The following is a 212,791-nucleotide window of genomic DNA, read 5'->3' as shown; positions in this document are numbered from 1 at the left end:
CCCCCCTCTCGGGGAGCTCCCAGCAACAGGTGACTCCAAAGGCACTAAAACTGGGTGGAAAGGACCCTAATAATGCCGTAATTGGTGCCGTGTACTGAGCACTGAGGGGGTTCTGGGACGGCTGCCAAGTGCTTGAGCTCTTCTGTGTTATATGATTGGGTCATCACAACCTGTTCATAGCTATGACCAGGCACCATCCTGTCCCCATTTTACAGAACAGGAAATTGAGGCACAGAGGGGATGACCTTCCCAGGGCCTTGATGCTGGTAAGCAGCGGAGGAAGCGCCTGAGTTGAACCACCTGAGCTTAACCTTTAGTCTGAGGATGTTGCTGGGGCTGTAATGGGGCATCTTGGGCACAGTGACAGACCCAGAGGGCTGGTTTCTTAGGGGAGAAGGGCAGGTTTGGCTCCCAAGCTGCTTTAGTTGAACGTCCTCTTTTGGGGGAACATCCTGGCCTGGCCTCTGTTGTGGAAGGAGCTTCTGGAAGCCGGATGTTATCTCTGGAGAAGGAGACAGGTTCCTCCTCTACACTGGGAAAACACAGGCTGTGTTCTCTGCCCATCCTGTGGGAAGGGAGAAGAAACTGACACCCTTCCAGAATTTTCTGACGTTCTTGGCTGCTAAGAAGCTCTCCCTGCGGCTGACCACAGTGCCTGAACTTCCATAACACTCACGTCGTTGCTTTCTTGAGGCAGGAGTTCCATCACAGCCTTGTGTACTATTTGGGTGGTGGAGGGGAGAATAAGGCCAATGGTGGAAAGGAGCATTCTGGCTACTGGATGTGGGGTGGGGGGCAGGAGTCAAGGAGGAAGTTGGGGATGAGGGGCAGGGGCCCAGGGGACTTTGTGAGATGGCAGATTGGGAGCTAAAACCCGTCCAGGCACAGCCAGTGCGTGGGGTTTGTCTGCCCACATTATTTTCTTTGAATCAAGAAATTTCTGCGTAATATCAATCGATGCATAAGAAAGTTATGCATAAATTATCTGGGGCCAAATGGGTCCCCACTCATACTCTAGTGTCTCACTTTATTTTTTAGTAGAACTCATTTCTCTGTCCCCCCTCGGAGCCGGCCTGGACACAAAGGAGCGAAGCTAAGGATGGACGTTCAGGCAGCCGCTGGCCGTCCCCACTGCCCTAGGACAACCTGAAATCAGGGAGACAGAAAACAGGATGTGGGGCTGGAGTGATGTGGCCCCGGGACACGCCGCCACCACCAACCCTGTCCCCCCAGTGAGGGAACCGAGGGCCCAGAGAGAGGTCCTCACTGCTGCTTCCCCTATGTCTTGCCTTCCAGGTCATTCCTGCACCGGACCGCCGACCATGGCCTCAGACCACCAGACCCCAGCGGGCAAACCTCAGCCCCTCAACCCCAAGGTGGGTACCACGTGGGAGGAAGGGGTGGCAAGCACGGTGCCTCTCGGTTTCCCTGCTGTAAAGTGGGGTTGGTGCCTTCCTTTCTGGGGCTTCCCCTCTCTGGGCCACAGTCTCCCCAGCTTGCACACTGGAGGGGGTGCTGATTCAGAAGGCCCCTCCCCAGCCCACGACTAGCATCCTTCTGGCTTTGGAGACTTAATTTTCTCTGCCGTTCCCTTTACCCCATTGCCCAGGGTGGGTCCCCAAAGCCGAGGCAGACCCTCGGTCCAGTCTGAGAGGGGGCTTGTGAATGGGGGGTGGGGTGGGAATCCTGACTCCACACCTGCTGTGTGACCTTGGCCAGTCACTTGACCTCTCTGAGCCTCAGGTCCCTCCTTCAAAAAATGGGGAGCATTGGACTCATGGCATAAGGTAATTGTGAAGAGGCAAAGAAAACAGGCTCAGGGCTTCCCCGGTGGCGCAATTGTTGAGAGTCTGCCTGCCAATGCAGGGGACACGGGTTCATGCCCCGGTCCGGGAAGATCCCACATGCCGCGGAGCGGCTGGGCCCGAGAGCCATGGCCGCTGAGCCCGCGTGTCCGGAGCCTGTGCTCCGCAACCGGAGAGGCCACAGCAGTGAGAGGCCCGCGTACCACAAAAAAAAAAAACCAAAAACAAAATCAAAGAAAACAGGCTCAGCCTAATGCTTGTCCACCTAACGCCAGCCTTCTTTGTTTTTTCCTCCTAAGGGCGGTGGGATCTTATCCCAATGTCAGGGGCTTGTCACACTGAATCTGCCCTCAAACTTCTACCAGCAACAGTCCACCAGGCTGCCCTCCTGTTTCCCTCTGCCTCAGAGGCCCCAGGCATAGATTCCGTCCTGGAACTGCCTTTTTGTCTGATTTGGGCCCCCACCCCAGTTCACCCCAATTCTGTCCCTTAAGAGGCTTACTTTCTAGAAGAAAGACAATAAATAAACTAATATATAACTTCAAGGAGTGAAAAGTGTTAGGAAGAAACAAGAGTGGGTTCTTTAGGGTCAGGGTGGACGAGGAACGTGTTAGCTAAGGTGGTCAGGGAGGACTTCTCTGAGGAGGTGACATTGAACAGAGCCCCCAGTCAAGTGAGGCAGTAGTGAACGTTGGGGAATGGGGGGTAGGGGAGAGCATTCTCGGCAAAGGGCACAGTGAGTGCAAAGGCCCAGGGGTTGGAGTGAGATGGGTAAGTTTGAGCAGCAAGAAGCCCAGTGCGATGTGGCTTGGAGCAGCGCTGTCCAACCGATTTCAAATGGGAGCCACTTACGGACTTTAACGCTTCCTAGTAGCCGCGTTAACAAATAAAAAGAAACGGGAAATTAATTTTCATATATTTTATTAAGCCCAATATATCCTAATGTACAGTCAGTAGAAAAATTATTAGAGAACTATTTTACATTCTTTTTTTCGTACTGTATCTTCAACATCTGATGTGTATTTGATACCCACAGCACATTTTAATTCAGATTAGTTGCCCATGTTCAGTAGACATCTAGCAGTTGCTGAATTGGACGGTGCAGGTTGAAAGGATTAGGTAATATGTAAATCTTTAGCGTCCATTGGTTGATACATACAACAACAATAATAATACTGAGCTCCTGGGCTCTGAGGCCTTGCAAATGCATGGGGAGTCTGACCTGCCTTGCCCTCCTTGCCCCTGTAAGCCCTTGTCCCCCGGGCCAGTGTCATAATCCACTAGCCCCTGACTCCCAGCTTCTTGATTCTTCTCAATAAGCCTGCAGAATAGGCATGAGTCCCCATTTTACAGATGGGGCAGCTGAGGCTCAGAGCAATCGCGTGGCTTCCTCAGGTTGCACGGCTGGATGCAACAGAGGCGACGTAGGAGCCCTGTTCTTCTCCTGACCCATCTGTGGTCTTGTCAGTGATCGTAAAGGCCGAACTGAGCCCATGGAATTTCACTGTGAACCTTGCTGGGCCTCCCTCCCCTGGCTTTGTCTGGCTAATCCCCGGCCTGGGAGAGAGGGGCGTGTTTACCCAGCCAGTGCTGACCGCCTGGATTGGGCAGCTGCTCCCCCTGGAGGCCCACTTCCCTGAACCCCGCCCCCCTTCATCCAGAGGCAGTCCCCTGGGGCAAGTGTGGCTGGCAAACGTCTGCCCCCAAGTTCTGTCTGGAATCCTGACAGGAGGCAGCTGCCCCCCTCCCCCACCTCTTAGCACTTGGCTGTGAGGCCGGAGCAGCCCTTTCAGTTTTGCTGATCTTCCCTTTTCCTGATGGGGATCCTGCCTCCTGCCGGCCCTTCCCTGGGCTGCTGAGAGGCAGGTGAGGCAAGGGGAGTGAAGTCCTCTTAAGAAGTATCCAGAGGGGGAGGAAAGCCTGCAAAACCTGTGGGGGCTTGAGAAAAGGGCACAGGTATGCGTAGTCTTATGGGTGAAACGGGGGTGGAGGGTGGATACGGCAGCACTGGTCCAGCTCTGATGGGGGCAGGAGAAGCTTAAGCAGCATGGTCTAGCATCTTGCTACCCCTACTCTGGTCCACAGACCAGCGGTACCAAAATGCTGCTCTACAGGAAACAGCATCCGACGAGCTTGGGCTCTGATTTCAGCTCTGCCACTTACCCACTTGGGATCCTTAGCATGTCCCTTAATATAATTATGCCTCCCACACCCAGAGCAAATATGGTGTGCTAGCCATTACGCTCCTCTGAATCCTTCCAGCAACCCCATGATGTAGGTTCTGTCTTTATTTCCCATTTTACAGATGGGGAAACCGAGGCTCAGACAGGTGACATACTGGCTCAAGGTCTCACAGCTGGTAACTGGAGCCAAGACTGTCAGACTTTATATTTGGTTCATGATTGCCGAGTGTGGAACCCTTCAGCATCCTCCAAGGCTCTCTGAGTCCCCTCCCTACGCCCACTCACCCCTACTGCCCTGTTCTCCCTCCTCCCCATCGGGACGGGGGTCTGACTCTCTCCTCCTGTTGCAGATCATCATCTTTGAGCAGGAAAACTTCCAGGGCCACTCACATGAGCTCAATGGGCCCTGCCCCAACCTGAAGGAGACCGGTGTGGAGAAGGCAGGCTCTGTCCTGGTGCAGGCTGGACCGTAAGTACCTGGGGGGTCTCACTTGGTCAGGGGTTGCCAGGGTGAGGCAATCAGGCTGTAGAGCGAGCTGGAGGGATCCGCTCTCACTGAGCTCCTAGACTGTGCAATTAGGGGACCAGGATTTGGGGTCTTGGCAGCCTGTGGAGAGAGCTTGTGGTCTGAGGTCAGATAGAGCTGGGTTTCAAATCCTGGTTCCACCACTTCTGTGCTGTGTGATGTTGGACCAGGAACCTCTCTCTCTGAGCCTCGGTTTTCTCCTCTGTAGGATGAGGATAACCATGTCCTCCTGGGGATGATGGGATGGAGCTCATGTGAAAAGCCTGACACCAAGGTCATCCACTTCCTTGAGGCAGGGGGACAGACACAGTGACTCCCGTGGACCTTTTTAGAGCTGCCAATCTCTGGCTCTGGGAGTGTCCTCGCTCTCCTGGGAGGTTTAAAGCTGGATACCCCAGCTCTACAACCACCGCTCCCTTCCCGGGACCTGGGGATACTTGGTTTTCGCAGATATGCTGACACATTGAGGGACCAGCAGGCTTGGGACCCCTGGCCCAAGAGAGAAGGGGAGGTGACTGGTCAGGTCTGACTCTGCCGCGCTCAGGTGACGTAGTTGAGCACGGCCTGCAGGGGCCTCTCCTTGTGGTTCCCTGACTGTTCCTTCTCTCCAAGAGCCTCCGGAATCAGGGGTGGCCACCAGTGACCCCCAACAACAGGTCAGTGAGTCTAGTGTGGGTCCTGGATGACCCGCACCACACCTCAAGGTTCACCAGGAATTCTGCAGTGTGTGATGACCCTAATTGAATCAGAGCCTGCTGGTGTGGAGAACACGGCCAAAGGAATGGCCCTGCCCGCCCCACTTAGCTGATGCGCTCAGATCATCAGTGTGCCTGAGAGCGTGCCTTCCTGGACGGCTGAAGTTTTGTCAACTGAAGCACCACATCTGATTTTTCAGTTGTCTTTTTTTTTAGTATTTGGATGGAAGAATTTCTCAAATAGACCTTACATTCCTCCTCTGCTTTCTTTTAAAAAATATAGCTTTGATATTTTTATTAATTATTGTTTATTGTTTAAAATTAAGGAGCAATGGTTTAGTGCAAAAAAAACCATACGACTCTAATCTTACCACTCAGAGGAACCATTAAGATTTTCATATAAACTTATATTTTTCTCTGTATATATTTCATCAAATATATATTAGATATATACTTAATCAAAAGTCAGATCATGCTTTACATACTGTTTTATAACTCATTTTGAAAACTTTTATCTCAAATTCTCTCCATGTCATTAAGTAGCATTTTATGTCAATGCTTTTCAGAGAGTTTTTTGGAGGTAAATCTGTATCAGAATCACAGAAGGTGGGGAGGCTTTGAAGTGCAGATTTTTTTTTTTTTAAATGCTTGGCTTTTTTTGTTTGTTTATTTATTTATTTTTGGCTGTGTTGGGTCTTCGTTTCTGTGCGAGGGCTTTCTCTAGTTGTGGCAAGCGGGGGCCACTCTTCATCGCGGTGCGCGAGCCTCTCACTATCGCGGCCTCTCTTGTTGCGGAGCACAGGCTCCAGACGCGCAGGCTCAGTAGTTGTGGCTCACGGGCCCAGCCGCTCCGTGGCATGTGGGATCTTCCCAGACCAGGGCTCGAACCCGTGTCCCTTGCATTAGCAGGCAGATTCTCAACCACTGCGCCGCCAGGGAAGCCCCCGAAGTGCAGATTCTTGGGTCCCAGCCCTGGCCCAGTGAATCAAACTCTTGGGCCTGGAGCCCAGGCATCTGCATTTCACAAACCCACTACCTTGTGATATTTCTGCACAGTTAAGTTTGAGAACCCCTGTCCTACTTCATTGTTTTTCATACCTTTGTAACATTTCATTACGGGATACGATATAATTTACTCAACCAGGCCCTGCCCGTTGGATGCGTAAGTTGTTTTGATTATTTGATATTATAAACAACACCGTGATGGACATCGTTACCCGTGTATCTGTGAGCTCTTTGACAACTGTTTTCTAAGGACACGTTGTCTAAAGCTGAAGTGCCAGATCAAGAGGGCAGCCTCTGCTAAAAGCAGCAAGAAACACCATCTCTCCTTCCGTTAAGGACTTAGATTACTGTTCCAAAGAGTTGTCACTGTGGCAGGCTGAACTGTCTGCCTCTGCGATGAACGCCCCAGAATGCCAGGCATCACGAAGTCGGTGCCACCTTTTTCTTATTGTCCCCTTTCCTCTATTAGCCATGCCCCACCGGCAGGTAACCCTTCCCTTTAAGGATTTTCTCATCTACCGTGGATCTAAGACTGTTAGAGTTTTGTGTAGCGTAGGAGTCCAGAGACCACCATCAAGAGCCAAAGAGGAAAGAGACCCAGAGAGAAGGGGTTGGTATGAGCAAGGTACGTGAGCTTTAGATACAGGGATGTTCTGCAGTCCGTTCTCGGTGGTAAAAGCTGATTGGGCACATTTCTTCCCAACTCCATGTTCACTGATATCACACTGAGAGCTTGGCACTGGCCATGGTGGGAGTATTTACACCATGGAAATTAGCAGATGCTACAAACAGGATTTGTTTTGTTTTTCAGAGCTGGCTTTTAATTTACCAGCATACCATTGGCCTTGGGACATGGGTTCTATACATCTGTGTTTGTTGCTATGCCATCTTTTAGGCTTCCTCCTTATTTCTTGGTTACGTTCCAGATGATTGAAGTCAGCACCGTGCTGGGTTCTGGATAACTGAGGTGATGCTTCTCTTAGATTTGCTGTGCTTGGATTTAAATGAGGCTGCTACTCATTTTTTTTTTTTTTCTTTTGTGGTACGCAGGCCTCTCACTGTTGTGGCCTCTCCCGCTGCGGAGCACAGGCTCCGGACGTGCAGGCTCAGCGGCCATGGCTCACGGGCCTAGCCGGTCCGCAACATGTGAGATCTTCCCGGACCGGGGCACGAACCCGTGTCCCCTGCATCGGCAGGCGGACTCCCAACCACTGCGCCACCAGGGAAGCCCTGCTACTCATTTTGATGAGCTGGGCAACTATGAGCTCTGGGGCCCAAACGAGTAGCCAGCGTCCCACCAGAGGAAGCCTGGAGTGAGCCTGACTTGCCCTCTCTCTCTCTGTCTCCACTGCAGCTGGGTGGGCTACGAGCAAGCCAACTGCAAAGGGGAGCAGTTTGTGTTTGAGAAGGGTGAGTACCCCCGCTGGGACTCATGGACCAGCAGCCGGAGGACAGACTCCCTCAGCTCCCTGAGGCCCATCAAAGTGGTAAGCCCCTGACCCTCTTCTTCTTCCTCTCTTTGCCCGCCTGGAGCCAGCGGTCTGGGGACCAGGAAGGAGCCTTTACCTCTGGTATCGTGCCCCTTCTGACTGGCGGGAGACTTCCTGGCTGTGTGACCTCACATAAGTCACTTCATTTGCCTGAGCCTCAGTTTCCTCACCTGTAAGATGGGGATATTATTATCTACTGTCCTGAGATACCAACGGGCTTAGCCTGAGAACTGCCACATCTTATGACTTCAGGGGCTTCATTCAAGATGCTCCAGGGGGCGCTGTTCATATTCTCTTCTATGTGGATGGTGCTGTCCAGGGCTGTGTGATTTCTGTCACAAAGCAATCGTTCCATAAATGATTGCCACCATAAACATTCAAAGAAATTCTGGGTTTCGGGCTGGAGGAGAATGCAGTTTAGCTCTTGTTCACGACTCATGCCAGTGTAACCTTTCAGAGCTTCTCTGATCCCGATTACTAGTGTGTGAACTCTCTGGAGGGCAGAGGGCCCAGTGATGCTCAGTTATACTCCCAAACCTCCCCAGCCCAGTCTAGTTCTCCCCAGAGCTAGATGGAAAATCGGAGAACGTTGGACTTGGCATTCCACAGACCTGGGTTCCTCTGCTGGCTCTGGCACTTCCGGCTCTGTGACCTTGACCAAGTCACTTTACCTCTCTAAGCCTCAGTTTTCTTATCCACCAAACAGCATAAAAGTAGTTTAAAGGATGAAAGGAGATGACTAAGAAAAATGTCACAGGAACAGGAGGATGGGAAGATATGTGGAGATGAAGGAAAGCCAAAATATTTCAAGTGTCTGCTAGAGGCGTGATAAGCCTCTGTGTGTGTGCATGTATCATGGCTGCCATTTAGTTTTTAAAAGGGGAGTTGAGGCGTTGGGAGGGAAAATGCCGTTTCAGAATCAAATAGTCCCCAAAGGGTAGAATCTGGAGTGTCTGTTACGTGAAAATAGCCCAGTAGGATCTTAATGAACAAACCCTGTTGGATGCCGTTGCCATAGACACTTACGTGGTGGGGTTCTTGGGCCAGAGGGCTGCAGGTGGAGCCTGCTGGTCCCAACTCCAGGGCACCCTGGGCGCTCTCACCCACGCTTGCTTTCCCCTACTCCCTGTCCACAGGACAGCCAGGAGCATAAGATCATCCTCTATGAGAACCCCAACTTCACAGGGAAGAAGATGGAGGTGATAGACGATGATGTGCCCAGCTTCCACGCCCACGGCTACCAGGAGAAGGTGTCTTCTGTGCGGGTGCAGAGTGGCACGTGAGTGCACAGCCAGCCCTGGCTCGCCCCGCCCCAGGAGCCCAGAGCCTGGGCTGCTAAGTCCTGCTCCGTCCTGAACTCTGGGGATCTTATACATTCCTGATCTCAGTCTTCTCATTGGAAAATGGGCGTTGAAATCATCAGCCTACACATGGCTTTCAGCCCCTGAAGTTCCATCCTGATCTGCCTTTCGGGCAACACCCTACCTCTGGAGGAGAGAAACCTTGGCCTTAACCTCAGCCCCAAAGAGCAGGACAGTAAATGGTGGGTGGGGGGAAGGAAGATAGCAGGGTAAGGCAGAGGTGGGGAGGGTGTAGGGGGAGCAGAAGCTGGGAGTGAGTTGAGTGGTCTTAACAGAAACACAGCTGGGAGAGGCAGCTGGGAGAGGCAGCTGGGAGAGGCAGGAAGTCCAGCCAGTGCAGGCCTTTGACTGCATGAGTTCCTGAGATTGGAAATAGGAAGGATCCTTCTCCACCAAGTTAAACTTCGGCACATAAACCTCAGCCATCAGCATTGGGGAATTTCTCAATGTGAAAACTTTGGTTTCCGTGGGGAGTCTGACGATGGGCTTTGGGCAGTGGTGTGCTGGAGTCAGCTTGTACCAGCTTGCAAAAGCTGACTTAACTTTTCAGAATCTACGTGAGCTGGTTATTTAATCATTGGTAACTTGAAGTGAGCCATCATGAAGTATTTACACCTCAGAAATTGGAAAATGTTACAAATCAAGACTCCCCCCGCCCCCCCCGCCCAAGAGAGCTAGTTTACCAACACATACTGGCTTTCTGGGGCTTGCCAAACTCTTAGAGCGTGCAAAGTTCTGTATTCACGTTCCCCTCCATTTACTCGTTTATTCATTCATTGATTCAATTTGTCGAGTGATGTCATATGCCAGGCACCGTGTTAAGTCATCAGTAAGTCAAGGTGGGTTAAACAGACCTGGCCTCTGCCTTGTGTAGCTAGCAGTCTGGTTGCGGACAACTGTTAATAGTTTAGGAATCCGCACGAATCTGGCCTCCTTCCCCGAGGAAGGCACTCTTGAGCTGAGATCTCAAGAAAGTAGGTATTATAGAGGTAAAGAGAAGGAGGGACATCCCAGACGGTGAGAACAGCACATGCAAAGGTCCTGTGGTGGGAGGGGCCTGGTGAGTCTGATGGGCTCTACAAGGGACGGAGTGGCTGTGCTGCAGAGATATAGGGGCCCAAGTCTGAGAAGCAGAGCTAGAGGTGTCCACAGGGGCTGGATGGGCAGGTCCATGTGGGCCAGGACTGTGATGCTTTCTGGGGAGAAGACTGTAATGGTCATCAGGTACTCAGAGTGAGTGACCCCTAAATGGTGATGGCTTCAAAGGGTGGAGGGATCATGGAGGGCTCCTGGGACCTAGGCTGCTGTCCTTTGGCCTTGCCAGGGGTTAGGTTAAGAGGCCTGTCTTCTTCTAAGCTTAAGTGAGCTTGAGATCACCCCTTCCTCTGAACCCAGTGTCAGGCCTTCAGTTGAAAGTTGCTTCTGGAGATAGTGAGCTCCCCATCAAGGGAAGGAAGATAGCAGAGGCTGGTCCCAGGAAGGGTGGGGGTGTACCTGCTCAACACCCACTTAGTGTGAAATGATTGGGAGGCCCAACCCTTCCTAGTGGCTAAACAATTCCCTCCCTGTCTCTCCATCTGCATCTCCTGTCTCCCCACGTCCCCTCTTCCCACCTCTGGCCCTGCAGGTGGGTCGGCTACCAGTACCCCGGCTACCGCGGGCTGCAGTACCTGCTGGAGAAGGGTGATTACAAGGACAGCGGCGACTTCGGGGCCCCACAGCCCCAGGTGCAGTCCGTGCGCCGCATCCGTGACATGCAGTGGCACCAGCGAGGCACCTTCCACCCCTCCAACTAGTGCCCCCCATTTCCTCCTTCCCAGGGGCCTGGCCAGCTGCCCAGGATCCCACCAGACATCCTGGCGAGTGAATAAAGTGTGACTTGCAACCTGTCCGCAGCAGTGTCTTTTATCCCCCGTGGGAGCCGGGGTGCTGCGTGTAGTGTGTGCGCGCGCGTGCACTTGTATGAAAGACAGAGACACAGAAAGACGAGAGAACCAGAAAGTGACTGGGTGAGGGGTGGGCAACCTCTTCAAGAATTTTCAGCTCTGCAGCTGCTTAGCTGTGTGACCTTGGGCACATTGTCCAACCTCTCTGAGCCTCCACCTGACTTACAACCCTCTTTACCCCCATGAGCGGCTGGCTTGGCTGATCTCTCAGTCCTTCTCGTGTGGTTGCTGAGCAGTCACTCAAGGGCACGTGATGGATGCTCCAGCCCTTAAAAATGTATCCACTGCCTGCCATTCCCACAGAATTGCCTTATCACCTTGAACCTGGGAGTTTTCTTAGATCTGCCCAGCAGAGCCCCAAACCCTGCCATCCCCACTCCATCCCGGAGAGAGGTCACAATGACCTGTTTGTAGGTTTGTGTGTTCCTTGGTTCCTTTGTTCACAACTTGATTGGGGTTGTCACTTAGCATACCAACTGGGGGCTGGGTTTTTGCATCCGACTGGCCTGGATCCTAATGGCTGTTCTGGAGGCTTGGCCAGTGATGGGGCCTCAGAACCTTAATGCTTCCACTTGGAAAAATAGGGAAAAAATAGTGCCTCCTTCACAGGGTTACAGCAAGGACAACATGAGATAGCCCAGGTGTTCTCTATATAAATGTTAATCACTGGTTGGTTTTCTGTAGTGCAAATATCCCCTCCCAGAGAGCAGCTTCTTTTTACTTTGTCTTTGGTATCTTTTGATGCAGTGGTTTTAAATTTTGATGCAGTCTAACATCAGTCTGTTCCTTTATGGTTTGTATCTGCCATGTCTTCTTTAAGAGATTTCTTTCTCACCCCACTTCTCACAAATATGTTCTCCAGATTTTTTTTGCCTAAAAGTTTTAAAGTTTTGCATTTCCCACTTAAATTCTCAGTCCTCCTGGAGTTGATTTTTCTGTATAGTGTGTGCCAGGGACCTAATTTCTTTTTTCTCTTTTTTTCCACTTTGAACCACCGTTGTCCCGGGGTAATTTATTGAGAAATCCATTTCCGCCACTGTGGTGCAAAGTTGCCTGTGTGTCCCATAGTAGATTGACACATATGCGTGGGGTCTGTTTATGGGCTCTTTTTTTTTTTTTTTCTGTTCCTTTATTCTATCTGTGTATCTCTGTACTCTTACCATATTATGTTAATAGCCATTGCTGTGTAATGAATCTTGCAGTGCCCTAAATCATTCTTCTTCAAGGACGTTTTATATAGGCTTGACCCTTTATATCTCCGTATAAAATTATTTTCTCAAATCTAGAAAATGGGAAGCCCTATTGAATGAGCTAAAGAGATGAAAATGATTACCGTGAAGGTGGGAACTAATCAGTGCTTAACAAATTTTGCCAGCTTTGATTTGCTCCTTCATTCTTCAGCCAACACTCACTGAGTACCTGTCTTGTTCCTGGAGTGGGCAGAGTAGGGGATACAAAGGAGGAAAGACAAAGCCCCTGCCCCCAGGAAGCTTCTACTCTGGGGGGATGATAATAGCTTAAGAGTAGAAACTTGATGATGATTATGAGTTGAATTATGCCCCCCTCAAAATTCATATGTTGAAGTTCTAACCCCCAATACCTCAGAATTTGACTTTATTTGGAAATAGGATCGTTGCTGAATCAATCAGTTCAATTTATTTGAGGTCATACTGGAGTCGGATGGGTCCCTAATTCAATATGATCGGTGCCCCTATGAAAAGGGGAAATTTGGAGACAGACACACACACAGGGAGAACACCACGTGAAGATGCAGGCAGAGATCAGAGTGATGTAGCAGATGCCATGAAACACCAAAGATTGCCAGGAAACCACCAGAAGCCGAGAGTCATGGAACAGGTTCTCCCTCATATACCCCCAGAAGGAGTCGACCCAGCTGACGCCTTGACCTTGGACTGCTAGCATACAGAATCATGAGAGAATAAATCCCCATTGTTTACGCCATTCTGCTTGTGGTATTTTGTTCTGGCAGCCCTAGGACACTAATACAGAGATGGTAAGATGAAGGGGCCAGCGACGCCAAGGGAAGACAGGAGTTACTGCCTAGGACATCAGGCTAGACTTCCCCCAAAGTGGGAGCGTTCAAAGACGAGCTGGCACTTCCCAGGTGAATCTTGGGGAGAACAATCCCGGTGAAGGGAACAGAGCATGCAAACTTAGGGGAGCAAGAAAGAGCAGGGTATGTTCTAGTATTTCAGGTACAGCATGTACTTCGGAGCCTGGAAGCTTCAGAGGGTTTGCTAAGCACAAGGTCCCGAGAGATTGGAGAAGGATGATGATGATGGTGGTGGTGGTGGTGATGGTGAAGGTGATGGTGGCGATGGTGACGGTCTTGTTGATAACGATGATGATGATGTGTGTTTGTGGTACGTGGCACCAAGAGGGTTTCCAGTCATCTGAACGTATCAAACTCCCCCAAACTTAGTGGTAAAACTACAGTCATCATTTATTTGGATAACACACATGTAATCTGGGCAGGACCAAGTGGGGACAGCTCATCTCCAAACGGAGTCATCTAGGGTGGCTTGAAGGCTGGGGTGAGTCACATGGCTGGGCGTTGTACTGGCTGTTGGCTGCGACCTCAGCTACGGCTCTCAGATCAGACACCCCAACACGTGGACGCCCCGTGCAGCTGCGTGCCTCTCCCACAGCCTGGTGGCTGGGTTCTCAGAGCAAGTGTCCCAAGAGAAAGGTGAAAGCTGCCTGGCATTTTAATGACTTAGCCTTAGAAGTCACATGGCATCACTTCCTCCCTGCTCCATTGGCAGAGGGGTCCCTTAGTGAACCCAGGTTCAAGGGGAGGAGACAAAATCCCCACCAGGCAGTGAGAGGGAGGTCAACGTATGGGACGAGGTATATTATGGTGTCTGTCTTTACCAAATGCAATCTGGCAGATGGGGAAGGGAGGCACCAGGAACGGGCTTTCACAAGGCAGGGAAGAGGGCTGGGTTCACATGGCCAGGACACACCCTGTCTCTCAGAACTCATTCTGCTCAATAAAAGAACAGGCTGGACATGACAGCTGGTTGGGGTCACTGCCCCTCCCGCTACATCTCTCTGTGTTTCTTATTTGTGTGTGTGTGTTTCTCTGTCTCTCTCCCTTTATCTCTCCCAATCTTCTGTCTCTCTTGGGACCTGTCTTTATTTCTGCCTGTATCTCTGTCTCTTTCTCCATCTTCCTGTCTCTATTGAACTCTCCCTCGGCCTCTCCATCTCTGCTTTTCTCTCTTTATCTCCAGCTCCCCATTAATTCCCTATCTTTCCCCTTCATCTTACTCTCTCCCTCTCTAGGTGTCATGTGTGGGCTGTGGTCTGCCCCCCTCTCCCCACCTCCCCAGCGTGGGCTGCTCTCTTTTCTCTCTGGCCTCCACAGGGCCCGCCCTGCCCCCTGCTTCCCGCCCCCCAGGAGCCATTCCCACTTTCGGCCACCAGGTGTCAGCAAAGCCTCATCCTCAGGGCTCCTGCCGGCAGGGCCCTGATCGGTCGCAGCCACAGCCGGGCAGCCACAGGTTGTTGCAGGCCCGGTGATTTCCTCACTCTCTGACCTACGGCAGCCCGTGGATTACTTCCATTTTGCAGGTGAGCAACTGAGCCTCACAGAGTGCGGAATGACTTGCCCAAGGCCACGCTGGGAGAAAGTGGAAAAGCCGAGGTCGGAGCCCAGGATTCTATCTGAGCCGCGGTCACCAGCCTTTCTGGCTACCCTTGAATCCCCACACTCCAAACCCTCCACCACCCACTCTGGGGGCCCCTTTCCCGGCTGCCCGTGCTCGTTGTGCAGCGCTGCGCCCATTCTGGTCTCTCTCTGGTGCTGGGCGGGTGGAAGGCCAGGGGATGCCCTTTGACGCTTCCAGTCCTGGAGATGCTGATGGGCGGAGTGCCCTAACCCCGGCTTTAAAAATAAGGAGCCTAAAATAGTCCTTCCCGTGCCTTCTCCTCGCTGGGGACTTTGATGCTGGCTGGCTGTGCTGGGCTGCCGGGTCCCAGCGTCCTGTGTCTCCTCTGGACAGGCTCTGCAGGGAATCTGGGCCGGAAGACAGTCCCGCCTCAGAGCCACTGTCCAACACAGCAGCGTGCTCCCCTCTTGAGGACGGAGTTGATTGGCGCTGGACTTGGGCACCAGGAAGCTTTGGCAGAGCTGCCCTGAAGGAGATGCTTGAAAGGCAACAGGTATGTGATTTCCCTGTGCTGGTCTCCTGAATTTCCATCACCCTTTGACCTCCTGAATGTCTGTTAAATCCACCCACTTCCCACCAATCCCTCATCCAAGCCTGCATCCTCTCCTGTTCACACAATCCCAACACCTCCTCACAGGTCCCTCTGCACTCCCTCTGCCCCTACAGTCCCTTCTCCACACAGCAGTCAGAGGGAATCTTCTCAGAATGCAAATCCAATCATGACACCCTCCTGCTTAAACCTGCCATGGCTCCCCATCACCCTTGGGATAAAGACCCTAATCATTGACTCACAAGACCTTTGAGGGCTAGTCCTGGCCTTGTCTCTCCAGCCTCCTACTACATAAATACACTTTTTTCCCCATCCCTTGTACTCATCAAGTCACAGGGCTTCCCAGTTTGCCTAATTAGCCCTCAGGCAGCCTTCAGATCTCAGCCCAGTGGGTTCCCTGTCTTCACAGGTGAGGCCAATCCCCTGATGACATACGATTTTCTGCTCTGCTCACCTGTCTTCTGAAGGCCTAAGCACACGTGGTTGTACATTTCTTTGTCTGATTCCTTAATTCATTTCCATTCCCTCCTAGACTGAAGTCTCTATGAAGGCAGGGACAAGGTCTAATTTTGCATTCTATGTATCCAAGAGCCCACACGTAGTTGAGGCTTGACAGATATTGAATGAATGAATGAATGGGTGGGTGGTCCAACCCAGAGCTCAGCGGTGACTGACAGGACAACCTCCTTAGAATCAGTCCTGTCCAGGTAAAGACCGTCTGTCTAAGGAAGATCAGGCAGCAGCATGGAAAGCTCCTTCTGCTGCCTGGGCTTGTGTGGATCCCTCCTACCCCTCCTCCTTGAATTGGTGACCATCCCCCATGAGTCCTTCCAGAGCACAGACAGACTCTGGAATCCATCACAGGGCAAGATGTGAACCCTGACTCTTCACAGCTGTGTGGCCTTAACCAATTGAGCCATAACATTCTCATCTGAAAACAGGGTGCGAGAGGCTTACTCAGCGTCAGGTCCTTCCAAGTGATGAGTCCAGAGCCCAGTGCCTAGCTGCTCAGGAACAAAGGTAACTTTTCTCTTTTAATCTTTCAATGCTTCCTCCTACCCCGGTGCCATCCCAGGCGTCTCGGTCTAGAGAGTATAAGGAAAAGTATCCAATCAGTGCCTTCAGCCTAGGGCAGGGCTCTTAACCTCAACTCTCCTGATAGGTTGTGGGTCCCAGGACTGATGGTCCTGTGCATTGTGAGATGTTTAGCAGCATTGCTGGCCTCTGTCCGCTAGATGTCAGTAACACCCTCGAGTTGTAACACCAAACAGCCAGATAGCTCCTGGGGGCGAAATCACCCCAGGCTGAGAACTAGGGATTCTAGTATTAGGGACTCATCCTGGGGGAGGGGGCTAAGTATATTTTTAAAGATGATAGTGGATGGGGTCACAAAGGGTAGGACTTGGGGCAGGGCTGCCGACAGGGAGAAGAGCCATTAAGACAAACTGTGACGGTTGGTGTTTTCTCCATGCCACACATGAGATAGATTCAGAGATAAACTGTCAAGAGCTGGAAAGCGGCCAAGTCTCCCACCTCACAGATGGGAAAACTGAGGTCCAGAGGCAAGGACTTTGTTACTGGCAAGCAGAGAGGCTTAGGCGCCTAAAATACACACACATAAATGTGTAGGCATTTAATACGTACGTATATGTTAGATACACATTTGACATATATTGTATATAGCAACTCTATTAAAAGCAGACATGGAGTCACAAGCAGGGAAGGCATTTTAGGCTCTTCCTCTGTGTACCACGTGTGGACATCTGTGCACGTGCGTGCACACACGCTCACACACACAAAAGTGCAGCCCAAGCTTCTTGCTTCTTTTTGGTAATTCTGGGAAGAGAAAGTGGAAGGAATTTGGAGCGCGTTTGCTGCCTGCGGTCTTTTGGTCTTGAAGCCCTTGGGGGGAGGAGAGGGAAGGGGGGACAGGGCAGGAGGTGCAGATGAAACAGGTATCAGAGGGACGTCTGTAGGCTAAACAAGAGGACAGGGCTATTTTGTCCTTTTGCTTTCTCGAACTGTTTTGGGGGCAGTAATTTGGTTTTGAATGAGAAGGGCTGAAGTTTGCCTTGAGTTTTACAAACACACCACCACGACAAGAGGAAATTACGAAGGGGAAGCAGCGAATGACCTGTCTTCTAACCTTTTGACTGCAGCCCTTCAGACTTTTCCCGGGTGGCCCTGGCGGGCCCTGGGGGGTTTTGAGTAAGCGACTGACACAGTCCCTGGATTGGCATTGGAGAGCATTCCCTCCAGCTGGTGTGTGGAGCTGGGGAAGGTGGGGAGGGGCTGGAAGCCCTTTTCTTTGGACTGACAGAGGGGGCAGCAGCCTGCCCTGTTCGGGGTGGGGGGGTGAAGCATGGGGTGAAACATCAGGGCACCCACTCCTTGTAAGGGGCACTTGGGCGCCATGCTGTCTACTAGTAATGCTCCCTGTGGCCCAGGCCGTTATACTTTTCAAAGCACGTTTGTTTATTTCTTGCTTCCGACATCTCTCTTATAAGAAGTAAAACGTTACCAGTATTGTGCAGTGTGCCCCCCTGAATCCATAACCTTTCCCTCCCTTGCCTTAAGGTAACCACTTGTATGTTTCTTTTTATACTTTTACTTCCTATGTGAATATCTATAAACAATGGGCAGTATTGTTTCTAGACTTTCCATAAACATGACACTCAATGTATCCTTTCGTAACTGGAACCTGCCTCTCAATATCATGCTTCTGAGACTTACTTTGTAACATGTAGTAGGTTTAGATCATGGATCTTAACTGGCGGTAGGGGGGCTGTTTCATGGTACAGACATAATGCAAGTTACTAATCCCGTCCAGTATTGATGGACTCTGATGTTCCTCCTGGTTGGGTGTTACTATCAACGAAGCTGCATTCACGGCGTACTTTAACCCCTCTCGGAGTGGCCCTCTGGCTCTTGGTGCTGAGAGAGCGAGAACGCTGCAACTGAGGCTAAATAACCCTTGTTTCCTCATTCACAGAAATAAAGAGCATAGCAGTACCTACCTTCCTGGGGTGTTGTGAGGATCGATGCAATAATGTTGGTGAAGCACTTAGAGCAGGGTAGTGCCATGCAAGTGTTTGATATAATTTATGCTGTTATAACTTGAGCTTAGGAGAAAGTGTGAATGGAGTTATGTGATAGCCTCCTCTTCCAGGCTGTGTGACTTTGGACAAGTCATTCAACCTCCCTGGGTCTTTCCTTCATCATCTGTAAAACAGGGTGTCGTAAAGATTACGTGAGATGATGGGTGCCATATCACAGACACTCTGCAAAGATCCGCTTTTCTTTCCTCACTTCTGTTTCCTCACCCTTGAGGGGTTCTTGGGGCACATGTTACTATCCTCTTGGACAGATAAGGAGACTGAGGCTCAGAGAGGTAGAGAAACTTTCTGCAGGTCGCACAGCGTGTCAGGATGAACGGACTTTATCCAGGCAATGCCCCTGGGTTGGGTCCCTGTTGTTGTAGACCTCCAGGCCCCTCCTGCCTCCTCCCCAGATCCCATGACACCCCTGCACCATCCCACCCCCAGCCTAGACCTGAAGCGTGGCCACCCTCTGTGTTCTTGCCACCCGGTGGAACTGATACAAACAGTCCTCCACATGGCCCCTCAGAAACAGCCACCAAAAGCTCCCGTACCGTGGCAGCCACAGAATCAAAACAAGCTCTTAAGAAATGATTGTACAGGACAGGGAGGTAGAAAGCCCACCCGGCAAACCAGCGCCCCCTCTGTTGATTCCCACCGCTGGGCTTTCATCCTGCAGAGCTGACTTGGTTTGCGTTGTATCTTCAGTTAAAGGAATTCCCCGCCCACCCCCCCACCCCCCCACCGTGTTGTTTCCCTCTAGCTGACTAAGGCTGGGAGCCAAGAGCGGGGGTTTAAAATACACAAAGGGAACAGCACAGAGGAGAAGAACCATGAGAGAGTGGGTGCCCAGGGGGCGGCAGAGCCGAGTGGGTGCTACGCCCCGTCTGGGCCCTCCCTGGCTTCGTCTTGGTCCTGAGGTCACTGGGGGCAGAGTGGTGACACCTCAGCCCCTCGTGCGTGCCCACTGGTCAGCCCTTAGTTGGCTCCTTTTGGAATTTCATCCCAAGTCCCAAAACGTAAAGCTGGGAAGGCCCTGGAAGACCATCCGATCCAGTGGTTTCTTCTTTTTTATTTAGGCAAAGAAATTGTTTTCTGGATAATCTAGCATAAGTCATGCCGATAGGCAAAGCAGATAAGAGCTTGTTGGGGTGGAAGGGGCGGGGCTGGAATTCTGCCCTTTTGGGGGCTCCCTCCCCCCAAGGGAGCCCTTTAGTCTCTGCATCCAATGTCAGTGCCCTAAGGGCGTAGAAGACAAACCCAGCCCCTTCATTTACAGATGAAGAAACTACTATTATGATGGACAGTAATTGTTAGCAAACTACTATTTTTTTTTAATTGAAGTATAGTTGATTTACAATGTTGTGTTTCAGGTATACAGCAAAGTGATTCAGTTCCATATATATATATATATATATATATATATATATATATATATATTCTCTTTCAGATTCTTTTCCCTTATAGGTTATTACAAAATATTGAGCTAGGACAAAGAGGTGGCCTGGTGTGGAGGGAAGCTCACAGGGTGTGCAGGGTTGGAGCTCTGGGTCCAAGATGTGCATCAGGCATTTGTCCTGGCTGTTGGGTAAGAGAATGATGGTGAGTGGCCGGTGAGCATGAGGGTTGGAGGAAGGAAGCCTTGAGATCACGCTGGCGAGATCACACTTGGCACTAGGGAGCTACAGCAGATGCTTGAGCTAGAGAGTCAAATCCTACCCTTGGCTACACTTGAGTGTTGGGACAACAGGCCCAGAGTATTTTGTTAACAGTAATCACAGCTCTGCTAGCCACTGCTCTAAGCATTTTATAGGCACGATTTTCATCATCACAAATCCTCCTTCTTGGAGTTGGCATTAGCCTCCCGCTTTACACATGAGGTTACTGAGGCTCCGAGGAGTGAAGTGATTTGCCCAGGGCCACACACCTGGTGAGTAGCGAACCTGACATTTGAACCCAAGACTGGCTGATTCCCACGCCACATACTTATATCAGTTAAGCACAGCGACTGAAATGCTATGTAACAGACGACCACAAAATCTCAGTGCCGTGGAACAATAAGTGTTTATTTAGCTCACGTGTCTAATGTGTGTTGTTGAGCCAGGCTGGGCTCAGCTGGGTAGTCTACCCTGCTCCACGAGTCTCTCATTCTCTCCTGGGGTCACTGGGCTGGCTTGGACACATTCCTCTCCTGGCAATGGCAGGACCACAAGAAGACAAGCAGGAACGTGCACAGCCTCCTGGGACCCAGGCTCAGAACCGGTGCACGGTCCCTCCTGCCTCATTTTATTCATCCAAGCAAGTCACAAGACCAAGCCCGGGAACTGCAACGTCCCTGGGGAAGAGTAGGGATATAGGGAGAGGGGAAGAACTGGGGCCAATGTCGTGCACTACAGCAGTGCCTGTGCTGGTGAAAAATGTATCCACACACTCTCTGACACTCTTTTCCAAAGGTGGAGCCCTTGAGTGTGGGCCGGGCTTCCTGACTTCCTTCTAATGAACAGAGCAAGTTGGAAGTGACAGTGTGTCCCTTCCAAGGCCAGGACACTGGGACTCCCTCCTTGCCCTTTGGAGGATCATCATTCTGGGGAAGCCAGCCGCCATATTGTGAGGATGCTCAAGCAGCCTTGTGGAGAGACCCACATGGTAAGGACCTGGGGACTCCAGCCAGCAGCTGTGGGAGTGAGTCTTCCTGGAAGCAGGTCCTCCGGCCCCAGTCAAGCCTTCGGATGACTACAGCCTACTGACATCCTGATGGCAACTTCTTGAGAGACCCTGAATTAGAGCCATCCAGCTAAGGTACTCCTGAATTCCTGATCCACAGAAACTATGACACAATAAGTGTTTTTACTGTTTTAAGCGTCCAGGTTCTGGAGCAAATTCAGTATGCAGCAACAGAAAACGAATGCAATGCCTAATCATTATGCCGGCCTGTTGCTGCCATTTCAAATGAGGCTTCGATGGAAGCTGTTTTGTCTGCTGCCCGGAGGACCAGCAAAATCCCAACAATTTACCAAGATTAAGAAACCAAAAATACTCACGGTAAGCTGTGGTTGTTAAGAAACATCTGTTCTTGAGATGCCCAAATTGGGCTGTTCTCAAAGGGAATGAAAATAGAGGATGGGGACGGCTGTGCGGGGACCGATGCTAACCCTTTGGCAGACTCAGCTTGTCACTCAGGTCCCTCCTTGGAGCTGAGGCAGGCAGGAGAATCCGAACAAAGGTCTGATGGAGCTGCTGTAGCAAGGCACTGAGGCTCCATCCAGCTGCGAGGGAGGTACTCACACTTATCACATCCTACTGTGTGCCAGGTACAAGGTGGGCACTGCAAACTCTGTATGTGAGGAAAAAGGGTTGGGGTATTGGAAGACTTTGGCTTCATGATGTGGGCTAACAGGTGAGAGGCAGTATGGACTAGCGGTTAAGAGCCCATGGACAGGCCTGCATTTGAGTCCCAGCAATGATGCTTGCTAACCCTGGGGCTTGTAAGAGGCCAGTCACTTAAATACTCTGAGCCTGTTTCCTCATCTGTAAAATGGGCATAATAACTGTGCCTACTTGACCACTAGTTGTGGTCTGCCCAGCTTTGCTTTGTAGGACTCCTCCCGTACTCCATGTGTTCTGTCCATCCTGGTGCCCTGCCGCTGTAGCACATCCCCTTGGCCACAGTGATTGGTTTTCAGGAATAGACATATGACCCAAGCGAGGTCAATCAGATGGCTGTAGGGAGATGTTCTTTCTTTCTTAAAGTCGTAGGTTTAGAAGGACAGGAGCGTGGGTTGTCAGTGTCAACCATAACATGTACCGTGTGAAGAAATCTTGTCTCAGACCTGGGAAGGGATGAAAGAGCCTCATGACATTGTTTAAGCTCCTGGATCCAGCCACACCTGAGACCTACCCAGAATTTTTTCCAAATGTTTGCACTAATCAAATTTCTCGAGAGAAACAGAACCAATAAATACACACACACACACACACACACACACACACACACACACACACACACACACCATTGGTTTTGATATAGCTAACTATAGATATGGATATAGATATAGAGAGAAATTTATTATAAGGAATTAGCTCATACAATTATGGAAGCTGCGCAGTCTCGAGACATGTAGTCCTCAAGCTGGAGGCCAGAAGCTCTGATGGTGTCAGTTCCCGTCCAAAAGCCAGTAGACATAAGACCCAAGAAGAGCTGACGTTTTAGTCTGAGTCCAAAGGCAGAAGACCAATGTCCCAGTTCAAGACAATCAGGTGGGAGGTGTTCCCTCTTCCTTACGGGAGGGTCAGCCTTTTTGTTCTGTTTCAGGCCTTCAAGGGATTGGATGAGAGCCACCCACATCAGGGAGGGCAATCTGCTTTACTCAGTCTACTGAGTTAAAGGTTAATCCCACTCTCACAGACACACTCAGAAGAATGTTTGATTAAATTTCTGGGCACCCTGTGGCCCAGCCCAGTTGGCACATAAAATGAACCATCATGGTGGCTGAGTTATAACATCATCGAATGCCTTCCCCTGTTGGTTTTAAACCCATTCGAGTCGATAGGACTTGCTTGCAATCAAGAATCCTGACTGATAGAAGTTCTTGTTTAATAGGGATATTTTAAAAATGAATGAGCTCTCGCACAGCGCCTGAGAGATGGTAAGCACACAAAAATAACCATCATTGATGCCTGTCGGAGAGAAGCTTCAAAGGAACAGCAGTTTCCATTTCGTCCCCACTTCTTCCCACAGTCCGGAGGTCAGAAGATGCGCTGGCATTTCTCCTACTTTCTCTCCACCACATCCTCTCTTTAGAGTTGGCCCATTGGTCCTGAGTAGGTGGAACAGACCCTCTACCCCCGGGAAGATTCCATACTCTAAGTCGTCTGGCACGATAATTGACAAACTGAAAGATGAGGAATGTGGAAAAATCCTTCCTCGAGGCTATGGTCTGGAGCATCACGTCATTTTGAATGTCAAAAGCTGAACATCACCTCTGTATTTCTCTTTTCATTTTCTGAAATAAATTCTAATCTCCCCCCAGACTAATGGATGCCTTGGGCTGTACAGATCCAAAGCTACACTCAGGGAAACAAATTGAAAAGTACATTAAAAACGTTTAAACTAGTTATCCCTGTAACCTATCTTTCTAAGAATGGTGGATATATTGTTTTTGGCCACCAGCATCCTTTCCTTGATGGACCCATGCCTCCCTCACTTCCTATGGTACCTGGAGGCTATTAATCACAGTCTTGCACCCTCTGCACCACCGGGGAGAGCATATCATGGGGCTGAGTCAGTCCTAAGACCGTGGCCACGACCTCTTGGACCCAGCAGCTGGCCCTGAGGTGGACATGGGATTGAACCAGAGCCAGTCCGAATCCTTCTTTGGGTTCTTATATCCATGATGAGAGAGAGGCAGAGATAGAAAGAGACAGGAGCGGGGTGGGGGGCGGCAGGTGGAGAGAGACAGAGGAAGAGAATGCGAGCGCCTTTTCCTTTTGGACTGCAAGCCATAGGGAAGAGGCTTGGGGCTGCCTGTGGCCATTCTTCTTGGCTTGAAGAGAGGTCAACACACAGAGGGGAGAAGAGAGACGGAGAGAGAACTGAGTGCCAGATACATGGGAGGATATCACATGAGCCCCTGGATCTAACCATGCCTGAAGCAAGCTAAAAATTCCTCCTTTCCCTTAAACCTGTTTCAGTTGAAACAATGGTCTATTTCTCCCTCAAATTCACTTTTAAAATGGTGAAGGAAACTGCAGACATGCTTCTCGCAAAGAGCTCCAGCTTGGGCCACCCTCTCGTAGTTTGGAAGTCTGCCCTGCCCCCCAAGTGCAGGCATTGGAGTCAGAAGACTGAAATGTGAGCCCCAAATACCAACTCTCTGAGCCTCAGTTTCTTCCTCTGTAAACTGTAGATAATAGTACCTACCTCCTCGGGCAGTAAGAGGCTTAAATAAGATGATGGTTGTCAAATGTGCATCTCGGGGCCTGGCACGGAGAAGTGCCCCACCTGCAGGAGCTGTTTAGCCCCCGTCCTCCAGAATACCAACGTGCTGCTCCCTTTCCTGCCTGACCCAGTTTTTCATCCAAATTTGGCCACAGGCCCAGGCCCTGGCCTATTTTAGGCACACCTCTTTTTGTTGCAGGAAAAAGAGACCCACGCAAGTTACCTTAAAACAGGGGTTTTATTGTGGAGACAAATGGGGACAGGAATGTGGAGGGTGTGGAGGCAGGAAAACCCTTGGGACTGGAACTGTTTTGATGTGGAATCTCTTTTCTTTGCGCCTTTAAAAGGAATCATGCTACCTGTCCTTACAGGAAGGACCCCTTCCCAAGCCTGGGTGTAAACAAACCCAGGGAGGCTGGTGACGATAGTTGTCCAGAGCTAAGACTCCTTAGCACTCTTGTGGGGGGAATGGACTTTTTTAGTTGCTTATAATTTGGATTCAGATTTTAACGGCTGTCAGGACCAGCAGGGCTATCATGAGAGAGGACGTGGACAGGGTTTTTGGAGTGAAGTACAGAGTGACTGTAATTTATCGTCCAAACCAAGACACTTTGAGAATGAAAGGGAGCATCACGGTAATTACACAGGGCTGCAGACATAAACCAAGACTGCAAGCCAGCTAGGATGTATGGTTGCCCTGAGAGCACAGAAGTCTGGGGAGGAGGGGACTGAAAAAGGCAGGTGCCTAGAATGCAGAGAGGTCTGGGAACGCGGCTGCTGCCCAGGATGTGATAGGTTCATGAGGCCAGGGCTGGATGGCTAGGAAGGCAGCCCTCGGGTCCCCAGGGACCACGCTGTAGCGCCTGCCCTGATGGTGTTCACGCTCATGGAACTTTGCTCCATCAGCCCACAGCCCCCCCAGAGGGAGACCCAGACCCTAAGATGCTTGAAACCCATAGGAGGTCTCTGTACAGGAGATGGAGAGAAACTCCCCACTCAGATAAGTGGAGGGGGGAAGATGGATGGAGCACGTGTCCCGCCTCCCTGCAACCTGGCTCAGTGTAAGTAGCTTCTTCTGTGACACGTGGAGTTTTCCGTATCATATCTGTGCACTCAGAGCTCAGTGCATGCGAGGAGCTTCCCTGCTTCTTCCAGTCCTCTGATTTCTGGTGACTGTGCCTCTCCCTGACTCTTTCCCTTGTCTTCCTGACTGACTCCTAGCCTGGACCTTTGGCAGTGAAATCACCCCTTGTCTCAAATCTTAGCAACCTTGAAACAACCCTTTTCCACTCCCCAGGAAGGACCGGAAGCTTCTCACCTTCAGGGGATTTCAGGCCCCTCCATGTATGTACGTGGTAGTTGTTCTCATCCCTCTTATTATCCCCCCGACTTTATGTGCCCCAGGGGCCCCACCCCTTATTCACGCTCATTCATTCTCTGGACTTTCAATGACTCCATCCCCTAGATGGAGCATGTGACCTAAGCTAAGCCAGTTAGCACGTCCTATCTCCCTGGGCACTGATTGGTCTAGGTATCCACCCAATCAGAGTTTGTTACATGACTTGAGGTCCTGAGAAGAGCCTGGGGTCATCTTTTCTGATGCTCTTGGAGGGGATGAAGAATGGAATGCAGGACAGCCAGCACTGTTCTTGATGAAGGATCCACACATGGAGTCAACCCCGAGGAAGCAGAGCTAAGCGGAGAGAGAGAAACTGGATCCTGGTGACATCATTCGAGCCCCTAGATCAAGCCACACCTGAAGGTCTGCCTCTGGGCTGTTCACACACAGGCACCAATAAATTCCCTTTTCTCAGGTCCGGTTTTCTGCTACCTGCAGTTGACAGAGCTCTAACTGCAGGTTGAGTCCCAGGGTCCAGAGGATGCTCAGATCAATGGTAAAGGGCTCAATGAATTACGCAGTTGCTCATACGAAGTTCTGAGCCCTGCCCTCCCATAGTGAGAATTTCCAGGCTCCAGTTAAAGCTATTAGTCCTCGTCTTCCCAGCCACTAACCCATACTCTCTTACAGAAGAGACTCTTGGCAATATCGTGAAGTAGGTCATGATGGTTTCTGACGTCCCCGTGTTCCACCTGACCTCCCTCTGAGGGTCTACAGCACCTATTTCATGAATATGTGCCCCACCCCCAGAATTTAATGGTCCCACACCACCCCTCAAGGTCCCCAACCCCAATGTTGTCTCGAAGACGCACTGACTTCCCCGTGTTTTCCCGCACTGTACTTCCCTCGCCCTGGGATCCGGCCATTCTGGAATCTTCCCTGGTCTGGGGCTTCTTCCCACATCGGGAACTTTGCAGGTGCTGGTCCCTGTGCCTGGGATTCCCCTTTTCTATTTCTTTACCAAGTTTTCTTCTATTCATCCTTGAAGTCTCAGCTGAAATGTCACTTCCCCAGGGAGTCCCCCTCGGCCTTTAATCTAGGTCAAGCCGGCCCGTTTTCCATTCCCGTGGCACCTTGTACTTTTTCTCTTGTAACTGTACCTTCATGCTTAGTCACTCCCCAGGGCCTATCATGAGATCTGGTACGAGGTAGGTTTTCAAAAACATCTGGATGGGTGAGTTCAACAGGCGCCGAGCCCCTCAGCAGCGGGGAGCAGAGGTCCAGAGAGAGGCAGGACCTGCCCGGGGTCGCACAGCCAGCCTGTGGCAGTGTGGACACTTGAAGCAGGACGGTGGTCAGATGCTCTGAGGAGCCCCGGTAACGGCCGCCCCTCCTTTGTTGCGAGTGCCAGCTCTGTTTACGTCCCCAAAGACCTTTTCTGAGATTCCGTGGCCGCAGGCCATGTGCTGATGGCCGTGGAGGGCCGGAGCTCAGCAGGAGATGTGGCTGGCCTGGAGCCTGGCGGAGATGAGCTGGGTTAATGTTTATCCTGATCCCAGAGACATGAGTCATCAGACCAAGAGCAGGTGCAAAGAGGGTGACTGTGTGGGGAGACCCCCTGTGCTTTGGCCTTGGTATGGCTACAAGGCCCAGGACAAATGGGGGCAGAAGGCCCTGGGTGCAGAGCCTCATGCTCTGCCGTGACCAGGGGACACACGTGGGTTCCAGTCCCAGTTCCGCCACTTGCCAGCTGTGTGACCTTGGGCAAGACACCTTACCCTCTGAGTCTCCGCTTGCCATTCTGTGAAACGGGAATGTTCACAGAAACGACCTCAGAAAACAGTAATGGGAATTAAATTAGAAAATAATCATCCCGTGCTTCTAGCAGTGCCTGACCCAGTATAAGCGTTCAGACTGCATCCCCTGGGCATGCCTGCCCCAAAAAGCAATTCTACTATTTATTGCTTTGTTTACTTTGTTATCATCTGAATCCCGCTCTGGACTGTGAACTCTGTGAAGGCAGAGTTCACCAGTAAATTTCTGGCATGGTGCTGAACACATAGAAGGCACTCTAAATATTGAATGGATGAATGGATGGGTGGGTGAATGGGTGAATGGATGGATGGATGGATGAATGGATAGTTGGGTGGGTGGATGGATGGATGAATGCATAGTTGGGTGTGTGGATGGATGGATAGGTGGATGGATGGATGGATGGATGGAATGGTATCAATGGATGGATTTCTAGAATGAATGTAAGCTTTGTAAGTTTCTGTAGACCTATGACTCATCTGCTCATGTCCCAGGTTCTCCTCCCTGTCTCATCCTGGTGTCCGTGGTGTCCAAGTTGCTGGGAGTGTAAAGAACAATAGAATAAGCGTACAGGATTCTTTTGTGGGTATTATTTTTAGTTTCCATGCTGCAGAGGTCAGAGTGTCAAAAACAAAAGTCTTTTCTCTCTCAAGGAAAGAATTGGTCACACCTGCGTGGGCAGCAGGTAGAGGTGGGTATTAGTCTGTTTGGTTTAACAGCTATTTGACTCAGACCTCTTGCCAGCCAGAGCGGGTGACCTTTCCTCCGAGCTCTGGGCCACGAGCCAAGCCGGGGAGGGCAGTTCCCTTCGCTCTTGAAGACTGTCAATGCAGCTATGTCCTGCTGAGATTCAGTTCCCACTGACTGCCCTGTTGCCACCACAAGTGCGTCTGAGAGCTTGGCAGAAATAAGAGTTCCATGGGGCTGGGACAAGGACAGGAGTGGGGAGGGGACCACAAACCAGCCATCTACCTCATATTATGTTAACTCTTTGGGGTAGACCAATATAATAATAACCTCAAAGGGCCCCATCTCTCTGGGTTCACACTCCTTTGCAATGTGCTATCGTTGTTCTTCTCAACAAGAACAGTCTATTTCTCCACGCTTCTTGAATCTGTGACTTGCTTTGGCCACCAGGATGTGGCACTAGTGATGCTGCGTGCCTTTGAGGCTAGGTCTTACGGGACGCTGCAGTTTCTCTTGTCCTCTGGGAACAGTGAGACCACTAGGCTGTGCGGACTCACCTACCAGTGGATGAGATGCCACATGGAGGAACTCAGAGGTGACCCGTTAGACAGACAGCATCAACTACCAGACATTGAATGGGGCCAACCCGGACCCTCCAGCCTGTCTTAACACCCCGACCGACTGCAGCCGTGTGCATGAGACCAGGCAAAACTGGCGGAGGAAAAGTGGAAGCAATTCAGAGAATCACGAGACACAAGATATTGTTTTCAGGTACAATTTGGCGTGGTTTCTGTGGCAACGGAGGCTAATGAAATGCTGCTGTAACAAATAGTCCCAAACTTCAATGGCTCAAACTATGCAGATTTGTTTCTCACTTGCATCCCAGTCTGCTGTGGGCAGGAGCCCCTTTCCTTGCAGTCATTCAGAAACCCAGATGTCTTCTACACTATAGCTCTGCCAGATTCTAAGGTGCCGCCACTGAATCGCTGGCCAATGGGGAAAGAGAAAGCACGGAGGTGGCATGAGAGGTATAGGGGCCAGTAGCTTATGTCACTTCTGACCCTAGTCCACTGGCCAGAACTCAGTTTTATGGTCATCCCAATGGCAGGAATAGGGAAATGGAGTAGCAAACACTAGCCAGTCCCAGCCCCTCTGTGCCAGGGTATGGGCTCAGTGCCTTGAACTCAGCATCTCATGAAATGCTCACAGCCCCACTTTGGGGCGGGGCTCTTCAATACTCACCCTCAGTTCTGCATGGCCCTCCAACTTGAGCCAGTGAGGAAAAAGACATATAGTTTCTGCTGTCGTGGAGCTTGCATTCTAGCGGGGAAAGTTGGTCAGCAAATAAGGAGACTAATACATAAGTAATTTCAGAGAGTGATGCATTCTTAGAAACGTATCAGAGTGGAAGTTTAGAGTGAGAGGTGTTATGTTGGAAAGGGTGGGCAAGGGACCCCTCTCCAAGGAGGTGACTAAGACCCTGCTGTGCAGGCTATGAGTTGCCTGTTATCCACCCCCCCCCCCTTCTACCCGAGTAATAGTCCCACTCTAGTGCTGGGTTCAGCCATATTCTTGGCTATTTAAGCATGTTTCCTAGCCTTCCTTGCAGACAAATTGTGTGATGAGGTGTAAGTAAAAGTTGTTAGATGGAGCTTCCAGGGGAGTTCTTTAAAAGAAGCAAACTTGACTAGGAGGTGAGAATAGTTTTGCCATTTCCTTTTTCTACCCTATGATGCAGAGGTGATGTCCGGCGCTACAGCAGCCATTCTGGACTATGAGATGAAATGTTAAGAATGATAGAACAGAAAGACATAGGAGCCTTGTGTGAAGAAGCTTTATCAGCTATGAATAGGATGGACTGAGAGGTTTCTGCAGAGAACTGAAGAACCCACTTTCAAGAGCCAGCTTTTCCCTTTTTGGCTTTCTGATCTAGATCTAGGTTCTGTGACCCTAACTGCCCTCAGCCCCATCTTCTTTCACTGCCAGTTGGGCAGATTTATCCTCCCCTTGCTGTCTTAACACACTGCTGTACGACCCTCCCTGTAGCAGCACTTGGGGAACTGCCCTCCCTGGACCCTTGCATGGGGCATCTAAGCCAGTGTGAGCTCAGCCCCTTGCAACTAGTAATGGGTTGATCCAGGTGATGCCAGGTTAAAAACAAATGCAAGGTGATGATAGTCAGTAAGACTGTATCATATACTTGAAAGTTGCTAAGAGAGTAGATCCTAAATGTTCTCACCACAAAAACACAACTGTAATTATGCGACCTGATGCAGGTGTTGGCTAACACTATGGCAGTCATCATTTTGCAATATATAAATGTATCAAATCAATATGTTGTACACTTAAAAATTATACAACATTATGTGTCAATCATATCTCAATAAAGCTGGGGAGGCGGGAAACCAGTGCAAAGACTCATTAAGTGGAAAGCCTCTCACTAGTGGCCAGGGTGATACAGAAACTGAGCGAGGAGATTTGCTGCTAGGCAACCAGGCTGCCTTTTGTGGGAGCTGGGGGTAGTTATGTGCATGTGTGCCAGTGCCCAGGATCTGTCACTCAGAACCCTCTGCCCCACATTGTGCCGCTACCCTGAATCGACCCATTTAACTCCCTCCGCCCGTGATCCCTTACACTCCTCCCAAATTGTGGAGCCTCAGGAATCACCCCAATTTACCCAATCCTAGGAATTTTCCTCTGAGCCAACCATGACCCTCAAACTGAGTAACCACAGATTACACAGCTCAGGAAGAGATCAGACACAGGTATGTAGAATAGATTTGTGCAGTTCACAGAAGATGCTTTTTGAATTCCTCCAAAGCCTGCGATATGTACAAAGGAACCTGGAGTCCACCCATCTCTGGACCTTTGCCTGTGTTGTTCCTTCAGCCAAGAATAATCTTCCCCCAGCTTTGGGCATGACTGGTTCTTTCTTCCCCTTCAGCTCTCAGGTTCAACGTCACCTCTTGAAGAAATAAAGACACATTCACACAAAAACTTGTTCTCAGCAGCGCTATTCATAATGGCCAAAAAGTGGAAACAACCAAACTACCCATCAACTGATGAGGTTAAATGAAATGTACTGTATCCATATAATGGAATATTATTTGACAAGAAAAAGGGTTGACATACTGACACACGCAACAATGTGGATAAGACTTGGAAACGTTATGAAGAAATCATTCACAGAAGACCACATATGGTATGATTCCACCCATAATAAGTGTCTAGAATAAGCAAATCCATAGAGACAGAAAGTAGCTTAGTGGTTGCTGGTGGGTCGGGGAAAAGAGAGAATGGGGAGTGACTGCTAATAAGTATAAGATTTCTTTTGGGGGTGATGAAATATTCCAAAATTTGTGCTGATGATTGCACAACCTTGCAAATATGTTAAAAAAAACCGTGAATTGTACACTTTGAAAGAGTGAATGTTGTGGTATGTTAATTATATCTCAATATATCTGTTTAACAAAAAGTCACCTCCTCAAAGAGCTCCTCCGTGATTCCTCTCTCTGAAGGTGGTGTCCCTTGATTGTTTTCTAACTCCGCCCCCTTAATTCAGTTCCTCATCCCATTGGCCACCACCTGAGATTATGTGGTCTGTTTACATGTATATTGCATGTGTGTGAGCATGCGTGTGTGTGGTTCTCTCTCTGTAGGAGCAGGCTCTGAGAGAACGGGGCCATGTCTGCCCCATCAGAGCTGTGTCCCCAGTGCTTACACAGGGCTGTTTGTTGATTGAGTATTCGTTGATTGTTGGGGGAATCTTAGCCTGCTAGAGCCGCAAGGGAACAGAGTGCTCATCCAATCCTCCTTGTTTTCAGATGTGGAGGCTAAACCCTGGCGGAGGGGCTCATTCAACGTCCTAGCTTTCCATGGCTGTGTTTCAATTTTCCCCCAGCTGTCTTCCAAAGATTTGGAAGTCCCCCAAACCCCTGCCCATGTGGAATACACAGACTGTTCTCAACTTAGCCATTAAATGACAGAGATAAATGATGTTGAGGGTCCCGGTTGAGTTAATAGACACGCACGGACTTCTGTGGCGATAGATGGTGTGTGGCCTTATTCTCTATAAATGCCACCCGTGTCACAGCTAGGGCACAGCCACCGCCAAGCTGCTGTCAGATGCTGCCACAGGGAACGGGGGCTTCGGCCAACTCAGCTCCCGCCGGGGGAGCTGGGTGACAGGGTACAGTAGCCAGGCCATGTCCCATCACAGCAAACTGCTCTTCAGTGAGCCAGCTGGCCCCCAGCCCGAGGAGCAGTGGGGTCCTTTGTGCCCTGAAGTAATTAATTATGCCATATGGCAAGGAAACACAACAAGATTTATAGCAGAGTCAGCGGCAGATGGCCCTGAGAGAAAAACACAGATCTGTACAGAGATGCAGAGATGTCGAAACGCTGGCCCCAGACCGTGGGAGATGGGGGTGTGTGCATGTGTGTGTGCGCACCCACACGCGTACCAGGGGAGGGAAAGGACATTTGGCTGGGAGCTGAGGCTCTGCCACTTTTTAGAGACTGTCCGTCAGAAAGCAAATACTTTATCACCCTGTGGAATGTTTTTAACTTACCCCCCTCCCCGTGTAGGGAAAGACTGGGACTCTGGCTGCCAGGGCGTCTGTGTGGGAAGAGGGAGAGATGTGAATGGAGAGGTACGGGAAAGTGGGAAAATCCTGGAGAGGATGGGGTTCTTCTTCCATGGGTCCCCTTCTGGCTTCAGCATTCCGAGTCTCTTCTGCATTTTGATCTGAGGAGTGATCCACCCCCAACCACTGCCCCGTCAGCATCTTAAACGCAACAGGTCCCAAACAGAATTCATCCTCTCTCCCTCACCCTGCTCCTACCCTGCCCTCTTCTCCACCCGGCTTCCAAAGTCCTCCTTCTAGAACACCAATCTCCCCAGGTCACCCTCCTGCTTAATACCCTCCCCCAGCCTCTTCCCAGGGCCCCAGGGATAAAGTTGACCTTCTCTGTATGGCACCCAAGTCCCTCCACAATCCCTAGTCCCTGGATTCAGCTCCCACCACCATTCCTCTGAACTAGGCATCCTATTTCAAGTCCCTGTGCCTTTGTCGATGCTGTTCCCTCTCTCCGGAATGCCTTTCCCTGCCATGCTTGCCCAGATAAATTCTCACTCATACCAGCTCACACATCTCTTCTTCTGTGGCCCCTTCTCCGATCAACTTGAACAGAGTTCATCACATTCTCCCTTGTGCCACCACTCCATTTTGAGCACTGCTCATTCATGGTGTTTATCACGTGGTTTTTACATGTGACTCCCCCGCTAGATTTGAGGATCCCTGCTTATTATTTCCTTATCTCTGAACATAACACAACACCTGGTAGCTAGGAGGTACCTTTAGGCTCTCCCCAGTTGTGGATCCTCCATAATAAATATTTCCACACTAGAAAGGTAAAAGAGTAGATAAGGTTTTAACTGGGGCCAGTGATGGTAGTCAAAGGAAGAATCTAATGGAATTTCTTCCTCATTGTTGGCTGTGGAATGATCATGGCCTCCCTGTACCCACATCCTTTGTCATTAGACTTAGAAGTCCCCCAACAAGAGGTGGAGTTTAATTTCCCATTCCTTGCATCTAGGCTGCCCTCGTGACTTCCTTTGGCCAGTAGAATGTGGCAGAAGTGCTGGTGCACAGATTCTGACCCCAGACCTCAAGACACCTTACAGGCTTCCTCTCATTCTCCTGGAACCCTCCCAGCTGTCATGTCAATAAGCTAGCCTGCTAGAGGGTGAGACGCATGTGGAGCAGAGATGCAATATCCCAGTGGAAGCCATTCCAGACCAGCCAATCTAGCCAATCAGCTACACTTGTGCCGAGACTTTGATTTGGGGGGACAGTTTGTTACACAGTAATAACTAACACATTCTCCAGCATGAGCAAAGACATATTATGTTGTTACTTACTAGTTAACTGTGAAGCTTGTTTGGGAAGAAGTTTAGAATGTGGCAGTAGGGCTAGGGCTTTTAATTTTGTTGCTGGTAAAAGAGAAGGGGAATATATATATATATATATATATATATAGAGAGAGAGAGAGAGAGAGAGAGAGAGAGAGAGAGAGAGAGAGAGAGAGAGAGAGAGAGAGAGAGAGAGAGAACAAGAAACAGAGGGCACAGCCCTACTGATCTTGCCATCCCACCAAGTGATGGGTCTATGGGTTAGCTAGAACTCTAAACCCTAAGTTGTCCACTGTTTCTCAAACTGAGTTTCACAGGGCATTCATCCTAAGGGATGTTAGTAGATGTTACTAGGAGAAAAAGGAAGATGTTTTGGTCAAATGTGTTTGGAAATCACTGGTTTAATGAAAGCTACACAGGCTCCTTGATTGAATGCTCTGCTGGTACCTTTAAAAATCTCATTGTAGGGGCTTCTCTGGTGGCGCAGTGGTTGAGAGTCCGCCTGCCGATGCAGGGGACACGGGTTCGTGCCCCTGTCAGGGAAGATCCTACGTGCCGCGGAGCGGCTGGGCCGTTTTTTGGCGGTACGCGGGCCTCTCACTGTTGTGGCCTCTCCCGTTGTGGAGCACAGGCTCCGGACACGCAGGCTCAGCGGCCATGGCTCACGGGCCCAGCCGCTCCACGGCACGTGGGATCTTCCCGGACCGGGGCACGAACCCGTGTCCCCTGCATCGGCAGGCGGACTCTCAACCACTGCGCCACCAGGGAAGCCCGACAATGCACTCTTGACTTGCACTGAGTTTGTTCTGAACAAAACCCTTTGTGTTTAAGTTAGAGGAGCTTTTGCAAAATCCATCTTGTACTTGTGCAATTTTTAAGACCTAAGAATAAAGCTTTATATTTATCCCTCATAAATGTCATCTTCTAAGATTTGCCTCTTAACTTCTGTTTGGATCCTGATTCTGAAATCCTTCATATTTTTCAGTTTCTTATAAAACTCTGCCTACATCACACCGTTTAGCATGTGACCTTTGAAGTGGTCTAATAATAGCACCACGATTTTTCTCTTGGAAACCCCCTTCCTCACTCCTCATATAAGAATTTCAGGAGGAACTGACCCCACCACCATCCCAGGAGGAGCAGGTGACCAAGGTCTGGCCAATCAGAGTATGGTACCTCTCCCCATCACTGATGGGTTAATGGTTGGACACATGATGAACACCAGCGAGAACTAATTCCTCACCTTAGGCTGGAGGGACTGGGAAAGGGAAGGGAAATGCCTCATTTTCCACCAGCTGTTGCCAGCTGTCTGGTCATCACACAGGGGACCTATCTGAAAGTTAAACCAATACAGAGGGAGCTTGGAAGAGAAACAAAAATAGGGAGGGAGTCAGGACCTCATGACATCGTTGTCATTAGACTTAGAAGTCCCCCAACAAGAGGTGGAGTTTAATTTCCCATTCCTTGCATCTAGGCTGCCCTCGTGACTTCCTTTGGCCAGTAGAATGTGGCAGAAGTGCTGGTGCACAGATTCTGACCCCAGACCTCAAGACACCTTACAGGCTTCCTCTCATTCTCCTGGAACCCTCCCAGCTGTCATGTCAATAAGCTAGCCTGCTAGAGGGTGAGACGCATGTGGAGCAGAGATGCAATATCCCAGTGGAAGCCATTCCAGACCAGCCAATCTAGCCAATCAGCTACACTTGTGCCGAGACTTTGATTTGGGGGGACAGTTTGTGAATGCACAGTGCAGGTGGTACAACCCCCCGTCCCCCAGGAGGAGTTGGGAAAGTCATCCAGTGTTGTTGGTTGTCTCAAAGATATGGACCAACTGGAACTCTTTGTTTTTGTTTTTTTTGCAGTACGCGGGCCTCTCACTGTTGTGGCCTCTCCTGTTGCGGAGGACAGGCTCCGGACACGCAGGCTCAGCGGCCATGGCTCACGGGCCCAGGCGCTCCGCGGCATGTGGGATCTTCCCGGACCAGGGCACGAACCCATGTCCCCTGCATCGGCTGGCGGACTCTCAACCACTGCGCCACCAGGGAAGCCCTGGAACTCTTTGGAAAGCAGTCTGACACTTTTTATTAAGGCTGAACACATACACCTACCTTATGATCTAGCAATTCCATTTCAATGTATATACCTGACAGAAATGCCTACATATGTTCATCAAAGACCTGTTCAACAATGTTCACAGCAGCTTTATTCTCTAATAGCCAAAAAAAAAACCCCAGAAACAAATCATATGTCCCTCAGTAATAGACTGGGTCATACAATTGTGGTGTTTTCATACCATGGAATACTATACAAACATAAGGATAAGAAAAAACCAGCTTCGTATGCAATATACATGAATCTCACAAACATTTTCTCTGGTTGCTCTCAAATATCTGTCTTTGTCTTTAGTTTTCAGAAGTTTAATTATGATGTGTCTTTGGTTTGCTCAGCTTCTTGAATCTGTGTTTTGACAAATGTGGGAAGTTTTGACTATTATTATTATTTTTTTCTTTACATCTTTATTGGAGTATAATTGGACTATTATTTCTTTGAGTATGTTTTCAAACTTGCCCTCTATCTCCTCTCCTCCAGGACTCTGATGACACAAATATTAGATATTTCGTTGTCATTCCATAGGTCACGGAATCTCTATTTTTTCCAGTCTATTTTCTCTTTGTTGTTGTTTAGATCATTTCTATCGTGCTATATTTCAGTTCGCTGACTTTTTCCCTCTATCCCTCCATCCTGCTGTTAACCAATCCACTGAGGTTTTTACTTCAGTTATTCTACTTTTTAGTTTCTAAAATTTCCATCTGTTTTCTGTTTATATTTTCTATTTCTTTGCTGAGATGTCCTATTTCTTTGCCGAGGATTTCTATTTTTTCACTTGTTCCAAGCATGATCATAATTGCTCATTGAAGCCTTTTCATCATGGTTTCTTTAAAATCATTGTGAGATAATTCTAACATCTCTCTCGTCTTGGTGTTGACATCTATGGATTTTTTTTTTTTCATTCAGTTTGAGATCTTTGTGGCTCTTGTGATGACAAGTGATTTTTGATTGGAACCTGGACATTTTTGTATTATGTTATGCAACTGAATCTTATTTAAACCTTCGGTGTTAGTTGGCTTTTTCTGACCCTGTTCTGGCAGGACAAGTGGTAGGGATGCCACCTAGTCGCTGCCAAAGATGGGAGAAGTCCAGATTTCCCACCATTGACCGCCAGGGAGAGTAGGGTTCTTACAGCTACTAGGTGGGGAGTTCTGGCTCCCGTTATGGTCTCCGCTAACACTGAGTTGGGGGATGGCCACATTATCACTGGGCGATGGCGAAATTCCCGGCTCTTCATTAGGCTTCCGCTGACGTCACTGCCATGGGGAGTGGGCAGGACTCTTCAATACTGCCAAGCGGAAGTCCAGGGAGGGGCTCAGTGCTGGTTGGTGGGATGAAAGTCCTGGCTTCTTACTTGGATCTCTCCGATACCATCGCATCTGGAGCGCTGGGGTGCCTTGTGAAGCTTCACGAAGGTGGAACTCTACACTCCCCACTGGTCTTTGCTAGTGTGGGTGTGGGTGAGGCTACCGATGTTTCTGTGTTTGTATACAGTAGAGTGATTATTGCTTAGAAGTCTTCTGACCTATGCCTCTTTCCTGGTCCTTTGCCTACAAAGAGCTGCCTTTTGTTAGGGGTTCTTTTCAGTCTGTACTTATTGCTGTTTTGGGGTTGCCAAATCCGTCAGCTCCAACTCTGGGATATTACGAGGCCAAGAGAAATCTCAGGCTGTTACCAACCCAGATCCTTGGACTCTTCAATCAATGGAAATTGATAAGAGGCCAGATGAGAGATTCAGGCAAGGCTTTATTGAGGCCCATACTGCAGCACAAGGGAGAGGGAATAAGAGACAGGTGCCCTTGCTGGCTCCCCGAGGAGGGCAGGCTGGTCCCTTAAATGGGGAGAGGGCGGGGCCGAGCGGTGGGTGGAGAAGGAGGGGCGGCTTAGGTGGTCTGCCCACCCCCTTGGCTGCGCCGTGTGTAGGGATCATGCGTAGTACCTGCTTTTGCGCCTCAGAAAGGCAGTTGGTTTGTGACCTCTTTGTATCTTACTGTTCCTAATTACCCCAACAGCGCATGCATGGAGTTATTTTTTAGTCACTTAGAGTTTCTTTGTATTCGGTTATTCCAGGAGACATTTGTCCAGGTGCAAGGACTCCAGTAAAGGTCTCAGCTATCTCAAGGCTACTCCCTGATGTCCTTCCCCAAGTGCTGAGGTCCTTAGCCAGTCTTTCTTCTTCTCTCTACCTTTCAAAGTCTTCTTATGTTTGTTTTACATATAAGAGCCAGGGTTTCTAGTTGTACTTGCTGGGAGGTATCGGAAAAAGTACATCTCTTTCATGTTCCCAGAAGCGGAAGTCTTAGTTTCCATTGTTTTAAAATAGGAAAATTAGAATGCATTACATGTCAACCCCAAATCCCCAAGCAATTTCCTAAAATGTAACTAAAACACAGTAAAATTGTGTTAGAAGACTGACAGGCTCCCATTTAGGATGTTAAACACCTACTACATCATCACATAATATCACTGCGGTAAACAATTACTTTGGTTCAGTGACTGCCTGGGGTAGGGTGGGGGGGAGGAATGGACTGCAAAGAGGCACAAGGGAATTTGGGGATTCGTGGCGCGTCTTTAATTTGATTGTGGCAATGGTCTCCCAGGTGTATACACCCGTCAAAAATTAGTGAATTGCATACTTTAAAAGGATGCAGGCTATTGTATGTTAATTATATTTCAACAAAGGTGCTAGAAAAGAAAATGAACAGTGGCTTTTTATGTTGTGGCTTCTCTTACGGTTGTGACATAAACTTGCATACTTTTTGTTGCCATTGGACGTACTTCTCAAACCAATCCGAATGTTCCACCAATTGTATTTAGAGTGTAGCATCGGGAGTGTTCTGTACAGCATTTTGTTGGTGCTTCCCTGGTGGTGCAGGGGTTAAGAATCCTCCTGCCAGTGCAAGGGACACGGGTTTGAGCCCTGGCCCGGGAAGATCCCACATGCCACGGAGCAACCAAGCCCATGCAACACAACTACTGTGCCTGAGCTCTAGAGCCCGCGAGCCACAACTACTGAAGCCCGCGCACCTAGAGCCCGTGTGCCACAACAAGAGAAGCCACGACAATGAGAAGCCCACGCACCGCAACGAAGAGTAGCCCCCGCTCGCCGCAACTAGAGAAAGCCCGCGCGCATCAACGAAGACCCAATGCAGCCAAAGATAAATAAATAAATAAAAATAAAATAAAATAAAATGGACTCTTGAATTTTATGGGCCAAGGAACGCATTTGGAAAAGCTGATTTAGTTGGTATTTCTTTCTCCACTGGGAGCACCTCACTCATACAACTATAGAAGGTTTCTTCTGATTGCTTTTTGTTCCCATGGTCTGTCTTCTCTCACGGTCAAGGCTGTGAGCTTTTTGAAAGGAAAGTTGCATCTTTTCCTGCTTGTGTCTTCCGCACCTTGTAGCAGAGGAGTGGGTGACAATTGAAGTTTGTTGGCCTCTTATGTGTCCAGGGTCTGGGTACAGCCACACCAATAACATATGCTGTGCCCACCTGCGCCAGGGATTGTGCTACGTGCTTCATAGATATGACCTGGCTGAACACCCTTTGTTTTTTTCAGTTGAAATGTAGTTGATTTACAATGTTGTGTTAGATTCTGGTGTACAGCAAAGTGAATTAGGTAAGACATTCTTTTTCATTATAGGTTATTACTATATTACATTATAGTTCCCTGTGCTGTACAGTAGGGCCTTGCTGTTTATCTGTTTTACATATAGTAAACCCCTAATCTATCCCTCCCCTCCCTTTTCCCTTTGGTAACCATAAGTTTGTTTTCTATGTCTGTGAGTCTGTTTCTGTTTTGAAAATAAATCCATTTGTATCATATTTTAAATTCCACATATAAGGGATATCATATGATATTTGTCTTTCTCTTTCTGACTTACTTCATTAAGTATGATAATCTCTAGGTCCATCCATGTTGCTGCACATGGCATTATTTCATTCTTTTTTATGGCCGAGTAATATTCCAGTGTGTGTGTCTGTGTGTGTGTGTGTGTGTGTGTGTGTGTGTGTGTGTGTGTGTGTGTATCTCACATCTTTTTTATCCATTCATCGGTCATGGGCACTTAGGTTGCTTCCATGTCTTGGCTATTGTGAATAGTGCTGCTATGAACATTGGGGTGCATGTATCTTTCGAATTAGAGTTTTCTCCATATATATGCCCCAGGAGTGAGATTGCTGGATCATATGGTAGCTCTATTTTTAGTTTTTTAAGCAACCTCTATACAGTTCTCCATAATGGCTGCACCTTGCTGAAAACTCTTGACAGCTGTGCTGTATAAGTATTATTATTCTGGTCTTACAGACATGGGAAAGGCATGCTGAGAAAAAGCTTGTGCAAAGTTGTCCAGGCAAGGAGCAAGGTGTGGGATTCTGTAGCCCATGTGAAGTTGGCGTCATTCTCCCTGGACACTGACAGGGAGGCAGTGCAGCATAGTAATCAGGAGGATGGGCAAGTCATTTCACCTTTCTGAGCCTCAGTTTCCCCACCTGTAAAATGGATTAATAATAGTAGCTTCATCATAGAGTGGTTATAGGGATTTAATGAAATGAGGTATGTCAGTCACTTCATGGCACTTGTGTTTACTGGACATAAATAAATGTTAATTTTCTCCCTCTGTTCCTTCCCAGTGGGAAATTTCGCTCAATTGTGGCTCAGTAAATGGCCTTGGAGATGTCACTTAGACCCAGATGTATCTAATCCTTAAATCAAAAACATATGATCTTTTTTTAAAAAAACCCTCAAACTGTACCCCTCCCCCCATAAACATGTGTGATGAAAATCCCTCCTGGGCACTACAGTGTGCATGAAATTTCATTTTTTTTTTTTTTTTTGCGGTATGTGGGCCTCTCACTGCTGTGGCCTCTCCCGTTGCGGAGCACAGGCTTCGGACACGCAGGCTCAGTGGCCATGGCTCACAGGCCCAGCTGCTCCGCGGCATGTGGGATCTTCCCGGACCGGGGCACGAACCCGTGTCCCCTGCATCGGCAGGCGGACTCTCAACCACTGCGCCACCAGGGAAACCCCTGAGATTTCCATTTTTAAGTGTATGTTTCTTATTTTTTTGTTCTCAAAGTTCCTTGGATTGTAACAATCTGATACTAAGACACAGTTCTTAAACAGTCCGCAAGAGACCGTGGGGGAGAAAATATTCTGTCCCTGAGGAGGAAAGGAGATGGCTGGTACTCACAGCTGTACCTGCTTTTAACTTGGGTTTGACTCCCAATTCCTCCACTTACTAGGTGAGCTTAGCCAACTTACGAACTAGGTGACCACCTCCTTGACCTCAGTTTCTCCATCTGTAAAATGAGAATCTTGATGGTATACTTCCTGTGAGACTTGACATCACCTAAAGTAAGGGATGTGCCAGGGGCAGGGAAACGTGAACTGGCAAGAGGTAGAGAGTGGAAAGTGCTCACCACCTGAGGTTGGGATAGAAACAGCGGTTTAAGAGATGGTCTGCTTTCCGAGACCACACCTGGCTCTGTGCCCAGGTGCCACCCTCCGCTGACACAGCCCCTCCCAGGTTCCCTAAGCCTTGCCAGCCCTGCAGTTTCCTCACCTTTCAGGAGCCAACCAAAACCTCAACAGACGACATTCCTGGGCGTGTGCTACCCTATACTCTGTGGACACTCAGTGTATTTCTCCAGGGCGGTTGTAGGTTTCCGGCAGCATTGAGGAGTGCAGGTCTCCTGGTTCTGGATCACTCACTGCCCTGCATGCCGTAGGTGCTCAATAAATGTCATTTCCCAGGTGACTCATTAGGTGGTGAGATGAGTTATAAGAATGTTAACAATGGTTATTACAATAATGATCCAATAATAGTTCGTTACCAAGACCCAGGTACTGCACTAGGTTCTATCTACAGCTGAACTCTGGGGTAGGCACCATGGATATAAATTCCACCTGGCAAAAAAAGAAACCAAAGCCCAGAGAAGTCATAGAGCTAATGAGATGGGAATTTGATCCAAGTTCTTTACTGTGCTGACCTGAGCCTCTTAGCTTGACCATTAAAAATGAAAAGAGATAAAATTCTGACTATAAAGGCAATACATTTTCACAAAACCTTGAAAATCACAAAAAGAACATATCTTTTAAAGAAAAATTTTATTGGCGTATAGTTGATTTACAATGTTGTGTTAGTTTCAGGTGTACAGCAAAGTGAATCAGATATATATATATATATATATATATATATATATATATATATCTCCACTCTTTTTAAGATTCCTTTCCCATATAGGTCATTACAGAGTATTGGGTAGAGATCCCTGTGCTATACATTAGGTCCTTACTAGTTATCTATTTTATATATATTAGTGTGTGTAGGTCTACAAAAAAAGGGAACATATCTTTCCAATATATATATGCTATACAATTAGAACAATTAAATATAGCACATATAAATATATATAATATATATCTCATGCACATATATTTATATGTGTTGTATAATAAAGAATTTGTCTGGTTCTCGTCCACAGTTCCTGAGAGAGATAGAGCCTCTAAACTGTTGGAATTTCCCGAGTCATAGGACTGTCTTTGTTAATCCTGGGAGGCCCCAGGAGCAGCCTGAGTTTATGCTAGTGAGGACTCAAGATTGGCCCCTAGATAGTTTCAGCAAGGGGCCTGGCCAGGCTGGAAGGGCCAACCACATGATTAGAGGGTCGAGGCTTTGAGCCAGGTGAGATCAGACTGATGACTCAATCAATCATGCCTACATAACAAAACCCCAGTGAAAACTCAGGGTGCAGAGGCTGGGGTGAGCTTCCTGGTTGGTGAACCCATCAGTGTGCCCTCAGGCCTCATTTTACTGTAAGCACCTCTCCCTAAAGGTCCTGTCCCCAAACACGGTCACATTCTGAGGTTCTGGGGGTCAGGGCTTCAATATATGAATTGGAGGGGTGGGGGGCACAATTGGCCCATAACATTGTATGTGTCTTCATTTGACTGGCCCAGATTTGTATCCTTTATGATAAGACTGTAATTATAAGTATAGCACTTTCCTGAGTTCTAGTGAGTTGTTCTAGTGAATTATTGCATTTGAGGGAGGTAGGGGGGACCCCTACCCTTATAGTCAGTTGTTCAGAAATGCAGTGGCCTGGGAACCCCTAACTTTGCAGCTGCCATCTGAAGTCAGGATAGTATTGTTGGGGCTGTGACTTCAGTCTGTGGAGTCTGCACTAACTCTGGGTACTGCAAGATATATCATCCATCCATCCATCCATCTATCTCATCCACCCATTCATTCATCCATCCCCCCACACTTCCATCTATCCATCCCATCCACCATCCATTCCATCATCCTACATCCTTTCCATCATCCTACAAACATTTATCGAACACTTGCTCTATGCTCTATCCTAAGCCAGAATTTTAAAAGTGTCTTGCTGTGCTCTCCTCCAAACTAGAGAAGCTGCTCTCCTCACCATCTTCACCTCCAGACCTCTCTTTACTTCACTCAGTACCTGAACCATCCTACCCATCCCCTCTGCTTACCTCCTGGCTCCATCCTCTAGAGAGCTTCAGCTTCGGTCTGTGGAGTGAACCCCGCCTAAAGAAAGTCTCACCGTCTTGGTGAAGGCGAGCCTGTGGGAGGATGAACAGACCTGGTCCAAGTGCATCACATGAGTAACACAGGGAGGTGAGTGTAACAAGAGCCAGATGCCTAAGGAAAAGTGGAGCATGCAGGGCTAGGAAGGGTCAGAGAAGGGTTTACAGAGGAAATCACATGAGGGCTGGGGCTTGGAAGGGTGAATAGACATTCCCCGAATTGAGAGGTGAGGGTGGTCTCTCCAGGCAAAAGGAACAGCATGTGCAAAGGCATAAAGCATCATCTTCTGGGTCAGTGTACATGCCCACAGAATCACAGAATTTTAAAGGGGCAGTTAAGAGACCACTCAGCCCAATGCTTCTATCTTATAGATGCTAAGGCTCAGAGAATGGAAGTTATTTATCGAAGGATGCATAGGAAATTTTCTCAGAGGGATGCCCTGCTCTCCTATTCCCTTGCTGAATCACATGGGGAGCTTCTTATACGGCCCTAAGATCCAAGGCTTAAGCCCAGTGGTGCTGATTGTATTAACTCATCAGGACAGCCTCCAAGGTAAGAACTATTATCATGTTTATTTCACATAAGAGGAGACTGAAGCATAGAGAGGTTAAGTAACTTGCCCTAGGCTGCACAGCAAGTGAGTGGTATAGCTGGGATTCAAACCCATCCAGAAGCTTCAAAGCCCACGTTCTTAACGACCGCACTGGGCTGCCCACCTCACCAGCTCATTTAACCGTCAAGGCATATTGTCCTCACTCTGCAACAAGGTTCCAGAAGCACAGAGAGGTTAAGTAATGCCCCATGCTGCGCAGCAAATAAGTGGTATATATCCGGGATCCAAACCCACGCTATCTGATGGTACTGACAAAGAAAAGATGCACCAAGACCCAAAAGGACAGACAGTGCAGTCATTGCTGGGAGGGGGTACTGACGAGGCAGAGAAGCCCTTCCAATTCCTTCCACACTACCCAAGAAGGCCCTTCTCCCATCCCTGTGTAGCCCTGGGTCACGTGGGTTACGGATGCAAATACATCTGCCCTTTCTCACTCCCCTCCCTATCAATTCACGAATCACCATTTGAATTCTGCTCTCCTTGAAAGGAGCAGGTCATCCTGGCAATCAGAAATCCTGCCAGCTGGACTCCGTTCAAGTCCAGTTGCGTCTCCCTGACGGGGCAAAAACCCATCCATCTGTGTTGAAATACTCAGCCGTTAACAGCCAAGGGGATGCTGCCAGCACAGGAAAATGGATTGTTCCCAGACTGGCTTGTTTGGCCTCCAACTCAGGATAAAGTATGAGTAGTGACGTCAAACAAATGAAGTCTCAGCGGGTCATTTCACATCCTCCTGGGGGGGGGGGGGGCCTTGCCGCCTACCAAGGGTCCTGTTACTTCACCACCTCAGGGCCAAAAACAATGTGAATTGTGTATTCACAGATTCCTAAAAATATTACCTAATGGTCTTGAAAAAAAAATTAATGTTCTGTGACACGTGAATATCGTTTTCCTGATTGAGGTGTTGAATATAGATTCTGTGCATTTATTTATATAGACACCAACCCGGCCTGAGGCATACCATTTTTCATTTTTCACATCTGGCCAAAACATCAACTGGGTTGTTTATATCTATTTATTTCACAGAGGTGGAGAAAAATTTCGTTCCACTGGGGTGATAAATGGGTAATTTATAAGCCCCAGTGGAAAGAAATTTTTCCACTATATGCTATGGGAGTTCCAAGCCCCCTTCTTGGAACTCCCATAGCATACTCAGTCTGGACCCCTTAAAGCTTAAGTCTTAAATAAACATTTGCATTCTAAGAGACAGGGAGGGACAGGGGATACTCATTCAGCTGAAGTCCCAGAACCTGAGGTTTCATTGAGAATGGGGAGGATTTTTGAGTGCATCTGAGTGTCTTATTACTTTGGGGATCCTTGATCTCTTGAGAATTAGCTGAAAGGTATATATACCCTCTCTCAAAAGTGGACACACAGTGTAAAGATGGACACACAATTTAGGGTATTTAATTTGAAGTGTTTTAGTCAGCTGTAGCTGCAGTGTTGCTACGTAACAAATCATCCCTACACTCAATGGCTGACAACAAGCACTTATTTTTCTTGCTCATGTGGTTGGCATGTATACGGGCTGGCTTGGGTGTTTTGGTTTCAGAATATGGGTTGCCTGTGCTTGGCTCTAGGCCTTGGGAAAGTTCAGCTCTGCTCCATGTATCTGATTCTGGAGCTCAGGCTGAAGGGGCAGCTGCTTTGTGAAACAAGTTCTTTTTTTTTAATTGAAGTATAGTTGATTTATAATGTTGTGTTTGTTTCAGGTGTACAGCAGAGTGATTCAGTTATATATAGTTCTTCATATTATTTTCCATTAAGGTTCATTACAGGATATTGAATATAGTTCTCTGTGCTATGCAATAGGACCTTGTTGTTTATCCATCTTTATATAATAGTTGGCATCTGCTAATCCCAAACTCCCAATCCAACCCTCCCCCGCCCCCCCCCCCCGCCCCCCAGCAACCACAAGTCTGTTCTCTATGTCTGTGAAACACGTTCTTTTCATGGTGACAGTATAGAAGGCTGAGAGACAAGCCACACTACACAAACATGATTCAAAGTTCTATCACCCCATCTGCTCGCATTCCATTGGCCAAAATCAAATGGTCTAACTCATAGACAGTGAGGCAGGAAAGTATACACTGCCCCAAAGGGGAGAGAAAGAGGAGTGAACACATGTTATTATATTATATTATATATATTATATTATATTATATTATATTATATATATTATAAACTTCAGTTTATAATATTATTGGCAGGTCATAGACCCTTGGAGAGCTGCTGACGGATCACAGTTTTAAGAACTGGATTGGAACTTCAGTCTTGTTTGGTGATTCTCAAGCCTCAGCACATGTAGAAACCATCTGGTTCAAAATGCAGAAATGTAGAAATCTGGTTCAAAATACAGATCTGAGACTATCCTCCCCTAAAGATTTTGATTCAGTGAATCCAGGCAGGGCCCAGGAATCTGCATTTTAAAATAGTCACTCCTGGGGTGATGTTGATGGTCTAAGGTCCATACTTAGAGAATCACTGGCTTAGTGGGCTCAGGGCTCAGAGAGATGGATGCCAATCCCAGCTCCACCCTAGCTTTGAGCTTGGGTGAGTGGCTTTGCTTTTTGGGGTCTCTGTTTTCTCCACTGAGAAATGGAGATAACCTCTCGTAGGGTCGTTGGGAGGATTCAGAGATGAGGCTGGTAATAGAACTAGACCAGGCCTGGAACATATTAAACCAAGAAGGGTTAGTTTGCTGCTACTACATCATCTGGTCTCTCCCAGCTCTGATAGTCTGTGATTCTACCCCACCTTACACTGTTCTTTGGCTATAAGTCTTATCTCTTCTGATGATTATACTCCTTTAATTCTTTTCCTGAATACCCATGGTGGGAACATTTTTGCTTCTGGGCCAGTTGTATGTCCAAGTTTAATTTTACCCACTCCATCAGGTAAGGTGTTCTGGACTTCCAGTGGCAAGTCAGAGATGAGTTCCTCCCCCCCCACCCCCATTTAGAACCAGGGAGACCATAGCCTCTGAATGCTTAAGGATTTAGAGTGGCTTAAGACCTGTGAACAATGGCTGGCTAACATGGCAAAGGGAAACAATGAAAGATCACTATTTACCCCGATGCTCACAGCTCAAGCTTTGGTGTATCCTTTCATTTTCTGACTTGATCTCTTATTTCTAGATGTCTGTATGTCTCCCTTGCTGCTGGTTTTTCCTTTGCCTCTGCTTGTGTTTCTCTCTCTCTTTCTCGTTGCCTTTTCTCTCTTCTATGTGCCCTGCTCTCCTTAACATCCTCTGCCTCCACTCCTTCCCCCATCAGTGGTATGTCTGATGCCTGATCCACAGTGAATGTTCGATAACTGTCCGAAGAAAGGGATGAGTGAATGAAAGAAAAGCCTTCCCCCATCTGAAATCCAGTTTCCCTCCCTTGAACGGCAGCCTGTTCCACTGCTGGGCTCCTTCTCCCGGTGAATGAAGCATTGATTAGCTGAGTAAACAGCTACAGCATCCCCTTCAAAATCAGCCCAGGATCTGATCCAATCCCTTACCTTTTACAAACGCCATCTACTGCCAGAATAACTGTTCCCCAGCTGCTTTTCCTCCACAGCTGAAGTTTTCTTGCCTGAGCTGAGTCTTTATCCAAATTTTGAACCCCTTTTCCTACCTATCAAAAAAGGGTAGAACCCTATCCTACCTATCCTCAAAAGGGTAGAACCCCTTTTTCTACCCACCTATCAAAAATGCCACTTGCGGATTTCCCTGGCGGCCCAGTGGTTGAGACTCCACGCTTCCACTGCAGGAGGTGCGGGTTTGATCCCCGTCAGGGAACTAAGATCCCACGTGTGGCGTGGCCAAACAAACAAAAAACCCCCACAAAAATGCCACTTGCCAACCACCCCTGCCCTCCAGTCCGGCTAAAGCCGTCACATGCCCCGCTGTCTCCATTACTTTCCACTGGTTCTTCCTGTTCGCCTGCCCTTTTGCATTTCCTGTCCAGGGGTCAGCAAACCTTTTCCGTTAAGGTTTAAAGATAGTAAAAAGTTCAGGCTTTGCGGGCCTTGGGTCTCTAACTACTCAGTTCTGCTGCTTTGGCAGGAAAATGGCCATAGACGTAAACGATGCCCATGGCTCTGTTCCCATAAAAACTTAGTTGCAAAAACAGGAGGTGAGGGCCCAACTTGGCTCACGGGCCATAGCTTGCCAAGCCTGGGTTGGTTGAGTCCATAGCCTATTTAGGCTTGGAGTTAAACTCTAGCTCTGCCACTTTTAGCTCTGTGACCTTGGTCCAGTCAATCATCTACTGAACCTCAGTTAATCCACTGTGAAACGGGGCTGGGAAGATTCGTGGATGAATAGTTGTAGGTGCTTAACATGGAGTCTGGTAAATAATGACTCAGTAAATGCAGTTTGACTCCCAGATATTGATCTGACCAATCTGATCGACTACTATAGGCAGACGCTGCTTTCCGTAGAGATTTAGATGGTTACGACTGAGAGGATCGTAGAGATCACCTAGTCCAGAGGATGAAAACCGGCCATGAGGATTCTTTTTCACTTATCAGCTGTGTGACTCTGGGCAAGTTACTGAATATCTCTGTGCCTCAGTTTCCTCATTTGCAAAATGGGGATGGGACTTACAGGAGTGTGCTGAGAAATGCATGAGTTAATACATGTAAAATGTTTAGGATAGTGCCTGGAATAAGAGTTCAATCGTGATAATAATTATAATTATTTACATTATCATTGATATTGTTTCCAGTTTTCTTTTAGGTGGGGCATGTAGCTGGTTTCCCTGAGTTCTTAGTTCAGCTCTCTGAACTCATTTACTTTACCTGCCTTGCCTCTGAAGTTACTAGATTTTTCCACCCCTGGTTATGCCTGTCTCCCATATATCACAGGCAGGAAGTCTGAGGTCTAGACCAGAATGGAAGTGACTTGGCTACATCCCCACAGCAAATCCAGGACCAAACTCATGTAGACTCCTGATATTTAATCTCTCACTGTAGGCTGCACACAGCTCTTCTCAGGCTCCAGCTACACACCTTTCAAGCTGAAATCCTCCTCTTTCAATATTTCCATGCTGGTTACCAAGGAGCTAGAGACCGCTTCTCTCTGACCCAAAGGCTGAAAGCTGCCAGTGAGGCCTCAAGCCACATTAACTGGGAGAGAATCTAGGTGATGTGGATTTCTACCCACAGGTACTTAATTAGTGCTCACCGAGCTTAATGGCATATAATTAAAGGGGTGGGAAATCCAGTTAAAGAAAAATTCATGTTGTTCAATTGCATTTCCTGTGAGGGTCCAGAGAGACCCTTCTAGAAAGAGCCTGATTTATTACTGAACTCTTTCCACCAGAAAGTCATTGAATGTCGGCCATAGATGAAAGGTCAATCAGGTGTGGAGTGAGAAGGGCATCCTTGTGGTTACAGAAAAACCAATAAGTTCAGCTTGATTCAATCTTGAATAAGTGGCAGAGGCATGAGTTACCTTAACATTACAGGAACCATTTTTAAAAAATCACTGTTCTGCAAAAAAACCCCAGAGTTAGCAGAAGGAAAGAAATTATAAAGATCAGATCAGAAATAAATGAAAAAGAAATGAAGGAAATGATAGCAAAGATCAATAAAACTAAAGCCTGGTTCTTTGAGAATATAAACAAAATTGATAAACCGTAAGCCAGACATCAAGAAAAAAAGGGAGAAGACTCAAATCAATAGAATTAGAAATGAAAAAGGAGAAGTTACAACTGACACTGCAGAAATACAAAGAATCATGAGAGATTACTACAAGCAACTATATGTCAATAAAATGGACAACCTGGAAGAAATGGACAAATTCTTAGAAATGCACAACCTTCCGAGACTGAACCAGGAAGAAATAGAAAATATGAACAGACCAATCACAAGCACTGAAATTGAAACTGTGATTAAAAATCTTCCAACAAACAAAAGCCCAGGACCAGATGGCTTCACAGGTGAATTCTATCAAACATTTAGAGAAGAGCTAACACCTATCCTTCTCAAACTCTTCCAAAATATAGCAGAGGGAGGAATACTCCCAAACTCATTCTACGAGGCCACCATCACCCTGATATCAAAACCAGACAAAGGTGTCACAAAGAAAGAAAACTACAGGCCAATATCACTGATGAGCACAGATGCAAAAATCCTCAACAAAATACTAGCAAACAGAATCCAAAAGCACATTTAAAGGATCATGCACCATGATCAAGTGGGGTTTATCCCAGGAATGCAAGGATTCTTCAATATACACAAATCAATCAACGTGATACACCATATTAACAAATTGAAGGAGAAAAACCATATGATCATCTCAATAGATGCAGAGAAAGCTTTCGACAAAATTCAACACCCATTTATGATAAAAACTCTCCAGAAAGTAGGCATAGAGGGAACTTTCCTCAACATAATAAAGGCCATATATGACAAACCCACAGCCAACATCATCCTCAGTGGTGAAAAACTGAAAGCATTTCCACTAAGATCAGGAGCAAGACAAGGTGGTTGCCCACTCTCACCACTCTTATTCGACATAGTTTTGGAAGTTTTAGCCACAGCAATCAGAGAAGAAAAAGAAATTAAAGGTATCCAAATCGGAAAAGAAGGAGTAAAGCTGTCACTGTTTGCAGATGACATGATACTATACATAGAGAAACCTAAATATGCTACCAGAAAACCACTAGAGCTAATCAGTGAATTTGGTAACGTAGCAGGATACAAAATTAATGCACAGAAATCTCTTGCATTCCTATACACTAATGATGAAAAATCTGAAAGTGAAATTAAGAAAACACTCCCATTTACCACTGCAACAAAAGGAATAAAATATCTAGGAATAAACCTACCTAAGGAGACAGAAGACCTGTATGCAGAAAATTATAAGACACTGATGAAAGAAATTAAAGATGATCCAAAAAGATGGAGAGATATACCATGTTCTTGGATGGGAAGAATCGACATTGTGAAAATGACTCTACTACCCAAAGCAATCTACAGATTCAGTGCAATCCCTATCAAGCTACCACTGGCATTTTTCACAGAACTAGAACAAAAAATTTCACAATTTGTATGGAAACACAAAAGACCCCAAATAGCCAAAGCAATCTTGAGAAAGAAAAACGGAGCTGGAGGAATCGGGCTCCCTGACTTCAGACTATACTACAAAGCTACAGTAATCAAGACAGTATAGTACTGGCACAAAAACAGAAATATAGATCAATGGAGCAGGATAGAAAGCCCAGAGATAAACCCACGCACATATGGTCACCTTATCTTTGATAAAGGAGGCAAGAATAAACAGTGGAGAAGAGACAGCCTCTTCAGTAAGTGGTGCTGGGAAAACTGGACAGCTACATGTAAAAGAATGAAATTAGAACACTCCCTAACACCATACATAAAAATAAACTCAAAATGGCTTAAAGACCTAAATGTAAGGCCAGACAGTATCAAACTCTTAGAGGAAAACATAGGCAGAACACTATATGACATAAATCATAGCAACATCCTTTTTGACCCACCTCCTAGAGAAATGGAAATAAAAACAAGAATAAACAAATGGGCCCTAATGAAACTTAAAAGCTTTTGCACAGCAAAGGAAGCCATAAACAAGACGAAAAGACAACCTTCAGAATGGGAGAAAATATTTGTAAATGAAGCAGCTGACAAAGGATTAATCTCCAAAATTTACAAGCAACTCATGCAGCTCAATATCAAAACAACCAACAACCCAATCCAAAAATGGGCAGAAGAGCTAAATAGACATTTCTCCAAAGAAGATGTACAGATTGCCAACAAACACATGAAAGAATGCTCAGCATCATTAACCATTAGAGAAATGCAAATCAAAACTACAATGAGATATCATCTCACACCAGTCACAATGGCCATCATCAAAAAATCTACAAACAATAAATGCTGGAGAGGGTGTGGAGAAAAGGGAACACTCTTGCACTGCTGGTGGGAATGTGAATTGGTACAGCCACTATGGAGAACAGTATGGAGGTTCCTTAAAAAACTACAAACAGAACTACCATATGACCCAGCAATCCCACTACTGGGCATATACCCTGAGAAAACCATAATTCAAAAATATTCATGTACCACAATGTTCATTGCAGCTCTATTTACAATAGCCAGAACATGGAAGAAACCTAAGTGTCCATCAACAGATGAATGGATAAAGAAGATGTGGCACATATATACAATGGAATATTACTCAGCCATAAAAAGAAATGAAACTGAGTTATTTGTAGTGAGGTGGATGGGCCTAGAGTCTGTCATACAGCGTGAAGTAAGTCAGAAGGAGAAAAACAAATACCGTATGCTAACACATATATATGGAATTTAAGAAAAACAAATGTCATGAAGAACCTAGGGGTAAGACAGGAATAAAGACACAGACCTACTAGAGAATGGACTTGAGGATACAGGGAGGGGGAAGGGTAAGCTGGGACAAAGTGAGAGAGAGGCATGGGCGTATATACACTACCAAACGTAAAATAGATAGCTAGTGGGAAGCAGCCGCATAGCACAGAGAGATCAGCTCAGTGCTTTGTGCCCACCTAGAGGGGTGGGATAGGGAGGGTGGGATGGAGGGAGATGCAAGAGGGAAGAGATATGGGGATACATGTGTATGTATAGCTGATTCACTTTGTTATAAAGCAGAAACTAACACACCATTGTAAAGCAATTATACTCCAATAAAGATGTTAAAAAAATAAGTCACTGCTCTGGGCACTTAATTTATCTCAATAAGGGGATGTTGATTTTATACGAAAACATCTTGGATAATGGACCTCATCATTTGTTTCTGCTGGGTTGCGTTCACAGACCCAATTGAGAGTTATTCCCTCTTGGAGAAGGAGAAAGAAGGAAAGTCTTTGGAGAGGCACAGTAGTAATGAACGGAGGAGGTGGTGTGTTTGCAGGAAATTGCATATATGCTCCCTGAATTAGGTTATGTAGAACCTTCCATCATAGTAATGCCCATGATGGAAAGACAGGGTTACCTTTTGTCAAATAGCATGGAAATGTCCTCCAGTTGGCTCATGACATGTCCATCCAACACCTTAGTCCAGTAGTAAACTTATGATGTTATTGGTCTTCAACACCCAAAGCAAGCCCCTTAAATTGACATTTGGTAAAGGTTCCAAATAATTTGGCTCTAAGTTCATGTAATGCAAAGCTGCCAGGAGAGAGGAATGGAAAAAATGGGATCCAGGCCAAATCTACATTGACAGTATGAGCTGAAAAACCTTAAGGGGAATTGAGAACATCGTAGGATTTTTGTTGGACAGAGGAAGAACTAGCATTTCGACTAGCCTATATCCCTCCATCTCCAAAGTGCCTTTCAGAGCTATGACCAGCTATACTTATGGTTTCTTACATGTTTGGCTTTCCAAACTCAGAGAGGCAAGTGTGGTGACAGGAGTTTGGATTTAGTCAGTCCTGGGTTGGAAAATCAGCTTCATCTCCTAATTGTTGGGTGACATTGAGCAAGTTACTAAATCTCTTTGAGCCTCAGAGTTTGTCACATGGTTGTAAGGACCAGAAAAGATAGATAGTCTACATGAAGTGCCTGGCATACACTAAGTGCTCAGTAAATGTTGGCTCCCTTCCAGTGGTGTGCTGGTAAATGTTTAGCAACAAAATTCTGATTTAGCATTTGCCAATTTCCATGGTGTAAATACTTCCATCATGGCCCATTCCAGGCTATTGCCATGATGTCACAGAATTTGGAATTGGAAGGAGATGAGCCCAAATGGTTCCCAGAAGTTGGTACAAGCCGATTCCACTACACCATTGACTCCTTCTTTCTTCTCTACTGTCTCTCTTTTCCCCTCTTCCATGGAATCCTAGATTCAAATTCAGTGAGGAACTCATTTGTGTTAAATGCTCTTATTAAATAGATGGGGAAACGGAGTCCCTGGGTTCAGGGTCACACAGACGATGGGTGACAAAGCTGGGACTAAGATGCAAGCCTGCCAACTCCCAGTTCTGGCACTTTCCACACCAAACTGCTCTTGGGATTTACCGTGGGGCTGCCGTTCCAAGCAAAATGACCTCATGATGAGATTTTTGGGTGAATGCTAAAATCAGATTCTTTGAACCAGGATCTGATAGGGTCAGCCTTTCTTTTTTGTTTGTTCTGTTTTAATTGAAGTATAGTTGATTTACAATGTTGTGTTAAGGGGTAGGCCGCAGGAAAGGAGGGGAGATGAGACAGATATGGCCAGAGGACCGGCAACGCCTGGCTCAGGGATCTCCAAGGAGGCACTTGTGACCAGCCAGTGGGCCGCTTAGGCTGGTGGTGATGTCTAGAGGGATGAGATTCAGACCCAGAAGTTCAAATTCTAGTACTTCTGTAAAGTGGGGAGCATGCTGTGTTGGCCTCATGGGGGTGTTGAGAGAATTAAATGAGATCATACATGAAACATGCTTAGCACTGGTGGGGCCATATTGTGAGGATTTAAAATGACTGGTTCAGGTCCTTAAGCTAATCCAACCCACTTGGTTTACATGCCCGGAAGCTGCATGGAGAGGCATCAAGACCTCTGGGGGTCGGTGAGGCTGTACCTATAGAGTCCCTGAATATTCACGGATAATGAAGGGGCTTGAAGAAGGCACTGTGGTCATTTCATCAGGGCAAGAGGTCCTGCTCTGTGGTCCTCGCGTCCACCCCTTACCATCCATCCATCCTTACTAGTTCTGCAACCCCTTTCCCACTACACCAGGGGAATGAGTAAAGGCCCTTAACTGTGAGAGAGGCAGCTTGGAGGAGGCGGCGGCTGGGAATCAGAGGCATAGGGCTTTGGCCATCACACAGTGAGTGGTATAAAAAGGTTGGCAGGCTCCACTTCTGGGTATCTGCCTCAAAGAATTGAATGCAGGGTCTCAAAGAGATATTTGCACACCCATGTTCATAACAGCATTATTCACAACAGCCAAAGTGTGAAAGCGTCCCAAGTGTCCATCAACAGATCAGTGGTTGAGCTAAGTGAGGTATATAACACCATGGAATATTAGTCAGCTTTAAAAAGGAAGGAAATTCCGCTGCATGTCACAACATGGATGAACCTCGAGGACATTACATTAAGTGTAATTAGCCAGTCACAAAAAGACAAATACTGCATGATTCCACTTACGTGAGGTACCTGGAATATGTAGTCAGATTCATAGGGACAGAAAGTAGAAAGGTGTTGCCAGGGGCTGGGGTGGGGGATGGGGAGTTATTGTTTAGTGGGGACAGAATTTCAGATTTGCGGGATGAGAGTCCTGGAGATTGGTTGCACACCACTGTGAATCCATTTAACACTACTGAAATGATTAAGATGGTAAATTTTACGTTGTATTTTACCACAATTCAAAAAGATGCTCTAGAATGAGAAGGTGACAGATGACTAAGGACACCAGTGCAGAACTGGGGTTTTGAGTGTGGGTCAGACCACCTGGGTTCCTATCCCAGCTCCATCGCCTTCTTGCTGAGTGACCCTGGGCAAGTTGCTTGACCTCGCTGAGCCTGTTTCCTCCTCTGTAAATTACCTAGATAACAGTAGCACCTACCTTACAGGGTGGTTGTGAGAATGATATGACATAACCCATGAAACATGCTTAGCGCAGAGCCTGAAATATTTATTCTTCATTTAGCAGATATTCACTGAGCTCTTACTATGTGCCAGTGCTGTTTGTTCCAAGTGCTGGGGGTCCAACAGGGAACAAAACCACTCAAAAGTCCTTGCCTTTGTAGAGTTTATGCAACCATATGCATTGGCCTGGGTGACCCAGAAAGCTGAGTCCGAGGCGAAAGTGTATGTGCTGCTGCTTTATAAGAGGGTGCGATCCCAGAGAAAAGATGAAGGAGGCAGGGAAGAAAGGAGAGATAGCACAGGCTGGGTACTTAACTGGGCGCCTCTTCATATCAAGCACTATTGGCCGCTCCATCTCATGGAACCATCTTGGTTGTTTTAGAACCATCCAACTGAACAGAGGAACAGGGAGAAATTGGTGCATCAACTCGCCATCCAGACTGGTCAAAGTTTCCCAGCAAAGGGCAATAATTAAAAACCCAAATTGGTCATGAACGGCTGCTGAGTGAGTCCACTGCTCTCAAGTCTCAGGTCCAGCAAAGAGGAGAGCCAGGGCTTTGGGGCCATTGCTGTGTGAAGCTGGTCAGAGCCCAGGCACAGCTCGTCACTCCATGGGGGCTGGAATGGAACCAGCAGTCAAGGGTCCCCAAAACAGCAGAGACCAAAGATCTGTGGTGGTGCCCGAGAGGTGTCAGGGGCAAATTATGGAATGCAGGTGCCTAGATCTGTACATGTCTAAGTATATATTATGATTAAAAATCAGGGAGTTCCTTGGTGGTCCAGTGGTTAGCACTCCACCCTTTCACTGCTAAGGGCCTGGGTTCATTCCCTGGTTGGGGAACTAAGAACCCGCAAGCTGCAGGGTGTGGCCAAAAAAAAAAAAAAAAAAAAGAATCAGATGTCTCCAACACCTTTCAGACAAACAGGCTTCTGTTGATACTTCTACCTAGAAGGATTTTCATATAGAAAATTAAGACCTTTATTAGTGGCATCAGAGCCTGAATATGTTGACTGAAGGCAGCTTTCCTCTATAAAATGCCAAGTATGCCAGCAATTCCAACAAAGTAACCTATTCATGGGTTTGAAATTCATGAGTTTTAGAGAGGAGAACATATTTTACTTAACATCACCAAATGATGAGCTCTGGCAGTATCAGATGTCCTCAGCCTTGATCTTTGCTGGACGATGATCTGAGTCTGTGGAAGCTTTTGTCTGGCTTTGGTTCTTTTTGGATCAGACACCCACGCTCACACACTGGCTTAGTCCACTTGGGGTGCCATAAAAAAAAAATACCATAGACAGAGCTTAAGCAATGGGAACTTATTTCTCACAGTACTGGAGGTTGGGAAGTCCAAGATCAAGCTCCTGGCTGATTTAGTTCCCTGAGGAGGGCTCTCTTCCTGGCTTGAAGGTGACCACCTTCTCTCTGTGTCCTCACATGATGGAGACAGAGCTCTGGTCTCTCCTCCCCCTCCTATAAGGCCACTAACCCCATTACAGGGGTCCCACCCTCATGACCTCACCTAAACCCAATAATCACCACCTCCAAAAACCACCACATTGGGGTTAGGGCTTCCACAAATGAATTTTGAGAGGATACAAACCTTCAGTCTGTAACACACACCCTGTAGTATATGCCCATGAAATAAATATATTGGGTGTCTGTTGTGTGTGTCTTCAAATACAGGGGTCCAGTCCTCTGAGCATCCAGACCAGTTCTTTGAATGATCCAAGCCATTCCTGCTTCAGAGTTTTTCAAGAAGGCAATGCAAAATGCAGACTCTCAGGCCACACTCCAGGGTTAGGGTCGCTGGGATTGGGCCTATGAATCTGCATTTTAACCAGTTCTTCCCTCCTCTACCTGCCTGCCCAGAGGATTCCAGTAGCTTTTAAATCTTGAGAATAGCTTCTCTAAGCTTCTGCATCCTCTGGAGATTTTTGGAACCTGATTTAAAGCTGATGTTTCCATAATGATCATGAAAACTAGAGCTGTGTGATAGAACAAAAGCTGAGCGGGATGTGCTTGCTTTCGTCTTTCTTTTTTTTTAAACCTGTATTGAGTTATAATTGACAAACAAAATTGTAAGATGTTTACAGTGTACATCATGATGATTTGATAGGTGTATATATGCATTGTGAACAATTCCTCCCATCTAGTTAATTAACACATCCATCACCTCCCATATTTTTATATTATTTTATTTTTTATTTTAGTGAGAACACTTAAGTTCTACTCTCTTAGCAAATTTCAATTACACAATGTAGTATTACCAACTGTAGTCACCATGTTTTACATTAGATCTTCAGACCTTATTCATTTTATAGCTGAAAATTTGTACCCTTTTACCAACCTCTCCCTATTCCACATCCCTACACCCCAGGTCCTGGCAAACACTTTTCTACTGTCTGTTTCTATGAATTTGATATTTTTTTAGATAAGTGATACTGTGCAGCATTTGTCTTTCTCCGTCTGACTTATTTTTTAATACTTAGCATAATGCTCTCAAAGTCCATCCATGTTGTCACAACTGGCAGGATTTCCTTCTTTCTCATGCGTGAATAATATTCCATTGTGTATCTGTTCCACTGTGTATCTCATTTCTTTATCCATTCATCCATTGATGGACACTTAGGTTGGTTCCATAGCTTGGCTGTTGTGGATAATGCAGTTATCATGGGAGAACAGATATCTCTTCAAGATGCTGTTTTCATTTCTGGAATGTGCCTTCTGACAGCAGCAGTAGTTGGAGCACGGATTTAATGAGCTACCATTTCAGGGAGTGGAGGAAGAGTGGGAAACGGGGAAGATAATCCAGGTGGACCGGGATTTTTTTAAAAATTGGATTTCTTTTTGAAAAGGGGTGGGAGAGAGACATCGCTTCCCTGAAAACTCAAGTCCGTTTAATCAAATACACGACTCCCAGTGTCCTCATATCTGGCAACAGCTTACTGTCCCTTCTTGTAGATGCTGCTGCCCATTTGTGATATAGGGTTGATCCAACTCTTCTGGAAGGAACTGTTTAATAGTTTAATATCACTATTATTCATTATTGTTATTAATAATTTGGTATGAATATTTTAATACCTCAAGTGCCATGATCACTTGTTGAACTCTTTGGCTCCAGTTTCCCTTTTAAAAATTAATTTTTATAATAATTCTAGGCAGGTGCCAACCTCAGATTTTTTTTTTTTTTTTTTTTTTTTTGTGGTACACGGGCCTCCCACTGCCGTGGTCCCTCCCGCCGCGGAGCACAGGCTCCGGACGCGCAGGCTCAGCGGCCACGGCCCACAGGCCCAGCCGCTCCGCCACATGTGGTATCCTCCCGGACCGGGGCATGAACCCGCATCGCCCGCATCGGCAGGTGGACTCCCAACCACTGCGCCACCAGGGAAGCCACCAACTTCAGTTTTGAGTGTCTCTTGGACTTAAATGTCTGTGGTTCGATAAATTCTTGTCAAAGAGTGGATGTGTAGGACACGTGACCCTTAGATTTTCTTATGTGAACTATGGAAAATGGCACATTTTGTGGTATCGGATTCCATTTAGCTGGGAAAGACAGAGCAGGAGTCAAGGCCAATTACTTATCATCATCATCATCATCACTATTGCGTTTATGGAGCATTTACTACGTGCCAGGCACTGAACCAAGCCTTGCCCATCACCGTAGCGTTTGGTCCTCACAGCCATTCCATGGCGTGTGTGTTCATATTACCCCCATCTTGCAGATGAGGAAACCAAGACCCAGGAAGGTCAAGTAAATTACCCAAGGTCTTCAGCTGGTGTGTGGCAGAACCAGTGTACAGAATCAGGCGGTCCACCTGCAGAGCCCAAATCCCTAACCACTGGGCTTCCTGTCTGAAAAAAGCAGCAGAAGTTACAAGGCGGCTAGATGTATGTTGTGAAGCGTGTGCCCAACACCAAGGCTGTTTGTTTCTAAATCATGTTCAAATCCCCAAACAGCTTTTTAATAGTGTTTGGAGCCCCTGATTAAAAATATCGAGCAAAGAAAAGTTGTGAATACAACCATGCTCGCTGGAGAAGTAGCAAAGTAGTTTACTATTGCATTGGAGGATGAAAGGCCAAAGGAAAAGGCAGTTTTTCTTGTTATTTTAAAAATTATCATTATTATTATTTTTGAGAAGGTGCATGGAGGGGCAAGAGCGCTGCTAGGTGTATCCCCGCCGCCACCTAGAAAGGCACTTTTTAAATCCCAAAGAAAATCTCCGCTCAGAGAGACGTCTCTTAGCATCCATGCCTCTCCTTCCTGAAGGCACGGGGTGATGTGATTTCAAGGATATTGACTCTACCCTCAGTGCGTGGTAGTCATGTCATTCAGGGGATAGTGACTCCACTCCTAGTTCCAGAGGTAAGGCCCCCACCACACCACACCCCGACCAGCCTAAGACAATCAGATAATCCCACTGTCTAGAATGGTGGTTGCTGGGAAGGTGGGGGTGGGGGAGATGGTGAGATGTTAGTCCTAGGATACAGACACTCAGTTATAAGGTGAACAAGTTCCAGAGATCTAGGGTCCAGCATGGTGACTATAGCTAACAATAATGTACTTTATACTTGAAAGATGCTCTGAGAGTCCAGCTTTAATGTTCTCACCATGACAAAAACAAAACGGTAATTAAACAAGGTGAAGGGTGCGTTAACTAACCTTATTGTGGTAAACATTTCACAGTATCTATTGTATTTCAAATCATCACATTGTACACCTTAAACTTACACGATGTTACATGTCAATTATATCTCCACAAACTAATAAAAAAAATTTTAATTTTTAAAAAGAAAATTCTCTTGCACACGCTTGTTTCAGAGATGGTCACACGAACCCAGCCTAAGCCAGTGAGAACATAGTAGTTCCGTTGGCCATGGCAGTTGGTTCAGAGGTGGGCATGCAACCCAAATGGGTTCAACTAGAGTGAAGCCCAGGATTTTGTTTGGTGGTTGTGATGTAGAAACCCTCTCTACTTCAGGAAGATATGAGGTATGGAACTGTTCCGTTTTGTCACTGTGATAAAAGTGAGTCTGAAAACTAAACCATCAAGTGGAAGAAGGCAGAATCAAGACAATTGCAGAGAAATGGAGTCAGCACCCTGACCAAGCTGTTCCTGAAACCAGTCTTGACCATTTTCATTCAGATGAATCCACAACTCTCTTTTGTTCACCACATCATTTTAAGCTAGGATTCTGTTGCTTGCAACTAAAAGCATTCTAGCTGGTACATCGAGCATCATGCCTGTGGCTTAAATATGAGCAGGTCCTAATGGGGAGCCCTGCTTTCATTGTGAGCCCATCTTTAAGCCAACTCAGCACTTAGGTTCAATATTAAAAAACCAACCAGCCAAGGTCTAACTGCAGACTATGTTAATGAGAAATGAATATTTCATTCAAATTGTTATGGGAGTTCTGGGGAAGGAATTTATGTGACCCGTGAAAAAGCAAAACCTTAAGATTCTTCATCATTCATCCCCATAGGACCTCAGTGCTGAAGACCCTTATTTCATCTCTCCTCTTCCTCCTTGCCCTACAGCTCCTCCCATCTCCTTAGTAATTCCACTCTCATCCTACATGGATGTTCTGGACTCTGCAAAGAAAACAAATAAAACAACAATAATAAAAAAACAGCCATCATCTGCCCCTCCATTCTGTTCCCAACCCCAGCCCAAAGAACTCATTGAAGTATCTGCCTGACAAAACCAAGGCTCTTCCTAGAGAGTAATTCAGTTGTTGAGAAAACTGTACTTCTGTATTTTTAGCTACTGTGTTCTAGAAGCACACAAGGAATGTTCTTCTGCTGTCCTGTCATCTTTGCAGCCATTCCCACAAGAAAGAGGACAAATTATTACCTCCTTAAGTAAAACCTGAGCTTTGTCAAGCTCCAATTCCCTCCCTTGGGGAGTTTGGAGGAGAGAAATCACAGTGGTGTCTGAACGTGATGGACTTACCTTCTGGGGTGGGGAGGGGGATGTAAGAATAAGGATCCAGCAGTGATGCTTTTCTATACAAACTCAGCCAGTGAAAAATGAGTCTTTTGCATTCCAGCACCTGATATCAGTGTTTCAAAAATGTCATTTGGGCATAAATCTGTGGACAAGACTATTGCTGTATTTCTGAAGAAATCCTGATATATTTATGGAATCCTGTCAAGGAAGCTCCACTGCACTTCTTTTCTCTAGTTGCTGGATAGAAGATGAAAACATTCTTGACAAAACTGGAAATGACAGTATGTACTGGGGATAAATAATACGGCAGGGTGAGATGCAGAACCCGTGTTGTTTTACACCCAAGGGTCATTCTAACTTTCTGTGAAAGAAGCACAAAGGAAGCACAAAGGACCAACTTTCTTGCTTGGGAAATAATGGCATGCATTTCATGGTTAAATTGTAATGATGAGGATCATTGGGAATTCTGGGTAATTAATGTAGGAGTTTTATAGCCACAGTGATGAGCTAAGAAACCATCTTCTTCCTCCCTCCAAGCTTCTCCTCTCTATCCCCCAAAAGATCTTCCCTGATGGATTTTTATAACCATTTAAAACTATCTCAGGGTTCAGACTCACATTCATGTTTACCCTTTAAGTGATTCACGAATAAAGAAGCTTCTATTGCTTCTCACTGGGTACCAGGCATAGTGCTAGATGCTGTGGGTGTTAAGGTGAGTGAGATGTAGGCGCTCACATCCTATTATAAGAAGTGGGTATATAGGTTTCTTTTCTTGTGACGTCTTTGTCTAGCTTTGGTATCTGGGTAACACTGGCCTCATAGAATGAATTAGGAAGCATTCCCTCCTCTTCTGTTTGTTAGAAGAGTTTGAGAAGGTATTAATTCTTCTTTAAATGTTTGCTAGAATTCACCAGTGAAATCGTCTGGTCCCTGGATTTTCTTTGTTGAGAAGTTTTTTGTTTTTTAACTTTTATTGGAGTATAGTTGATTTACACTGTTGTGTGAGTTTCTGCCGTACAGCAAAGTGAATCAGTTATACATATACATATATCCACTCTTTTTTAGATTCTTTTGCCAAATAGGTCATTACAGAGTATTGAGTAGAGTTCCCTGTGCTACACAGTAGGTCCTTATTAGTTTACCTATTTTATATAAAGTAGTGTGTATATGTCAATCCCAATCTCCAAATTTATCCCTCCCACCCCTTTCCCCCTGGTAACCATAAGTTTGTTTTCTACATCTGTGTGTTTAGAGGGTTTTGATGACTGATTTGCTCTCTTACCTTGTTATGGGTCTATTCAAAGATTCTATTTCTTCTTGCGTTAGTTTTGGTAGTTTGTGTGTTTCTAGGAATTTGTCCATTTCATATAGTTTACCTAATTTTTTGGCTTACAGTTGTTCACAGTAATAGATAAGTGTATGACCCCTTCATCAATACGGAGGACAAATACTAAAATAAAGCTTGACAACAGTGTAACAGAAGCATGGAGGAGGGATGGATTCATTTGGATTTGGAGATGGAGAGATGAGAAATATTCACGAGAGAGGTGACTCAGACTAACTGGGTGCTGTAGGATGAATAGGAGTTGGTTAGGTGGAGATGTGGGGGAGGACATTCCAGGTAGGGAAACAATATGAGCAAACGTAGAGAGGAGTAAAAATTCAGGGGGTAGGAAGAGCATAGAGTGGCTTCCATGGACCAGCAAAAAATGAGTTTGGGACAAGTTCATGAAAGGTGTTTATACCATGCTAAGGATTTTTGGATTTTGTCCCTTGATTGGTGGGAAGCCATTAACAAATTTTAAGCAGAAGTTTAAGACTATGGGCTTTGTGATTTTTCTGGAAAGATTGTTTTGGTGGCTGTATTGAGGGTGGTTGGAGAGGAGGGGCTGGGGGCCGGGGGACTGGGTTGCTGCTACCATCTGTCCATCATGAAAGATGCTGGCGGAAGAATGAGGCGATTTAGGAAGGAGAGGGAGGCTAGATCCCTGAGACCTTGAGCTGTGGAATCAGTAAGACAGAGAGGCAACTAGCGATGGGAGAAGAGAGAGGGATGTGGTCAATGTCAGTGATGCGGTGAAGTCTTCCAGTGGCTTGTGCCCGTCCTACAGGACGACTATCACTCTTGCGTGCTTCGTACATTCTGTTTATGTGTCTGTGAAAGGAAGTTACAGACACGGCTGGGTTTGTGTTGTCACATTAATTATAAAAGCTTTAAGGGAAAAAAATCCCAAAGGGAATAAAGATTTTCTGGAAAGCATTCTTGTCTAAAGGAAGCTGCATGCAAATGGAAAAACCTTGACATTTAATTGATTTCAGTAATCGTGATGACATTGTGTTTTCATTCCGGCTGTGCAATCGGGCTTTAAAAACGTGGAAAATTGACACACAGGGCCTTGTTAGGGGAAACAAAAAAGCTTCCAAGTTGCAGGGTTGAATATTTTTCTTTTCATAGGAAAAAAAAATACCCTATCATTTCCAACGGTCTGAATGACACTTAGCATTATTTCTTTGTTTTAGTAGATATAATTTAAGATTTTCCAGATAATAGAAAGCAGTTGGAGAAGAGTGGGTGACACATTTAAAATTACTAGTATCTTGGGCTTCCCTGGGCGCAGTGGTTAAGAATCCACCTTCCAATGCAGGGGACACGGGTTCAAGCCCTGGTCCAGGAAGATTCTACATGCCACGGAGCAACTAAGCCCATGTGCCACAACTAGTGCGCTAGAGCCCGCGAGCCACAACTACTGAAGCCCACACACCTAGAGCTCGTGCTCTGCAACAAGAGAAGCCAGTGCAATGAGAAGCCCGTGCACCACAATGAAGAGTAGCCCCTGCTTGCCACAACTAGAAAAAGTCTGTGAGCAGTAACGAAGACCCAGTGCAGCCAAAAATAAATTAAAAAAAAAAAAAGTAGGATATTCCTGATTTACTTTTCTTACTTGAAGAGGAATAATGATGACCTTAGACATAGTGGATTGTTTTCTGCATCCCCACAGCTTAGGCATGTGACCTTCTTTACATCTTTCCCCCCTCCTGTGGTGATCACATTTGATGAGGAAGTTGAAATGCTAGGAAGTTAAATGACTTCCCCAGGGTCACCCAACTATAGTAAATGTGAGGCAAAGTGACTAAGCTCTATGCTTATGCTTCCTCCTTGATCCTCCAGGGATGCCATGGTTTATTATTTTTTAAATATATTTTTAATTTGAAGATAGAATTAGATTTACAAACTGTGAAGACAGTGCACAGAATTCTAATATACCCCTCAGTTTCCCCTATTATTAATATATTATTAATTATTACAATATATTATATAATTATTAAATTATATATTATTAATAATATGTTAATGTATTATTGATATTATTAATGATATCTTCCATTAGAATGGTAAATTTGCCCTAAGTAATGAGCCAATACTGATACATTATTATTAACTGAAGTTCATACATTATTCAGAATCCCTTAATTTTTACCAAATGTCCTTTTCTTCTTCTAGGATCCCATCCAGGATGAATCCTGCGTTCTGTTTACTTGTGTCTCCTCAGGCTCTTCTTGGCTGTGCCAGTTTTTCAGACTTTCTTTGTTTCTGATGACCTCAATGTCGAAGAGTCCTGGTCAGGTGTTTTGTAGAATGCTCCTCAGTTGGGATTTGTCTGTTGTTTTTCTCGTGATGAGCTGGGGTAATGGGTTTTTAGGAGAGGGACCATGGTGATAAGATGTCATTCTCATCACATCCTACCAAGGATACCTATAACATGCCTTAACTTTGCTCACCTGGCTGAGTCGGTGTTGGTTAGATTTCTCCACGAGCAAGTTACTCTCTCCCCAGCCTCTGCCCCTTCCTTGGAGGGAAGGCACTGTGCCCAGCCCTCACTTAAGGAGCGTGGATTATGCTCGCTCTCCTTGAGGGTAGGGTAGCTACTTTGGGGAATTCTTCTGTGGACACATGGATATTTTATACTTTGGGTTATAATCCAATATTCCTTTATTTATTTTGTAGCTCAAATTGTTCCAGCGATGGCCTCTGGGAGCTCTTTCAGTCGGCTCCTGTGTTCCTTTGTTACGCCCCCATTGTCTAGTGTGTGTTGTTTATGCTTAAGCACTTTCTTACTTTCTGGCACTGCCCGAGCCTCCAGACTCGTCTTATAGATTTCCTACCCCAGTTCGCGAGAACAGCCATTTCTCCAGAGATCCCTGGTTCCTCTTTATTGGAGAATGGCATTAGAAATCAAGAGCTGAGGGCCAGATGCTGGTTCTGGTATTTTGGTGATGGGTGTCCCCTTTTTACCTGAAAGTCAGATCTTTTCTCCAATTATTTTCTTTTGTTCAGAACGAGAGACTTTCATCGGTAGCTCCTCTCAGCTCTTGCTGTCTGAACGCCTTCCAGCCCCAGTTTTACCTTTCTTGGCTTCTCTGTAAGCAAAATGGCTCGGTGACTTCTAGGCGTGAATGCTGCATGGTTCTGGGCAGGGGGGAGGCTGCTTTCCATCTCAAATGCCAGCACCTTCTGGCCAATGCATGGCTCTGGATTCAGGCCATGAGAGATGAAGTTAACCATGGCTCCGCAATTCCATCCCCTGGTCATATGTGATCACTCAGAACATGTTATCTTCAGCAGAGTCTGGAGCATTTCTCCCGACATGTGCCTGACACCTCTGTGCCTGCTCCCAGCATTCTCTTACCATCTTCCTACCTCACATTGTCTTCAAGGGACATGACCTAGGAAGCTTTGGTGCCCTCTGCAAGCTAGAGAAACCCTGCCATATTGGCTTATTGCTGCATGACAGACAAGCACAACAGTTCAGTGGCATGCAAAAAGAAGCACTTTATTTTTATTGAAGTATAGTTAATTTACAACGTTGTGTTCGTTTCAAGTGTACAGCAAAGTGATTCATATATATATATATATATATATATATATATATATACACACACACATATATATTCTTTTTCAGATTCTTTCTCATTATAGGTTATTATAAGATATTGAGTATAGTTCCCTGGGCTATATAGTAGTTGTTTATCTATTTTATATATAGTAGTGTGTATATGTTAATCCCAAACTCCTAATTTATCTCCCCTAACCCTTTTCCCGCTATCCCCTTTGGCAGCCATAGTTTGTTTTCTTTGTCTGTGAGTCTATTTCCATTTTGTAAATAAGTCATTTATATCACTTGTTTTTAGACAAGGAGCTGTTTTTATTGAATACAGAAGCTCCTTGAAAACTCTTTGGACTCCAGGGCTCCCCTGCAAGTCCTTTCATTCCCAACGTGCTGGAGGCAAGCGCACGTCCCCCGTAACTCCCTCCCATTTCTTCTCGGGGGTTTGGGTAGGAGAGGAGGGAGGAGAGGAGGGAGGAGAGGAGTGGGCATGTGTATCATTTTTTTCAGATTCCACATATAAGTGATATCATATAATATTTGCTTTTCTCTGACTTACTTCTCTTAGTATGATAATCTCTAAGTCCATCCATGTTGCTGCAAATGGCATTATTTCATTGTTTTTTATGGCTGAGTAGTATTCCAGTGTGTGTGTGTGTGTGTGTGTGTGTGTGTGTGTGTGTGTGTGTGTATCTCACATCGTCTTTATCCATTCATCTGTCAATGGACATTTATGTTGCTTGTATGTCTTGGCTATTATAAATAGTGCTGCTATGAACATTGGGGTGTATGTATCTTTTCAAATTAGAGTTTTGTCCAGGTATATGCCCAGGAGTGGGACTGCTGGATCATGTGGTAACTCTATTTTTAGTTTTTGAGGGAACCTCTCTACTGTTCTCCATAGTGGCTGCACCAATTTACATTCCCACCAACAGTGTAGGAGGCCATTTTATTTTATTTTATTTTTTTTACATCTTTATTGGAGTATAATTGCTTTACAATGGTGTGTTAGTTTCTGCTTTATAACAAAGTGAATCAGTTATACATATACATATGTTCCCATATCTCTTGCGTCTCCCTCCCTCCCACCCTCCCTATCCCACACCTCCAGGCGGTCACGAAGCACCGAGCTGATCTCCCTGTGCTATGCGGCTGCTTCCCACTAGCTATCTACCTTACGTTTGGTAGTGTATATATGTCCATGCCTCTCTCTTGCTTTGTCACAGCTTACCCTTCCCCCTCCCCATATCCTCAAGTCCATTCTCTAGTAGGTCTGTGTCTTTATTCCTGTCTTACCCCTAGGTTCTTCATGACATTTTTTTTCTTAAATTCCATATATATATGTTAGCATACGGTATTTGTCTTTCTCTGACTTACTTCACTCTGTATGACAGACTCTAGGTCTATCTACCTCATTACAAATAGCTCAATTTTGTTTCTTTTTATGGCTGAGTAATATTCCATTGTATATATGTGCCACATCTTCTTTATCCATTCATCTGATGATGGACACTTAGGTTGTTTCCATCTCTGGGCTATTGTAAATAGAGCTGCAATGAACATTTTGGTACATGACTCTTTTTGAATTATGGTTTTCTCAGGGTATATGCCCAGTAGTGGGATTGCTGGGTCGTATGGTAGGAGGCCATTTCAATGATGGCCATTATGACCCGTGTGAGGTGGTACCTAGTGGTAGTTGTGATTTGCATTTCTCTAATAACTAGTGATATTGAGCATCTTTTCATGTGCCTGTTGGCCATCTGTATGTCTTCTTTGGAGAAAGGTCTGTTTAGGTCTTCTGCCCATTTTTCGACTGGGTTGTTTGTAAAAAGAAGCACTTCTGTAGCTCATGGGTTTCCAGCTTGGTTGGGGTTGGTTGATGGAGGTGGGCTTGGCTGGTTGACTCTGCTGATCTTGGCTGGACTTACGCTTGGTGGCTGGGCTGGCCATCAAGACTGGGCAATCTAAGGGAGGACCAGCTGGGGTGCTTCTGTTCCATGTATCTCTCATTCTTTCTCTGGTACCAGTGCCCTAGTCCAGCATGTTCTTCCAGTGGCAATAGCAGAAACACAAAAGGACAGCAAAAACTGAGCGATCCTTTGAGGTCTAGACTCAGAACCAGCACTCAGTCACCTCTGCCTCATTCTATTGTCCAAAGCAAGTCACTTGGCCTCATTTGATGTCAAAAAGTGGGGACAAAGTCTCCATCTTTTTAGTGGACAGGGGATAGGGAGTGAATATTTCTGAATAGTAATCTACCACATTTCACTATGCACTTCCTCTCATAGATTAGTTATAAAAATCTCAAATGAAGGTTATTTCTGAGGTCTCTAAATTTGTTTTACAATGAGCATGTGGAAGAAATGGCAAAGGTTCCAGAAACTGTGATCAATGACATACTGTTGGAAAGGTGCTGTGGTCACTGATATCCATGTTCCCCTCCTCTACCTGAGCACCCACTAGACTACATTTCCCAGCAATCCTGTATCCAGATAGGACCATGTGACTAGTTCCAGCCAGTGGCATGAGACCAAAACTGTCATGTGTTACCTCTGGGCAAAGGCAGTTAAGGCTAGGTGTGCCTAGCCTTCTCTAGGCTAGAAGGCTAAAGGCCTTCTCTGTGTGCTCTTTCTTTCCTCATCTGCTCACTGGATGTAGGAAATCCAGTGAAGGTCTCCAACGCCCTCAGGCATGGGGGATCTATCAGAGGCAGGAAGCCTGGGTCCCTGAATGACTGTGTGGAGCAGAGTGGCCTCCAGCCCACACTATTTTGGACCATTTTGACACAGTGTCATTATGTTAAGTCACTGAGATTTGTATACGTTTGTTATAGCTGTTAGCATATCATGACTGATAAAATCCCCCTTCCTGATGGCCACTAGTAGTACTTGCTGAAGATGACTCCTTTGAGTTAACTCAGTAAACTATAACTTCTGTAATATCAATATTTATGTATGTGAGTGTTCATCTTTGATAAGTGATCTGAAGGTCTATCTCAGCCATCCACCACCCAACTTTGGCAACATGACCCTCATTTTTGCCTTAAGGGAATATTCCTTCTCTAATCTTAGCTGGTGTGCTTCTGGAAGAGGTGACTTCAGCCCTTGGGTTCTTCCTGGGTGGAGCACATGACCTGGGCTAAGCCAGTGAGGTCTTTGCATTCTCTTACCTACAGTGATTGGTGCAGGAGTGGGTGTATGACCTAAGCTGGTCTAAATTTAATGTCAGGATCTTAGCAGGGCAAGTAGAAATAAAGACTGCCTCTCTTTCAGCAGGCATTAAGAAAAATGATTACAGCCATGGGAGATTCAAGTGGTCATCCTGTAATTAAAAGAGAGCCAACCTTAGCTGAAAGCATACACTATGGACAGTAGAATAGAACAATGAAAAGAGCAGGTCCTTGGCACCATTGTCAAGCAGCTGGATCCAGCCTTGCTTGTAGCTGACATACTGTTGAACTTTTCAAACAAAGGTCAATAAGTAGCTTTTATGGGCTTCCCTGGTGGCTGAGTGGTTAAGAATCCTCCTGCCAATGCAGGGGACACGGGTTCGAGCCCTGGTCCGGGAAGATCCCCTGTGCCACGGAGCAACTAGTCCCGTGCGCCACAACTACCGAGCCTGTGCTCTACAGCCCGCGAGCCACAACTACTGAAGCCCATGTGTCACAACTACTGAAGCCCGCGCGCCTAGAGCCTGTGCTTTGCAACAAGAGAAGCCACTGCAATGAGAAGCCCGTGCACCGCGACGAAGAGTAGCTTCTGCTCGCCGCAACCAGAGAAAGCCTGCGCACAGCAACAAAGACCCAACACAGTCAAAAATAAATAAATAAATAGCTTTTATGGTTTAAGCCAGTTAGTTGATTTTCATTTGTCATACCCAGCTATTCTCAATGGATTCAGCATTTATCACGTTTATAATCAAATAAAAAATTTAATCAGAAAATGTAAAATATTAAATGACATTAAAATAGATGATCTCTAGAGACTACTTCTAGTTCTAAAATTTAGAGCTTATGAATCCAAGTACGAATTCCTAGCACTTAAAGTATTTATAGTAATCTATACATAGAAATATCTTGATAACCAAAGACAGTCTAATTATTTGAAGACTTCAGGCAAAAGGATGATGAACATTCCAAAAAAGAAATAGGGACCTTCTTGCACATGGGCAGAATCCCTCCATGGCTCTCCATCAATTGAACAGATTCTATAAAACTCTGTATAACCTGGCCCCTGCCTACCTCTCTGATCTTGTCAGCTGTGCTGCCGCCTATTCCCCTTAGCTCACTGAACTTTAAATTCCCAGAGCTCACTCCTGCCCTAGGACCTTTGCACTTGCTATTCCCTTTGCCTAGAGCGCCCTTCTGGCTTCTCCTTTTTCTGGCATCTACGCAGGTCTCAATTCCTCTTCAGAAAAACCTTTCCTGACCACCCAGCTAAAGGGAGTCTCCCCTCTGGTGCTCTTTTTCTTTTTTAAATTAATTAATTAATTTTTATTTTTGGCTGTGTTGGGTCTTCATTGCTGTGCGCGGGTTTTCTCTAGTTGCGGCAAGCGGGGGCTACTCTTCATTGTGGTGCGGGGGCTACTCGTTGCAGTGGCTCCCCTTACTGTGGAGCACGGGCTCTAGGTGCGTGGGCTTCAGTAGTTATGGCTCGCAGGCTCTAGAGTGAAGGCTCAGTAGTTGTGGCGCACGGGCTTAGTTGCTCTGCAGCGTGTGGGATCTTCCCAGACCAGGGCTGGAACCTGTGGCCCCTGCATTGGCAGGCGGATTCTTAACCACTGTGCCACCAAGGAAGTCCCTCCCTCTCTGGCACTCTTTACAAATCACCATCTAGTTCTTTCACAGCACTTTTTACCATCTAACAGTACCTGGTTCATCTACTCACCTGTTATCTCTGTCTCCTGATAGGATAAGAATTCTCCAAGGGCAGGGCCCTTGCCTCTTCTGGTGCCCCAGTGACTCCAGCACCTGGCACCATACCTGGCACTGAGTAACAAGTAGTCAGAACCTTAGGAGCCAAACGGAGGCAGCAGTGTCCTTTGGAGCAGGATAGGGAATGGAAGGGACCTGTGATATTGTCATGGATTTGGGGATTGAGACTTCACAGGAGGGAGGGCCATGTGAAAGGGAGCAGTGGGAAGGCTGGTGATTGGTGATGGTTATTCAAGTTTATTCATAGAGTATTTCTAAAAGGAATGGTGTGAGTGTGAGTGTGTGTGTGTGTGTGTGTGTGTGTGTGTGTGTGTGTGAGAGAGAGAGAGAGAGAGAGAGAGAGAGAGAGAGAGAAGACTAGAAGCATCCTTGCCAGAATATAATAGAACTGACATTAGAATCATCATTGCATGTATCACTTAATATCTGCCTGGTATTTTGGGGTCTTGCTCTCTCCAAGCCTTTATCACCCACAAGGGCCTCTCCTCCAAGCTGCAATCTGAGAGGATCCACTTGGGGGAACAAAAGGACACCCCAGGCCATTGCAGTTCAACATTATCATTTCTTTCCACTTCCTTATTATGAGATGGGAATGAAGATAGTTCCCTTAATTTCATAAGAAATGAAAATAATTTTCTCTGGGCTGTTGGGTAACTTCCCCCACCTCCTCTCTCTGCTGCTAGCTCAGACTCACACGCCTCTACGGGTTTTCGGGGGGCCCTTCTCCATCAAATGTTGTTGAATGTAAACCTCAAAGCAGAAATTCCAAAGAATGATGCTCAAGGCAGCTGTATCTTTTTAAAAAAAAAACTGGAAACAGAATATACAGTCAAAACCCACCTTTCTCTTCCTCATGTCTCATTTTTTTCTCTTTTCCTAGTGGATAAGGAAAAATGCAGGTGCTTCTTTTAAGGCTTAATTCTCAGAAAGATAATGCTGTGTTGAGCTGTAGCCTCAGGAAACTGCTTGGGAGACTGGCGTGCACACAGTCTGCTCTCGATGAACTGAAAAGAAATATGACTGTTGGAACAGAGCTGAAATGGCGGTGGCTGGATGACAAAGGAGATGAGAATTTTCTTGCTCCTTCATTTTTTTTCAATGTTCATTTTTGGAGCATTTTCTTATTGTTGTTGATGACCAGCCTCTGCAAACATGGTCCCTGATGCTGCCACATGGCTAGTGTTTAAACTGTCCCCTCTTGTCTGTCATCTCAGTGTTACTCATCCATCTTTTCTGGTTCATTGGTTGATCTGATCCATGTTGTCACTATTTCAGGGAGTTCTTATGTTCTAGATCCCCGATGGAAAAAGAGGTGACCATCCACCTATCACTGAGGAGCCGTAGCCCAGAAATAGTAAATATTTGCTTGACAAGTGATTTATTACCTTTCATGCCATGATTAAAGTTTAACTTTCATTGAACAACTTCTCCATCTATATAGATACAAATAAGAACTTGGGGACGTGTGTGATGGCCCTTTCACTGGTCTCCTGACAATCTCTCTGGCTCCCCACTAATCCATTCTCCTCATAGCACTTTGTTTTGAAAACAAAAATATAGTCGTGCCACACACCTGTGTATCACATTCTATGGCTCCCTAGTGCCCTCAAGATTCAGTCCACAGTCCTTATCCAAACATTAAGATCCTGCTGGGTTTGGCTTTTCATTGAGATTTCCAGCCCCATTTTATACCTGCTGTCTTTGAGGCTGGGGGGCCAGACCCTGGTGTGTCTTTGAGGGGCCAGTCAGGAAGCAGAACGCGCAGTGCTGTGGACTACAGTCTACATTATAGGGATCGGAACGTACAAGGATGTGGAAGAAGCTGGGGGGGAAAGGGTGCATAAATGGGAGCTGAGGTTGAAGAGAATTCTGGAAGCTTGGTGTGGGCCAAGCTGATACGGGGGCCCTGTGAAAGGGACTGATGTCGAAGTCCATGGAAGTCTACAGAAGTCTGTGGCTGTCGTCTGTGTGAATTCACAGTTAAGTGTCTAGAGATGGGCTTGACATCACTGTTAATCAGCACGGTCGGGACGAACTGGACGCTGCAGGCACCTCTGCCTCTGTCTGCCTTTCACCTCCCCTAACCAAAGACAACCTTCAGAGCTCGATGGCTGCTGCTTCACTTGGGTCTCCCTGGTCCTGCACAACTTCAGTTTTTGGCAACTCTAACCCAGAGCCATATACAGAAGAGGAGGCTGGGAATTGTGGTTCCCAGCGTAACCAAATTGCTAACAGAATAATCCAGAGGAGTGGGATGGCGGGGGGCGGAGAATAAAAGAGACACAGTCTCTTTTTTTTTTTTTTTTTTTTTTTTTGCTGTATGTGGGCCTCTCACTGTTGTGGCCTCTCGCGTTGTGGAGCACAGGCTCCGGACGCGCAGGCCCAGCGGCCATGGCTCACGGGCCCAGCCGCTCCGCGGCATGTGGGATCTTCCCGGACCGGGGCACGAACCCGTGTCCCCTGCATCGGCAGGCGGACTCTCAACCACTGCGCCACCAGGGAAGCCCCACAGTCTCTTTTGAGTCTCTGTACTCGAGGAACAGAGAGACAGAGCAGCTAGGCCCCAAGATGGTATCTGGGCAGTTTTGCTGTGTGATGTGTGATGTAATTCCCTCCTCCCCATCTACACCAAAACTTCAGTAAAATCCACACTCCTTGACTGTATGTTCAAGTTGACTTTGCTTTCTCTTCCTTTTCCTTCCTCCTTCCCCCACTTCCTCCTCTTCTTCCTTATAGGTGACCTGAGTCTGGTCTGAAGTGGACATGGGAAAGGACAACTTCTGCAGGGCTGGCCCAAGCACATATACTTCCCATTTTATTAAAAGGAAATGTGAATTTCCAGTGTTAAGAAATCACCATCTAGCCCAGCTCTGTCCTTGTATGTTAACTTTAAATCTTGTATTTTAAAGTCACAAAAGTAACACCTCCTTATTGGAAATCAAGCAACACAGAAGCATAAAAAGAAAAAAGTAAGTCCTGTCTCCCTTGTCCCCTTGCAACCCCACTTACTCCTTACTTCATCATCGAAAAGGCAGAAGCCCAAGAGGTTAAGTGCCTTTGCTCTAAATAGCACTCATTTTGGTCTGCAGTGAAGCCTCTTATGAGCGACCCATCTCTCAAAAGGCCAGACCCGGAAAGCCTGTTCTTTAGAATGTTGACAATCCGCCCAAAAGGTCTGAGAGCGTCTTCACCTAAAACAATTTGCATTGATCTCTGTGGGTGCAGTTTCCATTCTACGTTGAAGTGGGCAGAATGAATGTCATTATCAGAGCCTCCTGTGGGGTGGTTGTATCTTGGTGCGAGCGCCCACAGATGGTGTCAGGGACTAGCCCCTGGTTTAGGGACTCAATTCTCCAAGTCAGTTGAGTGAGGTCAACTTATTAATTTATCTTTGCAGTGACCAGGATGCTTGTGGATCCATTATCTGGCTCAGGGACTTTCAAAGGCTTTGATCATGGCTCACAGTTAGAAGTCCATTTTACGAAGCAGCCCGGTACACACACATCACACACACACACACACACACACACACGCTCACACGCACCTCTAAAAGAAATGTTTCACAAAACAATGCTTAAACCATGCCACTCACTTTCTGCTGATCTTTATTCCATTCCATTTGACTGAAATATTTGAAAATGCTGTTTGCATCTGTCTAAATGCATTTCATGACCTACCAATTGGGCTTGAGTCGCCTAGATTAAAAAACACTGATCTAGGGCTTCTCAAAATCAAGGAGTCTTGGAAGGAAGCGAAGTTCATCAGAAAGTTGCTTGCTGTCCCTCGAATCAGAGTCGAGAGTGTCAAAGCATCTTGAAGGTAAATTCAGCAAGGCTGCCATAGCTCTGCCTGGGTTATTTCTGCTCCAGTGTGGGGCTCACTTCTCTTCTGACTGCAATGCTTGTATTTGCCAAGGAGTGATAATCGCTCCCACTTACTGAGTGCTTACAGCGTGCTAAGTATTGAAGGGTAAAAGAAAATTTTGAAAGAGGTTTAATAATACGGTAGAAATGAGTAGATAGATGTTAAGTGGGGGAAAGCAGCCCTCTGCCGAAGGTCCTGCCCCAAGACGAGTATAATGAAACCAAGTTGTTTTAACACCTGCTGCCGTCAGTGAGACATGGAAGGGGAAACATCTGTCGTTAACATGGTTGTGGTCACGCAGCGTGATACAATTTGCACACTTTTGGGTGAAAACCGGCAATAGGGTTTTTACTAGGAAGGGCTGCTCAGATTCTAACTATGGAGGCTCAGGACCCCAAGTCTCCCCAGTGTTACTGTCACAAGATAATGAGAAAGAAGCAGCTGCAGAGACCTGAGAGGGTCCCAAGTGGGATGCCATGGGCAAGATCCTCTGTGATGGGAAGAGAGAGAGCAGAGGAAGGAGAGATTTTTGTTTGTTTTGCATTTGAGAACTCTAAGCAGGATGCAGGCTGCACATCGCCATCTGCCTGTGATTGAATCCATGTAGGTAGTAAATAACATAGTCGCACACCCAGGTTGCGTCACTGGTCAGTATCGACATCTGCAGAGCCCTTGGGCTGGGGAAAGATGGATGCCCTCTCTCCTGATGCCCGGGGTGGGGCAATCAAGGCAGCCTGCTGCCAAGAAGAGTTAGGAGATCAACACCAAACACTTTATTTTAATTTACTTCGATCAAGTAAATAACAACTAGATTAAGATATAAAACATTTCCAGCCTCCAGAAGGCTCCTTCCTTCCTCTCCTAATCAATCCCCGCCAAAGGGAACCCTATTCTGACCCCTATCAACATCTATTAATTTTGTCTATTTTTCAATATTTTTCTTTTTTTTTTTTTTTCAATTTTTGGCCGCACCCTGCGGCATGTGGGATCTTAGTTCCCTGACCAGGGATTGAACCCACACCCCCTGCATTGGAAGGCGAAGTCTTAACCACTGGACCGCCGGGGAAGTCCCTCAGTTTCTTATAAATGGTCTTATACCATGTGTATTCTTGTGTGTCTGGCCTCTATAACTTGACAGTATGTTGATATGATTTATCCATGTTGCACAGGCAGTCGTGGTTTGTGCTTTTCTTCCTGGCTGTGTAGTATTCCACTGTATGAACATGCTACAGTGTATCGTTTTGATAGTTGATAGATGTCTGAGTGGTTTCCGCTTTGGCTGTGAATAGAGCTGCTGTGAACATTCGTGTACAGGTTTTTTAGGTATACAGAAGCACTCCTTTTTCTGCAGGATATGTATATCTTGGAGTAAAATTCCTCAGACATGTTAAACATGTATTTAGTTTGAGCAGAAACCACCAAACAATTTTCCAAAATGGTCAATCCAGTTTACACTCATACCAACACTATGTAAGAGCGCCATATGGTCTACATCCTTGTCAACATTTGGTTTTGTTTGTATTTTTTATTTGAGTCATTCCAATTTAAAGCTCTGTTACATACATCATTACATGTTATATTATATGGATTTTCCCAGATCTTTATGACAAGTGTATTATTGTTCTCATTTTCTTTTTTTTTTGTGTGGTACGCGGGCCTCTCACCGTTGTGGCCTCTCCCGTCGCGGAGCACAGGCTCCGGACGTGCAGGCTCAGCAGCCATGGCTCACAGGCCCAGCCGCTCCGTGGCATGTGGGATCTTCCCGGACCGGGGCACAAACCCGTGTCCCCTGCATCGGCAGGTGGACTCTCAACCACTGCGCCACCAGGGAAGCCCTGTTCTCACTTTCTGAATAAAGAACCAGAGGCCTTGGGAGGTAGAACACTTGTCTTAGGGCACTTGGCTAGTGTATAATAAAGGTGAGATTCAAACTGTGTACCTAACACCCTGGTCTTGGTTCCTGCTGGTTATCCCATGGTCAACCAATCAAGTTAGTATTTAGGTTGGGGTACTTTGGGGCACAGTCCCCATGGTGTGGTTGTATTATTTCATTAAGTTTGTGCCTGCACCCTCATTCAATCTTATATTTCCCTGTAGACTATGGTGATATAACTAATTCTTTTTCATCATTCAAAGAATAAAGTTAATTATTTAGTTTAAAAACCACATAATGTTTTAAAAACAAATAGCAGGTTACTTGAACCAGTGACCAAGGATTTTGTTCTCTTCAATGGAGGAAAGATTCCCAGAGTTACAGTGGGCAGACTCTAGGGTGACCCCCTGTGATCCCACCTCCCACACCCTTGTATAGCCCCCTCTCCTGGAGCATGGGTGAGACACGCAGCTGGTTTTTAACCAGCATAATATGAAAAGGGGATGGGACGTGTAAGGTTATAATGCTCATTGTGAGATGATTTGATGAAGTACGTGGTCGTGTTGGGGAGACCTGTGTAGCAAGCCTCTGAGTGCAGCTTCTAGGAGCCAGGGGCAGCCTCTGGTCAACAGTCAGCAAGAATCCAAGGTCCTAAATCCAACAGGCCATTAGGAACGAAATATTGGCAGCACCCACGTAAACGTGAAGCAGATCCTTCCCCAGTCGAGCCTCAGATGAAATTGCAGCCCTGGCTGACAGTTGATCGCATCCCTGTGAGATCCTGAACAGAGGACCCCATTAAGTCATAACCAGAGTCCTTACCTGCAGGGTCTTTGAGATGCTAAACGTGTAGTATTGCTACACAGTGATAACTAGTACAAAAGCCTTGTCTCTGCATGGAGATACAGAATGCAATAAAGAAACCTAAGCTGATAAGCTGATCAACAGATCTTATCCAATTTAAGTGCTGGTAATAGACAACCACATCATTCCTGGATGGGAAAGCAACCTCCTTATGTAGATGCTTAAGTCCTATAACTCATGACCAGCCGATGAAGGCTTTTGGAGTCAAACATCCCACAGTGTCTGGACTGTAATCTCACAGTCTTGGGGAATCACTTTCTCGCTTGCACATTTGTTGGGTTCTAAGTGTGATCAGGATGATCGTAATGACTCCCAAGTGGGCTGTCGGTTGTGGCAACATTTCTTGAGCAAGGGCTCCACTGGAGAAGTTTCTTAATCATGTGCTGGGTGTCCACACGGATGGCAACTGAACTGCTGGGGCAACAAAGGTGGGTGAGCATAGGGGAGAGGACAGCTTCTGTCAGATACAGCCCTAGCACCCAGATCCTGCAGTGACCCCGCAGAACTTTGGCCCTAGCTGATTAGCCCCACAAGTTACCATTTGCACATAGCATCTATTTGCATAATACACACTAGTCCCTGGCACTTCAGAGGAGGAGGCAAAACAGACATTTCTTTGCCCATCACTCTTATTTGTTTAGAAATATTAAGGCTTGGATGGATGGAGTTATCACTTGTTTGCTATCTCATTCCTATTTAAAGCAGTTTATAAGGAAAGTCCTCCAGAAAAACCCAGCCTCCCCCCCCGACCCCAACCCCTACACATGACTTTTTGGGGACTGTGGTAAAGGAAGGGGAAGGTCATTAACCAGAGAGCTGCCAGAGCTCTCGTTCACATGGTCAACTGGATCACGTCACATCTCTGTTTGACTCTGTCCGTGGCTCCCCCTTGCTCCCGGGACGAAGTGTGTGCTCCATGGCCCTGCAGGGTCTGACTTCTGCCCTGTCTCAGGGCTCACCTCACAGCCCTTGTTCTCCATCCATGTTCTTTCTGCTCGTGTCCTTTCCCCAGCCTGCATCCTCCACCTGGTAGCCATGCCCTTCCCCTTTCTGCTCATCCTTCAGTACTCAGGTTACATGTCACCTCCTCGGAGAAGCCCTCCTGGATCCATACCTGATTGGAAGGTCCCTGCTGTAGGCACTCTCATACCCCTGTATCCTTCTGGCACATAACATGATTTCAATGAAACAATCAGTGAACTGCCAGTGAAGTGCCCCTGCTAGAAAGTTATTCTGTGAAGGTAGGAGGTACTACCTGCTCCCACTATCATCCCAGGGCCCACAATAAAAATTTGCTAACTAGGGCTTCCCTGGTGGCGCAGTGGTTTGGAGTCCGCCTGCCGATGCAGGGGACGCGGGTTCGTGCCCCGTTCTGGGAGGATCCCACATGCCGCGGAGCGGCTGGGCCGGTGAGCCATGGCCGCTGGGCCTGCGCGTCCGGAGCCTGTGCTCCACAATGGGAGAGGCCACAACAGTGAGAGGCCTGTGTACCGCAAAAAAAAAATAAAAAATAAAAAATTTGCTAAGTGATTGATGGAGTGAAGAAATCTATGAACAAATGAATGAATGGAGATCAATGTAATTTTTTAAATGTAACTTTTTATTCTGAGATTTTGATTGGCTTCCCAGAGACTAGGAGAGGAGCTTTCCTCATCTTCTGATAATTATCACTTTTGCTCTGGTGTTTATGGTGGCTGGATTATGATTCCCTCTAGGGGACCGATGTCTGCTCTCAGAGGGGTCAGGTTTGGTGATGCTGGCCAAGAAGGTCGTAAGGTTGGCATGGCAGGGGGTGACATTGGCTGGTCACAGTAACAGGAAAGAGAGCTTTGGGGCTGGAGAGGTTCAGATTTTGATTAAGGAGGAGCATGGAGAAGTAGAGCGGGGTATTTGTGCCTGAAGGACTAAAGGGTCAGGGGGAGACGGGAGGAAGAGAGAAAGGGGAAAGAAAGGAGAAAAGGGCTTGGGAAATGGAGGGAGCCCCAGGAAAAACTCCTTGACAGCTCTTCTTATTGCTCAGAAGAGACTAAGTGGAGTCTCTCTCAGAGAGATGCCAGGGTTGCCATTTGAGCAGAGAATTGAGTAATGGGGGGCCCAGAAGAGACCTCGAAGGAGAGGGTTCCAAGGCAAAGGGACAAGGGGTAAAAGCCTCCAAAGCTAGACTTGGTTTGGCCAGAGTGATCCGGGCTCAGTGAGTAGCAGGAAGTGAGTTGGAAAGCACATTTGAATGGGATTTTTAGAGCTTATTGCACACTTGAACATGTACTACGTTGTTTTGTTTGACCCAGCAGCCCCATGACTTAGAGTATAAGTACATTTAGAAGCCAGGAATCAGGGGACCAACCTCTGGGCTCAGACTAAAATGGTAGCTAGACTTACCATGTGACCATTTCTTAATGTATATAAATATCCAATCACTATGATGTACACCTGAAACTAATATGACATTGTATATCAATTCTACTCCAATTAAAAAAATAAGACATCCTCTCCAGACTTAAATAAGCTATGAACATTTCAAAGCATGTAATTTTTCTTTCACCTTGACTCACAACAGTACATTCTTTAGTTAATGTAGCAAAACAAAAACAAAACACAAAACAAAACCAAAAAACAAACTCTAGGCTCAGACTGCCTGGATTCAAATCCTATTAATTTAGTTATTGTACTTATTTCGCAAGTGACTTCAAATTTTTCTTATGTTTAAAAGGAGACCAACCATCTCCATCATGAGCATTTGGGGAAGATTTAATGAGATAGTCACACAAAGTGTTCAATGTGATAGTTGGCACACAGTAAGCTCTTAATAAGTGTTACCCATTATTACTATTTCTATTTTATATAGCCAAAGTGGCTTATTTGGAAGAGCATTTCCAAATGTGTGGCTATAAACCTCCTGGAGTGATTCTGTGTCTCAGCAGATGCGTGATTTCTTTTTACTGCCTGCCACGTTGAAGGTACTCAGTAAGTATTTGTTGAATGAATGAAAGCAAGAACAAATGTGGCACGGATCAGGCAGAAAGAGAAGGCAGAGAGGAGTTTGAAGATAATTTGGTAGGCAGTGGGGAGCTATCACAGCTTCTTGAGCAGAAGCAGGGAAGTGTCAGATGGATCGAAGGAGGGAGGGTTTGGAAGCAGGATGAATAGTTGGCAAGCTGTGGGCATCTTCTGGATGAGGAATAAAAGACTTGTTCTCGGGCTTCCCTGGTGGCGCAGTGGTTGAGAGTCCGCCTGCCGATGCAGGGGACACGGGTTCGTGCCCCGGTCAGGGAAGATCCCACATGCCGCGGAGCGGCTGGGCCCGTGAGCCATGGCCGCTGAGCCTGCGTGTCCGGAGCCTGTGCTCCGCAACGGGAGAGGCCACAGCAGTGAGAGGCCCGCGTACCGCAAAAAAAAAAAAGACTTGTTCTAGAGTTTCCAGGGAGGAGGGAAGGAGGACTTTCCTTTTGTTCTTACTACTGCCTCGGGGGCCTGCGAATCACCCTGGATGACTCCCCTCCATGTTGTAACACACCTGGTGCACCTCTACATGTGATGTGCTGGTCTGCCTACCTCAGCCACCTTCATCCAGGTCTCCTGGATTGCTACCCTAGATCACTCCAGGGTCCCCTCTCATTCACCTGTCCTGTATCTCCAGCCTGCAGACTCTTATAAAAAGGCACCTCTGATGTTGACACTCTTCTCTTTGAAACCTTCCACCGGCTTCCTACTGTCCCTAAGATAGCTTCAGTTCCCCGCTGCGGCTCCCAGGCCATGTATAATCTTGTCCTGCTGACCTCTCCTCTCTAACTTGTTTCTCCTTCTTCTCCTCCTTTCTCTCAGAGCTGTCCATTTGGGCTCAGCTGATCTGACCTTTCTCTATCTAACAGAATGCTCCTGTGTGACGCCTGCTTGAACTATTTCAGGGCCTGAACTAAAGGTTCCAGTGTGATCTAGAGCATGGCTTTTCATCCTTCAATGTGCCCTGGAATCGCCTGGGTATCTTGTTATGGGGCTGATCCTGCTTTGGTAGGTTTGGTGTGGGACCCAAGATTCCAACGTTTCAGCGGCTTTGACCCCACCCGGGAGCTTCTGGGAAATGCAGAGTCTCAGGCCCTGCCCCGGACCTCTGAATCTGAACTTCGGCAATTTCAGTACCTAAGTGTCTGAGAGTGCTGGTCTAGAGCACCTCTTAAGAGCAGGAGACCCCCTTTCTGGTGGCTCCCTTGTGGGTCAGGGTTATGCCAGGCCTGGCCCAGGCACCTAGGATTTTGTTACTGAGTCTGGCCTGTTGGAATCTACACCCATGAGCTCTGACAGAATGAGACCAGTTCGGGAGCTATTACCTTCAACCAGGAGAGAAGAAACAGAACTGGCTGAGACGGGAGGTTGAGATGGTCACTGAGATGATGGGAGATAAATTCACTGAAGCCCTGCAGTGGCCTGGCCTCCATGCTCTCCCCCTGGCCCACCTGGCTAGCCCCCAAACGACTTGTAAGGCACGGCATGGGAGAGCTATGTGTCTTTTCTTAGCAGAATGGGGTTTGTGGTGGCCTTTGTTTTTTTGTTTTTTTTTAAGGTCTGAATAAGTTGTTTTTTTTTTTTTTTAACATCTTTATTGGGGTATAATTGCTTTACAATGGTGTGTTAGTTTCTGCTTTATAACAAAGTGAATCAGCTATACATATACATATGCTCCCATGTGTCTTCCCTCTTGCATCTCTCTCCCTCCCACTCTCCCCATCCCACCCCTCCAGGCTGTCCCAAATTTATTTTGGGACTTCCCTGGTGGCGCAGTGGTTAAGAATCTGCCTGCCGATGCAGGGGACACGGGTTCGAGCCCTGGTACGGGAGGATGCCACATGCCGCGGAGCAACTAAGCACGTGTGCCACAACTACTGAGCCTGTGCTCTAGAGACTGCGTGGTGCAACTGCTGAAGCCCACGTGCCACAACTACTGAAGCCCACGCACCTAGAGCCATGCTCCACAACAAGAGAAGCCACCACGGTAAGTCCACACACTGCAACGAAGAGTAGCCCCCGCTCACTGCAACTAGAGAAAGCCCGTGCACAGCAACAAAGACCCAATGCAGTCAAAAATAAATAATTTATTTAAAAAATTTATTTTATTGAAGTATAGTTAATTTACAATGTTGTGTTAATTTCTGCTGTACAGCAAAGTGACTCAGTTATACATATATATATTCTCTTCCATTATGGTTTATCACAGGATATTGAATATAGTTCCCTGTGCTATACAGTAGGCCCTTGTTTATCCATTCTATAAATACTAGTTTGCATCCGCTAATCCCAAACTCCCAATCCTTCCCTGCCCCACCCCGCCTTCCCCTTGAGTGGTGGCTGTTCTTGGATCGATATATGATTTCCCAGCTGAACAGAAAGAATCTTAAAGGGAAGGCCACCAGCTTAAGGGCCAGAAGGGACTTGGCAATGCAGTAAAGTTCTGGCCTCTTGTGATTTACATATCCAGAGGTCATCTTCTCCCATGCTGAGAGGGAGACAAGATGGCCTTTCCAGACCCATGGAAAAGCCAAGGCCTGCCCTGGGTGTCTGAGGAGTCTGGGCAGCCCGGTTTCCCAACGTCATTGCTGGACCTGATTTCCTGCCTCTGCTGAGTTCTTGTTCTGTTGGCCTTACCACTGTTCCTTTATCACTGGCATTGATCCCAGTGTGGGCCCTGGCTCCCAACCTTGCCTGCAACCCGCCATCAAAGCACCCATAGATACAAGCCATGAAGTTGCAAGGATCACTGGAAAGGCATGACATTGTTGTGCAGGACAGCAAACTTAAAACAGCACAGAAAACAGAACAGACCTCCTATTCCAGAAGTTCTCTGCCCCGCCCCCTACCTCTGGGGGTTTTTCTCTGGCCCCTCACACCACGGAGTGCCTGGCCTTGGGTCATCTCATTGCTTTCTCTCTCTTAGTTCTCTTTCAAGTTCTCCTCCAAGTCCTTTGGAGGACTTTGCCAACAGAGTTAGGCAAGGGGATTTAGTTCTCTCCGTCCCAGGCCTAAAGTTCTCAGACCCACCTTTGCAAAGTCCAGGGGCACCAAGGCTCTTACAGGCTGGAGAGGCTTTCTTGGCCATTAGCAGCACGAAGAACCAGCAGGGACCTGGTGGTTACCTTTACAAGCAAGCACCCTCTTTATTAGGTACTTGTGGTTTTCAACAGCATTTCCCCCCTTCCTTTAGATTATCTCTGATAGAAGTTTCTTTGGGGCAAACAACCTGTCACATTTTATGCCATTCATTCATTAATTCATTCACTTATTCAACACATATTCATTAAGCAAGGTCAGTGTGCCGAGTGCAGATACTGGAGGAAAATACAGATGTGCTTGTTTCTAGAAACCTGCCGATGGATTCATTGCTCACCTCACCCGTGCATTGTAGCACTGGTGATTACTAATGCTCTTGGTATATCCTAATACAGTCAAACAGACACTCACAAGATGTATTTGAGAGGTGTGAGTATTCTTCACCATGCAAAGGGATTCACTGTAGGATTAAATAAATCCAGAGAATTTTACAATTTGAAGGGACCTTGGGGACCAGCTCATTCAATCCCTTCATTAGGCAGCAGTGGAAGGTGAGATTTAAAAAGCTGAAGAGACTCACAGTAATTCAGCAATGCTAAAGCCAGAGCGTCACATCCAGCACTGCTTTTACATTCCTGGGACTGGTCACTTTCCACCATGCTGTGCCCAACGTAGAGATACTCTGATGATGATGAGGATGAGAACAATAACATTTTTTGAGCAGCAGACACTGTTTTAAGTGTTTTTCATGTTACAACATTGTTCTCACAGCAATCTCATTTAATACCATTGAGAGTGCCGAGGCCCAGAGAGGTTAAGCATTTTGTCCAAGGTCACACAACTCAGAAGTACTGGCGTGAGGGTTCTAATCCAGGCCATCTGGCTCCTGAGCCCAGGCTCTGAACTGTATCACTCCAAGGCTTCTCTACAGAGAGGGACTAATCAGAAGCCTCTGCAGAGAAATGTGTTTCCACCCACTTATTTAAAGGAAGGTCCTTCTGTAGTGAATGTAATTTCAGTGCTATGTAAACCAAGGTCTGGTATTAGACCTTCTTGCAGATCTTTTAAGGTATGAAGTGCTAGGTACAGAACCTCCATTAAAATTTGTAAAGCTTTGCTGTTAAAATAGCATGAAAAGCAGTTCCTATGATGCATGTGACAATAAGCAGAATTGTGATCTAAGTAACAGGTGAATTGGGACAGTGGCCCTGGCGCGGCTGCAAACACCTGCAGACTTTACAGAATGAGGTGTTTGGAAATAAACCCATTCAAACCCCAAGTGTGTGCAGTTTGCTTGCAAAGTGATAATATTTAGGGGGCTGTTTACCAAAAAACCAAGTCTCTCTTAGCAGGGATTGAATTAAATACTGTGATATTAATGAATTAAGTGCAGGCACGTTCCGCTGGTCCCCAAAATGTTTTCATTTAATTTTTTATATTACAGTTGATTTACAATGTTGTGTTAGTCTCATGTGTACAGCAAAATGATTCAGTTATACAGATACATATATCCATTCTTTTTGGAACTCTTTTCCCATATAGGTTATTATAGATTATTGAGTAGAGTTCCCTGTGCTATACAGTATGTCCTTGTGGATTATCTATTTTATATATAGTAGTGTGTGTATGTTAATCCCAAACTCCTGATTTATCCCTCCCCCTCAAAAATCTTCTAATTGGAGCCTTAGAGTTGATTTTTTCCCCCGTGTGCTTTATTAAGTAGGAAGCCCCAGTAACGCCCAGAATCTAAAACAAATATGACTTAGTTCTCTAGTCAGCTTTCTTCCCTTGAAGCTGTTATCAAAAATTAACCCCAGGGAGTATAAACTTTAATGCATCCATCTCAGCAATACCTCCCCTGATCTTGGGAAGCCGTAGAAAAGAGAAAATTATGAACCTTGCAGGGACTCTGAAGTTTTATCAATTATCACAAGCAGCGTGAGCCCAGTCATTGAAATCATCTTGGGGAGGGGAGGGTGAGAAACGTACTTATTCGCAACGGAGCATTATTGGCTGAGAACAAACGGGTTGCTATTTGTTTTCTCTGTTCATCCGTAATGATTACAGGCTGGCGTTGGTGTTTAGCGACAGGATCCAGCAGGTCAGTTATGACAACTTCATCACTGTCATTAGCGCCTTTTGTTTGCAGTGAACATGAAAAGCTGTTCAGCATTAAGGAAAAGAAGGGGTGGTGGGGAATGCGTGGAGAAAGTGAGAGGGTAAAGGAGAGAGCCAAGCACCCCAAATTCACACACTAGGAAGACCGAAGAAGGACACCCTGGGTGCTCTGGTCACACTGACTTCACTGGGGGAGGGGCCTCAGTTAGGGGACCCAATTTTGGACTCTATGTTCTTTTTACTAGAAGAGTCATTTCTTGTGTCTGTAAAGGCTAGTCTTTTTTTTTTTTTTTTTTTTGCCAATTTGGGTTCCTAAAAATGCACTAAGGAGATAATCTTTTGGTAAGGGATCTTTCTGCTTCAAGGGTGGTGTCTGTGAATCAGTATCTTCTCCAGCAGGCGGGGGTAAAATGAAGCAAAATACATAGAGGAAATGCAGTGACCTTTGTTGGGGACCTACCGGGTATCAGGCAAGGTGCATTTTTATGAGTATTATCTCCTTTGTCTTCTCAACAACACTGGGGTCCAGTGGCTTCATCCCCACAGTACTGATGAGAACAATAAAGCATGGAGAGGTAATATGTTACCTCTAAGATCACCCAGCTAGTCAGAGCAGAGCAGGGATTTGAATTCAGGTGTGTCTCTTGTTGCAAACTTAGTACCCCATGCTGCAACCCACCCCCTTCCTCCCGCAAAAAAGAAAGAAAAAAACCCCCACTACCAAACAAATTTCTTAACTGGGTTCAAAGAGGCAAGGTTAAAAATCTCAGTATTCGGAAGACAGTGAAAATGTAGGCAGAAGCATGTATTTATTTGACGATCTGATTATGTGAAAGCTCGGATGATAAAAAGACATATTGAAAGAAATTGTACTAATTAAATCATAGAAACGCATTATGCTTTTTTGGGAACTCACCCCTCCTCCTGGGGTGACCCTTGACAAGACATTCTGTGTTCCTGTTTTTTTGGCAAAAAAAAAAGTGAGTTTTTTTTTGGCAAAAAAAAAGAAAGTTTGATATTTGGCTCATGCAAATCTTTGTCTCATCGGTGACTTTTGTGCCCCCTTGTCATTTTGGCTTTCTGCTGCCTGACCAAGCTCCTTTGACTCACGTGCCTACTTCTTACACCCTTCTTGTTCTTTTCTGGACAACTTCACTGAATCTTGTGCCTTAGGTCTTGAGAAGCATCTGGTAAAACTGGCCAATTGTGATGGGAGGCATACAGGGAAAAAGGTGGGGCGGGGGTGGCTCGGTGGGAGAGGGAGAGAACAAAACAGGGCAGGGTTCTTGCGATGACCAAATCAGGCTGCTTCTGCTGTGACATTACATTTAATGTCCAAAATTTGACCTTAACCATTTCTGATGAACTCTGTGGACCATGTAAGCTACTGACAGAACATTCACTCAAATCCTAGTGAAGTTGAGGTTCCTGGTGCAATGTGACCTACGTGGATGAATTTAGAGGATTTGTTTTTTAACCGATTCTCAGCTCAAGTCTTTTTAAGATTTCCTGGATGCCCTTAACATCACGCCGGCCAGAGTGATGCGTTCTGAACGTGCACTTGTGTGTACCGCTGTGAAAAAATAAGAAGTAAATGAAAACCCCAGGCCCACGTGGGGACTGGTGACACCAGACACCAAGACTGAGGATCAGGAAGCTGGAAATTCCCTCCTGCCTTGGTGTTTGGCCTCCGGCTTTTCCACTTCCCTATATCACCCTTGTGGTGGGTCTGTGCGCACAGCAGGGCTCTCCTAATTTGATGGTAAAAACCACAAGAGCCAGAATACTAGTTCTAATTCTCAGCGACCATTTAAACATCCAAACCCAAACCTTTGCGTGCAAGGGCGCGGTGACCACCTTGGGCAGACAGCTCCTCTACCAGTGGGCTCCAAAGGGCAGGTCCGCTCCCACGAGGGAGCTCTCACCCCACTTTGCCCTGATTAGCTTGAGACAAGCAACCTTCTCCAGCTGTTAGGTTTCTCTTTGCTGAGTTTACAGGGGGGTGGAGGGGGTGGAGGGGTCAGGACTGAGGCCTAGGGGCTGGGCCGCGGGGCGCTGTTCACGGGTGACCCGGACCACGGGCTTCAGCATCACCTGGGCAGACAGGTGGGGCACGCGCATTTCTGGGGCCGCCCCAGACCTCCTGAAGCATGCTGATGGCCACTGTCCAGTTTAAGACACTGGCACAGAGACCTCCCCGCTGTCCCTTGGGTGGTGGGCGTTGGGTCCAGGGCGTCCCCTGCTCGCAGGGGTCCCGGAGGAGAGGGGGTGGTGAGAGCGCAGGGAGTAGCAGGCGGGAAGTCGGGAGGAGAAGAAGGAAGAGGAGGAAGAGGAGAGGCGGAGGAGGAGAGGAAGTCCCCCATGGCCACCCCGAGGGGAGGGCGGGACGGTGCCCGCAGGGACTGGGTCGGCCGGCGTAGAGGGGACCGGGCCTGGCCGCTCCGCTCGGGCGCAGAGGAGTACTGGCCGCAGGGCGCGCGCTCCCCGCCGACTCTCGCGGAAGAGGCGGGGGCGGCGGCGCGTGCGCGGGGCCGCGGGCGGCGCGCGGGGGGCGGGGCGGGCGCGAGGCTGAGGCGCGCGGGGCGGTAGCGGGGCGCGCGGGGGGGCGCGCGGCGGGCGGGGGCGGGCGGGGGCGCGCGGGGGGGCTGCCCCGGGGCGGCCCCCCCACGTCGGGGCGCGGCGGGCGGCGGCGGCGGGAGCGCGTCCCGTCCGGGTCCTGAGGAGCCGCCGCCGCCGCTCGCCAACATGGCGGACCTGGAGGCCGTGCTGGCCGATGTCAGCTACCTGATGGCGATGGAGAGAGCAAGGCGACTCCGGCCGCCCGGCCAGCAAGAAGATCGTCCTGCCCGAGCCCAGGTACCGGCTCCCCGGGCCCGCGCCGCCCCCCGCGTCGCCGCCCCCCGTGGCCGACAGCGGACCACCCTGCGTCCGGGAGGGTCGGGCGCTCAGCCGGCCGCTGTCCCCTCGGCCGGCGACCTCGGGGGAGCGGGCGCTGCAGGGCCGGGCCTCGCCGTTCCCGTCTCTGAAATGGGGCATCGGAGGGCTGTTGGGGGGGACTCCGGGATCGAGAGCGCCCCGAAGTGCCCAGCGCGGCGCGTGGCGCGCAGCGAGCGCCCCAGCGAGGTGTGGTGAGGATATGGTTGTGACTTCGCTGGACCAGCTCCATCCCTGTCGCCCCTTCCTGCCCAATCTCTGCCTCTCGGTCAGCTCCATCCCTGTAGTCCTCCCTACTTCATTGCTGTGGTTCCTTCCCTGCCCCATCCCTGTCCTTCTAGCCCCATCCCTATCCCTGGCCCCATCTCTGTCATCCCTGCCCTCCCCTCGAGCCCCAACATATGGTCCCCTGCCTGCCCCATCCCTGTCCCTCCTTCTGCCCCATGCTTGTCTTTCCCTTGTGCTCCATCCCGGTCGTTCCTTCCCTAGTTTCTGTTCTGTCCCCCATTCCAGCAACGGCCTCCCCTCAGCTCCCTCTGGGCGCCTTAGCTAGGGAGTGCAGGCGAGTTGCCTTTTGCCCCAGGCACTTAAATTGGTGTTTTCAGTGCTTGCTCCCCTTAAGGTCCACCAGTCCAGTCAGCTTCCTGCACTCCTTTTCTCTTTGGTGCCTCCAGGCAGTAAGGAGTGGATTCTGACCCACCCGATTTTCTTTTTGGTACTAAGTGTGTCACCTGGTGACAGATTCACTGGTGGCACTTTATTAAAAGGTTGAAAGTGGGACTCACTTAAAAACGCAATGGGTGATTCCAGGCAGGAATTTGTTGTTTAAATTACCGGCAAAGGGGCCGATTGAATTGGCGAGGGTCTTGGTGAGGTCCATACCAAGTTGTAATTTTTGTCTTAAAAATGATTTATTATTGATGAAGTAGTAAACGGCTTGATTAGTTCATATCATTGGCACCACCCCAGAAAATATCATGCATCAGATTAATAGTGAGTTTCAAATAGTGTATCAAAGGATTAGCGTTGGATTTTTTTCCCCTTAGCTTTCCTAATTAACAACATCATGAGGGTACAGCAGATGTGTCTCCTTGACACTAAATAGCTCTTGGTCGATTGATGATAAAAAGAGGCATCTTCTTTATAGTGAATTTAAGACCATGCATTTTTGTAATGTATTGGAATCTAAAACCAAAGCTGTTCTCCATTTGAAAGCATCAGTTCTTCAAGTGTTATATACATCTAAGATTGCTTAAATGTTACCTTGACGTAAAAAAAAACATCTTTCTTGTGATGCTGAGGGATCATCAGATTATTTTTACAAATCCCTGAGTCCAAGCCCCACGATATAGAAAATATCTTTCCCTTTGCGTTATTCGTTGTGAAAAGTCAAATTGTGTAAATGAAGACGTGCTTCCTGGATGTTTTTTGTCTCGCTTGCCCTTCATAGCCCCTGCCTCTTTTACATTTTGCAGGGAAAAACCTACTTGGATGAGTGAAGACAAGCAGGGAAAGTAAGGGAAGAGTGGAGGCCTTTTGGAGTGTTGTGAAAGCAACACTCCTGTTCCAGACTTTAACATATCCGAAGGTCGCTGATGATCAGTGCTGTTTAAAATTTCTGGCAAGTGGGAAACTGTAAAACAGTAACCCCCAAATGAAACCTGAATTTCATTAAAAAAAACCAACCCTCTACATTTCTATAAATGTCATATATAGTGCTTAATTTCTTTCCTCTTTTTCTTCCTTAAGGGCAGGGAGTCCCAAATATATAAAGTGTCTATATGTAAAATCAAGAAATCTTAACTCATGGACAGTTTTTTTTGGGGGGGGAGGGTGATATATAATATTACTAAAATTAGGAACTGCTGTTCATTTTTTTTCTTGGTGTTTTGAACTTAATATGACTTCTGCTTTTTTCAATGTCCCTCTTAAGAACATACTTACGTGCTTAGGGTATTCACTTACTTGTGTGAAGCCCTTTGTTTTCGGTGGCATTCTTTGGTAATGCTTTCTTTTTAGGGCAGAATCAGTGACCTGCCAGCAGATTTCTCATGACATTTTTAGAACTGAGACATATCAACAGGAGAGTAATTTTAGGAAGTGGCTCTTTAGTAATTGTTATTCTGTTGCTGTTTTGTTTTTAAATAGATTCGAATTAGGCCATTGGAACCTCCTCCAGAGATTCCAGTTTGCTTTGAGTTTATCTCAACTGGCTTTAGTTTTGTGCTGTGACCATTTACATAGTAACAGCCACTCCTTGTGCTGTGTTAGGATTCTGGTACATAGAGATTACGAGGTAAAACATCTTGCACATTTTTTCTCCACGACTGTATAGCAGTTAGTGGCCTACCTGCTCGATTTTGGGATGGGGGTGAGAGGTTGGGGGATTTCTAGCTCTGGTAAGCAAGTTAATTTCATGTTGAACTGCCTCAGCGTCATGACTCAAAAGCCTAGTGTGATTTCGCTCTTTGGTAAAGGATACAGGTAACATGTTTTCTGAGAAGATTTTCTATCTCAGCTTCATTTTGGGGTAAGCCCTGTGATCACCAGTCTTGGGCATTCTTGAAAAAGAGGTTTAGCTTTGTATTTTCAGTATCTAAATGGGAAGCATAAAACTTGCCATTGGTCTATCCTGAGTGACTTTTCTTTCCAGCTAATTATTTGAAGCCACTGAGTATTCTGTGTGCTTCCTTATTTCACTTACTTTGCCTTTTCCCCAGTTTTGCACAGAAAGGCAACAGAATGAAGCAACAGCTAGCTAATTTCAATGAAGTGCGGGGTGTGCAGTCCCCTGCCTATTACGGGAGAATCTCAGAAAATGGAACGTTCCACCCTGGGGAGATTTTGCTTCTCTGAGATGGCAAGAGGCAACCATTTTGTTAGGCTGACACATTATTCAGTTAACGAACCAATGAGTGCAAATTCTGGAAAAGTTGCCTATTTGTTCAAATTATATAGCCGCTTTAGTTTACTGAAACATTTGTCGAGCTAATGTAGCTGATGCGCAGGCCCAGCTCATTCACATGTGCATGCCAGTTGTTTTATGCCATGTTAGAGAAGAAACGCTTTTATTTAATAGGGTCTAATTCAGAAGCCAAGGCCTACAAAGGGTTAGCATCTTAAGCCCTGGAGGGTTCAAGGCAGCTTTTCCCCTGGGCTGACTACTCTTGTATCTTTTTCCACATAGAGTGAAATTCAGTTGACTTGAGGTCACACACACTTGCAAGAGGTTGAGTCACGTAAAATCCATCTTTCCTCTGGTGTTTCATTTCTGTTCAGTGGACATTGAAAATTTGGGATCATCCATCGCAAAGCTTGTCCTTTCCAAGTATTCACACGCTATGATAGGAAGGTCTGAAAACATTTTAAAGAGCCTTTGTAAGTTTCTGGGAGCATTTCAGACCGTCCTGAAAAAGGTGTGTGATACTGTTTATTCCATTAATTCAGTACCTGGTTGTAGAGGTGTTTTCCTGAGCCAAGCAGAGGGATACGGTGACCACCCTGGCCGCAGGCCTCTTCCTTCAAGGGGCTTACAGTCTAGTGGCAAATACACTGGGAGTTGAGAAAGATGTTTACTTTCATGTGCAATTGCTTGAAGATTCTATTTAACTGTGGACAAGTAGCACGGAGTGGCTTTTACTATGCTGTATTCACAGAACACATTATATCTGCTCAGTGTCTTATAGTAATTGTTAATGGTCTCCTTTGAAGAGCTATTTAGCTGTAATATATATAGTAATATGGTAGTGTGCATCTTCCTATTTTTAAAACTATCATGGGTAATTGATCTTGAAAAATAGCTCTGTTTTCTTCTGATGTGGAAATGGGGTTTATTCTGTAATTTCCCCAACTCCAGTCAGCGAGTGAGTGGTGGGTGACTTGAAAGATTCCCCTCCGTTAGGGTTGGAGGGTATTCTATGCCTGCAAGCCCATCTCTGAACTGAAAAGTTAAGGTTGAAAGAAGGAAGAGCCTTCAGGAAGAAAGCACTCTTTATCGTCGATAGGAGCATTTCTATGCATAAAACAGTGGTGGTGGTCTTGCTTCTTTTTCTCTTTGCGACATTTTCCAAATGTAATTTGTTTTGACCTTTCAGTTACTACTTCATTCTCGGTCAAAGTTAATTTGTGCCAGCGACTTGAAGATGTAAGTGTGGTGTGTGATCGGCAATTCTTAGAAATAGACGTTCCAGTGCAGTCAATTTGGGACCCAGAATATGCCCAAGTCAAGCGTTGTGAAAGGCTTTGCGTCGAGAGCCCAGTCGATGTCTTTGAGGTACAGGCAGTCCCAGCTTTTAGAAGCGATGTGTTCTCAGAGACAGCCTCTTAAAAACACCTCCTCGGTACACTGAATCGGGTTTTGCCAAACATCTGTGTGGACGGGGACGGACGCTGTTGGATCAGATGTCACAGCTCAAAGAAGGGACACTTCCGTCTTTATCGTGGCAAGCAGAGTAAGAGATGCCACGGAGTAGAGAGGGCACCCGGGGTCCCTGCAACCCCGACAAGCGAGAGAGAAGTTTAAATTCCATGAAGTAGTGATATGACAGCTACCATTTGCCGAGAGCTCGCCCTCTGCCAGGCAGTTTGCATCGTGAGTGCATCTGTTCCCCACAACGGTCCTATCAGGTCGTTAGCATCAGCTCCGTTTTCCCAAAGGAGCAGGTGCTCAGGGAGGTTTAGGAACTCAGTCCAGGTGACAGCTGAATGTGGCCGAGGCAGGTGCAGGATTCAAGCCCAAGTTTCCCAGAATCTGGGTCCTTTCCACCTTGCTATGCCGTCTCACCAGAAAGAATAGCGAACCCCCCCCACGTCTCATTTTACAGGGAATGGATGAAATAGCGAAACTTTTTTTTTTTTTTGGTTGGGGAAAAATCATTCTGCGTGCCGATTCAATCAGCTGCCAGGGTGGCATTGGGAAAGTCAGGACCGACCTCACAGACTGATCGAGAACAGCTATTCCTCTGGGACCTGCGAAAACGGTAATTATGACTAAGTGAATAAGCAGTTTCTGCCTTTTTCCCGGGAGGAGCTCAGGGGTTAAATGCCTGTTCTGTTTAATAGGAGAAGCGCAATCTCGCTGCTGTTAATGAGAAATTGTATAATAATAGACCGCCTCACCCCCTGGCCACCCAACAGGATTTCTCTCTTTTATCATTTAGAAAAAAAGGGCAGCTCAGGCTGCTTACCTCCCACCCGCCCCCCCCACCCCCAATTTTCCATATCTGAGAAAAGGGTAAAAGGACAAAACAACATTTTTGGCTTTATTTGCAGTAAAAATAACTTTCTCATTCAAATAATCTTCCTCTGTTAATAAAACTGTGTATTTGAAGATGGCTGTAGGTGAAAATGCATTCTGTGTGCCTGATGGTCTGTCCTTATTCTCTGGACTTGAGCGGTGGGGAAATGGAAATGATGTACTTGGCAACTTTTGCTTTCTGGTTGTTGAATCATTTGTCAGCTAAGTCATTTGCATGCTAATGAGGTTGTTCTGGACCGCCTCTGCTTCTCCTCTTTTTCATTTCTTTATCCTTCTCTGTTTTTATCACTGATTAGAAGTTAGAACCCCTAGGCCTTTTGGGACTGCCGTATGGGTCTGAAATGCAGCAGGTTCCCCATATCCTGTAAATATTTCTCCTAATTTTGGAAGTCTTCTTTTGGGTCACCTGTGCTTTGGCTTCAGTGTGAAGCAAAAGCACATTGTAGTACTTTATAGGACCATAAAGAAAAAGCCCCTTAGAGAATACAGTGAAAATATTTTTGCAGCTCATATATTTTGTGACTGATTGTTTGTAAGAGTCAGCTTTGACCCAGCCTTGGACTTGTACTCTTTTGCTCTCATTTCCTTCTTCCAGGGTTTCAGGAGCAGGAAAAAGTGATTCTATGAAAGTAGCCCATATGGAAAGTAGCCCGGCCAGACCTTTATCCTTAGTGAACTTGAAGACCAGTTGTCATCACTGGCCCCTCATTTTCCTGTGCCCTCCCTCCTACCTGCCGTACTGTACTAAAAGAGAAAGTTCTAGACTAGGAAGTATGACCCTGATTTCACTGACCATTTGCCATGGGCCGTTGGTAAGTCACTTACATTCAGTTCAGTATTAAATTCAGTGTATTCAGTTTCCCCATCTGTACAATATGATATCTATTCCTTTTTGATCACAAAATGTCCAAATAAAAATCTGTCTCTTGAGAGCATTTTCTATCCATACATTTGTGAGCAGGAGAGAACATTCATTTCAAGCACAGAACACTCAGGAGAAGAAAGATCGGAAGCAGTGTGAAAAGATAATTTTACTTTAATTTGCGCCATAGGTGGTGGTGGTTGTGATTTATATGCAGTATGAGACATAACACCTTAAAGAAAAGTACAAAACAGTAGGAGATAAAAGCAGTACTGCACGGAGACCCTGGTGCCATGTGCTCAGAGGGGGCGGGCTCAGGAGGCAGGACCTCTGAAAAGTTAGAATGTTGACCCCTAGACCCATAAGTAGGTGAATTTCCCAGACTTCTCCTCGGTGTTCTTCCTCTAGCTGTTTGTTGTAATACTGTTTGTCTAGAACCTTCTGCATGTGGTGCTTTGCGTGGTTCTTTTCCTTTCTTTCCTCCTTCCTCCCTTTTTTCCTCCCTCCTTCTTTCCCTTCCTTTTTCCCTCCCTTTACTTCCTTCCATCCATCCATCCATCATCCAGTAGGCTCTGGGCTGTATTGGCTTCAGTACCTAAGAGTTCACAAGCGTGCCACTTTTAAATATAGATAACTAAGCAGTTAAGAGAGTTGACATCCTCAAAAGGTCTTTGCTTCAGTAAAGGGCACCAAAAATCATAACCTAAAAGCAGCTGGCTTCAGCGTATTAGGCGTAAGGTGATGCACTCTAGTCTTCCTCAGACATTCAAAGATCGCATCTTAATAACATAGCATTGTCACATCTCATGTTTGAAAAGATCCTGGAGGGCATCGAGTCAAGTCCTGCATTGGGTGGGCGACCTCCCTCTCTAGCATCCAGCCAGGGTCATCTTTGGGGAGCACCTCTGGAAGCTCCGTGGTGTTGGAAAGCTCTCTTTGTAATTAATTCTGCCCACAGGTCTCTTGCTCTCCTTTTGTGGTCTTGCAAAACAAGTTTAATCCCGCCCCAACGTAATGCATCTTCAGACATTTGAAGGCAGCGACCCCCGCCCAGAGTGGCTGCTATGGGAAGCTGTCCCCCGTTCCTTTAGTTGTTCCTCATGTCATGCTGAAGTCTGCACATCGCTCTGTAATCCACGCTCATCGGTCTGAACATTACCTAGCTGAGTAAGAATATTAAAATTGATGAAGACTAAAAAGGTGTCTGCAGAGTTACCGTAATGAATTTGGTGATGGCAAAACTGTTAAATCCAAAATCAAGTGTATGGTCAAGTCCCTCTAAACGTTCCATTATAGGGAGAACCTTTTTGGTTCCTTGAATGATTTTAAAATTCATTATACCGGTTTGATTAGGGGATTGTTTCCATTGGTCAAAGTTTGGAAGTTAGGCATGTGTTTTGTGACAGTGACTGCCCTTTGCCAAGTGCAAAGTGAGTGCTAGGCACTGTGTATTTCTTAGATAATCATGGGCTAAACTCTTTCAGGAAGAAAGTGAGCTTCAGTTCAGTTGAAAAGATCATCTTCTGAGGGTTAGAGAGCATATGTTTCATATATTCCAAAACTTACAACTCTGGTAGCTGTGGGAAGCAGCAAGTTTCTTCATTTGCAGCAAGAAAACTTTCCTGACTAACGCCTCCTTGGTATTTGTATTTTGTGTCATTAAGTCAGTCCATTGCTCTTTATTATCTAGAAAGGTAACTGGTTATATTTTCAGGTCATTTGTTCTAAATTTTCTATATCTGTATTGCTTTCAATAAGGATTTAAGTTAAAAATGAACTGAGATGGGAAGGCATTTACACAGCTGTTAAATACTGCAGGCTTTCATTTTGCATCATGAAAATGTCTAAGGCTTTGATGACATTTTCGATGTATCTTCTTTGAAAAGTACAAGGCTTTTGCTGTTGGGTGTAAGGGTGGGGGGTGTCTATACCCCATGTAGAAATGGAACTAACCCTAATAGAAAAGGTCAAGGGACTTTCGTATTCATCTTTTTTTAAACATCTTTATTGGAGTGTAATTGCTTCATGGTGGTGTGTTAGTTTCTGCTGTATAACAAAGTGAATCAGCTATACATATATCCCCATATCTCCTCCCTCTTGAGTCTCCCTCCCACCCTCCCTATCCCACCCCTCTAGGTGGTCACAAAGCACCGAGCTGATCTCCCTGTGCTATACCGCTGCTTCCTGCTAGCTAGCTATTTTACATTTGGTAGTATATCATATTCATCTTTAAAAGGCCCTGCTTTTTTCACCTACATGTACTGTTTCTTTTCTCATAATGACACCCTAACTGGGACAGGGATTACGCAATAATCACCACAACATTAGAGTAGAGTGTAAAGTTTTCCTGCTCTCTTTTTGTGTTCCATTTTGGAACTGCTCCTTCTGTTTTGTTTCCAGTGGCCGTGGAGGAAAATTTATTATTTTATGCAAAACATCCCAAGTAGAATTGGGCTAGGAGGGGAAGGTGTTCTCTCCACAATAGTAGTTTCTAAGCAAGGGATGAGAGGATGCTTATGTTAATAACCCCCACCCCCACCCCCGCCCCTCCAAAGAAAAAACTGTAAGAGTTTTGTGTTCAGGGATTTCTTAGGGTTTAATCATTTGGTTTCTTTTTTTCTTTTTTTTTTTTTAATTCCACGTGGAAAATCAGCCAGCCTCTTTATGTTTGTGTCCTTTAAATAAAGTGCCCTGCTTGGGTCAGAAGGCCTAGCCCCCTGGCTCGGCAGCTGCAGTAGCTGGGACCAGGTCATTTCTCCAGGGGGTGGCTTTACCCTGGATGTGGAATCCTGGAATTCCCTGACAGTGAGAGGCCCCTGTCCACATATTCATGTTTCCTGCTCTATCTAACTGGTGCCAGGCCCCCACTGGATTCGATCCTAATTTATATATATATATATTTTTTGCGGTACGCGGGCCTCTCACTGTTGTGGCCTCTCCCGTTGCAGAGCACAGGCTCCAGACGCGCAGGCCCAGCGGCCATGGCTCACGGGCCCAGCCGCTCCGCGGCACGTGGGATCTTCCTGGACCGGGGCACGAACCCGCGTCCCCTGCATCGGCAGGCGGACTCTCTGCCACTGCGCCACCAGGGAAGCCCCCTAATTTATATTTAGGGTATAAATTCCTGTGACACATTGTATGGAGATACAGAATGTCCAGCACCTCAAATAACTGAAGCCACAGCTTGTTAGCCGAGGAGCCGTTGGCATTTCTCTGCCCTTTGTGTTATGTGTTGATTTAAAATTTTCATTCTCCTAGAGCAAGCTTTTTCCCTTATTTTCAGATTCTTGGGAAAGGCTCCACAATACTCATCACCCCCATTTTAGGAGGAAGTTCAGGTTCAGAGAGAAGCTAATTGCTCAGGATCACCTTGATGGCAAACGGCACAGTTGAGCCTCAGTTCAAATTCTGTGCATTTTAATAGACAACCTCAGCCGACCTTCCGCCACATGAATCTTCTAAACAAAGAAGTGTCTTGGATTTGGGTGGAGGAACATTGTCAATTTCAGATGCTAGTAACACAGTTTGAAATGCATTGTCTTCGTTCAGTTGGGTGATCTACTACAGGGATCTGATGAGGTGATCCAGTAGCTTACATATATTGATACTTCCATTATTTTCCTACCTCAGACACACTTTTGTAATTTCAGATGCGCTCTTATTTCAAAAGCAAAATTAAAATTCACGTCTCTCCCTGTCTGTAGGTAAATGGGGATCTTTGGCTTGAACATACTTGTCAGTTACTCTAGATGCATTAAGGATTTTTTTATGTTACATTTATTAATCTCGTTAGTGGTACCTTCTAAATTGTGGTAGAAAATTAATGAAGCAGGTTGCCTATTAAACCTTCATACAGAAAGGTCCTTGAGCTCACATTGGGGTGGGGTTCTGTTTGTCAGAGACACTTATTGACCCAATCCACAACTCAACGTCTTCACCTGCTCTCCCCGAAAAAGAAATTCCCCAGGTAAAACGCCTTATTGATCACTACTGGCAGTGAAAATGGAGCGCCAACTCTGTCTCTGGAAAGCGGCAATGAAAAAGGTAAAGAATTAAGCATTTATCTCACCTTTCAGTACGAACTACATTTTAAGGTAACCAGAACTCCCTAGTTGGTCATGGGAGATTCATCTTTACAGAAGAATAGCAGCAAATCAGAAGGAATGATGGAATTAGAAAAAGAAATCATCGTTTTGCAACGTTTACTGAAAGCATTGATTTAGGTAAAGATCATCAGTGTATGAAACCACTAAATGAAAGGTTGATGGGGGAATTTTAAATGGAGAGGTCAGACTCTCACCATCTGAATTTTCACGTCACTAACGTTGGGGCTCAGGACAGGCGGACCCCAAAATAGGCCAAAGTGGCATACTGATTATTTTGAATTAAGGTTACTTAAGAAACAACCAATGGAAGAAGAACACTTTGACCCTCCTTTGTCTCCAGAAAGCAGGAAATAAATCTCCCATGTGAAAGGTACCTTCCCCACCCCAGGAGGTAGAGAGACATCCTTATCACCAGAGATGGCAAATTCCTGAGGGCCGAAAAGGCTGTGTAAACAAACCTTGTAATTACTTCTTCACTAATTTACGACCCCAAGCCCAAATGTCTTTGTCTTGTCAGTTCTTCACAGATTTATTGTTTCTTTGTCTAAGAAGTATAAAAGCCACCTGCTTTGGTCCTTTCTTTAGGTCCTATTTCTGTGAGACTTCTGTACCTATGAATTAAATTTGTTTTTTCTCCTGTTACTCTGTCTTGTGTCCATTTAATTATTAGACCGGCCTAAGGAACTCAAGACGGGGAGGGGGGAACTTCCCCCTCCCCAACGCTGAGGAGAAATAAATGCATCTCCTTGTATGAGGCAATATGAAGACTATGTAGTGAGTATTCCTGCCCCCAAAGGTGGACTTGCACGGACTCAAGCTCAGAGCTGACTTTCAGCTCACAGGACACACGGAGGTAGAAGAACAGATTGAGTGACCTTATGAGGAAGCAAACAGGCAAATCCAGAATGGGGGCTATCCTCCAGGACTGCGCTCCTGGTTTCCTCAGTAAGTCACTGGCATGAAGATAAAAAGTGGGTGGTGGGGATGGACGGGTGCTCGAGAGTAAAACAGATTTCAGAGATATAATCATCAAATGAATGTGTGGATCTTGATTTGATCTTGATTCAAACCCAACTATATGAAAGACACCTCTGAGAGAATCCTGGAAATTTGGTTTAGGAAATGGGTATTAGCTCTTCAGGATTTATTCTTACTTCCAGGGTGGGATTGGGAAGTGATAACGGATCGTGCTTATTGGAAGGAAAATGTCCATAGTTTTTAGAAATGCAGATGGAAGTAGTAAAGGTAAAACAACATGTAGTCTGAGATTTGCTTTAAAAAAACGGAGGAAAAGTGAAGGGGAGGACGAAAGTAGCAGACTAAAATCTTGATAACTGTTCCTGAGGTGTTGATTGACGGGTTATGGGCATTCACTCTACCATTTTCTACTTTTTGCATGGTTTTTTTTGGCGGTACGCGGACCTCTCACTGTTGTGGCCTCTCCCGTTGCGGAGCACAGGCTCCGGACGCGCAGGCTCAGCAGCCATGGCCCACGGGGCCAGCCGCTTCGCGGCATGTGGGATCTTCCTGGACCTGGGCACGAACCCGTGTCCCCTGCATCGGCAGGCGGACTCTCAACCACTGTGCCACCAGGGAAGCCCTACTTTTTGCATGTTTGAAAAATTTTACAAGAATTTTTAAAACCAATAGAGAAGATCGCTTCGTGTGAGGATCAAGGCTGTCTTCGGGTAGGGCTGACGATAACCTCGTTGTCCCAATGTCACGTGTAACCAGCACTGGTGACTTAGGATATAAATTCCTGTGACACATCGTATGGAGATACAGAACGTCCAGCATCTCAAATAACAGACTGAAGGAAGGCTGATGTGCTTTTTGGAAACTGCATTAGATGACTGAAAGAGAGCCTCTGTGACACTGATTGCAAAGATACGGATAATCTTTTTCCATCTTTTTTTCTCATCCTTCGATGAGAAGTCTTCCAGTCAAAAGGTTGTAAATCTGTCCACACGACTTGGATGAGTCAGAACTCTGGTTGCAAATGCATTTATTTGCATTTGCGGCATGTGGGATCTTCCCGGACCGGGGCACGAACCTGTGTCCCTTGCATCGGCAGGCGGACTCCCAACCACTGCGCCACCAGGGAAGCCCTCAAAATAGTTTCTTTAAAAGAAGTGTTTTCTAAAAAAAAAAAAAAAAAAAAAAAGAAGTGTTTTCTAATGTGTTGCTCTAAACCAGACCTCACCAACAAATTACCAATAAGACTGGTATGAAGGAAAACAAAACTTTAAGAGAAGTCAAAACAAATCTGGATAAATGGGAGAGTTACAAGATATTTCTAGACAGGAAGACTCAGTATTGAAAAGATGTCAGTTCTCTTCAAATTAACCTATCCCAATCAGAATCCACGTGAGAATTTTAAAGAATGTGATAAGCTGATCCTCATTCATCTAGAAGAGAAAAAAGGGCAAAAATAACCAATAAAATTTTGAAAAAGTTAAACACTGAATATAAAACATTGTTATAGGAATTAAAGCAGTGTGGTCTTGTTACAGGCACAGACACATAAGTCTTGTTTCAGGCACATAAGACACATAAGTGGCAGAGCATGCAAAAATCTCCTGTGTATGCATATTTATATTCATCTATATAGTAAAACTTGAATTTGGCTTATGAGCAAAAGTGAGCATTTTGAGTCTGTTGGGGAAGGAAGGGATTGTGCATGATAGCTGGCCATCAGGTAAAGTCATAACCCCTCCACATTGTAAAAACATAAATTCCTGAGTAAAAAAAAAATAAATTCCTGAGCTCTGATGAGATGATCATCAAAATATTAAAAATAGAAAAACATGAGAGAATATATTTTTATTACTCTGGGATATAAAGGGCTGTCCCAGGTGAACCCCAAACCTGGAAACCATAAAGGAGAAAATGAATGAACACATGACACAGATGAAGAGTTCTCGTGTGATAAGTGGTATCACGTACCAAATTAAAAGATGAGTAGTTGAAAAATTCCATTGGATGACCTTATACGGAGCAAGTTTTACTTTGTAAATCCGTTTGCCTAGAGAGTGCTCGCTCTCTGAGGTTCTGGCCTGGTTCACGTTGTCTTAGGGAAGAACTGTGGGAGGGAGACGAGGAAGCTCAGCGATTGTATCCAAGTCAGCATTTTTGCCAGTTGTAGAAACAGAACGTCATCTGTCAGTCCTTGGAAAGGAAGTGTTTGCTTTATATACTTATTTATTTTTTGGCCACACTGCAAGGCACGTGGGATCTTAGTTCCTGGACCAGGGATCGAACCCGAGCCCCCTGCAGTAGAAGCACAGAGTCTTTACCACTGGACCGCCAGGGAAGTCCTGAAGTGTTTGCTTTGAAAAAAAAAAAAAGCCATGAAAATCTGGACATTAATCTCAAGGGCGGTAATTTAGGTATTCTCGCGTAGTTAGAAAAATAAGTGAGTCCAAAAGTGGAGGCTGTATGTTGTCTGGCAGTTTTCTCTGTGTGTGTTTTTTTTTAACCTGCTGCTGTCCTTTGTCCGTTTCCTTCAATTATTTGGTGCGGGCTGGCATGGCTTATCAGATGCTGCACGAGTGGTCCCGTTGCTTTCTCTGTCACCTCATCTTTGCCAGGGGCCCCTTGGGATCTGGAGTTCAGCTGTGTTGCACTAGACTCTGTAGGCCCCTGTGATTGCCCCTGTTGACACGTACCTGTGACACTGCGTTGGGACTCCCTGCTTACTCCGCTGTCACCCCTCTAGACATGGCCCCCTTCAGGGCAGAGACCAGGTGGACCCACCGTGTATTCTGAGTGTCATGCAATGTGCCTGGCTCGTGGAAAGGAGACACTTCCTATCTTGAATGAATGAGTGATTAAGTGAACAGGCGATGGATACGAAGGTGTGTATGTTTACAATACACTGTGGGAAATGATACAATGGTGCCATCTGACATGCAGTGGAAACCGAAGTAAGAGGGCTTGCCTCTGTAGGGGTTGGCGAAGGCCAGTGACCCTGACCTGGATCCTGGAGGCTGAGCAGGTTTTCACGTGAGGAGAGGCATTAGTGGGAATGGCATTTACAGAATTACAGAGCAGTGAAGAAATCCTGCATGGCTACCGTGTGAGGACAGAGGGAAGATACGGTTGATGAGGTAGCCTGGGGCCTCTTTGGAAATGCTCCCCGTAACGTGCCAGGGAGTTTGGACATTGGGCAAAATGTGAGGCCCTTGGGATCTTTTTTTAAAAATTTATTTTATTGAAGTATAGTTGATTTACAGTGTTGTGTTAATTTCTTCTGTACAGAAAAGTGATTCAGTTATACATATATATGCATTCTTTTTCATATTCTTTTCCATTATGGTTTATCACAGGATATTGAGTCTAGTTCCCTGTGCTATACAGTAGGACCTTGTTGTTTATCCATTCTCTATATAATAGCTTGCCTCTGCTAATCCCAAACTCCCAATCCATCCCTCCCCCTCTCCCCTTCCCCCTTGGCAACCACACGTCTGTTCTCTATGTCTGTGAGTCTGTTTCTGTTTTGTAGATAAGTTCATTTGTGTCATATTTTAGATTCCACATATAAGTGGTATCATACGGTATTTGCCTTTCTCTGTCTGACTGACTTCTCTTAGTATGATAATCTCTAGGTCCATCCATGTTTCTGCAAATGGCATTATTTCATTCTTTTTTATGGCTGAGTGATATTCCATTGTATATATATATACCACACCTTCTTTACCCATTCATCTTTTGATGGAAACTTAGGTTGTTTCCATGCCTTGGCTATTGTAAATAGTGCTGCTATGCCTTGGGATCTTTTAAATGAGAGAATTCCATGAAAAATGGCTCTCAGGAACAAGGAGGATGCTCCCGGCCCTCCTACGGACGCTCCTTGGCTCCAGTTTTCCCATCCTCTGATGCTTATTCCACACAGACAGCAAGGTAGCCATCAAATGAAGCTGCTTCTCTATTGTTGCTGATGCAAACGTATTTTGAGAGAAAGATAAATGGATTCAAAAATGATTATTGTAACCAATTTGAAGGGACGGTTTAGATCACAAAGTTTTAGTAACTCTGATTAGGTAAACTTGATGAACCCATAACTTTGTTCATCCTTCATATTGTATCTGTTCAGAGGTAAATTTTTTATTGATGGTGTGGTTATTTTTTTTTTTTTTTTTTTTTTTGCCAGTGAAGTTCAATTATGTTTAGTGTCACTTTAATATTAGGTAATGTATTGCAAAAGAAAAGGCATTAAAAACAGGATGTGGATTGTCAAAATCTTGGAGGATAAAACACAAAGGAATTCACATTTAGCTTAATTGGGCTGTGGTCTCCTGAATATAGATCATCTCACGCGCTGTTGTTTAATGCTATGGAAATTGCATACAAGACTCTTCTGCCAAAGATCTGGTGAACCGAGGAACCTTGGGAAGAGCTGACAGTATGAAAACTCCTTTTGGGGGAGTTGAATCTTGGTACGATTGCTTAGTTATCCTATCTTAAAAGCCTGCCTTTTGGGTTTCTTGACGGTCGTAACGATAGCAGCTCTTACTTAGGCAGTGCTTCTAACAAAGTCATCTTGCTTAATCTTCACAACTACCTTACGTGTGATTAGTTTTTTTAGGTGATGTGTCACATATTATTTGAAATACCTGTTTAGACGCATTTTACTTTGGACATCAGAATAGAACAGAATTAAACTTCACATAGAATATAGAGACTTTTAATAATGGGAGGTATCCACAGTCATCCTTTGGCCAGTAGAGAGCAGATATCTGCTCTTTAAACTACTTTAGTAGTAGAAAAAATTTTTAAATTATGATACAATGTTTATTATACTTACCTTGCATTTATGTAGCAGAACCCCAGTAGGTCATGACAGGTAGGGTTGGTATATTACCAACCAGTTGGTATTAAATAAAAAAAAAACCATTATGCCCCCAATCGGTATAGTATTATACATAGTAAGTATATATGCTTATTTTGATGAGGTGTGTAAAGTAATGGTCCAGGAATCTGGAGGCCATATTTTGATTTTTTTTAACTTTCTGTAATGAAAATTTCAAACAGGTACAGGAGAGACTCATACAATAAATTTGTTGCCACCACTCAGCTTTATCAATAATCAACACGTAACCAATCTTGTTTCATCCATACATTGTGTCCTTTAGGTTATTTTGAAGCATACCTAGACATGGTATATATCATTTCATCTGTAAATATTTCTGTATTTTTAAAAGATAAGAGCTCCTAAAATACCCAACATAAGCATAACACATTGCTACTGCTAAAAAAGTGATACTTGCTTAATATCATAAAATATTCAATCTGTATTCACATTTCTTCAGTGTTTTTTACAAGAATTTTTTTTTACTTGAATTGAGTTTTCAATAAGGTTCGTATGTTACACCTGATTGTTATTTCTTTCAAGTCTTTTTTGAACTATAGGTTCCCTATCATTTTCCCTCTTGAAATTTTTTGTTGAAGAAACTGGGTCATCTGTTGTGTAGAGTTTCCCACACCCAGGATTTTGCTGATTGCATCCTTGTGGTATGATGATGATAATAATATCTCCAGCTTTATTGATGTAATTCATGTAAAATAAACTACACATATTTCAAGACTGCCCCCAGATGCCAGCTTCAATATGTGTCTAAGGTCTACCTGCATTTCTGCCTGACTGACTACACATTTTGGGCTTCCCATGACCTTCTTAGGTTTGAGATTTCACTAGAACAACTCACAGAACTCAAGAAAGTCCTACGCCTATGATTATTTTTACTGTAAAGGGTACATCTCAGGAACTGCAAAGTGGTTGTTACGTAGGGCAAGGTCTCATGGGAAGAAGTGGAGTACAGAGCTTCCACACCCTCTTCAGGAGTGCCACCCTCCCAGCACACTGACGGGTTCATCAACCTGGAAGCTCTCCAGACCTCATCGTTCTAGAGTTCTTATTCAAGTTTCATTGCACAGGCCCCATTGATTAAATCATTGGCTGTTAGTAATTGAACTGAGTCTCTAGCCTCCTGGAAATCAAGTGGTAGGGCTGAAAGTTCCAATCGTCTAATCACATGATTGGTTCCTCTGGCAATCACTCCTATCCGGAAGTTATCTAGGGTTTTTCCAAGTCACCTCATTAGCATAAACTCGGGTATGGGTGAAAAGGGCTCCTTATGAATAAGACATTCCTGTCACTCAGGAAATTCCACCGGTTTTAGGAGCTCTGTGCCAAGAAGCAGGACAGAGACCAAATATCAATACATATATTTTTAATTTTACTGTATATATCATTTCCAAAAGTTTGCTCTTGCCTCTGTTATCAAACAATATGTACTCTTTTTTTTTTTTTTTAAATCTGGCTCCTTTTACCCAGAATAATTTTTTTGAGATCCACCCGTGTTATATCAGTAATGTATTCCTTTTCATTGTTGAATATTATTATATTATATGGATATCCACTCATTTTTATCCATTTGTTCACCTATTGGGGGCACTTGGGTTGTTTCCAGTTTTTGATCATCACGAGTGAAGCTGCTGAGAACATTCATGTACAAGTCTTTGTATGGGTGTATGCTTTCATTTCCCTGGGGTAAATACCTAGAAGTGGAATTGATGGGATTTTATAGTGGTTTGTGTTTAACTTATTACGAAACTGCCCAATTGTTTTCCAAAGTGTTTGTTTCGTTTTACATTCCCACTTGCAGTGTATGAAGATTCTGGTTATTCCACGTCTTTGCCAATGTGTGATACGGTCAGTCTTTTCAAATTTTAGCTACTCTAATAGGAGTGTAGTAATATCTCATTGTGATTTTAATTTGCCTTTTCCTAATGACTAATGTTGTCGAGAATCTCTTCATATGATTCTTTGCCATCCACATATCTTCTTTGGTGAAGGATCTGTATGCATCATTTGCCCATTTTTTTAAGAGGGTTTTTTGTTTTGTTATTCATCAGGTTTGAAAATCCTTTATATATGCTGGACACAATTCCTCAATCAGATATATGATTTGCCAGCAATTCCTCTCGGTCTGTGGCTTGTCTTTTAATTCTCTCCAGTGCTTTTTGAAGAGCAAAATTAAACCAAAATTCAATAACAGAAGGATATCTGGACATCTCCATATATCTGGAAATGAATCAACTCAGTTATAAATAACTTACAGTTCAAAGAAAAAAATATCAAGAGAAATTAGACAATAATTTGAATTGAATGAACATGAAAACAGACTATTAATATCTGTGAGGTACAGTTAAGTCAATGCCCAGAGGAAATTTTATAACTTTAAATGATTATATTAGAAATGTTTAAATTCAGTGATCTGACTTTTTAAGAAATTAGAAAAGTAGCAAATTAATCCCACATGTAAGTTGTAAGCATTTAAATAACAGAGTGGAAATCAATGAAATATAAATAATAGAAGAAAATGAATGAAACAAAAACTAAAGATCAGTACAGTTGATAAACGTCTGCTTAGATTGATCAAGGGAAAACAAAAGGAAAACACAGTTTAACAGTATAAAGAATGAATGAAGAGCTGTCACTAAATCTTACGGACATTAAAAGGGCAATAAAGAAATATGATCAAATTTCAGTAATTTGACAGACTGGATGAATTGGACAAATTCCTTAAAAGATACAAGTTACCAGTACAAGAAGGAATAGAAAATATGAATAGCCCTATCTATATCTATGAAAGAAATGGAATTTGTAATTTAAAACCTTCCCACAAAGAAGATTCCAGGCTCAGATGGCTTCACTGATGAGTTCTATCAAACATTTGAAGAATTAATACTGTCTTACACCAACTCTTTCAGAAAAATTAAATAAAGGAATAATTCTCCTCTCATTTTATGAATCATATTATCTTGATACCAAAACCAGAGAAAGCTATTATAAGAAAAGAACAAGACTTCTGCACTGAAAGCTATGAAATAGTAATAAGGGAAATTATAGAAGCTTAGATAAATGGAGAAATATGTCATATTTATGCATAGTACACTTAGTATTATTGAGGTTAATTTCCCCCAAGTTGATCTGTAGATTCAACAAAATCCCCATCAGAGCCTCAGCAGGCTTTTTCTGGGAAGAAATTTCCAAAACTTATATACAGTGAACCTAGGATAGCCAAAAAATAAACAAAAAACAAACCCAAAAGCAATAAAACAAAGTTGGAATGCTTAGGTTACCAAACCTCCTGATTTCAAGACTTACTATGCCTAAAGCAATCAAGATAATACAGTATTTTTGTAAGGGTAGACATATAGATCAATGCCACAGGATAGGCCAAAGATAGACCTACACGTATTTAGTGTTGAATCAACAAAGATGCCAAGAAAATTCAATGGAGAAGGGATAGTTTTTTCAACAAATGATACCAGAACGATTAGGTATTATAAGGAGAAAAAGAACCTTGGTTCTTACCTTGCATCGTACTCAAAAATAACAAATGGATCTTAGACCTAAACAAAATCTAAACTTTAAAATTTCTAAGGGAAAATATAGGTTAAAATCTTCATGACCTTGGGATGTGAGAGATTTCTTAGCACAGACCGTCTACCAAAGAAATAATCAGCACATTGGAACTCATTAACTAAACACTTGTTCTTTTAGAAGGACTTCATGAAGGAAATGAAGAGGCAAGGTGCAGAGTGGGAGAAAATATTATTCACTAGGGAAATGCAAATTAAAGTACAAATCAAAATGAAATACTACTACACACCCAACAGAGTGGCTAGAAGTAAAAATATTGACAACCGAAGTATTGGCAACTGGAGCTATCATATATTGTTGGTGGGAATGTAAAATCCTACACCCAGTTTTGAATATGGTTCAGCAGTTTCTCATAATGTTCAATATAACTCACCATATGACCAACAGTTTCGCTTCTAGATACTTACCCATGAAACATGAAAACACATGCCCATAAAAAGACGTATACACAGATGTTTAAAGCAGCTTTATTTGTAATAGCCCCAAACTGGAAACAACGCAAATGTCTATCAACAGATGAACAGATAAACATGGTAGAATACTCATACAATGACATACTGCTTGGCAATAAGAAGGAACTGAATACTTATGCACACAACAATACGGATGAAGCTTGTTTATGCCGAGGGAAAGAAACCAAACACAAAAGACAACATATTGTATTATTTATATAAAATTCTAGAACTACAGCAAGTCATCTTTATTAACAGAAAGGAGATCAGTAGTTGCTCAGATCTAGAATTTGGGGAGAATGATTGCAAAGGAGCATCTTTTGGGGTGATAGAAATATTTGATATCTTGATTAGAAGAGTATTATATGTGAAAAACTCATTTAACAGTACACTTAAATGTGCATTTAATTACATGTAAATTATACCTCAGTTAGTTTCAAAAAGGAAAAAAAGGAAAAAAAGGAAGGGATAATGCCAGATTGTTGCCCATCATTGGATGATAGAGATTTAAGTTCTACTTTTCCCATTTGGATAATCGCTTTGGGGGTTCACTTATTGAATAATCCCTCCTTTCCCCATTTTTCTGCTTTGCCACTTCTATTATGTATCAAGGTTCCATGTATGTGTGGGTCAGTTTGTATGCTTTTGTTCCATTTCCTTGGTCAATTTGTTTATCCTGTCTTAATTACTTTAGCTTCATAATAAGCCCTTTTATCATCATTCTTTTTCTTCAGAAATGTCTCAGCTATTCTTGAGCCTGTGTTGTTTTGCATACACTCCATAAAGAGCTTATCTGTTTCCGTGTTCTATGAAAAATCCTATTGGAATCTTGATGGGAATTGTACTGAGTTTATAGATGAATCTGGGTAGACTTTGAGTTTCTGCAGTATTAAATCTTTCCATTCCTAACTGTGGCCTATCTTTCCATGTATTAAGACCTTCTTTACTGTCTCTCAGTTCAGTTTGTAATGTTTCCCTGTAACATTCCTGCACATATTTTGAAAGATTTATTTCAAGGCATTTGATGTTTCTTATTCTGGTGTAAGTGAAATCTTCCTTCTAATTATGTTTTATCGTGCCTTATCATTGATGTATAGAAGTGTGATTTTTTTGAATATTAATATATCCAGGGAACATTTGCTTTTGCTTTAGAAAGAAACTCATTCATCGATTTAGCAGAATTTGTCATGTGTGTGTACGCTTTTAATATTTTTGTAAAGTGGTGGTGTTGAGGGAAAGCTTCCCCAGAGTCCTTAAGTTATTTTTCATAGTCAAGTCTCTACATGTAAGGTTGGCCCTGAGTCATGGGAAGAGGGTACTAGCTGGAGCTGTGGTGTTCCCAGCTTTAAATTTAGTCAGCTGTTTATGCAATCGTGGGTGTCAGTAAGAGGCATCTCTCGTCAAGCCAGTATCCTTCTTTTGGGCATATTTTTTATTGAGGTATAACTGACAAATGAAATTATTTATATTTAAAGTATACAATGTGATGATGTGATAGACACATACATTGTGAAAAGAATACCAAAATCAAGTTCATCAAGCCAATATCCTTGAATGAAGACATCCATGTATCTTCCATTCTAGGGATGGAGGCTGTCATTGTTAAAAACATGTCACTCTTCTCTTTTAGTATCCGGAGTGTGATGCAGAAGTATCTCGAGGAGAGACATGAAATCACTTTCGACAAGATTTTTAATCAGAAAATTGGTAAGCCTGCTTGTTTGTTTGGCAAACTGTAATTCCAGTCGTGGTATCGGGTGGCGCCACAGTAATGTAGAAATGCAGCCCCTAATGCTGTTACATGCTTTATAGCTCAAGCTGGGGATGAAGGAAATTGCATGTAATTAATAAGATACTAAATGATTACTTATGTCCCTAATAATATCTCTTGTAAGTAAGCTATCGGAAAACAGACTAGTTTGGCTGTAAGTTTTAAGACAGTTTGGGAGGTTCCCCAAATCAAAGGATTGGGTACTTGGAAACCAGGAAGAAGCTCTCTTTGGACCCGCGTCTGAGGTCCTCAGCTTCTCTCACTGATCTTGTACGTTCCGTGATCACAGGGGGTTGGCATGTGTCTTCATAAACCTCACCCCGCTCTTGTGTCTGCTTCCAAAGTGTGGGGCTGGCTTACTTGATCAGTTCTCATGGGTTTATGGGTTTTGTTTGCTGCTCACTCTTGTCAGTTCCACATCAGTTTCCCTTATTCCTGCGGCTCCATTTGGAAGCTCTACTTAGCCCGGTCACCAGGACTCCCCCTGTTGTGTACACAGAGCTCATGGACCCATGCCCACCTCTGGCCAGCGCTGGTCTCAGCCTATGCAGATGTGTGGTTGTGTAGGAGTGCTCTGCGGTGACCGCAGTTAGTGCCCTAGAGAAATTAGGACTGGACAGGAATTGCTTTGGTGGGAATTTCAAGACCCACAAGGAAATGAGACACTGTATTCTCACCTGCCTTCTGAAAGACTGGCAGTTTTTTTAAAGGTGACTGTCGGCCGGGTTAGATGAGAGCTGTTGGCCACCTGTTTTTTTATCCCCATTCCCCAAAATCAGTTCCCCCTGTCCAGAAATTTCCTAAACAGTCGTTTGTTCTTGAGGCTAGGATTCATCATTTGGCCTGTCATCTGGCTCTGTTGTTAACTTGCCCACAGTGATGTACTAAGCAGATCATGCTAGAGTTTTTCCGTGAAATACGCAGAGCTGAATACAAGAGACCAGGAAGTCTCTTTGCATCTTGTTTGCCTCCCACAACTGCTCAGAGAAGGTTTGCAGAGGAACTGTGTCTGAGTTTTTTAATTGACTTAATACTAGAGGATTACTCTGTTAAAATTTCAAGAAATTAAAGTCTTCCTAAAGTTTCCTGGAACTCTGCTTCTGCATGTAGTTTTGTTTCCATGATTCGTAGACACAGGCTGGGACTTTCCTGGCGGTCCAGTTGTTAAGACTCTGCGCCTCCACTGCAAGGGGCATGGGTTCGCTCCCTGGTCGGGGAACTAAGATTCCCGCATGCTACACAGCACAGCAAAAAAGAAAAAAAAAATTTCCATAGACACAGGCTGACTGATCCCTTTGAGACTGAATATTCTTAGAGATAATTCTGGGTTGCCCTTCCGTGTACAGGTAAGGAGGTGTAGACCCAGGTTGATGAAGTGACTTGTTCTGATCTGACGTTCTCCTCCTCTGATAATTCTTTAAAGGCTCTTGGAAAGGAAACCATGACTGTAAAATACTGTAGAAAGTCACCCGGTAAAAACTGGAGAGGTTTTTTGTTTTTTTAGAAAGAGTTACAGTGATCTCCTTTGTTCAAGGAAAGCAGAAACCAGTGTGGAAAGTCTTTGGAAGTTTGTGAACCACTTTTTGTCACAAAGTAGCCGTCTATGAAGGCAGTCTTCTGTAGATGTGGCTTCTGTGATAACCCACAAAATACAGTGGTCAAAGGGCGGCTGGCGTGCTCTGGAGAAGCAGATGAAGAGTAGCCCGTCCGTTCTGAGGACAACGTGGGGAGAGCCCTTAGCCACATGGAAACGTTTCATCCTGAGCATCAGGATTTGGTGGGGGAACAGATTTGGCTTTCATCTCATCCTTTATTGCTGCTTCTCGTTGCTTTCATGGTGTTTGATTACCTGCCATCTATATAAATGCTCTCCTTGGCTTCTGATTTTGTACTGAAAAACAGAAAATAAAACTAGCCTGATAACAAGATTGAGAAACTCCGTAACTTTGGGAGGGAAGGCAAAAAAGGAATTCTTTATTGGTTACTTAAATTTTTAAAAATGTTTTACAGCTTTGTTGAGATATATTTGAGATCGCATAAAATTCACCCATTTTGAGTATACAGTTCAGTGGGTTCTCGTGCATTCAGAGTTGCATGACCGTCAACAAGTCTCATCACAGAACATTTTCAACACCCCAGAAAGAAACTCCACACCCATCAGCAGTCCCTCTCCATTCTCCCCTTCCCCCCAACCCCTAAGGACCACTAATCTAATTTCTGCCTCTGTGGATTTGCCTGTGTTGGACACGCCACATAAACGGCTTCATAAGAAGAGCTAACACCTGTCCTTCTCAAACGTTTCCAAAACATAGTAGAGGGAGGAACACTCCCAAACTCATTCTACGAGACCACCATCACCCTGATAGCAAAACCAGACAAAGATGTCACAAAGAAAGAAAACTACAGGCCAATATCACTGATGAACATAGATACAAAAATCCTCGACAAAATACTAGCACACAGAATCCAACAGCACATTAAAAGGATCATACACCATGATCAAGTGGGGTTTATCCCAGGAATGCAAGAATTCTTCAATATACACAAATCAATCAACGTGATACACCATATTAACAAATTGAAGGAGAAAAACCATATGATCATCTCAATAGATGCAGAGAAAGCTTTCGACAAAATTCAACACCCGTTTATGATGAAAACCCTCCAGAAAGTAGGCATAGAGGGAACTTTCCTCAACATAATAAAGGCCATATATGACAGACCCACAGCCAACATCGTCCTCAGTGGTGAAAAACTGAAACCCACTAAGATCAGGAGCAAGAAAAGGTTGTTGCCCACTCTCACCACTCTTATTCGACATAGTTTTGGAAGTTTTAGCCACAGCAATCAGAGAAGAAAAAGAAATAAAAGGAATCCAAATCGGAAAAGAAGAAGTAAAGCTGTCACTGTTTGCAGATGACATGATACTATACATAGAGAATCCTAAAGATGCTACCAGAAAACTACTGGAGCTAATCAATGAATTTGGTAAAGTAGCAGGATACAAAATTAATGCACAGAAATCTCTGGCATTCCTATACACTAATGATGAAAAATCTGAAAGTGAAATTAAGAAAACACTCCCATTTACCACTGCAACAAAAAGAATAAAATATCTATGAATAAACCTACCTAAGGAGACAGAAGACCTGTATGCAGAAAATTATAAGACACTGATGAAAGAAATTAAAGATGATACAGATAGGTGGAGAGATATACCATGTTCTTGGATTGGAAGAATTGACATTGTGAAAATGACTCTACTACCCAAAGCAATCTACAGATTCAGTGCAATCCCTATCAAGCTACCACTGGCATTTTTCACAGAACTAGAACAAAAAATTTCACAATTTGTATGGAAACACAAAAGACCCCAAATAGCCAAAGCAATCTTGAGAAAGAAAAATGGAGCTGGAGGAATCAGGCTCCCTGATTTCAGAGTATACTACAAAGCTACAGTAATCAAGACAGTATAGTACTGGCACAAAACCAGAAATATAGATCAATGGAGCAGGATAGAAATCTCAGAGATAAACCCACGCACATGTGGTCACCTTATCTTTGATAAAGGAAGCAAGAATATACAGTGGAGAAGAGATAGCCTCTTCAATAAGTGGTGCTGGGAAAACTGGACAGCTACATGTAAAAGAATGAAATTAGAACACTCCCTAACACCATACATAAAAATAAACTCAAAATGGCTTAAAGACCTAAATGTAAGGCCAGACAGTATCAAACTCTTAGAGGAAAACATAGGCAGAACACTCTATGACATAAATCATAGCAAGATCCGTTTTGACCCACCCCCTAGAGAAACAGAAATAAAAACAAAAGGAAACATATGGGCCCTAATGAAACTTAAAAGCTTTTGCATAGCAAAGGAAACCATAAACAAGACCAAAAGACAACCCTCAGAATGGGAGAAAATATTTGTAAATGAAGCAGCTGACAAAGGATTAATCTCCAAAATTTACAAGCAACTCATACAGCTCAATATCAAAAAAACAAACAACCCAATCCAAAAATGAGCAGAAGAGCTAAATAGACATTTCTCCAAAGAAGATATACAGATTGCCAACAAACACATGAACGAATGCTCAACATAATTAATCATTAGAGAACTGCAAATCAAAACTACAGTGAGGTATCATCTGACGCTGGTCAGAATGGCCATCATCAAAAAATCTAGAAACAATAAATGCTGGAGAGGGTGTGGAGAAAAGGGAACACTCTTGCACTGCTGGTGGGAATGTGAATTGGTACAGCCACTATGGAGAACAGTATGGAGGTTCCATAAAAAACTAAAAATAGAACTACCATACAACCCAGCAATCCCACTACTGGGCATATACCCTGAGAAAACCATAATTCACAAAGAGTCATGTACCAAAATGTTCATTGCAGCTCTGTTTACAATAGCCAGGACATGGAAGCAACCTAAGTGTCCATCAACAGAGGAATGGATAAAGAAGATGTGGCACATATATACAATGGAATATTACTCAGCCATAAAAAGGAATGAAATTGAGTTATTTGTAGTGAGGTGGATGGACCTAGAGACTGTCATACAGAGTGAAGTAAGTCAGAAGGAGAAAAACAAATACCGTATGCTAACACATATATATGGAATCTAAAAAAATGATCGTGAAGAACGTAGGGGCAAGACGGGAATAAAGACACAGACCTACTAGAGAATGGATTTGAGGACACGGGGAGGGGGATGGGTAAGCTGGGACAAAGTGAGAGTGGCATGGACATATATACACTAACAAATGTAAACTAGATAGCTAGTGGGAAGCAGCCGCATAGCACAGGGAGATCATCTTGGTGCTTTGTGACCACCTAGAGGGGTGGGATAGGGAGGGTGGGAGGGAGGGAGATTCAGGACGGAAGAGATATGGGGACATATGTATATGTATAGCTGATTCACTTTGTTATACAGCAGAAACTAACACACCATTGTAAAGCATTTATACTCCAATAAAGGTGTTAAAAAAAACCAACGGTATCATATAACACGTGGTCTTTTGCATCTGGCTTCTCTCAACATAATGTTTTCAGGGTTCATCTATGTTGTAGCGTGTGTATCAGTACTGCCTGCCTCTCTGTACCTGAGAATATTCCCATGTATGGCTATGCCACATTTCATTTATCCATTCATCCGCCAACTGTTTCCAGTTCTGGGCTCTCATGAGTAACGCTGCTAGGAGAAGAAGATGTTTTTTAATGTGTAATTTGAGCAAGTGGTTCCGTGTTATTAACTCGCCCTGGGGTTGGGGGCGTGACAGGCCTGCCCTCCCCTGCAGCTCTAGTTCCAGTCTCTGAAATGCATTGAGGATTCCGTTTGAGGATTCTGTCTTCCTTTGTGTTTTCTGCTTCCCACTCTCCCTCCTGTAACCCCTTTCCCGTCTGCCATCCCCACTCCCCCCGCCCCAGTCACACGTGCAAGCCCCAGACCTGTTTTTTCTGTTGTGATTAAACCATCACCTGAAGCCGCCTCCAGGAGCCTCTGGTCTGAGCCCCCTAGTGGCATTAACGTGGCCCTGGTGCTATTAACTTCAGCCTCACAGATTTTCCCCCACTGAGAACAGCTTTGCTGGGCACTGAGGGTCTGTGACTTTTATCTCAATTAGGCCGTTAAAAAACTGAAACATGGTTTAGATAAATAAATAACTCCTCCTTCCCTTCCTCCCCAGTCTGAGCTTGGAGCTGGCGCGCTGACTTGGGAGAAGGTCACAGGATGGGGGCTGGGGGATGAGGAGCGAGGACAAGGTAATGGTGCCTGACACGGATCTGTAATTACACGTGGACAGAGCTCTACAGTGAATGTCTGGTCCCTCCTTTGCTCCGAGGCGTTCCCGTTTTCTGGCTGGTGTGACAGGTGGGGCAGAGTGGAAGCTGGACCAAGGTTGCAGTGGCTTTGTCTGACTCTATAGGTCTGTGATGTCCTCCTTCAGGCACACCCCTCTTCCCCAGTGTCTCCCCATCTCTTCCCTCTGCCCCTTTCCGTGACTGTCTCCCTGTGTTTCCACCTTGTTGCTTTTCTGTGGTCCCTCTGTTTCTCTTTCACCCTCTACCTGACCCCTCCTTTTGTCTCTTTCCGAACCTTCCGGCATCCCCCATGCTGCGGTTGGCGCATGGTTTGGGGGATTGCCCTCCAATGCGGGCGGTAGCCAACTTGTCAAACTGCTGTGTGAAATGAAAAATGTAGAAATCTTTCATTTACTTGGCCTCTGAGGCTTCGCTGGGGTGGCGGGCAATTGGCACGTCTGTCAGCTACACCCCACGCTGGTCGTTGTTTCATATTCTTAGCTATAAAAGTGGGGATACAAATGGTACCTACTTCATAAGGCCGTAGTGAGGATCTAGCAGGAAATGGATGTGAAGCCCTGAACACAGTGATTCTCAGCAGATGCTCAATGAATGAAATCTCTTAAATTTTTATTATAAAAATTTTTAGTCCTGGGTAAAAATGGACCAGAATAATGAACCTCCATGCATATACATCACCCAGATTCGATATGTTTCAACATTTTGTGTACCTGCTTTGTCCATCCCCTCTTTTTGTGGTTGCCTGAATATTTTAAAGCAATTAGCAAACCCCTCTTAGAAATTCAGCCCTATGTGCATCTCTAAAAAAATCTGAATGTTTTCTCATACAACCTTAATACCTTACCCCAGCCAATGAAAATGATGATTGTTACTTTAATACTGAGTCCGTATTCAGGTTTTTCTGATTAATTTAAAAATGTCCTTTTACTCTTGTGTTTTTTGAATCAGGATCCAAATATTGTTCTTGTATTGTAATTGGTAATAACATCCCATTAATCTAGAACAGTCCCCCACCCCACCCCCACCCCCAGGTAATTGACGTATTGAAGAAACTGGGCCGGCTGTATTGTAGTGTTCCACATTCTGGATTTCTCTGTTTGCTTTCTCGTGGTGTCATTTAAATTGCACTTCTGCTTCCTAAATTTCCCGTGAACTGAAAGCCAGCTCCAGCAGCTGGATTAGCATGTTAGGTTCGGACATTGTAGCAAGAGGCACGTGACACGTAGGTGCCGCTCTGCCGTCACTTCTCTAAAGTGGGCTCAGGTCTCCGGCTCCTCATTCAGCTGTCCTCTGTCATTCGTTTCATTTTCACTGATGATCTCTGCATAAATCGATTATTTTATTAGGAAGTTACGAAGCGGTGAGTTTGCTAATCATGCCATTCCTTCCACGTTGACTGCTTTTACTCATCCACTTGAGCTATATATTTGCCTATAAAGACAGGTGCGGTTGGCAGATTTCTACGACGTCCCTCATGACATTTATTTATTTATTTATGGCTGTGTTGGGTCTTTGTTTCTGTGCGAGGACTTTCTCTAGTTGCGGCGAGCGGGGGCCACTCTTCATCGCGGTGCGCGGCCTCTCTTGTTGCAGAGCACAGGCTCCAGACGCGCAGGCTCAGTAGTTGTGGCTCACGGGCCTAGTTGCTCCGCGGCATGTGGGATCTTCCCAGACCAGGGCTCGAACCCGTGTCCCCTGCATTGGCAGGCGGATTCTCAACCACTGTGCCACCAGGGAAGCCTCTCCCATGACTTTTAAAAGCCTCCAGGTGTTGCTCCTAGGGGTAACCCGCTGAAAGAGATTTTGCGGATAAAATTAAGGTTGTGTTCTGGGTGGGCTGAATTTGCTCACACCAGCCCTTTAAAAGCAGAGAATGTCCTCAGGCGGGCAGCAGAAGTCATAGAGATTGAAGCAGGAGAAAGGTGGGACGCACCCTTGCCGACTTTTCAGGTGGAGGGGGCCCCATGAGAAGGATTGTGAGTGTTGTCTAGGAGCTGAGGGTGACCCCTCCTCCTTGGCAGGCAGCAAGGGAACAGGGACCTCAGTGCTACAGCCATCGGAACTGCATTCTGCCAGTAACATGAATGAGTTTGGGAGCAGATTCCTCCCTGGAGCCTCTAGATAAGAACCCAGGTTGCCAGCACCTTGATTCTGGCTTTGTGAGCCCCTAAGCAGAAAACCCAGCAGAGCCTAGTTCTGACCTCCAGAACTAGGAGGTATTTATTAGTGGTGTTTTTAAGTCACTGAGTTTGTGGATATTTGTTACACAGCAATAGAAGACTAATAGAGCAGGATCAATGCTTAACTTCTTTGTTTTTAATTGCCGGTTTCCAGAATTAAAAAGGTTAAGTAAATGACAGCTGTCTTTATCTTCCTCATCCTTACATAGAAATCATACGTCTTAAGGGACGTCAATTAAGTTGATTCCTAATTTGCTGTCAGTAAAACTTACTCATTTAGATATTGACAAATGTCTTGGGTTTGGCTCATTGAAAGAATGGCTTTAAAGGGATACTGGTTATCAAATAGACAGTAAAATCAATTTGTCGGTTAAAATCAATTTGTATGGTTAAGATGTTTTGCTACCATTTTCTTCTGTGATATACTGAAATAATTTCATCATATGCAAGTGGGGCACATAACATTTGATAAATTCCATGTGTCTGTTGATAGTCTACTCACTTCTCTTGACTGCATACCCTCTCCTGTGAGAGAAGGATGTTTCCGATTATAAGGAGACTCCAAAATAGATGCTTAATTCATAAAGTATGCAAATGTTACTCTCATATATAAAGAACATCATAGTTAAAGTAGTATGACGTCACATCATTATTGCCACGGAAGACATTTCATTTTCTCACACTGACTTCAGAGCTTAATCCAGAGTCTGAATATTAATCTTTTTGAATTTGTGTGAGAATTGGTGTCTTTGAAACATGGTTTTGGTCAAAACAAAATTTTGCAACTTTTACTCTTAAAAACAGCTTTATCGAGGCATGATGTTACATGTTATAAAATTCACTCATTACGAGTGTATAGTTTGATGAGTTTTAGTAAACTCTGAGTTGTGCAGCCAGCACCACAGTCTAATTTTAAAACATTTCCATGTCTCAAAGAGACACCCTGTGCCCACTTGTAGTCACTTCCTGCTCCCATCCCCAGGCAACCAATAATCTGCTTTCTGTCTCTATAGTAATTTGCCTTTTCTGAACATTTCTTTTTTTTTAATCTTTATTTTATTTTTTTTTAAACATCTTTATTGGGGTATAATTGCTTTACAATGGTGTGTTAGTTTCTGCTTTATAACAAAGTGAATCAGCTATACATATACATATGTTCCCATATGTCTTTCCTCTTGCGTCTCCCTCCCTCCCACTCTCCCTATCCCACCCCTCCAGGCTGTCACAAAGCACCGAGCTAATATCCCTGTGCCATGCGGCTGCTTCCCACTAGCTATCTACCTTACTACGTTTGTTAGTGTGTATATGTCCATGACTCTCTCTTGCCCTGTCAAAGCTCACCCTTCCCCCTCCCCATATCCTCAAGTCCGTTCTCCAGTAGGTCTGCGTCTTTATTCCTGTCTTACCCCTAGGTTCTTCATGGCATTTTTTTTTCCTTAAATTCCATATATATGTGTTAGCATATGGTATTTGTCTTTTTCTTTCTGACTTACTTCACTCTGTATGACAGACTCTAGGTCTATCCATCTCATTACAAATAGCTCAGTTTCGTTTCTTTTTAAGGCTGAGTAATATTCCATTGTATATATGTGCCACATCTTCTTTATCCATTCATCCGATGATGGACACTTAGGTTGTTTCCATCTCTGGGATATTATAAATAGAGCTGCAATGAACATTTTGGTACATGACTCTTTTTGAATTTTGGTTTTCTCAGGGTATATGCCCAGTAGTGGGGTTGCTGGGTCATATGGTAATTCTATTTGTAGTTTTTTAAGGAACCTCCATACTGTTCTCCATAGTGGCTGAACCAATTCACATTCCCACCAGCAGTGCAAGAGTGTTCCCTTTTCTCCACACTCTCTCCAGCATTTATTGTTTCTAGATTTTTTGATGATGGCCATTCTGACTGGTGTGAGATGATATCTCATTGTAGTTTTGATTTGCATTTCTCTAATGATTAATGATGTTGAGCATTCTTTCATGTGTTTGTTGGCATTCTGTATATCTTCTTTGGAGAAATGTCTATTTAGGTCTTCTGCCCATTTTTGGATTGGGTTGTTTGTTTTTTTGTTATTGAGCTGCATGAGCTGCTTGTAAATTTTGGAGATTAATCCTTTGTCAGTTGCTTCATTTGCAAATATTTTCTCCCATTCTGAGGGTTGTCTTTTGGTCTTGTTTATTGTTTCCTTTGCTGTGCAAAAGCTTTGAAGTTTCATTAGGTCCCATTTGTGTATTTTTGTTTTTATTTCCATTACTCTAGGAGGTGGGTCAGAAAGGATCTTGCTGTGATTTATGTCATAGAGTGTTCTGCCTATGTTTTCCTCTAAGAGTTTGATAGTTTCTGGCCTTACATTTAGGTCTTTAATCCATTTTGAGCTTATTTTTGTGTATGGTGTTAGGGAGTGATCTAATCTCATGTTTTACATGTACCTGTCCAGTTTTCCCAGCACCATTTATTGAAGAGGCTGTCCTTTCTCCACTGTACATTCCTGTCATCTTTATCAAAGATAAGGTGTCCATATGTGCGTGGGTTTATCTCTGGGCTTTCTGTCCTGTTCCATTGATCTATCTTTCTGTTTTTGTGCCAGTACCATACTGTCTTGATTACTGTAGCTTTGTAGTATAGTCTGAAGTCAGGGAACCTGATCCCTCCAGCTCCTTTTTTCGTTCTCAAGATTGCTTTGGCTATTTGGGGTCTTTTGTGTTTCCATACAAATTGCGAAATTTTTTGTTCTAGTTCTGTGAAAAATGCCAGTGGTAGTTTGATAGGGATTGCATTGAATCTGTAGATTGCTTTGGGTAGTAGAGTCATTTTCACAATGTTGATTCTTCCCATCCAAGAACATGGTATATCTCTCCATCTATTTGTATCATCTTTAATTTCTTTCATCAGTGTCTTATAATTTTCTGCATACGGGTCTTCTGTCTCCTTAGGTAGGTTTATTCCTAGATATTTTATTCTTTTTGTTGCAGTGGTAAATGGGAGAGTTTTCTTGATTTCACTTTCAGATTTTTCATCATTAGTATATAGGAATGCCAGAGATTTCTGTGCATTAATTTTGTATCCTGCTACTTTACCAAATTCATTGATTAGCTCTAGTAGTTTTCTGGTAGCATATTTAGGGTTCTCTATGTATAGTATCATGTCATCTGCAAACAGTGACAGCTTTACTTCTTCTTTTCCGATTTGGATTCCTTTTATTTCCTTTTCTTCTCTGATTGCTGTGGCTAAAACTTCCAAAACTATGTCGAATAAGAGTGGTGAGAGTGGGCAACCTTGTCTTGTTCCTGATCTTAGTGGAAATGCTTTCAGTTTTTCACCATTGAGGATGATGTTTGCTGTGGGCTTGTCATATATGGCCTTTATTATGTTGAGGAAAGTTCCCTCTATGCCTACTTTCTGCAGGGTTTTTATCATAAATGGGTGTTGAATTTTGTTGAAAGCTTTCTCTGCATCTATTGAGATAATCATATGGTTTTTCTCCTTCAATTTGTTAATATAGTTTATCACATTGATAGATTTGCGTATATTGAAGAATCCTTGCATTCCTGGAATAAACTCCACTTGATCATGGTGTATGATCCTTTTAATGTGCTGTTGGATTCTGTTTGCTAATATTTTGTTGAGGATTTTTGCATCTATGTTCGTCAGTGATATTGGCCTGTAGTTTTCTTTCTTTGTGACATTCTTGTCTGGTTTTGGTATCAAGGTGATGGTGGCCTGGTAGAAGGAATTTGGGAGTGTTCCTCCCTCTGCTATATTTTGGAAGAGTTTGAGAAGGACAGGTGTTAGCTCTTCTCTAAATGTTTGATAGAATTCACCTGTGAAGCCATCTGGTCCTGGGCTTTTGTTTGTTGGAAGATTTTTAATCACAGTTTCAATTTCAGTGCTTGTGATTGGTCTGTTCATATTTTCTATTTCTTCCTGATTCAGTCTTGGCAGGTTGTGCATTTCTAAGAATTTGTCCATTTCTTCCAGATTGTGCATTTTATTGGCATAGAGTTGCTTGTAGTAGTCTCTCATGATTTTTTTTTATTTCTGCAGTGTCAGTTGTTACTTCTCCTTTTTCATTTCTAATTCTATTGATTTGAGTCTTCTCCCTTTTTTTCTTGATGAGTCTGGCTAGTGGTTTATCTGTTTTGTTTATCTTCTCAAAGAACCAGCTTTTAGTTTTATTGATCTTTGCTGTCGTTTCCTTCATTTCTTTTTCATTTATTTCTGATCTGATTTTTATGATTTCTTTCCTTCTGCTAGCTTTGGGGTTTTTTTGTTCTTCTTTCTCTAATTGCTTGAGGTGCAAGGTTAGGTTGTTTATTCGAGATGTTTCCTGCTTCTTAAGGTGGGCTTGTATTGCTATAAACTTCCCCCTTAGAACTGCTTTTGCTGCATCCCATAGGTTTTGGGTCGTTGTGTCTCCACTGTCATTTGTTTCTAGGTATTTTTTTATTTCCTCTTTGATTTCTTCAGTGATCACTTCATTATTAAATAGTGTATTGTTTAGCCTCCATGTGTTTGTATTTTTTACAGATCTTTTCCTGTAATTGATATCTAGTCTCATGGCATTGTGGTCAGAAAAGATACTTGATACAATTTCAATTTTCTTAAATTTACCAAGGCTTGATTTGTGACCCAAGATATGATCTATCCTGGAGAATGTTCCAGGAGCACTTGAGAAAAATGTGTATTCTGTTGTTTTTGGATGGAGTATCCTATAAATATCAATTAAGTCCATCTTGTTTAATGTATCATTTAAAGCTTGTGTTTCCTTATTTATTTTCATTTTGGATGATCTGTCCATGGGTGAAAGTGGGGTGTTAAAGTCCCCTACTATGAATGTGTTACTGTCGATCTCCCCTTTTATGGCTGTTAGTATTTGCCTTATGTATTGAGGTGCTCCTATGTTGGGTGCATAAATATTTACAATTGTTATATCTTCTTCTTGGATCGATCCCTTGATCATTATGTAGTGTCCTTCTTTGTCTCTTTTAATAGTCCTTATTTTAAAGTCTACTTTGTCTGATATGAGAATTGCTACTCCAGCTTTCTTTTGGTTTCCATTTGCATGGAATATCTTTTTCCATCCCCTTACTTTCAGTCTGTATGTGTCTCTAGGTCTGAAGTGGGTCTCTTGTAGACAGCATAATCTTACAGGCGGTAGACTGTTAGTCTTTTGCATGTGGCTTCTTTCATTTAACATGAGGTTTTGGAGGTTGATCCACGTTGTGTGTTCTGGTTTCTCGTTCCCTTTTGTTGCTGAATAATATCCCATTATATGGATAGACCACATTTTGTTTATCCCTTCGCCAGTTGATGGACATTTGAATTATTCCCACTTTTGGTCTATTACAAACGATGCTGCTGTGTTCACATTCACGTACAAGTGTGGATGTATGTTTTCATTTCTCCTGGGTATGTAACTAGGAGTGGAATTGCTGGGCTGTATGGTGAATTCATGTTTAACTTTTTAAGGAATCACTAATTGCTTTCTAAATTATACTATATTTACATTCTCACCATCATTTTATGAGAGTTCCAGTTTTTTTTTGTTTGAAGAAAAAAACGTTTTCTTCCCCCATTGGGTTGTCTTGGCATCTTTGTTGAAAATTAATTGACCATGAATTTAAGGACTTATTTCTGGACTCTCAGTTTTGTTCTGTTGATGTATATGTCTGTTCTTAAGCTGGTTCCACGCTGTCTTGATTACCATAGCTTTATAGTAAGTTTTGAAATCGGGAAATAAAAATCTTCTCACTTCATTCTTTTTTTTTTTTCAAAATTGTTTTTGGCTCTTCTGGATCCTTTGCATTTCCGTATGAATTTTAGCATCAGTTTTTCAGTTTCTGCCAAAAAAACCCCACAAAAAACCTACTCAGATTTTGGTAGGGATTTTGTCGAATCTCTAGATTTGGAGACAACTGTCATTTTAACAGCATTAAGTCTTCCAATCCATGAATGAAATGTCTCTACAGTTGTTTACGTCGTCCCTAATTTCTCTCAGCAGTGCTTTGTAGTTTTCAGTCTTATATGTCTTCTTAAATTTATTCACAATTATTTTAATGTTTTTGATGCTATTATGGATGAAATTGTTTCTTTAATTTCATTTTTGGTTGTTCATTGCTAGTACACGGAAATAGAATTGGTTTTTGTATGGTGATCTTGTATCCTACAATCTTGCTGAACTAATTTATTAGTTCTAGTAGATTTGTGTATGTGTGTGAGTTCTTTAGGATTTTCTACATGTAAGATCCTGTCTCTGAATAAAAACAAATTTACTCCTTTCTTTCCAGTCTGGTGCCTTTTCTTTTCAATTTTTACTTTTCACTTTGATTTCTTAAATATTTATTAATGTTGATCTCAAACATATTTAGCATGATTTCAAAGAACATTCGGGTTGAAAGAATGTATAAATTATATTTGGCATTTGGGGCTAAGGCATAAGAAATACCATGGACTTTGCCATGGACTTTGCAAAAAAAAGTATGTTTCATTATAAAAAGGATACGTTGGAAAGACAGAAATTGCGGCCTTACAAAGTTCTCTTTAGAGGATTTTCTGAGCAGGCCCGTAGAAAGAAAGGTGGGCACAGACATGACATAGAGACCTCTTCTTTGAATTTGGTAATTATATTCAAAATACAGGACCACAGAAGTACTGAAAAAATAATAAGCGACACAGAAGAAAACATTTTAGGATTACTTTTTTGTCAGTTTTCAAGGAACAAAGTTACCAACCTATTTTATGATTATAAAATCATTACTTGAAGTGCTTTGTGCTTCAAAACATGGTAGATGGCTAAAATCTGCAAATACTTAGCACTGTGCAACTTCTGACTTGAAGACCAGAGTTAAATGATAGCACATCGAGCCCTTTTGCATGTGGTCATAGAGAGGGAAATCTTAACCCGGGAACCCCCCTTCAGGCTTTGTTTTCTCTTTTGTTTCCACCTTTGTTTGGAAGAGTTTGTTTGTGTCCCCACGCAGGGCCTTCCCCAGACAAACAGCCTCCCTGATTGACAGTCACAGACGGCCCCACCCTGTCTGATGTGTAAAACTTCCTCCAGCTGAGAGCCACCAGCCCCAAAAGAGAAGAAAACCTGGGGCCCCATTCAACTCCGCATCAATTATCCATGCCTTTGTGGTGACTTCTAAGTGAGGGAAAGAGTTAAAGGTCCATTTAAACTTTCAGACAGCAGAGGTAAACACTTGACTAAGCACAGCTAATTGGATTTTCAATTGAAGAGTCCAGGCAACCGCAGGCAACGGGTGGTGAGGAACCCACAGAAATGATGGACACAGATTCTGCACACTTTCAACTTGCGTCTCTAAACAGAAATGCCGCCTAGAGAGGAAAGACACTGAAGAAGAGGGAAAGGCTGTTAGTCCAAACCCCACTGGCAGGCAGTCCTTTGGGCTGACTCCTTATCTGTGTTGGCTCCCACAAGCCTGGGTATTGGCGCCCCGGCTTGGAGACGCCACCTGCCCTGCCACGCAGCCTCTGCGGCTCTGAAAACTGGGGACATCTGAGAAAATTGTGGCAGCTTTCAAAGAGAGTAGAAAGGCTTAAACCAGTCCTATGAGAAATATAGTTGTCTTTTTTTGTTTGTTTTAAACCAATTTATTTGGGCTGGTTTTCCTTTTACAAGACATCATTCAGGTTCTAAGATCAGCCGTGATTATCTCTTCCCAGAAAAATTCGGAAGAGCCACACTTTTACTGGAATGGCACAATCCTTTAACATCTGCTAATCACTAGAACTGTAGGAACCCTGGCATGTGACCACCAAACCCCTGATCTGCAGGCTGGCAACTCTCTCTCTGATCTTTTAGGTGGTTGCTACTGAATTTTCCCTGAGCTCTTCTGAGCCCGTGATGGATGGGAATTACTATTGGTTTAAGACAGTGATGGCCACCTGTGTACTAAACTAGTGTTTTCTGTGCTAGTTAAAATAATGTGACCAAGGTTGCCCATTCCCCAAAAAGCAGAGCCTGAGTAGGAGGTAGGCACTTCACAACTGCTGTTTTCTGTCTGTCACCGGGAGAAGTTAGTGGGGAAATGAGCATGCATCTGGGGTTTTTTTTAATTGAAGTATAGTTGATAGGATGTTGTGTTAGTTTCAGGTGTACAGCGAAGTGATTTAGTTATACATATATGTATATTCTTTTTCAGATTCTTTTCCATTATAGGTTATTACAAGATATTGAATGTAGTTCCCTATGCTGTACAGTAGATCCTTGTTGTTTATCTATTTTACATATAATGGTGTGTATCTGTTAACCCCAAACTCCTAATTTATCCCTCCCCACCTTTCTCCTTCGGTAACCATAAGTTTGTTTTCTATGTCTGTGAGTCTGTTTCTGTTTTGTAAATCAGTTCATTTGTATCATTTTTTTAGATTCCACGTATAAGTGATGTCATATAATATCTGTCTCTCTCTGACTCACTTCACTTAGTATGATAATCTCTAGGTCCATCCATGTTGCTGCAAATAGCATTCTTTCATTCTTTTTTATGGCTGCATAATATACCATTGTGTATATATTGATATATACCACATCATCTTTATCCATTCATCTGTGGACGGACATTTAGGCTGCTTCCACGTCTTGGCTATTGTAAATAGTGCTGGAGTTTTGTTTTTTTTTAAAACATATAAACTATACAATTCCTAGTTAATATATCATGATACTAAAATCCAGAATTTGGGGGCAGTGCACAAAGATCTTTCCGTAGCAGGTCTCCGCTTTATTTATGTGCTTTGTTGAATGAGACATTGAGAATCTAATATATTTTAAGTGCTCCATTGGAAAGGTCTTATTAAACAAAAAGGCACAGAGGGGAGACTAGCATCAGGCCACAGAGGACTTTCTACCTGCCACCAGCTCACTCTGCAAAAGGATGGATGTGAAACCCACAGACCTCTGGCATGCCAGTATCAGACAGCTGTAAGGAGTGTTTACTACTGCCCAGAAGTCTCCGAAATTCTTGGAAGGGGCTACTGGTGTTGTTTCAGACCCATGAGTTTAGATCCCACGGCAAGTGTGGGGAAACCACTCTTAGCCAAAAGGAAAGTCTAGCCAATCAGCCAACATCTGCAACTGACGCAGCTTTGTAGCTGTCTCGTTGCCAGGATCCACATAATTAAGGGAAAATACTACATGCTGTAGCAATATTAGCAAAGCTGGGGTCTTAATATATATTCCTGGAGAGTTCTAAGGACCTAGGCAACATGACCTCTACTGGAAAAGTTGACCATCAGCTTTTTGAGCTGACAGTAGAGGGATGATTGAGCGGTTTTAGGATTTTAGGAGCCCCAAACGCCTGAAATTCCAGGTGGCAGTGAACTGTCATAATCTCCCCTGGCTTTAGCCCTTTGGGAAATACCTTTTCTGAGGGTTTTATACATTATCTTTGATTTATTTTAGTATTCCTACTTCTAATCAAAGTCAAGATCAGGAAATGTAGAGATAACGCTGTGAGGTGGTTCACGGGCTTTGTTTGAAATCTACTAAAAATTCAGTCATTCATTCAGTAAATTTCACTGTGTACCATGCATCTGTGAATAGTACTGCTATGGGTGCCCCTATGGAGCTAACATTCTTTGTTTAATATATTTATTTAATTATTTATTTGGCTGCGCCGGGTCTTAGTTGTGGTGTGTCGGATCTTTTAGTTGCAGCATGCGAACTCTTAGTTGCGGCATGTGGGATCTAGTTCCCTGACCAGGGATCGAACCCGGGCCCCCCCGCAGTCCCTGGAGCTAACATTCTACGGGGGGAGACAGACCAACGAATACACACTGTCCGCACAGTAGTAAACGTCGTGGAGAATTGTAGAGGCCAAAGGGGGGCAGGGCTTGCCGGTGTGTGCGGCAGTTTCAAATAGGGTGTTTGGAGAAGGCACCACTTATAAAGGGACGGTTGAACAGCGTCCTGGGGAGGTGTGAGGGCTGAGCCCCTGTGTACTGGGGGGAAGTGGGTCCAGGCAGAGGGCTCAGCAGGACAGAGACCCTAAGACTGGAACCACGTGGTGGAGGAACAGCAAGGAGGCTGCAGCCAAGGGGCTGAGTGCGGGGGACCGCGAGACAAGTGGGGGGTGGTTGGCGAGGCTTTTTAGGCAATCACGAGGCTCTCCGCTTTTACTGGTCATGGGATGGGACACAGGAAGGTTTGAGCACTGGGGCGGCACACCCTGACTCAAGTGCTCACGCAGCATTGTCTAGGTGCTGTGGAAGCAAGAAGCAGGAGATGCTGCAGCGCGTCGGCAAGAGATGATCCCAGCTTTGGGACCAGCGGCCAGCAGTGGAGGTGGTGAGAAGTCATCTGAAGATGGGAGGATAGATTTGCAATGAATTGTGTTGTGGTACAAAAGTGGGTGGGAGGCACAGAGGCTTGCGGGGTACCATGTGGTTGGGTTCAGTTGGAGCCAGAAGGTGAAAGAAAGGCTCAGACAAGAGCCTGAGGGTGTAGGGCGATGACTGTGTTCATGCATCTCGGAATTAAGGTGACTTGCTTGCTTTGCACAGCGGGCCATCTGCTGAAGAGTATTGTCACACCTCCTCTGTGTTCTACAGGACGCTTTTAGGTCAGCCTTAAAGTTCGGAGCTTTGTCCCAACTCTGCTCGCTGATGAACAGAGAAGATTCTTGTGATTTGGTTTCCAAGAGAAATCCCAGAAAAGTGTGGAGGTGGGGGCAGAGAGAATTGCTTTAGTCCCTCAAAGAGACTGTTTATAACAGTAGAACACAGTGAGAGCAGCTAGGACAGCTTCTTCAAGAAGCAAATCTTCTTTCTTCCCTTGTAAGCTGCACTTACTCTCCAAAGAAATCTTTTTTTTTATTTCTTACTGGAAATATTTTACTGCTTTGATTTTTTTTTTTTAATTCATTGTCTTCAAAGTTTGCTCTTTCAGAATTGATTTGCTTACCATATAATCTATGACTATTTCAGAAGATTGAAATTAGGTTTGTTTTGTGGCTTCTACTTTTAAACCAAGAAGTGGGTTCAGAATTGGTGATGGAAAAGAACTTCAAATGGGATAGCTTACTGGGAACATTGATTTGGGCCCTTTTCTTCTACTGTTACTGTTTAGCTTATCTCTTTCAGAATATTAGCTTATCTCTTTCAGAATATGCCTGATTTCCTTCTCTTGAGATGCCACATACCTAAGGATCCAGTTGTTACTTAATTTTTCTTTGTTTACTGATAAATATGCTATATGCTCTTGTTCTTTTAAAAAGCAATTTTACTGAGGTATAAAGCACAATAAAATACATCCAATTTAAGTATAGAGTTTGAGTTTTGACAAAAGGGTACACCCGCGTACCTGTTACCACAATCCATATATGGACTATTTCCATCACTTTAAAAAGTATACTCTTGCCCATTTCTAAACAGCTCATCCCAGCCCCAGGCAACCACTGATCTGCTTCTGCTTCCAGTCACAGTAGATTATGTTTGCCTTTTCTAGAACATCCTATCAGTAGAATCAAATCCTGTGCTTGTGTCTGGCCCCTTTGCCTCGGCACGATGTTCTTCCTTGAGGTTCGTTTATCCTGTTGCTTGTGTCGGGATTTTTGTTTCTTTTATTGCTGAATAGTGTTCCAGTGTATGGACTTATTAACACACTTCACTTTTCATGCACATCGGGTTGTTTCCAGTTCAGGGAAATTACGAGTAAAGCTGCTATGGAAATTTTAATCAAGTCTTGTTGTGAACAGACGCTGTCATTTCTCTTTGGTAAGTGCCTAGGAGAGGCATTGTTGCATCTCCTGTGATAGGTACACAGATCTTTTTGGTTTTTTGGTCGTACCATGCAGCTCGCGGGATCTTAGTTCCCCGACCAGAGATCGAACCTGTGCCTCCTGCAGTGGAAGCATGGACCACTAACCACTTACCGCCAGGGAATTCCCAGTACACACGCATTACGATTGTTGTGTCATCTTGATGAATCTACCACTTTTATCATGATGAGAAGTCTTTCCTGGTAATAATATATTTGTTCTGACGTCTACTTTGTCTAATATTGTTATAATCACTCAAGCTTTCTTGATATTAGTGTTTGCATGGTATGTCTATTCTCTGATCTCTGCCTTGTAATTAGACTATTTAGACCATTTACACTTAAATAATTACCAATTTAGTTTGATTTAAATCTCGCATGTATTATTTGTTTCCTTGTTGCATTTTTCTTTTCCAGTCTTCTTTTGGATTGGGTATATCCTAGTAAGTTGTCATCACCACTGGCTTATAATAGCTATATAGCTCTTCATTTCATTTATTTTTCTGGTGTTTCCAGGCACCTCGTGTTCCGTGAACTCCTGGTGCCTTTGCCTCGGCAGGACCACCATGGTCTGCTTGGGTCCCCCTCCCAGCACCACATTTCAGAAAGTACCTCCAGGCCAAGAGCTGACCCAGTCTGGGGTCCTCCTAGTTTGCTTCCCTTCTTTCAGGGACTATAGCCCTTTCTGTGTCTGAAAACAGTTACTTCATATATCTTGTCCAGTTTTTTTGGTTGTTATTGTGGGAACTTAAGTCCGGCTCTGGTTACCATATTATGTTCTGAAGTGTAATTTTATTTTTGAAGTAAAGTATTTGGTTCTTGGCAGGAGAGTGTGTTAAATATGTGAAATTGGGACTACCTGTAAAACCCTAGATGCATAACACCATTGTTATAACTTCACAAAGTGATGTAAAGATGGTGATGATCAGTTTCTGGCTTACGCATAGCAGCACGTGTAAACCTCAGAAGCAGAAGCTTCGAAAAGTTCTGTATCAGTGCCGTTTGAATGGTAATAGCCCATAATCAAGCCCTTAGGTACTCAGTGTTCTATATACAGTTCCTTTTTTAAAAAAATCATCTTATGTGTGTGTTTTTAAAAAATATTTTATTTATTTACTTATTTTTGGCTGCATTGAGTCTTCGTTGCTGTGCCCGGGCTTTCTCCAGTTGCAGTGAGCGGGGGCTGCTCTTCGTTGTGGTGCGCGGGCTTCTCATCGTGGTGGCTTCTCTTGTTGCAGAGCACAGGCTGTAGGCACGCGGGCTTCAGTAGTTGTGGCTCGCAGGCTCTAGAGCACAGGCTCAGTAGTTGTGGTGCACGGGCTTAGTTGCTCTGCAGCATGTGGGATCTTCCCGGACCAGGCCTCGAGCCCGTGTCCCCTGCATTGGCAGGCGGATTCTTAAGCACTCCACCACCAGGGAATTCCCCTACAGATCCTTTTTTTTTGCGGTACGCGGGCCTCTCACTGTTGTGGCCTCTCCCGTTGCGGAGCACAGGCTCCGGACGCACAGGCTCAGCGGCCATGTCTCAGGGGCCTAGCCCGCTCCGCGGCATGTGGGATTTTCCCGGACCGGAACACGTGTCCTCTGCGTCAGCAGGCGGGCTCTCAACCACTGCGCCACCAGGGAAGCCCCGCGCCCCCCCCCCCCCCCACTACAGATCTTATTTAGTCTTCAAAATGACCCCATGCCGAGGTTGGCATCAGCCCCATTTTACAGGTGAGAGGACCTGCACTCAGAGGTGAAGATGCTTCTCACCTGCCTGGCATCTTGTAAACAGTGATGGCTGAACTGAAATTGACCTTACAGAGTTGGGGTCTGCCCCTCTCCAGAGCTCAGGCCCTCGCTCACTATCTGAGCTGATGATGTAAATAGATGAAACCCCTTAGGCGACAGCAGTAGAGTTCAGGTTAACTAGTGCTGAAACTTCCATGTATGAAGTGGTTGTTTTCTTCCTGAAATAGCTACTTCTTGCCAGGACAAAGCAGCACGATTAATTTCCCACAAGAAGTGGTTTCAAAAAAGCCCTCATCCTCTCTCCACCTTCTCTTTCTCCTTTGTTGCCTCCCACCTTTCTTCCTTTACTCGTTTTTTCTTTTCTTTATGTGTTTTCCCCCGTCTCCATCTGTCAAAATAGCAATAAGGGCAACAGCAAAAAAGAATGAAATAAAACTGACCCCAGTTTAATTCATGAAACCACAGAGTGCTAAGCTTAAATGAATCATTAGATTTTTATCTATCCCAGTCCTTTTGTTTTGCCAATCAGGAAACCAGGGAACCTTAGCACAAAGAGTTGGTGAAAACCACCCAGCTTGTTGCCTCCCACAGGAGCCAGAGTCTAGGGTGTACTGACCATGGGTGGGGTGTGGGGACCATCTGACTCTGGGGTGTCATGAATATGATTCGGGTCTAAGCATCTTATCAGGGATAAGTGGGTAATGAAAGCAGGTGACAAGAAAGAGACTGACTGGGTTATTGCTTAAATTAGTTATTTAGCGAATGTTTCTTTGAGGAAGTGATTTGAAGAAGTGATTGGTTTTGAGAAAGAAGGAGCCCCGTGAGGATCAATCAGGTGGAAGAGCGTTCTCAGCCAAGAAGGAACAGCATTCTTGGCATAGGGAACAGCATGGTAATCAGCAGGGGCAGGAAAGAACACAGCAGGTTCCAGAATCAGCCAGAGGCCAAGGTAGGCAGAGAGAGAGGTGGGCAGGAATCAGGGTTTTATTTTACGTGTAATGGGAAGCTCTGGTAGGTTTTGACCATGTCCGATTTGTTTTAAGGATCATTCCAGCCTTTTTATGGCGAATGAATTATCCAAGTCAAAAGTGGGAGAGTGGAAGCAGGGAGATGAATTTGGAGGCTGCCGCCATCCAGGAAGTTGGCGGTGCTGGCTTACATCAGACGAGGACAGTGGAGATGCAAGAAGGGGGTGGATTGGGATTTATTCTGAAGATAAACCCTAACAGGTCAGCTAGTGAATGTGGGGACTGTGGGAAAAAGAAGACTCAAGGAGGACTCAAAGGCCATTTAGGGGATAGTATACTTAGTTTCTATAATTTAGGACAGCGGTCCCCAACCTTTTTGGTACCAGGGACCGGTTCCACGGAGGACAGTTTTTCCATGGACTGGGGCGGGGTGGGAGGGAGATGGTCTTGGGATGATTCAAGCGCATTACATTTATTGTACACTCTATTTCTATTATTATTACATTGTAATACATAATGAAATAATCATACAACTCACCATAATGCAGAATCAGTGGGAGCCCTGAGCTTGTTTCGCTTGTCGCTCACGGATAGGGTTTTGATATGAGTCTGCAAGCAGTTGATTTATCATGGTCTCTATGCAGTCACACCTCTCTGCGGATGATAATCTGTATCTGCAGCCACTCCCCAGCGCTAGCATCACCGCCTCAGCTCCACCGCAGGTCGTCAGGCATTAGATTCTCGTAAGGAGCACGCAACCTGGATCCCTCACGTGCGCAGTTCACAGTAGGGTTCGCGCTCCTATGAGAATCTGATGCCACCGCTGATCTGACCGGAGGCGGAGCTCGGGCTGTAATGCAGGTGATGGGGAGCGACTGTAAACACAGATGAAGCTTCGCTCACTCGACCGGTACTGGTCCATGGCTTGGGGGTTGGGACCCCTGACTTAGGGGAGTGAATACATTCTATAAAGTATATTTCCTTAAATTATTCAAAACTATGAAAGGAAAGGAACTAGTTAATGCACAGAAAGATGAAGTGAACGGGGTAATTGAAAACACCATGTCATCACGTCACCTTCATGCTCTATACCTGTCCTAAAGCCCCACTGCAGGACAAAGTCCCTCTTGTTACTGTCATTCAAGTCACCCAAACTGGCCTCAGTCTTTTTTTTCTTTGTCTTTTTCTTCTAGCATATACTCCACCGATGAGTCTTACACTCTGTCTCCCTCTGTGGGACACCGCCTTCTGGCCTGTGCTTTTCTCAAAGATCCAGCCATTTGGGAATTCCCTGGTGGTCTAGTGGTTAAGACACTGTGCTTCCGCTGCCGGGGAGAGGTGTGGGTTTGATAACCCAGTCGGGGAACTAAGATCCCACATGCCGTGCGTCACGGCCAAAAACCCCCAAAAAACAACAACGAAAGATCCAGCCAATCAGGGATTAGCTGAACCATGAACAGTCCATTTTCTGATGTTCCTTATGAGCCATTTATTTGGCACTTCCTGTGGCAAATGCAGGATTTCCAGGTGCCTCTTCGGTGCGGTTTCTCTAACTGGAATCCAAATTCCTTGAGACCAAAGATAACCTCTGATGCTGTTTTCCTCTTTGTGACTAGAAAGCATCTAGTTCAGTATTTTATACACCAGAGGAAGTGACTCTTCTTTTTTTTTGTCTTTTTGCTTCAGCGTGAAATCCTTTCAACTGCCATTACTGTAAAACTCTTATTTGTAGCATTTTGTGTAAACAGTAGGAGTATAGCTATATATTCTGTGATTATTTTCTCAGCATGAGGAGAGCATTCCAGGGGTGAAGTCGTGGCCCACCAATGATACACCCAGTGTCCTGTCCATCACCTCCGTCGTGGCCCTCGTGGGCATCTGTGCACTGCTGGCACGAGTGTTAGCATGGGCACCCACAGGAATAGGGGGCCCAGTTGGGCAGCTGTGTTCGCGGGAGAGCAGCGGGGTGCTTGTCCCCGTCATGCACAGAGGGTGGAAGGGACTTCCCTCCGCCACATCCCCACTCCTGGCAGAAGGTATAAGGCCCCGAGCGTACAAAATTACAACACGTAAACGCACCATCTAACTTTTAAACATAGCTGTGTCATTTAATTAACAAACTTAAACATACCTATGTCATTTAATTAACAAATGGCTACAAGTTAAAATGCATTTGGACTAAATAATCAGAAACACCCCATTGCTCTAGTAAGAAATCATTTCATAGTCATGAGATTTCACGTCAAGATATGACAAGCCCACTCCAGCCACCAGTCACTGGAGGCGCCGCAACAGCGGCCCGTGGGCCTTCTTGCCCCAGAGGGTTGGCTGTGGCACTGTCATCACCTGGTGTTCCGCTATCAAGGTTCTACTTTTTTGAGCCTCGAAGGCTTTTGCTGACATCTTCACATTCCGGTAGAAATATTGAGAGCCAGGTGGTAGGCAGGCACTGTTAACACATAGGGGTCAACACTTTGTACCTGTTATGGGTCGGCTTCAGGGATGGGATGAGGATGAAAGGGTCATCTGGGGACAGACTCGGTGGCAGATGAGCATTCCAAGGAAGAGGAAGGAAGAAGGATTCAGCTTTGCCCTGTGGAGAAGAAAGAGGCCCCGCTCTAAAATCCTCCGCCCCGGATTTGAGAGCTGAGTTTAACTTTTCATGAAACAATTGCCCACTTATATTAAAAACTATTCCCCAGCAGGCTCTTTGGCATTCCGAAGCTCTGAGCACACGCGAAGCATTGTGTAACTGAGAAATACCTAGCACTGGGATTCTTCTAGACGGATCCCTCAGCCTGCCGGATGAAGCCCATCTCCCCCCCGCCCATTCAAGCCTCGGTGGTGGGATAAAGCATTCCTTCCACCTTTTCCCCGTAGGAACGTGCTGTGTCCAGATTCAAAGCCTCACTCCTTCCTTATCTCCATGGAAATTTCCTGTCTCTGGCCACTTGTTCTTTCTCTCGACTCTGTAGCCCATTAATCTCTCCACACCTGGCCTGTACTTCACTTCCTCCAGGAACCATCTGTGACTATAGCGCGAGCCATACTGATCTTCCCCTAGTAAATTTATCAAATGTTTATTGAGCCGATTGAGAACTGGCCATTGTGCTGAGGATTAGAGAGAAAACCACACACGAGCAGGCCATTTCCCTCCCAGAGCCCCTGAGTAAACAACTCCTCGGTGACATCGTTAGAGGCGCAGCCTTTCTTAACACTATGCCACTGAGTATTCCCAAGGCCGGCGTCACGTTTAATGGGGAGACACTAGAAGTATTGCCATTGAACGCCAGGAACGGACAAGGAACAAGAAATGGACACATTGATCACGCCGACAGGACCTGTACCCAAGAGGTGGAGGGCCCGAAGGATTCCTTGAGCAGCGGTGCTGAGTAGCAAACCTCAATACAGAAGACCCTGGACGTGCTCGTGAGCAAAGACCTGTAACCCAGGGTGAAAAGATTTTCAACTTGATTAAAGATTGGCAAAGCGCAAATTACTCTGAACTATTATTATTTTTCTTAATCTTTCAAATTGTCACAAGATCCGGAAGTTTAATAACACACTTTTGTATGGCCGTGGGTTTAGAAACAGGAGCTGATGCATTGCCGGTGGGTGTATGAACAGGTACTGCTCGGATGGGGCTAATTTGGCTGGGTCTATTAAAATACCAGAATGTCTATATAACCGTTGGTTCAGGAGTTTCACTCGGAGGAATGTATCCTACAAATAGGCTTGAACACATGAGAAATGATATACGGAGAGGGTTATTTATTGCAGCAATTTTGTAAAAGCAAAATATTTCCTGCAGCCCAAATGTTCACCATTAGGGAACAAGTTACGTAACTTCTGACATTCCATCCGCTGGAATAATGTAGCGGTAAGGAGCGGCCAGGTAGCTCTTCGTGACTAGTATAGAAAGATCTCCACGGTCTCGAGTTATGAAAAACAGGCTGACGGAAACAGTATGGTAGGAAATAAGAGTTCGTCTTTGCGCCTGCCGTTGTGCTGTGTTAGGAGGTAACGCAGCGCCTATAACAGAGACCCACACGTGAGAGTGTCTCTCTCATCCGTAGCGGTGCAGGGTTAGCGGGAGGCCCCCCTCCATGTGCCAAGCTCTTGCCATGTTGTGGCGTTGGTGTCCCTAGGACTGCGGAGTTTCCTGCATCGAGCTGGGTGAAGGAATCACACGGATTTCTTAGCACCTGACCAAGAAGTAACACACATCACTTCCCCGAAAAGATACAAGGAACCAGTAATAGCCATTACCTTGGGGGTGATGGTGGTGGGTGCGCTACTGGGAAGATGAAGGACATGGACCAGAAGGAAACTTTTCATTTTATACCTTTTTAATTTATTTTTACAACTTTGAGCCATTTTGTCCATTCATAAGATAAAAAGAGATAGTTGCGAGTTAGTGGCCTTGAAAGCACTAAGGACCCAGGGCCGTGGGAGCACAGAAGAGGGATAGCTCCTCCACCTGGCTGGGCTGGGGAGCTCTTCGAATTTTACTGCGTTACGTGATGCTCAGTTGAGGTCCTGAAGGTAAAGTGGGTGTTAACCAGGTCAAGTCTGGAGGGGATGAGAAGGGTGGGGGTGGGGAAGCGGGTAGAGAGGTGGTTGGCAAGAAGGGAGCTGGTGCTGAGAAGGGGAGTCTGTTTCAGGTGGAGTGAGGAGCGTGTGTGAAGGCACAGAGGCATGTTGAGTGAAGCGCAGGTCACTCAACAGGCCTCTGTGCCTTCACTTGCGTCCGGCCGTGCCGGGCGGGTGGGCGCTGTAGCTCTGGGGAGGTGTGGGGCAGAGCGGGGCGTGCATTGCAGTGCAGATGTTAGAGGCTGGGTCTTATCTAGTGTTCTGTGCAATGATGAGTTCAAAAGCAAGGGAGCAGCATGGTCAGATCTAGGCAGCAGCACGCAGGATGAATGGGAAAGGAGACTGGACGAATGTTGAGGTGGCCGTGCCGTGATCTAGGAAGCAATGCATCTCTCCCTGCAAAGCGAGTATGGCACTTAACTAATGCAACGTAGTTAGGTATTATCTTTTATGTATGTCTATCAGTACCTCCAATCAGATTGCAATTGCTCTGAGAACCCCTTTATTTACACTTATAGCACCATGACATAAATGCTCATTGGTTGGGCTTCCCTGATGGTGCAGTGGTTAAGAATCCATCTGCCGATGCAGGGGACACGGGTTCGATCCCTGGTCCGGGAAGACCCCACATGCCAAGAAGCAACTAAGCCCGTGCACAAGTACTGAGCCTGCACTCTAGAGCCCATGAGCCATAACTACTGAAGCCCGTGTGCCTACAGCCCGTGCTCTGCAACAAGAGAAGCCACTGCAACGAGAAGCCTGTGCACCGCAACGAGGAGTAGTCCCCGCTCGCCGCAACTAGAGAAAGCCTGCGCGCAGCAACGAAGACCCAATGCAGCCAAAAAAACCCAAAAACAAACAAACAAAAAACTTATTGGTTGATTCTCTTTTGTTTTAAATAAACCTTTAATGGAATATATGTATAGAAAAGTGCTCAAGTTCAAGTGCATAGCGTCATGAATTATCACCAAGTGAGCACACATACATTAATTGGTTGGTTGTTATTGTGTTTCTTCCTTGTTAAAATTATGGTTAGACCCAGTTTGTTTTACACACCTTCCCCACTTTGTCCTGGCCATGTTTAATCTGTGATGTACACACATACCCTAATTTCCATACTGCCAGCTTTAATCATTGTTCTTTGAGACGTCTTTGGGAAATATAAATCAGGTGGATTGTTGGAATAATACTTCTATTTTAAGTTATTTTAAATCTCACTTTATTTTGTCGTTTTGTTCGTTTACTATTAGATGTGCATTAAATTGTTATAAATGAAAACAGTTGACCCCAGTCTGGAAAGAGTATTGGCATGGTGCATAGCCAGAAATTTTTTTCTTTTCCATCATTTCATAATGTTGGTAAAGGCTGAAAGTAATCCAACTATTGCAAGGGTTTAGATATACTTTTCTTGCCACTGAATTTTCACATTTTCCTCCGAGTCCCAATTTCCTTTGTTCCCTTTTGAAGTAAGAGCCAACTGCTTGGAACATTCTGTGAATTTTTCTTTGGCCACGTTCATTACCATTTGTGCTTTTGTCTACTAGACTGTTAACATTCAGGGCCCCAAATCTCTCCATTATCTAAATGAGTGATCTCATTAATTATGAGATGTGCTGAATTTAAATTGGAGGTGGGGTAGATAATTTGGATATTTAGAAGACCTATTTACAATATTCCTCAACTACATTTTGTTACTAATTTTCTTCTGTAAAGTTTTTTCTTTTTTTTCTTTTTGCGGTACGCGGGCCTCTCACTGTTGTGGCCTCTCCCGTTGCGGAGCACAGGCTCCGGACGCGCAGGCTCAGCGGCCATGGCTCACGGGCCCAGCCGCTCCGCGGCACGTGGGACCCTCCCGGAACGGGGCACGAACCCGCGTCCCCTGCATCGGCAGGCGGACTCTCAACCACTGCGCCACCAGGGAAGCCCTTCTGTAAAGTTTTAAGTCGAGAAGTGAAAGTTCTAGTTTGATAAGCAGAGTCAAATAAAAAAATATAAGGTTTGCATGAAGTAGGTAAAAATAATTAACTAAATATTCGTTTTGATTTATATTTATTTATTCCTCTTGGGACTTGGAAGAACTGAAAGGGAGAATTATTCAGTGGGAATTTAAGTTAGTATTATTCATCTAGGAGGGGCATGGTGCCCTGTGGGAGTTTTCCGTGTTTACATCTGTATGCTTGCTTTCTGTATTTTTGGGTTTGCTTTTCTAGTTATCATTTCAGATTTCCTTTGTTTTCACTTGTAAAGGCTATTGTGTATCCTGAATGTGTCAGAGTAGTTGTTTCCAGCCTCTGCGTTACCCAGAACCTTTGTAATTACTTATTTTAGTCCCATGCCTCTGTGTGTGAATGATTTTATCTTCCATACAAACTTGTGTTTTATGAAGAACATCCTGTAGAGACTGACAACCATGGTAGGTGATCAGGCATTAGCTTCTGGAAATTTTAGATCCCAATTTGTGATCGACTTAAAGCCACTATTCAGGAACATCTTTTGAGCCTTGTCCCCGGCTTAGTTGTATGTACCCAATCTTATTTTCCTTTCTTCTTTAGCACCAGTTTTTTTTTTTTTTTTGGGTGGGGTGGCAGGAAGAGTCAGGTTTATTGAGGTATAATTTAAATAAAACTCACCATCTACAATGTACAATTCTGTGAGTTTTGACAAATTCATAAAGTTGTATAACGACTACCAAAGTCAAGATACAGAGTAATTCATCACCTCCACAAATGTTCTAGTGCCCTTTATGGTTGACCGCCACACCCCACCCCAACCCCTGGCAACCACTGATCTAGTTGTTCCTGTGGTTCCTCCTTTTCCAGAATGACACATAAGTGGACTCATTCAGCATGTAGCCTTTGGGTCTGGTTTCTTTCACTTAGCACAGTGCATTGGAGATTCACTTATAGTGGATGTATCAGTAGTTCATGCCTTTGTCTTGTTGAGTGGTGTTGCATTGTATGGGTACGTCACAGTTTACCTAGCCATCAATTGAAGAACAGTTGGGTTATACCCAGTTTTTTGATATTATATATGAAGCTACTACAAATATCTGTGTTCAGATTTTTGTGTGAACATAAATTTTCATCCCTGTTGGGTAAATACCTAGTAGCGTGATTATTTGGGTTGAATGGCAAATGGATATTTTGACTTTAAAGAAATGTTTTCCAATGAGCCTGCATTCCTACTAGCAGTCTAGGAGAGTTCCAGTTACTCCACATCCTCTGCTCGTCAGCAATGGCATTCATTGTCTCTCTCTCTCTTTTTTTTTGGCTATTCTAAGAAGTATATAGTGATATCTCACTGTGTTTTTAATTTGCGTTTTCCTAATGACTAACAATGTTGGACATCTTTTCGTGTGCTTATTTTACATTTATATATCATCTTTGGTGAAAATATTCAAATCTGTTCAATTTTTAAAAATACTGGATTGTTTATATTCTCATCTTTGAGTTTTGAGAATTCTTTGTATACTTTGGATACAGGTTCTCTCTCAGATATGTATATTGCAAATATTTTCTCCAAATCTGTGGCCTGTCTTTACTTTCCCTTTGTAAGTAATAAGTAATTTATGGGAGATTACTCTGGAGACTGTGTAAATATTTTGTTCCTTATCAAACTTTTGCCCCCGGGTTTTGGCACCTATTGATTTTCTAACTCCCTCATTCCTTCTGTAGTTTTTGGTTGGTATTTGATGCTAAGGAAGAGCTTCCCCTTCTTTCCTTTATTCTTCTCCTCTCTTCTTCCTTCTTTCCCCTTCCCTCCATTGTGGAGTCACAGCCCGTCAATCATCCCAGCCAGCATAGTAATTCCCCTCTTTGCCTGTTGATTCAGAGGCACGAGGAGTCCAAGACATTATATATGCTTCTCAGCGAACGAAGCTTCTGGTTGCCAAAATTTGATATTGTCAGTCTTCTGAACTCTGCCCTTCTAGTGGTTATGAAGTGGTATCTCAAAGTGATTTAATTTATATTTGCATGATGACCAACGATATTGAGCCCTTTTAATGTGCTTATTGGCTAGTCATATTTCTTCCTTTGTGAAGTGTTCACATTTTTTGCCCATTCTTTTATTGGGTTGTTTCGTTTTAAAAATTGATTTGTAAGAGGTTTTTTTTTTTTTAATGTATACATAAACGGGATATAGGCCTTTTTCAGATTTGTTTCTTTCTTTTTTTCTTTTCCCATTTGGATATAAGTTTTTTCTAGCACCATTTGTTGAAAAGACTTCCTTTTCCTAATAAATTGCTTTGCTATCTTTGTAGAAAATAAGTTGAGCACATATAAGTGTATTTCTGGATCCTCTATTCTGTTTCATGATTTAGTCTTATGCCAGTACCACACTGTGTTGATTACCATGGCTGTATGATGAGTCCTGAAATTAAGCAGTGTAAGTCCTTGAACCTTTTGCTTCTTTCTCAAGGTGTTTTGGGTATTCCAGGTTTTTCGCCTTTCCATATACATTTTAGAATCAGCTTGTCAGTTTCTTTAAAAAGCCGATGGGGAGGGCTTCCCTGGTGGCGCAGTGGTTGAGAGTCCGCCTGCCGATGCAGGGGACACGGGTTCGTGCCCCGGTCCGGGAAGATCCCACATGCCGCGGAGCGGCTGGGCCCGTGAGCCATGGCCGCTGAGCCTGCGCGTCTGGAACCTGTGCTTCGCAACGGGAGAGGCCACAACAGTGAGAGGCCCGCGTACTGCAAAAAAAAAAAAAAAAGCCGATGGGGATTATCATTAGGATTGCATTGACTCCATAGATCAATTTGGGGAGAATTAACATCTGCAATACTGAGTCTTCCAATCCATGAACTGACTATATCTTTCCATTTATTTAGATCTTCTTTAACATCTTTCAGTCATATTATATAGTTTTCCACTTAGTGGCATTGTATATCTCTTATTTATTTATTCTTAAGTATTGGTTCTTTTTTGATGTTATTGCAAATGGACTTGTTTCAGAATTCCATCTTAAAACTGTGTGATGTGAGTGTATCTAATGTCATTGATTCTTTTAGCTAATGACCTTGTATTTTATGGTCATTTATGGATCTTCCTAAATTCACTTATATATTCTAGTAGTTATTTTATAGATAGGATTTGTTATATAGTTAATCATGTTGTCTAGGGATAAAATGAGTTTTAATTCTTCCTTTTCAATTTTAGTAAGTTTTATTTCCTTTTCTTATTGCACTGGCTAAGACCTCACAATATTGAATAGAAGGTGTGAGACTAGGCATTCTGGCCTTTTCTAATCTGAAATGCTTTGTACTTTGTTTATCCCACAGCTCAGAGAGGTCTTATTGACATTCTGTTTTATCATTGATCTCAGCATCATATTTAATTACTTTATATCATTTCCCATAAATTACAGTTATTTCATTTGTTTACTACTTTGTTGTCTGCCCCTTACACAAACCCATAAGTCTCTTATGGGAAAAACTGTCTTCACCAGCATATAGCATGGTGACTCTTAGTAGACACTCGGTAAATGCTTTGTCAAATTAGTAGATTTTGGTAGGAACTTTTAGCAGTTATGCAGTCTATCCTCCTTCCCAGTGTTTGAATCTCCTTGGTAAAACCTAGGACAGGTATTATTTCTTACAAGATTTTTTTCATATTCTTCTTTCCCTCTTTTTCATTTTTTAGGTGGTTATATTTCAATTTCCCATAGAAACCACGTATATTTAATGCTTTCAAAAGTTCTTAATTGATCTTTTATAAAAGATAATACAATTCTTTCTACCAAGTTTTGCAAAATATTTTAGTGGCAAATTGGGATAGTTTGCCTTTCCTGGATGTTGCATACACTCGGAAGTTAATCAGTATTCAGGCAGCTTGCAGTGGTTCAAATATAGAAACAAGGGTAAACACATTCCACAGTTACCTAGTAAGCAGGTGTTGGGTCACTACTTTTTATTCTTTGAAATCTGAAGACATCGCACCGACGAAGTGAACCAGTTAGGCAAATTATTTCCTTATTTTATGCCCTTTAGCTTTTGTTCTAATCTGAGTAATGCTTCATTTTTTTTTTATGTAATTTAAGTCTAATGAAGGTAAATTGCATTCAGCCTGGAACACAACGATCTAGGATGTATCCAAAAGGCAAAATATCTTTCTTCTGGCTGCCCCATTTTAACAGCTGCTGTGATAGAAAGTAATGCTTCAGTTTATGTACAGACACGAGGAAAATACTGGGTTTTTTCCCCCTATATGATGTTCCAGATAATTCTTTGGCTTATCTTACACATTGATGATGGAAATTGCATTAAAGAAGTAGGTAAACAACATATCAAGTTGGATGTTTATTCATTCAACTCCCTTTCTTCATCCTCCTCCTTCTTTCTTTCCCCTCCCTTCCAGTTTACAAGTGGGGATTTCAACAGTCCTCCACCGATAATGGAGAGAATAAATAGACATTCAGTAAGGTTTAGAGCACCCGGACAGGCCTATCAACCAACTTGGCCTAATTGCTTTTTGACTTTGTTTAATGAAACACTCCACCCTATATAATGTTTTTCTTTTTTTTTCAACTACCCTTGAAACATTCACCTAGAGGGACCAAGTTTGGGGCCAAAACCAAGTTTCAATAAATTTAAAAGCATTGGAAGTCCTACTGAATGTGTTCTCTGACCACAACAGAATTAAACAGAAATCAATATTCCAAAAATACCTGAAAAAAAAAAAAACCCCAAATATCTGGAAATTAAACTACGCATTCCTGAATGACTCATGAGCCAAAGAAGAAATGACAAGGGAAATTGGAAATTACTTTGAAATGAATGAGAACAAAAAGTCAGCCTTTCTCTTATTTAAAACAAAAATATTAACATGCACATCGGTAGAGATTCACATCTTCAGTTCTTCCTACTCGTCTGCTTCTTGAATTCCCTACTCCCTCCATATGTTGGCCCTGCTGCAGTCCCTTGACAGAATGAGCACGGCCGTGCTGCTGCTGGAGCTGTGCACCCAGCCCCTGTTAGTCTGGTCTTGCCAATCTAACCAAGTAGTCCAAATACCTTTCTTCCAGTTCCACTGAACAAACATTTACCATTTTCAAAGGTCATGTTCCTGGAAGCGTGGAGGGGAATTTATGGGGCAACAACAGACAGGCTCAAGTTATATAACTCTTATGTTAACTTGAATGAAAATCTTTTCAAAGCTGCTTCCTTCCTGTCCTACCTGGGGAGTTCCGATCTACCTTTGCCCAACATTTTAGACTTTTTGTGAGTCTTTCTTCACTTTTTTTTTTTTTCCTGTGACTTCTGTCTCTCCTAACAATCCTTTAATTGTTTGGACCTTCTCATTGCTTTTGACTTTTCGAAATCTTCCAGTATCTCTGCCCTCAGTCTGGTGTCAGCTTGTCCTCTCCAGCTTCATTCATTCCCTGAGGCTTGACTAGGTGCAAGGCATTGAGCTGGCCACTGGGTTTGGTCCTGGGGTGGGAGACTTGTAAATCAGATAATTAACCTGGGTGAGCACTTTGGCAGAGGCATGTTGGAAGGGCCATGCAAACAAACATTCTTTCAACACATATTTATTGGCCTCCCACTGTGTAGCAGGCACTGTGCAATGGGGGTGGTATCCCGGGCAGAAGGTACTGATTGCTTGAAGATGAGGCGTGGATCTGGGAATGGGTGATCTGCTCTGGCACGAGGTATTTGGTAGGGACTTGGAGGGACTTGAGCTAATAAGTGGTGAGAGAAAAGCCTAGAAAGGTTAGGAAAGTACTTCTTTTGTTTTTCTGAAGGGAGCTGTAGTTCTGTTTCTGTGGCGTAGCATTTATTAGCTCCATGGTGACTCTTACCAACTTCTGTATTACCTGTATCTCTGATTTCTTTGGTTAATCTTCCACTTGTTCTGGTACCCAGTAGCACTAAGTGGTGGTAACCACTAGCACTGTTAATTGTGCATTTTTTAAAAGTGGGAGGGGGGCTGCCAAGCGAGAAGGGGCCTCAAAGCAGGGCACCAGGTGTGTGATTCTCTTAACTTTACCTGGATTATTTCCTTTTAGGCGTTAAGTAGCCTCTTGAAACCCCCTTTTTTATTTTAAGGGTACGGGAGGAAGAGGTTGAAACAAATGAATTTGAAAACACCCTGTGAGATAAAATTTACATTCATCGCCCACCCTGAAATTTTTTATTCTTTTTCTTTAGGTTTCTTGCTATTTAAAGATTTTTGTTTGAATGAAATTAATGAAGCTGTACCTCAGGTGAAGTTTTATGAAGAGGTAAGAAGTGACTGTTTTATCAATGCTTTTATTTCAAAAGCATATTTAAACTGTACTTTGGGAAATATTAAGACTACTAGATATCTTAGAGATTCGTCAGAAGTAATTAGTACTACAAGATATAGTTTTAGAGATGCTGACAACAACTATAAAAAGCATATTTTTAAAGCTCTGTAGTGTTCTGGAATCAGTGAGGAATAGTTGGACTCAGATTCCAGAGGAGGAAGAATCGTTCAGAGGTGCACTGAGCATTACCAGCCATTTTATTTTCTGCAGAAGCACGCTGATTCTGGACACAGAAGCCGAGGCAGGGGGCTGCTACTGGGTGAAAGAGAAACTAGCAAAGGTTTTTGGTCACACATTACTAGAGTGACAAATTGGAGACTTGGGTGGGAAAGGGTGGCCTCAAACCCACAGCTGGTTTTCCCAGCAGGACATTGGGAGGGGATCTGAAGAGGCAGGCCAAGAGCTTCTGGAAGACACATTGAAACCTCCCACAGCCTTGCGGTATTAAACGGTATTGAAATGTACACCTGTTGTGGCAGGAATCCGAAAACAGAACAGGCAAGAGATGAAAACCCCACTGAAGAGCCATAACCACTTATCACCTGAGGTGGCGGCTGGTCCAGGTGTGGTGGGCAGGTGAGAATCCAGCTTTGGCCCCTGGCAGGAGGCTGCTTCTGGGAGACAGAAAAACCAGAAGAGGTTTCTGGATCTGGAGTAAAAAACAGATGAAGCTGGGAATTCCGTGGCGGTCCAGTGGTTAGAATTCCGCGCTCTCGCTGCCAAGGGCCTGGGTTCAGTCCCTGGTCAGGGAACTAGGATCCCATAGCCGTGCAGTGCAGACAAACCCTCACCCTCCCACCCCCCGCAAAACAATTAAAAACTTATAACATCAAACATATTAAAAAAAAAAACAAACAACGAAGCTGGAGGAGCCTGCAAAACATGATGAGTCCCATGCTCAAGACACATGCCAAGTTTTGAAGCTTGAGTGGGCTGGGGGGCCAAAGAGCTATCCTGAAGACTTCTTAAGGGCAGGACTGAATCCAGTGCTGAGGAGACAGAGGTCTCATTGAACTCCATGGAGACCCAGGCCTTAGAACAGGGACCAACCAGAGGCAGACTGAGTCCTACACAAATGGCAGGGCAGACCAGCCCAGCTCAACCCCCTGTTGGGTGATGAACTCCCTCCCTACCTGTGCAACAGAGAATAAGGGGAGCTCTCTGTCTCTTTTGCAGGTAGAAAATAGCAATATATAGAGACTCTCCAATCTTCACCATACAGTAAAAAATGATTTTCCACCTAAGAAGCAAGATCACATGACTTATAAACAAGGCAATAGAAGCAGACCCACAGATGAATCAGATATTGGAGTTAGTTGACAGGTACCTAAAAATAACTGTAAATATGTTCCAGACAATAGAGAAAAAGATGGACAAAATAATTAGATGGAGGAATAGAGAGTTTCAGCATAATTTGAATGTATTGTGGAAAACCAGACAGATATCCTAGAACATAAAGTATTTGAAATTAGAACCTAGTGGTTAGAACCAATAGCAGATTGTCACAATGCGAGAGACAGGATTAACGAATAGGGAAGCAGGTCAGTAGGTCATCTCAAACTGAAATACAGAGAAAAAAGAATATAAAAAAGAAATAAGGGCATTAGAGACATGTGAGGCATACCTAAAAGGTCTAACACATGTAAAGTTGGACTCCCAGAAAGGAAGAGAGAGAATGGGACAGAAGCAGTATTTGAAGATATAATACTAAGAATATTACAAAATGATGAAAGTCAGCAGCTTACAGATTCAAAAAACTTAGAACACCCCAAGCAGGATGAGTACAGAGGAAACGAATCTTTGCACACCAATATAAGACTGTGGAAACCTGTCACAGAGAGAAAATTTTAAAAGCAACTAGAGGTTAGAAAAAGACACCTCATTTTTAAAGGGGCAGTAATATGAACAAAACGACTGTGACATATTAAAATAAATGATTAAGAAAAAAGAAAGACAGACAGTGAAATGGCCATCTTTCAAGTAATGAGAGAAAAAAGCTGCCAACCTAGAATTCTTTCCTCAGCCAAAACTTCCTTCAAAAATGAAGGTGAAATAAAGATATTTTCAGACAAAAACCAAGAGAATTTGTCAGTAGTGAAACTGCATTACCATAAATACTAAAGGGAGCTACTGTAAGCAGAAGGGAAATTACCCCAGATGGAAATGCAGGAAGGAATGAAAGACATCATAAAGAGTAAATATGTATGTGAAATATATGAATGTTGACCATACAAAACTATAATATGTTTTTAGAGTTTAAAGTGTGTGTAAAACTAAAATGTATGAGAGTAGCACAAAAGGCAGGAGAGGGGTTAATAAAGTTAAAATATCTTAAGATTCTAGGATTATTGGGGATAGTAAAAATAATAATTTGCATTGACTTGTAAAGGATGCATATTGTAATCTCTAAGGTAACTTTTAAAAGAATAAAATGTGTATGTTAAAAGAGAGGAGATGTGGAATAAAACAACATTGTATTAATGCAAAAAAAAAAAAGAATAAAAGGTGGACATAAAGTAGGAGGTCAAATTGAAAATAAAGAGTAAGGTGGTAACTATAAATTCATCTATATAAATATTGATGATTACATTTAATATAAATGGACTAAATACTCCCAGTAAAAGACTAAGTTTGTCAGACTGGATAAATAACCGAAACCATGTTATATACTGCTTATAAGTGAGATGCTTTATTTATGTATTTTAAGATATTTTATTTTTTGATTAACCTATAGTTGCTGTACAATATTATATAAGTTACAGGTGTACAGTATAGTGATTCAATTTTTAAAGAAGTGGTATACTTTAAACAGAAGGATGGAAGAGGATATGTAATATACACACTAACTGAAGCAAAGCTGGTATAGCTATACTAATATCAGACAAAGCACATGGCAGTGCTACTTTGAGATAAAGAGAGATTATTTCATAATGATTGAGGAGTCAGCATCTGTATCTTACAAATAACAGAAGGTTAAAATATTTAAAGCAAAAATTGGCAGGAAGATCCAAAACAAAATAATTGTACAACCCTAGTGGGACACCCACATACTTCAAGAACTTGTAGAACAAACAGACAAAAAATTAGTAAGGATATAGAAGATCTTAATAAAGTGATGAATAAACTTGACCTAATTGACCCAGCAGAAACAGAGTTTTGCATTCTTTAAAGTACATATGAAACATTTACCAAAATAGATCATATGCTGGACCCTAAAGAAAACTTTCTACAAATTTCAAGATTGAAATTGTTCAGAGTATGGTCTCTGACCACAGTGGACTTAAGCTCAAATTTAATAACAGAGTTAAGAAATCCTTAGCTGCCTGGAAACAAATAACTTCTAAATAATTTAAGGGTCAAAGAGGAAATTAAAATTGAAATTAGAGAATATATTAATTGAAATATATTTAAGAAATGACATATGCTAATATTATTAGCATGATCTGTCTTTACCCTAAAACATTTGAAATGGTCCAGAGAAAGCATGGCATAATTAGGGCTGATATGAGTAATCTTTGTATCTTTGAAAATTGGAAGAATATTCCCTTTTTTCCTGGTTTATTGATAAACATGAAAATGACATTTTTCTACATTTAAAAAATTATATTAATGTATTTCCAGGAAGAATGATCAAATGATGATGCACATTTAGCATCATGTGAAAAAAAAGTAAGCTAAATCCAAAAGTCTTCCACTGAGTACGAAGTGACTTTATTATTTCAGTCTGAATCAGGCATTTTATCTGGACGAGACTCACAGCTTGATGTGTCAAAAAATTTTTTTCTTTCCTGTGTTCTTAAAAGCTTCTCTCCAATTTCAGCATGTACTCAGCTGCTTTGTCAAAGAGAAAGCAATCTCCTTTAGTAGATGAAACAGATGGGCAACCTACGTAGTTATTTCTTAAGCACTTCTGGCCAGTATGGTGGTGACAACTGCTGATGTGTTTCCATTTGAACTTTAGACATCGGAGTTTCTCTTCGTTGGCTTGTTCCGCAGCTCTTCTCTCCTCTCTCCTGGCCTGGTGTGATGGATCTGGCCTATCAGGTTATCCCCTTGGAGGAAAATGCTTCGGGGCTCCTCAGCAACTTGCTTTGTGTTCTTTAATTGACAATACCATCCACCTTGGAGTTTCAGATACAAGTTGTGTAAGTCAGTACAGCCTCCAAGATGGAAGTTATCAGTAATTCTGACTCCTTGGTTTCACCAGCCTAGTGGATTTTTAAATTTCTAGTTTTATAATCCTGATCCCTAGAAAACTCTGTTGTCAGGTATCTTGCAATGTGTATGTTGTCCATCGTATTTCCATTCTTCTGTGTCCCCAGACTCTTTGTGGTTACCCATTTTCCTGTGGTCTGAAGTCCTAATTGCTTCTTCCAACACTCACATGTCTCTGCGTTAGTTATCGCTTACCTTTCCGTCTTTATCTTTCACTACCTTCTCACGTAGACCAAGGTCTACGTGAGAAGGTCTCACGTAGACCTTCTCCAGTAACCAATATTACCTGAACCCACCGAGCCCAGTTCTTCTTTTTATTACTTTCCTTATGTCCTTCCCCCAGCCTAGGATGCCGTTTCCCTTTCTCGGCTTGTGGAAAGCCTTGCTTCGTTTAAGGCCAAGGTCAGTTTCTGTATTCTCTAGTAAAGCCTGTCTGTACAGTCGTCCCAGTCTTCCGTGATTGCTTTGCTTCTCTGATTCTTACACTGTCTGTTGCCTGTAATGCCCATGGGATACTTAATATATGCTTGCTGCTGGTGTGTGTGCGTCATCAGTATTTTCACTTGACCGTTGTTTGACTCCTAGACAGCAGGCCCAGCTAGGATCTAGGTGCAGCTGTGCTGTGCCCTCTCGCTTGCTGTGGGATATGGTGCTGGTCACTGAGCAAACCTTGAAGCATCTACCTTGTGTCAGACCCAGAGCTTACAAGTGTGAACCAAGACACTGTCCTGTACTTGAGCTCATAGAATGGGGACTTAATATTTGAGCATCTGTTACCTTATCTATGAAATGAGGTTAGTAATCATCTCCTGCTATTTCACAGGCTAATTGAGAGCCCCAAATGGGATGCCAGATGGACAGTTGCTTTCTAAACTGTAATATCTATAATATGCTGTAACATGGTGGTAAAGAGTTCCAGCTCTAAACTGAGACCATCTGGATTTGGATTTGGACACTGCTGGTGATTAGCTGCCTGAAGTTGGGCAAGGAGTCTTGCTTCACTCTATCTGGGTTTCCTCATCTAAAAGTTAGGGTGATAGCAGTGTCTGTCCTTAGGGTTGTCATGTGTGTATGCAGCACACCAGAACGGCACCTGACACGTAGCTACTGCTCGGTGTGTTGGTTTATACACTTCCCTGTTCCGGTCAGATTTAGATGCAGCTTATAAAAATATTAATATTACACCTAGATTTAATAATAAATCACGGAAAACAAAATTTAAGACCAGAGGTAAAGTTACTACACAGACTTTTCTTCACTCATGCAACCAGTATTTATCAAACACTAGTGCTGGGAAGCGTTGTTTGGATGAACAAGATGGACAAAGTCTGAGCTCTCTTTGAGCTCCTATTTTTGTTGAAACAGACAATAAACCAGTAATAAATGAATAGGAAATATATCAGGAAATGATAACTGCTATGCAGTGATTCAAAACAGACCCGCAACTCAATGTGATGTATTGTGATTTGGTGGCCACCTTAAATTGCTGGGTCAAAGACTGACTTCTGAGGAGGTGCGTTTTAGTGGAGTAATTTCAGATATTGTGTTTATCCTTTGTGGCTTTCACTTAGTTTCTTGAATCTGTCAATTTATATGTTTCACCAAATCTGGTAAAATTTGGGCCATTATAAAACATTATTTCTACCCCAGTCTCCTTTCTTTCCTCACTCTAGACTTCCAATCATAACTAGGTTTGATCTTTCGATATTATCCTAGATATCACTGATTCCCTGTTCCATTCCCCCACCCCGAATTTTTTTTTCTTTCTTTTCTTCAGATTAGATAACTTTTATGGAGCTGTCTTCAAATTCATTGATGCTTTTGCCAACTCTAGTCTGTTATTATGTCCATCCATTGAATTTTTTTTCAGAGAAGATTTCCATGTGGTTCTTTTCATAGTTATTATTTTTCTGCTATTTCCTATCTTCTTATTCGTTACATGCATATTTTCTGTACATCTTTTAGTATAGTTATAACGGCTCCTTTGAAATCCTTGTCTGATAATTCCATCAGAATCATCTTGGATTGGTCTTCACTGATGGTCTGTTCTCTTGTATATGAGCCTCATTTCTCTGTTTCTTCATAGATAGAGTAATTTTAGATTGTATCTTGTCCATTGATATTGTAGATACTCTGAACTCTGTTTCTCCAAAGGGTATTGATTTTTTTGGTCTCAGCAGTTAATTTGGCTTACTCAGACTTGATGCTCTGTCTTCTCATATAGTGGGTAGCAACTGAATCTTTTTCAGTTCTTTTAACCTTAGCTGGACTGCTGTGGGTCTGTCATGCTCACCTGTCATTATGGGGTCCACCAGAGATTTTGAGAGGTTGGTACGTAAAATTTTGGAGCTCCGCTCTGGCTCTTCATTTTCAGGAATATCCTCTCTTACCTTCCAGCTTCTGTTTGATGCCCCTTTTCCATTATCTCTGTACTTTTGGTCACTCTCCGGTGGTCCGGTGCAGTTGGGTTTTATGTATGTCCAGAATTGTTGTTAGAGTTTAGTTCACTGTTACTTGAAGGATGACCCTGGTTTGTGATAATTTTGAATATGAAGCCAACGTGACTGGTTGATGAATTGGATGTAGGGGGTGGTGGGGACAGGGGTGTGAGCAAGAGAGCAGAATCAATGATGATTATTCCATTTTTTTGGCTTAAGCAGCTGGGAGGATGGTTTTATCATTTCTGTGATAAAGAAGACTAGGGGAAGAGCATGATGGGCTAGGGGCGAGAGGATGTGGAAATGTCCGGTAGGTGATTAAATATTTAGACGCTGGAGCTCTGGGTGAGAAGTGAGTCCTGGAGATCCAGACTTAGTCATTGGAATATAATTGGTGTTTGAAACTGTGGGACTGAATAGCTTTACCTAAGGAGAATATGTAGTGGATGAAGAAGGGGTGCCCCAGTACCGTGCCTGAGGCACTCCAGTATTTAGGAGTATAGCAGGGGAGGAAGAATTACCAAAGGAAACTGAAGAAAAGGAGCCAGTGTGGCGAACCCCTGGACAGTGTAGATCCCAGAAGTCAGAGAAGAAAGCCTTCAAGGAGGCAGGAGGGGACCACTGAGCTGAATGCTGCTGGGATGTCAGGAAGCTAAGGGCAAAAAGAGAGATCCTTGATCGGTCAAGGCAGAGGTCCTTAGTGACTTTACTAGACCGTCTCATGGGAATGGTAGTGGGAAAAACGGGAGGCAGGAAAGTGGGGACCATGACAGCTGTGGACCAAAAGGGCCTGCTCTTAGGGTTCTGTGTATTTAGGCTACATGTTCAGCTGTGAGCTTTGTAACGACCAAAGCAGAAAGGGAGGACTACACAGTTAGTGAATGTTCATCATTGATGGCGAAGCTTCTGTTCTGCTGTAGTAGAGACTTTTCACCTTGAACTTGGGCCTCTGCCTGCTCAGGTTCCCTGGACAGCCTGACTGCCAGGATTAGGGGTGGCATTTGCTCTGCACATCAGGACATCCTGTCTAGGGCCAATTGATACTTGACTGCATGTTCTTTTATTAGTGGCCTTAACTGATAATAGAAAGTGAATTACAGCCAGGGATGCTTTAGGTTGTTTCTTTGCCTACTAAGAATTAACCTTCTCTGTTGTTCAAGTTGGAGTTTATGAGGTACGAGGCACTTACTAAAGCCAGAATTGCGGTTCAGAGCATCATCTGTGCCAGAAACCAGAATTTTCTGTATTGTCAGATTACTACAGTTCATGGAAAACTCCCACAGAATCGGCATTTGCGTAACCAGGTGTCAGCTTGCTTTATGGCCCCCAGAGCACAGACTGAGGTTTCATTACACTTGTTTTCAAGGCGAACGATCCCATGAAGGTTTAGTTTTCCTAGGGTTTGTATGTTTAGGCAGCAACGTTTGCCTTTGGTTCACTAACAGTCCACCTGTTCTATCCTGGCATTCTGGCATTCATTTCTGGACCTTACTAAAACAAAACATCAAAAGAAATCTACCAAACTAGAGTCCTTGGCTTATTTTCTGACTCTGCCTCAGATTTGTGTGTCTGGCTTCTGTTTCCTTGCAGCTACCATACTTGCATCTGGCATGGTATTTGAACCTTCAGACATGTTCTCCTGAATTAACCGTGGATGATTAAGCCCAGATCCTTTGGTTATGCCAACATTGCTGAATTGCTTCTTCATTAAAAAAGTGTTTTCCTTCTGGAGAAAAATATAATTTGAAAAGATACATGCACCCCAGTATTCATAGCAGCACTGTTTACAATAGCCAAGACATGGAAGTAACCTAAATGTCCATCGACAGGTGGATGGATTAAGAAGATGTGGTGTGTGTGTGTGTGTGTGTGTGTGTATGTATGTATGTGTGTGTGTGTGTGTATATATATATATATATACACACACACACACACATACATACATACACACACACACACACACACACACACACACACAATGGAATATTACTCAGCCATACAAAAGAATGAAATAATGCCATTTGCAGCAACATGGGTGGACCTAGAGATTATCATAGTAAGTGAAGTAAGCCAGACAGAGAAAGACAGACCTAGAGATTATCATAGTAAGTGAAGTAAGCCAGACAGAGAAAGACAAATATATGATATCACTTATATGTGGAATCTAAAAAAATGATACAAATGAGCTTATTTACAAAACAGAAATAGATTCACAGACATAGAAAACAAACTTATGGTTACCAAAAGATGGGGTGGGGGAGGGATCAATTAGCAGTTTGGGGTTAAAATATACACACCACTCTATATAAAACAAATAACCAACAAGGACCTACTGTATAGCACAGGGAACTATATTCAATATCTTATAATAACCTATAATGGAAGAGAATGTAAAAAAAGAATATGTGTGTGTGTGTGTGTGTGCGTGTATGTGTGTGTGTGTGTGTGTGTGTATATATATATATATATATATATATAATATATATATATATATATAACTGAATCACTTTGCTGTATACCTGAAACTAACATAACATTGTAAATCAACTATATTTCTATAAAAATTTTTAAAAAATAAAATAGTTTTTTAAAAGTGTTTTCCTCTTGGATGGGGTATCAACCTACCCTAGTCCTCTTGCCTTTTTGTTAAATTTTAGTGTCTGTTCCAAGAAGACTCCATTCTAAGCCCAGGCAGATACAGACTTGTGAATTTCAGCCATCTCACTGATGATATTTAAGGGCAATTAAGATGATCCCAGAATTTTTCTCAGTGTGTGAACCAGTTAGCCTTCGTATAGGACGTCAGCATTGTACATATTCCTCTCCCTGCCGACCGTGCCCTTTCATTATCAGAAATTTTCATAGGATTTACTGGTTTTGATTTCAAAACTGTTAGACTGTACAGTAAAAAAGGTAACTTTTATTTCTTTTCAGTTTATACTCTCTCCCATAGGAGTAATCAGCCCCACTTTTTGTCATAGCAGAATAGAGAACGCTCAGATATCATGAAAGTCAGTATTACAACTGTCTCCTTGGTGGGAGCATTTGTTTTTCCAAAAATAAGTTATATGTAGTTATTAGTCATATTGAAAATCTTTGCTACAGTCTTCCTACCAGCTCCATATTTCATTTGTGTTTTCATTCTCTTCTTGTCTTTTAGATTAAATGTATTTCTGTAAATAAATAAAAGTACTTCTCTGATCTGAGAACTTCTGTTTTGAGGTTGGAGTAATAGAGGCCATGTCCTCATAAAGCAAATATTTCCAAAGCTCATTTTATTATTTGGTCTGTCTTAACACCCGTGAGGTTATCTCCCTTAAGTTATTGGCAAAACATACAATTTGAAGGAACCGTTCTGTTAATACTTTTAGAGTGCAGAGAAGGTTCCAGTGTGAAAAACCAATGCTTTTATCTATGGTTAATGCATTTCCAAAATATTTAGTTGATTTCTAAACATCTCTTTGCAGGAATCCTAGCAATTTTATTATTATTTTTTCCTCCTGAATTTTGTAACACTGTAGTTGAGTGAGAACGAGCCCCGTCATAACTCTTAGAACTGGATTACAGACAAATTTAAATTATTTGTAGTTTGGAAAGGAGACTTGGCAAGGATGAATGGTCCATGGCTGGTGCATCGTTAAGATAATTGGAACCGTGGCAGTATTTGTTTCCTAATATTGTGTTTCTAAATTTAAGCGACAAGGTTCATCATAGGAAAAAATCCATTCGTATGTTCCAAGTTGGATTTAAATTATTCCAACTTCATTATTACAACATTAGAAGTAGCTGTTTCCTATGGAAAGGCCGATTCAAGTAATTTGCTTGATGTCATGTGGAAGTGGTTTCTGCCAAGACTAGTAATATCCTTCAATAAAGTAAGTTTCTAGGAAGACAATACCTAACAATGGTAACTTTTAACCATCCAGATAAAAGAATATGAAAAGCTTGAGAATGAGGAAGATCGCCTTTGTAGAAGTCGACAAATTTATGATACTTACATCATGAAGGAGCTGCTGTCTTGTTCACATGTAAGTATCTCTTTTTGTTTTATTACTTTAGTATGGGTAAATATGAGACAGCCTTCAAACATTTCCAGAATGAAAGTTAAAGTAGGAGGAAGAGGTTTAAAAATTAAATGATATTCATCCAGGATGGAACCCCTTTCTTCTGTTTTTGTCATTTGTTTCCTGATAATACCGATCCAGTATCTGTTGTTCCATATACTCTTGGTATGTTTCCAAAAGTGGATACTTTCACTGCAAACGTTGATAAAATGGCTAATGCAGATCAATGGAAGAAAAAGCCAACCTCAATTCTAGACTTTCTAAAGGAAATTAAGCTTTGTTGTTTTTCATTTAGCTCTCCCTTAACAGTTAGGCTAATCATATATTGATCAATACAAATCTTAAATGCTTTCTTTGAATTAATAAGGAGGATTGTAATTATTGTGTTAATGTAGTTCATTAATAGTTGAAACCATTTTTTTCCCTTGTATTGGTAAATCAGAGAAACAGTCTAATTCAGTCATTAGGATAAACTGGGTTCCTAGGAAATTATTCCACCAGGAGTGAGTGGAATAATTAATAATGAAAATTTACCATGTAATCTCTATACATGAAGACTGTTTTCCAAAGGAGTATCCTAAGAGCCCTGGGCTGCTGTGTCCGATGCAGTAGCCACTAGCCACATGTGGGTATTTAAATTGTTTAAATTAATTAAAACGAAATGGAATTAAAAGTTTAATTCCTCATGAGCCACATTTCAAGGGCTCAATACCCACATGTGGCTGGTGGCTCCTGCGTCAGCCCAGGTTCACCACATTTCCAGCATTGCAGAGAGCCTGACTGGACAGCAGTGGTCATGACAATGATATATGTTCGTGCTTCTGTGTTTTTGTTATGTTGTCTACAGTGCTTACTGAACTTCTGAGCTAGAGTTAATCGTAGTGCTCTGTGCCTTGCTACCTTGCTGGGGAATGGTTGAACCTTGGTAAATGCCAGGTGTTCACTGTGAATGCCTCTGTAAACGTAGTTTTCGTGTAGGTCAACAATTTAGAGGGTTTTTAGCAGTGTGATATGCTTTTCAAGCTCTTCTTCTTGTGCATTGCTGCAGACGTAATTTGAAGTTTTGGGGGAGGACAGAGCGTGTAATTTTTGTCAGTGTGAGTTTCATTGTTTTAGAGCCAATTCCTCTCCCCTGTGGTTACAGCAAGATTTTCCTTAACCTAGAGTCTTTTCAACACTGTGATTTAGCTTTGCAGTCCTGACGTTTAATTCTTAGGTATATTTTCATGCATTCACTTTCTCTCATATAATAGAAATTTTGCATTTTTAGGACCCCAGTATCAGCCAGTTGAGGGATGATGCATTTAATAAGGCGATAATACGATTCCTTACAGCTTTTTTTAGTCGAAGTCATCTTGACCTCCTGTGGGATTAGGTATGTCAGTTGGATGCCCCTGTTGCACAGCATCCTTCTCGACATGGTATCTAAGAGCTCTGGAAGCTCAGAGGAGCAGTGGTCTGTTTGGCTTGCCCGCAGACAACCAACAGATTTTTTAAAGAATGCGTGTTGATGGAATCCCTATAGGTTACTGCTTAGTAATTTTTGTGTTAAATTTTATGTTTGATATTGTAAAGCATACAGAGGTTTGCTCTGTTTTATATTTGTGGCAAAAACATTGTTTTTTTGATTTTTAAAAGCCATTCTCAAAGCAAGCTGTAGAACACGTGCAAAGTCATCTATCCAAGAAACAAGTGACATCAACTCTTTTTCAGGTAAGATTAAAGTGCTTTCCCAATAAATGTTTCTAATTTGCTTAACAATTGGATTTGGGGCCATTCTTTGCATCTGTGAAAGTGCTGGGGGAGTTGACATATGAGGCTGTATTTCTTACGTGGAGGTTTATCTGGAAGAACTGAAGTTTAATGTTGTCTGTCTTCTCATTGAAATGTGTGCTGTTCTGCCGACATTCTTCGTGAAGGCTTTCCTGAAAAACGCCACTGGAGCGTTTCTATAAATCAATCAAGACAAGACATTGGAGGAAAAAGCCTTTTCCTGTTTGACATCCCAGGCACCTGTGAAGAGCGGGGACTTGACAGGATTTACTTTCTAGTGGTACAGGTGTTGACCCCCACGGTGATTATCCCCCAGATGAAATAGATCCATTTTCAAGAATCAAGAGGGAATGTTTGAACGGCCTTGGTGTCGTGACTGAGGAACTGGACTTTGCCCTGGCTCCTCGTATCTTGAACACAACGCAGTCATGCAGATTTAAATGACAAGCCTCAGAAAACTTGATCCACAACTGATGGGCCGATGTATTTGCTGATCTTCAGATGTAATGGTTTCTCCTCCCCAAAGCCTTTTCTCTCATCCTGTGGGTTTTCTATAGAGGTGGCAGCTTGCAAGGACACGGTCAAATTTTCAAGTGGATAATGTACTTTTCATGTTTCTGTGAGTCACAATGCCATTCATTAATGTAATGATTTTCATAAATGAAAATAATTTATCCATTTCCTGGATTATTCAGTAATTTACAGAGAAGTTAAGTTGATTTTTACCTAGGTGCCTTATGATAGGTTTTATTTACATACAAAATGAACCTGATGATTTTATAGAGAAAATATTGATTTGGCTCCGAGAACATTTGGGTACAGTAACAAACCGCGTACTGCCTTTCTGCCAAAATAATTAGATGGACTTTTCTTAAAATGTAACACCTTTTATAGTCTAGTTGGTTATAAGCTTGGGCTCTGAAATTAAGTGCCCTGGATTTCGAGACCCTGGGCAAGCTACCATACCTCTCCTCCCTTCAGTTTTCCCATCTGTGAAGCAGAAGTGAGAGTGGGCTGTCCCGCAAACGGGGTCTTGAGGATTGAGTGCATGTGAGTTGCTTTGCACTAGGCCGGTCTGTTGCCATGCTCCACAAATGTCAGCTCTTACCAAACACTGTACATTCAAAAAGTGCAACGTGAACATCTGCCGTTTGTTGCCTTCGTGATATTTTCATGTCAGAACTTCAGTTGTCTGACTTTGACGCTGTTCGGAGACAGTCTTGTAGTCAATTACATCTAACGTTGCTAAATTATACCTCACAGTACGTGGATTTTACAACTCTGATGCTAGCTTTTCCTGCAGCATAAATAACATTTAAAAAGATAGTTCCAGATGAGATACAAAGACCACCAAAATTCCCTCTGTGCCTTCAAGGAACAGTCATTTAGGAGCTTCTCCAGTATCTTTCAAAACCACTTACTTTACTGATTTGTTCATAAGAAAATAATTAAATAATGTTCTGGTAAAATAGATCTAGAATGGCTGGTATTCTTATTCAAAGGTGAAGGAAGTAGTCCCTATTGAGTTGATTTAAATAAGAAGGTGTATTAGTACAATTCAGTGTGACATGTACCATCAGAACACAGTGATCAAAGTATAGATAGAAGTTACATGTTTGGATGTCCTGTTTATAGAGGGACATTAACCATAAAGTTAGTTGATACTCTTTGAGTTGGAATTTCTTTTTTTCCCCTTTCTGAGTTACAATTGACAAATAAAAATTGTATATAATTGTAGGTGTACAATGTGATGTTTTGATATACGTATTCGTTAACGGTGAAGTGATTGTCATAATCAAACTAATTAACGTATCCATCACCTCACCTAGTTACATTTGTGTGTGTGTGTTTGCGTGTATGTGTGGGGGTGAGAACACTTATGATCAACTCTGTTAGCAAATTTCAAGTGTACAATACAGTATTATTAACTGTAGTCCCCATGCTGTACATTAGCTCTCCAGAACTTATTTATCCTGCATAACTGAAACTTTGTACCCTTTGACCACCATCTCCCCATTTCCCCCACTTCCCAGCCCTTGGAAATCACCATTCTACTCTACTTTTATGAGTTAGACTTTTTTTAGATTCCACCTGTGGACGAGATCATACCATATTTTGTCTTTCTGTGACTGGCTTATTTCACTTACCATAATGTTCTCCAGATTCACCCATGGTGTCACAAATGGCAGGATTTCCTTCTTTTTAAAGACTGAATACTATACCATTGTGTGTTTATATATATATATATGTATCCATACCACATTTTCTTTATCCATTCGTCCATTGATAGACACTTTGTTTCTGTATCTTTACTGTTGTGAATAATGCCACAGTGAACATGGGCGTGCAGATATCTCTTCAAGATACTGATTTCATTTCCTTTGGGTATATACCAGAAGGGGGATTGCTAGATAATATGGTAGTTCTGTTTTTAATTTTTTGAGGAATCCTTATACTGTTTTCCGTAATGGCTGCGCCAATTTACATTCCCACCAACAGTGCACAAGGGCTCCCTTTACTCTACATCCTTACCAACAACTTACCTCTTGACTTCCTGATAATAGCCATCCTAACAGATGTGAGGTGGTATCTCATTGTGGCTTTGATTTGCATTTCCTTGATAATCAGTGTTGTTGAGCACCTTTCCATGTGCCTGTTGGCCATTTGTATGTCTTTCGAAAAATGTCTCTTCAGGTCCTCAGCCCCCTTTCGAATCGGGTTATTTGGTTTTTGGCTGTTGAGTCGAGTTCCTCGTATATTTTGACTATTAACCCCTTATCAGATATATGGTTTGCAAATATCTTCTTTCATTCTACAGGTTGCCTTTTCACTCTGGTAATTGTTTCCTTTGCTCTGCAGAAGCTTTTTAGTTTGATGCAATCCCGCTTGTCTGTTTTTGCTTTTGTTGCCTGAATTTTTGATGTCACTTCCAAAAAATCATCACCCAGGCAAATGTCAAGACGTTCTTTCCCTGTGTTTTCTTCTAGTGGTTGTACACTTTCAGGTCTTATATTTAAGCCCTTAATTCATCTTGAGTTGATTTTCGTATATGTGTGAGATAAGGGTCCAGTCTCATTCTCCATTTATTGCAGAGACTATCCTTTCTGCATTGTGTGCTTGACACCCTTGTCAAAGGTTAGTTGACCATAAGCGTGTGGATTTATTTCTGGACTCTCTATTCTGTTCCATTGGTCCATAACGTCTGTTTTTATGTCAGTACGATACTATTTTGATTACTGTAGGTTTATCATACATTTAGACATCAGGAAGTGTGATGCCTGAGTTGAAATTTCTTATCAAGGAGAAGAAGGTAGTAAAAAAAAAAAAAAAAGCTCTGAAAGTAAATACAAAATTCTTTTTATTCTTTTTGTTTGCAAAACTAACTTTAGAAATAAATAATTGCACAGGTACATTTGGTGGCAAGAGTCGGAAGGGGTCCTGGCTTACCTTTAGGTTCCTAGAACATGCCAGGCCCTGTGCTTGGCTCTCAGCGTTCTTCATCTTATTAAATTCTCACAGTGGCCTTGAAAATGAGATGTGACTCTCCCATTTTACAGATCAAGGGAACTGAGAATCAGGTGAGGTTGTTTGCTCATGACCCCACTATTGAACTCTCGCTTTTGCACTGCTTACCCGACACATTTTGTAGTTCATTGTGTTGAGAGTGGCAGTTTAGTATATCATATCCAGTCTTAAGAATCTCTGGTGAACTTTTATTTTACTAGCAAAAGTACAGGCTGTTTTATAAAATATGAAAAAATATTAACGTAACAGTTTTTGTAAATAGAAAATCTGTGATGTACAAATTTAGGCTTTTCATATGTCTTTCAACACTTGATCTCTTTTGTCTTTTGAACCTCTTGAGACTTGTGGCCCTTGGTCTTCAGCATCTAGAAGAGTTAGCGAAGATTGCTATTATGTGTCATCATAGAAACACAGGACTTCGGAGCTGGAAAGGGCTTCAGAGAGAGAGTTCAGCTTCCCCTGTTACTAAGGAGGGAACAAAGTCCACTTGGTTTTAGTGACCAGTTCCAGTGTCCTGCCCAGGACAGCAGTAGCCCTGCCAGGGGGTGGAGGTGGCTTAGACCCATGGCAGGAAGTGAGGCTCCCAGGCGAGCTGCGGCGGTCTCACTGCCTGTGTTGGTGACTGTGGCTTCTGCAGACTTCCTAGTTTGATCACTTGCCTTGGACGGTTCCCGATCTGGTCCTTCTTTTTTGCACATTTTCAGGATGATCTACGAAGACACAGAAAACATTAAATTTGCATCATTCAGTGAGTGTAGGGTATGAAGATATTTTCCAAAACTATCTAAGTGGCTCCAGGCTGAGCTGTGAAATGTTGGTGTTTGATATTTTTATAGTTCTTGATTTGAAGTCCATCCCATGGAAAATAAGTTTATGCAGTTTATTTGGTAATGTGTAAAGTGGCATGATATTGAAGTAGATTGTTCTCCACAGGGAAAGGGCACTGCACGTGTGAGCAAGGAGCCCTTGCCGTAATCCCCGCTTAGCCGTGAACTTGCTCAAAGACCTTGGGAATGGCTGATGTAAAAAAAATTTACTCCATGGGTCCCTTGGCTTTTAGTCTTTAAAAGTCAATATTAATGCTGATCCTTTATGATAATCATAATTAACAACAATTATATAATTAATAGTAATTTATAGGATGCACTACATGACTTACAAGGCTCAGTACACACTGAAAACCTGGGGGCCCTTGTTCAGAAATTATTAAGAACTTCAGGATGACAACAGCAGGGCACCAAACCGAGCCCTGGGCTCTGCTGTGGGACTGCATGGGTCACATGCCCATGAAGCTAATTCCAGCCACTTAAGATGTGTCTGTGACTTGCCAGGAGCGATGCAGTGGCACACAGGACAGACCTGTCCTTGCCTTCATGGAACATGCCATTGAGTGGTGTAGATTACTACAAGTAACTAATCGTGACCATGAGTCCACTGGTGAAAACTGGACAAGGCTGTGAAGGGCGAGTACAAGGTCCTGTGGGAGCACGTAATTTGGAGCCTTACCTCGTCTGAGTCTCATCCTTTTCTGTTTTTCACTTTATTATGTTCTTACTGATGCAGTGTGGAATTTCTTTTCCATTCTTTCCAGCCGTACATAGAAGAAATTTGTGAAAGTCTTCGAGGCAGCATTTTTCAAAAATTCATGGAAAGGTATGAAACTTTATGTATAAAATCTTTTTTCCAATAGAGATATATTTGACGTGTAACATTATCTTAGTTATATATATTGTATTTATACTGATAAGATCTTGTACTGTGTAGGTGTACCTCATTTTACCCGATAAGTGCTGTCCTTACAGTGTGTTAATTTATTCATTCAATGAACATTTACTGACCATGTGCTATGTGCCAGGCTTTGCATTAGATTGTTTCCTCTGTACCTTATAATTTAGGATTTGTATATCTTAACATCCCGTTGACCTTTAGTTCTTTAGCTTCCAAATGGTCCAAAATTTAAATAGGCTAAGGAACCTCACAATTAAAAGTATCTTATTGGGACACCTTTGCTAATGCAAGCACGAGTCTATGTCTAATTCATTTGTTTATATGTTGAAATCATACCCTTCAAAGTGAGACATTCTTTACGTAGTAGAATTTAAGTATCGGCAAATGTCTGTAGTCAGATATATCATTAATGTACCTGATGAATACGTCCCTCTGGGTTACTCAAGCTGTAGGGTGCGTCTGTCCTATAAAATTGTGAACATTTTCGGTAATGCCTATAAAAGTGTTCACATGCTTCTCAGGCACCGAGAGTCAGTCCTTCAGTGTTGTGAGTGTGCCTCTGTGATGATGCACCTTTGGAACTGGACTTTCTAACACTGAATCTGCATTCACACTGACGGTACTCTTCTCCATAAACTCGGCTAATTTCTAGACAGCTGTCGTGTGACCGAGCCTCATCGACGGAGCAGCCTGCAGCTGTTCAGTGGTTGCCCTTTAAGAGCAAATACTTCAGTGCAGTTGTTTTTGTTTTTTTCTCCACATGTTCATAGAACTAAAATAATTAAAATAAAAATTAAAAAGTTGTGTCATGGTTCTACCAGAGTTCAAGAGATAATTTTATCTTGGAGTAGAGTCAGTACTTCAGGAAATGAATCTGCATACAAATGATTACATTTTTCTGAGTAGGAGCAGAGGCTTTGCCAAAAAGCCATGGAATCAAACCGAGGGGATAGGATGCCAGCCCAGGGGTGAGACTCAACCAAGCCGTCTCCACTGCTGTTGGTTCTAAAATCTGACTTTTCCCAAACTCCTGGGTCAGCCTCACTGTTACATGGTCCCTGGTAGAGAGGGGAGAAATGGGGATGGTAATTAAAATCGGGGAAGAGGTCTTGTTAACTCCATTGTGTAACCACCAGGTAAACCTGCACGGACATTTTCTCCCACTGAGTTAACCATTCACTGTGTTTTTTTTTTTTTTTAGTTTTATTGAAGTATAGTTGATTTACAATGTTAATTTCTGCTCTACAGCAAAATGATTCAATTATATATGTACACACACACACATTCATTTTCATCTTCTTTTCCATTATGGTTTATCCCAGGATGTTGAATATAGTTCCCTGTGCTATATAGTAGGACCTTGTTATTTATCAATTCTCTATGTAAAAGTTTACATCTGTTAAACCCAGACTCCTAATCCATCCCTCTCCCAGCCTCCTCCCCCTAACCATTCACTCTTATCACCACAGGAAATACAAGTGAAGCTGTTTGCATTTTAGGCAAGCATGCACATTGGATTTTCTGCAACTGTTACCATTTTATATAAATGAATTATTTTTAAAGTCAGTTCATTTATATATATATATATATATATATATATATATATATATTTGGTTCTTTTTATGTTACTACATTATCAAATTAACAGTAAAAGAATCCATTGTCAGGCCAAGAGTTCAGAGTTTGGGTTTTTTTGTTGTTAATTAATTAATTTATTATTTATTTTTGCCTGTGTTGGGTTTTCGTTGCTGTGCGCAGGCTTTCTCTAGTTGCGGTGAGCGGGGGCTACTCTTCATTGCGGTGCGCGGGCTTCTCATTGCGGTGGCTTCTTGGTGTGGAGCACGGGCTCTAGGCACGTGGGCTTCAGTAGTTGTGGCACGTGGGCTCAGTAGTTGTAGCTCGCGGGCTCTAGAGCGCAGCCTCAGTAGTTGTGGTGCATGGGCTTAGTTGCTCCGTGGCATGTGGGGTCGTCCCAGACCAGGGCTCGAACCTGTGTCCCCTGCATTGGCAGGCGGATTCTTAACCACTGCACCACCAGGGAAGTCCAGAGTTTGGGATTTGAAAAGCACAGGCACTCCATAAATAGACCCTTGTAGACTTCAGCATCGTCAGGACTGGCCATGTTCTCTGAGGGCCTCACGGTTCAGGCGATTTTTCTTGGTGGCCACACCGCAGTTTCATAGTAGAGAAGTAAAGAGGAAGTCTTCATGTAGAGAACAGGCTTATGGTTGCCAAGGGGGAGGCGGGGTGGGGCAGGGGTTGGACTGGGAGTTTGCGGTTAGCAGATGCAAACTAGTATATAGAGAATGGATAAACAACAAGGTCCTACTGTATAGCAGGAAACTAGATAAGCCATAATGAATAATGAACTAGATAAACCATAATGAATATATAATGAATATATATCACATGTATCCTGTGATAAACCATAATGAAAAAGAATATATATGTGTATAACCGAATCACTTTGCTGTTCAGAAATTAACATGTTGTAAATCAATTATACTTCAATTAAATTAAAAAAAAAAAAAAGAGGATGTCTTTAGCAGTGCTGAGCCTGCCTCTCCACCTTCTCCTGAGGCCCAGCAGGGACACGGGGTTAAGTTCCCAGTGGGGCTGAATCCCGGAGGGAGGCCTTCCCTCTTCTGGATGAGGCTGGTGAGCCTCGCTTCAGCGGTGAAGATCAGATTGCTCAGCAATCTAAAGCCCACGTCAGGGGTTAGAGTTAAAAACACTCGTTCTGCTCACCCTCGCCGCACCCCAGTCGTCTTTGTATCTTTCACCCCTGCTCTTCCCTCCGAGGCGGCGGTTAAGTCACCTGCAAGGGCTCTGGCTCTGAAGCCCTGTGCTGCCCAGGCTCTGCCTTATTCTCAGCCCCGGTTCCTCCTCCCCACCCAGAAGTGCCCATTCTAGTGACTAGATATTGCCTAGGAATGGAGCTCAAGGAACCCCGTGGGCACACGACAGCCAGGACACCCAGCAGCCGTCTGTACTTCCTAAAGAAGAATTTGCTATCGTATTTAATGGGCAAAATATCTGTTCTTATTTTTTGATGGAGTGTGTGTTCTTTTGGCGCAGGGTATGGGTTGGGAGTTGATTCTCCTCGACTCTTCTCTTGGCCAGCAGGGCCACTTCTCTCTCCCTGGTTGTTTACCCTCCCCGGCTAGTTTGCAGGTTCATAAAATGTGACCAATCACACCCCCCCACACACCCCCACCTCCGTTGCCATCTCTGAACTCCAGAATCCGTGAGAAGGCAGGGTGTGAGCTTGCCTCACACACCAAGTGATTTCAAAGTCATGGATTTATTCACCCCAATGTGGTTTCACCTTTTGCATTCACCATGCTTTAAAAAAAACCTCTTTGAAATAGCTCTCAGAAACTCAAAATTTATTTTACCGACCTCATAGAGATGTTAGGAGGATCAGTGAAACACCCTTTAGAAGTCATTTCAGAGTCACTGAAAAAAGATGCTATGTAATTACAAGAGTTCTTCTGCTTTGAATTCTTAATTTGATTATTAGCCTCAGAAGTATTTTGAAAAGGTCCTTAGAAGGCATATTAGATGAAACCCCCAGGGACCTGGGATATTTGGATGCCTTAGGGCATCGTGTTATAGCGCTGCTAATACCTGTAACTTGCACTTCATAAGAATGCCCTCCCTCTCTTCCTGCCTTTCTCTCTCCTTCCCTTTCTTCCTTTTTTAATTCATTCATTCCTTCATAGAACCCTGAATACCGTTCCTATGTAAGGAATCATGCCGGGGGCTAGATGAAGTCCAACAATCACCAGAAATGTTCTTTGCTTTTAAGGAGTATTCAATCCAGAATGCCTTTCTTCTGAAAAAAAAATTAAAAGCAAACATTTAATAGATATGTTGCTCATTAATAAAAAAACAATCCCAATCATGCCTTTATTAATGGGATAGATATGTTTCTTACTTCATGGATGAAAAAAAACACTCCTCCAGCAGTTGAGTAAACTGGGAGCTTATCAATGCAGTATGACCTCCATCTTGCGATTCTCGTCTGAGGATTTCTCTCCTGCACTGTTTGCATCGTCGTGAGGCAGACATTGGTTTGGGTTCAGATCCGGCTCCACCCATTCTCTCTCTGCGTGACCTTGGGCAAGCTCAGGTGATCTTGCCTGTAAGTTGGGCATCATGACGCTACCTGATCACGGAGTTGTTGAAGGAGTAGATGAACAGGGCCTGGGGCATGCTAAGCACTATTTTAGGGATTGTATTTGCTACCCCTCTAATTATTTGTAAACAGCATTTTTTTTGTCATTGAGAGCTGCACTGTCCAGTATGGTAGCCACTGACCACGTGTAGCTGTGGAACTCTTGAAATACGATTAGTCTGAATTAAGATGGGCAAATACCCACCAGATTTCAAAGACTTCATAGAAAAGCAAGAATGTAGACTATCTCATTAAAATTGTATATTGATTTGATTTAATTTTATGTTGAGATGATAATTTTTTGATATATTGGTTTAAATAAAATATATTATTAAAATTAAATTACGTACGCAGCTTCTGTTACCCGTCTATTGGACAGTGCTGACTCAGATAAAGATGTTACCACAGCATAATGACAATTAAAGGAGAAGCACAGAGTCTTCAATTTGAATCATAAAATAAGGCCTTAAATACCAGGTGAATCCTTTGTGAAAAAATGTTTAGGAAAACTTACTCCGTTTGAGAAGCAACACAAGCAGTACAATTCTAGTTTCTCAGTTAACCCGATAGTTAACTTTTCAGTAATTCCTTACGTTCTTTTTCAGTGACAAGTTCACTAGATTTTGTCAGTGGAAAAATGTGGAATTAAATATCCATGTGAGTATCATCTTTGCCTTTCTTTTTTTAAATAAAAATTTCCTCTGGCTCAGCTTCGTGAGAAAGTATTTTACTCGGCAGCAAACTCCCAAGGGTAACACACTGCCCAAACAGATGTCGTGCTTATGGCTTTAGGCATGAAAACTCCATCCTCCTATACCCAATTGTAAACACTTCGAATTTTAATTCTCTTTTCTCATATTCATGTAAGAATGTGTTTATTTATTTAAGAATGGTTATTTTAAGCGGTAATTGACCTTTTAACAGAAGTAGTTGTAAAAATACAAGTCTTCTCCATAATGTAATTCCCATATGCCCGTGCCTTATGCCATCTTGGTAAAGTTCCTTTTTTTATTCTTAGGCGCAATGATGTAATAAACATGATGACATCTTTTACTAGACCACGGTTTCATCTTTTCTGTTATTTTGAGAATGATAAAAGCAGTCCTCAAAGACAGGCTACTTTCTGACATTAACCCCTTAGCATTGTATCTTCTGTTAGCTTTTCACTGTCAGTAATTCTAGGGCATGTTCTTTACTTCGCTTTTAGAGTGTGCGTTTCTCTTCCCCTTTCCTTCGTGCTCTCCCTTCACATAGGTTTGCAACTGAGAAAAAGAAATAACTGGATTTTATTTTTTTAGTTTTTTACTTGAGCAGTACTATTGGAAGAAGTGGGGTCTTTTCTTCTGCTTTTTTTTTTTTTATTAATTAATTAATTAATTAATTAAATTTTGGCTGTGTTGGGTCTTCGTTTCTGTGCGAGGGCTTTCTCCAGTTGCGGCGAGCGGGGGCCACTCTTCATCGCGGTGCGCGGGCCTCTCACTATCGCGGCCTCTCCCGTTGCGGAGCACAGGCTCCAGACGCGCAGGCTCAGTAGTTGTGGCTCACGGTCTTAGTTGCTCCGCGGCATGTGGGATCTTCCCAGACAAGGGCTCGAACCCACGTCCCCTGCATTGGCAGGCAGGTTCCCAACCACTGCGCCACCAGGAAAGCCCCTTCTTCTTCTTTTAAACCTCCTCTCTCCACCCCATTTCCTGGCAGGATTGAGAAGCAAGAGGCAGTGACACATTTTTAAAAATAATCCCTTATTGGGACTTCCCTGGTGGTCCAGTGGTTAGGACTCCATGCTTCCACTGCAGGGAACACGGGTTTGATCCCTGGTCTGTTGCTGTGGCATGCCGCAGCACGGCCAAAAAAAAAAAAAAATCCCTTATATCTGCTGTGGATCTTCCTTGTGCTTGAGTTCCTTTAGCAGACGTGGTATCCTCATGTCTTCACGTCCTCATGTCCTCTGAGCCCCAGACATGAAGCTAGTGGGCCAGATGCCCCTCCCTGGCTGCAGACATGATATTTGAAGGGTTGTCTGGGGAAACCCTTCAAGCATCTGACCCTTCATTTGCCAGGATACATAAACTAGTAGGCATTTGCTGTTATCTGATGGCCTCTTACCACGAACATGGGACTATCTATCTGCCTTTGTACTGTCTGATGCCATGAAAACTGCTTAGGAAGCAGGGCATTGCTGGGATGATACTGACAAAGTGCTTATGAATAAAGCCTCTTCATAGAGTTACTCCCACTTGGTCTGGTTTCATGCTCACATGCCCAGCATGAGTCCTCTCTACTCACTGACGTTATTGATAAAACATTCACACGGCCAGCATCTGTTGGGCTTTCTGATCACATGGCCCACGGTTAGGAAAACATAGATGGCCTTGACGTGGGCCTATTTTCCTACCATTACGTTCCTGGCCTTGCTGAACTGTTCCCAAACTTTAGACTTCAGAGTAGCTGATGTTGCTTTGTGTTTTGAGTGGAAATTTCACATTCACTTGTCTTCAAAGCGTACATCGTCCAATATAAGATTTATGAGATCGGAAAACGAATCTAACTCGGCTAGCACTGTGTCGTCTTCCCATTTGCCTCCGTGGTGTGCATTCTGTGCAGTCTGCATAGAAGGTGGTTCTAGAACGTTCTGCCACCTTGTGCTTCTCACCGCTCAGTTTGAGGGACCAGTCACGGAAAGGGCAGGTGTATCTGAATCGCTATTTTAATAACTGTATATGTTTTACATGAAAACAACAGCATCATTTTTATGCAGTTTTACGTTTCCATGTCGCATTTTGAATTCACAGTTGACCATGAATGATTTCAGCGTACATAGGATTATTGGACGAGGAGGATTCGGTGAAGTATATGGTTGCAGGAAAGCAGACACTGGAAAAATGTAAGCTTTCTAGGCTCGTATATTTTGCTGGGAATATTAAGAGAATTTTATGCTCGCATCAAAAGGAAACCCCTGTGTAGATTTATGGACGCCCATGATCTCACTCCTGCAGTAATTTACCTCAGAAGGAAATAGGCTGTATTTTGTAAAGCATAGCAAACGAGATGATCTGGAACTGCTGCCTCTTAGGGCTAAATGGGAAGGTAACCAGAAGCCGTGTATCGGGAGCCTGCGGTGGTTCAGGCCGTGGGTGAAGAGCCAGGAATCCAGAGGTGGCCAAGAAGGGGCGTTATGTATGGCCTCCCAGTCCGATCAGACTGCAGAGAATTCTCTGCTTTGCAGGGGAGAGACATTCTCTTCTGACCCACCTGTGATTTAGCATGTGCAGTTTGGGGTGATAGAAAACGTACCTTCCAGTTCTGTGCTGCACGGTGGGCTTTCTGATCCTAAATGATGCACTTTACTTGTCGTTCGTTACCTTTCACTAAATTTTAGTTTTACTTCATCATAACTGCTTGTCGAGGTGTCGAGGATGCCCAGTCTGTCACGTGTTGTTGTTAGAAGTAAATAATATCAATTTGTCTCTTCATACACATTTACGATTTCACCCGACTCTCGGAAACCGCCAGGGCGTGGTAAATAGTCTTCTATTTTATAGGTTAAGGGTAGATGCTTCTCAGGAGTCACACAGCTAGGAAGTGGCCAAGCTCAGCTCCCATGAACCCTCGAGCACGTCCTTTGCAGCCTCCCAGCTGCCAGTGACAGTGACCTGCCACCTGCCCTTGGGGGCGGGAGGCCCTCAGCTTGCTTATTCTGAGGGCTTCAAGACCTGTGGGTGCCACCTTCTCTGTGGTCTGCAATCCAAAGGTCTTATTAAACATCATCACAGCAGGGTGGTGATAGAAGTAGTATGAGGCATTTTGAAAATTCTTTATCATAAAGAATATTTCAAGAACACGTCACTTCATGTGTGCTCTGTTGGGCTTTGATCCCATAATTAAGCCAATATTTGATCCCATAATTAAGCCAATCAGTGTCTCGCAAATGGATTTGTCATACAGAACTCCTGGAAGAGTGGATAAAAATATCAAATTTGAACATCTATCTCTGTTTTGCTGTAACTCATAGCATTATAAGTTGTAGGTAAGTTAGGAATAAGTGGATTTTGTGTGTCCTACCACAGCCAGACAACTGGTATACCTGGGTGTTGTGAAAGAGTGTATCAGTGGGAGTTTAGTCATGCATGCAGAATTCTCAAGTCCCCAGAACCCTTGTAAAAATTTCCTTTCAGCTTTCCCTTGTCCTGCTGAAAAAGCATCTGCTTTCTTTTTGTTTTTTTTTTGCGGTACGCGGGCCTCTCACTGTTGCGGCCTCTCCCGTTGCGGAGCACAGGCTCCGGACGCGCAGGCTCAGCGGCCATGGCTCACGGGCCCAGCCGCTCCGCAGCATGTGGGATCCTCCCGGACCGGGGCACGAACCCGCGTCCCCTGCATCGGCAGGCGGACGCTCAACCACTGCGCCACCAGGGAAGCCCAGCATCTGCTTTCTCTAACCTGTAATTACAGAGTGTGCTGAGTAACATGTCTGTATTTCCTTAATGTGAGTTTGTTCCAAATCTTCAAAAATCTTAAACTGTCAGCGGTTTCTTCTCAACTAACTTTAATATAACTTGAATATAAAAATCTTACTGATTCTTTTTATTATTTGAAATATGATAACTTAAGTATAGATTTAAAACAAATCAATAAAGTGCCATTTTAGGACACGGAGTTTTGGACGCACGTTTTCCCTTCCCATTTGGTCAGTCATCAACATTTTAGAGTCTTACACTCTACGAGCTTATTAAATCTTGACCAGTGCTGAATTCACAATTCCTAAATGCTAAATATGACATGTACAGCACCTCCACAAAACACACACACACACACACACACACACACACACACACAGTGGTACTAGGCAGCGGCAATACATACAAAATTTATTTCCCTGAATTTTATATCCATCTACTTTATGCTCTTATTTAACTGAAACATCAATTCATATAATAATAGAAATATCTTGATTATTGCTTGATTTTTTAAAATAGCCTTTTTATTTTACAGTTATTTTAGGTTTACAGAAAAAGTGCAGAAATAGTACAGGATGTACTATGTACCCCGTGTACCCCATGCCCAGTATCCTCATCTTACTTAGTGTGGGACACTCGTCACAATGAATGAACAAATATGTTATTATTGACTGAAGTCTCCACTTGATTCAGATTTCCTTAGTTTCTGAGAAGCGTTTTGCTTCTTTAAAACACTCAGCACATCTTTAGAAACTTCCCCCAGTATGATGCGTATCGTTTAATCCGTTTAGGTGTATTCTCAGTGCAGATTTTTTAATGATATTTATGTTTCTAGGTATGCGATGAAATGCTTGGATAAGAAGAGGATCAAGATGAAACAAGGAGAAACCTTAGCCTTAAATGAAAGGATCATGTTGTCCCTGGTGAGCACAGGAGTAAGTATTCAATTTTCAACACTCTTGGGTTTGTTTGTTTGTTTTTTGGTTTTTGTAGCAGGACAATTTATTTAAAATACAGGCTTTTTTTTTTTTTCTGGTGAATTATGCGGCTAGCCAGTTCTTGGGGGGATTAGAATTTAGAGCAGGGAGCAGCAGCCTAAGTTAGTATAAAGAATAATTCAGGTATTACCTCTGTCTAATTTGGGAATTAGGAACGTACTAGCCGCCATCGCTGTGCACGCTGACAACTTGTCCCTTTATGAGTATTTATGACTTCCTTCTTTGTGGAATATGGTTGCAGAGATGGCAGAAAATAATCATATCAATGACAAAAAAAAATCACTTGAGTATAGTTAAGAATTGGCTGCGTGACTGAGAAAGACTAAGCCAGAGAAGAAAAAGTAAGAGAAATGTAGCTCCCATCCTTCACAAACTGATAGAGAGGAAGTGACTTGGCTTAGTCAAACCCCAGTTGTCCCTTCAGGGTGCTCCCCAGGCCGTGTTTCATTTGGAGGGAACCTTATCTTCTCAGCACTTGCTACTTTTACCTGCTGTGGACGCTGGCCTTTTCCATTTCCAGCACTACGTTTCTGCCTGTTCGATGTTTTATTTGCATGTCAGGCTGTCATTTTTAGCTCGGCATGTGTAAAAGCAAGCTTTTACGCTGTGTCATCTTGACTTGCAAAGCAGTGTCCCGTTCTGATTTCTTTTCCTGTTAGTAGTATCACCCAGGATCAAAACCTCGGCTTTTATTTACCTGTACAGATGTATATAAAGACACCCAGAAAAACCCACCATCCCAGGAACCTGGGCAGTGCCCATGTGTCCTGGCAAGTGAGACAAGGGCCCCCAGGGGAGGCGGGATGGTGCTTCCAACTATCATAGCTGGGTTCTAAATAAGGTCATCTTCACACAAAGGTTTTGAAAGACTCGAATCTTAATGGTGACTCAAAGAATTCCTTTCAGTTAGTTAGCAAGGAACCTGAGACCCAGAGACATCATTTCTTTGCCCGGAGTCCCCGGACTCCCTGGACAGCCCCAGTGTTCTTTTCTCATCCCTTTGTAGGCTCCATGTTTTGTTGTTTGTCACCTGTATTCATTGTGTTGGTGTTTATATTATTCTAGCATTAGTTTTAAGTGGTTCTGGAAAGTCTATTTTGCTATCGAAGCCAATGAATATCATAATTTAGCTCAACTATAACAGATGAAAATGCCATTGCTATAAATAGTAGTGTCTAATTATGTGCCTCTACGTGCCAACGTATGGACATTAAGCATTTCAAATAAGAGTTACCCTGTGTGCATGGCCAAGATTTTAACTGATTGGAATGGAATCTGAGTGGCCTGCACACTGTATTGGAATCAACGTGAATAGCATTGGCTTCTAGTATCTCTTGAAATGTCTGTGTCTTCATTTCAGACATGGATGTGTGTTTACTGCAGATTTTAAGTGCTTTATTAAAATACTAATTTTTAATGAGTTATCTCAAAGCCTTGGATATTTATTCACAGGAAAGCCTATGGAAAAAAATTTTTGGTGTTGGAAAAATATACGTACAATTTTAATTTTCATGTAGCATTTTTGTTTTACTCAGGTGAGGGAGAGTCGTTAAGTAGTTGTAGAGCTCCTCACTGGTCTACCCATAAGGGAATAAATTAAAAATTGGGGTTATATTGAGCTACTGCTTTGAGCTAATTTAAAAGACTTGTTTATATTTTTTATTCAAATATCAAAACTGTTTAGCATCTTAAACATGTATAAGTATATAATTTAAAGAATTGTAGTAAAGAATTGAAAGAATTGTAATAAAGTTATTTGGAATTGGTTTTGCCAATGAAAGGCCACGGTTTATAGGATTTAAGTAATCTTTAGTTTAAGATTGCCTCCTTAGGGGATGCTTTAGATCGGCCTGTATCAGTATGATTTCCTAAGGTGTTGGCATGAAAATGAGCCAGAGTCACCCATCAGAGATTTCTGTTTACTAGAAGGTTGCTTTTCTCTTTCATTCTCAAATTGAGGATTCCTACTTCTCATCCCCCAAAGAGATAGTAGGAAGTACTGTTCCCAGTTTTATTCTGTAACTTTCGGGTAGTAAAAAGGGAATCAAGGACATGTATGTCCATGAGTGGGGGGAGCCGTCAGCACTTTCATTAATTAAGTCAAGTGTTGTTCATGAGAAGCATTGCTCATTCATTCCTTGATCCATACTTGAGACCTAGATTGTGCCGGGCCCTCCACTACAAGACGGGGGTCCTGAAACCCTAGTTTGGTCCTTGTTCTTATAGAGCTGCATAGAGTGAGAGCAGCTGGTGTTTATTCAGACAGTCTCACAAATGCGTTGATCATTGGAACACGTGGCAAGAGGTAGGAAAGACAGGTCCACGGTGCTCAGAAGGCATTTAGCAGGGCGGAAGTATTGTCCACAGACGCTCCTCTGAAGTCAGAGGAGGTGCTGGGGCACACGTGGGTCCCGAGCACGGAAGTTCTGGGGAGTCACAGAAGGTCGGCAGAGGTGGGGTCAGAAGTGATAGGGTAAGGACCGCAAGATGAAGTTGTAAGGGAGAGAGGCAAACAGAGGCCAGACCAGACCAGAAAGAACTTTCTGGGCCAGTACTGAGGAGTTTTAAAAATCTTAAGAGCCGTTGGAAACAAAGTGTTTGAAGTAGGAAGATAACATGATAAGCCTTGCGAGTCTGAAAAGGTTCCTCTGACTGCAGTGCAGAGAAATGTTCTGAAGGATTACTTTACGGTCTGTTTTATCACAGTTTTAAGTTCCTGCAAAATGCAGTCTATTTTGCTCACTAGGTAGGAAATCAAAGAAGACAGTTCCTTGCTGAAGAGCTTTTATTTAAGTATCCACCTGTAAAAAACCCCCTAGTTCTTATTTACCTTGAATTTGTAATCAAGGCAGAACGTCTTAACCACAGTTATCTTTGAAACGGTACCAACACCATCATTAAACCGCTGCCTGTTTGCCCACTTGGGTCAGTGTTCAGTTCTTTGTGTCTCGGACCCCACCTGAGACTCAAGATGGTACCTGCTCAGGGCCTGAGAGATGAGGGATCATGGTCAGCAAATTCTGTAGAGGTAACCAAGTCAAATCCCTTCAGCGGAGCTTTTATTTCATGTTGCTATGGAAACTTTGCCTTCGTAAGTAGGGTAACATAGGACAGCTCTGCCAAGAGTCCAGGGTCAGAGAGCTGGGGTTTGAATCTTGGCTGGCTACCAAATTCCTTTGTGACCTCAGGCAAGACATTTCCCTTTTAGGGGGTGGGGAGTTTAGTTTCCTTGTCTTCAAAATAAAGAAATCGGACCACGTGATTTTTTTTTTTTTTCTTTCTTTCTTAAGAGCCCTTTCTACTCCTGTGGCCTATGATTCTAAATCTCCAATTCATGTCCCATCTTAGTAACGTAGCATCTTAACTATACTTTGACCTTTTGCAGTTTTCTCAGGGCTGTCATCAGAATGATCATACACCATCATGTTCAGAAATACCCCCTTTCCAGGCTCTGTTTGTCCTCTGGGTGAAGTGAGTGGAGTTGCGCTCTCAAGCTGGGAAAGACCCAGGCTTTACTAAGTTCCTGGTCCACCCGCTTCTCTGCTCTAGAGATGAATTGTTCATCAGATCAGGAACCAGAGTATGTGGGGAACCCCATTAAGGAAGAAGCATGATATTTGGAGCAGAATGAGCCGTCGCCAGCAGACCGTGGAAAGGTCTGGTGAAACACTGGTGGGATTGCAAGTAGGAGGGTACCCGCCCACCGAGAACCACATGGCTTTTAACAGATAAAGGGCAACACCCTTATTTTACCTATTTAACACAAAATATATCTTAACATTAGTAAACGCTAACACCTCTCAACAGACCTCTCAGGAAAACTAGGTAACCACAAGATGAATTTCGTCATTCATTCTGGAGTAACTTCCTCCAGAAGATTTGTGAAAATTGAGTTCAAGTTCATGAATCTTGAGCACATAGGAATGTGTTAACACAGATTTATCTGTATGCCCTTGATCGACAGGTATGAACAATGTGAATTCTGTTTCAGATTGTTCCGTTGAAATTTGAATACTTTCTGTGGAATTTAATAATAATTTGCTTCTGTTAAGAAAGTGGTTATAGATATTTCATGCCATTTGTTATCTGAATCAGTTGAGTGGCAAGTGTACACTGTATATTTATCTCAATGAACCTAGTTCTAGATCTAGTGGGGCACTGATGGATTCTCACCAGGGAACACGTGTGTGTATCCAGCACCCACGTCAAGAGATAAAAAGTTACCGGTGTTCCAGAAGTCTCCCTGTGTCCCTCCCAGCCACTCACCCCACGCCCAAGCTAACTACTACCCAGATGTCTAAAAACGTAATTTACCTTTGCCCGTGTTGAAACTTCATATAAATGTACTCTTTTTGTGTCTGGCTTCTCTCACTCAGTGCTGCTTGTGAGATGCATCTGAGTCGTTGCTCTTAGCAACAGCGCCTTCTGTAGCTAAATAGCAGGGGTCACCAGGCTATGTGTGTGGCCCAGGGACCAAATCTGGCTTGTGTTCACAGCCCATGAACTAAGAATGGTTTTTTCCTTTTTAAAGCATTGTAAAGAAAAGAAACAAAGAAGAATATGTGATAGAGACTGGATGAAGCCCGCAAAGCTTAAAATATTTACTGTCCAGCCCTTTGCAGAAAATGTTTGGTGGCCCCTGTTCTATAGTATTCCATCATATAAATGTGCCACAATTCGTGTATCCATCCTCCTGTTGGTAGACATTGGGGTTATTTCCTGGTTTTGGGCTATTTTGAATAGTGCCATGAGGACCATTCTCATGTCCTTGGTGCACATGAGTCCAGGTTGCTGTTGGGTAAATACCCCAGGGTAGAAACGCTGGCTCATAGGCTTTGCAGGTAGTGATCAACTTTAGCAGATCCCACTGAACATCTTGTGAAAGTGGTAGTACCATTCTGCCTTCCCAGCGCCTTACTGGAAGCTCCATTAACTCCATACCTTTGTAACACTTGGCATTGTCAGTCTATTTAACGTTGGCCATTCTCATGGGTTTTAGTGATGACACATTGTGATTTTCAATTTGCGTTTCTTTAGGGAAAACTGAGGCCTAGCATCTGTTTATAGGCTTGCGGGCCGTTTGATACTCTCTTGTGTGAAGTGCCTACATTATTATTTTTATTGTTGTTGTTGCTCTTTTGCCATTTTTCTACTGGGTTGTTTGCTTTTTCTTTATTGATTGTTGAGAGTTCTTTATATATTCAAGATATATATGGATTGCAAATATCTTCTACCATTCTGTGACTCACCTTTTTACTCTCTTACTGGTGTCTTCTGAAGAACAGAAGTTCTTACTTTTATTTTAGTCTAGCTCACCAATATTTTTATTGTTAGTGCTTTTTGTGGCCTGTTTAAGAATTCTTTACTTCACCCTAAGGTCCTGAAGTTGTTCTCTTTGGTTTTCTCCTAGAAGCTTTATTGTTTTACCTTGAGGTCTATATCCACCTGGGGTTGAAGTTAGTGTGTGGTGTGAGGTAGGGGTGAATGTCCACAGCTGATTGTACAGATAGCCTGTTGCTCCGGCACCACTGATTGAAAAGGCCATGCTTTCCCCCTACCCTGCTGGGTCACTTTATTACAAGTCGAATGAGCATTTACATGTGGGTCTACTTCAGGATTCTGTTCGGTTCTACTGGTCGATTTGTCTGTCCTTGGGCTAGTTCCATACCGAATTACTGTTGCCTTACCGTAAGTCTTGATATCTAGCACTATGCGTTTTCCAGCTTTATTTTTCTTCAAGAGTATCTGAACTTTTCTTGGCCGTTTACATTCCCGTATAAATTTTGGGATCAGTTTGTCAATTTTCATTTTAATTAAGAGTGCATGGAATCTAGAGATTAATCTGAGGGAAAATTGGCATCTTTACAATTGAGTTTTTCTGTCCTCGGCTCTGGTACATTTTTCCACTTTCAAAAGCTAATTTAATTTCATTTTTATTCCCAGTGCTTCAAAACAGTAATATAGATAACATTTCCCCCCATGGTATGGTTCTTCCAACCTCAGAATCAGAGATTGAAAATGGATACTTGACTAGCCAGAACTGAAATGTAGACCAACAGAAAGACTAGTAAGGCAGTAATATTTTTCTGTAGAATCTGAGTCTTTTGAAGATGTAGATAGAGGAGTCATGATTGAATCAGAGTGACAGAGCACCTTTGAGTTCATCTCTAATTAGCAGTGTTGTGTCTCGGTGCATTTTTCCACGGAACCAGACCCACTTTCCTGGGTCTGTTAAACTTACCAGGTAGGTGTCTGTGTTTCATGCACGGGGCAGTGGCATGGATAAAAAAAAAAAAAAGTGTAGATGGTGTTTGGCAGTAGATGCGCTTTCCAGGGCAGCTTTTGCTTTTCTTATATATATTTTTTTCACTCCAGGATTGTCCTTTCATTGTCTGTATGACCTATGCCTTCCATACGCCAGATAAACTCTGCTTCATCTTGGATCTGATGAACGGTGAGCAAGCCTTGGGAAGTCTGAATACACTGCAAGACTTTGCCATGATGTTGTTTGTTTGTGTTTTCATGATGTTTTATCTTAGCCTGCGTTGCTCCCGACAGACTGGCCATTTGGGTCTTTCAGGTAACTAAATTCCTCCTGAAGTTTAAGGAAACCTTTTATTCTTCAATTTTCAGTTCAACTTCATTTAAAAATGTTGACTGCCATTGCCCTCTGGCCCTCCCAGTCTCTCCCCAGGAAGTTGCATTTTCTAGAAAAGATTTTCATAAAATAGTTAAAATACAGTGAAACTTGATTTTCTGGAATGCAACTGGCCTGGATGTTTAGTTTGCGTGTTCCTGGCCCTCAACTTTTAGGAATGAAATGCCTCCTAAAGATACATAGGCTGAAGACAGAAATGTGTTTAAAAACCAACTTTGAAGGACTGACTTTGAGCCAGGACAGATTTTAGCCCAGTCTTCTATGCGTTTAGCCCAGTTCCACTGTACATTGATCTTTTAAACTGTGACTGATGACCCAGAGAATGATGAAAGAGTTTTAGCTAGAAAAGTAGTTTTTTAATACTAGAAAGTGACATGATATATACTCAAAGCATTTTTGGTAACGAGAGCTGAAATTAAGATGTACAGTTCAACAAATGAAATACCTTTTTTGAAATTCACTTGAAGTTTTATTACATTTTGAGTGTTTGATTTAAAATCAGACCTACCCAACAGCGTGAAGGAATTTCCACACACGTTATAATGAGCAGACACAGCCAGACACAGCAGCGTGTCCCCTGTGTGAGTCTATTTATGTGACCATCAGAACTGGCAAAACTAATCTGTGGGGGGAGAGGTTACAATAGAGTCCGACTGGCTTTAATTAGGGGCTGTGAGCTGATATACTGCCTGGGATGGGCGTGGGAAGCCTTCAGCAATGCTGGAAATCTTCTACACCTTGATCTGGTAGTGGTTATACAGGAATATGTGTGTGTGAACAGGAAGGTACTTATAAAATCAAGGGCAATAAAGTTGGACACACATGAACTTTCGTAGATCAATTGAGGCTCTTCTTTTATACTTTATAAGAACATTCCCTTACCCTGTTTGTAGCCTTCTGTGTCTCTGTAACTTGAGGCCGTATGATGATTTGCCTTTTCCAACATTTTATTATGAAAACTCTAAACATATGGCAAAATTGAAAGAATTTTACTGGGGACACCCGAATACACACCACCTGGGTTTTACCAGTTAAAATTTTGCTGTATTTGCTTTCTCATATATCTATCAATATGATCAATGTGTTTGTTTTGTTTCCTTACTATTTATTGTCCACAGAATGAGTTGCTAAGCCACCTCCTGGATCACTACATGGGTTGATTCAGTTATTAGCCAGAACGCAAGTAATCAAAGCAGATTAGCTAACCCTCCCTCCCCCTTGATGGTACATCTGGGAGCTGTGATACCTGTCAGAGAATGGTGGCTTTGTTTCATATCGTCCTGGCCATTGTCACATCTAAGTCTTCTCAATGTTTTAGTTTTCTCTAGAATTTTTAAAGCATTTGGTCAAATTAACAGAAATCAATGGCACACATATAGAGAGAGAGAGAGAGAGAGAGAAAGAGAGACAAAGCAGAAGCATAGTTTACCTTTTTCGACTGTATCATAACTATGCAGGATGACAGTGGTTTTTGTTCCCTTTAAATTAATGCACTGAATTTAAATTCCACGTCTCTGATTCCAGGGGGCGATTTGCACTATCACCTTTCACAGCACGGGGTGTTTTCTGAGAAGGAGATGCGGTTTTACGCCACAGAAGTCATCCTGGGGCTGGAACACATGCACAATCGGTTTGTCGTTTACAGAGATTTGAAGGTAAGGCCATTGGACAGACTCCTTCTGTTTATCGGACCTGTGCAATAGGTGTTGTATTGCAGTTGTGGTCTAACAGGCGTTTCCACCTCTTTCATGGTATTCTGTCATTTTCCTCGTCTCAGCCCCGATAAAGGCATCACCTTTGTGATGTCGGTCTCCTCCAGACTCTGAACTCTGTTCTAAGGACTCCATCCTACTCGTCCCTGTTACCTCCGTGCCTGGTGCAGCACATATGCCAACTCAAAAACTTTAATTGGTTAATTAGTGAAAAGCAGGGTAGGGGTGTTTTGTTGTCGCCCATTTTACAATTGATTGTAATTCCATTAATGTTCACTAAGCAACTGGCTCTGGCTTAGTGTGAGACCAGGAGGTGTACAAAGGTGAACTAGCAGAGAACATATATGTCTTACGGGAAGTATCGACCTGTGAACTAACACGTCGAAGGGCTGAGTTATAACTCATTTGTTAGGCAAGCCTGATCCGATCAGGGCAGAGTGGCTGACAGCCTGGAGAATTTCCCCCAAAGGGCACTCTCTGAGCCTCAGATTGTTTTGAATTTGCCTTAAAAAATCACTAATGGATTTTCAGATCCCTGAACTACATAGCCCCAGTCTTCCATGCTTGGGCTTCTTCCCTGTGGTTCTCTTTAAAATCTTACTGGACTTGGAAAAAAAGGAAATAAGCGCGTTCTGAGTTTTTCCATTCCAGACCATGATGCTTGGTCCCAGGTTCTGCGTTAAGGAGGGAGTTGGGAGTTTGCTTGGTACATCCGTGGTGATATTCATCTAGCCGGCCGCATGAAGATGGGGGAGGAGATAAACGGGACCTTGACAGACTATATAGAAATGATCGCGCAGATATATAAAGGTGTAAATAATGGTGAGAAGAAAAATGATAGCCATGGCAACTTCCCAAGGAGGTTGGGAAGAGAGTGGGTTTGCCTCCTCTCTGCTTCCTTCTTAACCTGAACCCAGGTTAACCAGCTAAAATGTACACATGACGTTCCTTTGCTCGTGTGTTTTGATTAGCTTTTAAAGGTTACCTCCTAAGAATCTAAAATGGTGTCTTTTAGTGTTGGGCTTATTATGTTTTTCACAAGGGACTTTGTAACTTTTAAAGCCTCCTGCAAGGTTAAAGAATTACTCCCTTAGCCTTCTTCATATGAACATAAAGAAGAAAAACAGTATTTTCATCACATTAGAAATAATTAGACACTGGTTGGCACATGACATTTTATTTCCTCATGGTGAGTTTTGCAGAAGAATAAAATACACGCCGAAGGCCCATGAAGCGCCATTGTGATACATTTTAATTTAAATCTATAACTGGTTTCTAATCATCTTGATGCAGTACTTTTGTCTTCTAAGCTATTTAGTAGGCAATGGTATTATGCAGTTTCTGTTCAGACTTAAATCTAGTCATTCATGCTTCAGGTTTATAATGGCATGCCATTATTTTCCTTTCAAGCAAATCAATAGCTGATCTCCAGCAGAAAAATATCAAGATGACTGTAATTCAGTGTGTATTAGGGAGAGGAGCTTTGTTTTCCACGATCATGCTGACTAAATCTAATCTTAATGGATACGTCTCGTCAGAGTTGTGGTCAAAATCATATTTGGTCATTTGGTAGGGCCCTCTGTTGATTCTGTACTAATAAACAGAAATGACGTTTATCGGGATTAATGCGGCACTGTGGAATATTTTGATTTCTTTGGTCACTATTTGTATGTTTTTACAAGATTCCTTTCTGTGCTGTGCTTCGTGGCTTCATTCTCTGAAGTCCTAGTAGTTACAGAGGCCAAGGAGCCTGTGGACTCACTCCCTTTGTGGAGAGACTGACCGTTCTGGCTGGATTGCACTTCTTGCTGTGAAAAAGAAATACTTTAACTCCGATAGACTGTGGTTGTAACCCTCCAGTCTTACCTGCCCTGTGTTCCATCATCAAATGAGTAGAATCCTTCCCATCTGTCATTACCACTTTCCTGCTGAAATTAACACGAAACATGTCATTGTCGGTATCATGCCCCACTTGGATGTGATGATATAATTAATGCTAGGGTTCATGTGTAGGAATGAACTGTGATAAAATAATGAGATATCAAGTGCCAATAGTTTTAGAAGTTAGCCCCTGGGACATCTTGGAGACTCTTGAAGATCACCTTCTCTTTCATTTTAGCCCGCAAATATCCTCTTGGATGAACACGGACACGTTAGGATATCAGACCTTGGTCTTGCCTGCGATTTTTCCAAAAAGAAGCCGCACGCGAGTGTGTGAGTAGTATAGCACCTCTGTCCCTGTCGTTTCCTAACTCAACTTGCCTATTCACTCAGACCCCGACATGGTCATTTGTTCCCCCATTTTTTTCTTGCCAATAGCGATTTTCAGCATGTGGCAGTGCCGGGTCAGGGGAAGGTCCCGTATCCCAGGCTGTGGGAGAGGAGATAAGGGTGGTGGTGTGCTCGCTCTCACCAGTTGGGGGAACATGCAGGGACCCACAGTGTAGCTGCCCGGGGGCAGGGTGGTCTAAGGGAAAGATAGGGGCCTCAGCAGCAGACCCAAATCTGTGCTGGCCGTGTGACCCTGAGGCAGTCAGCGCACCTGCTTGACCCTCAGTCTCTTTATCTATAGAGTAGAGGTAGTAATAGACCCCTGAAAGTTTATATGCCAAAGAAGGTGCACAGGCAATTGCGTAGAACTTTCCAAGGAAGGCCCAGAGGCCAGGTTTCTCTCTCCATCTACGTTTTCCTTCTTTTTCAAAAGTTTGGGGTTTTTTTGCTAAAAAGAAATTAGAGTTCTTTTTTTAATTTAAAAAATCATCTCCTTGCAGTTCAAGCTTTTAATGCAGGTCATATTGTTAGATCTGAATATTACATTCGTCCTCTAAACAACCATGCAGAGGAAGCTCCCTGACGCCCTGGCCGTCGGCCAGCACCTGTCCCCTCTCAGGGGACCCTAAGCTGCTTCCAGCAGTGGCCATGCTTGTTCTGCAAGTGTTGACACTGGCCCAAGGACTTCCCTGAACCTGAGATTGTTAAAATGACAACAGGAGTATGAAGTAGATGCCCCGGGGCTCAGGAGAAGCAGAACGGAATACGTACTGGTTTTTATTCCTATTTCTTTAGTATCAGTTTATCTGGGTGGAAGATGTGGACATATGTGCAGTTTGTGGAAAAACAGGTGACTTTTGCTTGATTTTTCTTTTTCAATATATCAGTCTTAGCAGTGAAGCTCTTAAAATTCCATTTTATTGTGCATCATTACTGTGTTGAGTGGTCTTGAAGTAACTCCCAGGAGTCTCATTTCATGCATCCGTGCAGAAAATAAACTATAAATCCTGTTTTTGTTTTTTTTTGTGTGGGACTAAAAATAAAGTGGTTCTAAAACTGCAGTACTTTATGAGGGGCTACGTTAAATCAGAATTGCCATTTAAAGCCCTGATCAGATGTTAATAGCGCTTAGCACCGTTTCTGTAACCATGTTTCTCTCTTCCTACAGAATCTGGGATATGGTGATAAAAGCCTTAGCATTTTGCCAGCACTTGACAATTATGAGGCCAGAACCTGGGGTTGTATAAGCCTCTCCCAGGGAGTTCATCAGACATTTTTAAGAGAATCATTTGAATTTTTAATGCCACGGCTATTTGGTATGCTAATTTCTTCAATTTAGTATAGTCACAACTGAATATGAATCCGAGAGCTCAGAAGAGTTAATCTCCCAAGGGAATTAACTTTCAGCTGCAGAGCTACTTATTCCCTTACAGGACCTCCCCCTCTTCTTAGTGTATGTAATTCACATGTCAGCTCTGAAAGGCGGGCTTTTGTCCATAGCTGAACAGCATCTGTAAAGGGATGGGATCGGGAAGGTTGATTTTCATGTTTAAACGATGATAGTGAGGCCACTACTTAAAAAGGATAAACGCACAACAAAATTTTGTATTTTTAAGTACAGGAGGCATATCATGGCTGAGAGCAAAGGCTTTTGAGTCAGCAGATGTGGGTTTGAATCCTCCTTCCACGTGGCACCAGCCTCATTTTTCTCCTCTATAAAGAGGTAGTAACAATGCTGCTTACTTCACGTGACACTTGTGAGGGTGAAGTCAACTCCTTCATGTAATAAGTATTTACTTCACATTGGCTGTGTGCCAGGTGCTGGCGATGCAGCGGGGACTGAGGCAGAAGAGCTCCCTGACCTCCTGGAACCAGCAGCCCGGGGGGCTGTCCAGGAAGTGACCGGTCTGGGGGACAGCACTCATGCCATGAGTTGAACGTCGGCTGTCCCAGGAATGTGTGGCCGGCTGCTCTGAATATGTTATCTTCACAGAGGACCCACAGGGCATGCGTTATAATCATCTACTTCTATGGGATGGAAACTGAGGTTCAGAGAAACTAAGGAACTTGAACAAAGTCAACATGCCTGGCACATCGTGGGGCTAGACTTAAGACCCAGTTCTGTCCGACTCCAAAGCTTGTGTTCCTTACACTCTGTCTGAACCCCCTGAGGCTTTGAGAGGATCGACTTGGTACGAGACGAAAGATTCGTGGCCAGAATTTCACCCTAGACCGGGCTTCTCTGGTCTTTTCAAAGCCGTAGGTATGATGCCAGGACTTCGTCAGACGCTGGCCCGTCTGCACAGCAGCGTTGTGGTTGGTTCTCCAGCTAGGTTTAGACTCAGTCCCTCTAATGATGGAATCAAATCCTGACAAACTGAAAGTGAACCATGGAGCAGCCACCAAATGACACAGAAACACTTTGTTTTTGGAATCAAACAGATCATCAGTGACTCATTGAGTCCCAGCTTATTTTATCCAGGACCACAAAGCTCAGTCCCCTGTCACCGTGTCTTCAAATGCTCAAGTGTTCTTTCAGCATGAACAGCACAGATCGTCAGTGGGAAGCGGCAGGGAGCGCTAGGTGCTGCCGTGTAGGCAGAAGCTGAAAACCGTGGAGGTGGGCAGGTCCAGCGCTCTGCTGTGTCCAGTGTCCACTCGGAGACGTCATCTGCGTTAACCCCACGCATTTATACTCGTTGAGATCTTCCCATCCCAGAACTGGGTTTTGATCCGGAGAATCGCAGGTTAAAAAGGTCACCACAGAGGTTTTCCCAGCAACAGCAAAGTTAAACCTCCCCAGAAAATGGCTTGGAGGCCCCTCGAGGAAATCTCTGACTCTCACAGCGTGCCTTGCTGACCTCACGCTGTCAGACTTTGGTTTCTGGATGGCGAGCTTTGCTGAGGGATGGACCTGTGCCCGTTTTCACTGTTTGAGAAAAGTCTTTCAAGATAGAACTCGGAGGCAGAGAGGGTATCGGGCCCAGTGCTGAGCCAGGATCACTTCTCGGAGCAGATTCTCACTGTTTCCGAGCATAAGTTAAAAAGGATTATAATAACATAAGGATAGAGAATAAAATCCCTAACGTAAGTTGAGTTCTTTTTAAGAGCCAGCACTACCCTAAGCCCATTACATACGTGTGATCCTCACGGCACCCCTGTGGGATGAAGGTGTCATTTTATCACCCATTCTATCAGTGAAGAAAATCAGTGGAGGATGGGAACAGAGCTACGGTTAAAGGCTTTCTTGGGGCCATTTCAGGCCACGTCTTTGAAAGTTCCCCACGAGCCCTCTCTTGCATGCTTGGAGCAGTGCGTGCTCAGATCTTTAAGGAGGGGTGGGGAGTCACAGAATGGGAAAGGATTTTGAGTCGCAGATAACACATATTATATATAAATGGTTGTCCTCCCAAGTGATTTTTCTCAGCTTCCTGCAAGTCGCCTGCACATTTGTTTGGCTGAGTCCTTTGAGCTGTCAGCAGCTCTTTAAACCGGATACGTGATTTCTCCGTCTCCGTACCTGTCGGCTTGTCCCCCCACGCCCGCCCTGCCTTGGAGACCATCGTGACCGTGGAAGGGTGGGAGATACGATGGGCATGTGTGCGAGCCCTGGTCCTCAGCACGGGAGGGTGGCGCCACACGGGGACGCCCGTGCCCATCCCTTCCAGGTCTCTAGCGCTACGGTGTGGTCACTGTTCACCGCCCCCTCCCCCCGCTCCCTTCCCCGGCCCCACACGTCTCCTCAGGAGAGCCCTCAAATGGGCCTGCCCTTGGTTCCTCCTGGCTGTAGTGAGGAAGGACTCCCGAGATTCACATTTCACCTCCGAGACCGTGGAGTGCACGCATTGTTCATATTCATTTCATATGGTAGTTTATTTATATTCGGTTCTATCCTAATGAAGACAGAAAAGGTCGTTTTCCCGCTGGGTGTTTGCTGAATCATATTTGGTGGAAGCACTGTCGTCCCCTTCCCCTTGTTCATAGTTGCCGACATTGATGAATGATGCTCAGACCTCTTGATGAGCTGGGAATATTTTATAAGGTCTGCAAGCACTGATAACCGCACATACCCTTTCTTCTCCCTAGGGGCACCCACGGGTACATGGCTCCCGAGGTCCTGCAGAAAGGGACTGCGTACGACAGCAGTGCTGACTGGTTCTCCCTGGGTTGTATGCTTTTCAAACTTCTGAGAGGGTGAGTGAAATGCGTCCTCTTAGCACCATCACCATGGCATGCACTTGGATCAAAATCCAAAATATTTGCATGTTATTAGGTGCTAATATCGTTTTAGATCACACAGTGATCTTTAAGCCACACACTGATCCAGGCGATGCCCACAGCTCTTTCTGCCCGTAAAAGTGAGAGTTTCTTTCCCGTAAGCTTTCGGTGTTTTTGTTCCATACCAGGAAGGTATGCCAACACGTTTAGACCTGAAGCAAGACTTTGTTGGAATATTTCCATCGATGTCTTATTTTGGGAATAAGTGTTATTTTTAAATGTAGGTAATCGAAGAGGGTAGAATTTCTTTTCCCTGGAATTAATTACTCATGACTGTCTTGTGAGGTTAAAGCATTTTTTACACGAAAGGATGCACACCCAAAGAGAACCTGTTTTAAAAGTGTGCATCTGTTTGTGAACATGCTGAAATTTGTAGGTTTCAAAAAAGAAAAATGAAATTGTGTAATTCTCTGTTTTTCATTTGTTATACTTGACCCTTAGTTCTAATCTACCAGGGACGATGAAATACAAGCGGAAAGAGGATGGAATGAAAGCGCTCTCCAAATATGTTCTCATATTGAATGTTTACAAATTATGTTAATATTTCCATTAATTTTAAGAGTCTTTAGCCAATTTTAACAGAGCGCTGAATTGTTTAAGATACGTTTTTGATTATTCTCCATTCACAGAGATACAAAAAGCAGTTTACATTAAAATTTCCTAGTCAGGATTCTCCCTGTAACGTTGCTTCTATGAACACACAGGCCTGGTAGTTTGCTAAACTTGCCATGTTTCCCTCAGAAAGCCTTACTGAGCGTCGCTGCATCTTCTTATTACCTTTAGCACAATCTGAAGAGAGGCTGGATTCCCTGTCTTCCCCCCAAAACTAGGTTCCAAGCACCCCGGCTGCTTCCCCAGGACCTGGATAATCTAGTTGTTCTCTGCTCACCGCATTCACTTGGGAACTAAAATTGTATTATTGCTCAGAGAGTCAGGTCCTGTTGGTCCTTAATTGAATTATCATGTTTGTGGAGCCTGGATGGCCTTAATTCATGTCATCAGACTAGCTGACCTAATTAGAGAGTTTCTGCAAAGCAAATCAGAGAAAACCACTTCCCACCCGAGATGTTTCTCCAGCCAGCGGGAGTCCCTGCATGCATGGTAAGTGCATCCGGACACACCATCTTCACTGAGGTCTCTGCTGAAGAAGGGGTTGGAGATTAGAATCCACACTTAGAGAGTCACGAGTTGATTTAAGAAAAACTCTGCACAACAGCAAAAGCTGAATGCATTAACTCAAGATTCAAAAGTCAGTTGTAGAATGTGGCAGGGAAACTTGCGAAATCTTGCCTTTAGGGCTTTGTTTGTTTGTTGCTTTTTGTTTAATATTGTTATTCTGTTTATAATAGTGTCCATCTGTGCAGTCTAGGGATGATCCAGCATATACCACTATTTTTTAAAAGATCTGTAATTGGTTTGATCGTTATCTCTATGCCAGCAGTGTGATTTGTAGCTGAGAAAGCCAGTTCCGTCTTACTTGGTCATGGTTCAAGTTTGGAGGACTGCACTGGAAGGTGGTGATTCCTTTATGACATCCTTGATCAGGCTTGATTGAAGCATTACGTTTGATGTGACCCCTATTGAGAGGAATCTTGGCCAACAGGAAGACATCCAGAGGATGGTCACGGGGATGGGATGGGATGGATGGATAAGAAGAGATGAGAGTGGTGGCAGCTAGAAATCGTGGCTCATATGGACAGGTTCAGAGAGCTGGGTGCAGTGCCTCAGGCAGCCATCCTGTCGGCTCCAGCTGTCGGAAGGCCCATCTCATTGAAGGAGGCGTACTCATCTGCACAGCTCTAGACAGTGAGCATTTTCAGGAGAGAAGAGACTTCAGTTTGACGCAAGAATGTCCGTTCAGCATTTGAGCTGCCCTGTGAAGGTATGTCCCGCCTCACAGATAGCCAGCTCCCCGTCACTGCCTGGTGACCATGCACTGAGCCTGAAAATGGCAAGAATCCTTCCAATGCCTAACAAAGAGAATAGACGAATCTTCCCTACGAAGATGTATGATCGTCTGCCATTCTTCCTAGTACTTGTTCAAAAGGCAATCCCAGGAATGGGGAGAGCACTGAAACCAAAGAGCGAGGAAACAGTTTTTGACTTAAGTGATTTAAATACAATTCGGTGAGCATTTATTGAGTACCTGCAGTATGCAAGAGCCTGTGCTTGATGCTGTGGGGGAGGGAGGGAGGTGGGGGGGAGCCACACACAGTTCCTGGAGGAACTCGGAGGAGAGTAGATAGGTACACACACACACAAAATCGTGAGCTGTATGGGCGGTGCTGGGAGAGCAGAAATGGGATCACCAGGTCTAACCTGGAAGCGCAGGGCCGACTTGACAACTTCACGTAAGAGTTGGTATGGGAAGTGTTCTCTCACAGACAGGCTGGCAGGATGAAGACCTGGAGCGGAAGTAGACGACGGGGAGGGGACAGTATGGAGCAGGTGCAGGTGGTCTTTCCCCATCAACGACCTGTGAGTGAGGTGGGGGGGCGGTCAGCTGTTGGTCTTGGGGAAGGTGTGCTGAGTGAGAAGATGAGAAGATGGAGAAAACTGGGGCAGGGCCGGGGGCCAGCTAGAATTCCATGCTGTGCAGGTGGGGCTTTGTTCTTAAGGCCCCAGAGACTGAGGGCTTTTAAGCAAAGGAGGGACAGAGAAAGGAAGCATCGTTTAAGCAAAGGTTGGGTTGCTCTTCAGTAAGAGGATGCTGGTGGGAGGCATGTCTAAGAACCCAGGCAAAGGCTTGAGTAGCGCTGTGGTGCTGGGATCAGAAAGGTCACAAATGACTTAACAATATCGTTCTTACAGTCCATAGTGGTTTTTGTTTTTTCAGTGGATGCTTGCTATGGACAGATAGGAGTTTAGATTCAAGGTGACTGGGAGGATGGTCGTATCACTACCAACGTCAATGGGTATAAAGTATCAGTGGTTCATAGTAAGCTGATGTTTACTGAGGGCCCTTCAGGAGCAAAGCATCACGGTGAGATCTGGAGGCGATGGAGCCTTCGTCCCCTCAGCTTAAACGAGGGGTAAGAAGGTTCCATCCAGGCGTACAGAAGCACCCTATTCAGTTCTTACACACTGTACAGAGGGAGCCCGAGTAGCTGTCTTTTCTCAGACACAAGGGGCCTAAGGAACTGAAACAGGTAACTCAGGAGGGGGTGGGAGGAGAGCGCGGCCAACGCGGCCTCCCGGGTGCGGGCTTCACAGGCAGTCTGTCCCCCGGTATCCTGGCGCTCTCATGGGGCGGCCGCGGCATCAGTCCTCATGGGATGAACCAGACTCCGTGCCAGCCACTCCCCAGCGCTCGTCCTCAACCCCAGGAGTGCTTGGCAATGCCCGGGGACATTTTTGGTTGTCACAACTTGGCATCTAGCGGGTCGAGGCCAGGGTTGCTGCTAAGCATCGCACAGTGCACAGGGCGGCCCCCGCTGCTCCGACAAAGGATCACACAGCTGAGGATGAGAAACTGCTCTGGAGCGAGTCTCTTCCCCTCCTCCCCACATCTGTGCAGTGAAGCAAGTCTCTTCCCCTCCTCCCCACGTCTGCGCAGTGAGGGTGACCAGTGGGCACCAAGGGTCTTCTTTTCGCTTCTGTTTTCTCTGATCAGATACTGCTCACACTGACCAGTGTGCCCCATTGCTTCCGCTGAAACACTTGTCTGAACCCCTAGTTCTGTTGTGACACCCTAGAAGGATCCCACAGGGTGCAAGGGACAGGAACCTGGATGTAAGGAAGCTGTCGAGGCCCGAGAACGTGTTTGCATCCCTGGACTCAGTGATGGACCCATCCGCTCAGGGCTGTATGTTGGGTGGGGGTCACTGCTTCCACTTCAGCTGACTGTCAGACCCTGAAGAGCATCTGTGTATAACGAGGTGTCCATATTGCAGATGTGCGGAATCACCGTCATGATCCTCAATCTAGAGTTCAGCTCTCTGTGAAGGGAAAGAATTGACGTGACAGTAGCCTTGATCTTAAACTTGTCACCATTGGTTGTCAGACACAAGGAGAGAGCCCAGGTGGTGGTCTGGGGAGAACTGAGCTCTGCCTGAGGTTGCCGAGTTGGCTCCCATAGGGAAAAACAGGAATGTTTATAAATACTTTGGTAACTATTGGCTTAGGCTCAAAACTCACATTTGATGTGACATGCAATCTTTTCGGTATTCTAAAAATTTTTTTTTTTTTTTTTGCGATAACGCGGGCCTCTCACCGCTATGGCCTCTCCCGCTGTGGAGCACAGGCTCCCGGGCGCGCAGGCTCAGCGGCCATGGCTCACGGGCCCAGCCGCTCCGCAGCATGTGGGATCTTCCCGGACCGGGACACGAACCCGTGTCCCCTGCATCGGCAGGTGGACTCTCAACCACTGCGCCACCAGGGAAGCCCTAAAATTAATTTTTGACGTAAAGATTTGTAGTCACTTGTATTTATAAATGAATTGTTTCTGAGCTCATCTTTTCACTGTGAATGATGTATCGTGCGTGTGTGTGTGTGTTTCCCCATCATTTAGCATGCCTTGAACGATTTCCCAACTCGTTTGGGGGGAAATTTTCGGCTCTCCCACTCTCTCTGTTATTCAAAAGCCACATCTGACCACTGTACATGTGAATTCTATTCCCATAACGTCCCCCGACGCAGCCGGAGTGTTGCATGTGCTGTCGGAAGAGCTTGGCCCACGTCATAAGCTGTTGACAGGCCCGTTGCTGTCTCCTATTTAAAGCGGCTGCGTCGGGGAGCAGCTGTGATCACACAGGATCTGCGAGCACCACGTGCCTCCCTCAGAGTGGAGATCATTACTATAGGAGGTTTTCTTTAACATTTTCCAAAATAGAAACAGAATCTTGGGTTTTGTTCACAAAGAATAATCAAGAAGACATTGGAAACAGATGCGCCTCAGGGCTTGAAAGACCAGACTTTCTCAGCACAACAGTCCAGAACCGAAGATCCGACAAGCATTTCCGATTGTTTCTTATTGAGTCAGACGTGGCAGGGCTATATTTATCAAATGGGATTTGTAGCGATCGGGGCCGTGTGCCGGGAATGTTTTTGGCACCGCTAACTTTAACTCCCGTCCCCTCGCAAAGCCCTCCCTCTGGTCACATGAAAGAGTTTTTAAATTTAGCACGGAGCATCTCTGTCAGAACACAGTCGTCCTTCTCTCCAAGTGTCTGGGCACAGCCCTCTGCTTCCAGCATCAGATGCAGGCAAGCACATGAGGGTTGAGAGCAGGAAGGGGTCCTCCGGCTTTGCACACAGGAGCCAAAGCAGATGGATTTGCTGAAACACAGGAGACCTTCACACAATCCCCTTTTACACGTTAAGGAACTCTGTGGGGTAGGAGCAGTTGTGTCATGAAGAGAGACTGAAGTTGTAGTAAGATTTAATAAACCTATATTCCTTTTCTCTTGAACCGTGAACATGTTAATATCTCTGTGTATTTTGCATACAGAATGATACAAGTCAAGTTTTTAAAAATTATAGTATCTCATAAACAACAGATATAGTTTGTTACTCTATCCCATTTGCTTTTTTTTTTTTTTTTTTTTTTTTTTTTTTTTTTTTTTTTTTGCTGTACGCGGACCCCCCACTGTCGTGGCCTCTCCCGTTGCGGAGCACAGGGTCCAGACGCGCAGGCCCAGCGGCCATGCTCACGGGCCCAGCCGCTCCGCGGCATGCGGGATCCCCCCAGACCGGGGCACGAACCCTTGTCCCCTGCATCAGCAGGCGGACGCCCAACCACTGCGCCACCAGGGAAGCCCCCATTTGCTTTTTAAATGCAGTAATTTTACATTTTTCTCCTTGGAAACAATTAGGATGCAAAGGCTATTTCCAATCAAAATCTGTTTTAAAGATTGGCGTGTGTTTGCTTGGTACTAATTTACCTTGTTTAGATTTTGTTTTCCAAATTAATGCTTTCAAGAGATGGAAATTACTGTGTTTTTCACCGCATAGGAAAGAAAGCAAGCGTTAGAGTGCCCTCTCTTGTACAAAGTGAAAATTGAAATATTTAAATAAATACTCTGAAGTGGAATCATCATCATAGTTTAACTTATTCAGTGGCAAGAGTGGGTGGGCGTTTTAGTTCTTTTTTCTAAATCACACTGATTTATGTGCTCAACATCCTTATCCATTTTATAGAGTTAACTATTTTATATAATATCTTGCCTCAGATTATGTTACGTATGCCTTATAAATAAATCTACAGGGTTGATCATTTTACAGGCATGTCTTACCGTCAGAAATCTCAACCATATCCCTTCTTTAATTTTCAAAATAAATAAGGCCAGGGTTTAGTGTACAGCCAAGTGATTCAGTTTTATATATATATGTATGTGTGTGCGTGTGTGTGTGTATATATATATATATATATATATATATATATATATATATACACACACACGCACACACACACACACATATTCTTCTTCACATTCTATTCCGTTATGGTTTATCATAGGATATTCACTATAATTCCCTGTGCTATACAGTAGGAACTTGTTTATCCATCCTGTATATAATAGTTTGCATCTGCGAATCCCAAACTCCCAATCCATTCCTCCCCCCCACCCCCACCCCCGCCACTGACAACCACTAATCTGTTCTCTATGTCTGTAAGTCTGTTTTTGTTTCGTAGGTAAGTTCATTTGTGTCATATTTTAGATTCCATATATAAGTGATATCTAAGGTTAACTTTAAAAGCCAGCTTATCCAGCATTTTAAAAATGTAATCAAGAGTCAGAATAATTTCTTTACATAGTTGGTCAAGCAGACATTCATTTTGTAAAGTTAGACTCACCCTTATTAATTTCACAGATGTGTATCAGATACCCACCGTATCCTGCCATTGTCTCGGCTACTAGCATGTGCATTATTCGTTCCCGTCACCGTTTTGGTGATGGGTATTGCATTATGCCGTTTACAGATGAAGAGACTGAGGCTGGAGGTTTCCATGACTGGTTCACAGCCGGCAAACAGCCAGTCACAGCGTGAACCCAGGGTTTCTGACTCTTAAGTCTGGGGCTGTTTGTAAGTAGGACACGAGGGAGCAGTTCTCAGAACTCTGGAGGGTCTGGGAGCACAGGGTTAGTTTATATCTCTTATCCTCAAAGGAATGTAGTGCTTAAAATTACTGGATTCTAGCGGGGAAGTGTGTTCATCTTGGACGTGTTTTGATTTGACTGCAGTTCTTTGTATTGTACGAGGAACTAATACCCATTTTTCTAAAGAAAAAAAAGTATGAAAGTTACCATTATCTCAAACAGTAATGTGACAAACGTCATGTGTGTGACTTTCATTTTCATAAATACCTGTTTGCTAATTCTTTTTCCAAGTGTATTTTAAATTATTTTATTTATTATTATTTAAATTATTTGCTAAAGTATATTTTGGTACCATGACTGCATTGACGTGAAGCTCAGGAGTTGAAGTAAACATAAGCCTTTGCTCCTTCAGGACCTAATATATCTGATTGTCAATCTGATCATCAGTTTTTCTCGGAAATGCTTATATGTTTATGGTTTTTGTATTTCTGCAGTTTCAAATGAGCAGTGACAGAACGTAATACCTTGCCCAAATATTAGTCAACAATGTTTGCTGTTACCTGAAACCATCTAGTGATGGAATTTTCTTTATTTCTACAGTCACAGCCCTTTCAGACAACATAAAACCAAAGATAAGCATGAGATAGACCGAATGACACTCACCATGGTAAGGAGGTCAAAAACTATTTTTTTTTTGCATTATAATTTTCATGTTTCATTCCATCACAACCAGTATAAAAAAAAAAAAGCTTTCTTAAAACACTGGAAATAGATGCCAAGGCAAATATCAGGGTTTGCTAACAATCAGTAAGAGTAAGATGTGGAAAATCAAGAACAAAACTAAAGAAATCAAACAAAAGGAAAAATGCAGAAGAGCGAGGAGACCTGATTCTTCTGGCTCCCACCTGTCTATTGACTCTGAAGATGAGTAACTGTTCTGTGTTTCTTTAGGGTCAATGTTAGTTGGCAATGAATCTGCTTTTTTTTTTTTTAAACACTATCCTTACGCAAGAAATGCCCTTTAAATCTGGTCGGGGGTGAGGGCACTGTTTCCCTGGATGCATTTTTGAGATCGTATTCTCCCCCCCGCCCCCCACCCCCAGAATGTGGAACTTCCAGACATCTTCTCCCCTGAGCTGAAGTCCCTTCTGGAAGGCTTGCTCCAGCGAGACGTTAGTAAGCGACTCGGCTGCCACGGACGCGGGTAGGCCGTTGCTTCTGCCTTTCAGCGTCTTCACCTGGAAAGCAGAACAGTTCCTTTCAATACATTGAGAATCTTCCATTTCAGTTAGAGGGGGTCGGAGGGAATCACATGGGAACTATATGTATATTGGCCCACGTGTTTTCCTCAGAGTCTGCAACTTCTTCTGTTCCATGTGAACTGAACTTTAGCAGGGATCTTTGGGAAAGACTGTTGCTTCAGTTTAGGGAGGGGTTTGGCATGCACTATTCTGCTAGATTTCTAGTTTGCTTCAAAATTAATATTTGGTGCTTCATATCCCTGCCATCTGATCTATGAGGACTTGTAGACATTTGCTGTAAATCTCTTTTATGTGTAGATCTCTAATTTAGTTCTTAGTTAAATTTGTTCTCATGATTACAGAATCAGATATAGATATAATCCGCGAAAACCCCTAGGTTATCTCAGGCTGGGATAAGCATCCCCAGTAAAGTATCACGTGGACCATATTCCTAGGCTCAGTGTGCAGTCTTTCTAAACATCACAGTGTTTCTTGGATTGCTTCGAAAGAAGCGTATTTTACTTGCTGTCTTAAAGAGCTGGAAATAGTTGTCCCTGTGTGTTCTGTAATCGGAGATAATTTTTGCAAACCGTTTCTTAGATTTCCGAATGCATATTTACTTACCACTGCTGTGACTCCCTGTCTCCCGCAGTGCACAGGAACTAAAAACGCACAACTTCTTCAGAGGCATCGACTGGCAGCACGTCTACCTGCAGAAGGTACTCCTGCTGGGACCCCACCCCGGGTACCACCCCGACTGTGCTCTCCATCTGCATCTCTGTATGCATCTCTACGTCCTGGCTCTGTCTCCAGGGTCCGCCCCAGCTCTCCATCCACAGCCCTGCTTCTTGCTCTCCTATCCACGTGCTGCCTTATGGTTCATTCCCTTTGGAACAACTTCTCCCTCTTTGTTTATATGTAAAAATGTACGAGAAACGTTTGTCATACACTTAGATACTTTTGAGCCCAGCACCACATAATTTAAGAATTAGCATGATTGTATAGTAGCATAATCCCCCTGGCTTATTTTAAGCTACTTTTTAATATTCTCATTGATTCAGGAAAACACCCCAAATTCAAGTTGTTGTTGTTTTTTCTCAGTGTTGATGATCATCTTTGGACACATCTTTGCATCAACTCAGACCGTTGAGGGATGATGCTCTGTTAGTCCTTCCTAATTAGGAATAGAGTTCGGGCTCTGGTTCAGCCAGCATTGGCCTCGGGACGTTTGTGGGTGTGGGCCACCCCACCCTGCCCCATTGCAGGCGTTAAGCTTCTAGCAAACTGGGTCGTGGGGCTGCATCTCCTTTGGGGGCATTGTGAACTGTGCACTGTGATTCGTGTGAGCTTGAATGAGCCCTGTACGGACTGTGACACCTTGGTGTGTCGCACTGAGATCTCTTTATAGAATAGCAGGTTGGGACCGGGCCCTGAGTCACCTAGTAGCTGAACCTTTCTTCTCTGGCTCTTCCAGTACCCTCCACCCTTGATCCCTCCCCGGGGGGAAGTCAATGCGGCCGACGCCTTTGACATCGGCTCATTTGATGAAGAGGATACCAAAGGCATCAAGGTACACCGGCGATACTTGCTTTCAGGTTTTGTTTTGTTTTTTTTTGGAGGGTGGGGGATTTTTTAATTGGAAATCAGGCTTCATGATTGACTTAGTACTGGCCTGTTTATGGACTGTAACTTACGGATGAATATCCATATATTTGACGAATGTAGAAGAGGTCAAGACCTGAATTAGAGACCACGACAGCTTTCTTTGGACTACCTATTTTACGTTTGATAAACTGCAAAGTGGTCACATTCTTATTGATTTGGATAGATTGGTGGTTGATAGAAAACTCAGACGTGTTACGAAGCAGGGAAATACAGCCAGGTGATGGCAAACGTACTTGGCCTCATGCCAGACAGCCAGTCATCTTAGTTCTCCCAAATACCCCGGTTTCTCTGTGTCAGGATGAAAAGAGCAAACAGCGTGAATCATTTTGCATTTGTCAATCAAAAGTGAAATAATCAAAAAAAAAAAAAAAAAAAGTGAAATAATCACGTTTGTTTTTTTTTTAATATACATAGCATCTTCTGCATTTTTCAGACTTTGGTGCCTATCATTATTTTCCAAGTAGACAGGGCATAATTAGAGGTGGTGAGTCATGGGAGAAAGTCACCCTCTTTTGGATGCCCAGTCAGAGCGTGTCACTACGTGTCAAGTTCTCTCTGCCCCCACTTTCTCAGCTTCTCCCTCTGAGAGGCTCCCCTGCCCGCGTCTTCTCAGCTGCCTGTATTTGTGGCCTTGCGTCAGCACCCCCGGTCTTTCCTACCAGGCAGCTGTAAAGGCGATTGGGGTGCTCACGTGGCCAGTTTCCCAGGATGGCAGGGTGGGGGGTGGCGGGGAAGGTCAGGTGAAGCACAGCGGAGAGGGCCTGGTCTGAGCCGTGGCTCCCCTGGGGACAGCAGCGTGACCACCGTGCAGATGCTCGGCATCTTGTGGCCTGGACAGACAGGACCACCCTATAGCTTCGGGAATAGTCCTTCTTCAAAGTTATCTAAAAGGATCACTGCTGTCACAGGAGAATTTTGTCATCAGACATACTTCTCTCCAGCAAAGGACACTAAAGGGAAAACGAATATCACGTGGGAGCCTGTGAAAATTTTGTTGTTCAAAAGAGAGTCTCACGCTTTCAATTTTGTCAGCTGTATTCTGGGCTTTGGAGTCAGACACACTGGCCTCAGATGTGCACTTATTACCTAAGGGAATCAGGGCCATTTAGGGAACCTCAGGAGCATTGGTTTGCTTGCCTGTGAAGTGAGTGGTTTCATTGCCAGGCCTTCTCTGTGGGTGGGTCACCTGTGTCAGCCTCCTGGCATGTACACTAGGAGTTTCTGTTGTGGTGGTTTTGCTTTTTCCGGAACCAGAGCTGAGAAGGCTGTGTCTCTTAAAATGCAGCCCAAATAATACATTGTTCTTTAAGGAGAAAAAAAAAAAGGCTCACTTCACGTAGAGCTTTGTTTTATTCATTTTTCGCATAGGCCGAGTCATAAAGACCAAGGCTCTCTGACCTTACCGGAGATGGAACCATTTGTATATAAAGCAGACTTGTCCATTTCAGAGCAACTACTTTGGAAAGGAGGGTGTTTTCACTTTTGCCCAACTCTGCAGAATCTGCCCCAGTGTCCCTCATCGCAGGGTGCTCTCCTGACCTTGATTCTCTAACACTGCACCGCACACACACACACACACGCACACACACACACACGCACGAGTGTGTTCACACTCAGGACACACAAAGGTTTCAGCTCCAGGCTTGGTTTGGGCCTCTGAAGAAAGCTGAAAGGGGAAAAACTGTACACATTTTGATCTCAGAATCAGCACGTTAGGATAACAAGTCCGTGAGGGTGGCTGGAGAGCATCCTGATTGGGACCAGGATGCAGGTTCCTCCAGTGGTTCAGTGACTCACTCAAGGCCTGTGGGCAGGAGCCTCACCCTTGGTCTTTCTCCCTTTTCCTTCTAAATAACTTGTCTCTCTCCCGTGCTTATCTCTCAGGCAAGGGAGTGAACGAGTCAAGCTTCTAGAGAGATCCCTGCTTTTGAAAGACAGGGCTATTTTTTCCTATCAGCAGGATCACTTGTCTTTCTGCCACAGAACTGTAACTCAAATCTGTAAAACCATTTTCTTAGCTTGCTTTCAGAGTACAGGCTCACTTAGGGAGAAGAATGAAGAATTTTGAGTAATAGTTTGGAAGAGAGATGCTATCGTTAAGTGTGATTTTTCTTACAGCACCTCTGAAAGGCCACATTGGCTAAAGTCTCCATGTATCGCGAGACTTATGATCATACTGTTCAACTTGGATTCATTGGAAGGCTCGTGGGCTAAATGGTAAATTTGGCCTGGCGGACCTTTTAGTTTTTCTCACTTTACAGAATAATGGGAGGGTGGATAGAAAGCCCTCCTGGCTTCTCCCTTGTAACTGTATCTAAAACCATAGGGATCTGTTTTCGCAAATAAAATATCCTCACTATAATCGAAATTATTTTGTTGCCAGATTCTTGTCATCCTTTAAAGAAAACCCTCTACATGTTAGTTTTCATTGGCAAAAACGCTATGAAGATGCTGTAGAAGCTTGGGCTGCATCTGACTGACCCAGGGATGGAAGTGAAGTGCCCATAATATATCACCGTGTGTGGATCCCGGTTGTTAGATTGTCTTTCTTTTTTTAAAAAAGATTTTATTGAAGTATAGTTGATGTACAATATTATATAACTTACAGGGGTACAATATAGTGATTAACAACTTTTAAAGGTTATACTCCATTTACAGTCATTGTAAGATACTGGCTATCTTCCCCGTGTTGTACAGTATATGCCTTGGTCACTCGATTGTCATTGGTGGAGGTTTATGACAAGTAATAAATTGTCTCTTAATGGTTATAGGCTGTTGTCTAGTTATCTTCCTACACCCAGTTACGGTACTTTTGAATCTGTTGCCTTTGTAAGCATGTTAAATCATACATATCTTGATTTCTTAAAATAATAAGCTTCTTGATTGCGACCAAGAACTCTACAAGAACTTCCCTTTGGTGATCTCTGAGCGCTGGCAGCAGGAAGTGGCGGAAACTGTTTATGAAGCCGTAAACGCGGACACGGATAAAATCGAGGCCAGGAAGAGAGCTAAAAATAAGCAGCTTGGCCACGAAGAAGGTAAAATAGCTGGTGTGTCTGAAGATATTTCTAAAGCAATGAATTTTCAAGATCTCTTGTAAAGCTGAACATAGTATCTGGGTCATAAAGTACTTGCCAGTAGAGTGGGGGAAATGCCATAAATTGTTTTCGTTCTACCTGGCTTGGGAAAGATCAGTGTGAAATGATATTTCAAAGTCTTTAATTTTTTAAAAGTTTTTATTGAAATTTAGTTGATTTACAGCGTTGTGTTAGTTTCAAGTATACAGCAAAGTGATTCTGTTATACATATATATAAATCTATACTTGATATTTCAAAGTCTTTAGTCCACATATAAATAATATGTATGGAGGTCATCAGCAGTATTTTGTCAATATACCTTCTTATCTTAGAGTTTGGGGGCCAGTTTGGAAGTTTTCTTCCTTAAAGATTAAGTATCACGGTGTCAGCAACAGGGCCGGCTTCCTGGGTGTCTGGCCTGTGTGGTGTCATCAGGCCGCCGACCCAGGTGAATGCTCTGCTGGCACCATCCTGACATTCTTAATAATTTTTTAACAAGCGGCCTGCATTTTCATTTTCCCCGCAAAGTATGGTGAGGAACTTAGTATTACATGTTTATTTGTCAAGAGACGTAAGTGTATATACATACATTTATATTATAAACAGCATGAAAGGGTCACCAGGGCCAAACTGTGGGGAGGGGCCGAGTGGGCGCGTCAAGGACCCGAGATTATCTAAAGCCACGGGGAAAATGGTGGAAAATTCACCGTCGCCATTGCCAGAAAGAGCGACTTACGGCTCTACTCTTTTCTTAAGCTCCCGGTCTGGCTTCATACTGTATCTGGTGTGGGCTTTTATTCCTGAATCTTGGCTAAACTCCTTAGGCCTTAACCTGTTGGCCTCAGAAATCCCGGGCAGTTAGTTGCACTGCCTGTGTACCCCCTCGTTACTGTAGTGACTGCTTACGTGCTCTTACTTAGAATAAACATGACGAGTACCTCTCCACTCCACTCCATTCATACGATCACAGATAACTGTGCCGAAAACCAACAGCAGAAGAAATGCCAAGAAGAAGCCATCCCAGCATCAAGAGAGATTCCTATTAGTGAAGTAAACCAAATGTTCTTTCTTGCAGCCAAAGAACTTTACACCAAAAACTGAATTGTATGTAGACTAATACCAAACGCTTATTACAAATTTTTGATGTAAAAATTTCGACCATAGTAATTTTGACTATCTTTCTGATTAATATCCAGTATTGAAATGTAAAAAAAAAAAAAAAAAAAGAAGTTGAAGTTCTCTTAGATTAAGTTCTATTAATATTATAAATGTTCTCAAGGGGCTTCCCTGGTGGCGCAGTGGTTGAGAGTCCGCCTGCCGATGCAGGGGACACGGGTTCGTGCCCCGGTCAGGGAAGATCCCACATGCCGCGGAGCGGCTGGGCCCGTGAGCCATGGTCGCTGAGCCTGCGCGTCCGGAGCCTGTGCTCCGCAACGGGAGAGGCCACAACAGTGAGAGGCCCGCGTACCAGAAAAAAAAAAAAAAAAAGTTTTCAAATAGTAGTTACTAATGGACAGAATAAGTAAAATCCTGCATTACCATATAGCAAATATCCCTCCCCCCCAAAAAAAGAGTCACCAAGCCATATTTTTATTTACCGTATTTGAGTGCCCTATTAGGATTTCCAAAGGAGAATACATAACATCCAGTATTAAATAAATCAGTCATCTTTGATTCACCAAATATTGCCACTCTTGATTTTTCTAAGACTTTATGGATTTTTGATATTTAAACTTATTGTGGTTAGTGATGAGGATAGCTTTTTGTTTTACTTCTAAGCAAAGACCTTTTTGAGGTTAACGTATAATAAGAATGACCGGAAACAATTTCAGTCTGTGAACAATTTGCTTTGGTGGGGGTATCTTGGTGCAGGATTCGTGGGTCTTGTCGACCATTCCCCAGTAGCATTTATCATCTGTTTAGAAAAGTGTCCACCATACTGGATGAATGACTCCTTACCTAAAAGTCGCCTGAGTGCACCAAGGGAATGTGACAGCCCTTTAACTGTGTTCACCTCCGTTCTGCAGGGAAAGGGGCTTTATTTCTAAGCCGTTCTTCAGAGAACGGGTCCACTGAGATCACTCCGGACCACGTTTGCTGTTACGGATTTTACACAGGAAATTATAGCCTCGGTAGTTTGCTCAAGGGAGAGCCACGATATCACTAGAATCTTGACAAATTGGACCCAGAAAAAAATATGTATGTTAATGACCTTGTTGAAGTGTAGGCTTTTAATTAGAGCTGTAATTAGATCGTCTAGCAAATTAATGAATTATTCTCACATGTAATTAAGTAATTTAGGAACAACTAGATCTTGGTTGAAGATCTCAGAAGAAGTAAAAATATAAGACGTATACTTTAAATGTACTTGACAAATGCAGACACCTTTTCCATTAAAATGGCAACTCCGTGAACCACACCCCATCACCACGGACCCTCCCGAGGCCCCTCCCTCCTTCATTCTTTTCCTTCCTGCTTGTGTCCAAGTGACACAACATGGGTTTTGCTTATTTATTACCTGAATCTCCCACTAGAATGTAAGCTCCCGGAAGGCGAGGACTTTTGTCTCTTTTATCCACTGCTGTGTCCAGAATGCCTAGCACATGCCCAGCACCTAGGCATTCATTCCCTTCATAGTTGAATGAGTGAGTGAGCGAGTGAGTTAATGATTTAAACACAGTCACCAAATCCTCTAAGGAAGGCAAAGTAACCACTTAAAATTGACCTTTTTTTTTTTTTTTGAGACAATACTTTGCTGTCAAAATGTAATCAGAACTCAACATGCATGTGAATTAGCTTGGCCTCCCTACATAACCATATATATGAGGGATAATTAAAACCTTAAGTGGAGGAAAGACCAGTTTTTGACCCTTGTGTTACTTTGGCTTCTTTGGACAAGAAAATCCCCTCTCTTGTTATTTTTCTTTTAAATAACATTAAAGGGAGAAGCCCAATTCCATATAAAGGCAAAGGTCCTTCGGGCATAGCTTGAGTTTAATTACTCTCTATTCCTCAGTTATCACCCTACATAATGGAAAACTATTTAGCAAACCAACCTTGACCCTCTCAGAGCAATAGAGGAACATCGTGAATTTATCAGAACATTGAGAAGCAGCCATTTAATATGTTAGAGAGGCGAAGAGACTGCTCTTTAACGTGTTTCAAACTGAAATAATGATTTCTGTAGTGTGATGTCTTTATAGTAGAAACTTGCTCTTTTTCTAAAACGTGTGTCATTCTTTTTTTCTGAGAAGCATATAGGCATTCTGTTTCAGACCCTGCTAAATCTCATCGTTGTGTTCCGTGCCTCAGATTACGCTCTGGGAAGAGACTGCATCATGCACGGGTACATGCTGAAGCTGGGAAACCCATTCCTGACTCAGTGGCAGCGTCGATATTTTTACCTCTTTCCAAACAGACTTGAATGGAGAGGAGAGGGCGAGTCACGAGTAAGTCTGTGGCATCTTCCCGAGCACTCGTTTCCGTGGTGATTTCACATCGCCGGCATGTTTTCTCAAATCTCCCTCTAGCTCCCATATCTCTTTTAGCATGTATGCATGAGATTTTCACGTTCAGACATTAACTTTTAAACTTCTGAGTCAAGGAAGGATTTGGTCCTACCTGAAAATAGAAGGTGCCTTCCAGGGAGGTCAAAGCAGACAGGTTTGAGGAGGGCTGGAGAGCGGTTAGGTGGATCAAAAAAGGGGAAAAAACTGGGACTTTGGAGTCAGAGGTATTTAAATCCACTGCTCTGTGTCTCTGGGACTTGGAGCACATTATGTCGACTGAGCCTCAGTTTCCTCATCTATAAAATGGGAGAAGAAGAAATGATAACGACTACTACAATTGTTGCAGATTTATCTCGGGCCTGGTGCTGTAGACACACAGACACAAACACACACACAGACACACTTTTAATTTGTTTAGCAACCTTTGAGGTCCAAGCCTTATATTATAAAGAGAGAACCAGGGCTTAGAGAGGGAAGGTCTGGCACCAGTGACAGGTGTGGGTGAGGAGTGATTCCGACTGGGGTCTGCCTGTGCCCCGTGTCTCCGTTACGAGGCCTCCCTGAGTCGGGGTTGAGTAAGACGAGGTCTGCGGTGCAGGCTGAGAAGCTTGGCACCCAGGCCAGGGCACCTGACCCCCCCTCCTCTTGTCTCCACCTTGCTGGAAAATCGGAAGTGGGTTTTATCGCATTAGATGGGAAGATACAGCCACCCTGTAAGGTCCTTTCTAGAGCTAATGTTAGTGAACAAGAAAAGAGAAATTTCCCATCTACACCATCCCTCGTAGCAAGTGGGGCAGCATTTATTAAGCGTCTGCTGTGTGGAGCACCCAGGGCTTGTCTCCATGGAAGGTGGCAACCCATATGGAAGGAGTTGTGCTCTTGGGGAGGGAATGGTTGGCCATCATAAGCAGGACAGTGGTCCCACCTGTGAAAAACATAGTTGGTGTATTGGAATATGGCCCCTGTATCAGAATATAGCTCTCTACTGGCCAGAGCATGGAAAATGGTGAGCCCAAATCTGGTGTGTTTGACTTTGGAATGTGTTTTGCAGATCCTTGTTGGTGAAGATGCCGTTTAATTACAAGTGATTGCTACTTTGTATGACCACATTCTTCATAAATGACCATGATCTTCTCACTATTGCTAGTGCCGTAGAAGTCATTTTCTAAAGATTCATACATCTATGATCTGAGTTATGATTAGTAAGGCTCTGTGGGGGTCCTGAATTATAACTCAGGTACTGCTAAGTATTGTATAATATAAAATATACATATTACATAGAACGTGTGTATATGATGATACATAAATACAAGATAATTATATTTTGTATAATATTACATATGTATTTTTTACATTATCGTATACTTACTAGCACCTGAGTTATAATTCATACATGTATCATTATATAATGTTTATTTCCGGATAATGAGTGGCCCTGGGCGTAGTATGCGTTTACGATGCTATCTACTGGTCAGTCACTGTTGCACACTTTGAAAGGAAATTGTCTCACTTTTCAGGATATTTGAAAACTAAAATCTTCTTTTGCTTACCATTGGATATGATAAATTATCTTGGTTTTAAAAGAGTCAGCATTTAGCATTGATTCACGAAGCTATGTAATGTGCCTGGGTAGATTCGTAAGTTTAAGTAAGGGAAAAAGAAGACGTGGGTTTATGATGGCGTTGTTTTTCATTTAGGATTCCTGGAGTATTTATCCCAAAAAACATAAAATGGTAAGGTGCTCAGAGACACGGTAGCATTCACCGGAAGCAGTGATGCTGTAGACCCAGCAGGACAGTCGTTTAAGGATGTCACCTGTGTTTATAACATCATTTTGACGTGATCAAAATATCAGTTGCTTACAAGCTAGCGTGACCGAACTTTTACTGGGCTGCTGGGTTCAAAGCCAGCGACACACCTCTCGCTCATGTAGATTGTAGGTAGCAGCGTCATTGTTCCCTCACAGCAGGATTGATCGTGTCTAGGCAAGTGTGTGATGCAGGAGAGGTACGTGTGATTCACACTCATCCCCACGTTAGTACTGTGCTGAGGGAACAGCTTTGCTTTCTGCCTTATAGAGACGTTCCTTTCTTTGCAGCTTTCTTTGAGATGTTACATTTTGAATTTTCGTACATTTCTTTTGTAGTCATTTCCCCCCACTTCTAGAATATCATCAAAGAAAGAAAGATGCTGATTTTTTTTCTTTACTTGTTCTAAGCTGGTAGTTTTCAGTATTGTTTATTAACTTAATTTAAAAAGTCATGCAATAATGTGAAGTAACTTATCATCTTTTATTTTTACGGTCAGCAAAATTTACTGACAATGGAACAGATTGTGTCTGTGGAAGAAACTCAGATTAAAGACAAAAAGTGCATTTTGTTGAGGATAAAAGGAGGGAAGCAATTTGTCTTGCAGTGTGAGGTGAGTGTTTATTTGTATTTTTTCCAGAGGTGAAAGTTAGAACAATTATATAAACATTCAACAAAGGTGCCTGCCTGGTTATCAAACATTTTCTTCCTCCATGCTTTATCACTCACGAACTTAGCAAGAAAGTTGGAAGATACAAGGATCTCAGCAAATTAACAGTTATTTTAAAAGAAGTGTTTCTTAGAAAATGGCAGGAGGAAGGATGGACAGGAAATAATGTGATTACCCTATCTGGAAACCATCCAGTATTTAATAGGAGCCTTGAATTTTATTTGTTCCACAATTTTCCAGATCTGATCTGACCTTTCAGCATGTTTGAAGTTGAGGTTTGTGCGTTGAAATAAACATAAGATCCCCAAGTAACTCTTAATAGGGGAAATGCCATCTTTCTCTCCCCAAAGTTCTATTGTACCCCAAACTTAATTCCTGAACACTTCTCCTGGGGTGTGGGGGGATGTTTAGTGGGGGGTGAGAAAAGAGCATATTTAGAGAGATAAAGCAGTAGTAGATACAAAGACGTGTTTGCTTCACGACTTCAACACTTTTCTACTGTGTGTGTGTGTGTGTGTGTGTGTGTGTGTGTGTGTGTGTGTGTGTGTGTGTGTGTATACGTGCTTGTAAAGAGCATGTTTAGAGAGATAAACTAGTAGTTGATGGAAAAACATGATTAATTACTTCATGACGTCATTGCACATGTGAAGGCGCTTCTGAAATTTGTCAAAACTCCTCGTGTATTCTTTTCTAGACTTGAGTTATTTTAGACATCAGAGATCAAAGGTGATCTTTCAACAAAGTCAAGGCAGCACTTCTCCTGTGGGGTTGTAGGAGGCTCTTCTGAAGGGCTTGGTCCCTCTTCTGGGCAAGGGGCCCCTGGAGGAAGTTCCTGCGTGACCCCCCGCCCCGCATTACTCACCGGCCGCGGGGTGGGACATGGGGTGTGCTTTCTCTGGGGGGAAGGGGGTTCCAAGGACTGGCCAGAGGTATCCATGTGTGTCGGCGAAGCCAGTGACACCATCCCAACTCCTCCGCCTCTTCTGTTTGCCTTCAGAGTGACCCAGAGTTTTTGCAGTGGAAGAAAGAGCTGACGGAGACGTTCACCGAGGCCCAGCGGCTGTTACGTCGAGCCCCCAAATTCCTCAACAAATCCCGCTCGGCCGTCGTGGAGCTCTCGAAGCCGCCCCTCTGCCACAGGAACAGCAATGGCCTCTGACCCCTGGCACAGGGAGGGTCCCACGAGACGGCACCTCCTCCGGGAAGTCCACGTGGGCTGCTCGACCCACGAAGTGGAGCCTTTGGGAGAAGTGTGAGGATGAGAGATGGAGTCGCTCTCCTCCGGGGTGCTCTGTGGCTGGGGGCGCCCAGGACTCTGAGATGCTCCTACTAGGAGTGGCGACCACCCTCAGGCTTAGGGGCACCTCCTCCCCTCCCGAGGGTCTCCCGCCACCATCGCATCCATCCGCCCTCGAAACTACTGAAGAAACGAAGTTCTCTTTCTTTGCCACACACTTCTTTTGGTTATAGATGAACCTAGAACTTGAAATGATTCCTACTGATTGTGTCACTTTTTGCATCCGATATCAAATGTATCTCAGGCTTGCCAAGATGAGATCGAACAGTCTGCCGTTCAGGTCGCCCCAGCGTTGCCACGCTCTGTCCCTAATCAGCCCGGGCTGGGTTTAGATGTCTTTGCTCCATAGTCCTGGCAGGATGTCAGACCAGCTGGGTGTCCTCTGTGCCCTTGAGAACCAGCCTCTCGTTGTCTCGGGGCTTGAAAGCTGCAGAGGTTTTCTGAAAGGGCTGCACCTGGGCCCTCCCTGTGGGTGCCGCACCCACGGGTACCAGCCTGCCTGTGGCCGGGAGCTTAGGCAGCTGGGACCAAGGGCGTGGGAGCCACTCAACATCGAAGGCGTCAGATGGTAGATGGTTGGAGGCTCACGGTGACTCTGCAGGAGAGGCAGTGGCATTTGCATCTCACGGTGACACAGCCATTTTCAAACCATCAAGTTGGTGCACTTCCCCTGGGTGCACAGGACCGCCTGCGGGCGCCCGTCTCGGGCTTGGACTGGAAGCGGTCGTGAGACACAGCAACTCTGGTTCCCTCTGGCTGACCTCAGGAAGCATCTGGGTAACGGATGTGTCAAGGAAGGAAGCTCTGATTTACCTTTTAGTATCATTTAAAAATGAATTTTATTGAAAAAAGAATGCTGAAGATGAATGTCAGAATGGGTTAACTGTGTATATTGACTTCCATTGTCGTTCAACTGTCATTAGCGAATAATTCTCTGCCCTGGTGGGTTGTTCTGTGACAGCGACGGCCTGATCCCAGTGGCCTCCTCTCCCCGTGGTTCGTTTCATGTCCCAAATAAGCGCTGGTTTATAAGAACCAGTGTGTTTCCCAGCCACGTCCTCCGTGTCATCAGACTAAAAATAATAACAGTAATTTTCAGAGTCCACATATTTGTCCTTTCTTAGTGCAATTTTATTGTTCTGAGCCGACTACTAACAATATAAATAACTTGACCTCGTAATCATCTGCATCCTGTCCTCAGTATTTTTAGTGGTTCCAGATCTTTGTGTTTATATTTGTGTGCCGCACTCACTGGGAAAGTGAGTCCTTTTTGACGAAACCGTATCTTGAGAGTTTGGAAGATAATTACCGAAAGAGCCTTTTATTTCATAGGAGTTACCTTGGAAGAGAAACTTTGGGGTTCACTATTTATCTCAACTACTAGTTGGAATTTAGCATACATGTTCTACGATCTGCTGTTTCCAGTATAGAAGTTGGGGGCTACTATTTACATGGATTCCCTTGATTTAAAAGGGAAGAACAGTATTGAAATTGTGTTTTAAAAAAAAAAAGTAAAAAAAACCCGCCAGAGATAGAAAAGCTGTTCATGGCAAGTGAGCATCTCCCCGGGCGTGGCTGACTGTCACTGTCACCACTGTAGTTAGTTACTGGCTCCATCGCAGCATCACATGTGCTCAGCACCTGTGGTTCAGAGATGGGTAATTACAGTTTAGAAATCGCTGAGCCTCCTGCCTCTGCTGGACAGGGTAGAGATGTAGCCTCACGTGGAGAAGGTGCATGAACTCCTTGAGGGTCCGGGCTCAGCGTCTCACGTTCCATACCCAGGGTACCAGCTATGCCGATTGGCATCTCTGAAAAATATCATTTAAACTCTGAAGTAGAACATAAGGTTGTCTTTCCTTTGCAAAAGAAAAAATGAATTGGAAATATTCCGAGAGCCCTTTCGCCTCGCCTCAAATTAATTCCAAGTGAACTTTTACACTCCCTCACGTTTGATGGGTAACGACAGGGCTGAGAAGTGCATTACGTGGATGTGATTTATTAAAAGTGCTCTGTGAGCTTAGGATGAGTGGCTTTTTCGGGGGAGGTCCCTGTTTGTGTTTGGGGTTTGGCAGCCCTGGAGAGGCCAGTCTTCCTCCTGAACTCGTGCCTGCAGCCCTTCTGAGGGGGTGTCTCTGCTGCCAGATGGAAGGCGCTTCCGGAACCCTTCTGTGCCAGCACCTGGTGCTCCCGTGGCCAAAGAAGTCGGTTGGTTTAGAAGTCTTGGTATACGTGGCTGTTTTAGGTCTTAATGTTTGACCCTACCTACATTTGGAGTGTTAAAAAGGGCAAAATTGAGCACAAGTGTTATCATTATTTTAGATTTATTTGGTTGGGATATTTTCACATTGTCAGAAAAAAATCACTGAAGTTGATATTTTTGTAAAATTATGTTAGTAGTGTCTTGATTTCATGATTCAAAGGAATCATTAAAGCAAAGCCTAAAAATAATAGATTAAGCTGCTCTACACCATATATGGAATGAATTTAAAACTTTTGGGAATCCAAGGTTATTTTTTTTAACCTAAAACATTCTCTTTGGTGCATTTATTCCCTTATGTCATGGGGGCTCATGGTTTTTCCTTCTCTATCATGTTTAAGTACAATTTTTCAGCAAAACTGCTAGAAATCAGCTGTTGTTTCACTGCTAATGTGAATGTTTCACTTCCTGTGCCTCTGATTGGTCAATTCACGGACATGACAATTTCAAATTCTATATGTAAAGAGAAGGGGCAAATGTCCAGGCTCGCTGAAGAAAGGAAGCGTTCTGCTCAAGAAAGACAGCAACAAAGCTGGAAAAGCAAATAGAGCGATGACCACAAACAACCATCTGTTCAAAGCAAGGGTTAGCTTTGATTTGCGCTTTGAAATGTGCTGTACATATACTAAAAACAATTGTTTGAAGGCTCACACTGGCCATTAAAAAATATCATTGACCAATTGACGATGTGGTTTAACTCTCAAGAAGATCAAAGTGTGTTTTTTTCTGATGATTTTTTATTTCATTCAGAATTTATAGTTGGGCCAATCGAATACAACATTTGACTTTTCAGTGGAATTGATTTTTCTGATGTTTCAAAATGTTAACCTATCAAGAAGAAAAGAAAATTCTCAAAGTTGGACTTTTATTGCTTGATGTAAGTATGTTAAAATAATTTGCAGTGTGCTGGTGTAAGATAAGGCTTATCTTGTTAATTTATATGTAATTTTTCTCAGTTTCATTCAGGGACTCATATCTGTGTCGTTCAGAGATGCTTAGGGAAGGAACTCCTCCCCTCCCAGGGGATGGATGCGCTGTTTGTACCCAGAGAGGAGTTGGGCTTCATTGGGATCTGTGACAAATGCTGGGAGGTGGATGAAGTGGGTGTCACAGAAGGCAGGATCCTGGTAGAGATGGGGCAAAGGAAAAAAAAGAGTTAATTCACTGGGAAAAGCCAATCTCCTTACACCATAAAGCACCAGGGAAATTCCAGTTGAACTTGGTGCTTTGGGGTGGTTTTCCCCTTATAACAAGAAGAGTTGAATAGTAACTATTTTAAGACTCGGTCACTTTAGTTTTGAATATGG

At 44.0% G+C, this 212,791-nt stretch overlaps 2 protein-coding genes and 1 pseudogene across 2 annotated transcripts in view; all 3 read left to right on the top strand.

The window, feature by feature from the left end:
- Positions 1-10,954, top strand: part of CRYBB2 (crystallin beta B2) — an 11,434-nt gene extending 480 nt beyond the window's left edge. Inside the window, exons 2-6 of the mRNA XM_032603191.1 lie at positions 1,297-1,376; positions 4,339-4,457; positions 7,569-7,701; positions 8,841-8,983; positions 10,693-10,954. Of these exons, the coding sequence (XP_032459082.1) occupies positions 1,323-1,376; positions 4,339-4,457; positions 7,569-7,701; positions 8,841-8,983; positions 10,693-10,861 (618 nt within the window). The 5' untranslated portion in view covers positions 1,297-1,322 and the 3' untranslated portion in view covers positions 10,862-10,954. The remainder of the gene's footprint in view (positions 1-1,296; positions 1,377-4,338; positions 4,458-7,568; positions 7,702-8,840; positions 8,984-10,692) is intronic.
- A 78,101-nt stretch (positions 10,955-89,055) lies between these two features.
- Positions 89,056-212,381, top strand: GRK3 (G protein-coupled receptor kinase 3). The gene is given in 23 exon segments (XM_032602401.1): positions 89,056-89,213; positions 89,216-89,239; positions 89,242-89,272; positions 111,109-111,185; positions 146,483-146,556; positions 157,202-157,303; positions 158,978-159,052; positions 164,229-164,290; positions 169,151-169,202; positions 171,338-171,429; positions 173,835-173,934; positions 180,373-180,451; positions 182,180-182,310; positions 184,487-184,581; positions 188,725-188,832; positions 196,557-196,623; positions 197,060-197,160; positions 197,850-197,916; positions 198,672-198,767; positions 201,738-201,900; positions 205,253-205,389; positions 207,757-207,870; positions 208,925-212,381. Coding segments are annotated over 23 exon segments (2,061 nt in total). The 5' UTR covers positions 89,056-89,161; the 3' UTR covers positions 209,087-212,381.
- LOC116738733 lies at positions 201,909-203,169 on the top strand (annotated as a pseudogene).
- Positions 212,382-212,791: the final 410 nt, after the last annotated feature.

Source organism: Phocoena sinus, chromosome 14, assembly GCF_008692025.1.
Source record: "Phocoena sinus isolate mPhoSin1 chromosome 14, mPhoSin1.pri, whole genome shotgun sequence".
Taxonomy (NCBI): Eukaryota; Metazoa; Chordata; class Mammalia; order Artiodactyla; family Phocoenidae; genus Phocoena; species Phocoena sinus.
This window is presented reverse-complemented; position numbering and strand designations above follow the sequence as displayed.